General features: G+C 42.9%; 1 protein-coding gene across 1 annotated transcript; it reads right to left on the bottom strand.

Moving 5' to 3' along the window:
* Nucleotides 1-22880: 22880 nt before the first annotated feature.
* Nucleotides 22881-166896, bottom strand: LOC126334545 (lysosomal acid glucosylceramidase-like). Its single transcript, XM_049996910.1, has 10 exons — nt 166723-166896; nt 110930-111148; nt 93468-93609; nt 68605-68767; nt 63994-64154; nt 56070-56307; nt 44339-44483; nt 35407-35489; nt 33935-34224; nt 22881-23074 (listed from the first exon to the last, which is right to left on the bottom strand). The coding sequence occupies exons 1-10, from the start codon at nt 166772-166774 to the stop codon at nt 22957-22959; spliced, it is 1611 nt and encodes a 536-aa protein (XP_049852867.1). The 5' UTR covers nt 166775-166896; the 3' UTR covers nt 22881-22956.
* Nucleotides 166897-222318: the final 55422 nt, after the last annotated feature.

The following is a 222318-nucleotide window of genomic DNA, read 5'->3' as shown; positions in this document are numbered from 1 at the left end:
AGGCTACTCCTAGTTAAGTCTCGAAACCTCGTTTCACGCAAAATCTTTCGTCTTTTAAATTTCTTGTTGCCTCGTATTAGTGACCTAAATCTTTGAATATTTATAAAAGCCGGATAATCATTTAACAGTTAGTATCTGTCAACGTAGATACTCTAAGATGTGGAAAACTGGTCTGAAGTTAATTTTTAGCCGATCGATCAGCTGCATGGTGATAAGCGATCCCTACACAAACGTTTGGAAGGCATACAAGAATGTTATCTGAGTGACACAAGCTTCAACATAGTCGCGAGTAGAACAATGATCCAGAAAGTGTCCAATAAATTTATTTTATTTGCGTCTATGATCCCAAAATTGGTTGGTCCTTAGACTACGATTTCGGTCAACGATGACCATCTTCAGATCTATTGATGTTGCCACTATGGCTGCATTATATTAAGAAATGCTATGAAATGGATCTGAAGATGGTCATCGCTGACCGAAACCAGTAGTCTAAGGGCCAAACGATTTTATGATCATAGACGGAAATAAAAGAAATTGACCCGAGTGTTCCATGTCGTCGGGCGACCAGTCACGTATGGTGTCAGGTAGACGTTATCTGTAACGGGCCAGGTTGTGCCGTGGTCAGACGCTGCACTCGTGTTCAGTAGTGCGACGGCTCGAATCCCCGGTCTGCCATGCACCATTAGGTTATCCGTTACTTTCTTGACTCGCTTAAAGTTAATTCCGGGATGGTTCCTTTGAAGAACAACGATCGCTTTCTCTCCCTATTCTTTCCTAATCCGAGTTTCTCCTCCGTCTCTATGACGTAGTTGTCGGCGGCACGTTCCTTCTTCCTTTGGAGCCTCGTTGGTGCATCATGGTATCTTACAAAGAGAGAATGGGACTGATTCGGAAACAATGAAGTAGAACAATAACAATGCACATAAGACGAAAACAGCAATAACTGTTATAAGCATTTACACGCGCTCAACATAGAGCTGTTACTGATTTGCCCATCATTCTCATAAACGTTCGCGCCATTACCTCAATATTCACACAAGATTTTCATCGCCTGGCGTTGCAATACATTGACGTATTTAACAGCGATCGATGTAGTGTAAATGTGAACATATTACTAAATTAAAGTGATTCGTCACTTTTTCTGTCTGTATGTGAAGGCTAATCTCAGAAACTAGTGTAGGGATTTAGAAACGGTTTTCATTAGCGTATTGACTGATTCCCTTGGACTGTGTGTGTATATACTTTATAACTGTAGTGATGGCTGGTTTGTAGCACTCTGATCATCCAGAACATTATGACCACCGGCCTACAATCGACATAAGCCCATCCAGATGATACCTGCGTCACCTGGCGGGGGACGACAGCTAGTTTGACACATGGCCAACAGATGTACTATTAGTTAGCATGCTGTCTGTCTGTACCATGCAGAAGGCGCATGATGTATCTGAGTTTGACAGAGGGCAGATTATATTAGCCCGGGGATTCGGCACGAACATTTCGGAAACTGCACGACTTGTGGGGAGTGCTGTAGGTTATATCTTCAACACGTGGCAAAACCAACGTGAAATCACATCCAGACGTTGCGGTGTTGGGTGGTCATCCGTCATCAGAGAAGTCGCACGTCGTAGGCTGGGCATGCTCGTAAAACAGGACATGCGGCGAACTGAGGCGGAAATAACATGAAGCTTTAATGTTGGCCAGAGTACCAGTGTGTTTGAACACACTACACCGAACACTCCTAACGACTGGCCTCCGAAACCGAAGACCCATGCGTGTGCCAATGTTATCACCACGACATCGGCAACCACAACTGAAATGGGCACGTGACCATCGGCACTGGACGTTGGCGCAGTGGCAGAGCGTGGCATGGGCTGATGAATCCCGGTACCTTTTTCGTTATGCAGATGGGAGGGCGTGAATGCATGGTCTTCCAGTGGAACAGCTCTTTGACTCTTGTACTGCGGGACGGAGACAAGCTGGAGGCTTCTCAGTTATGCTACGGGGAACACTCACATGGGCGTCCATGGGTCGAGTGGAGCTCATGAAAGACACAATGCCGTCGAAGAAGTATCGTACACTGGTTGCATTCCACGTACACCCCTGCATGCAGAGCTTGTTTTCCGACGTCAGTGGCGTTTTCCAGCAAGATAATGCACCATGTCACAAGGCAATGAGCGCGATAGAGTGATTCGAGGAACACAGTGGCGAATTGCAATTGATTCCCCCCCCCCCCCCCCCCCCCCAACTCGCTAGGTCTGAACCCGACCGAAGACACCTGGGATGTGACTGAACGTGGCGTCAGAGCTCATCGACAACTCCACCGTATTTACGGGGACTAAGTGGCTTGTATCTGCAGATGTGGTGTCAACTCTCTCCAGTGACCTACAAAGGCGTCATTGCCTTCATGCCACGACGCGTCGCCGCCGTTACCCATGCCAAAGGTGGACATACCGGCTATTAGGTAGGTGGTCATAATGCTCTGGCTGATCAGTGTATATGTACTGTTATATGTTCCATATTTAATTGACTGCTTGGAGTGACATCGGTTAGCAGTAATGAGAGACACAGTGGAGGGGGTATATGGCGGGAGAACGAGTGAAGTAAATAACTACAGCAGCACCAGAGAGCAACAAAGCTTTCAAATGTTCAAATGTGTGTGAATTCCTAAGGGACCAAACTTCTGAGGTCATCGGTCCCTAGACTTACACCATACTTAAAGGAGGGGCCGCACAATCCGTGACATGGCGCAATAAACCGCTCGGCCAGTCCGCGTGGCAACCAAGCATTACCGGAATCTATAAATATCTATGTACATACCATAAATTCAAATTCCTTGTAGAGATGAAAACGAGAAAGGAGAAATAAAAGAGAAGAAAGGACTAGCGAGAAGCAGTACACCTCTTCAAGCAAACGTTGGTTCACCTGGCTTCGGTGACAGTATTTCGTGAGAGTCTCTTGATATGGTTACCATGAAGACTGCAACGATCGACGAGGCAACGTGTTACCAGGCCCTCTCTACATCTACATCTACATCTACATCTACATCCATACTCCGCAAGCCACCTGACAGTGTGTGGCGGAGGGTACCCTGAGTACCTCTATCGGTTCTCCTTTCTATTCCAGTCTCGTATTGTACGTGGAAAGAAGGATTGTCGGTATGATTCTGTGTGGGCTCTAATCTCTCTGATTTTATCCTCATGGTCTCTTCGCGAGATATACGTAGGAGGGAGCAATATACTGCTTGACCCCTCGTTGAAGGTATGTTCTCGAAATTTTAACAAAAGCCCGTACCGAGTTACTGAGAGTCTCTCCTGCAGAGTTTTCCACGGGAGTTTATCTATCATCTCTGTAACGCTTTCGCGATTACTAAATGATCCTGTAACGAAGTGCGCTGCTCTCCGTTGGATCTTCTCTATCTCTTCTATCAACCCTATCTGGTACGGATCCCACACTGCTGAGCAGTATTCAAGCAGTGGGTGAACAAGCGTACTGTAACCTACTTCCTTTGTTTTCGTATTGCATTTCCTTAGGATTCTTCCAATGAATCTCAGACTGGCATCTGCTTTACCGACGATCAACTTTATATGATCATTCCATTTAAATCACTCCTAATGCCTACTCCCAGATAATTTATGGAATTAACTGCTTTGAGTTGCTGACCAGCTATTTTGTAGCTAGATGATAAGGGATCTATCTTTCTATGTATTCGCAGCACATTACACTTGTCTACATTGAGATTCAATTGCCATTCCCTGCACCATGCGTCAATTCGCTGCAGATCCTCCTGCATTTCAGTACAATTTTCTATTGTTACAACCTCTCGATACACCACAGCATCATCCGCAAAAATCCTCAGTGAACTTCCGAAGTCATCCACCAGGTCATTTATGTATATTGTGAATAGCAACGGTCCTATGACACTCCCCTGCGGCACATCTAAAATCACTCTTACTTCGGTAGACTTCTCTCCATTGAGAATGACATGCTGCCTTCTGTTATCTAGGAACTCCTCAATCCAATTGGTCTGATAGTCCATATGCTCTTACTTTGTTCATTAAAAGACTGTGGGGAACTGTATCGAACGCCTTGCGGAAGTCGAGAAACACGGCATCTACCTGTGAACCCGTGTCTATGGCCCTCTGAGTCTCGTGGACGAATAGCGCGAGCTGGGTTTCACACGACCGTCTTTTTCGAAACCCATGCTGATTCCTACAGACTAGATTTCTAGTCTCCAGAAAAGTCATTATACTCTAACATAATACGTGTTCCAAAATTCTACAGCTGATATACGTTAGAGATATAGATCTATAGTTCTGCACATCTGTTCGAAATCCCTTCTTGAAAACGGGGATGACCTGTGCCCTTTTCCAATCCTTTAGAACGCTACGCTCTTCTAGAGACCTACGGTACACCGCTGCAAGAAGGGGGGCAAGTTCCTTCGCGTACTCTGTGTAAAATCGAACTGGTATCCCATCAGGTCCAGCGGCCTTTCCTCTTTTGAGCGATTTTAATTGTTTCTCTATCCCTCTGTCGTCTATTTCGATATCTACCATTTTGTCATCTGTGCGACAATCTAGAGAAGGATCTACAGTGCAGTCTTCCACTGTGGAACAGCTTTGGAAGAAGACATTTAGTATTTTGGCCTTTAGTCTGTCATCCTCTGTTTCAGCACCATTTTGGTCACAGAGTGTCTGGACATTTTGTTTTGATCCACCTACCGCTTTGACATAAGACCAAAATTTCTTACGATTTTCAGCCAAGTCAGTACCTAGAACTTTACTTTCGAATTCATTGAACGCCTCTCGCATAGCCCTCCTCACACTATATTTCGCTTCGCGTAATTTTTGTTTGTCTGCAGGGCTTTGGCTATGTTTACGTTTGCTGTGAAGTTCCCTTTGCTTCCGCAGCAGTTTTCTAACTCGGTTGTTGTACCAAGGTGACTCTTTTCCATCTCTTACGATCTTGCTTGGCACTTACTCATCTAACGCATATTGTACGATGGTTTTGAATTTTGTCCACTGATCCTCAACACTATCTGTCCTTGAGACAGAACTTTTGCGTTGAGCCGTCAGGTACTCAGTAATCCGCGTATTGTCACTTTTGATAAACAGAAAAATCTTCCTACCTTTTTTAATATTTCTATTTACGGCTGAAATCATCGATGCAATAACCGCTTTATGATCGCTGATTCCCTGTTCTGCATTAACTGTTTCAAATAGTTCGGGTCTGTTTGTCACCAGAAGGTCTAATATATTATCGCCACGAGTCGGTTCTCTGTTTAACTGCTTAACAATGGCTTGAAGAGCGGAATCAGAAACCCTCTCTGCTGGTGTTTGAATAACAGGGTTCTTTTTCTGCCTTGTAGTCCACGACATTGGTTGGTTAAAGGCTATGGGAAGAAAACCTCGATACCAGATTACCTGGTCCTTCAAGATGTGGCGATGGGCTTTAACCCTATCTGACAGAAAAAGTCTCACGTTGCAGGAACAGACTATAATCGTTGAATGGTGGACGGATCTAAAGATATATGACAACGCTTACGGAAAGTGCATGGAATATACAAGGCTTAGGAGTAAAACAAACTGAAATACTAAATAAAATGGAAAGGATAAATGTGGATGAAGTTCTATTCAGCGAAACGAGGGAGAAACACTAAAGTACTATATCAATTTATAGATTGATGCACCACAATATAGTGGAACCTTGATACTCATTATATTGAAATGGTTCAAGCAAGTGCCACTGATAGAATATATAAGCGGACTACATGATTTATGGACAATCTGCTAGTATAGTAGGAGTATATGCAATAAATGACAATGAGCTTTGCAACGCGAAGAATAATTTCTTAATGAACTTGGGCGTTTAAACAGTAGGAGTGGCTGCAAACACACAGATGTTGTTGGATGCTACACAACGTAGCATCCCCAAAAACATACGTTTCTCATATTAGGTGCAGTGTGCTGCCTCCTACTGCCAGGTACTCCATATCATCGACCTCAGCAGTCATTAGACGTCGTGAGAGAGCAGAATGGGACGCTCCGCCGAACACACGGAATCGAACGTGGTCAGGTGACTGGGTGTCACTTCTGTCATACGTCGATACGCGATGTTTTCACACTCCTCAACATCCCTAGATCCACTGTTTCCGATGTGATAGTGAAGTGGAAACATCAAAGGACACGTACAGCACAAAATTGTACAAGCCGACCTCGTCTGTTGATTGAGGGAGACCAGCGACATTTGAAGAGGGTCCTAATGTGTAATAGGCAGACATCTATCCAGACTATCACGCAGGAATTCCACACTACATCAGGATCCACTGCAAGTACTATGACAGTTACGCGGGAGGTGTGAAAACTCCATGATCGAGCGGCTGCTCATCAGTCACACATTACGCCGGTAAATGCGAAACGACGCCTCGTTTGGTGTAAGGAGCGTAAACATTGGACTATTGAACAGTGGATCAAAGTTGTGTGGAGTGCCAAATCACGGTACACAATGTGGCGATCCGATGGCAGGGTGTGGCTATGTCGAATGACCGGTGAACGTCATCTGCCAGTGTGCGTCGCGCCAACAGAGAAATTTGGAGGCGGTGGTGTTATGGTGTGGTCGTGTTTTTCATGGAAGGGAGTACACCCCCTGTTTTTCGTGGCACTATCACAGCACACGCCTACACCGATGTTTTAAGTACCTTCTTGTTTCCCACTGTGGAAGAGCAGTTCGGAGATGGCGATTGCATCTTTCGACACGATCGAACACCTGTTCATAATGCACGGCCTGTGGGGGAATGGTTACACGACAATAACATCCCTGTAATGGACTGGCGTGCACCTGAATCCTATAGGATACCTTTGGGATATTTTGTAACGTCGACTTCGTGCCTCTCCTCATAGCAGCAACCCGTGAAGAACAGGCTGCCATTCCCCAAGAAATCTTCCAGCACCTGGTTGAACGTATGCCGGCGAGAGTGGAAGCTGTCATCAAGGCTAAGGGTGGACCAACACTATACTGAATTCCAGCGTTACCGATGGAGGGCGCCATGAACTTGTATGTCATTTTAAGCCAGATGTCCGGATACTTTTGATCATATAGTGTATTTAGACTAATTAGTAAATAAGAGTGTTCACAGAGTAAAACAGATATGTAGGAAATATGAATGTGTAGTTGCAGAATTCTTTTTTTCTAATCAAGAAAATACTCTTTTATACTTGGAAGGATCCACGAATGAGATGTTAGATACTCTATGACTTTGAACGGAGAGTGAGAATTGGAAAAGTACTTAGGCAACCTGAATGTGGAAGTAAGTACCGTATGCTAACATGGAAAATCATTTACGTCTTCAAAGTAATGAGATCTGCTCTAATAAAATGCAGAAATGAGACATTACTGCAGGACCCCATATTTAAAGCAGATGTCAGTATACCAAAATAGAACGTGTAAAAAGCTGTTTCCCGATAGGAGGGGTACTCCAGCGCAGTTATATGATAACGTTAAGAGCTATGTCTCCCAAGCAGCCACAAAAGCTTGAACTAAGAAGAAACAAATATGTGGGTTGCTTGACGGCTGATGGTAGGACTGTCAGGATCTGTGGGCATACAGTTAGTTAGAATGGTTGAAACGAAAACCAGGTGTTTTCATTATAAAACTAGCATATTCTCCAGGTTTATTCCTAATAGTTAAGGGATACATCAGTACCAACAGTCTGCGTTGACATGGTGTCGAAAATGATATGAAATGAATCTCTGTTCAGGTTGAGAGCTGGCTGCAAGAGAGGTAGAGCTCAAGGCCCCACAGCACTCTCCATCCGGCACCCGGCCCTCACGTGACCATAATCAACTCTTTGATCGCTGGGCTGCTTCCGCCGACGTTCGTTTGAGAAGCGTTACCTCATCTGCGATGCTTAAAGTAAGCGTCGCCTCTTCAACAATGCCGAGTTGGTACAGGCTCGTGAACAGTCTGTGCGGCGATGGTGGCATCCTGCTAGTATCCGGTGCCAACTAGCATAAACCGCGCCACCGCTCGCAAGAAAATTTAGTCTTTTCCAATGAAAAATAAAAACTCTGCTTGAAATAAATCTATTTTCCATACAGCTTGACGGCTCACCTGAACAGCGCCTCCCCCTTCCGCATGAACAAAGAATCTGGCCCGAATAAGGAGACAATTTGACAACTGTTGAGAGAGTCGCTCCTTTGGACAGGCGGCGTTTACCGGGAAAACTATTCAGTAAGGGAGCGTGCATCAAATTTCAGTTCCTTTTACAAATAAGAGTGGGTCTTTGTACGATATAAAATAGATAGTAATACAATAACAGCCACGAAACTGACGAGGCGTGTAGGTGGTGCGGAGGTTTGCGGCGAGAGGACGACGCCGAGTGCATTGGCGGAGTACGGACACCGACAACGACAGCACTTGGGCTGCCGAGTAGAGATGGCCGGCGCGGTGGCCAGGCCTCGTGTGTTACTGCAGGCAGCCCTGAAATACTCCATCGAAGGGACGCATCAGTTGGGGTCCGGGAGGCGGATTTCAAAAGAGGGACGAACTGACCAGTTTGACAATAGCTCTAGAGGTCACTAGACACGTTAGCACCTAATGTTACTGCATATTTAACAATAAAGATTAATACATTCAATAAAATATGAAGTGTACTGTGCTGGATGATCATCTACTTGATAAGTTACCTTCCAATAGGAACGTGGGTTCACTCAGGACTGTGATAAGATTCAGAAATGATACTGGGCATCAATCAGTCGTCTTTTTTTTTTTTTTGCTCGTTTTATTCGGCAAATCTACATTTCGGCTAGAGCCTATCCAATATCAATTTTAAAATATACATGAATTACATGGTCAGGTGATACTATAAAAAGTTACGTGGCCGAAACTATGTGGCTTATACATTAGATTACATACCACTATTTCGTACTATCAATGCATGTCAAACCCCTGTTGTTCGGGTGTTTGTCTGTTCTTTGAAGACTACTGTATAATGAAGGTAGGTTTTGTGGAGAACACATCGATTGGCTGTATGGCGCCCTCTATATGAACTACGTAAGATATAACACTCAACGGAAAGCAGTCTCTCGTAAAAAAATTCAAACTTGCATGGGATAACATAAAATACAAGTAAAATTATTTAGCTGTTGTCTGACTTATTTCCACATTTAATAGTAAACATAGAAAATATAAAAAATACAAAAAAATTAAGATTCACTCCTTTTGAGAAAATTGTTTTCTTATTCTTTAAAACACTTATCTAACGTCAGATTGGTAAAACTTGTTGCTGGGAAGCAGTGAAGGGTTTGACCCAGGAGGAACGAAGGACTTTTTTTGAGTCAATTGTTTTGTTATTCTTTAAAATACATATTGAAAACATCAGATTGGTAAAACTTGTTTTAAAATAACTTGTTGCTGGGAAGCAGTGAAGAGTTTGAACCAGGAGGAACGAAGTAGCGTCTTTTTTTTTTTCCTTCATTGATTTTTGAATCTCCCCGAAGGGGGCGGGCTCGCAGCAGCTTATTACGCTGCTCTTCAGCCTACAGAATTTTTAAAACATAAGAAGAAGATAATAAATAATAAAAGCAGGCGATAAAACGGTGACTTAAATTGTAAAACCGTGGAAAATTGTGGAAAGGTAAAACATATAACAAAAGGTTGGCGATCCTAATAAAATACATAGGAAGCAAACAGGTAAAATAGTAGACAGACAATGAAAAGAAACACGGCGACAGTCTGGTTTCTGTTCGCAAGAGATATAAAAATCACAACCAGCGACGGTATGATTTCCGTTCACAACACTTCGGAAAAGATGCGCAACATTTAACACTCAATGGAAACATTGCACTAAACCGTCGGCACGAAAATGACACACACCCAAGTGACATATGAGGGGTTGAGGGGGGGGGGGGGGGACCTGGACAGATGAGGAGAAAAAATGGGGTGGAGAGGAAAACCGAAATAGGGCAGGGCAGACACAAGAGGAAATGCGGAATGCGAAAGGAATCGAGAGAGAGAAGGGAGGCAGAGAGAGGGTAGGTGGAGAAAAAACAGGATGGAAGGGGGGAAGAGGGATCCTGGATAAAGGACAGAGGAAGGGAGGGGGAGGTGAGGATCAGAGTTGATAGGAGGGACAAATGGTGGGAGAGAGGGCAACATCCGGGAGGGGGAGTCAACGGAAGCCACCTTGGGAGAGGAGATGAAGGGTATAGAGATGGAGGGTAGGGTTGACACAATGGTGAAAACACGGCAGAGGCCAGGTGTTGGAGAGCAGGGGAGCAACCAGGGGATGAGGGGGATCAAGGTGGCGGGAGGTGTAGAGTATGCGGATACGTTCGAGGAATAGGAGCAGATGGGAGAAAGGAATCAGGCCGTAAAGAATCTGTGTGGGGGATGGGAGGCGTATACAGAAGGCAAGGCGGAGTGCATGGCGCTCGAGGATCTGAAGGGACTTATAGAATTTCGGGAGGGGGGGGGGGGGGGCAGATATCCAGGCTGGACTGGCATAACAGAGGATGGGATGGATTAATGATTTGTAGGTGTGGAGTACGGTAGGGGGGTTCAAGCCCCATGTTCCGCCAGAGAGGAGTTTGAGGAGTCGGAGGCAGTTGTGGGCTTTGGATTGGATAGAGGGGAGCTGAGGGATCCAGGTGAGGTGACGGTCAATGGTGAGGCCAAGGTATGTGAGGGTGGTGAAGAGGCGGACAGGACAGGCGTAGATGGTAAGAGCGAAACCAATGAGCCGGAAAGAGTGAGTGGTACGACCTACGATGATTGCCTGGGTCTTGGAAGGATTGATTTTCAGGAGGCACTGGTTACACCATGTGGCAAAAAGGTCAACTTGATTCTAGAGAAGGCGTTGGGACCGTTGAAGAGTAGGAGCGTGGGCAAGGAAGGCGGTGTCATTGGCATACTGCAGGAGGTTTCCAGAATGAGATTTTCACTCTGCAGCGGAGTGCACACAGTTTTAATCTGCCAGGAAGTTTCATATGAGCGCACACTCCGCTGCAGAGTGAAAATCTCATTCTGGAAACATCCCGCAGGCTCTGGCTAAGCCATGTCTCCGCTATATCCTTTCTTTCAGGAGTGCTAGTCCTGCAAGGTTCGCAGGAGAGCTTCTGTAAAGTTTGGAAGGTAGGAGGCGAGATACTGCCAGAAGTTAAGCTGTGAGTACCGGACGTGAGTCGTGCTTCGGTAGCTCAGATGGCAGTCGGCTCTCAGCCGTGGCAGCGTGCGGACGGCCCCGCGCGCCGGCCCCGTGCTCCGCTGCAGGTTTGTTTACTTCCGCGTCGTAGCTTTAAGGCTTGTGTCCGTCCACCGTGAACAACATGTCGAGCGCTTACCGCCGTGCGACCCTTAAAGTTTCCTTCCCAGCTGAACATGCGCGACCTCGTGCACATGAAGTTGAAACGTTCCTACGTGAAGAAGTTCGTTTAGATCCTAACCACGTTATCGGAATCCATTTTTCGATCACGAGTAGTGTCGTTCATATTAAAATGACAAACACTGAGGTGTGTGAAGATGTTATTCGCCGCTATACCAATGGACTTAAGTTCAAATACTCTGATGGTCACGTCGGAACAGTAACACTTGAACTCGCAGAGTACGGTCAACGCACGATTAGGGTGTTTGAACTACCATTTGAAGTGCCGAAGGACGTAGTTGTCTCTGCGTTACAACCATACGGTGACGTCATCGGTTACGTAAAGGAAAAGAGGCAAACCTTCACGACCTACCATGTCCTTAATGGTGTGCGTCAGGTAAAAATTGCACTGAAAAAACATATACCATCATGCCTGACAATTGGCGGTGTGCGAGCCATTGTCATGTACGACGGCCAACCCCGAACATGTGCGGGTTGTGGACAAGAAGGCCACGTCAGATCCGCCTGCATGCGACGCCGCCTGATCCAGACGCCGGTCGGCGAGGAAGCGTCCCCAGCGGTGATCACTCACATCTCTGTCACATATGCCAAGGTTGCCCAGGAAGGTAGCACCTCTACACAGGGTCTTCCTGCTCTGTTGACGTCGTCTGATCAGGCAGATGCAACCGCTACTGAGATTCCTTCTGAGGTGCCACAGACGCCAGATCCTGACCTGCCGCATCATCGCAGCACTGTGACTGAAAATGCTGCTGAGATGGACGTTGATCCGGGAGTGGTACCTACTTCTGCTTTCCTTCAGACTGGTCCGGAGTCAGACGAAGGCCACCCGCAATCAGGCTCGGAACGACCTGTTCGAAAACAAGGGTCGACACTAAAGAGAAAGAAACGTAGCTGTACACCCCCTGATGAATCCATTCTACGGATGGATGCCAGAGATGCAGAACCGAATATGGGCGACAAACCGCTCTATGATGTCCAAAAGACTGATGCGAACGACCCGCCACAGGCGACCACTGGCAACAATCACCCCTCCTTACTGGCGCCGTCGCCCCCACAAGTCGACGTTGAAGAAAGTCTATATGCTGAGCCGAAAACTACGTCTCCTCTCCACATGGATGATGTAAACAGTCGGTACCCTATCGCAGTATCAGTCTCCTGGGCAGACGACGTGGAGATCGAAGGGACTGGGGTGGACGGTGCTGATGATGGAGCGCCCCCATCGGTTGCACCCGCGCCCGCAAACTCTCCACAATAGCAACCTCTTCAGCGGACCGGCAAGATCGACGACCTCTCGCTCCTGAAGAAGAAGCCCCACCTGTGCCTATGGGACTCCAACACCAGCATTATCGTGTCGCAACGATTAAACTCGCGACCATTCGTGCGCCCCACAAACTAGCGCTGCTCCGCGATATGATTTATGATGCGGACATTGATATTGCGCTTTTTCAGGAAGTGCATGTCGCCGGTTTTTCACCACCACATGGCTTCACGGCGCATCTTTCTCCCGCTTCGGACACCGGTAGTGGTGTTGCCATCATCTTACGAGAAGGTCTTCCTGCCGAAGATGTCCTATACCTCCCCAACGGCAGAGGTATGGCCCTTACTCTCTATGGTGTACGCATCGTCAACATTTATGCGCCGTCGGGCTCCAGCTACCGTCGTGAACGCAATGCATTCTTCGCAAATGAAGTTACGCCCCTTTTTATGGGACCACACGATGACTGGGTCATGGGTGGAGACTTCAACTGCACCCAGCGACCTCAGGATCAATTGCCGCGTCACTCACCATGCGCAGCTCTGGAAACAGTCGTGACGCGGCTACAATTTGTCGACACGTGGAGACATGTTCAAGGTGATCGTTTGGGCTTTACGTACTACACTGCGCACTCCTCTAGCCGACTGGATCGCATCTACATCTCGCGATCCCTAATTCAACACACACGACAGGCTGAAATCTGGCCTGTTGCTTTCTCAGATCATGAGGCTTACTTCTATGACGTTGTTCTCACAAGACAAGTCAGTATGGCACGGACGTGGTTTATGGAAACTGAACACGGCACTTCTTAATTCACCTGTCGACTTCTAATAGAAGACACTTGGATCACATGTAATAGACGCGGTCCCACGTATCCGTCTACCATATCCTGGTGGATCCAGTGTGCAAAACCTGCTCTTCGAAAAACTTTGATCCGATATGGCAAAGATGTTGTCGCCTGTAGAAAGAGTACTATGGACTTTTACTACAGGATCCTACGAGAATGCTCCACGATGCCAGCCTCCCCTGAGCGCCATACAAGGATGAACCATGCTAAGGCCCAAATCTCCAATCTCATGCGAAGGCATTTGGAAGAAGCGATAGTACGATCTCGTACTGCTGATCGCATGCCTCATGAACATCCATCTATGTACCATATCATCCAAGAACGCCAACATCGTCGCCGAAAATTTATTCCCGTCCTAACAGACCAAGAAGGGCGTCGCTACGTAACCCAATCTGCAATAGGGAATGTGCTTCACGCCCACTACCAGCAGCTCTACACTGCAATTCCACATTCCCCAGAGTTGATCGAGGAAGTCTCACAGCTCAACTTCGGTGGTCTCCCAGGAGATGCGGCGATTGACTTGGTGTCAGAGGTGACTGATGATGAAGTCCGCGATGCGATCCGAGCAGGAACCATCAATCGCTCCCCAGGACCCGACGGTCTTCACCTCGAATTTTATCGCACCTTCCGCGATTTGTTAGAGTCCACATTCACCTCCATATGTCGGGAACTGATGTCTCCGGAAGTACCTGTGCCGGACTCTTTCATGGAAGGAATTATTATTCCTGTACATAAACCGCATGGCGGCAACAATATCAGTGATTATCGGCCCCTCACCCTCCTTACCAGTGATATGAAAATCTTCACTCGCCTCTTGGCGGCACGATTTAAAAACGTTGCCCGATGTGTTGTGTCGCCAGACCAAGCATCTTTGGGAGGGGATAATAATATCCGCACGGCTTTACGTCGCTACAGGGATATGATCGCCGTTACCCAGGCACAACGCCTGTCTGGGGCACTTGCGTTTTTGGACTTTAGTCAAGCTTTTGATAGGGTTGACCATTCGTTCCTTACGGCCGTTTTCCACCATATGGGTTTCCCAGTCGCCTTTATCACGGTAGTGATGCGCCTTCTGCGGGGTGCCTCTTCCAGGATTATGTACAATGGCAGAGTCACTCCTCCGATAAAAATAGGTCGATCCGTACGTCAAGGTTGCCCTCTATCAGCGATTTTGTACGCCTCTTCCTTGGAATCCTTGCTATGTGGGCTCAGACAACGTTTGGTAGGGTTGTCCATAGATCGATACCGATTCTGTTGCACGGCCTATGCTGACGATGTAGTCATCTGTTTACATGATGCCGACGAGGTTCGAGCTGTTTTGACGTGGGTAGCGACTTATGGTGAGGCGTCGTAAGTCACAAGTTATGTTCATTGGCACGGGACTCCCTGTGGAGTCTGTTACACCTCTCACCACCGTTGATACCATTCGCTGTTTGGGAATAGACTTTTGATCTGATCTCCGGCGTTCAGCCGCCATCAACTGCCGACGCCTCCTTTTAATGATCAGAGCAGGTCTTATGGACCATCGCCTTCGATCCCTAGATATTCTCCAACGAGCTCGATATATATATCGCATCCCGAGTTTCCCATGTAGCACAAGTTCTACGTTTCCCGCTTACTGTGGCACGTCGCATGTTGGCAGCGATGGCATCTTTCGTCAGCTCTGGGCTGTTGTTCAAAGTTAACTATGCAACCCTTATTCTTCCCCGTGAACGAGGTGGGATAGGTCTGTTTCACGTGCCGGATAGAGCTCGCACCCTATTTGTCAGCTCCCAGATGACGGTATGGACACGATGCCCAACGAGCCTCACTGGTCTCCTCCTGACGGCATACACGCCGGTCTCAGTGTCAGCCCCAGTGATGATCTCGGACGTTCCGGTCCAGTTCCATTATATACGATACTTCTTTCTTGAACTCAGTTATCTACGTCTCACCTTACCAAGACAGCTTTTACTCAAGACAAAGGCAGTATACAATGTCCTCCAATTAGGTCGTCCACCTAACCCGATTGAACAAAAGTTCCCCCAGGTAGACTGGCGTCATGTATGGCGCGTGGTTTTCGCCCGTTACCTTGACACGAATGTTCAATCTGTCTCGTACCTAACTGTCAATGGTAAGCAAATCAATCAATCTCGCCTTCATCGTATCCACCTCGCCCAATCACCTCTCTGTTCCACGTGTGGAGTCCCAGACAATGATGAACATCGGTTTGTTTGCGGACCGGCGGCGGAGGTTTGGCACTTGATTCGTCTTATTGTCGCTTTTCTAACGCGGGACATTCCGGATCGGATTACTCCCCTTTCATTATTATTTCCGGATCGTGAATATTTTCGTCGTACAAAGACCAATGCTGTGAATTGGATTCGCGGACATGCCATTCACTACCTATTTGGAGAAACTGTAGACTCTGTACTCGATTTTTGGACATACCTCAATGACCGTCATAATGTCGTTGTCCGTCACCCAAAATACAGACAATTTTTCTCGAATTTCCTTGGGAGTGCTTTCCACGACCCGCCAAGCAGCTGGAATGTGTTAAGCCAAGAGAGAAGAACGTTTCCTGTTTGAACCAATGAACATTTCTGAACAATTGAACAGAACACATCAATTTCGAGAAGACGTGACTCAACATATTACCAGCGGGGCGCAGAAGGCCTCTGATCAATTACACAACAAAACTAAACAAAATAAATAATAACATAACAACAATAAAAATTAAAATAAAATTCAGAAAAAAGAAGATTTTGTTTTGTTTGTAAGGATAGCCCTAACCTTGATTTCCTATATTTACCCTGGTATACAGGCAGCTTTCTGGGGTAGGTTTAGTCAGGAGCCAACGCCTGAAGTGGACCAGTTTTTTTTGTTATAGAATGAAAAGTGGCGGTGGCACTTGGTTCTTTTTTTAGTTCCATTTTATTAAAGGGTTAACAAAAAAAAGGTAGAGCACTTGCCCGCGAAAGGCAAAGGTCCCGAGTTCGAGTCTCGGTCGGGCACAGAGTTTTAATCTGCCAGGAAGTTTCATATCAGCGCACACTCCGCTGCAGAGTGAAAATCTCATTCTGGGAACAAAACTATTGTCTCAAAAGGAGTGAATCTCGAATTTTTTATAATTTTTTGATATTCTATGTTTACTGTTAAATGTGGAAATAAGTCTGACAACAACTCAATAATATTATTTCTATTTTATGTAATACCCATTCGAATTTGAATTATTTTACTAAAGCCCATATAGAGGGAGCCATACAGCCTATCGATGTGTTCTCCACAAAGTCACCTCCATTATACAGTAGACTTCAAAGAACAGACAGACGCCCGAATAACAGGGATCTGACATGCTTTGATACTATGAAATAGTGGTATGTTATGTAATGTATAAGCCACACAGGTTAAGTCACGAGTAGTAACTTTTTATAGTATCACCTGACCATGTACTTCTTGTATATTTTAGCATTGGTAATGGCTAGGCACTAGCTGAAATCTAGATTTGCCAAATAAAACATGCAAAAAAGGCCGACTGATTGCTGTGCTCTATCATTTGTGCATCTAGTTGATGTTCGCCTAGAAGGTTTAATAGTACAATAATCCCCTCTATGGTTGACTTGGCTATTTACCATATTTACATTGGATTATTTATACAGTTAATCCCAATGTAGCAGTGTATAATTTTATTACTGAATCATTCTTTGCCCATTAACACACAAAGTTCAGATTGCGGTTTAAAAGGGGAAGCCTAATTTCGAGTTTTACTGCCCAAATGCATAATGGGAACAATACTAATGTACTAGCACCTTAGTGCTAAAACTTAACATTAATGGAGGCCAATGCCTTAACAAGGTTACACACTCCTTATCAGCGGTGCACATCTCGCAGTCGTTGCTGCTGGAGAACGACAGGTTTTGGCGGTCTTAGGTGCTTGTAGTATCCTGTTTAATACACCATCCGTACGGCTAATCCTAGGACGCTTGAAGTGACAGGAACAGCCAGAGCATTTGGTAGGATGACACTATTCGTGTATTGTCTCTTACGCCACTCCGCGATGTTCATAGGTTATAAGCTTATCAGTTGGTTGGATGGTTAGGTAGCATATATCAGTTAGGCTGTGCAACAAGTAACTCGGGTAAACACAATGGAAAAGACTTCATACTGTTATTTTACACATATGTTAAGTGAGGAGATAACGTAACAGAGGGTTTGATGAAGATGCTGGTGGAACTGTTATATAAAAGTCCACTACCAGTTAAAATACCTCTACAGGTCTGAGACATGAAAGCATGACTACAACACAGTTGGCCGTTGTGCAGTGTACAGTAAGCCATAGCCCACGAGAGCACCGACAGCGGAGCATGCACAGATAGAATTGTACGAGAGCAAGTTGGGGTGTTTGTTTCCATAAGGGAAAGAGTGATTTCGCGGTACGTGACAACAGCGTGGTAAAGTGGAGCACATGTCGTGATTCACGTGACCAAGACTGAAGTTCATTGTGCTGCTTAACGGAATATGTTTGGCGTCCATTGCTAAGAATGAAGATTTACTTCGTCTGCCAAAGAATATGCTTCAGCGCAATGGTCCAGGCTTCGGGAAAACTGTGAATTCGGTAACACCCAAGCACACAGTTAGCAGCAGTGCCTGGTAAAAATATCTGTGCACTTAATGTACCGGGAAATCGAGACACTTGTACCTTAGCGGCGGGGTAATATTAAGACATAGCTGATTCACCGATGGGATAAATCATTTGCATGCGTTTTAACAATTGAAACGAAAAATTTGTCAGGGGATGCGTGAGAGAACGCCGGGGACTATATTAGAACTAAATTTTTGTTTTAGTCCTAGTTAAATAATGGATACGAGAGTGCTGATGTGTTACTGTGTTGCATGGGTGTTATACAGCAGAATTTGCAACATCTTTGTCGTCTCTGAAGTAGCCGTTAAACTGGGCAGCTGCTCGTGGATGACCACAAAGTCGTGCTTAATCGAGTTCCTTGCCTCTTCCTACTGCTGTACTCTCAGTAACAATACTACGGATCTGCCTACTAGTAAGTAGGAGGTTATCCTCACTATAGGAAATCGTATGTTGACGAACAAGAATGTAATGGTTTTAAAGGACAAAAGACTTAGCATGATGGACGACCTTACTCCAGTGATCAGCATCCAAACGATCAGGAGTGCCCTACATTTTTCAGCACTTGCAACCAACTCTGAACCACTCTCATTTAACACGGAGGCCGGTACACACAAGAAATCCCCACTCGTACTAAACCTACAGAAATGTCTCAGTTTAGACGATGAGTCCGCAGGCGGTACAAGGGGCGTGCAGTTAAGCTGGCCACGCTTTCTCACCCTAGTTTTGCGATATTTGAGCCAGTCCGTCCTTGAACTTTTGACACTACAATCGATATTGTAAATAATTTGTACAGATTAGTTCTGAGTAATGTAAAAAGCATATTCTTTACTATAAAATGTCTTTGATCTACTGTAAAAAAATAGAGTTGTGTGAAATATTTACTCTTTGCGAGTTAAGTTCTTTGTATTATTTGGTGGGCGATAGCATTTTAATTATGTATATTATGTGTTTACTCCTTAATATGTTTAAATGATGAGATTTTTAAAAATGTGTTTGTTTATAGCAATGTATTAGCTGTTCATACCTACGGATTTTGCATTATATAAAGTGAGACCAAGAGTAATTCCCCTCTGCAACGGAAGTGTTTCGGCGCTAGCGAAAAGGTGGTATTGGCGCTCAGCCTGGGCGGCAAACGAGAGAGCACAGTGTTCAGTCGGTAGCCAGTAACCGATGAGCAAACAGTGCAGGTGCCGAGCGAGGATTACAGTACTGTAACTGAGGTGGAACGACCTCGGATGTAATTTGTGGTTGAAAGTGGTGCCCTCGCTTTTGAAAAGGCTCTAAAGGTGATGTTATCGACGCCAAGAAGAAGTAAATAGAGCTTATTAATGCCAACGAAGAGACTACGTAAGTGCCACTTGCTCGCCACCACGATTGCCCAACCACTTCATCACACATACGAAAGGTCAGAACTATATAACTGTATGAACCAGTAATTTTGTGTTTGGGTTTGTGAAATTGTAATTCTAATATTGAAAAATTGTGTTTGTACTATAAGTATGTCCTGTTCACTTATCCAAGGAGGATACTCTCCTTGTAAGTGATGAAATCCGAGTGTCCTTTGTAAAATAACTGGTTAAATTATTTATTTATCCAAGAGTGCCTGAAATTCAATAAAAAATAAATAATATGTTGTTGATTAAATTAACTGTTGCATAGACAAGGAAAGGCACTTAACGAGAGACTTATTAGAAAGTTTTAAGAGCTTCATATTGCTTTAAATGTGTGTGTCAAAGTTTGGTGCTAGTACACTTAAAGTGCTTGGTAAAAGTTATTTGTGCCATATGCAGAAAAAAGAGACTCTTTATGTCTGATCATTTTGAATCTTAACTATAAATTGAACTTAAATATGAAATCAGGCAAGAGTATTACCTGGGAAAAGTGTTTTAATGTTCATTTGCTTTAAAAAAGTGTCAGTAAAATTCACTTGCTTCACAAGTGGTGTCAAAAAGCAGTTGGTTTACGGAGGAGAGGCTGATGAAGTAGCTGTACTAGCCGAATTGCACCACAATCAACGGTTAAGCGCCCAGCAATTACACTGCGATTCCGATATGTCCATAGGCAGTATTGTCACAATACTGCACCGTCATAAGTATCATCCATACCACGTGTCACTGCATCAAGAACTCCATGGCGCCGATTTCCATAACCAGGTAGTGTTTTGTGAATGGGGACGTCAACGAATGCAAATGACCCCTACGTTCTTTGCCGAGATACTGTTTTCCCGTAAGTCTGCATCCACAAACCATGGTAGCGTTAACCAGCATAACATGCATTACTGGAGTGTAGACAATCCCCGCTGGTTACGGCAAATTAACCATCAACGTCCGTGGTCGGTTAACGTATGGTATGGCATCATAGGAAACAAACTCAGTGGCCCATATTTTATACTCGGTAGATTGAATGGATGCAAAAATCGAACGGTTTTGGAACAGTAACTACCAGTACTACTGCAAGATATCGCCCTGGACGTTCGACAACGTATGTGGTTTCAGCACGACGATTGCCCAGCGCATTACGCAACTAAAGTACGGGAGGAATTAGATCATGTTTACGCTGGTCTGTTGATCGGCGGTCCTATTAATTGGCCAGCTAGGCCGCCGGATTTGCCGTCCCGAATTTCTTTCTGTGGAGATATTTAAAAGATAAGGTGTGCCAGCAAGTGCCAACAGGCCGTGAAGACATCATCGAAGGATAACTGGTAGGTTCAGATCACTGGAGTGTCACAGATGGAAGAACTATTTTGACAACATCACAGGCTAAACCTATATCCTCAGGTACACCATCTTGGACAGCCACCTTGGAATCTAACATCATTGAGGGAGAGGGGGTGACTTGAAAACCACTTAATGTAACAATAAGGTGATTAGTGAAAAACAGATCTTTGTTCCAGAACTGTACATGGGGAGGACATGAAAAACCATTTACAAAAGACATTCTTTGTTCCAGAACTTTCGCAATTTCCAGATGCCCATGGCTGAAAAGTGGCCAACACACAACCTCTGCTTTACATGGCAATGGTGCTGCATGACAATACAGTTGATCATCACACAGCCTCCCACTCTTCATCTTCCTCGGTTTCTCCCTGTTTCTATTTCTCTCTCTCTCTCTCTCTCTCTCTCTCTCTCTCTCTCTCTCTCTCTCTCTCTCTTGCTCTCTCTCAGTCTCTGTCTCTCCCCTCCTTCCCTCTACTTCTGTCTCACTCATACCTGCCCAGTACTTCCCTCCTGCTCTATGTTTCACTGTCTCCCTCACTCTTAGCCTCACCTTGTATTTCTCTTTACTCTTCTATCCCTATTCTATTTTTCGCCTCTGACTCTTACTTCAATCTTGCCCCAACCCACTTTCTCTCCACACTGCAACCAGACCTATTACCAAAATACGTTGTGACATGATTGTAGAATACAGCTATTTTTGTGGACTATTTTGTAGTTATTTTATTGACAGTACTGGCGGTGTTTGCTTGGGAGGAAAGAACTGCCTTTCTCTCACTGGAAAGGTGCTCCACCAGTGTGATCTCTGGTTCCTGTTTGTCGACAGAAGGCGGTCAATGAGACTCATTAGGTGGGGCAAGCATCAGTAGGGAGATGAGCAGTTTAACAGAAGTGGGTCTGTTCTTTTGTTGGTTACAGCTGGCGTCTGCCCTCGCTGAGGGTAGAGACCACCCTGCAGTCACTGCCGCACTCAGAGAATAATTGAGCATGTTAAACTATGAGATCCCGTGGTGCCACCAAGCAGCATGAGAAAGTCTGTTACTTTCACTCCAAAATTTTTATGTATCCAACCGAATGAGTTAACCTCACCATTGTTGTTCGCGCCAAGATATTGATCAATTGGTGGGGCACAGCTCCAAGCCATTACCAACCTGTTGGTCATTAACGTGCATTTTGTATGTCAAGAGAGGGAAGCTTCTGCTGTATTTCCCTGTATTTTCGTGACATGAGCGATATTTTTGGTCGTCACATTGGCAACAGCATTGAGGCGTCCACTCCATGTTGAATTTTCTGGAAAGTTGGAGGTTGAGGTCGGAGACCAATATTTCTGGGCTTTTAGTCTCGTGGCCCAGTGTATGATGCTGATTGGCACGCCACAGCTGATTCTGGGGAAATGTAAGTGCCGCAGTTGTGGTAAAACGATACGTATTCTGAGCAGCTCGCAGTTTACTTGTTCTGCTACGCAATTTGTGTCGTCTCTGTAATAGAGGAGGAAATCTAGTGTGTTCTCCATAAAATATTCACTGTAATCTGGTTTTGCCCCACAGTATCAGCATCTTCTGTAATTTCTACAGAAATTTTACAGAGGTTTGCTGTCTGATCATTTTGCATGAGTTTTGTCCATCATTAAGAGCAAATAAAAATCTATTACACTCAGATCTTACTTGTATTTACAGATCATTCAATTGTCCTACAACTTTTCTATGGTTAGGTGACACAAAATAACAAATCTAACTTGTTATACACCTAAGCTGGCGCTGCTGCTACGGCCTCAGGTTCGAATCTTGCCTCGGGCATGTAAGTGTGTGATGTCCTTAGGTTAGTTAGGTTTAAGTAGTTCTAAGTCTAGGGGTCTGATGACCTCAGATGTTAAGTCCCATAGTGCTCAGTGCCATTTGAATACCTAAGTTGTTGTTCTCACTGTGACAATGTCTTCGTTGTGTACAGTGGCCAAACACAACGAACAGTAGGGAAAGAGAGACCCTACCAAGTTTCAAGGTAAACCACAAAGTGTTAGCTATACAAAGTAGGATTGTTGGAAGTTGCAGTGTAACATAGATACACAGATTTTTCAGTAGGTGTGTGTTTATTTGGTCTGTAATACAAGTGTGTCTGAGGAGCGCTGTGGTGCAGAAGCGACGTTCAGACAGTGTTGCCGGCTCGCCGGTAGACGAGCGTGTGCATCGAGTGCGCGGGCAGCGACAGCGACGCCTCTCCCAGCTGGGGGTCCGACACCACCACGGAGCGCCGCCTCTCCTGCCTGACAACACACAGACAACGGGGTCAGCGCACAGCCTACCATGCAGCCAGGGGTAATAATGGGAACTGATCTGTATAATATCTGGTTGCAAGACTCTGCTCTATGAGCCCAGTACTCTGGTGCGCCTGCAGACTCCTGCATTCCACATCGACCATCATGTTGTAGTTAGATAATAAAATATAAACAAGGGTTAATAGTTTCTGACTGTAAACGCCATTGCAATGAGTACGGCAGTGTCTGAAGCAGCGAATTTTCAAAAACGATATTATTGCAGTACTTTATCAGAAGATGTGCATATAATGAAAATAATTGCTCCCCTGATGTAAACTACAGACTTTACAATCTATCTTGTGGTTATGCTTCTGCCAATGTAAGCAAAAAATATTTTGTGTTGTTTGTATCTCTACTGTGTATATCCTGCAGCAAACTTATAACGATTTGTAACATTGTGAGTAGTCATACAGTTTTAATTATCACTTCGAAAAATCAAATTATATAACAAATATTTTCGTTTGGTTTAGGAGTCTGTCTGCAGTTGTGGTACACACTGAAATACCTGAACCACCAGAAGAGCCAAAACGAATTGGTATATCTCCGTAACTGAGTGGTATATGTCCACTAAGTAGTTTTATGCATTAATAGGGAATACCGCTGCAACAATACATGCTATGCCGATGGACGTGTATGGTGAAAGTGCATAATTGTATGAAACAGTGGGTAACTGGCGCAGTCGCTTCCAATGACATCAGACAAGTCTGAACGGAGCGGCAGTCCATCTCTGTGTGAAGAAGTGGGAATCGCAAGAGAAATAAAAGACCTGGTGCTAGGAGATCGGCGCATCATAAATCACGTGATAGTGGAAAAATCACCATTGGATTAGACTTCATCGCCTTAGACGATATTTTGAACGAGATGAACGTCGCCACCCAGTGGGTTCTGCGGGAGCTAACCAAGCAGTGGATTCACCACCGCCGGAAAAGGCGATGACCCAGCTGCCATCGAGCAACGCGATGGCGAGTGTTTTTTGGGAGTGCCATGGTGTGGTACTGGCAGATGTAACTGAAAAAGGACGAACCATGAGAGGAGCAAGCTACCGAAATCTCCTTATGAGATCATAGGAGGCTGTAAGGGCGAAGTATCGTAGCAAGCTTTCCAAAGAGCTACATTCTCCACGATAGCTCCCTGCACGCTACATGATCACTCATGCCGCTTCTCTGAGATACCAAATTATCTCTCACTCCCCGTGTTCCCCCGACATGGCATTCAATGTCTTCATCCTCTTTCTTTCGCTAAAGGAATTATTGTATGGTATGTACGTGCAGAATGGCGACGAGGTGATTTTCAGGGTAGCACGTTTCCTAAACAGCGAAAATACAGGCTTCTAAAAATAAGGTCTCAACTAAGTCATCCATCGTCGGGAAAAATGTCCCAGACTGAAGACAGAATACACAGAGAAGAACTAAGACCATCACCAGCTGGGTAGATCATAAAGGGCAGACTGGCAATACCAAGAAAAACATTTCGGAAAAAGAAGAATTTTAATCAGCTACTATCAACGAAAGTGTTTGGAGGGCTTTTCTGAAGGTATTTATTCAGGGTGTAGCCTTGTATGAAAGTGAAGCGCCTGCGATCAGTTCACGCGAAAAGGAGATAGAAGCTTTTAAAATGTGGTGCTGTAGAAGAATCCTGAAAATCTGATGAGTAGATCGAATTACAAACGAGGAGGCACTGAATCGAAGTGGAGAAAAAATAAATTTGCGACACAACTTGAGTAAAAGAAGAGATCGCTTTAAACCGCAGCTGTGTTATTTAGCAAATTTAGTAAAAAGTTTGATTGTATTGGTAAATGCGAGATTAAATTATTTTTCTAGAATTAAGAATATGAAACAAATCATTTATGTACAGTGTGAGGTGCAGACCCACTTTTTATGCTGAGAGAGGAGAAGACAGTGGCAATGGTAAACAGATGGAAAGTTGTAAATACTGGAAGATAACAGAGAGTGCCTGTGTTGTAGAAAGAACCACGAGACACTGGCTGTGTGTGTGAGAGAGAGGGGGACAGTGGCGGTGGAACATCACAGAACAGTGAAAGGAAAAGAGTGATGGAGACGGTACCAGGGGTGGTGGGAGGAGTAAGGAAAAGAGAAAATGGAAGTGGGTGAGAGCGAGTAATAATGAGAGACAGAGTGTATGACAATAACTAGGAAGAGAGTGACTGTGAGAAGAGACAGCAGCTGTGGGAAGGAGGGTATGAGATATTAACAATAAGAGAGATCAATAGAGACGTAGTGACAGTGAGAGAATGTAGCACTAGGGCAGAGTGAAGCTGAACTCTGGCTGTGATGCAGGAGACAACGACAGAGAGACACAAAGATACACTGACTGTGAGGTGGGCTGATGAATGATTGAGAGGAGTGTAACTGGCTGTGGACGGGTGTGAGCGACTACAGCGTTGGTCTAGTGGGTGGGAGTGAGTTACAGCTATGCTACCTTGTCGGATCTGAGGTGAGTTTCATGTTAAAAAAGCGTGAAAATATTTGCATGGCAACATTTTTGGAAAACATTTTTAAAGGTACTGAGAATAGTAGAATGAGGCAGCTGCTACCCCACTCCCCAGTCGGATTCATTTAAATAAACAGGAAAATATTCGAATATTTTGAGCTTTGACAGGAGCATTTTTTCGCTGGTATAGAGCACATTTCATAAAGAAAACCTGTCTGCGAATTGCAGACGGGACTAGTAGATAATGTTTGAATAAGGAAGTCATGTCCGGAAATATGTCCTCTGGATAAAATTTTTGAAGACAAGATGACTTTCAAATCGCCCGCTTCACAACACACGCACAGAAGGGACAGTGACCTCTGACCTGTGTGCTCTGCAGCAGCCCGTGGCGTTGGCAGTGTTTCGATTAACCGTCGTCGCAATCTCTTCTATGCCCAGAGTGCGACGCGACCATGGAGCGCTGCAGTCGCCCCTCGAACTTGCGAACGTACCAGTCTCTCGCGGCCGTTGCTCCAGTCAGACGAAAATGGTACGTGACGTCATAATTACTAGACTGACTACGGCAACCTTTTGTGCGTTCAGTGGGGCAAGATATTTGAAACTGTTCTGATTTTCAAATTTATTTTACACCCAAACGGTACATTTCTGGACTCGTGTTTCTTTGCAGAACTTTGCCTACTAAGTCTCTACTACAACCTCTAGATACAGTGATAATACAAAAAGTTTGACCACTGTGCTTCGCGACGTTGGATACCACCTTGTGGCGTTGCGGAACGTGACGCAGAAACAAAAGTATGTAAGCGGAGCACACGCCTTCGGGGGATCACGTGCTGCTGTCGTGAGTATCTACGGGAAGAGGCAGAAGGACGCTGAAACTACTACAAGGATGGTTTGAAAAGATCTCGGAATCACCACGAGACGCTAGCGCTAGCGCAACGAGTTCTTCACGTGATATTCATTGGACTGTTTCCGGTAAACACGTGCCACGTCAGTGCTCTTGGAAGAGAGCTGTGGCGGTGACGTGGCTGTGTTGTTGTTGGCGCGCAGTGATTTGTGAAGATCGAAAAAGTCGAGATTCGACGTATGATTAAGTACTTCGTAAAGAAAGGTATGAAAGGACAGGACGTTCCTGCCGATTTTCAGAATGCACTGAGGTACTCTGCTACTTCATATTCACCTGTTGCAAAGTGGGCAAATGAACTTAAATTTGATTGGGAGAGCTTAGATCAGGGGTTCCCAACAAAATTTTCTCGAGGACCCCCTCATCGAGCATGATTGATACATTGTCATATCACAGTATTAGGTACCTAAGAAAGCAAATTAAGAGTCTTTTTATACTTTTTCTATTTTTGGTACTTAGAAAAAACAGTGAACTATTCATTATTGAAAAAAATATTGAGCTTAAAACTTTTTCAATTTAGCCATCATTGTTATTGTTAAATTTTTGATTACTGCTCAAAATCTTTGTCTTCAAATCTGGGTGTTTAGTATAACCAATTCCTTAAAAAAATAGAAATTGAGTATGAACTGAAAATGACAAGAAATAATTAAAACTGAGTGTATTGGTCTTTCAAGTGTACTACACTTGAGATTGCATTGAGTAGACATGGCTGAAAAATAAAAAAAACACTAATTTCATACAAGGTATTATTAATCTAAAAAAATGCAGTTACAGCAGAGTACTCCATCAGTATACAGTTAGTTTTAGTTTTCAGTTCTTAATGACATGAGTTCAATCTGACGTTTGAGTCCATTATTTCTGAAATATTAGGTTCCAAACGTGAAACTTTCACTCTGAAATCCGATTCCCGTGTTTGTTTTTCAGGAAACACATGAAATAAAATGCTTGCTCACACCGATCTTTTTCATTGCCTTATCTCCAAGTTGCTTGTAGTCCTTGCGTGCTGATGCTCAGAAGTCTGTAATTTTATCACCGATGAAAATGTTTATCATCGTACTACAGCTGGACAGATCCACAAGTTGACCTTGCTCATCTTCAGTGAGGCCTTGGGTTTCGTCTATTTCTTCGCAGCTGAAGGGATTTCGCATCCTTCTGTCCTCAGGGTCAGGTTCAGGGAAATATTCTCTAAAAGTGGTGGCTAGGCTGCGTAGATGCTCGGCTACATTAATCTTGATCTGGTCAGGCAAACTCTCCTCTGATGACTCCAAGAATTGTTTTAAAGTAGAAAAGTTAGTTAGTGACTCGTTTTCTATCCTTGACGCCCAGATCTGACACTTTCTGACCATAGCACTAATCCTATCCTCAACTTTGAACATGTCTACATTTTGTCCCTTTAAACTCAAGTTTAACACACTCAAGTGTTCAAACACATCAGCTAAGTACGCAACTGTGCAAAGCCAAGAGAAGTTAGTGAGAAAATCTGCGTAGTCTGTGTCAAGAAGGAAGACACAAACCTCGTCTCTAAGTTCAAAAAATATTGACAAGATCCTAACTCGAGAAAGCCATCGTACTTCCCTACGAATAATAAGTTGCTCATGCTCACCGCCCATCTCTTCACACTCTAATAAGACGCCAGACGCAAAAGTTAGCGCTCGCTAAAGCTCTGCTCATGCAGGAAGCGGCCAAAACAAAAATCTGTTATCATACGAAATATATTTAATATATTTTTTGTTCTAGTAGCACCTTGCGGACCCCTCCGGCATACCTCACGGACCGCTGGGGTCCGCGGACCACCTGTTGGGAACTACTGGCTTACATGATGATCCTCGCAATGGTCGGCCAAGATGTGTCACTACTCTAGAAGTCATTGCAAAAGTGCACGAAATGGTCATGCAGGACCGTCGATTGAAAGGGTTTGAAATTGCTCACGCTTGCCAGATGTCATCTGAAAAGTGACATCACAAGAAATAGAACTGAAAAAATTGTCTGCAAGATGGGTGCTGTGACTCTTGACGCGCACAGCACACACGTGCCGTCGCCATTGCAAAATTACACGAACTAACGAATGAATTGTTCCCACACCCGCGTTATTCACCTGATATGGGTCTGTCAGTCTTCCACCTCTTCGCAAAACTGGAAATTTTTCTTGGTCGACGAAGATTCACTTGAAACTAAGAACTGATAGCTGGAGTTGAGAACTATTTTGCAGGCATGGAGGCAACTCATTTTCGAGATGGGATCAAGGCACTGGAACATCGTTGGACCGAGTGCATTAATCTACAAGGAGATTACATTAAAAAATAATAAGTTTCAGTGTGGTAAGTACTTTTTTTTCTATTCCGTTCCGAGAAGTTTCCAAACCACCCTCGTACTAGGTGCTAAATGATTGGACGTCCACGAATCTTGACAGAACGTGGGGTTTGAAGGCCTGTCTACTCTGTAAATTAGGATAGACGGTGATCTGTGGCATCTCTGCCGAAAGAGCACAAGTCCCGGTGCATGCACAAGTGTTTCGGAGCACACCGCTCATCGTACATTGTTGAACATGGAGCTCTGCACCAGACCACCCCTACGTCTTCGCATGTTGATGCAACGACATCGTCAGTTACAATGGCAGTGGGCAAGGGACCATTGTATTTCGACCGTCGACCGATAAACGAGTTGTCTCTTCGTGTGAATCACACTCAAGCGACTTTCATGCCCTGGGCAGGAGGTAGCTTCCCCAGCTATCGTAGTTCCTGTTTCTTCAAAAGGCCAGAGGTATGACCCTAGTGGGTAGTTTCCCCAGGCCTCTTATGTTCATAGCACTAGTTGCTCCTAAAGTAAGCCCAGGAAACGACTGGAAGTACCCAAAAAAATGGTTCAAATGGCTCTAAGCACTATGGGACTTAACATCTGAGGTCATCAGTCCCCTAGACTTAGAACTACTTCAACCTAACTAACATAAGGGCATCACACATCCATGTCTGAGACAGGATTTGAACCTGCGACCGTAGCAGGCGCGCGGTTCCGGACTGAATGGAAGTACCCAGCACCCAGTTAGATTATAAGAAAATTAAGACGAGGAAATGAACAAACCACATCCTATCACTGTGATCATATGTATGTCATCAAGCTAATTAACTGCCTCCATTTGCATATTAAAGATTCCAGAGGAATGAAAAGAGGATCACTGAAGGGGCTTGCAGCATTCCAGTATTATTCGGTCAGATGTCTCAGATCACTAAGGGCCAACAACATAGATGTCTTTCCCGTCACACAGATCCAACGGAGAGAATTGAATGACTTCTGATGGAATATAACTAGAAATATCACTCAGTAAGAGAGAGCGAGAGAGAGAGAGAGAGAGAGGTTAGATATCGTGATAGTGATGTATGATGTACACTGATAACACAAAGCGTTATGACCACCTACTTAAAATCGTGTGATTCACCTCTGGGACGCAATTCAGCAGTGATTCTGCGTGCCATAGATTCGACAGGTACGTGATCTGTTTCCAGAGATATGTGGCACCAGACGCCTTTGCACAGATCACGATCTTCCCATAATTTACGGGCAGTTGGTTTTTGGGGCGGAGCTGGCGCGCGATAGGTCCCAAGTAGGTTTCATAGAATTCAGAAAAGTCGAATTTGATGGGAAAGACATCAACATGAGTTCACTATCATGCTCCTCAAACCATTTCAGTACGATTCTGGCTTTGTGGCAGGGTCAGTTATCCTGCTGGGAGATGCCACCGCTGTTGGGGAAGAAATCAAGCATAAGGGGTTGCAAATGGTCCTTAATAACGTTCACGTAGTCCTTACCTGTCATGGTGTCTTCGATTACTACCGCAGGTCCCATGGAAGCCCAGGTGAATGTATCTCATAACATAAGATTGCTCTCACTGGCCACTGGCACTGTGGTGCACTGCATGTTTCGAGGAGCCGTTCATCGTGGATGACAGAATATCTGGGCACGACCGTGGACCTGGTTTCACAATAAACGGGTTTCACCCCGCCAGCTGAATCGATTCCCTTGATCCACGGTCCTATCTCAATGTTCTCATGCCCACTGTTATAATAATTGACGGTGTTGTTGGGTCAACACGGGGACATGTAGAAGTCCTCTGCTGCAGAACACCATCTTCAACACTGTGCACTGTACGGTGTGCTCCAAAACACACGTGCCTGCGCTAGCACTGTACTATGTCGTCAGATCTGCCACAGATCGCCGCCTATCCTGCTTTAGAGAGTGGGCAAGCCTCCAACTTCGCGTCGCCTACTCGCGGTTTCAGCATTCTTCAGCCACTTTCCGTAGATGCTCACGACATTACCACGATCGTCCGGCTTCGCCGCTTCCGAGATACTCACTCCCAGGCACCGGCCTACAACAATCTGGCTTTTGTCAGCATCGATTAAGTCGCCGGATTTCCGCATTTGCGCCAAGTACGATTGCTAAAATGATTTCGCGTCCATCTCTGTTCCGCTCATAAGACGTGTGACAAAAAAGTAATGAGACTGATTTTCTTTGCAAGATGCGGCAACCCTGCAGGACTGCGTAGGCACAATATCTCTGACCTCGGTGCATAAGCTGCTTCTAACCCAAGTGGCACACGGATGCAACTGTTCAATCGTGAGTTGTGCTCAAATAAGTTAACACATGTTTGTGTCTCTCGTCACGGAAATGGAACCGCATAATATTGTGCAACGGTATGCCATTTCTTTTTGCATTAAATTGGATGAAAACGCTACGACAACTTACGGTAAGCTTCAGAAGGCTTTTGGAGAGGAGCTGCCAAGAGCTCAAGTTTTTCATTGGCATAAAACGTTTAGTGAACGCAGAACGAATGTTGAAGATGAAGACTGCAGTGGACGACCATCAAGCTCACAGATGGATGTCAACTTGACCAGGGTGCTTGAACTCGTACGATCTGTTCGAAGATTACGCGTGAAAATGATTGCAGAAGAACTGAACATCAATCGATCTAACAATAACTGAAGATCTTGGTATAAGGTTTGTACAAAAATAGTCCCCAAAAATCTCACACCAGAACAGCGAGAAACATGGAAAAATGTGGCAGCCGATCTTGTTAGAGCAAACGGAAATCAATCCGGAGTTGTAGAGCCGTGTTATCACTGGTGATGAAAGTTGGATTTTTCAGTAAGATCCAGAGACAAAACACCAAAGTTCGAAACGGTGCACAGAGGGATCACACGGACCAAAGAAAAGCTCACAAGTCAAAGTCAAAAGTGAAATGCATGCTTGTGTGCTTCCTAGATTCCAAGGGAATTGTTCAAAAAGAGTTGGTGTCTCCTTGAAACACAGTTAACCAATATTACTACAAAGAAATTTCAGAAAGACTTCGTAAAAAGAGTTCTTCGTGTCCGTGACAACATTGCTGATAATTGGATTCTGCATCACGATAGTGCCCCATCCATTACTGCTTTTAGTACAGCTATTTCTTACCTCAAAACAAATTTCAGTACTACCACAGCCACCTTATTCACTAGATATCTCTCCGTGCGACTTGTTTCTATTTCCAAGAGTCAAAACGGCGGTCAAGGGACACCATTTTCAAACAACACAAGATATCTGAAAAGCTGTGACGAGGGTCTTGGAGCATATTACAGAAGATGAGTTCCAGAAATGGCGGAAGCGCTGGAAAAAATGTGTGCAGTCAGAAGGGGACTCCTTCGAAGAAGACAACACTAAACTTGACTAAAACGGTAGGCAACATTTTTTTTCACATCAGTCTCTTTACTTTATTGTCGCACCTCGTATACTTCTCTTACCACGTCACGTGCCCTCAGAGCCACGAGGCAGCACACAGTATTGCGGCGGGCAGTGGTCATAGTGTTTCGGCTTTTCAGTGTATATTTGATGTGGGAACATGAGGCAAGCAGTAAATCAGTTATTGTTCGTAGCCCTTTGAAACTAATTTATAGGGTTCGATGAACTACACTCCTGGAAATGGAAAAAAGGACACATTGAAACCGGTGTGTCACACCCACCATACTTGCTCCGGACACTGCGAGAGGGCTGTACAAGCAATGATCACACGCACGGCACAGCGGACACACCAGGAACCGCGGTGTTGGCCGTCGAATGGCGCTAGCTGCGCAGCATTTGTGCACCGCCGCCGTCAGTGCCAGCCAGTTTGCCGTGGCATACGGAGCTCCATCGCAGTCTTTAACACTGGTAGCATGCCGCGACAGCGTGGACGTGAACCGTTTGGGCAGTTGACGGACTTTGAGCGAGGGCGTATAGTGGGCTTTCGGGAGGCCGGGTGGACGTACCGCCGAATTGCTCAACACGAATGGAGACGTGTCGTCTTCAGTGATGAGAGTCGCTTCTGCCTTGGTGCCAATGATGGTCGTCTGCGTGTTTGGCGCCGTGCAGGTAAGCGCCACAATCAGGACTGCATACGACCGAGGCACACAGGGCCAACACCCGGCATCATGGTGTGGGGAGCGATCTTCTACACTGGCCGTACACCTCTGGTGATCGTCGAGGGGACACTGAATAGTGCACGGTACATCCAAAGCGTCATCGAACCCATCGTTCTACCATTCCTAGACCGGCAAGGGAACTTGCTGTTCCAACAGGACAATGCACGTCCGCATGTATCCCGTGCCACCCAACGTGCTCTAGAAGGTGTAAGTCAATTACCCTGGCCAGCAAGATCTCCGGATCTGTCCCCCATTGAGCATGTTTGGGACTGGATGAAGCGTCGTCTCACGCGGTCTGCACGTCCAGCACGAACGCTGGTCCAACTGAGGCGCCAGGTGGAAATGGCAAGTCAAGCCGTTCCACAGGACTACATCCAGCATCTCTACGATCGTCTCCATGGGAGAATAGCAGCCTGCATTGCTGCGAAAGGTGGATATACACTGTACTAGTGCCGACATTGTGCATGCTCTGTTGCCTGTGTCTATGTGCCTGTGGTTCTGTCAGTGTGATCATGTGATGTATCTGACCCCAGGAATGTGTCAATAAAGTTTCCCCTTCCTGGGACAATGAATTTACGGTGTTCTTATTTCAATTTCCAGGAATGTATATAGTAAGACCACTGGTTAGACATCCTATTTGGTTAATGCAGAAGACGTTCATTGCGACTCTGAACCAGAAGGTCGTCATGGGAGGATAGGCGGTAGGACTTCCCAGAGTGCTGCAACATGCTGAAATAGTAACTACTTTGTAATGCCAGAGTCCACGCAGCAGCGATTATTCTCTTGTGTCATGAGGACGATCATGTAGATTTGGAAGACAGTTCTCCTCAAAGCACATGAAATGAACGAATGCCATGGCAGTTTGTCCAAAAATCCAGCAACAACTATTGTTATGCTCATGCAACAAAGGCTAAAAATAATGGGCAACACGCGGCAAATGTGAGAGTGTAAAGGAGCACAACCAGCCCAGTATGAAACTGTGTGGACTTGCAGAGTGGACCTCAGGTTGCAGAGAGAGCTGCGACGTACTTGTTTTGCAGGACTACGACGACGTCATCCTGAGGCGTGAGGAAGGCGACGCCCTCGACGTCGGTGGAGTTGGCGTCGGCGTCCATCTGGAGGCTGACGCGCCGTGATCCGCGCGGCACGAAGCGCGAGAAGTGGGCGATGGCGTAGTACATGGGTTGCTTGTAGAACTCGTCCGCCGTCGCGTTTGACACGATGGACGCGTCCGCATAGTTGCCGATCCAATTAGGGCCGCCCTCAGTGTTCACCACCATGTTCCAGTCCTCCCACCCAGACGTCCAGTGGTTTATCACCTGCACAGCACACGGAACACAACTCACCAGGGGAGACCAAACACGACTGGACCTTTAAGTCTTCTCCTCACAGTAGGGCAATACAGCTCCCAGGAAAGCGGAGGTGAAGTAGAATGGTAATGTGAATGGGACACACACAGCAATATTCTAGGATGAGTCACGTTAGAACGGATCTCCTTCGCGTATCGCATTTTGATCATATGATTAAGGCCCTCATGGCTCGTTGTCCTAGTTGCCGGTTACTTCCTGGCTGTATGGTAGTAATCCATGAAACTGTTTCGTTTCTGAGATTCCGTCCAGGCCCGCATTGACATATTCAGAGACACTCGAGTTTTCGCTCAGTTTGCAGACTAATTGCAAGTCTCGGTGGAACGAGAAGCACCCCTGAAGATGTCCAACGTAGTTCTGGACGAAATGTCAGGAACAGAACAGATTCATGGACCATGACCATACAATTCAGAGGAGCCCCAGCAACTGATTGTATATTCATAGCATCCTCCCAATTAACTGAAGTTTGCCATCTGCTTCAGAGTCAACGCAGTGTAGCTCTCGCAACCGACTTAAACCACAGGAGTACGGAAGGACCAGATTTCGCGCCTACCATCGGCGACATCGTCCAACCTGTCGCGGTGCATGACTGGCAATGGAGGAAGAGTTGAGGACGATAAGAATATAAAGAAAGTAAGACACTTATTCCACAGGTATCACCTGAAGATGACGCCAAGGTATTCTGCGAAAACATCGTGTTACGAAAACGACTGCACCTAGCTGGACGTCCGACAGCAGTACAAACAATTTACAATTACATTCTCTGTGCTCTGGGCGAGTCCTGCGACGGTCGATTTAGTATTAAGTCCACAGTCAAACACTTCCTCAGTGCTTTCTAGTGGGTATTTCTCTGAGACCGCTAAGTCGTAGAAAAACTTATAAAAAACTTGCTATTCATTTATATATTGCGTGAAATACTGTAGCCTATTATTTTCTGTGTCTTTGAAAAGTTGAAGCCCGATGCACCTATACCACTCTTGAACATGGTGTCAGCATTTTTATTCAGAGCGTCTAACGTCTACATAAAATACTCACCACTAATGTAAACAGGTTTAGCACTTCGCTTGGTATGTGGCTGATACTTTCCTGCACTATGTGTGTAGGAGTACAGTGCGCTCAGAAAGCGTGCGTTACCTGTATGATGTCGCTGGTGTAGTTCTCTGCTCGTTCCCACGATCCCAGCCTCACCGCTGGGTACCCGCCCCCCATGAACGGACCTGCAACACAAGAGCACGTCGTCAGTGGCCGTCAAGTCTGAGGAAAACAGCTGGCACGTCCAGCTGATTTTTATGCCATGTAATGCTTAATGTGTTTCACGTAATGCTTAATGTGTTATTAGACTTACATTAGTCTGATGAAATAACGAAAGAAGTTTCTAGTGTATCATTTCTCTGAACCATGACAAAGAGGCAAGCACGAGACAAAAACGATGCCGCTAGAGCATACAGATGTCAGTCTGTATCGGTTATGACTCGGTTGCCAACTTTGAAACCAATGAGTGAGTGAATTAAAGAAGCATTCTATCTAAACAATTATAAATCATTGTTACTTTGCACTTAACATAACATGTTAAAAATATTTGCTGTGTTGTTAAATGTTTCGAAAACACCACTTTTACAAATTTTGTGGGATAAAAAAGTGACGGTAATAAATTACTTGAGATAATAAACTAGAAGTTTCAGCTACCGCATGAGATGTTAGATTGGTTGAGGAAAATGAAATAATAGTAGTAGTATTTATGGAATACTCCGTCGCTACTTGGAGGGTCATAGACATACTAGAAACTTAAATACACAGCCGGCCTAAGGCGTCTGACGATGGTCTAGAAAGTCGAAAGGCGGTTCACAACAAAATATATAATAAATATAATTATGAAACATTCATACAGTCTATTCTAGTTTCTCAAGTAATAGAAATTATTGCATTTTGATTAATCCTTACCAATGACACGATATTACAGCAGTATCATTTCAAAATTTCCAGCATTGAAACAGAAGTATGACTGTCGACGCGGGATGGTCAACTATATAATACATTTCGTAGGTTTGACAAAAAACTGAGAAAGTATATGAACCACTGACCATGAGATCTACCGTTGTTTCCATATATTTACAAAACATCTAACACTGTGCAAGGACCCACATAAAGTAATCCAGAGATCATATCTGATCATCAAGGCGTGTCAGCACTTTCTTTAAACCCTAGATAAGTAACACAACACATCGAACCCATTCTTTCTTATAGAAAGTAGCTTGTTACAACGTACCTAATCAACTATCTGCAAACGTAATTTTTACCCCTTTTTGCACTGCTTTTGACGTACTCGTAGACCAAACAAGCAGCTAAAAAACAATTCTGCACCTACTGAATAGCTGCGAATGTGTTGGCTCCGATTCAAGGAGAGTACAGGATGAAGGAATAGCCCTCACTATGTGAATACATATTTTGATGTGAAATAATAGCAAAACAATGACAAAAATAAATGCAATTTTTGAGGCGCAAATTTGTAAATCTAGTAAATCAAAATCTCCTGGTGGGTAACGTTAAATTCTGTATTGATCCCCCACCCCTCATTGAATTGCAACATGCTTCGATCCTCGTTAGTGTGCTGTCCACAACGTGTTGGAACGTTGCTCTTTAAGCCTGTGACACTTTCCGATGATGGGTGTCCTGAGCTCATCCAATGAGTGGGGAGGATCTCTGTTTCAGCAGCTGGTTGTTTAGTGTATATCGGCAGATACAGCAGGTAAATCCATTCTACTGAGTGCTGAGGTGTGAAGGAAGAAGATGACGGGCTTGCAAGCGTCTGAACATTAGTCTTGAAAGACGAACTCATGTACAGAGCTAGACGGTAAGTTGGAGGACACTAACGCGATACTGCACATACTTCAGGTTAGCTTCTACATCTACATCTACACGACTGGACATTAAAATTGCTACGCCACGAAAATAACGTGCTACAGACGCGAAATTTAACCGACAGGAAGAAGATGCTGTGATATGCAAATTATTAACATTTAAGAGCATTCACACATGGTTGGCGCCGGTGGCGACACCTACAACAGTGCTGACATGTGGAAAGTTTCCAACCCATTTCTCATACGCAAACGGCAGTTGACCGGCGTTACCTGGTGAAACGCTGTTGTGATGCCTCGTGTAAGGAGGAGAAATGTGCACCATCACGTTTCCGACTTTGATAAAGGTCGGATTGTAGCCTATCGCGATTGCGGTTTATCGTATCGCGACATTGCTGTTCGCGTTGGTCGAGATCCGAAGACTGTTAGCAGAATATTGAATCGGCGGGTTCAGGAGGGTAATACGGAACGCCGTGCCGGATCCCAACAGCCTCGTATCACTAGCAGTCGAGATGACAGGCATCTTATCCGCGTGGCTGTAACGGTTCGTGCAGCCACGTCTCGATCCCTGAGTCAACAGATGGGGACGTATGCATGACAACAACTATCTGCACGAACAGTTCGACGACGTCTGCAGCAGCATGGACTATCAGCTTGGAGACCATGGCTGCGATTACCCTTGACGCTGCGTCACAGACAGGAGCACCTGCGATGGTGTACTCAACGACGAACATGGGTGCACGAACGGCAAAACGTCATTTTTTCGGATGAATCTAGATTCTGTTTACAGCATCATGATGGTCGCATCCGTGTTTGGCGACATCGCGGTGAACGCACATTGGAAGCGTGTATTCGTCATCGCCATACTGGCGTAACATCCGGCGTGATGGTATGGGGTGCCATCGGTTACACGTCTCGGTCACCTCTTGTTCGCATTGACACCACTTTGAACAGTGGACGTTACATTTCAGATGTGTTACGATCCGCGTCTCTACCCTTCATTCGATCCCTGCGAAACCCTACATTTCAGCATGATAATGCACGACCGCATGTTGCAGGTCGCGTACGGGACTTTCTCGGTACAGAAAATGTTCGACTACCCTGGCCAGCACATTCTCCAGATCTCTCACCAATTGAAAACGTCTGGCCAATGGTGGCCGAGCAACTGGCTCGTCACAATACGCTAGTCACTACTCTTAATGAACTGTGGTATCGTGTTGAAGGTGCATGGGCAGCTGTACCTGTACGCGCCATCCAAGCTCTGTCTGACTCAATGCCCAGGCGTATCAAGGCCATTATTACGGCCAGAGGTGGTTGTTCTGGGTACTGACTTCTTAGGATCTATGCACCCAAATTGCGTGAAAATGTAATCACATGTCATTTCTAGTAGAATATATTTGTCCAATAAATACCCGTTTATCATCTGCATTTCTTCTTGGTGTAGCAATTTTAATGGTCTGTAGTGTACATCCATACTCAGCAAGCCACCGGATGGTGTGTGGCGGAGGGTACTTTGAGTATCTCTATCGGTTCTCCCTTCTGTTCCAGTCTCGTGTTTTTCGTGGAAAGAAAGATTGTCGGAATGCCTGTGTGTGGGCTCTAATCTCTCTGATTTTATCCTCATGGTCTCTTCGCGAGATATACGTAGGAGGGAGCAATATACTGCTTGACTCCTCGGTGAAGGTATGTTCTCGAAACTTCAACAAAAGCCCGTACCGAGCTACTGAGCGTCTCTTCTGCAGAGTCTTCCATTGGAGTTTATCTATCATCTCCGTAACGTTTTCGTGATTACTAAATGATCCTGTAACGAAGCCCGGTGTTCTCCGTTGGATCTTCTCTATCTCTTCTATCAACCCTATCTGGTACGGATACCACACCGGTGAGCAGTTTTCAAGCAGTGGGAGAACAAATGTACTGTAACCTACTTCCTTTGTTTTCGGATTGCATTTCCTTAGGATTCTTCCAATTAATCTCAGTCTGGCATCTGCTTTAGCTGCTTCGATAGGTACAAGAGCCGTCCTTCATCCATTTACGATACTGGTACAAAACATGACTGACCCACGTTCCTGGTGGACGCTTGGTACTGTTTGACACTTACATTGGCACCTTGCAGCCAACATGCTCTTCTCCGATGATCATCAGATAAATCCTGTACTTACCAGTGGCGAAAATCCACTGCCAGTGATCCAGGCGTACACTGACAAATACTGTTTAAGCGTATTTGCCAAATGCTGACCGGCATTTTGCAGTAATTCGAAATGAATGGATCTGAGTATAACCTAAATAAAGTGTTATCAAATAAAATAAGTAAGACGCAACCTAGATGGTATTTGCCTTTCTGTACATTGGAAGTGACCACAATAATCTGTGGCCCTCATGTCTTCAATTATGAAATTGACCCAGGAGTTTTTTATTTATTTACATGTCAAGTTCCGTAGGATCAAATTCAGGAGCAGATCTCCAAGGTCATGGAAATGTAATGAGCGTTTGGCGTCGTTGGCTGGGAGGCCCCTTACGGGTCAAGTCCGGACGCCATGTCGCAGGTCTTATTACATTCGATGCCACATTGGGCGACCTGTGCGCCGGATGGGGATGAAATGATGATGAAGACAGCACAACACCCAGTCCCTGAGCAGAGAAAATCCCTGACCCAGCTTGGAACCGAACCCGGGCCCCTGAGAATGGCAGTCCGTCACGCTGAGCATTCAGCTATCGGGGCGGACCTCCGAGGTCATTCTCATGGAACATGAAATTACAACATAAAAGTAATAACAGATAAAAATAAAATTTTTACGAACCAAAAAAGTTTACTTAAACGCAATCAACAATGCATCAGGAATCGGCTTAATTTTTGAAGGAACTCCTCGACAGAATATGTGTGATCCACGTGGAAACTCTTCAGTTTCGATTTGAAAGCCTACGGATTACTGCTAAGATTTTTGAATTTTTGTGGTAGCTTATTGAAAATGGATGCAGCAGTATACTGCACGCCTTTCTGCACAAGAGTTAAGGAAGTTCGATCCAAATACAGGTTGGATTTCTGCGGAGTGTTTACTGAGTGAAAGCTGCTTATTCTTGAGAATAAGTTAATATTATTAACAATAAATGACAGTAAGGAATAAATATATTGAGAGGCCTATGTCAAAATACCTAGACTCGTGAACAGAGGTCAACAAGAGGTTCGTGAACTTACACCACTTATTGCCCAAACAGCCCGTTTCAGAGCCAAAAATATCCTTTTAGAATGGGAAGAGCTACCCCAAAATATAATACCATACGACATAAGCGAATGAAAATAAGCAAAGTAGACTAATTTTGCTGTCGAATGATCACTTGCTTCAGATATAGTACGAATAGTAAAAATGGTAGCATTAAGTCTTTCAACAAGATTCTGAACGTGGGTTTTCCACGAGTTTACTATCTATCTGAACACCTAGAAATTTGAATTGTTCAGTCTCACTAATCATATACCCGTTCTGGGAAATACAAAAGTCAGATTTTATTGAATTGTGTGTTAGGAAGTGTAAGAACTGAGTCTTACTGTGATTTAGTGTTAGTCTATTTTCTACAAGTCATGATCTTAAGTCATAAACTGCACTATTTTCAACCAGGCCAATGTTGCACACAACATCCTTTACTACCAAGCTAGTTTCATCAGCAAACAGAAATATTTTACAGTTAGCCTTAATACTAGAGGGCATATCATTTATATAAATAAGGAACAGTAGTGACCCCAACACTGATCCCATTTGACCGTATCCCACTCAGACCCCACATCACAGCCATTCTCAACACTGTGAATAATGACTTTTGCTGTGTGTTGCTAAAGTAAGAGGTGAACCAATTCAGACCTACTCCCCATATTCCATAATGGTTCAACTTCTGGAGCAATATTTTGTGATCAACACAAACGCCTTAGTTAAAGCAAAAAATATGCCTAGCATTAGAAACCTTTTGTTTAAACCATCTAGTACCTCATAGAGGAAAGAGACTGTAGCATTTTCAGTTATTAAACGACTTTTAAAGCCGAACTGTACATATGACAGCAAATTATGTGATATAAAATGATCAATTATCCTTACATACACAGACTTTTCAATAAATTTAGCAAACACTGATGGCATAGATATAGGTCTAAAACTGTCTACATTATCCCTTTTCATAAAGCAGCTTTATTACTAACTACTTTAATTGTTCAGCAAGCTGACCATTCCTAAAGAAAAAATTACAAATATGGCTAAATACAGGGCTCACATGTGCAGCACAGTACTTTAATGTTCTGCTAGGCACTCCACCACATCCATGACAGTTCTTAGTCTTCAGTTATTTAATTATTAACTCAATCTCCCTCTTGTCTATATCACAGAGGACTATTTCAGACATCAATCTCGGGAAGGCATTTGCCAAGAGAGTTATGTGATTCCCTGTAGCTACTAAAGTTTTATATCATTCATCAGCAATGCTCAGAAAATGATTGTTAAATACTGTACATATATCTGATTTATCAGTAACAGAAATATTTTTACTATGAACTGACATTATATCGTCGACCCTGTGCTGCTGACCAGTCACTTCCCTCACAACTGACCACGTGGTTTTAATTTTATTCTGTGAATTAGCTACTCTATTTGCGTACCACATACTCTTTTGTCTTCCTAATAACATTTTTAAGCATCATACAGTACTGTTTGTAATAGGCTACTGTAGCTTGAGTGTGACTACTTCTAACATAGAATTCCCAATTTGTTCTACATTATACCCTTATCTCAGTAGTCAGTCACCCAGGCAGCCTTTCACTGCTAGTACCCCATTTTGAACGTTCTAATGGAGAGCACATCTCAAAGAGCATGAGAAATGTGTTAAGGAAAGCATTGTATATTATCATCCATGTTATCGTCACTATAAACATCCTGCCACTATTGTTCCTTGACGAGGTTTAAAAACTCGCTATTGCTGTTGGATTAACTTTTACTATAATTATACGAGACATTTGTTGAGTACAAAAGCCATTTTAGTGTTAAAATTTGTGCAATATGGTCTGAAAGGCCATTCACCGTTTTACTAACAGAATGCCCATCTAGTAATGAAGAATGAATAAAAATTTTGTCTGTTGCTGTGTTACTGTTCCCCTGCACCCTAGTTGGAAAAAAACACAGTCTGCATCAGATCATATAAATTTAGGAGATCTACCAACGTCCTTTCTGGCAACACTGTACACAAAATTTATATTTGAGTCACCACAGATAACTAATGTCTGGTACTTCCGATACTTTCGTTACCCATGTTCTTCCCGCACTGCGCTGCTGGGGGAAGGGTTACTGCAGTGTACTATTTTTTGTAGTGGATGCAAAGACCGAACTTATGTTCATAGTGTGGAGATGGTAATGTACTGACTGTTCCCTCACAGCACCCTCCAAAAAAGAATAGAACCAAGTTCTGTCTCATTTTGTCCCGGTTACGTACGGGCTGTAATCTGTGAGTAGAGGTAATCAGGTGGTGTTACTGACGCAGGCATATCTTAAACGTCTTGTGCCTCATAATAGTGGCAGAACGTTATGATGACGTCACTGTGCTTTACGATAAATCAGCGCATAACTTTCCACACTGACTACTCTTTCTGTGGTAAAGTGATAATGCGATCAAAGCTTTAAATGATCCTTTGAGATGTGTTGGCATCCTGAAGAGTGCACACAAGCCCCAATATTTAGTTCACGATTGGAGACATGGCGTGCTCTACTGAACAGCACTCGGAATTCGGATTTCTTTTTACCTCCGTTACACAACTGTCTGTAAGTAGATACTTCTTGTTGTTGTCATTAAGAAAGAGATTTCACATAAACAAATACATAAGGAGATAAGGACAGGTCATAATTTGGTTGTGTATGTTTGTTTGACGTTGTCTTGTTGTTGTGGCCTTCAGTCCTGAGACTGGTTTGATGCAGCTCTCCATGCTACTCTATCCTGTGCAAGCCTCTTCATCTCCCAGTACCTACTGCAGCCTACATCCTTCTGAATCTGCTTAGTGTATTCATCTCTTGGTCTCCCTCTACGATTTTTACCCTCCACGCTGCCCTCCAGTACTAAATTGGTGATCCCTTGATGCCTCAGAACATGTCCTACCAACCGATCCCTTCTTCTTGTCAAGTTGTGTCACAAACTCCTCTTCTCCCCAATTCTATTCAATACCTCCTCATTAGTTATGTGATGTACCCATCGAATCTTCAGCATTCTTCTGTAGCACCACATTTCGAAAGCTTCTATTCTCTTCTTGTCGAAACTATGTATCGTCCATGTTTCACTTCCATACATGGCTACACTCCATACAAATACTTTCAGAAAGGACTTCCCGACACTTAAATCAATATTTGATGTTAACAATTTTCTCTTCTTCAGAAACACTTTCCTTGCCATTGCCAGTCTACATTTTATATCCTCTCTACTTCGACCATCATCAGTTATTTTGCTCCCCAAATAGCAAAACTCCTTTACTACTTTAAGTGTCTCATTTCCTAATCTAATTCCCTGAGCATCACCCGATATAATTCGACTACATTCCATTATCCTACTTTTGCTTTTGTTGATGTTCATCTTATACCCTCCTTTCAAGACACTGTCCATTCCGTTCAACTGCTCTTCCAAGTCCTTTGCTCTCTCTGACAGAATTACAATGCCATCGACGAACCTCAAACTTTTTATTTCTTCTCCATGAATTTTAATACCTACTCCGAATTTTTCTTTCGTTTCCTTTACTGCTTGCTCAATATACAGATTGAATAGCAACCCTATGTCACTCCCTTCCCAACTACTGCTTCCCATTCATTTCCCTCGACTCTTATAACAGCCATCTGGTTTCTGTACAAATTGTAAATAGCCTTTCGCTCCCCGTATTTTACCCCTGCACGTTTAGAATTTGAAAGAGAGTATTCCAGTCAACATTGTCAAAAGCTTTCTCTAAGTCTACAAATGCTAGAAACGTAGGTTTGACGTATGTTTACGAAACGCCAGTGCCTGTGGCTATAAGAAAACGTTTGTTTGGCAGTTAATTCACCTATAAAACGAGCAACTTACGACAGGGACAATAAGCAGACTCCGAAATCTATAATGTCGATTACCAAGCGAAGACTATTAAACTGCTGATCAATACTAAAGTAGGCCTACAATTCGCCCACAAACAGTTCAGCTACTTGGGCTGCCACCGAGGGCTCCCTTACCGTAGCAGGACTCTGTGTAGAAGATGGAGAGGTCGCTATGGTTCCGGTGCAGGTCGTCCAGCATGGTGGGGCTGGTGAAGCTGTCGGCGTACCAGTGAACCGCCACGGCGGCAGTCAGGCGCTGCGCAGCCTCGCCCTCCAGGATCTGCGGGCCACAAACATTGTTTTGAAGCAGCTGTGAGTTGGACGTCAGGGAGATCCCAGTAACGCACCAGCTCATTCTCTCTCTCCCTCTGTCTCTCTCATTCACTTGTGCACTGGAATACCCTGCTAAGCCTCGAGATCGTCTCATATGGTAAGGGCTGTGGAATGGGCAACGGAGATGAGGTTAGGGTCCAGAAGCCTAGGTGGTTTCTCAATGGTGGAATATTCGTCGAGATATGAAACTAATTTAAAACTCAAAACAATATTCTACTATTTTTAACGAAGCAAAAGAGATAACTTGAAGGAAATGTAAAATACACTCCTGGAAATTGAAATAAGAACACCGTGAATTCATTGTCCCAGGAAGGGGAAACTTCTTTGACACATTCCTGGGGTCAGATACATCACATGATCACACTGACAGAACCACAGGCACATAGACACAGGCAACAGAGCGTGCACAATGTCGGCACTAGTACAGTGTATATCCACCTTTCGCAGCAATGCAGGCTGCTATTCTCCCAAGGAGACGATCGTAGAGATGCTGGATGTAGTCCTGTGGAACGGCTTGCCATGCCATTTCCACCGGGCGCCTCAGTTGGACCAGCGTTCGTGCTGGACGTGCAGACCGCGTGAGACGACGCTTCATCCAGTCCCAAACATGCTCAATGGGGGACACATCCGGAGATCTTGCTGGCCAGGGTAGTTGACTTACACCTTCTAGGGCACGTTGGGTGGCACGGGATACATGCGGACGTGCATTGTCCTGTTGGAACAGCAAGTTCTCTTGCCGGTCTAGGAATGGTAGAACGATGGGTTCGATGACGGTTTGGATGTACCGTGCACTATTCAGTGTCCCCTCGACGATCACCAGAGGTGTACGGCCAGTGTAGGAGATCGCTCCCCACACCATGACGCCGGTTGTTGGCCCTGTGTGCCTCGGTCGTATGCAGTCCTGATTGTGGCGCTCACCTGCACGGCGCCAAACACGCATACGACCATCATTGGCACCAAGGCAGAAGCGACTCTCATCGCTGAAGACGACACGTCTCCATTCGTCCCTCCATTCACGCCTGTCGCGACAGCACTGGAGGCGGGCTGCACGATGTTGGGGCGTGAGCGGAAGACGGCCTAACGGTGTGCGGGACCGTAGCCCAGCTTCATGGAGACAGTTGCGAATGGTCCTCGTCGATACCCCTGGAGCAACAGTGTCCCTAATTTGCTGGGAAGCGGCGGTGCGGTCCCCTACGGCACTGCGTAGGATCCTACGGTCTTGGCGTGCATCCGTGCGTCACTGCGGTCCGGTCCCAGGTCGACGGGCACGTGCACCTTCCGCCGACCACTGGCGACAACATCGATGTACTGTGGAGACCTCACGCCCCACGTGTTGAGCAATTCGGCGGTACGTCCACCCGGCCTCCCGCATGCCCACTATACGCCCTCGCTCAAAGTCCGTCAACTGCCCATACGGTTCACGTCCACGCTGTCGCGGCATGCTACCAGTGTTAAAGACTGCGATGCAGCTCCGTATGCCACGGCAAACTGGCTGACACTGACGGCGGCGGTGCACAAATGCTGCGCAGCTAGCGCCATTCGTCGGCCAACACCGCGGTTCCTGGTGTGTCCGCTGTGCCGTGCGTGTGATCATTGCTTGTACAGCCCTCTCGCAGTGTCCGGAGCAAGTATGGTGGGTCTGACACACCGGTATCAATGTGTTCTTTTTTCCATTTCCAGGAGTGTATATGGTGCTGAATTTTGAATAACTGTATGTGCCTACAAAAATATAATAACCGACAAAGGGATTTTAGAGTAATTTAAAGGTATTAAAAGAGATAACTGGACTTGATGCAGCCAAGGGTGAAGCTGTTCATTTACCAGCACACAAGACATCGGCAATGGAGCACCAGAGAAGGAGAAAGCTATTGGAATTTAGAAGAGATAAATGTATTACTCGCGATGTCACGCAGTGGACAGAAGAAAAATTTGAAATATCTTTAACCAAGTTTGTAAATTTACGCAGAAGTGTGCATAATTGAGGCCATATGTGTTTAACATGATGTTGTTCCCAAAAATGAAACGTCAAATAAAAAACATACGAATGATGTACGAGCAATTAAGGCCAGCGTCGAAGTATTCATTTTTTTAGAAATAAAAAAAGGACCACACCACTATTTAACTGTTTTAATTTTTATTTGCGTACAATCCATGTTTCGGCATATTGCTAGACACTTAACACGTTGTCAAGCTCAAAGTTGGCCATAAATGAAGAAAAATATTGGCTCCCCACGAAATGCCGGACGTAAAATCACCGACCCGTAAGAGATCAGTAAAGATCGTGGGAGCACGTCATATTTAGTAAAAACAGGCTTAAGGTGGTAAATAAAAGACGAGCACTTGCCCTGAAAACGTTTTAAGGACATGTGCTACGACTACATCTACATGGATACTCTGCTAATCACATTTATGTGCCTGGCAGAAGGTTTATCGAACCACCTTCACAATAATTCTCCATTATTACAATCTCGTACAGCACGCGGTAAGAACGTACACCTATGTCTTTCCGTGCGAGCTGTGATTTCGCTTACTTTACTGCGATGATCGTTTCTCCCTATGTAGGTCGGCATCAACAAAATATTTTCGCATTCGGAGGAGAAAGTCGACGATTGAAATTTCGTGAGAACATTCCGCAGCAAAGAAAAACTCTCATCTTTTATTTACCAGCGTAAGTCTATTTTTACTAAATATTACGTACTCCCACGATTATTTGTTAATCTTTTACAAGACGGTGATTTTACATCTTACATTTCATGGAGAGCCAATATTTTTCTTAATTTATAGCCAAATTTAAGTTGGTAATATGTAAAGTGTCCTGCGATTTACGTTAAAGACATAAAATCAAACAGTTGAGAATGGCATAAAAGGTCGAAACCTGGGTTGTACTCAAATAAACACCACACAATAAAAAAGTCAAATGGTGGTATGTTCCTTTAAAAAATATTGTATGACTCTTCCTCAGCAACTTCAAAAACTTTTTACAAACCATTAACCTTCCAATGCTCCAGTTTGGTCAACTTACTCCTTATCGAGCTATTAAGCAATTAAGTTTGGCAACTTCATCTGTGAATGACACTGGAGGCTATAGCACCGTCAAACTGTTCGGAGAACTTTTTTGCTTAATCTTACGGTGATAATTTTCTCGAAGCAATTTAGTACTCGGACACAAAACATTCATTAAAGAAAAATGAGTTGTAGGTATATCATGAGATGTATACAGGGTGATTACAATTAACGTTAAACTTTCAAAAGGCTGTAGAAATAATACCACTGGTCAGAATTACGTCAAATTGCAACGGAATATTATCGGAGAAAGGGGAAAACATACGGCAGAAAAAAAAAACAATAGTGTGAATATTGATCAATATATGGCGCTGTTTGTGTCAGATTGCGTAAATGAAAACACCTGTCAAGCACACGACCCATTGAAGTTGGTGTAAACACGTCGGGTACACGGCTTTCCTCCTTTCGCGTCTGCGAGGTTCGCCATGACTCTCAATGCAGGGTCGCGCTCTGCTTGTAAAGCTGTATTAGAAGAATGATGACTGTGCACAAGTCGCTCTGCAGAAGTTCAGGACACTGAAGAGTTTGAAAAAAGGCGTTGGTTGGTCCGATGACTGCCGTGGGTCTGGAGAAAATGATTCGGAAATTCGAAAAGACGGGTTCAAGTGTTGTGCAGCCTGGTAGAGGGATGAAACTAATTTATTCGACGTCAGTGGAAGCAGTGTCCAGAGCAGTGCAGGAGGAGACGAGCGGTGGCGCGCAAACGTGTACTGCACGGAGAACTGCCCGAACACTGGACATATCCGTGAGCACAGCGCGTAAAATCGTACAAAACATCCTTCTTTGCCATCCATTCAAAATTACCCATGTGCACGAGTTGCTTCCTGTTGACCTCCAAGCAAGAGACGCCTCTGCCTTAGAATTTGTTGCTTACATGGAAGTGGACAACGATTGGCGGTGGAAGATTTTGTGGACAGACGAAGCCCACTTCCATCTGACGGGATACGTCAGTACACAGAATTGTCGAATATGGGCAACGGAAAATCCACACGCAAATCAACCAGCACCACTTCATCCTGAAAAGGTCACCGTGTGATGCAAGTGTACGGCATAGGGCCATATTTTTAAGAAGAGACAGGTTACTCTGGTCCTGTTACCTGTACCGTCACTGGTAAGCACTATGAGTGTCTTTTGCACTCCAAAAGCATGGATGTGTGGATGGTACCATTTTTATGCAAAATGGCGCAGCTCCGCACACTGAAAATCCCGTTAAGCAGCTGCTGAAGTGCCATTTCGGAAATGCTAGAATTATCAGCCGCCATTTCCCTAGGGCCTCGCCTTCCCTATCACCTGATCTTAATCCGTGTGACTTTTGACTGTGGGGCTATCTGAAAGATGCTGTGTTCAGAGTTTCTGTTGCAAACTTAGTTGCATAGAAGGCACGCATTGTGCAACACATTCTGAACGTGACCCCGGAAACACTTCGAACATTTGTGTGGAACATGTTGTTTCTCGATTTCAACTTGATGCAGAAAACTGTGGACAGCATATTGAACATGTTTTGCGCCAGCCACACGGAAATTAATAATCCGCATTAATTTTTATTGATGCTTTTGATGTGGTTTTTGGCCTCAGGACAATTAAAAACCGATGAGATTGACGCTTCTTATGCGTTTTTTGGCCTCAGGACAGTTAAAAACCAGTTTTTCCCATTCATTGTGATATTACCTTGCCGTGGAGGATGGGCTTACGTAACTAACAGTATCACACTTGAACACTCAGCCACACTGAGTAGTACAGTTTGTTTAACATCAAACGTACACCTCAGGCATTGTTGTATGTTTCATTTGTCATTTGTAGTGGACCAATATTAAATTATGATGCTTACAGTGCTATCTATTGCTACATTTTCCAACTATTTAATTTTCTTCTGCCATACATTTTCCTCCAGCTCCGATAATATTCCTTTGCAATTTGACGTCATTCTGACCAGTGGTGCTATTTCTACAGCGGACTGAAAATTTAACTTTAATTATAATCACCCTGTACATTCAAATCTGTATGTCAACCTCCTACAGACAACAGTTTAATCAGCCAGCGATACGAAAGGCGATTTATTGCTTTTAATTCCTTGCGACATTTGTTGCTAACAGCTGATCAAAAATGTCAAAATGGCAGTAGTTACGTGATTATGATAGTTAAAAGTGAAAATGACATCCCTTGTTGATGACTGTCACTATGTCACAGAGAGGAGAAAATCATGAAATTACAAAAATTTACCACCAGCTTACAGACGGACAACAAAGGCGATTAAAGAAAATCGCCATGAAGCTACTACGATGTCGTAGCAGGAGGAGAGGTGATACTTCTACATGGTGTGTCCGAGGTGGTGAGATAAAATACCTCTCGCAGACCAAACACACCTTCTGGGATAAACAACCGGTGTCGTAAACGGAGCTTGCCCAAGCTAAGGTTAATTACCTTTGAAAATCAAATATGGAAAGGTCTTTTAGTGACAAAAACACCCACTGTCCCACCGAAGAAGGTAGTTAAAGGCTACGTCGGATTCGGTACATAGCCAACTAGAAGACAGCAATGAATCGGAGCATCCCCCAAATTCATACTAATACACAAAATGAAGACTCAATATAAGGAACATAAACTTACTACTTAAGACCAGGAAACTCAAGAATTTCACTAATGAATTAATAAACCAAACGTTTTAGTATCGGGGCTCCAAGAAATGAGAAACACGATAGAGGACCCGTTCGAATCACAGGGATATAGAATTTATAATGGGAAACCAGGACAGAGGGTTATGAAGCAATGTCCCCACTTCTGAACAGGATTTATAGTGAACATAAACATAATTGATTCAATGACTTATTTTCAATCAATATCACCAATAACTGCCACTGTGTCTTTTAAAAAATGAACAAAACCTACCCAATAATAAATGCCCATGCCCCTACGAATGAAAAAAAAATTCTAACAACATCAATAAAGATGTAGATAAATTGTAGGACCTTCTCGAACAAACTGTGAACAGAGTAAATACAACAAATGTAAAAAATTTATTGGGAGACTTCAACGTCCAGCTGGGAAAAGAAAGGAAATACAAAGATATAATTTGAAAATGGAGTGCACATTACTTTACAAATGTCTGTCTCGTGCATTTAATAAACAATTCTTGACATTATTTGTGACAAGCAATAGTGGATAGATTCGTCAAAACAAATTTCACTTTCTCTCTTCTTCCATTGTGTCTCTGTCGGTCAATTGTGGAGGCGGATAGCGGCTGGTCAAACATTTAACAAGAATGAACATCTTAACACTGGAGATCTTAATAAAAAGAATTACTTAAGTACTATCGGAGTTTCCCTGCTATCAGTACTACAGAAAATACTTCTCTGCAGAGAACACAACCTTATATCCAAATGAATATACTTCAAGAGAAAGCCAGATAAACTTAAAACGTGGAAACACACAGACTGTAAGAAGGTGGGAGTGACAGCTAGACTCTGTCTGTACAGTCAAACATTTTCGTAAGGAAATGTACAATGTTTAAGTATTGAGAGGAGTAGACACAGGCTCAGGCCGCACTACATACTTAAAATTAAAATCAAATTGACTCCATTAAAGAAACAGAATGAAAAGACTAATCAAACAAGACCCATACCAGCTAATTAAAAATTACAAATAATAACAAATAAACACAAACCATTAAAGTAACAGATAACGTAGAAGAACTGCTACCAAGTCTCAACAAACAAGCCGAGAACCCAGCTCCTTTAAACTCAGGAAGAAAACAAGCATCATGGCCTCTAAAATGTAATAAATTCCATGAAGAAAGACACACAAAACAGAAGAAAATGCCATCAACCTCAAAACTGAAGGAAAAAAAGTTACACACTAGTTTAGGAGAACTAAGAGAGGATTTCATAAAGACGCAATAAACTCTATAGAAGAAAATTACCACAAAACCAATTCCAGGAACCAGGAATCTATGGGAACTAATTGCAACAGTATGAGACCCCAAAGCTAATGCTAAAATATGAAGATGGAAGAATGGCACGCAGTAAAAAGGAAAATGTTGAAATCATGGTAAAATCATTTAATAAACTTTTGAATTGTGATGAACCAAATGAACTCTTACAAATCGACGTAAATACCCCAATTAAAACAGAAACTAACAAATTATCCCCCCCTCCCCCCAACTTTCCGAGAAGTAAAAGGGTACTCAAAGGACAAGTAAATTGGAGAGAATAAAAATTTTATTGACAAGTGGGAATATTCAAGTGACACATTTCCACATCATTAAGAAATGTCATATTCATGATCTATGAAACCAGTATTAATATAATGTGTTGAGTAAAGATACCCTTACACAACACTCTAAGAAAACTTTGGATAATAGAACAATTCTCTCAACATTGTACCATGGCCATCACGCCCTCACTGCACAGGAAGGGGCATAAGAACAGTCCAGACGACTACAGAGGACTCTCTCTCCAAGACTGCACAGATAAGATTTTATCCATGATCCTAGATGAAAGGATCAAGGGACAACTATAACAGGAGTTAGAGTAATACCTAGAAGGTTTCAGACTATGGAGAAGCTGTGTAGGGCAGGTCATTAATTTAAAATTGATTATGATATACTACACGAAATGGATCAAACTTCTTGCAATAATGTTTGTGGATGTTAAGAAGCCATATGACTGCCTCTTTACACCTTCAGCACCAAAAATTTTAAGGAACTTGGAACTCCTTCCAAAACTAATTAAATTAATAGGACTTACTCTAACCTATACCAAATCGAAGGTCAAGTTTAGAGGAGTAGTTGTTGAACATTCCTTATAAAAACAGGCTTACGACAACGTGACTGCCTATCCCCATTTTTGTTCAGCTCCGTCGTGGAATACATAATGAGGGAATAGTACAAGGACAACACAAAGAAAATAAGAATTGGAAGTGCTGAAAGCAATACAAGTTTGAACTGCTTGGGATTTGCGGATTATCTTACTCTTCTAACCAACAATGTTCAAGAAACCAGGCAACAGGTTAAACCACTACAAGAAATAGCACAGAAAACTGGCCTTAGAATATCATTTGAAGAAACAGAGATTATGCTAACTAACACAGCATTTGCAATCAAAATTACAACAGGAGAACAAAAAATCAAAGAAAAAGTCATGGCAAAATATAATAAAGAAGATGAACAAAGCAAATTACATTACCAAAAACACATACAACAAAAATGCCTAGCCATAGATTCAAAATTAAAACATTATAAAACAGTTAGACAACCAGAAATAACTTGCACAGCCGAAACCACAACTAACACAGAAGAAATTGAGAAGGTACAAAATATAGAAAGAAGAATAATTAGGACATGCGTAAATATACAGTATCAAGCAATAGGGCACTAGAGAATAGCTTCAAATGAAACGATGTACAAATAAATAGAACCAGTAATGAGGACGATCAGGAGGAAGCGTATCTCATTCTCTGGATGTGTGATGGGAACACCAGGAAACAAAATTAGAAGAGGAATGATAGAAAAATTGTAAAATAGTAAGAGCAAGATCAAATGGATCACAGAAATGAAGGAAGATACGAGACAACTCCTAATTACAGTAGACGACTTAGAAAGCAAAGCAGATAAAAACAGAATACTGCAAGAAACACAAAGCAGGCTACAAGCTCAGATCAGGGCTACAGGAAGAGTGGTCTCAGACGAAGAAAGAAATAAAATATCTGGATGGATTGAGAAGTACTGAGCAGACAGAAGAGCAAAACACCCTTCATATAATAATAAATTATGAGAATTCCTGTATAACTACTGCACTGTTGAATTTCTTATTGAATTATTTTTGAGCCGTATTGTATTATTTAATAACGAGAACCTTTGCAAACCTTTATATAATTTACAAGAGGGGTCCAATGAAGGCCATAAAATAAAAATGTAATAAATAACAGAGAAAAAGAAGAAGTCTAGAATGATTTTCTTGTGCATGTCTCAGTGACGCTTTTTTTTTTCGTTGTGTGAGTATTAGAAATACAGTGGAGGAGACAGCGTGAGCTTCAATAGATTAAGCAATCTAGGTATTGATGTAAGCGGTTAGCCTTACAGTCACTGAAAAGTTCTACTACTTCTGTAAATATTTTGACCAATCTTCATCACGCCCGCCCGGGTGGCCGTATGGTAACACACGGCTATCCGGGCGGAAAGGAGCCCGGCACGAATACGCTCGGCCGATTTGTGTCGAGGTCCGGTGAACCGGCCAGTTTGTGGATGGTTTTTAGGCGGTTTCCCATCTGCCTCGGCGAATGCTGGCTGGTTCCCCTTGTTCCGCCTCAGTTACACTATGTCGGCGATTGCTGCGCAAACAAGTTCTTCAAATAAGCCTACACCACCATTATTCTACCACGCAAACATAGGGGTTACACTCGTCTGGTGTGAGACGTTCTCTGGTGGGCCCATCTGGGGCCGAACCGCACAATAAACCTGGGTTCGGTGTGGGGCGGTGGAGGGGTGAAGTGGACTGCGGTAGTCGTCGTGGGGTTGTGGACCACAGCTGATGCGGCGGGGACGGAGCCTCTCCGTCGTTTCTACGTCCCCGGTTAACATACGATACAATACAATACAATCTCCATCACACCAAGATATTGTGCGAATGTTCCAAGAAATACACAGCTGAGTGCGACTCTCTGCATATGAATAAGGACTAGCAGCTTTGGGGTAGTGCTGGGATGAAGAATGCCTTAAATAAATTCTGAAATTTATCCCATTATGAAATAGTACCAGCAGCATGGCATAATACACACGGAGTTAGGAACTGTAGTAAGGATATCTTGGTGGATTAAAAACTCGAGGCAGCCCTCGGTAAGGGGTAAGTTAGTTTGATAGGTAAGTTTTTTTCCCACAAACAGTATACATTATGAAGCAGGTCCACCCCAGATGTGCATTTCTAATCTATCATATGAAGTTTTAGGTTTAAATTTCAACCGCAAAACTACTACTCCTGTACCGATATACACTACTGGCCATTAAAATTGCTACACCCCGAAGATGACGTGCTACAGCCTCGAAATTTAACCGACAGGAATACGATGCTGTGATATGCAAATGATTAGCTTTTCAGAGCATTCACACAAGGTCGGCACCAGTGGTGACACCTACAACGTGCTGACATGAGGAAGGTTTCCAACAGGTTCGTCATACACAAGCAGCAGTTGACCGGCGTTGCCTGGTGAAACGTTATTGTGATGCCTCGTGTAAAGAGGAGAAAAATACACCATCACATTTCCGACTTTGATAAACGTCGGATTGTAGCCTAGCGCCATTGCGGTTTACCGTATCGCGACATTGCTGTTTGCGTTGGTCGAGATCCAATGACTGTTAGCAGAATATGGAATCGGTAGGTTCAGGAGGGTAATACGGAAAGTCGTGCAGGATTCCAACGGCCTCGTATCACTAGCTGTCAAGATGACAGGCATCTTATCCGCTTGGCTGTAACGGATCGTGCAGCCACGTCTCGATCCCGGAGTCAACAGATGGGGGCGTTTGCAAGACAACAACCATCTGCACGAACAGTTCGACGACGTTTGCAGCAGTATGGACTATCAGCTCGGAGACCATGGCTGCGGTTACCCTTGACGCTGGATCACAGACAGGAGCACCTGCGATGGTGCACTCAACGACTAACCTGGGTGCACGAATGGCAAAACGTCATTTTTTCGGATGAATCCAGGTTCTGTTTACAGCATCATGATGGTCGCATCCGTGTTTGGTGACATCGCGGTGAACAAACATTGGAAGCGTGTATTCGTCATCGCCCTACTGGCGTAGCACGCGGCGGCATGGTATGAGGTGCCATTGGTTAGCCGTCTCGGTCACCTCTTGTTCGCATTGACGGCACTTTGAACAGTGGACTTACTTTTCAGATGTGTTACGACCCGTGGCTCTACCCTTCATTCGATCTCTGCGAAACTCTACATTCCAGCATAATACTGCACGACCGCATGTTGCAGGTCCTGTACGGGCCTTTCTGGATGCAGAAAATGTTCGACTGCTGCCCTGGCCAGCACATTCCCCAGATCTGTCACCAATTGAAAACGTCTGTCCAACGGTGGCCGAGCAACTGACTCGTCGCAATACGCCAGTCACTACTCTTGATGAACTGTGGTAACGTGTTGAAGGTGCATGGGCAGCTGTACCTGTACACGCCATCCGAGCTCTGTTTGACTCAGTGCCCAGGCGTATCAAGGCCGTTATTACGGCCAGAGGTGGTTGTTCTAGGTACTGATTTCTCAGGATCTATGCAACCAAATTGCGTGAAAATGTAATCACATGTCAATTCTAGTATAATATATTTCTTCTTGGTGTAGCAATTTTTATGGCCAGTAGTGTATGTTGCTTTTAGGCCTGTGTGACCTGCGTTATATCCGACACCATTACTGCCACCATCGAAGAATGACAACTAGAAGTACCGTCGCGGGAGACAGAGACAAGCACGAGACTCACCTCTTCGGACCAGTACAAGTAGTCGCGTAAGTCCTCCCCGATGATGATGTTTGTGTCGGCCAGAGAGGGTTCGCTGCGCAGTGTGGGACCCAGGAAGTCTTCGAGGAAGCGGCGCAGCCACTGTGGGCTCCAGCCCATGTTGGTAACGCCGTAGTTGGTGACGGATCCGGACGAGGGCTCGTTCTGCAGCGACACGGCCCACATGTCCACGCCGAGCCGCGCGTACTCCTTCAGGAACCTGCAGGCGACACGTGGTCATTACAATAGTCATCGTCTCCCAGGCCTAATCTGTCAGCCTTTTTATTGACTCTCTGATCAGGTCGCACAATCCTCGTCATAAACCTGGCTTACTCAGAAAGACATCTGCTGTCGTGTCCAGAGCGGTCGTACTCAGTTCGCGAATGCGTTCTCGAGAGGAGCACCGAGTCAGGCGCTCAGCAAAATGGTTCAAATGGCTCTGAGCGCTACGGGACTTAACATCTGAGGTCATCAGTCTCCTAGAACTTAGAACTACTTAAACCTAACTAACCTAAGGACATCACACACATCCATGCTAAAGGTAGGATTCGAACCTGCGACCGTAGCGGTCGCGCGATTCCGGACTGAAGCGCCTAGATCCGCTCGGCTACAGCGGCCAGCCAGGCGCCCAGCCAACCCCACATCGAGAACAAGGCCATGCAGCTGTCTCGAAAGCAGAGAGTGACACCACATACTTTGGAGGAACAGCAGCGCCGTACGGGGAGACAGCAATTAAATATGACTGCTTATTGGTTACACGTAAATCGTACACTAAATCATTCTTTTATTCTGTAATTCACAGTACTGTACAGGCTTACACTATCATCAGCAATTGAGTATTACTATTTAGACTATTGAACAGGTGTCGTTTACCCGTATGTTCGAGAAATTAAGACGAGTTCATATTTTCACACACCCAACTGTTGAAGATGCGCATACGAAGAGGGTATCTGTAATCAAGAGGAATAATTTCGTTCCTAGCATGGTACGGTAAGTAAATTTCTTTTTATGTAGCTATCTATGGTCTCGTGTATGGCACTGGAAGTTGTGGTAAAAGTCAAAGCAGTGAGAGAGATGTATATTTTTTTATCATCATAGGACCGTCATCCACATTGTTTGGGAATGCATGCAGATAGTAGGTACAAAATTTTGTCTGAAGTAACAGTTCTCATAAACAAACTGTAGCTCGTAAAAATTGATGTAGCCTGTAAACACTCCAATTCCCGGCCGCACCTCTCGATATCACTGCCAGTCATCTTGGCCGTGTTGCGGTCAGTGCGTTTTTGATAGAATCCTATGACACTCGCCAGTAGGACTATGGGAATACATGGTGTGGACGGGCAGCAACATTTTGCTTAACAACTGCTGAAAATGAAAAATAGTAAAGAACAGGTAACGATAAAAAAAATTGAAAACTGTTTCGGAAGGATATATTTCAAACAGAGAAACTGAAAAAAAATTGGGTATAATTTTAGTTGCTTAATTTTTTTGTGCTCTACAAGAATTTTGTTCGTATTACAGGGTCAGGATCTTGCTTCAGTGGTTTGAGGAGATATCTGGGACAGTATTGGGCGTCAACCCCGTATCCTCAAACCAACCGTCACCGGCAATTTACGGAAACTGTGTGACTTTTATGTACAAATATGGTGCCAGCTGCCTCCAAAAATCTAGCAGCTATTTTCGAATCCACGCCACTCATAATTGCTGCTGTATTGCGTTTTAAATGTGGAACAACTCGCTATCCAGCTGATGATAGTAACGTTTTGGCTCATCTGTGTGAGTTGAATTGCAGTGCAAATAGTCCACATCAAAACTGTTATGTAAAAATGAGTGGTATTACATATAATATTTTGCATATTTTTACTAAACCACAGATCTTTATTTTTGTCATTTACCTACGGTATATTTATTTACGCAACTAAATCTCATGTACTGCCATAGTGTTGCACTTGGCGGAGATTGGTTGCTCGATTTTCAGAATAGTATTTAAAGGTTGAGGTTGTAAATTTTGCATATTTGTTTACTCCGTCAATTTTACATAAATTTTGTGGTATCGAAATGAAATAAATGCAGATAAAACTTCAGTTCAATCTTCTTGTTCTTCTTCCTCATCTTTCTCCGTTCCTACATAGGGTCGGCACTGTTATACGGGTTTTGACGGCGTCAGTGGCGGCTCGTAGTCTCCCTGACGCCACTGCTCCCACTGTGTCGGAATGTTTACGTTTTGTGTATCTTAGGCGGGAAATGGGTCCCAGCCTGGTGTTCACGTAAACCACATCAGCCGTTGTCGTTAATCCGCGGGGCAGATTCGATGCGGGCAGTCCAGGGGCCCAGAAGCCCGTTAATGCGCTCAGCTATCCACTCGAGTAAAAGCTCTGTATAATGACGCTGTCTGTTTTACGGCTTATGCAAAATATTTGAAAAATAAACGCTTGCGGCTAGTCTTAATAAGAAATAATTTTATTCTCAGGAATTTCCTTTATATTAGACCAATGATCGTGGCGAACTTTACTGCCTATTTATCATTCGGCAAAGCAGTGTTAGTTCACCAACATCGCCTCAATGTGAGGGACCACTGACTACGTATCCTAAGGTACATGACGTCATGCCTGAGCCGAAAGGCCTCATCCCAACGCGGCGATGGCCCACCCCTGCTGGTCAGTGTCCAGCCGCCCCACTTCTGCTGCCTGCTTTGATGATGATTTTCCCTTTCTGTGTCTGGGGTCTGATATTAGTGCTTTTCAGATAATCTTGTGAGTACAAATTTACATAAACTACAGGGTCTAGGTTACACAACCAAACTGCATTTTAAAAATAGCGCAAGCGACGCCTTACAAACTTTATATACAATCACTGCTGAAATATAGTCCAAAACAAGGAAGCAGGAAGATAGACGGCCAGAGGAAAGATCGGTGGACCAAACTACCTTAGAGCGTAACAAACGAAAAACTGTTTATTCCCCGATGATTATGACGCTGATGGTGGTGGAAGTTACTAGAATTTGGTTTTTACTGCATTTAAAATAACTGTTTAGATAAAAGATGAACTTTGCACATGAAAAAAGTTAGTCGTGCAGCTCCGAAAGACTCACGCATTTGAGAGATATGTAAACTGCGTGCTCACTGGTAACTAACAACTGACGACAAACTCAACTCGCCCCACCACAGGGCGTTCCTCTATATATCGTCATGTCACTGCATGCAAAATACTAAGAGTGCATTAATCCAGATGTTGAAAATACCGCTACAGTTGCAAGATTATTTTATTATCACACGACCGGTTTCAGGCCCTTATACGCCCATCATCAGGTGTCTTACTGAAGTAGCAAGAGACGGGAGATAATTTTTACACGCAGCAACACAAATAAAAACAAAGAAATCATAAAAAAATTTAAAAACATTCCAAAACGGCCAGTCGGGCTAGGAGTTGCGAAACCTATGTCAATGCAAAAGTGCCACCAGAAAGTACCACGGGGCGAGAGATATACAAAGAACACCAGAACGCTTACACTTGGTGCTGTGACCTCCGAGCGCCGCGGTGGACGTGTACAAGGATTGGTCTGCTGCCTACGAGTGCAGAGCATGCACAATAAAAGAACTTTACAGCTGTAGTGGTATTTTCAGCATATTATATAATGCTCAGTTTAGGCTGTTCCTCCAAAAGGATTGTTTGTAGGGCATTAATTGTTATTAGGTAGTATTTTTGCTAACTGTAGTACATAATCGGTGCAACTTTTACATTAACAATAACGAAAATCTGTAATAGACATTACGCAATATGTGACCTAGCTTCGTACTCTCCAAAACTCAAAAACACAAAGTATTCTCTATACAAGAAAGTGCTGGGTCGTCTACTTTACCTGTCTCTTGTTCTGTGTTCACTGAAAGCTAAAAGAAAGATAGTAGAGCCTACATTCCACTAAAAACTTCTGCTAGGCAACTTCAGGAGCATTGCATTCATTCGTCTACCGGCAGGGCGCAAATTTTTTACAGCGTGAATCAAACCATGCGATGTCATTGTTCTCTCAGAGATACATGGACAGAAATTAGATCTAAGAGATGCCAAATATTGGTATAGAGTAAAGAGGTGCACTTTTTCATAAGGAACAAGAAACATTACGGTTCAACTTCACATAGACGGAAGATTGTTAGACACGTACCGCAAGCTCTAATTGGACGAGCAAGATGGCATGAACTCGTTCGTAGACTTGTAAGCGTCCAAATCAGTTATAAATTCACGTGGTTAGCGGTTTCCTGAGTTTCCTGGTAGAGTGGTGCACACAAAGCAACTTGGCCTCAACCTGAACAGTTGGCGCTGTAGGGGAGTGGGCGACGCTAGAGATGGGGGCTCAACTGTAAACAACCACCGCACAGTAGGGAATCTGCAGTTCTAAAGCTTAGGCTCAAACACATGTCTTGCATCACCTGTAAGCTGTCCACGACCCTAACTGAGCAGACAGCGCGCCGGCTTGTCATGCAGGGGGCCCGTGTTCGATTCCCGACTGGGTTGGAGATTTTCTCCGCTTAGAGGCTGGGTCTTTGTGTCGTCTTCATCATCCTCATCGAAGAGCAAGAAGTCGAAGTGGCGTCACCCGTATTCGATGAAATACCGGACAATTATTTCTTTTCCATTAGAATTTTGCCGCCTCCTTTCGAGTCGAGTGACAATGCAAGTTTACGTAAACGATATTACCTACGGAAGTTATTGTAGGACTGCAATTCTTTACGGAAACGGTTAACACACAATTCGCCATGAAGAATGCTTAATAATCACAGGTTTTGCATGAATAATAATAATATGTCCTGTACACAGACAGTGAACAATGAGAGCGATAACATTTAGTAAAATATAAAGTGAAAGAAGCTATCCAAGGTATTAAGAAACAGAAAGAGACTGGAGGCGGTGCTGCTTCAACAAAATTACCAAAACGTGTGAGTAAAGTGTCACAAAAAGGAACTTGGGGAATCCTTTACAGGGTCTATGAGGAGGGAATTTATTGTAACAAAATTGGATATTTGTATAAGCATTCCTCTCTCTAGAAATGGAGAAAGACCAGGCATTAAAAATCTCAGAGCTATCATCCTCGGCTCTAAGATGTACAAGCTATTCAGTGTACAAGAAGTTCACTAAATTGTCACTGACAGCACGGAGAAAGGAGAAATCAGTATAAATTACTGCTTCGTCTAGGACCTGTGGATTCTGAGAACGTTTTTCACTTATTTTCAGTAAAATGCCTGCATTCACATAATGCCTGTAGAAAGTGAGTTTATTTTCATATGATCCATCCTTTCGGAATAAAATCTAATTTTAGTCAACTTATGAAATACATTTCTTTGCTCCACTGCTCTGTACTTTCTCATATCTACGCAATCTACCCATCTCATCTTCAGAATTATTCTAGGGCACCATATTTCAAAAGTTTCTAGTCCCTTCTTGTCTGAACTACTAATCGTTCACGTCTTACCTCCATACAATGCTACACTCCAGATAAGCACCTTCAGAAAAGTTTTCCTAACGCTTAAATTTATATTCGATGGCAAACAAATTTCTCTTCTTCATATACACTTTTCTTGCCATTGCACTATTTTGGCCGTCACCAGTTATTTTACAACTCAAATAGCAAAACTCGTCAACAACTTTTAGTATCTCATTTCCTAATCTAATTCCCTCAGCACCGCCTGATTTAATTCGACTACATTCCATTATTTCTGTTTCTATTTTATCGATACTGATATTATATTCTCCTTTCAAGACACTGTCTGTTATGTTGAACTGGTCTTCCAAGTCCTTTGGTACTCTTTCAGAAGCACAGTGTCATCAACAAACATCAAAGTTTCTATTTCTTCTCCTTAAACTTTAATTTATGTTCCAAATTTTTCTTTTTGTTTCTTTTATTGCTTGGTCAATGTACAGATTGAATAACATTGAGGATAGACGACAATCCTGTATAATTACCATCTCGACCACTGCTTCCCTTTCATGCTCTTTGACTCTTATAAATGCCGTCTGATTTCTGTACAAGTTATATGTAACGTTTCACTGCCTGTATTTTACACATATTTGTCGAATTATTGATCGTACTGACAACTGATTAATGTTCATGCTAACTGTAACTTGTAAGGTATGCGAGGCACAGGCGTCAGATGGCAACTGCACCACCGCTACAGCTTGGTTTTCGTTTGTGACGGAGCCCCATCACTAACACTGCCCTATCCTTGGATGCACCTTCTGTGGAGCTCCGGCGAAGTTACTCTGCGTGCACTCCACCCCAGATCTCTGCACACAGCAAGCCATGAACACTACCATGGACGCAGGAATAGCACCATTGAATCTTTGAACATCTGACCTATGGGCACACCTGGGTACACCACTGGCAGGGTACGAGTACTTCTAAAATTCACACATGACGTGGTACATCACACTTTGGAATATGGCACCAAGCAGGCCTCTTTTAGAGGTGTGCTCATGCTGGCGATATTTACATGTGATGAAGTGAGGGCCCCTTCAGATGTTCGCCATCGTCTCTCGCCAGCGAACCAAACCAGACCCTACTGTCCAGTCTTGACCATCCGTTAGCTTGTCTGCAGCTCTCCTCATGTCACTCATACCTTCAGGAAACCAATACATCAAAACAGTTCTCCACAACTGTGTCACGGTTGTCGAGGAACATATAAATGCGAAACCGTCACGAAGGCAACAGTGAGCGTTACATATTACCAGGTTGGCGTCTGTACTTTAATTGTCCATCTGTGTCTACTGGGTACCACATACCATAATACTTGGCCCCCACGTCGGACATCGGTGGTAGTCGATACGAGCCATTTCTCAATGTAGTTGTTTGCAACTGTATAGGTAGACAACCTACGGCAAACTCTGGCTTCAGAGGCAAGCGACCTGTTGGTAAACCTCAATGTCCCAGACATACTACCCCTTCGTCTCGAGATCCTATGTCATCACATCCTCTTTGGCAGTGTGCCCTTCCGCCTTCCAGCGTACTGTTGGCCTCCACGGGCTTCTCACACCTCATCGGCCTGTTAGCAATACGGTGGAAATACGCGCATTACACAGGATTTTAAGTTTTACTTCATTGGTTTTATACAGTTGGTGTCTACCGGATCTTATAATATGTCCTACTTGGTGTTATCCAGCGTGGCTTATTCAGCAGTCATGCTTTGTATATCTTTTGGATGCACTCAATTTCATTATGACAACCCACCATTGTGGTTTGACTTATAACGAGGATAACTTCCCAAAAGATGGGACTCTGTAATTGTCCATCTGCATTACGGAAATATAGCCACAGTAAACCTGAAGCTTGCTCTGTACTGACGTCTAACCGATATTTGTGAATGAAGCACCATCAGACAGCTATGCGGCTTTTGGAAATACCTCAACATTCTTGACTTTTCCACTGTTGTAATTTTTATGGTAATTTGAATGGTTATTGAGTGTTGTTATTGTAATCCACTGGCCATACATTTACCATAACAACAAAGAGTGACCTCACGGTTCTAGGCGCGCAGTCCGGTACCGTTCGACTGCTACGGTCGCAGGTTCGAATCCTGCCTCGGGCATGGATGTATGTGATGTCCTTAGGTTAGTTAGGTTTAAGTAGTTCTAATTTCTAGGGGACTGATAACCACAGCAGTTGAGTCCCATAGTGCTCAGAGCCATTTTGAACAAAGAGTGACACGTGCAGAGGTTGCCAATAAGTCTTCTTAAACGCAAATATTAACCGCACACGTGATGTTCCATACGTCATAAACTGTCTACAGTGTACAGCTAAAAGTCACGAGGTGAAAACAGCAGGATGACTCGACAGTTTAAGCAGAGTACATCTACATTTGAATTGCTACGAAATTACAGCAATGCAACGTGCACTCCAGTGTATCCTGGTAAATCTTACTTGGCGAAGTAGTTTGCCCAGGTCTGGTAGTATTTGGACTGTAGCCAGCTGACGCCGTTCGTCCCGTTGTAGGCTTTCATCCATCTGGGTGCCGACCAGGGCAACGCGTGTACCTTCAACCCGTTGCCCGCTAGCCTCTGAGCCGCTAGTATCAGTGGAATCTGCAATCAGAGATAACTGCTGTAGTACTGTGTCTGACAGTTTGTTTCAGCCAAAATTCAGACTGTAAGTGGCGTACTTGTCATGTTCAACACGCTGGGTAGGCCAACACTGTAACGCAGAACACCTGCTCATTTGTTAGCTGCGCGGTTCATGATACGACAACGGCAACAACAGCATACACTCAATGAGAACAACATAGAAAATAAACTCACATACTTTATGGAGACAGATATTGATAAAATACCTTGCTATACTCTCCAACTTGTTTCTTCAGTTCCTTTTAACACTTCTTGTAAGCCAGTGCTGAGCATTTGTTTGTCGTTATTACCATTACTACTAGTGCTAAGTTGGCCAGAGATATTTACCTGCTTGTATTGTAAGTGGTTTGGTCTCATCCACAAAATGAGAATTAAATTTGAGAATAAACTTCATCTTATGCATTTCAGGAAGCGCTGTGAGCACAGAAACTGGCTGGTAGGCACACTGTTAAGTACTTGTGACAATAAGAACTGTGAACGACAGTAGTGAATTTGTTTCTCGTTATCTGCTATGGAGTTCATTGATTCTCTCACAGTTCTTGGTCGATTTTTAAATAAGAATAAAATAAACTTGTCTGTGATGTCTTAACCACAAAACAAAATAATTTTTACCATATGCAGTTGATGTTCCAGAGACGCATAGAGTGTGCGGGTGACTCAGGATCGAATCATGGCGCCAGTAAAAATTATACTCGTTGCTTCGGCCAACATCATTATCTTAAATTTATTTTAGGTTGAGTGTAGATACATCCAATCCATAATACTGTTTTCCAGTCACAGTTGGTTAGGTTTATCAAATAAATTTTACTGTTCATAAGTCATACAATTAGTCATAGCTCGTGATAAGTTACTACATAATTGTATGCACTAAAATCAGCTCAAACCCCAAATACAGTAATTAGCAAACAAACTCCATGAAAATAAATGAAGTAGCTAGAAAAGAAAGACAGTGTTCACAGCTAAATTTTATCGAAGCCAAACTCCGCATTAACTCAAATACACTCTTGGAAATGGAAAAAAGAACACATTGACACCGGTGTGTCAGACCCACCATACTTGCTCCGGACACTGCGAGAGGGCTGTACAAGCAATGATCACACGCATGGCACAGCGGACACACCAGGAACCGCGGTGTTGGCCGTCGAATGGCGCTAGCTACGCAGCATTTGTGCACCGCCGTCGTCAGTGTCAGCCAGTTTGCCGTGGCATACGGAGCTCCATCGCAGTCTTTAACACTGGTAGCATGCCGCGACAGCGTGGACGTGAACCGTATGTGCAGTTGACGGACGTTGAGCGAGGGCGTATAGTGGGCATGCAGGAGGCCGGGTGGACGTACCGCCGAATTGCTCAACACGTGGGGCGTGAGGTCTCCACAGTACATCGATGTTGTCGCCAGTGGTCACGGAAGGTGCACGTGCCCGTCGACCTGGGACCGGACCGCAGCGACGCACGGATGCACGCCAACACCGTAGGATCCTACGCAGTGCCGTAGGGAACCGCACCGCCACTTCCAAGCAAATTAGGGACACTGTTGCTCCTGGGGTATCGGCGAGGACCATTCGCAACCGTCTCCATGAAGCTGGGCTACGGTCCCGCACACCGTTAGGCCGTCTTCCGCTCACGCCCCAACATCGTGCAGCCCACCTCCAGTGGTGTCGCGACAGGCGTGAATGGAGGGACAAATGGAGACGTGTCGTCTTCAGCGATGAGAGTCGCTTCTGCCTTGGTGCCAATGATGGTCGTCTGTGTGTTTGGCGCCGTGCAGGTGAGCGCCACAATCAGGACTGCATACGACCGAGGCACACAGGGCCAACACCCGGCATCATGGTGTGGGGAGCGATCTCCTACACTGGCCGTACACCTCTGGTGGTCGTCGAGGGGACACTGAGTAGTGCATGGTACATCCAAACCGTCATCGAACCCATCGTTCTACCATTCCTAGACCGGCAAAGGAACTTGCTGTTCCGACAGGACAATGCACGTCCGCATGTATCCCGTGCCACCCAACGTGCTCTAGAAGGTGTAAGTCAACTACCCTGGCCAGCAAGATCTCCGGATCTGTCCCCCATTGAGCATGTTTGGGACTGGATGAAGCGTCGTCTCACGCGGTCTGCACGTCCAGCACGAACGCTGGTCCAACTGAGGCGCCAGGTGGAAATGGCATGGCAAGCCGTTCCACAGGACTACATCCAGCATCTCTACGATCGTCTCCATGGGAGAATAGCAGCCTGCATTGCTGCGAAAGGTGGATATACACTGTACTAGTGCCGACATTGTGCATGCTCTGTTGCCTGTGTCTATGTGCCTGTGGTTCTGTCAGTGTGATCATGTGATGTATCTGACCCCAGGAATGTGTCAATAAAGTTTCCCCTACCTGGGACAATGAATTCACGGTGTTCTTATTTCAATTTCCAGGAGTGTAAATAAAAGTCTAATGGACAGAAAACGCAATGACCCTACGTGAAAATCAGTAACGAGTTAAATCCCCACTGGCTAAATGAGTTAAAAATCAGGCTCTGTGCAACTACTTCAAAGTGCAAATCAACTTCTCATTCTAACATACAAGTTCTACTGAACGACCAGCAGAAATGAAACAGAATCCTGACCACAGTAAAAAATGGCAAGAGGCCACTGAACCCACACGAAATATTTCAGAGTTTAATGAACGACGATGCGAAAATTTCACCTAGAGAAAAGTGTGTGGCTGGATCACCACTTAGACAAGCATAGGTTCTTCAACTCAAATCTGAACAGTATGACAGTATGAACGAGCAAGATGGCTGCCACACTTTTAATCCAAACTACACGCAGACACAAACACACACAATTTATGATCTCTGTACTATCAGTTATTACAATACAAACAAATATAGCATTACTTTCTGATAAGAATTTTCCTGTTCTTTCCACTGCTGCATTCATAACTGACATAGCTGTCTAACTGTATTAATTATGGGCAAAACTATGAAAATTAATAAACAATTAAAAAGAACAATTGTAAATATAAATCTTACAAACTAAATATAATATATGATTTGTAATCGAGTCTGCCAATACATAGTGCCTTGCCAATCGTTTACGTGTCTTGTATTAAATTATCTGGCGAGTTAAATCAAAAGTTCGTATCTTGCAGGCTAATTATTTAAGCTACTGCACAGTTGATGTGTACTGCAGACCGCTACAGCTTCAAAAGTCGATCTCTTTGTTACCATAAAAATTGTAGAATTTATTAATTATTTATTAAATACACATTCTGGGCACTGTAAGTTCCCTCACATATTAATTACAGAGCATTTCTACATTTAAGGAGAATCGTTTTTACTTCCTCTTTAGCATGATACGATCTCTTTGTTGCCACAAAATTTTAAAAGTTATTAATTATTTATTAAATTTCAGTTAGATACATATTCTCAGCTGAAAGTTCCCTCACATATTAATTACAGAGCATCTCCATATGTCAGCAGAATCGTTTTGACTTCCTCTTTAAGACGATATATCGTGGTTCTCTCTACCTACAGTGGTCTGTTCTGCAGATCTGCAGATGCGAATAATATAAATCTAGTCTTTCTGTGCTGACGTCGGAAATGACGTCACGTCCGCCGCATTTTAAAGTTGACGGAAGTTCACGGCCACGCCGCCTTTGCGGACCGCTGACACCCCCCACACCTTCCCATCAGAGGCGCGCTCGCCTCACTTTCACAACACAGTGCGTGCGAACCAAAACCCGCTCCCAATAAAGATCCGACTCTCGTACCCAGATATGATACGTCGTGTCACATACTTAGTGTTGCTGTTGTTGTGGTCTTCAGTCTGACGACTTGTTTGATGCACCTCACCCCGCTTGTCTATACTGTCCAAGCCCCTTCATATCTGCATAACTACTGACACAAACATCCACTTGAACCCGTTTAGTGTATCTGAGGCTACAGTTTGCTTGATATCCTGGATATCTCCTATCAAATGGTCCCTTCATTTAGTTGAAGTGTGCTATAAATTTCTTTCTTCTTCAGTTCGATTCAGTACCTTTTCGTCCGTTATTCGAGCCATCCATCTAATCTTCAGCATTTTTCTGTATTTCTATATTTCAAAATTTTCTTCTCTTTTTTTTTGAAGTGTTCAACGTCCGAGTTTCAGTTCTGCGCAAGGTTACACCGCAGCCTTCAATGTAGCACATGTGTTTCGGGACGGTTTTCTCAACTTATCACCAATACCGTGGACTTACAGATCTGTGCGGGTGTGTTCCCTATGTACCTATGCTATTAGCGCCAGTTTTGTGTAGTGCCACGTTGTGTGGCACCGTATTCTGCTATTATCCTTAATTTATCAGCACGAGTGTGTACAAGCTACGATGATCGTGAAACTGAAGTCTCGATTCTTAACTATAAAGCAGGTACATAATCATACAAATTACCTTGTATTCGATGTCTTCCGGCTGGAGACTAAAGTTTTTCAGGGTCGGGTCAGGAGTCTTGCTGTCGTCGTACGTGTAGTTGCGTGCCGAGAAGTCGGTGCCACCCATGGGCAGGCGGATCAGGGAGTACTGTGAGCTGCCGTCGCTGTTTCCGAAGTAGCTCCTGCAACACAGCGCCGCCTGTCAACACATCTGGCTGAAAGCAGTGCTACCCACCTGGGACCGATCACCCCCTGTTTGGTCTCTTCCCCCCAAATCAACCAATCCTAACTAGCAATATATTGCATCGCGTGACTGACAGGGAAGCGGAGCATAAATGGCAAACAGTGCTAAAACTATTCAGTCACCAGGTCTCTTCAATGAACCCATTGGAGTAACAACCAGTAAATATTAACTCTAAATTCTTTGGTCCAACAGTCTATCTATAACTTTGACGTTCCGTCAAACCCTCCCTACAGCAATGCCTAAGGCATCTTTGATGTCAGTGTTGGAGTGGCATACGGTCAGCACACTCACGTTCTGATACTTGACGTCATCTTTTCAAACAATGGACACCACCTCTCTTTCAAACGGCTATTCGTGTTTCCTAATACAACTGAGTCCATGACACTTCAGTCCTCTCTCTGAGACAAATCCTTGGCAGTTTCTGTGATTGAACTCAAAGTCTCCTCGGAGAGTTGTATTACACTCGCTAAGAAACAGGACTCAGAGCAGGCCTTGTATCACTGCTTCACTGGATGGCTAAAATTGTTAAAAATTATATTTACTGACTCATTTTGGGTGTATTCAGTTTTCAGAACGTCTGTCAAAATGGATTTGTGATGAGAGTACAATTACAAAGTATATGTGATATTAAGAATAAACAAACTTCAGGTTATTTACTACATAAAAAGCCTCAACACATAGCTGGATATTAGTGTTACCAATATGTGCTACGAGGTGCTATGGCTGTAGTGGCGATGAAAACTTGCGTTAATAGTCGATAGATGAATTAATAACAAAAATTTAAAAAGGAAATTGAAAAAGGAACGTTCAAATTTTTTATTAATTGATTTGTCTAAAAGTAAGAGTTATAGCAGATTAGTGAAACATTCGACGTGCCTTTAAATGACGCTCGAAATCATGTACAGCGGCTGAGAAGCTCTTACGTTAGTGATACAAGGAGGCTACTGAGTGACACCTACGATTCTAAGTTAAACAGTAACTCTCTATTGGAACCTCACTTGCTGTAGATGATTTCACGGCTCATTCAAAGCTTGTCAAATGTTTCTCCAATAGCTTTTATTTCTCGCTTTTAGTCCCGTATTATAATGGAGCGGCACAACAGAGCATTGGGCAGCTGGCGCAGCGCTTGTTCGCCACCCAGGTACGGTGGCGCCAGTGTGTGACGTGGCGGCCAGCGGACCCGCTTCATTGTATGGACGGCAAACTCACAAAACCGAACGATAGGAACTGTTTCTCAAACGATTTTCATGAAACTGCTTGGTAAAAAAAAAATGATTCTAGCGCATCTCATATCTTTACTTTTCAGCTTCTATCATTCCGTTAATGGTCACAGTTATTATGATATTTACTCTAAGAATTTCGAGAAGTTTGCAATAGCGGTGACTATCAGTTGTATTTGGTGCATGTCAGGTTATATGTTTCTGCATATGAAATGTAGCTAACATACGGAATTTATCTTTAAACTTAGAAGGAATCGCCATCTATCACCAATCTCGAGAAAACCACATCGTCGCGAACTCACACGCCACTGAAAAAACGAAAAAGAAATATTCATTCCTAGTAACTCATAAACGGTTTGATATATCGAAACAGGATTTTGGCATATGCAAAGAGCAGAATATTTTGCAATATGATTAATATGGTTCAAATGGCTCTGAGCACTATGGGACTCAACTGCTGTGGTCATTAGTCCCCTAGAACTTAGAACTACTTAAACCTAACTAACCTAAGGACATCACACACATCCATGCCCGAGGCAGGATTCGAACCCGCGACCGTAGCAGTCGCACGGTTCCGGACTGCGCGCCTAGAACCGCGAGACCACCGCGGCCGGCATATGATTAATAGCAGTAACTTCCACATCTAACCCATATTCCAACAACTACAGATTTTTTCAATGAAAGAATGTCATCGATAGCTGATGAAACGAGAATTTTTAGAATTTTTACAGGGTCCTATGAACCAGAAGTAGTTTTCGAGGCATGGCTCTTAGATTCACAGTAGGATTCACAACTGCTTTAAGTTGTCCCGTATTCAAGAACGGACTTCGAACAGATGTGCACAACTATAGACCTATATCTCTATCGTAGATCAGTTGCAGAGTTTTGGAACACGTATTATGTTCGAGTATAATGACTTTTCAGGAGACTAGAAATCTACTCTGTAGGAATCAGCATGGGTTTCGAAAAAGACGATCGTGTGAAACCCAGCTCGCGCTATTCGTCCACGATACTCAGAGAACCATAGTCACGGGTGCCCAGGTAGATGCAGTGTTTCTTGACTTCCGCAAGGCGTTTGATAACGTTCTCCACAGCCGTTTAATGAACAAAGTAAGAGTGTATGGACTATCAGACCAATTGTGTGGTTGAATTGAGGAGTTCCTAGATAACAGAACGCAGCATGTCATTCTCAATGGAGAGAAGTCTTTCGAAGTAAGAGTGATTTCAGATGTGCCGCCGGGCAGTGTCGTAGGACCGTTGCTATTCACAATATACATAAGTGACCTTGTGGAGAACATCGGAGGTTCACTGAGACTTTTTGCAGATAATGCTGTGGTGTATCGAGAGGTTGCAACAATGAAAAATTGTACTGAAATGCAGGAGGATCTGCAACGAAACGACGCATGGTGCAGGGAATGGCAATTGAATCTCAATGTAGGCAAGTGTAATATATTGCGAATGCATAGAAAGAAAGATCTTTTATCATTTAGCTACAATATAGCAGGTCAGCAACTGGAAGCAGTTAATTCCATAAATTATCTGTGAGTAGGCTTTAGGAGTGATTTAAAATGGAATGACCATTTAAAAATAATCGTAGGGAAAGAAGATGCCAGACTGAGATTCATTGGAAGAATCGTAAGGAAATGCAATCCGAAAACAAAGGAATCAGGTTACAGTACGCTTGTTCGCCCACTGCTTGAATACTGATCAGCAGTGTGGGATCCGTACCAGATAAGGTTGATAGAAGAGATAGAGAAGATCCAACGGAGAGCAGCGCGCTTCGTTACAGGATCATTTACTAATCGCGAAAGCGTTACGGAGATGATAAATAAACTCCAGAGAAAGACTCAGCAAGAGAGAGACTCAGTAGCTCGGCACGGGCTTTTGTTGAAGTTTCGAGAACATACTTTCACCGAGGAGTCAAGCTGTATATTCCTTCCTCCTAGGTAAATCTCGCGAAGAGACCATGAGGATAAAATCAGAGAGACTAGAGCCCACACAGAGGCATACCGACAATCTTTTTTTCCTCGAACAATACGAGACTGGAACAGAAGGGAGAACCGATAGAGGTACTCAAGGTACCCTTCTCCACATACCGTCAGGTGGCTTGCGGAGTATGGATGTAGATGTAGAAGTATTGTGGACTCAACCATCAGAATATTGTGGGTTGCCTTCCATTCACTCCACATACAAATGCCTCTTTTTACATACATCTCCATCTACATGGATACTCTGAAAATCACATTCAAGTGTCTGGCAGAGGGTTCATCGAACCACCTTCACAATTCTCAATTATTCCAAACCCGTATAGCACGCGGAAAGAACAAACACCTATATCTTTCCGTACGAGCTCTGATTTCCCTTATTTTATCGTGGTGATCGTTCCTCCCTATGTATGTCGGTGTCAACAAAATATATTCGCATTCGGAGGAGAAAGTTGGTGATTGGGATTTCGTGAGAAGATTCCGTCGCAACGAAAAACGCCTTTCTTTTAATGATTTCCAGCCCAAATACTGTATCATTTCTGTGACACTCTCTCTAGTATTTTGCGATAATACAAAACGTGCTGCCTTTCTTTGAACTTTTTCGATGTACTCCGTCAGTCCTATCTGGTAAGGACTCCACACAACGCAGCAGTATTCTAATAGAGGACGGTCAAGCGTAGTCTAGGCAGTCTCCTAAGTAGGTCTGTTACATTTTCTAAGTGTCCTGCCAATAAAACGCAGTCTTCAGTTAGCCTTCCCCATAAAATTTTCTACGTGTTCCTTTCAATTTAAGTTGTTCGTAATTGTAATAGCTAGGTCTTTAGTTGAATTTACGGCTTTTAGATTAGACTGATTTATCGTGTAACCGAAGTTTGACGAGTTCCTTTTAGCATTCATGTAGATGACCTCACACTTTTCGTTATATAGGGTCAACTGCTTCTTTGCGCACCATCCAGATATGTTTTCTAAATCGTTTTGCAGTTTGTTTTCATTTCTGATGACTTTATTAGTCGATAAACGATAGCGTCATCTGCAAACAACCGAAGACGGCTGCTCAGATTGTCTCCAAAATCATTTATATAGATAAGATACAGCAAAGGGCCTACCTTGGTGAACGCCAGAAATCACTTCTGTCTTACCCGATGACTTTTCGTCAATTACTACGAATTGTGACCTCTTTGACAGAAAACCACAAATCCAGTCACATAACTGAGACGATTTTCCATAAGGACGCAATTTCACTATGAGCCACTTGTGTGGTACAGTGTCAAAAGCCTTCCGGAAATCCAGAAATACAGAATCGATCTGAAATCCCTTGTCAATAGCACTCAACACTTCATGTAAATAAAGAGCCAGTGAGTTACTATAAATGATTTATATAACATACAGAACTTTGCAGCGGTACTCAGCGATGTTAACAGAAAAATACCCACGAATTTCTGGTGAATGTTTTATAGTTATAAAAATTTTCATTCAATCATACTACAAGCAGTCGCAGATCCTCAGGAGAAATTTACTATAATCGATGATGTGGAATTTTCTTCTTCCAGTGTATTTCGCTTGTTGCAAGAAGGGAGCCCAATATATTGCCAGACTCTCCAATACCAGAGATTTCCGTTGTTTTACCTTTTGTATTCGCTGGGGATTAGACATATCCATTGCAGAGGTAATTTATCACTATTACAGTCAAGGTCTTTTAGATCCATGGAACTAGTATTTCAACAAACGCTTTTCCGGACCACAGTGATTAATAGAATGTGCTTTTGGAACAATAAGTGCTAAATGGAGCGTATTTTGGAAGCCAATAGAAAATTAACCACAATTAGCTGAAGATATTTTGAAATGTAAATGTTCCCCATAACGGTGTCATTGACCTACAAGGATCCTTTAGTGTTGACGAGCAACATTCAGTGTTAATTTAGCATCCTATTCAAGCCATTTACCAGACAGGACGAAACTTCAACAGAACTTCAAATGAAGCTGTTCAAATGAGACAATTCTGTAAACTTTTTCTCAGGTAATGAAACAGGATTTTGATCTGTTTCTCAAGTGTGCTACTTCACCTTTTTTTTCACCTCTCGTTTTAAGATAATAGAAGGAATGAGAGATTAATTAAATGTAGTCTGTACTTCCAATCTGTAATTTTGTTGTCACCTCATCTCATAACTTAACCAAAACAAATCAGTTGTGATGATAGCTGGTCGCATAAAGGACGCCAAGTAAAAATAGCCGGTATCAAAGCTTCTGCTGGTATTATTTTCTCAGCAGTGCAAAAAAAAGCAACACAAGTGCCAGCAAAAGTGCTCACTCTGCTACCCATAACAACGGTCGACTGCTGCCGGCTTTGCCCGAACGTACCCGGAGTCACTCTTTAGCTTTGGTCACCGCTCCGAGAAACAGCCGTGCCTGATTCGCTCAGCGTCGCTCTGTGCCGCGTCATACCGCTTGCAGCGCCACTATACTGAAGCGCCAAAGAAACCGGTAGACCCTCCGAATATCGTGTAGGGCTCATGCCAGAACGCAGAAGTGCCGCAACACGACGTAGCATGAACTCGACTAATGTCAGAAGCAGTGCTGGAGGGGATTGATATCATGAATCCTACAGGTCTCTCCATACATCCGTAAGAGTACGAGGAGATGGAGATCTCCTCTGAAGAGCATGTTGCAAGGCATCCCAGATATGCTCAATAATGCACTTGTCTGGGACGTTTGATAGCTAGCGGAAGTGTTAAACGCAGAAGAGTGTTCCTGGAGCCACTCTGTAGCAGTACTGGACGTGTAGGGTGTCGCATTGTCCTACTGGAACTGCCCAAGTCCTTCGGAATGCACAATGGACATGAATTGATGGAGACGATCAGACAGCATACTTAAGTCGAATGGCGCTAGCTGCGCAGCATTTGTGCACCGCCGCCGTCAGTGTCAGCCAGTTTGCCGTGGCATACGGAGCTCCATCGCAGTCTTTAACACTGGTAGCATGCCGCGACAGCGTGGACGTGAACCGTTTGGGCAGTTGACGGACTTTGAGCAAGGGCGTATAGTGGGCATGCGGGAGGCCAGGTGGACGTACCGCCGAATTGCTCAACACGTGGGGCGTGAGGTCTCCACAGTACATCGATGTTGTCGCCAGTGGTCGGCGGAAGGTGCACGTGCCCGTCGACCTGGGACCGGACCGCAGCGAAGCACGGATGCACGCCAAGACAGTAGGATCCTACGCAGTGCCGTAGGGGACCGCACCGCCACTTCCCAGCAAATTAGGGACACTGTTGCTCCTGGGGTATCGGCGAGGACCATTCGCAACCGTCTCCATGAAGCTGGGCTACGGTCCCGCACACCGTTAGGCCGTCTTCCGCTCACGCCCCAACATCGTGCAGCCCGCCTCCAGTGGTGTCGCGACAGGCGTGAATGGAGGGACGAATGGAGACGTGTCTTCTTCAGCGATGAGAGTCGCTTCTGCCTTGGTGCCAATGATGGTCGTATGCGTGTTTGGCGCCGTGCAGGTGAGCGCCACAATCAGGACTGCATATGACCGAGGCACACAGGGCCAACACCCGGCATCATGGTGTGTGGAGCGATCTCCTACACTGGCCGTACACCTCTGGCGATCGTTGAGGGGACACTGAATAGTGCACGGTACATCCAAACCGTCATCAAATCCATCGTTCTACCATTCCTAGACCGGCAAGGGAACTTGCTGTTCCAACAGGACAATGCACGTCCGCATGTATCCCGTGCCACCCAACGTGCTCTAGAAGGTGTAAGTCAGCTACCCTGGCCAGCAAGATCTCCGGATCTGTCCCCGATTGAGCATGTTTGGGACTGGATGAAGCGTCGTCTCACGCGGTCTGCACGCCCAGCACGAACGCTGGTCCAACTGAGGCGCCAGGTGGAAATGGCATGGCAAGCCGTTCCACAGGTCTACATCCAGCATCTCTACGATCGTCTCCATGGGAGAATAGCAGCCTGCATTGCTGCGGAAGGTGGATATACACTGTACTAGTGCCGACATTGTGCATGCTCTGTTGCCTGCGTCTATGTGCCTGTGGTTCTGTCCGTGTGATCATGTGATGTATCTGACCCCAGGAATGTGTCAATAAAGTTTCCCCTTCCTGGGACAATGAATTCACGGTGTTCTTATTTCAATTTCCAGGAGTGTAGCAGCAGCTGTTCGTGAAACATTTCAGTTTTCTCTCACATCAGTAATTAATTTATTCTTTGTTACCCTGATTACTTTCAAACAATAAAGTATTCTTTTCCAAACTAGACCTCACATCCCTCAGTTTGATAACTCATTTTTCCATTTCCCTGTCTTCATTTGTCTATTAAAATTCGGCCAAAATTTTTGTTTAACTTACTATATAAGATTTTCGTAATTACTCACATTAATTTAAAGTAATTGAATCTTTCTTTGCAAAACCAGACCTAACTATGGTAAATTTGATACCCCATTTGCCTATTTCCCACATCTTATGGCTCTGTAAATACGGGCAAACATTTCTAAGGACGTTTCACTCAAACGTGTGTCCAAAAACAGTATTCCGAAAATTAAAGAAAATAATAGAAATAAATATTTATAAGGAACGTTAAAAACAACAGTCAAAGGTGTAAAAACAAAAGTTCATCAAAGAAACAAGCGATTCATTTAACGGCTGATGGGAAAGGAAAGGAGGGAGAATAGGGACAGTCACAAACCAATCTTAATCCACACACGCTTGAGTCAGCAACAAACAACACTGGAGAAACATTACAGAAGAAAGAATGGCTTAAGGTTCTTAAGAAGAGCACATGGCAGAGGGGGACAAAATGTATGGAGACATACGCCTTTATTGACCCATAGTGCTACTGCATTGATAACAATTTTTACAACTAAGAGGTATGTTAAAATTGTTGTACATGGATTTAGAAATCTTATTAAATAAATGTCACTTTAAACCTACAGCCAAATTTGACAGGCAATACACGACACACACGCACACACACACACACACACACACACACACACACACACACAAACACACACAAACACAAACAAACAAACAAACAAACTCATGGTAAACACAGAGTGAATAACCTAAAACGTGCAGAAATTGAAAGTGTTATTGATGTGCCGTTTTCATAGAATGGATTGTAGTCAGGGGCTTGTATTGTTAGCCAATCAAGAGATTGTAATAGTATTTTGAAACTGTGTTTACTGTGCAAACATACACTTATTAAATTCAACAATGCCTATTCAAATAAAGCTAAATGTAGGGTAAATTAGAATGGTAGTGGTGTTTGTTGCAGGATTCTAGTGCAAGTCGTTTATGAGGTATCGTATTTTGGTAAGTTTCCACACCGCCACATGTGTGCTACCACACACTAAAAAACAACATAAATGCCTACTCTAGTTATGTGGATTCTGATCAGTAATGAGACAATTGACCATCACACGTGGTGTTCAAAATCACCACTAGCAGTGACAATACATGCTTCCAGCCTGGTATGGAACGACTGATATACATGTGCTAATATTTCAGTGCAGACGTTCGAGCAGGATGTAGTAATATATTGTTGCTATTTACTTTTAGACTGCGCCTTTCATCTTTCCACACAGAGAAAAGTCTACAGTCGTCAAATCGGGGGGAATGGGCCAGCTGAGGTACAGATCCTCTGTGTCCAATCCAACGATGTGGAAACAATTCGTGAAGGCATGCTGTAGCAATTCATGCGCTATAAGCTGGACAGACACCTTGGTGGTACAAAACATTCCTCGTAATCTGCAGAGGAACGTCTTCTAGCATCCATGGCAGATTGCCTACTAAGACCCTGCAATACTTGCTCACATTCAGTGTTCCATCTATGAAAACGGGAGTATGAGATGATGTTACATTATCCGATACCAATGTTTACACTCCATTGACTCTGACGTTCCATCTGACGAAGCCAATGGGGACTGTCAACAGACCAATAGTACATGTCTTGATGGTTTACCTGGCCATGATTGGTAAATGTAGCTTCATCTCTAAACAAGACAAATGATATATATGGAGTATCCTGTCGTAATGCCCATGTACAGAAGTTAACACAATTCTCATAATCATTTCCATGCACCTCTTGATAGAGAGAGATGTGTAAAGATGGAACCTACTTCGGTGGAGAATAAGCAGGGCACGTGCCTGACTCGTGTCACTTTCTCGTGCTGAAACATCCCCTTAGAAAATTTTATGAATTGCTGTGCTGGTAAACCTCTTACGTTATTTGATTTTCAAACAGCTGAGCAACACTAAACGTACTCAGACATTTCTCTCTTTATTTATTCTGATCATCACTAAACTGACACATAATAGTTTTAGCGCAACGCAATCTGACTTTCAATAATCCCCACAAAAGAATGGCCCTGAGTAACAATAATCTATACCTTTCATGAATCACTTACCTCACAAAAATCTTGGTTACTCGAACTACTGCAATACAGCGAGCGCCAATACTGCCAGCTAAATAAAGATTCTAACTACTGAAGGCACTAACTACTGATAGGCATAGTTAGCAAATGAAAGATTTAGGTAGAGAACAAACAATGTATTAACCTTAAAAGTGTTCAAAAGTCATTATATATATGGCTCACCTCTAACTGCGCGACGCTACGCGCTGCTCAGATCCAACTGCCCAACACTACAATAGCAAATATTCCAACAATGCAAATCAGTCACAGACTGCACACAGCACAGTCAGTGATTTTCATACAGAGCGCTACGTGGCGTTACCAACATAAAAACCTAAACAGCCTACTTACAGTGCGACTGCATGGGATCTAAGGTGTAGACCAACTGCAACAGCAGAAAGAACATTCGTTTCCCCTCCTCTGCCGTCACTTGTTTCCTTCTATTACGTTGTCTAGATGTTACACAACCATTCCTTGTGGAGCAGGTTGAAGAAGTGGATAAATAATTGCCAAGATGCTTGACGACTATTGGAATATCTTGCCATATATGCAGTACAAGAAGAAACTGCATTCTTCCTACGTTCCCCATACACCATGAGCATGTCAGCTTTTTCTGCTTTGGTAAGTCTCATCGTCCATTCACGACCTACTGCTTGGACTGTTACACACTAACTGACTATCAAGTCACAATGCTGTGCAATGCACCTTTAAGCTGAGTGGTACCTTGAATTTTCATAACAGTCATCTGTGGGATAGTATGCAGAACCCCCATCTAATGACTGCCTATATGTCTCTGTACGAGCCCTTATCTCTCTTATCTTGTGGTCTTTTCGCGAAATATAAGTTGCGGCACTAAAATTGTACTGCAGCCAGCCTAAAATGCTAGTTCTCTAAATTTCCTCAGTAGCGATTCACGAAAAGAACGCCTTCTTTCCTCCAGAGACACACCCGAGTTCCCGAAACATTTCCGTAACACTCGCTTGATGATCAAACCTACCAGTAACAAATCTAGCAGCCCGCCTCTGAATTGCTTCTACGTCCTCCCTCAATCCGACCTGATAGGGATCCCAAACTCTCGAGCAATACTCAATAATAGGTCGTATTAGTGTTTTATAAGCGGTCTCCTTCACAGATGAACCACATCTTCCCAAAATTCTACCAATGAACCGAAGACGACTATCCGCCTTCCCCACTACTGCCATTACATGCTTGTCCCACTTCATATCGCTCTGCAAAGTTACGCCCCAATATTTAATCGACGTGGCTGTGTCAAGCGCTACACTACTAATGGAGTATTCAAACATTATGGGATTCTTTTTCCTATTCATCTGAATTAATTTACATTCATCTATATTTAGAGTTAGCTACCATTCTTTACACCAATCACAAATCCTGTCCAAGTCATCTTGTATCCTCCTACAGTCACTCCACGACGACACTTTACCGTACACCACAGCATCATCAGCAAACAGCTGCACATTGCTATCCACCCTATCCAAAAGATCATTTATGTAGATAGAAAACAACAGCGGACCTACCACACTTCCCTGGGGCGCTCCAGATGATACCCTCACCATCGAGGACAACGTACTGGGTTCTATTACTTAAGAAGTCTTCGAGCCACTCACGTATTTGGGAACCAATCCCAAATACTCGTACCTTAGTTAGGAGTCTGCAGTGGGGCACCGAGTCAAACGCTTTCCGGAAGTCAAGGAATATGGCATCCGCCTGATACCCTTCAGGCATGGTTCGCAAGATATCATGTGAAAAGAGGGCGAGTTGCGTTTCGCAGGAGCGATGCTTTCTAAAGCCGTGCTGTTTCATGGACAGCAACTTCTCTGTCCCAAGGAACTTCGTTATATTCCAACTGAGAATATGTTCGAGAATCCTGCAACAAAACGATGTTAAGGATATTCATGCTGTCTTAGACACTATTCGGATACAGCCTGGCCGATTTGAACGTGTGAGACAGAAAATGCTATAGTACGTACACTCATGCGTCTAAGAGCATCGAAACCATTTTCAACACATATTGTAACCTTGGCTGCATGGTACAGTGCGTATTAAACTGCAGTCTCAGTATCAGTGAATGATTGAATAAACGATCTCTAGCATGGAAATCATGCATTTTCGGACATAAGTTCATAGCCCTTTTTTGTTCCATATTCTCTCATCGGTCAGTCCTTAGAGCTTGTATACTGTGGGAAAAATCACCCTGTATGCAACAATAAAAGCATTTCAACATTATGAACGACCTCGGATTTGACTGAGCCCACAAAGGCACATGACATTTCAACAGCAACCCAAGAGGCTAAAAAGCGGAGGGTGTCTCAGTTTCATTTGTTATATGGTCAATGCAGCGAGCAAGTGACAAGGTAAGAAAAATATATAAGCCTTATAACCTGAGCAAAGACGAACGGTGAATTTTTCTAGCTACTGTACGAGTCACAATTTGACATAAACCACTGACGTTAACGACGCTGGCAAAGGGCATATTTTTATGGCCCCACACATGGGAACGATCATTTCTGGAACGGCGAAGCTGATCCGTTGTTCGCTTGACACCGCAGTGGACATCTAAGGAAAGTGACTGAAAGTCAGTGAAACCACGAGTAGGCGACTTACTTTGCGGACCTCCATGCATCATCACAGAAAATCGAGGTCAGATGACTGCCCGTAGGTAAAGAAGAATAGGCGCCGTTCTTTGGCAGAGCTGACGACAGAGAACAACACTGTTGCAGGCGTTACGTGTTTCGGAATACACCGTTCAGCGCACATTGTTAAACACGTGGCTCCGCAACAGGCGATGCCTGTGTGTTCCCTTGTTGATTCAAGGACATCGTCAATGACGATTCCCGTGAGCACGTGATCACAGAGATTGGAAATATGTCGCCTGGACAGATGAATTTCGTTACACCAGGTCGTTAGTCCTACTAGGATAAGCAGTGGGGCAGCATGACAGATGTGGACTACGTGTAAATTACTGCGGCCACCTGCGTGCCTTCACGCTTGATGTGTTTCCCAACGGCGATGTCATGATTCAGCAGAATAGCTCTAGCTGCTACACGCCCAGAACAGTCCTACAGTGTTCGAGGTACATGAAATTGAATCCACGTTAGTGTCCTGGCCAACAAATGCGCCTCATAAGAACCCGATGGAATATATCGTAGACACTATCGGACCCCAGTTCAATATCTAAAAGCCACGAGCGCGTAGTTTACAGTAATGGCGTAGACACCAGGTGTCACATACCTCCGAAAAATCTGCCAACGACATGTCGAAGCCATGTCGGGCAGAATCGCTGCTGTATTGCGTTCCAAAAGTGAACAAACACGCCATTAAGTAGGTGGTCATAATGTTTTAGTTCATCAGGGTCATTGTAATTTCATCAAACTATGTCTTAAATGACGCCCTCAAACATTTATGACGACCAGCCGCTACTCACATTTTAAATGCGTTCCATGCTACAGCTGAGGTTCACAACCAGGCAATAACTATCGTCTGTGGTAAAACTTAAATTTCTGAAGGTTGAAACAAAAAATGGTTTGATTATGGTTTCGTCATGACTAGATAAGTTTAAAAAATAAACTGTAGTCTCATTTTTTACGCTCCGATATTTCTCGACTCCATCATCATCATGATCACCAGCTAGATGACATACACTGCTGGACAAAAGTCGCCTCTAGTCTTCTCCATGCGTTATCATCGTCGGCGATATGAATGGATGTGGCTTCGGTATCTTTGTGATGTGATATATGCAGCTTCCATTAGATTGCCGTCTAAATTTTTATCTCCTGTAAAGCAGTAAACCATTTTCTTGGTCCATCTGACACCGATTCACCTGGCTAGACTTCCTGTCCACCTCTCTTTCATTTGCATTACACTCAAAACAATCTCTTCCAATGCAATTTGCTCCCTCATCTATTTGCTTTTTTCTCGTGTCTCTTGGTGAATCAAATCGTGCATCTTGCTACTTTTCACTGAGCAGCCCTCGGTTTTGAATGACAGCTGTATGTAAAGTTCCTGACTCATTGGCAAAAGGCATAACTGGTAATATACACAAAGTTTACTACGCAGACACATCAGAAGTTAGGTTCTGTAAACTTTATTTGGTACATGAAAGCTGCTGCGGGCTATTTTTACTCTTCCATTTATGGCATTCTCTCCTATTTGGTAGCAATTTTAGAATAGTTAAAGGAAATGTCAACTATGTCCTGGACTGCAACTCTGTAATCACACAATAGAATTACTGGAGCTCTGGCGCGCTGTGTGGACTTATACCCCAGACAAATTAGTAAGAAAATCAGAAAATGGGGGAAAAATTTATAATGTTTTGAAACTTCTGGAAAATACTCATGTGGGGTATAGTAAAAAGGAACAGAAAAGTTCCCCTTGGTCGGGAAGGCGCGTCCCCATTTTATCCCCTCCTAAACTCAATTTGTACGATTTTTTAAATTTGTAGGCAAAAGCGCTCAGTTTTCGAACAGAGCTCTTATTAGTAGACTAAATACATTTCTCGCAGAATTGTACACGTAAAAGATCTTTTTATTTCTACGAATGGTATTTGAGGTATAAGAATTGGAATAGCATTCTGTTAATGTAGGCCTAATGGTTCGCAGTCTTTGTTGCTTAGCAAAATATTTAAATGAAAAGCGTAATCACGTGCATGGAAATATTTCGTTGCCTATATATTCTACTTGATGATATTCCATCTGCGATCAGTACTGTTGTACCAGGAGGAAGTGCCCACAATGAAAACGTCAAGTCCCGTTCTCCTTCCCCTTCACTCAGCGCTCCCGCACCACTACTGTCGGTGGCATTTCTTCCTACCCAGAGTCCAATTCAGCTGAGTTAATGTTGTGAACTATCAAAGTAGCGCCAGAGAGCTCTGTTTTTCTGACATTATTCATCACTTTGTGGTGCTATGAAGGGCTTGTTCTTAGTCTCATTTCTTTTCTCTGGACTGAGAAAACAATAATGCTGTACCCTACTATCTATTTTATTAGTCGCGAATCTGTTTCGGAAGGAGAGATATCAATTGTGATGAAGGGCTCGAAAATTCTGAAACGTGTCAGCGAGGAACAGAAGGATGGTACTCATAATCTTCTACAGAACGCTGGACTGATTCAAGTTCATAAGATATGTCGACGTGAATATACACTCCTGGAAATTGAAATAAGAACACCGTGAATTCATTGTCCCAGGAAGGGGAAACTTTATTGAGACATTCCTGGGGTCAGATACATCACATGATCACACTGACAGAACCACAGGCACACAGACACAGGCGACAGAGCATGAACAATGTCGGCACTAGTACAGTGTATATCCACCTTTCGCAGCAATGCAGGCTGCTATTCTCCCATGGAGACGGTCGTAGAGATGCTGGATGTAGTCCTGTGGAACGGCTTGCCATGCCATTTCCACCTGGCGCCTCAGTTGGACCAGCGTTCGTGCTGGGCGTGCAGACCGCGTGAGACGACGCTTCATCGTGTCCCAAACATGCTCAATGGGGGACAGATCCAGAGATCTTGCTGGCCAGGGTAGTTGACTTACACCTTCTAGAGCACGTTGGGTGGCACGGGATACATGCGGACGTGCATTGTCCTGTTGGAACAGCAAGTTCCCTTGCCGGTCTAGGAATGGTAGAACGATGGGTTCGATGACGGTTTGGATGTACCGTGCACTATTCAGTGTCCCCTCGACGATCACCAGAGGTGTACGGCCAGTGTAGGAGATCGCTCCCCACACCATGATGCAGGATGTTGGCCCTGTGTGCCTCGATCGTATGCAGTCCTGATTGTGGCGCTTACCTGCACGGCGGCAAACACGCATACGACCATCATTGGCACCAAGGCAGAAGCGACTCTCATCGCTGAAGACGACACGTCTCCATTCGTCCCTCCGTTCACGCCTGACGCGACACCACTGGAGGCGGGCTGCACGATGTTGGGGCGTGAGCGGAAGACGGCCTAACGGTGTGCGGGACCGTAGCCCAGCTTCATGGAGACGGTTGCGAATGGTCCTCGCCGATACTCCAGGAGCAACAGTGTCCCTAATTTGCTGGGAAGTGGCGGTGCGGTCCCCTACGGCACTGCGTAGGATCCTACGGTCTTGGCGTGCATCCGTACGTCGCTGCGGTCCGGTCCCAGGTCGACGGACACATGCACCTTCCGCCGACCACTGGCGACAACATCGATGTACTGTGGAGACCTCACGCCCCACGTGTTGAGCAGTTCGGCGGTACGTCCACCTGGCCTCCCGCATGCCCACTATACGCCCTCACTCAAAGTCCGTCAACTGCACATACGGTTCACGTCCACGGTGTCGCGGCATGCTACCAGTGTTAAAGACTGCGATGGAGCTCCGTATGCCACGGCAAACTGGCTGACACTGACGGCGGCGGTGCACAAATGCTGCGCAGCTAGCGCCATTCGACGGCCAACACCGCGGTTCCTGGTGTGTCCGCTGTGCCGTGCGTGTGATCATTGCTTGTACAGCCCTCTCGCAGTGTCCGGAGCAAGTATGGTGGGTCTGACACACCGGTGTCAATGTGTTCTTTTCTCCATTTCCAGGAGTGTATTAAGTAACGTAATATAAGAAAACTAATTAATCAGAATGTTGCACAAGCAGATGATAAAAGATTGAGATTCGCTTCCTCTTATCTATTCGGTTTCTAAAAAGATTGTTTCCTATGTGCCGAAAGTGTGACATAGAGGTGGGAAAAAACCACGTGGACTGTTTGAAGTTCGCTCTTTAACTTTGAAACATTCGCTGCTTGAGAAAGCAGATGATTTCGGCAGAAAGGTTGCCGAACGCATTAACGGCATCTTGTGTTTAGGAGCTGCAGAAGCCCTTTATCATCAAGATTGCTATGATAAATTAGTGTCGAACCCCTCTTCTGTTCGAAAGAGAGACCGCCCTCAAGATACCGCTATTCAAGATTTATGCAAATTTATAAATAGTTCAGAGGAATGTTAATTTTCACTGCTCGATTTGTTGCAGAAAGTTAATGAATGTCTCCCAGAAGGAGAGACAATGATTATAAAATCTCTGACAAATAAACGGACTGAACACTTTGGTGATGGAGTCTTGTTTGCCACAACGCCAAAAAATACCCCCGTTGTATGTTTTCGTGGCAGTAGCCACAAACCCTTGAATCGATGGTGCAATGAACGAGCTGTTAACGAAAAAGATGAGAGAAAGAGAATAATAGAAGCAGCAGCAGCTATGATCTGTGAAGCTATAAGATTGACTCCTTGCAGTATTGCCGATTATCCAGATATCAATGTTCTGACAGAGAATGCCGAAGTTATGGTTTCTGACACCTTACACGAATTTGTGAAGGGAGTGGTTTTGTCAAAAAAAAGAAAGCTAGTGAACAATTCTCTTTAAAAAAATGTGCAGCAATATCCCATGCGATTGTGGCAGCTACCAGTCCTTGTTCATTTACTCTCACCCCTGTAACTTGGTCTTTCAGAGTACTTGTTTTGTAAAGTGGGATCAAAACAAATTGTTAGAATTGTCTTGAATGTGGGTTTCTGCCCTTCATATAGCACTCTGGCTGTATTTGAGGCTTCTGCCGTTGAGTTCTGGAAACCAAATATTTCAAATGATTCGTTGTCACAGTTCGTTTCCGATATTGTTGACTTCAAAATTGCAACAATGACGGGCAAAGGTACAATCCATGCTGTGGCTGGAATCAGGTATGTGACTCCAGGGAGAGCGATAGAACATCAAAAAGTCACGAAACTCTTTGTAATGGCGAGCTCTACTGAAACAGCAAATGCCCAAAAAATTAGTCTTCTAACACTCCAGAAGCAGAATAGAGTTGGAATTGAAGAAATTGTTGTGCAAAATGTCTACTCAGAACAACATTCACAAAACCAACAGTGTCTACCAATCACGATTTTACTTGGATGATGGGAAAGATTTTACAGCTTTCTATTCCTGTATGACAACGTTTTATGTAGAAAATCACAATTGGAGAACCTTATACGCAATCAAATTAAGTAGCGCTTCCATTCGTTAACAACCCGCCCACATATTATAACACTATTTCAACTGCTTTTACTAATGACCACCGAGAGTAAGAAGACCAGAAGACCACACAGCAAACATGTATCGTGATGTTTGATCAACAACTCGGCATGAAACCTAAAGATTGTTGCAGTGAGGGCTAATGGAGGGAATGAGCTACTCGCTAATGTAGTCTTTCGATTAGGAGGATTTCACTTGACAATGTCTTTTCTAGGAGTGAGCGGTGGTAAAATTTGCTGTTTTGAAGAGCGCGCCGCAGCGCGTAGTGTGAAGCGGTCGCCCTCCGTTTCTGGCGGTAGCGCCGCCGTGGCAGTCGCAGCTTTGGTGTCTCTCTCTGGTGGGAAAGGGGAAAGGTTGCCTGTCCACGTGCATTTAAGGGGCGCTATGAGCTCGCCATTCGTCAGTCGCTCAGTCTGAGTCTGTGTCAGTCTGGGTGAGTCTGGAGTCAGTCTCTCGTCCGAATTTGTGGCGCAGTGAGAGAACTCAGCGAGTGGTCGCCCGGTCGGGGGCTGAGTTCCTGCATCTGAGTCTGCGCGTTAGGCCGCCTGTCTGCTCGAGTTGCTCAGGCAATGGCCATTGGCGGTTGGATCGATCGCTTGGTCGGTCGCGCACTGGGACACGAGATGACTTGTCCACCTTGAAAGTCGGCGTATGTGAGGTCGCCACGTGAGTCCAGCGATCCGCGGCGTATAGCGAGAGGTAGTGGCTTCGCGGCCGACACGAGAGCAACAGGAGTCAAGCCATGAAATCGGTCTGGCCGGTGGGAGCTGCGACGCCGTGAGACGGGAGATCGGCGCGCCTTCCTGCGTCCGTTGAAGCGGCTGGCAGCGGACGGTTCGGGAGAGCGTTTTGGGGGTGCTGGGCCTGATCTTTGCCAGATGTCGCAGTTTATTAGAAGTTAAGTGATTGGAGATATGTTGTCTCATTTACTTGTTAAATTCTACTTGTTTTCTTGGTGAGGTCACCAGCAGCTTTGTTTTGGGGTCGTCCCACCATTATTCTTCGTTTGCCCACCCACGGGAAGGTGGTTATTTATGAATTTGGTGGTATGTTTTTCCCTTGTGGAGTAGCGGCGGGTTAGAGCAAACTGCGGTTCGGGTTGTTCGGTAATTTCCCTATCAATCTGCCGTACGTTAATAGCTGCCTCTGTCATGTTTGTCGGATTCGGGGTGATAACGAATTTATTGCTTGAAGTGTAACGGCCTAATTCCTGAAATATGTTTTTATCTTACCTATCATATTGAGAGGCGGTATATGTCTACTGTAGAGCATGTTTGGCCAACCTCATATAATTTTATGTAAGATTGCATTTCATGGGGTTTTATTTAAATGGTCATTTTAGTATATAAAGTTGCCATCCTTCCACTTTTCTTAGAAGTTAAAATCAAGTTGCACCTTCTATGGCGAGTTAATCTTTTAATTTTAGTGTTTTGTACCATTTCCATCCCTCCTACGGGGTGCATAGTTCGTGTGCTTGTATGAATTGTTAAAACTTTTACTTTAAGGTAATCTGGTGTGTTGCAGATTTGCACCTGTGTCGTCTTACAGAGGTTGTTGTGACCGGACGTGACTACGGCTGTGTCAAAAGGGAGAGGCAAGGTTCTGAAGAAAATGGTTCAAATGGCTCTGAGCACTATGTGACTTAACATCTGAGGTCATCAGTCCCCTAGAACTTAGAACTACTTAAACCTAACTAACCTAAGGACATCACACACATCCATGCCAAAGGCAGGATTCGAACTTGCGACCGTTGCGGTCGCGCGGTTCCAGACTGTAGCGCCTAGAACCGCTCGGCCACTCCGTCCGGTGGCAATGTTATAAGCCCTAAAGCTCATACACTCAAAAATTTGTTTCTTTCTGCCTCTGAATAAATTGTAACTTGATATTTAGAGTGTGCTTTTTGCTTATAATTTTAAATCTGTTTCTAAAAAAAAGCCTTTAGGAATAAAATTCCCATTTGTTGAAGGCAATTTCATTTTGATTTCATCAGTTACTCCCTGGCAACTACTTCCATGTTCACATAGTGTGATTAAATGTGTTAATGTTCTTGTTGAATCACAAGTAAATAAAGTAAATTCTTAAGAAAAAGTGTTGAAAGTAAATTCACGGTTCAAGGAGAGATAGGATTCTTAATGAGAGACAGTGGACTCTCGCAACTTTTGGAGACTGTATATGCTGCAGCTTGTGCTCCCCATGTACTTTCTGGTCGTGAATACACACGATGGCGATTCAGGCTCACTCTGCAGTCATTTGTGCTATTTCCGCCATAATACTGGAGGAAATGGCAGTCGTAGAGGAAGAGAAGCTACATATTAAAGACTGTATTTCTGATGAGAGTGGAAACGGTGCATCTTTCGGCGATTTAGAAAAAGTTCAAGTGTTGAAGACCTGAAAAATAACTTTGTGAACATAGTGAATGATATTAAGCAAAGAGGGAAAACTTCCCAGTTATGGATACAATACATTCATCTTGTCATTTTGGCATCGCATTTCATCCAAGCAGAGCGTACGGGGAATTGGGAGCTCCATACAGAATGTGTGAGAGCTAAGCTCCCAGTATTCCATGCAACTGGACACTTTCCTTATGCAAGGGACATGGAAAAACTAAAAGAAACCATGAAACCCGCTGAGTTCGATAAATTCACCAAAGACAGATTCTTCACGGTTCGACGCTCTGATAAGTACTGATGTGAACTATGGACCGACATGACGATAGAACAAACGCTTATGAAGAACCTGAAGAGTGTTGGAGGTGTTTCACACGGAAGAGGTTTCACCGATAGTGTGTTGAACCGATGGATTTGCGGTATACCAATAGTCCATCACATATGTGAAGCTATGCAATAGTTCTGCGATTTACATTCGGTTTCGAGTGATCAGCATGTCCAACTGAGGAGTGGGAGAATAGAAACTGACGACAAAATTTGCAGAACATTTCTGCTATGGTTGCAACAACATGCTCCATTTGCGTATAAGGATCTGGATTGGTAGCTTCTCAGGAAGTAAACTGCTACAAAGCTTTTTCTGTCTGTGAAGAAGATCTTCGAACGATAGTTACTGTCTCGCCAAAATTTGTTTCTCTGTATCTTAAGCGATCCAGCATGGCTATGACAATGTGCACGTCAACTGTTAGGCTTGAAAAAAAAATAACTTAAGTAGATACAATGCAGCTATTTCAGAGAATACTGTGCACGTTTCATTGATCTGATGGTTTAAAGGATTCCTTCACATACGAATTATCGGATGTACCAATATCTCTGTTTGACCGCAGTGGATTGATGAGGAAAACAAAAAATAGTCGTCGCTGTACAATCTTTCCCAATCAAGCACCTGAAATGAATGTTGAAAATAAGGAATCGAAGTTCTTTGTTATAGATGGAGGGTATCTTATCCACCACGTCGTGTGGCCCGAGAATGGAACTTTTGGTGACATTTATAAAACCTTATTAGCCTATATTCAGAGACATTACAAAGATGATGTTGCTGTTGTATTTGACAGATATTCTGAAAGCTCCCTGAACATAAAAACTATTGAACGGCAAAGACGAACAATGAAGTGGACCTCACGAAAAATTTTATTTAATGACGATACGTTATGCGTTGAATCGCATTCTGCCTTTCTTAGTAACCTCAGCAATAAGGGAATGTTTATTACACAGCTTGTGCTAAAATGAGACAGTTTTGGTTCTAAAGCCAGGAATTTGTATGCCGATTCAGATGTTTAAATTGTTACAAAAGCAAGAAATGCCTCAAAATTTTACCTGCAAGTGATTAGAGAGGGTCAAGATGGAGATCTCCTCGGGCTACTTATCGCCCTTGCTCCAGATCACACAGACATAATCCTGATGAAGAAGGTAGCATCAGAACAGGGTATTACAGGTCTCACTCGTTCATGAATGCAAGAATTAAATACTGTTTCTTCATGCAGTAAGTGATTGCGACAGCACTTTAGCCCTGTTTTGGAATGGAAAGCTGCAAGCCTTCCAACTATTCAACCGGTATCCACAACTTCACAATATTCACCAGGTATTCAATGATCCTACTTCCTCTCCTGATACCATTGCAAAAGCAGGAGAGAAATTTATACTTTCTCACTACACAAAAATAGTAGAGTGTCCTGATGATAACTTAAAAGCCATTCAATTTAAATGTTTTAATGTGCTTGTGGGTCAGGCAAACAATGCTGCCATACTCTCGTTTGCCACCCACTACTGATGCACTGCCCCTCCACTCTTAGCGAATTTACCTACAAGTCCAGCTATGGATGAGGAACAGCTAGGATCCCAGAAACTGAAGCTGGAGGGAATCAAACTCATCCCTCTCCCCGACTCACATGGAATGTCCATTTGATACTGATTTCATGCGTCTGTACTCAAGGCTGCGAAAGAAAGTGCGGATGTGTGAAGGCTGATCTACATTGCACAAGAATGTGCAAAAACTGTCGTGGACAAAGCTGCACTAATGTGCCTCGCAGTGGTTTGACAGAAGATTTAGATAACTGTTTTATGTAAAAAAAACTATTTACAAGAATTTATTTGTTTGATAGGTATAGTGGTATTTTCGTTGTCTACATGATGTACATGTGATTTTAAATATACTACAACAAAAGTATTTGTTGATAGGTCATACAGTAATTCGTAATGTTCAAGAAAAACGATTTTCATTCTAATAATTTAAGTTGCATAAGTCTCAAGTAAAAGACTATAAAGCAAAATTGTTCTGTATAAATGAACGGCTGTTTTAAAAGAAATTTCACTTTTTTTACCTACGGATTTTAGCACGCATAAACTAATTACCTTGCTTAAAAATGCATTTGACCATCTCACAGTAGATTTCACCAGAATTATTTTCTGTCATATAGATAACTTCATTAAATGAACCGTTTTTCGTGAAGTCTGGAAAGCTCCCCCGATAGGGAAGGGAACTTTTCTGTTTTTTACTTCTTATCCCCGAAGAGTGTTTCCCCAAAGATTGAAAACTTTATAAATTTTCCCTCATTATTCCCAATTTTCCTGGACTATTAGAGGTAAGAGAAGGAACTCAAAGGAAATCATCTACAGTACTGACATATGAAAGGTACCAGCTTAAACTATTATGTGCGCCCGAAAAAAATTATAGTTTCATAGGACAGACTATTTTAGACCTTCACGAAAAAGTGAAGGTGCAGTTTACAAGGGACACCGAACGTATTATCTATTTAAACTTACTTTGGGATTGACAGGTACGAAGGAAGCAGCGGTAGGGGAAGTTGTGGGGGGAGGGGGGGGGGAGCCCTAAGCGGAAGGCACTGAATTCCTTTGATTTTGCTTCATGTCTTTTTTATGCTCTCAGGATTCATTTCATTTGTTGTTTGTGGTATTTGTTGTGTGGTACTAAACAATCTCAGAAAGAAGTTCGTTAAAAATTACGAGTGGAAAAGTTCCAAGTCGCTCTGCTGGCGTGGGTATTGGCATGTGAGGTCAGCCGAGACAGAAATATTACACGTTATAAATATCGCTCTTAACAATATAATAGCTGCAATAATGAGATATGCTTTCTCGTATCGTTCTTAATACGACATGTTTTCTCACCATAATAATCACAAATAAATATTTTTTATTCTGCTAGAAATAAGCAGCCGGATCAGAATTTATAAACCTAGCCATCTGTTTCTTGTAAAGAAACGAAACGGGCGACGACTTAGCACGAGGGACGCAAGAGTGGACCGTTCCGCGTCACTTTTTACTGAAAATGTCTCGTATTAGGAAATTCTGAAAGTGTTCCAGTCTGTAGTAGATGAAAAAGTGATGAGATTTCGTTTGCATAATGTGTACACCTAACTTCAATAACATAAAAGTTTTCAACACGTCGGAAATTCGGTAACGTTGTCAAAAAGTGCATTTTCGTAAACTGTAACGTATTAATAATTTATCGGCGCAAATAAAACTAAAATGAAATCATAGCGTAGTTCTTTCAGATCACGGCGATTCCAGTTCCATATTCGTGCAACGAATATTTGCCATTTTGACTGAGTTGAATAAGTCGTAAGACTATCCTTACGTTCCGCAAGGGATGTGGCAATTATGTTCCGCATCTCCGCTGGCCTTAAAAGATATATCAATGCTAAGATAAGAATATGGATTCTTACGTATTGCGCTGTGAATAAATGGAGGTGAAGCGACAGTGTGCCATGATTTGCGTCGACACACCTATGTTTCTTTTAATTGCTGGTGTAAATATGATTTTCCTGTCATTCTAACTGGCACCTGAGTGTTTGCTGTTGCGTAATACACAATGCGTCACACTTCCGTTAGGACTGTGGCTTTTAAAAATAACAGTTATGGATTATTTTCGCAAAATTGCCGTATTTATTGAAGATAGTCTCCCCTTGAGTCAAAGCACAGCTGAGATCGTTTTAAAAGTGTTTTGAAACTGTCACTGTGGTCCTTTTTTGGAGTTGCATTTACTACTGCAATAGAATGTTCTTGGAAGTCTTTAATTGCGTCGTAACGGGATCGCTTCATTGCCAACTTCAATTTGTGGAACAACCAGAAGTCGGCTCGGGCCAGATCCGGCGAATACGGTGGGTAATCCAGAAGTGTGATCCATTTGCTGGCCAAAATCTCGTGCACAGTCTTCTCCCTGTGGTCTGCTACGTCGTCGTGGAGGAGCAATTAGGAACCTGCCTTTCGGTGTTCGAGTCGCTTTCGACGAATCCTCGGCCTCAAACACTGGAGAACTCAAAAAACATGATGTTGCCTCACTGCCATTTTCCTATGAGTGTCAGTGATGCACTGCTACATTAGCGGCCAGGATGCTAGCTGCAGTAGACTTTCTGCACAGTTGTTTTCTAGACTCCAAGGATCGTACTGCCGCATCTCGCCACGAGATAGCATTGCAGTTTGGAACTTCAGACAAGCACTCCGAACGGAACTGGGACACACTGTGTGTGTTAAAAGCGAGAGAAGTAGTCCTGTTAGGCGAGGTTGGCCCTACCTGAGCAGGTGCTGCTGGGTTGCCGAGCTGAGCGCCCTGATGTTGAAGGCGGTGGAGTCCGTCATGCCGCCGCCAAAGCCCAGCATCTGCTGGAACTGCTGGCTCGTGTCCACCCGCAGGCGCGCCGCTCCAGACCGCAGCTCTGCAACCACACAACAGGACTACAGCAAGACTGGCATGCTGCATGTGATCAGCAGTATAGATTTGTTATCTCTATCCGGGTGATCAGCAGTACGGATTTGTTGTCTCTATCCGGAGACTGGCTCGATACGCCTTTTCGCGCCAGTCCACTCTGTTTAAGCCTCTTCGTCTCTGTGTAGCAAGTGCAAGAAACACCTTTTTGAATCTGTTCACTGTAGTCAAGCTCTGCTCACCCTCTACAATTTTTACAAACTCCGTACCTCCCCCAACTCACTTTTGATTAAAGTATGGCTAAGAACTGAGGTCCAGTGTGGGCTGTACGTACTGTAAAGAAGTGAAACTTGTACACATGCTAATGTGGAACAGATTTACACCGAAAAATAGTTCCAATTTTGGCCATCAGGTGCAATACTGGCCCTGTACAACATCTCGTCGACATCATCCATGCTCACATTGAGATAATTGTGTAAGAAGCGGATGACAATAAAATTAAAATTTTTCTTTTCTCACTTGTTTGACCTTTCGACGTCCCATTCTTAATGGAAACATTTCTATAGATTATTCTTGCAGTCAAAGCTCCAGAATAGCACCTGGTGGCCAAAATTGGAACAATTTTTTCATCAGCGTAAATCGGTTCTACATTAACGCTCTAGAATAACTACCACGTGTGGTTGCCATATGGTAATTATAGCCAACACTGGACCTCTGTGAGTGTTGTTGTTCTCTTCAGTCCTGAGACTGGTTTGATACAGCTCTCCATGCTACTCTGTCCTCTGCAAGCTTCTTTATCTCCCAGTACCTACTGCAGCCTACATCCTTCTGAATCTGCTTAGTGTATTCATCTCTTGGTCTCCCTCTACGATTTTTACCCTCCACGGTGCCCTCCTATGCTAGTCAAGTTGTGCCACAACTTCTCTTCTCCCCAATCCTATTCAGTACCTCATCATTAGCTACGTGATCTATCCACCTTATCTTCACCATTCTTCTGTAGCACCACATTTCGAAAGCTTCTATTCTCTTCTTGTCCAAACTAGTTATCGTCCATGTTTCACTTCCATACATGGCTACACTCTATACAAATACTTTCAGAAACGACTTCCTGATACATAAATCTATATTCGATGTTAACAAATTTCTCTTCTTCAGAAACGTTTTCCTTGCCATTGCCAGTCTACATTTTATATCCTCTCTACTTCGACCATCATCAGGTATTTTAATTCCTAAATAGCAAAACACCTTTACTACTTTAAGTGTCTCATTTCCTAATCTAATTCCCTGAGCATCACCCGATATAATTTGACTAGATTCCATTATCCTCATTTTGCTTTTGTTGATGCTCATCTTATATCCTCCTTTCAAGACACTGTCCATTCCGTTCAACTGCTCTTCCAGGTCCTATGCTCTCTCTGACAGAATTACAATGTCATCGAGGAACCTCAAAGTTTTTATTTCTTCTCCATGGATTTTAATACCTACTCCGAACTTTTCTTTCATTTCCTTTACTGTTTGCTTAATATACAGATTGAATAACATCGGGGAGAGGCTACAACCCTGTCTCACTCCTTTCCCCACCACTGCTTCCCTTTCATGCCCCTCGACTCTTATGACTGCCATCTGGTTTCTGTACAAATTGTAAATAGCCTTTCGCTCCCTGTATTTTACCCCTGCCACCTTCAGAATTTGAAAGAGAGTATTCCAGTCAACATTGTCAAAAGCTTTCTCCAGATCTACAAATCCTAGAAACGTAGGTTTGCCTTTTCTTAATCTTTCTTCTAAGATAAGTCGTAAGGTCAGTACTGCCTCACGGGTTCCAACATTTATACGGAATCCAAACTGATCCTCCCAGAGGTGGTCATCGATCCGTTGCGAGATTCAGTTCTGTGGCGACATCGCAACGGTTTATTTTCTGTCACAATGTTCTTCAATGATCATGACCACTCTATATTGTGAGTTAACATTGATGTGTTTCCGTTTTCCTTGTTGTTGTTATTATTGTTGTTGTTTTCAGTCCTGAGACTGGTTTGATGCAGCTCTCCATGCTACTCTATCCTGTGCAAGGTTCTTCATCTGCCAGTACCTACTGCAACCCACATCCTTCTGAATCTGCTTAGTGTATTCATCTCTTGGTCTCCCTCTATGATTTCTATCCTCCACGCTGCCCTCCAATGCTAAATTTGTGATCTCTTGATGCCTCAAAACATGTCCTACTAACCGATTCCTTCTTCTAGTCAAGTTGTGCCACAAACTTCTCTTCTCCCCAACCCTATTCAATACCTCCTCATTAGTTACGTGATATATCCACCTTATCTTCAGCATTCTTCTATACCACCACATTTCGAAAGCTTCTATTCTCTTCTTGTCCAAACTAGTTATCGTCCATGTTACATGGCTAAACTCTATAAAAATACTTTCAGAAACGACTTCCTGATACATAAATCTATATTCGATGTTAACAACTTTCTCTTCTTCAGAAACGCTTTCCTGGCCATTGCCAGTCTACATTTTATATCCTCTCTACTTCGACCATCATCAGTTATTTTAATTCCTAAATAGCAAAACTCCTTTACTACTTTAAGTGTCTCATTTCCTAATCTAATTCCCTCAGCATCACCCAACTTAATTCGACTACATTCCATTATCCTCGTTTTGCTTTTGTTGATGTTCATCTTATATCCTCCTTTCAAGACACTGTCCATTCCGTTCAACTGCTCTTCCAAGTCCTTTGCCGTCTCTGACAGAATTACAATGTCATCGGCGAACCTCAAAGTTTTTACTTCTTCTCCATGAATTTTAATACCTACTCCAAATGTTTCTTTTGTTTCCTTTACTGCTTGCTCAATATACAGATTGAATAACATAGGGGATAGACTACAACCCTGTCTCACTCCTTTCCCAACCACTGCTTCCCTTTCATGCTCCTCGACTCTAATAACTGCCATCTGGTTTCTGTACAAATTGTAAATAGCCTTTCGCTCCCTGTATTTTACCCCTGCCACTTTCAGAATTTGAAAGAGAGTATTCCAGTCAACATTGTCAAAAGCTTTCTCTAAGTCTACAAATGCTAAAAAAGGAAGGTTTGCCTTTTCTTAATTTTTCTTCCAAGTCGTAAGGTCAGTATTGCCTCACCTGTTCCAACATTTCTACGGAATCCAAACTGATCCTCCCCGAGGTCCGCATCTACCAGTTTATCCATTCGTCTGTAAAGAATTCGCGTTAGTATTTTGCAGCTGTGACTTATTAAACTGATAGTTCGGTAATTTTCACATCTGTCAGCACCTGCTTTCTTTGGGATTGGAATTATTATATTCTTCTTGAAGTCTGAGGGTGTTTCGCCTGTCTCATACGTCTTGTCCACCAGCTGGTAGAGTTTTGTCAGGACTGGCTCTCCCAAGGCCGTCAGTAGTTCTAATGGAATGTTGTCTACTCCCGGGGCCTTGTTTCGACTCAGGTCTTTCAGAGCTCTGTCAAAGTCTTCACGGAGTATCGTATCTCCCATTTCGTCTTCATCTACTTCTTCTTCCATTTCCATAATATTGTCCTCAAGTACATCGCCCTTGTATAAACCCTCTATATACTCCTTCCACCTTTCTGCTTTCCCTTCTTTGCTCAGAACTGGGTTTCCATCTGAGCTCTTGATGTTCATACAAGTTGTTCTCTTATCTCCACAGGTCTCCTTGATTTTCCTGTAGGCAGTATCTATCTTACCCCTAGTGAGATAAGCCTCTACATCCTTACATTTGTCCTCTAGCCATCCCTGCTTAGCCATTTTGCACTTCCTGTCGATCTCATTTTTGAGACGTTTGTATTCCTTTTTGCCTGCTTCATTTACAGCATTTTTATATTTTCTCCTTTCATCAATTAAATTCAATATTTCTTCTGTTACCCAAGGATTTCTACTAGCCCTCGTCTTTTACCTACTTTATCCTCTCCTGCCTTTACTACTTCATCCCTCAGAGCTACCCATTCTTCTTCTACTGTGTTTCTTTCCCCAATTTCTGTCAATTGTTTCCTTATGCTCTCCTTGAAACTCTGTGCAACCTCTGTTTCTTTCAGCTTATCCAGATCCCATGTCCTTAAATTCCCACCTTTTTGCAGTTTCTTCAGTTTTAATCTACAGGTCATAACCAATAGATTGTGGTCAGAGTCCACATCTGCCCCTGGAAATGTGCTATAATTTAAAACCTGATTCCTAAATCTCTGTCTTACCATTATATAATGTATCTGATACCTTATAGTATCTCCAGGATTCTTCCATGTATACTGTGCTTTAATTGTAACTACCATATATATATATATATATATATATATATATATATATATATATATATATATATATATATGTGTGTGTGTGTGTGTGTGTGTGTGTGTGTGTGTTATGTGTGTCCATTACCGAACTTGATTACTCAAGATTTGTCCTGTAAACCCTATATCTTCTATTACTCAAGTTATGCCACACAGCTTCTTCTTTCTGATTCGATTCAGTGTCATTTCATTTGCCATTCAATGCACCGAGTGTAATCTTCTACATTTCACAAGTTTCACATGTTTTTCTGTTCATAAAATATTCTCTTACTGTAGAAGGCCAGCATTTCACATGCTTTTTGCTTTTGCCATTACCAGTTTGTTTACTATTCAAACTTAGTAATCTGATGTCTCTAGTATTATCAGATTAGATTAGATTTACTTTCATTCCAATTGATCTGTAGTGAGGAGGTCCTCCAGGATGTACCTTCCACAGGCTCCAAGTGGCATGATAGCCATTTTTAATGAAAACTATATGAAAGAATCATTTTAAAAAGACCAATGTGCTGAATTAAGAATCATTTTATAAACACCAATGTGCTGAATTTAAAATAAAAAAGTATTTTTTCATTTATAAGGTAATAAACATGTAATAGAACTGCTATAATACTTATTTACAATGAACACATTACTGCACTGAAATTGTGCAGAAGTTATATATATATATATATATATATATATATATATATATATATATATGTGTGTGTGTGTGTGTGTGTGTGTGTATGTGTAATAATATGAGTTGGCCACCAATAAATCCTTTAGGCTTCTCTTAAACGGAATCTCATTGGTTGTTAAGATTTTTATAGCTGCTGGCAAGTTATTGAAGATGTGTGTTCCTGAATAAGATTGGTTGGTTGGTTTGGTGAAGGAGACCAGACAGCGAGGTCATCGGTCTCATCGGATGGGAGCAGGATGGAGAGGAAATCGGCCGTGCCCTTTGAAAGGAACCATCCCGGCATTTGTCTGGAGCGATTTAGGAAAATCACGGAAAACCTAAATCAGGATGGCCGGACGCGGGATTGAACCGTCGTCCTCCCAAATGCGAGTCCAGTGTCTAACCACTGCGCCACCTCGCTCGATGTAGTGAATAATGCACACCTTTTTGTACAAGAGCCAGTGACTTTAAATCCTTGTGAAGGTTTTTCTTATTTATAGTATTGATTCCATGAACTGAGCAGTTGGTTTGCAAAAGTGATATCTTTTTAATGACAAATTTCATTAAGGAATAAGGGTATTGGGAAGCAGTAGTTAGTATCCCCAGTTCCCTAGACAGGCTTCTGCAGGATGTTCTTGAGTTCACACCTCGTGCAACTCTTACTGCACGTTTTTGTGCCCTGTAAACTTTAGCTTGGCTTGATGAATTACCCCAAAAAAATAATCCCATATGACATTATGGAAGAAAGTAAGCATAGTATGCCAGCTTTTTCATTTTTATATCACCTATGTCTGACACAATTCGCATTGCAAATAGAGATTTGTTAAGACGCTTTACCAGTCCTGTTGTGCTCCTCCCAGTTGAATTTATTATCAATCTGTAATCTCAAGAATTTAACACTGTCCACTTCTTCTATCTGTTTCTCATTGTATGTTAGGCATATACTAGTGGGACACCCCTTACAACTTCTGAACTGTATGTAATGTGTTTTTTCAAAGTTAAAGAATTGGCTGGGAGCCAGTGATTAATGTCCAAAAATATTTTATTAGGCGATCTTTCTAAGTCTACACTTGATTTGCTATTTATTTCAATGTTTGTATCATCGGTAAACAAAACGAAATTGGCATCTGGTAGTGTTACTGATGAAAGGTCATTGATATACACAAGAAAAAGTAAGGGCCCTAAAATGGAACCTTTCGGGACCCCACACGCAATTAGTTCCCAGCTGGATGATGCCTGACAGCTTAATACATGTCTCTTTCCTAATAACACCATTTGTTTCGTGCCAGAGATATAAGATTTGAACCATTTTCCAGCATTTCCTGTTACACCATAATATTCTAATTCACTTAAAAGGATATTGTGATTTACACAGTCAAATGCCTTTGACAGATCACAAAATATACCAGTTTCTGCAATTTTTCGTCTAATAAAGTAAGCACATTTTCACTATAAGTGTAGATAGCCTTCTCAATACCAGAACCCTTCAGAAATCCGAACAGTGACTTTGACAGTATGTTATTTGAGATAAGAGGGTTATAAAACTGAACATACATTACTGTTTCTAAAATTTTTCAGTATGCTGGCAAAAGTGCAATTGGACGGAAATGTGGTGCTATTTCTTTATCTCCTTTCTTAAACAGTGGCTTAACTTCAGCATATTTCAACCATTCAGGAAATATTCCACTGATAAACGACAGGTTACACAGCTAGCTTAATATGTTACTTCACTCAGAATCACATTCTTTAATTAACTTCATTGATATTTCATCATACCCATTAGACGTTTTTGATTTTAAAGATTTTATCATGGACATTATTTCTGCTGGGGTAGTGAGAGTCAAATTCATATTATGGAAGTTACTTGAAATGTCTGGTCTGAAGTATTATCCATAGCAGCATCTACAGAACATGACAACCTCATCTTTTCAGTAACAGCTATAAAATGTTTGTTAAAAAGTTCTGCAACACTATACAAATGTGTCACCAATGTTTAATTTACTCTTAATGCTATTTGCCCCTCTTCATGTCTGGTTCTACCGGTCTCCTCCTTCACTATATCCCATATTGTCTTTATTTTGTTGTCTGATATGACTATCTTTTCCTTGTAATATATTTGCTTTGATGTCTGTAGTACAGTCTTTAATATTTTGCAATATTTCTTTTAATGTGCTATAGCGTCAACATCAGAACTGTTTCGGATTGACAGATACAGTTTTCTTTTTGTTTTACAAGACACACTTATGGCTTCTTTGTAGACTTTGCTCAAACGTTGGTTAGTTTTAGGGGAAACAGTGTTCAAATAAGGTAAGCACTTTACTAGCCAAAGTGTAATATTTTTCATTCAGGCCATGAGCAATGTAAACATCAGTCTAGTGAATGTCTCTGAGAAGTGACCTGAAATAATCAATTTTTGGCTTCTTCAAAAATGGTTCAAATGGCTCTGAGCACTATGCGACTTAACTTCTGAGGTCATCAGTCGCCTAGAACTTAGAACTAATTAAACCTAACTAACCTAAGGACATCACACACATCTATGCCCGAGGCAGGATTCGAACCTGCGACCGTAGCGGTCGCTTGGCTCCAGACTGTAGCGCCTAGAGCCGCACGGCCACTCCGGCCGGCTTGGCTTATTCAAAAATGGCTCTGAGCACTATGGGACTTAACTTCTGAGGTCATCAATCCCATAGAACGTAGAACTACTTTAATCTAACTAACCTAAGGACATCACACACATCCATGTCCCAGGCAGGATTCGAACCTGGCGACCGTAGCGGTCGCGAGGTTCCAGACCGCTCGGTCACACAGGCCGGCTTTGGCTTATTGATTACCCTCTTGAGCTCAGATTTAAGATATTTTATATCCTGTTAAGTATTAACATTTAACAGAATAAACTGCATGTCATGGTCATAGAGGTCATTGACTATTTGTTTTGTAATATAATTTTGTTAATTGGACTTTTCTATAAAAATATTGTCAATGGCTGTTTTTGAGCAATTGGCTACCCTAGAGGGGAACTTTACAGTGGCAATTAAGTTGAATGATAGTGTTACTAACTCAAATAAATTCTTATTGCGAGAGTCTTTAAGGAAATCTACACTGAAATCACCAGCAACCACCATTTTTGCTTTGCCGGCCGAAGTGGCCGTGCGGTTCTAGGCACTACAGTCTGGAACCGCGTGACCACTACGGTCGCAGGTTCGAATCCTACCTCGGGCATGGATGTGTGTGATGTCCTTAGGTTAGTTTAAGTAGTTCTAAGTTCTAGGGGACTGATGACTGCTGCAGTTAAGTCCCACAGTGCTCAGAGCCATTTGAACAATTTGAACTATGTTTTTGGTTGTTAAATGGGCCAGTACAGCTACAAGGTGGTTTATGAACAGTTTAAAGTTACCTGCAATTGCTTGATATACACTTAATATTTCGAAGAATTTTTTGTGAAATTCTACTTCTGTTGCACATGCTTCCAAATGCTGTTCTAGGCAAAATTTAGGAATGTCTATGTTCTTAAATTTATGACAGTTCCTGATGAATGTGGCAACTCCTCCTTTCTCCATTTCAATTCTACAAAAGTGAGATGCTATACCGAAACGCTGCAACACTTGAAAGTGCTATACCAGTGGTCACATGATGTTCAGGGGTTCAAATTATGTCTGCTGGGTTTGAGGGCTCTAATTCATCTATGCACATAATTAATTCATTAATTTTATTTCTCAGTCCTCGAATAATTTGATGCAGTAAAGATAGCTGACATTTCACACTGACTGAGTTAAAACTGGTTAGAGTTGAAATATCTGCTGACTGTTGAAAATTCTTAACCAATAGCTGTTTATGCTGATGTAATAAGCTAGAATTATGTTTTTTGGTTTCTTTCTCAAACTGAAGGTTTGTCTCAGTCCTAACCTCTCTTATAATTTGATTTCTTTCTGTCCTTCCAGCCCTTAAAAAGGGTCTTTTCTGAACCCTATAACCTCTGGTATTTTACCACTCATGACAGTGCCTCCCCCCTTTTAACTTTCGTGCTATTTTCCCAGCCAGTTTACCCTTCCCTCTTCTGTTCAGGTAAAGGCCATGCCTAATGTAATCCCACCTGTTGAGAGAATCACCAGGAACCAAACCAATGTTTGACCATGCACCCAACAGAAGCAGCTGTTCCAGCTCCAAATTAACTCTCTTGACAAAAGAGTTCAAATGAGGCCGGTCATGGCGACCAAGAAGAGACACAAACTCAACATTAGTATGCTTCGATGCTCATGCAGTCTTTGCCAGGTCACACTGTATACTGTATCCAGTATCTCTGACAATACTATTACTGTTACTATTACTATAACCACAGTGTCTTCCTTATTGAAATCTCTGCAATGTGATCTTAAATTCTCTCTCACCTGCTCCAGACCATCACTAGGTTTAAAAAAATTGGTGATCTTGTAATCTGATCCTAGTTCATCCTGCAACAGTTGACCAACACCTCTTCCATGGGAACTACCTAACAACAACACTTTCTTTCTCTTTACTGGTTTCCCTACATTCTTACTTTTCGATTTGCTGCTGAAAGTTTGTTGTGCCCTGTCTACACCAGCAACTGCTTGAAGCTCACAAGCTACTAACTGAAGCAACAAGTCAATTCTATTTTCAACATTCACTACGAAGGTGTCAGACAAAGTTCTAGGCCTGTTCCTCCTGTTGCCCCTTGACACTTCCCACCTCTCTTTACCCTTCTCCCTCCCTAACCTGTCAGGATCTCCATGGCCTTCTTTAACTCAGCCTGAATGTCTGAGGTCATTCATCTATTTTTTTTACTCATATTGACATTAATCCTACAACGTCTTTTAAGCTACTATCCATACTGTATAACTGATCCTTTAAGTTCTTTGTTGTCTCTATCATAACGGCAATCTTATTGTGTAATGGAATGGAACACGTATCTATCATGACAAGAAGTTTAGTGTCAGCCACTGTAGTTACACTCAAAAATGATATGAAAGTGGGGCCAAAAGTGGAAACTGTCGGCCAGGCAAATTGGCCGAGAATTTCATGATAGCCATGATAGCCCATTTTTGAATGGACAAGTGGAGTGTGAATCAAGGAAAGTTGATGGATGGGATAGCGCAAGGGCCAGCCGCTGATCGCATGGCAGCAGGGAAGCAACGGTCTGGGTGGCCGTGGATGCCTATGAAATACCAGAGTCCGCCAAAACTAATAGCAGCCCTGCATTTAGATTGTATATGTCCTATCGAATATAAAAACTATTTCTTAAATTCGAGACATATAGGCAAAGGAAGCGAAACTCATAATAGGTCATATGGAAAGATTAACTGCTTTTAAAAGACACATATAATCCAAAATGAAATTCGTAGGAAGGGCCGTTCGGGAGAAGTTATTTCCCGCGAAAGCACTTTGTTATTGGCGCTCACGTCCAGGGGATGCGCATCATTTCTTCCTTGGCAAGTGCAAGTTCGCGAGTAAGTTTGACTACATAACTGCCCAAGAAATGTTGTGTGTCAATTAACTCGCACTAGTTATGGTTTTTCCTACCCAAGAACGATTTAAGACCTATCTGTTTTAGAGTAAATACTGGTAGTGTAAGATATGAACAGTACTACCTCAAAGTTAAACAAAACGTATTGTAGGCAGGAAGGGTGTAACAGTTACAATAAAAAAAATCTTATCTCTGCTGTCGCCCCGATAGCTGAGTGGTCAGCGCGGCGGTCTGTCATGCCAAGGGGCCCGGGTTCGATTCCCGGCTTGGTCGGAGATTTTCTCGGCTCAGAGACTGGGTGTTGTGATGTCCTCATTATCATTTCATCTACATATACATCTACATCCATACTCCACAAGTCACCTGAGGGTGTGTGACGGAGGGTTCTTTGAGTACCTCTATCGGTTCTCCCTTCTATTCCAGTCTCGTATTGTTCGTGGAAAGAAGGAATGTCGGTATTCCTTTGTGTGGGTTCTAATCTCTCTGACTTTATCCTCATGGCCTCTTCGCGAGATATACGTAGGAAGGAGCAATATACTGCTTGACTCCTCGGGGAAGGTATGTTCTTGAAACTTCAATAAAAGCCTGTACCAAGCTACTGAGCATCTCTCCTGCAGAGTCTTCCACTGGAATTTATCTATCATCTCCGTAACGCTTCCGCGATTACTAAATGATCCTGTAACGAAGCGCGCTGCTCTCCGTTGGTTTTCTCTATCTCTTCTATCAACCCTATCTGGTACGGACCCCACACTGGTGAGCAGTATTCAAGCAGTAGGCGAACACGCGGACTGTAACCTACTTCCTTTGTTTTCGGATTGCATTTCCTTAGGAATCTTCCAATGGATCTCAGTCTGGCATCTTCTTTACCGATGATTAATTTTAAATGGTCATTCCATTTTAAATCACTCCTAAAGCCTACTCCCAGATAATTTATGGAATTAACTGCTTCCAGTTGCTGACCTGCTATATTGTAGCTAAATGATAAAAGAGCTTTCTTTCTGTGTATTCGCAATATATTACACTTGTCTACATTGAGATTCAATTGCCATTCCCTGCACCATGCGTCGATTCGTTGCAGATCCTCCTGCATTTCAGTACAATTTTTCATTGTTGCAACCTCTCGATACACCACAGCATCATCTGCAAAAAGTCTCAGTGAACCTCCGATGTTCTCCACAAGGTCACTTATATATATTGTGAATAGCAACGGTCCTACGACACTGCCCTGCGGCACACCTGAAATCACTCTTACTTCGAAAGACTTCTCTCCACTGAGAATGACATGCTGCGTTCTGTTATCTAGGAACTCCTCAATCCAACCACACAATTGGTCTGATAGTCCATATGCTCTTACTTTTTTCAATAAACGACTGTGGGGAACTGTATCAAACGCCTTACGGAAGTCAAGAAACACGGCATCTACCTGGGAACCCGTGTCTATGGTTCTCTGAGTTCGTGGACGAATAGCGCGAGCTGGGTTTCACACGACCGTCTTTTTCGAAACCCATGCTGATTCCTACAGAGTAGATTTCTAGTCTCCTGAAAAGTCATTATACTCGAACATAATACGTGTTCCAAAATTCTAACTGATCGACTTTAAAGAAATAGGTCTATAGTTCTGCATATCTGTTCGACGTCCCTTCTTGAAAACGAGGATGACCTGTGCTCTTTTCCAATCCTTTGGAACGCTACGCTCTTCTAGAGACCTACGGTACACCTTTGCAAGAAGGGGGGCAAGTTCCTTCTCGTACTCTGGGTAAAATCGAACTGGTATACCGTCAGGTCCAGCGGCCATTCCTCTTTGGAGCGATTTTAATTGTTTTTCTATCACTCGGCCATCTATTTCGATATCTACCTTTTTGTCATCTGCGCAACAATCTAGAGAAGGAACTACAGTGCAGTCTTCCTCTGTGATACAGCTTTGGAAAAAGACATTTAGTACTTCGGCATTTAGTCTGTCATCCTCTGGTTCAGTGCCATTTTGTCACAGAGTGTCTAAGACATTTTGTTTTGATCCATCTACCGCTTTGACTTAAGACCAAAATTTCTTAGGATTTTCTGCCAAGTCAGTACACAGAACTTTACTTTCGAATTCATTGAACGCCTCTCGCACAGCCCTCCTCACACTACATTTCGCTTCGTGTAATTTTTGTTTGTCTGCAAGGCTTTGGCTTTGTTTTTCTGTGAAGTTCCCTTTGCTTCCGTAGCATTTTTGTAACTCGGTTGTTGTACCACGGTGGTTCTTTTCCATCCCTTACGATCTTTCTTGGCACATACTCATCTAGTGCATATTGTACGATGGTTTTGAACTTCGTCCACTGATCCTCAGCACTATCTGTACTTGAGACAAAACTTTTGTGTTGAGCCATCAGGTGCTCTGAAATCTGCTTTTTGTCACTTTTGCTAAACAGAAAAATATTCCTACCTCTTTTAATATTTATATTTACGGCTGAAATCATCGATGCAGTACCCGCTTTATGATCGCTGATTCCCTGTTCTGCGTTACCTGTTTCAAATACTTCGGGTCTGTTTGTCACCAGAAGGTTTAATATGTTATCGCCACGAGTCGGTTCTCTGTTTAACTGCTCAAGGCCGTTTCCAGATAATGCATTTAAAAAATTTTCACTGGATTCTTTGTCCCTGCCACCCGTTATAACCGTTTGAGTCTCCCAGTCTATATCTGGCAAATTAAAATCTCCACCCAGAACTATAATATGATCTGGAAATCTACTCGAAATATTTTCCAAATTTTCCTTCAAGTGCTCTGCCACAACAGTTGCTGAGCCAGGGGGTCTATAGAGACATCCAATTACCATGTTTGAGCCTGCTTTAACCGTAACTTTCACCCAAATTATTTCACATTTCGGATCTCCGTCAATTTCCTTCGATACTATCGCACTTCTTATCGCTATGCACACGACTGTCTTTGCGTTATACATACCAATCTGAGGCAGGTAGAGTGTAACAGTTATAATAAAAAACAATCTTATCTCGGCTCCCCCCCCCCCTCCCCCCGATAGCTGAGTGGTCAGCACGGCGGCCTGTCATGCCCAACTTCCCTAGATGCTCATGCGGTGGACCTCTGACGAGGCTTCCTCCGTGACAAGACCTGCCGTAAGGCAAAACACAAAGTTAAGTTATCTCGGCTTATCTTTGTTCGTGCCCGGTTGAGAACATGGTGGCGACCTCGGTGTTTATATTTGTTCGTACTAGTATTGTTCTGCCTGCCGTATGCACCTTGTAGTTGTATGCATTCTGTGATAAGGCACAGAGGTGTAGGTAGGACCGGAAGTCGACTGAGGTTGGCAGTACCAGTCTGCTGCTTTCCGCAGGTTACGAAATGTGCAAGTGCAAGGACAGTACGATAATAGCATTGCAAACCTACAATTTTCAAGACTTATACCATCGCAATTGACAAACCTTAACATTTTTATGAATTATCCGCGAACATCAATTTCTTTTCCCAATTTCCCGTGCTTAGTTTTACTCTACGCTCCTTGCGGAGGACGAATAACATAGGAAATGGATTACGTTGGTTTCTATAGTAGTTATAAACCACCTTCGTTACTTCAAAATTTCAAACATTATCAGAAACCACAATGTTATAAATGTGGGTTTACCTTTTTTCAAATTGCCGTCTAAGACACGTTGCAGAGTCAGTATTGCCTTGAGCGCGTTTGCAATTCACAATTTTCACAGCACTGAACCACTTGGACTGCTTTGTAAACAACATGACGTTGAGGTTTCTAAAATCAAGAGAAAGTGGTGGCTTCCTGGGAAAAAAAGGTACGGTCTCATCAAAAATTATTGTGGGTAATGTGCTCTTAAAATGAGTGTAGTCCTTCATTTATTTAGAATGTCCAATTTGCCTCTACAGTAATTAAAATCGAGATGTAAAATTGACGATTTGGAAATATATGTGGCATCATTTATGATGTATTTAAAAATAAGATGAGACGAGAAATGAGAGTAGAATTTCATACAACTAGTTCTTCCAGCGCCTCTTCATAGTACATAATGCTGGGTACCTACGTACATAAACAACATTTGGTAAAACACAAAATGCAGAAATGAAATTTCTATGAACAAAAGGCAACCCATGAACAGACCGTATAGAAAACGAAACAGTGCGACAGGAACTAGATAATATTTAGAAAACCGATCACTCCAGAACAACAGCTTGCTTTGACATAACAGTTTCCAATGCTGCACTTTACAGTCTCTAAATGAATTTTACTATAATGGTACAACATACTTTTCAAGCGGGGCTTTTTTTAATTCTAAATGTCTGAAAGTTGCTTCTCAGTATTTCCTTTATTAGGACCACGTACTTTAACAACTCTGTAAGTGTTAGTTATTGAAACAGCCACTAAAGCAGTACTGCAAAACTCTACTCCGTCTTTAAACTGCCATTAATATTATCATAGCCAATGGCAGACACAGAGCCAACACCAAACATAGGGGTATAACTTTACATGCCTACTAACACCACAGATGATGAAGAGAGTGAAAGCTTGTATACTGAGATAAAAGAAGTTATTCATGTAATAGACAAAAATTAAAATGAGATGTGGGCCTGGAATTCGGTAGTGGGACAATGTAGAGAAGGAAAAACATTACGAGAATGTGGGCTCGGTGAAACGAATTAATGGGGAAGCCACCTGATAGCATTTTGCAAAGAACCTAGTTTAATCATCGCTGACCTTTTCTTTTCAAATCAGTGAAAAAGATTGCGTACGTGGAAGCTTACTACGCTTAGTTTTAATCTGTGTGATCTCGTAAAGCTATTTTTGACGGCTTGGAGACGAAGTTGTCAGAAAAGCTCTCAAAAAATAACTTTACAAGGTCACGCAATTAAAAATAATCATATAAATAACAAGATCGTATCATAACAAAAAGAAATCGACATTTACTCTCTGAAACGCCATGTAGTCACGTCACACCAGCTAGGACGTACACTTTATAACGACAAATAGCCGAAACGAGCTTGTCGTGAAAATTGTACTAATACTCGGAAATAAATAAATAGTGCAGCAAATAACTTGTACTTAAAGTGAAATATGCCGTTCGTTGGAAATAAAAGAGATGTGACCTGGGAAAAGTTAAGAGCCTAGAAGTGATCGGCAACAATTGACTAAAATCGGGGATGAAGATGGATGAGTAGTTTTGAGATTATAATATTGAAGGCAGCAGAGAATGAAAGTGGGAAAAGGTAGTGTAGAAATCCTTCAATAATGCATGAGGTATTGAATTTAATTGATAAATGGAGAAATTATAAATGACCAGCAAATGAAGTAGGCAAAAGGGAATACAGACGTTTAAAAACTGAGATTATCAGTAAGTACAAAATGACAATGTAATAATTGCGAAGGAGAAACACAAGGATGTAAAAGCATGCTTGGCACAGAGAGATGTCGCAGACAGGAAAATAAAATTAGAAATACTTTTGGAGTAAAGAGAAGCAGTTGTATGAATATCGAGGCCGCGCGGGATTAGCCGAGCGGTCTAGGGCGCTGCAGTCATGGACTGTGTGGCTAGTTCCGGCGGAGGTTCGAGTCTTCCGTCGGGCATGGGTGTGTGTGTGTGTGTGTGTGTGTTTGTCCTTAGGATAATGTTGGTTAAGTAGCGTGTAAGCTTAGAGACTGATGACCTTAGCAGTTAAGTCCAATAATATCTCACACACATTTGAACTTTTTTTTGAATATCAAGATCGGAGGTGGTAAGCCAGAAATAAATGAAGAAGGGTAAGCTGGAATTTGGAAGGAAACTGTAGAAGGTTTTATATAAAGAAAAGGTCTCAATGCACACTGAAATAGTTGAAAATTGTAATTACAGAGCGATTATATCTTGCGCAATAACAACAAACAGGTTTCTTTTAAAGCTGAGTAGCCAACATAAAATATTGTAAATATTAATGTGTCCCATGCTCCTGCATTATTCTCTGATGAGGTACTAAAAGCTGCTAAGAAATATACATTGTTCAACAGAAGAAAACCTATAGTCACGTTCCCATCCCGTTGAATAAAATATTGTCGAGTATTAATCATACATATCTCTTTGAGTGGTATCATTTGCATAAAAATCTTATTTCGGAATCTCTAACTGTTTAAGAAATAAGTCGATTTTTATGACTAAATGATTCCCGATAAACAAGAGAGGGTAATGGGCTCACCACGCGTGACCCATCCTACAAATATGCAGTCCAAAATCCTTAGAATGGAGGGCGGTATTGTTTTGCTCTCAACTTCAAATATTATTTAAATATATTGGCAACATTTCTTATGCAGCAATGTATGGAGTAAAATATACCAGATGAAAAGTCTATGCAATGCGTTTTTAGCTCTGCTAACTCTTAAAATTTCGTGCAGTGATTTACTTCATTTCGTGCACCACCGTAACTATGATGAATAATGAAAAGAAATTCAAACGTCTATCGAGTGAAGAATCAGGCTGTATGGCGGGAAAGAATCACATTTTTCTCTTCAAAATGAATACTAAATAATTCACATGACCAGCACATGTGCTACAGCTCTTCGCCGAGAATTCGCATAACCGCTGTGGACACACCTGTTGTGCTCAGACTATCTATGATTGGTGGCCAGAACCTACGGCGCGCCGTGTGGAAACAGTTCCACATGATGAAACCGTGTTTTGGTGCAAGGCCCAAAAAGGGTTATGTCTACCGAAATCCTGCCACTGGCTCTAACTCTCCTGCACGGCTGCTCCCAGTGAGAACCGGCCGCATGCTGTTCTCTCCACTACTGCAGCATCTGTGCCGGTGCCGGTCAAGTTATTTTGTGCCCGCACTATTAGTATCGATACCTAATGTACTGCAAACCTCCCTACACATGAGACACATTTGCAAAGCACCTCAGTACTCACCGGTTGCATCCGTGAAGTTGTGTAAGCGGAGTGCCAGTCGCTGGCCACAGCGTGAGGAGGTGTAGTGTGCAATGCCACCGACGGTGAGCGCTGGTCTCGGTGGCGAAGCGTCGCAGTAGGTGGCGTTGCATACACACACGAAGCTCGAGTAGTTGTACCAGCGCGCTGCACACGGCTGGCCACCTTCCACCCTAACGCCAGAACCGGCAGTGAGCGACACTGCAATAGACAACACACAATCACACACACACTGGCCAAGCTGCTCTCCACTAATGGGGTAAATTGTTTTAGCACCTTTCTTTGCCTTTGACCACTCATAAGCAAAGTGGTAGCTACCTGTTGTGTACATTCGGTATATCCTCTTTGGTGTTATACTGTGGTAGATATTGCAAACTGCAGAGTATCAAAGTCGTGGGAAGGAAAATGCCCACGGAAGCAAGTTCGCGAAGCAGAGATGCTAATGATTACTTAAGAACTAAAATACGTTGATTTACTACAATTTGGTGCCTTTCGTGCTACTGTTTCAAATGTAAGAATAAATTCGCATGCGATCTGGGGGGCAGTCTGAAATGTTGTATTGTGGAGATGCGATGTGAATCGTATTGACTTATACGCTGATTGACAATATACATATACACTCCTGGAAATGGAAAAAAGAACACATTGACACCGGTGTGTCAGACCCACCATACTTGCTCCGGACACTGCGTGACGGCTGTACAAGCAATGATCACACGCACGGCACAGCTGACACACCAGGAACCGCGGTGTTGGCCGTCGAATGGTGCTAGCTGCGCAGCATTTGTGCACCGCCGACGTCAGTGTCAGCCAGTTTGCCGTGGCATACGGAGCTCCATCGGAGTCTTTAACACTGGTAGCATGCCGCGACAGCGAGGACGTGGGCCGTATGTGCAGTTGACGGACTTTGAGCGAGGGCGTATAGTGGGCATGCGGGAGGCCGGGTGGACGTACCGCCGAATTGCTCAACACGTGGGGCATGAGGTCTCCACAGTACATCGATGTTGTCGCCAGTGGTCGGCGGAAGGTGCACGTGCCCGTCGACCTGGGACCGGACCGCAGCGACGCACGGATACACGCCAAGACCGTGGGATCCTACGCAGTGCCGTAGGGGACCGCACCGCCACTTCCCAGCAAACTAGGGACACTGTTGCTCCTGGGGTATCGGCGAGGACCATTCGCAACCGTCTCCATGAAGCTGGGCTACGGTCCCGCCGACCGTTAGGCCGTCTTCCGCTCACGCCCCAACATCGTGCAGCCCGCCTCCAGTGGTGTCGCGACAGGCGTGAATGGAGGGACGAATGGAGACGTGTCGTCTTCAGCGATGAGAGTCGCTTCTGCCTTGGTGCCAATGATGGTCGTATGCGTGTTTGGCGCCGTGCAGGTGAGCGCCACAATCAGGACTGCATACGACCGAGGCACACAGGGCCAACATCCTGCATCATGGTGTGGGGAGCGATCTCCTACACTGGCCGTACACCTCTGGTGATCGTCGAGGGGACACTGAATAGTGCACGGTACATCCAAACCGTCATCGATCCCATAGTTCTACCATTCATAGACCGGCAAGGGAACTTGCTGTTCCAACAGGACAATGCACGTCCGTATGTATCCCGTGCCACCCAACGTGCTCTAGAAGGTGTAAGTCAACTACCCTGGCCAGCAAGATCTCCGGATCTGTCCCCCATTGAGCATGTTTGGGACTGGATGAAGCGTCGTCTCACGCGGTCTGCACCTCCAGCGCGAACGCTGGTCCAACTGAGGCGCCAGGTGGAAATGGCATGGCAAGCCGTTCCACAGGACTACATCCAGCATCTCTACGATCGTCTCCATGGGAGAATAGCAGCCTGCATTGCTGCGAAAGGTGGATATACACTGTACTAGTGCCGACATTGTGCATGCTCTGTTGCCTGTGTCTATGTGCCTGTGGTTCTGTCAGTGTGATCATGTGATGTATCTGACCCCAGGAATGTGTCAATAAAGTTTCCCCTTCCTGGGACAATGAATTCACGGTGTTCTAATTTCAATTTCCAGGAGTGTATGTGCATTAACTGAATCAAACACTTGTGAATAAACTGTGGGTTGACTGAAGCAGAAAAGGGGAGTACTTCAGCTACTCATGCTTAAAACCATGAATGTTTACTTACTTTACACCAGTGACATGATCGGATAAACTGACGAATCTTCAGTGTGATGTGTGTCGTTGAACCATGAACTCCAAATTCTAAAGTTTCATGAAGACTATGCTCAAATTCTCCATATGCTTTTACCTTCATCACATTCTAACGCTTGTCATTTGAGTGTTTTACGTAATACTGTAGTCGGCTGTGCTGCGTGGCATTTTCTGATAGTTGTTTCCCTGTAACCATCCCGAGGGTTTTTGCGACAGCAAGTTATCATACCCTTGGCTGGTTAAACAAGAAAATTATTCGCCGATATGCGAACAGATGATTCCGATAACATCAGTGGCAACAGTTATGACGGAGAATGATTGAATTGTGAAAATCCAACATTCTACAAAACCAGTGTCACTTGCAAAATTTTGTAAAAGTAAATCCTCGTCCTCCACTCATAAGATCTGAAGAAATAACTGCTTAAGAACTTTACAAGGGTGAATCTCACATATATGTATTTATGTAAATCAACGAAATTGAAAATGTACATTATTGATGCGAAATTGTAGCCGTTATGTGAGTCAGCCCGAAGATACGCTATGTGAGTAGCATCGGAATTCAAAATTTCCGATATGAAAAATAGAACTGTGTAAAAAAAATTCCAAACAATTTTAAGTGTTCAATATTTATAGAGGGTACAAAGCCAGCAACATTCATAATCGATCAAGGATGAAGGCTCCGTTTCTGACTGAAAGGTGGAGAACCCAGTCACCCAGGATACAATATTTACCATAAGAGAGCAATTGACAGGAATGGGGGAAAGAAATACAGTAGAAGAAGAATGGGTAGCTTTGAGGGATGAAGTAGTGAAGGCAGCAGAGGATCAAGTAGGTAAAAAGACGAGGGCTAGTAGAAATCCTTGGGTGACAGAAGAAATATTGAATTTAATTGATGAAAGGAGAAAATATAAAAATGCATTAAATGAAGCAGGCAAAAAGCAATACAAACGTCTCAAAAATGAGATCGACACGAAGTGCAAAATGGGTAAGCAGGGATGGCTAGAGGACAAATGTAAGGATGTAGAGGCTTATCTCACTAGAGGTAAGATAGATACTGCCTACAGGAAAATCAAGGAGACCTTTGGAGATAAGAGAACCACTTGTATGAACATCAAGAGCTCAGATGGAAACCCAGTTCTAAGCAAAGAAGGGAATGCAGAAAGGTGGAAGGAGTATATAGAGGGTCTATACAAGGGCGATGTACTTGAGGACAATATTATGTAAATGGAAGAGGATGTAGATGAAGATGAAATGGGAGATATGATACTGCGTGACGAGTTTGACAGAGCACTGAAAGACCTGAGTCGAAACAAGGCCCCCGGAGTAGACAACATTCCACTGGAACTACTGACGGCCTTGCAAGAGCCAGTCATGACAAAACTCTACCATCTGGTGAGCAAGATCTATAATACAGGCGAAATACCCTCAGACTTCAAGAATAATATAATAATTCCAATCCCAAAGGAAACAGGTGTTGACAGATGTGAAAATTACCGAACAATCAGTTTAATAAGCCACAGCAGCAAAATACTAACACGAATTCTTTACAGACGAATGGAAAAACTAATAGAAGCCGACCTCGGGGAAGACCAGTTTGGATTTCGTAGACATACTGGAACACGTGAGCCAATACTGACGCTACGACTTATCTTAGAAGAAAGATTAAGGAAAGGCAAACCTACATTTCTAGCATTTGTAGACTTAGAGAAAATTTTGACAATGTTGACTGGAATACTCTCTTTCAAATTCTAAAGGTGGCAGGGTAAAATACAGGGAGCCAAAGGCTATTTACAATTTGTACAGAAACCAAATGGCAGTTACAAGAGATGAGGGACATGAAAGGGAAGCAGTGGTTGGGAAGGGAGTGAGACAGGGTTGTAGCCTCTCCCCGATGTTATTCAATCTGTATATTGAGCAAGCAGTAAAGGAAACAAAAGAAAAATTTGGAGTAAGTATTAAAATCCATGGAGAAGAAATAAAAACTTTGAGGTTCGCCGATGACATTGTAATTCTGTCAGAGACAGCAAAGGACCTGGAAGAGCAGTTGAATGGAATGGACAGTGTCTTGAAAGGAGGATATAAGATGAACATCACCAAAAGCAAAACGAGGATAATGGAATGTAGTCGAATTAAGTCGGGTGATGTTGAGGGAATTAGATTAAGAAATGAGACACTTAAAGTAGTAAAGGAGTTTTGCTATCTGGGGAGCAAAATAACTGATGATGGTCGAAGTAGAGAGAACATAAAATGTAGACTGGCAATGGCAAGGAAAGTGTTTCTGAAGATGAAAAATTTGTTAACATCGAATATAGATTCATGTATCAGGAAGTCTTTTCTGAAAGTATTTGTGTGGAGTGTAGCCATGTATGGAAGTGAAACATGGACGATAGATAGTTTAGACAAGAAGAGAATAGAAGCTTTCGAAATGTGGTGCTACAGAAGAATGCTGAAGATTAGATGGGTAGATCACATAACTAATGAGGAAGTATTGAATAGGATTGGGGAGAAGAGACGTTTGTGGCACAACTTGACCAGAAGAAGGGATCGGTTGGTGGGACATGTTCTGAGGCATCGAGGGATCACTAAATTTAGTATTGGAGGGCAGCGTGGAGGGTAAAAATCGTAGAGGGAGACCAAGAGATGAATACACTTAGCAGATTCAGACGGATGTAGGTTGCAGGAGGTACTGGCAGATGAAGAATCTTGCACAGGATAGAGTAGCATGGAGAGCTGCATCAAACCAGTCTCAGGTCTGAAGACCACAACATCAACAACATTCCACGATGTTTTGGGCTTGTAACCGGATGACGGCAACTTGCCACGATAATTTGGCTGATATCCATTAACCCATTTTCAAGTGAGTGTTTTGCACTACTGACTTTGTACTGACGCGATGGCACATGCAGATAGGTTTTCACGCAGGCGCACGGGCGAGTTATGTTGGACTTACGCCGTATGCCGAAGTTTGTGGGACTGCAGAGTCAAAATTCAGTTATAAAAATAAGAAAACTTTTACCTTTGTGAAGGTATAGGGAAATCAAACGGGTCCCAAGCCATATCAGGTAGAAAACCACCATCACGATTAATAATATTTTCGTCCTAACAGATTCCACAGATAATCGAATCCCAGAGGGATCTCGTCGTGGCTAAGAATAATGCATAGACTGTCCTGTGAAGATACAATTTTCGGTTATGGCTGGTTTACTGGGGTGCAGATGGCGAGTGTGGCGATCTTGTTCCATGTATCTTTCACGTCTGTGCACATTGTCTGACCAATGTAGGCTTTGTCACATTGACATGATATTCTGTAGACTACAGGCCTTCCCAAACGCAGATCGTCTTTTGCCAAGCGAAAGCAGCACAGGTGTTTGTAGGTGGCCGCAAGGTTACTTTAACGTGAAGTTTCTTACGGATCCTGCCTAGTTCAGATGAAACGTTGCTCACACATGGCAGGAACGACGTGGACTTCAAGTGCTCATTCTCTTCTTTGTTTTGTAAATAGTCAGGTTTACTCATGGCTGAAGCTGTCCTAATGTGACACAGAGAGGAGGTATTCTAGCACCTCTTCAAGGCTGTCTCTCACACACAACCTGCATCCGATGCACCAGCAGCCCTTTCCGCGACTCCTTTTTCTGCACGATGTCTGTGTAAAAGAGCATACTCCCTCTGGTCGCGAATCTGATACTTATCACACATAATTGTTCTGACACGACTTAGTCAGCCAACTTGTGCAACTGCTAAAATGAAACTTCGTAGGTGCGGCTGAATCATACTATGGCACATACATTTTTCTTTACTTAATATACTACGGAAACATTCATAAGAAAATGAACGCATTTTCATTATTTTAGGTGAAGAATCAATATTTAATACCAATACCTGTTGTTACATGTTGTACATATCATTACGACTGCATGGTATGGAAACTGTTTGCCGGATTGACGGTTGGGTTCCGGGATGGTAATCTCTCAAGTACCGCTCAGAACGAGCAACTGTTGAATCAGTTTTCAGTTAATACAGTATGACACCTTACAACTTTAAAGTTAGTATTTCTCTGCCAACCGTCAACTGCACAGGCAAAATTCAATAATTCAAAAGGTGAATATTATTTTTGAATGAAAGTGATAGCAAATTTAGTCATCCATAAGAAAAGTAATAATAATAATAATAATAAAGATCATCTAACACCGAATCCTCTTTCTTCATTTTTATTGATTTTATAAGTTCCAGAATATTGTCGCTCTAAAAGCAGGAAATTTCATCAACAATTTTGCGCAATCTGGAGTACATTTATATGAAAGAACTACAGAAAGCGAAACAGTCATGTTTATGAACACAAAAGCTGTCTCAGAAAGCAAAAAATTATTTTTCAGGAATTACCTCTATCGCAGTGCTATCTGATTTGTCCTACGTATGTCCCCTCAGAGTGTGACAAACCATTTTTAAATACTACAAATTATGTTCACCCACGCTTTGTGTAAGACAAAATAGAGTTCAGATAGAGGGGTAGGCAAACCGTTGGCATTCAAAACAGGTTCCAGTCGTCTCTGAATGTACAGTCCTGTACGGTTTCCAAGGGAATCTTATACCACTCCTCTTGCAAAATAGTAGGAAGCCCAGGTAACTATGATGAAAGTGGGTAGAGATCACGGTCCCCTCCTTTCAAAATAGACCAAAAAGTGTCACTGATTTTGGGATATGGTGACTGTTGTGGCCAGAGGAGATGCGACAATTCATCCTTGTGCTGACCAAACAAGTCGGGTCGATGCGAGCTGTGTGAAAAACAAGCGACGTACGATGGAATGGACCTTATTAGCCTGCACGGCCACGTAATACTTGGCAGTAATGCGGCTTTGCAGAGTAACCTGGTGCCCATAGTATACCAGTATATGGCTGCCAAAATCATCAACGAACTCCTGTCCTGTTTCATTCTACGGACGTAAATTCGGCCAGAAGTTGGAAACGATGTGAAACAAGACTCACCCGACCATATGACAGTTTTCCATTGCTCCACGGTCCAGGTTTTAAGAATTTCCCTCGCACGGGGATTTGCATCGCCAATGAGTAATTCTGGAATACCAGCTCGCCCTGAAACTCCCTGCTCCTGAGCTCCCTTTGTTTTGTTTTAGTGCTGACAGCGTTTTCAACTGTGACGTTCAATTCTGCAGTTTATGAAGCTTTCTTGAGTTATAAAAAATCAACATTTGTTACCTGTTCTTACTTTCTTCAAACCTATACTGGAATGATAGGTCTTCAATTTACGAAGACGATAAATTTTCTAGAGGTTGAGTGATGGGGGCTGAGAGGGGTAACCGCCCTCTGCTGCCCCTCGCTCTGTTCGCCCCTGCTCAGCCCGCAAAGAACGTAGCTTACGCTTCGATAAATATTTGAATATTACTCTTCAGTCTGGGGCCATTACCAGGTAGGACTGATAGAGAAATAGAGAACTAGCGAAGAAGAGTAGTTCGTGCGTTCGGCTTTATTTAGGGAGCGCGAAAGAATAATGAAAAATCCAGCTCCAGACGGCAGACACTCCAAGAGAGGTGCTGTGCATTCGGTATGTTCGACTGTTAAATTCCGTGCGCGTACGTTCCTAAATGCGCCTAGTAACATATCGCTTTCTCACAACATATCTCGTAAAAACTACATGAAGGTAAATTTACGGAGATTCGAGCTCATTTGAAGGCTCAGCAACAGTTACCCGTCCTAAAAACCATGAAGCAAAGTGATAGCAATACATCTACATACATTCGCCACTTGCCACCACACGGTATATGGCCGAGGGTACCTTGTACCACTACTAATCATTCCCTTGCCTGTTCCACTAGCAAATGTAGCGAGGGGAAACCGACTGCATGTATGCTACCAAACAGGCCCAAACGAGCTCATTTGAAGGCTTAGCAACATGTTGTAAGGTTTCTTGTGTCTGCTGTTCTGCAGCCTTAACAGATTGTATGAAATACCTTCTATTGTAATAATAACAGCGGCCAACGATGGAAAATATTTTGCTGAAAATACCTTAATCTCATGTTTTTTAGGGTGGGAAATCCAAATATCATGCTTAAAAACTGTATCGCCCATCATTTCTTCACATTTTACAGTAAAATTTATTAAATTAGCGATTTTTAAAGAATTTAACAGATTTTATATAGCTAAAATAATTTAAAAGGGAGGTATAATGATTGTAGACGACGTTGGTAGCACTGCTGAAAAATATTTGCTGGCGAAAAAAGGTGTTTTGTTTACTGTCAGCCTAAATTCACTTTCCCGTTTCCTGTACATGTGCTCAGTACAATGTCAAATTGTGGTTGTAAAAACTCTACTGACAGTTTTTGTTGTATTTGTGGTGAATTTGTGGTTAGAAAACACTTAAGAAACATTACAGATTTTGTGAAAAAGGTTTATCTATGATATTTTGGATCTAAACTTGGTGATCAAGATGAACCTTGGGCGCCGCATAAGGTCTGTTATGTGTGTGTTGAACATCTCACAAAATGGTAGAAAAAGGAGAAAAAAGCCTTTAGATTTGCTGTTCCCAATCATATGGAGGAAGCCAAGAAATCATCCCCATGATTGCTACTTTTCAGTGTACATATTACTGGGCATAATTCGAAAAACAGGAGGCAATAAGCTACCCTAATCTTCCGTCCGCCATCCGACCAGTAGGCCATGGTGTAGATTTGCAGCTTGCTGAATCACCAGATGATTTATTCCAACAGAAGTATTTCCTGATTTACATAAACCGGATGATGATGAATGCCATTGTAATACAGAAAGTCTAGAGCCCAAATTGTTTACTCAGGCCGAGCTCAACCATTTGGTTAGAGATCTGGACTTAATGAAAGAAAAAGCTAAATTGCTTGGCTCTAGATTTAAAAAAAAGAAGTTATTGTCAGTTGCAACCAGCATATACATGTCTAGAAAGAGAGACAGCAGCAATTTTCCAAGTTTTTCAACAGTAAGGTGATTTAGTGTACTGCTCACATTCCCAGTCTGATGAATGAGTTTGGTATTGAATACAAACAGGAAGACTGAAGGCTGTTTACTGATTCATCCAAAACTAATTTAAAGGCTGTTTTATTACATATTACTAGCATGCATGCATCTATACCTGTTGGAAATTCTGTACATATGAAAGAAATCTATGAACACCTAGGAATAGTGCTAAATAGACTATTCTGCTCACGGTTGGATGATATGTGGCAATATAAAAGTAACATGTATGCTCTTTGGTCAGCAAGGTGGACTTTACCAAACTTCCATGTTTCTTATGTGAATGGGGCAGTAGGGCTAGGGATGAACACTGGTGCAGAAGGAACTGGCCTGTGAGGGAGTCTCTAAAGCCTGCTGAGAAGAATATCCTGCGCCAAAACCTTGTAGGTCCAAAAAGCGTACTCCTACCACATCTACCTATAAAGTTAGTCGTAATGAAACAGTTTGCAAAGGATTTGCCTACAAATGAACCATGTTTTAAGTATCTCTGCCAAAAGTTTCCACATCTTTCAGAAGCTAAACTAAAAGAGGCGTCTTTGTCGGACCTGACATTAGAAAACTGATGTTTGGTTTTAACTTTGAATCCACAACGACCTTAAATGAGAAAGAACCATGGGTATCATTCAAGCAAGTCGTTACAAAGTTCTTAGGACATGAAAAACACCCAGAATATGTTTCTATTATAGCTACAGTGTTAAAGAAGTTTAAAACTATAGGATATTTAATTAGCCTGAAAGTTCACTTTTGAACAGTCACCTTGACTACTTGCCGGACAATTTGAGAGCCGTTAGTTAGGAGCAAGGAGAGCGTTTTCACCAAGACATTGAAGTGATGGAAAAACCTTACCAAGGCCGCTGGAACACCAACATGACGGGGGACTACTGTTGCTCATTTCACGGAGAAGTTCAGCAAGCTACTCATCATAGAAAAAGCTACACAATAAGCTTCAAAGAAAAAATAGAAAGGAAGTACAAACCAATTCCAGCTGACAAGTGAAACTTCTATTAACACATAATATTGTTTTAAGTAGCTTACTGTATGCTTATGTTGTAACAAAGCGTTTCATTAATTTCTCCGTTTACCCTATAGCACAGGATTTTTATACTATATAATAAAAAGCAGATTGCTCAAAAACTGTGGGTGACACACAAATACTGAGGCTAGATTTGGATTCAGCTCATAAAAATCCATAAAGATCAGCTATCAAAGAAACAAAAGTTTTTCAAACAAAATTTTACTTGGCCTATGTAATCCACCAACCATGCTTTTCATGTATTTTATTTGCCGCTACCAGTTTCAAACATTGGCTGTTTCACAAACTGTAATAAGCTAATAAAATTTGGCAAGAGCAGCTACTGGAAATATATGAACCAACCGATCTATTAGGAATAATGCCACCGCACAATTATTTCAATTTCCAAGGAAACATACACAAGCATAATGATAGCATAGATATGGGCATCTGCTTTGGAGGAATGCTGACGAATGTGTTTTTAGATCACCTAGAAATCAGAGAACAGACCCAATGGGCTCCCAAATCATTTGTTACCGACGTTATATTGACGATATCCCCATTCTCTTTAATGGAAATAATAACCAAATTAATTACTTTCACTAACAGGTGAATAAAATTCACGACAGCGTCAAATTTATCAGCGGATATGATACATACAAGGCCATAAACTTCTTGGGTATAAACATAGCTAATAATGAAGACGCCCACAAATATGATAAATTTTGTAAACCGACCACAAGTGGCTGTATAATCCATAGATCATTACGTTACCCACCAGCATTCAAAATACCGTATTTTCTCGCTGTGATAGCTGGTTTCATTAGGGTGTTTCTTACTAAAGAAAAGGTGAAGATAGAATTTGATATAATTACAACTGTAGCTGCAAATAACGGCTACAACACTGATACAGTAGATAAGGATAAAATATACGTAAAGAAAATTAGGGTTAAATTTTCAAAATATAATGACAAAAACACATTAGCGAAAACACAAAGAAAGAAAGAAAGGAGTAAAAAATATTCCTTACATATCAAATATTTCCCAAAAAATAAGTAACACATTTCGTAACACTAATATTAAGAAGTATAAATACAAAATCATATAGGTATAAAGCAGGAGTAGGTTTAATAAAGAAAAAAATATAGGAATGCGAGTAAACTACTGTGAACAGTATACAACATTTTATCGTCGTCAAGATAGATACGAAGCCTATACCCGTCCCAGTAGTACATGTTTATATGTCAACTAGCGCAGCAGCTGATGAAGAAATTGAAAAAAGTATGATGCGATAAAATAAATTATTCAGTTAGTTGAGAGGGACGGGAATTCAATAGAAGGAAAATGAAGTGAAGGATAAATTGTAAGAGAATACGGATTGGAGGAAGGCATGGACGAGGAAGCCGCGTGGTAGAGTTTTGCACAGAGCATGTTTTAATCATCACTAACATGTGGTTTAAGAATCATAAAAGTAGGTTTATACGTGGAAGAGACCTGGAGACACCGGAAGATTTCAGATTGATTATATAATGGTAAGACAGGGGAGAATCAATACGCAAAGAAGTGGGATATGGAAGTTCTAAGGAATGACGAGATACGTTTGAAGTTCTCTAACGCTATAGCTACAGCAATAAGGAATAGCGCAGTAGGCAGCACAGTTGAAGAGGAATGGACATCTCTAAAAAGGGTCATCACAGAAGTTGGGAAGGAAAACATAGGTACAAAGAAGGTAGCTGCGAAGAAATACTTCAGTTGATTGATGAAAGGAGGAAGTACAAACATGTTCCGGGAAAATCAGGAATACAGAAATACAAGTCCCTGAGGAATGAAATAAATAGGAAGTGCAGGGAAGCTAAGACGAAATGGCTGCAGGAAAAATGTGAAGACATCGAAAAAGATGATTGTCGGAAGGACAGACTCAGCATACAGGAAAGTCAAAACTACTTTTGGTGACATTAAAAGCAACGGTGGTAACATTAAGAGTGCAACGGGAATTCCACTGTTAATTGCAGAGGAGAGAGCAGATAGGTGGAAAGAATACATTGAAAGCCTCTATGAGGGTGAAGATTTGTCTGATGTGATAGAAGAAGAAACAGGAGTCGATTTAGAAGAGATAGGGGATCCAGTATTAGAATCGGAATTTAAAAGAGCTTTGGTGAACTTACGGTCAAATAAGGCAGAAGGGATAGATAACATTCCCTCAGAATTTCTAAAATCATTAGGGGAAGTGGCAACAAAACGACTATTCACGTTGTTGAGTAGAATATATGAGTCTGGCGACATACCATCTGACTTTCGGAAAAGCATCATCCACACAATTCCGAAGACGACAAGAGCTGACAAGTGCGAGAATTATCGCACAATCAGTTTAACAGCTCATGCATCGAAGCTGCTTACAAGAATAATATACAGAAGAATGGAAAAGAAAATTGAGAATGCGCTAGGTGACGATCAGTTTGTCTTTAGGAAAAGTAAAGGCACGAGAGAGGCAATTCTGACGTTACGGCTAATAATGGAAGCAATGTTAAAGAAAAATCAAGACACGTTCATAGGATTTGTCGACCTGGAAAAAGCGTTCGACGATATAAAATGGTGCAAGCTGTTCGAGATTCTGAAAAACGTAGGGGTAAGCTATAGGGAGAGACGGGTCATATGCAATATGTACAACGACCAAGAGGGAATAATAAGAGTGGACGATCAAGAACGTAGCGCTCGTATTAAGAAGGGTGTAAGACAAGGCTGTAGCCTTTCGCCCCCACTCTTCAATCTGTACATCGAGGAAGCAATGATGGAAATAAAAGAAAGGTTCAGGAGTGGAATTAACATACAAAGTGAAAGGATATCAATGATACGATTCGCTGGTGACATTGCTATCCTGAGTGTTTAGCTATTCACAATATACATAGTGTTTAGCTATTCACAATATACATAAATGACCTGGTGGATGACATCGGAAGTTCACTGAGGCTTTTTGCAGATGATGCTGTGGTGTATCGAGAGGTTGCAGCAATGGAAAATTGTACTGAAATGCAGGAGGATCTGCAGAGAATTGATGCATGGTGCACGGAATGGCAATTGAATCTCAATGAAGACAAGTGTAATGTGACGCGAATACATAGAAAGAAAGATCTTTTATCATTTAGCTACAAAATAGCAGGTCAGCAACTGGAAGCAGTTAATTCCATAAATTATCTGGGAGTAGGCATTAGGAGTGATTTAAATGGAATGATCATATAAAGTTGATCGTCGGTAAAGCAGATGCCAGACTGAGATTCATTGGAAGAATCCTAAGGAAATGCAATCCGACAACAAAGGAAGTAGGTTACAGTACGCTTGTTCGCCCACTGCTTGAATACTGCTCAGCAGTGTGGGATCTGCACCAGATAGGGTTGATAGAAGAGATAGAGAAGATCCAACGGAGAGCAGCGCGCTTCGTTACAGGATCATTTAGTAATCGTGAAAGCGTTACGGAGATGATAGATAAACTCCAGTGGAAGACTCTGCAGGAGAGACGCTCAGTAGCTCGGCACGGGCTTTTGTTGAAGTTTCGAAAACATAACTTCACCGAAGAGTCAAGCAGGATATTGCTCCCTCCTACGTATATCTCGCGAAGAGACCAATGAGGATAAAATCAGAGAGATTAGAGCCCACACAGAAGCATACCGACAATCCTTCTTTCCACTTACAATACGAGACTGGAATAGAAGGGAGAACCGATAGAGGTACTCAGGGTACCCTCCGCCACACACCGTCAGGTGGCTTGTGGAGTATGGATGTAGATGTAGATGTAGAAAGTGAAGAAGAATTAAATGACCTGCTGAACGGAATGAACAGTCTAATGAGTACACAGTATGGTTTGAGAGTAAATCGGAGAAAGACGAAGGTAATGACAAGTAGTAGAAATGAGAACAGCGAGAAACTTAACATCAGGATTGATAGTCACGAAGTCAATGAAGTTAAGGAATTCTGCTACCTAGGCAGTAAAATAACCAATGACGGACGGAGCAAGGAAGACATCAAAAGCAGACTCGCTATGGCAAAAAAGGCATTTCTGGCCAAGAGAAGTCTACTAATATCAAATACCGGCCTTAATTTGAGGAAGAAATTTCTGAGGATGTACGTCTGGGGTACAGCATTGTATGGTAGTGAAACATCGACTGTGGGAAAACCGGTACAGAAGAGAATCGAAGCATTTGAGATGTGGTGCTATAGACGAATGTTGAAAATTAGGTGGACTGATAAGGTAAGGAATGAGGAGGTTCTACGCAGAATCGGAGAGGAAAGGAATATGTGGAAAACACTGATAAGGAGAAGGGACAGGATGATAGGACATCTGATAAGACATAAGGGAATGACTTCCGTGGTGCTAGAGGGAACTGTAGAGGGCAAAAACTGTAGAGGAAGACAGAGATTGGAATACGTCAAGCAAATAATTGAGGACGTAGGTTGCAAGTGCTACTCTGAGATGAAGAGGTTAGCACAGGAAAGGAATTCGTGGCGGGCCGCATCAAACCAGTCAGTATACTGATGACAAAAAAAAAAAAAAAAAAAAAAAAAAAAAAAAAAAAAAAATAGACAGAGAGTTGGGAACCAGATTTTCAGTTGTAAGACATTTCCAGGGGCAGTTGTGGACTCTGACCACAATTAATCGGTAATGAATTGTAGATTAAAACTGGAGAAAATCCAAAAAGGTAGGAAACTAAGAAGATGGGACCTGGATAAGTTCAAAGCACCAGAGGTTGCTGAGGGTTTCAGAGGTGACGTTAGGCGCTAAGTGACTAGAGTATGGGAAAGGAACACAGTAGAAGACGAATGGGTAGCTTTGAGAGATGAAATACCAAAGGCAGTAGAGAATCAAATAGGTAAAAGGACAAGGCCTAGTAGGAATCCTTGAATAACATAACACATATTGAATTTTACGGATGAAAGGATATAATATAAAAATGCAGCAACTGAAGCGGATGAAAGGAATACAAACATCTAAAAAATGAGATTGACAGAAAGTGCAAAATGGCTTAACAGGAATGGCTAGAGGACAAAAGTAAGGATTTAGAACCGTATTTCGCTTGGGGAAAGATAAATACCGTCTTCGGGAAAAGAGAAGCTGTTGTATGAATATCAAGATGTCAGGTATAAAACCAATCTAAGCAAAGAAGGGAAAGCTGAAAGATGGAAGGAGTATATAGGGGATCTATTCAAGGGAGATGAAACTGAAGGCAGTATTATAGAAAAGGAAGACGAACAAGATGAAAATTAGATGATAGATACGATACTTCGAATAGAATTTCACAGAGCACTGGAAGACGTAAGTCCCATCAACAAACCGGCAGCAGACGTCATTCCAGCAGAACAACTGATAGCCATGGACTGCCAGTCATGACAAAATTCTCTCATTTGGTGGGCAAGATGTATGAGACGGGCGGAATACCCTTAGAATGAAAGAAGATTGTAATAATTCAAATTCCTAAGAAAGCAGGTGCTTACAGGCGTATTACCGAACTACAAGTTTAATCAGTCATGACAGCAAAATGCTAGCCTAGCATGAATACTTCACAGAAGAATGGAAAAACTGGTAGAAGCCGATCTAAGGGAAGATAAGTTTGTATTCCGGATAAACGTAGGAACATGTGAGGCTATAGTAACCCTACGACCTATCTTAGAAGATTAAGGAAAGGGAAACCTACATCTGTAGAGTTTGTAGACTTAGAGAAAACTTTTGACAAATTTGACTGGAACAATGTCTTTGAAGGTTTGAAGGTATCAGTGGTAAAATATGGGGAGCGAAGGGTTATTTACAATTTGTATAGAAACGAAACGGTAGTTATAAGAGTCTAGGGGCATTAATGATAAGCAATGGTTGAGAAGGGAGTGAAGCAGGGTTGAAGCCTATCCCCAATATTGTTCAATGTGTACACTGAGCAAGCAGTAAATGAAACGGAATAAAAGTGTGGAGTAGACATTACAGTTCAGGGAGAAGAAATAAAAACCTTGAGGTTTGCCGATGATATTGTAATTTTATCAGAGACGGCTAAGGACTTAGAGGAATAGTTGTACGGAATGGACAGTGTCCTGAAAGGAGGATATAAGATGAACATCAACAAAAACAAAACAAGGATAATGGAATGTAGTGGAATTAAATCAGGCGACACCTAGGGAATTAGAGTAACAAGCGAGAATCTAAAAGTAATAGTTGAGTTTTGCTATTTGCGCAGCAAAGTAACTGGTGATGGTGCAAGTAGAGAGGATATAAAAAGTAGAATGTAGCTTTCCTGAGGAAAAGAAATTTGCTAGCATCGAATATTGATTTAAGTGTTAGTAAGTCTTTCATGAAAGTATTTGGGTGGAGCGTAGCCATATGTAGAAGTGACAAATGAGGAGGTGCTAAATGGATATGGGGAGAAAAGCAATTTGTTGCACAACCTGAGTAGAAGAAGGCACCGAGGGATGCCCAATTTAGTATTCGAGGCAAATGAGGGTGGTAAAAATCGCACAAGGAGACGAAGAGATGAACACAGTAAGAAGATTCAGGAGAATGTAAGTTACAGTAATTATTCAGAGATATGAAGCTTGCGCAGGACATAAATGCAAGGAGAGCTGCATCAAACCAGTCTTCAGACTGAAGATCACGACAACAAAAATGTGAAAATTAACTGCTGCTCGTAGAATATGCTAGGTTGGAAATAATAAACAGAACAGACAACACTAAAAAATATGACCAATCAGGAACACATAAAATTAAATGCAGTGATGGTGACACGTTCCATATCGGATAAACATGGCGAATATTTACTACGAGGTACAAAGAATACATAAACAAAGTGGTAAGAACCTCTCTAAATTTAGTCTGCATCTTCCAGAAGATTGACACACTACATTAGACACAAGTACTATTATTTCCATTCTTCACAAAGCTGAAAAAAGAAGCTACATGAACAAGTATCTACACACTTTTGGTAAAATTTCGAATAACATTTCAAGACATACAGAACTCGAAAATAAAAGTATATTGAGAACTTCGACAGTACATTCCGGCTAGAGGAGGCTGTTGTCATTGTTGAACTGTTGAGAGGAGCATGTAAGATATGAGACAATCAGTTTAAACTGCAAGCAGTGACATTAAGGCTTGCTTCACATTACTGTGTCTCTACTGGCATCAGAAAGTCACTATGGGTGAATGTGGTGCCTGACTCACCAGTTAATATGTCATGTACAGTGGAAGAGCTGGTGAATAGTAAATATAGTGAATAGTGTGTTGTATGGTGAAACGTGTTAATCTACACACACAAGAAAGAGACGGAGGCAAGGTAGTACCAATCAGCATATGTAAAAAAAAAAATGGAAATGAGCGTCGACAATGGGATGAAATGATGATAAGGACAGCACAACACCCAGTCGCTGAGGGGAGAATATCTCCCTCCCCAGCCGGGAATCGAACCTGTGCCCCCGTGTATGGCATTCCAATGCGCTGATTATTCAGTTATTGGGGCGGACACCAATTATGGTGCTGAGGAGGTTAAGTTATTGAAAGCAACATTGTTGGCCACGTTGGAGATTCCAGATGAGGAAGATTGCTACACAGGAGGTGTAGGCTACAGAAGAGCAAAGAATGCTGCTAGGACGGCATTTAGTGCAAAATTGAAGCATTTGGAAGGAACAGAGAGTATGCAGATGGAGGACCTCTTACTGGAATTTCAAGATCTCACAAGAGCCGTTGCTTATTGCAGGAGCAACATAGCACGAGATACCAACAGTGGACGAAGCACCAATGTATCAGAGAGTATACAGAATATTACGATGGCTGCAGTTAGTTTTGGAGAAATATATAAACTAACAATTACTGGATGATGGGATAATGCAAGAAGGTACTGGTGGGCACGAACTGTAGTTGTGCCCAACAAGTCTATGGATGGCTCAAAGAAGTGGTGCTTTTGTTGCCATTACTGCTATTTGAATAGTAAGATTATGCCAGATGCCTTTCCAATTCTGAACATCACAGAAACAATAGATAATCTAGGGCAATTATCTAGGTTTCCAAATCTTTAAAATCATCTTCTTCAAAAGGATTAATGGTTACACTGGTTACAGAATGCTGAGGAGGTTCCTTAAAATTGTAGCCATAAGGCCATATTTCTCCACAATGGACTTGAACAGTGCTGCAGAGGACAGACCGAAAACGCCGTTTTCAGCACCTTAGGAACACTAGCGATATAGAGGGATGCCTTTAGGGTCAAGAAATGCACTGCCATCATTCCTATGGTTACTGGATAGAGTGCCAAAGGGATTACAACCGTGTCAGTGTCTGGTGTATCTCAATGGCATGATCTTCTTTTCAAGAAATATAAACGAGGATACGCAATGATTGAGGGAAGTGTTCAAGAGGTTACAAGCAGCTCATTTGACAATAAGTATGGAAAAATCTCACTTTGTGCTAGAAGAATTCAATTATTAAAGCCTTATCATTAGTAAAGACGATATGAGGAGTACTCCTAGATTAATGCAAGAAGTGCAAGGTTTGCCAGTACCAGGAACATGTAAGTTACAGTCATTTCTGAGTATCGCAAATTATTATAGGAAATGAGAAAATTCAGAGCTATAGCACGAACACTTACACAGTTATTGAGAAAAGGTATTAAGGTTTTATGGCCGAAGGAATCTCAAGGAGTATTTGTCGAACTGGAAAAGGTGTTAATGTCGAGCTAAGTGTTCGTTTCTCCAAACTTTCAGGAGTTCATGTTATCATTCTCTTGGCTTTTACATCAGTAGGTTTATTTCCAGGAACATCTTGTTGCTTTTGTATTGAGACAGTTAAATACAGCGTAAAGGAGTTATTCTGTAAGCAGAAAGAGAGATGCTTAGCTCTAGCTGTACAGAGTAACATACGTATCTGTTTAGAGAGACTAAGGTAGGATGCCAGGTGGTTGTGCCAGAGGTACTGAAGGAGGGAGTGCTACCTGAAGTGTATGGTCATGTATTGTTTGGCCATGGAGGTTGCAGGGCAGCGAATCGAAAAGTGGCGGAAACATTCTGTGGAAGGGAGGGCAGAATGATGTTGATCAATATGTTTGAAACTGTATAGACTGTGTGCAGCATGCGGATTTCAGTCAAAACCAGGAACAGTTGCACATGTTTCCAGAGGCAGTTGAACTAACTGCCAGAGGCAATAGAACTGTTTAATTTCATTGGGGTGGACCATTCAACCGAACACAAGCAGGTAACCGTTTTGTGCTGATGATAATAAGCCATTTTTCCCGTTTCACGGAGATGGTGCCAATTGCGAACCCATAGACGTTCACAGTCACACAAGTGAATAGGTGCATATTGAAGTTTAGAGTGCCGGGGAGTACATCTAGGGACCAAACTTTATGTCACACATGATGCAAGAGGTGTGTTAGTTATTAAGAGTCAAAAATTAAGAATGAGTTCACTTCATCCTCAGGCTAACAGAAGGATGGAATGGATACATCAGACAATTTGAAAGATGCTTGGTTATTGCGTGAATCCGCATAATTCAGATAGGAACACACATTTATCCTTCATATTGAGTGTGTATGGTTCCAAAGTATATGCTAGCTCAGTGTTGTCACTATTCAAGCCGCTGTATGGGAAAAAAGATGCGTCGCCATTTGACAGGATTGAACAGAAAGGAGGCAGAAGAATTTGCAAGAAAAGCGAGGTAAGTGTGGAGAAAGGGCCAGCTAGCGAATATTATGGCGTTGGAGAAGCAAGAAAATGCAGTGCAGCGAGTGGGAACGTTACCACAGTACAAAGCAGGACAATTGGTGTCGCTGTCGAGTCCATATACTTTGAAGGGTACCAGGGCCTATACCAAGTGACTGAGACTATTTAACAGATAAATGTAAGCCTGCAGTTCCCAACAAGGTCAACAATCGTGCGTGCTGGCGGTCTACGGCCATTCAAGAGGGCGCCAGAAGCGATCCTGCCGGAGGTGGGAATGAAAGTGAGGAAACAGGCAGAGAAGAGGCCAAGGAAATAATCGATGTTTTAAAATCTTAAACATGGCTCGATGCAGCAACTGTAGGATAGAATCTTCGTGATGACAACGTGAAATACCGCTAGTCAATTGCAGAAATGAAAGCTATATTCAAACCCCTTACCAAGGTTTCAAAGTCTTTAAATGCGTCTTCTTAAGAAGGATTAATGGTTACAATGGTTACAGAATGCTGTGGAGGTTCTTTAAAATTGTAGCCATAAGGCACTATTAAGGGGTGAATTTCCTATTTTAATGGTGCACTTTTAACGAATCAGTGTAACCATTGATCGTTCTGGAAAATACTTCGACACCTTGGTCACCGGGTTTAAATAAACCTTTCTCTCTGCAACTGATTGCGTCTGTTTCATTTTACCCTCACGAATAATTGATATGTACTGTGTTTTTGTGATTTTAAGTATTTTTCCTGTTGTGTTTAATATAGGTTGTTTACATTGTTTTAGAAAAGTTATAGGAGTTATATTTTTCAGGCAACAAGATCTAGTGTTATCTCAGCCACAGATGGCTACTGAGCTTAGTTTTTAATGTTTGGTAATTATGGAATGAGTTAAGGAGGCGTGAAGACGTGTTTTCAAGGATACAACCGTTAGCAGATAATAACTCGATGCTTAGAGAGGTCTCCAAGGAACACATATGCTACTCTGGGAATAGACGCAATTAAAAGAGCAAATGCAGGGGATGGTCAGAGTAATGCTAGCAGAGGGTGCACTGCACACACCCAGAAGCTTAAAAACGTTATGGATATATGCAAGAGATAGAATTATGAAGACCATGCTCAGGACAGCAGACGCAAGTGACGTGAGCAAATTGACCGAAAAACAGAAACTGTGAATACGTTAGCGGAGGAAAATACAGCAACAATGGACTGGCATTCCACGCTGAGCGTGAATATAGACAGGGGTGTATTGACCAACACATGCATGCTTTGGTGGCTTACCAATGGAGCTATGGGTTAGGTCCATGGGCTCAGCTGGCACTCTGAAGCGAGATTTGGACGCCATATAAGAATGGATGGAAGTACTGGATGCGAGTGTTACGCTGTCAAGGCTATTGCAATCTCTAGGGGACGCGAAAGTAGAACTGACGAACGTGCAGGAAGCCTCCATTAGGCTTCACGAGCAATTAAGCCCGGTTTTGCTGTCACCTGAGTAGTATTTGAAGTGACAGAGAAAAGTACAAGGGGAATTACTGCCATCACTATAGTTAGTAGCACTGCCGTATAGCCAGAACTTGCCGTTCTACTGCCATAGTGCAAAATTGGACGTGACGAAGAACAACGGACAGTTGCACTCATCACTATGGATACCGATACTGAAAATGCTTTCATTATTCAGATATTACATGGTTCACACCTGTCCAATGAAGTTAGCGACAGTTGGAAAGTTTGTGGAAGTGGGAGCAGAAGGGATAGTCAGTGATGGATGCGTGGTAATGACAGAGGTTACGTTTCAGCAATGCCAGCCAGAGTGGGGTAGTCACCATATGCCCAACGCTCGAGGTCGTTCAGAGGTAGAGCAGAGTGCCATCCGTGTCAGAAACAGATGGCTGTAACAAAACCATATTTTTGGAGAGCGGGTTTAGATTGGATATTCTCAGTGAACAATAGTGTATAGTGGTAGCTAGTTGCTATAAGACAGGGAAAATCATGAGAGGAAGATGTTTACAGTTGTAAAGTAGAAGGCTGTTGAGCAACCGGACTAAGTGTGGTGTTACGGGACCTACGTCTCATTTACGAGCCACTATGACGGAATCACTCTGTTGAGTATAACACAGACAGAGAACCTCTGAATATGTTGTCCAAACAGAACCTTCCTTAACGACACCTGGGAACCCAATCCAGACCATTCATTGAGTCAGATGATAGCCGCGCAGGAGGGGTGAATTACAGTAGATAAATTGTTGTGGCATGTGAAACGGTATCGGGAAGGCAGAAGTCAAATAACCATGACCTTGAGCATCACATTTCCTAGCGCCATAGTGACTGATTTTACTTGACTTAGCTTTCACGTATCCTAAGGGACGATTCACTCAGAGACATGATCCAAGGACGATTCTAGTTCCAATGGCCTGGATTTTCCTAGCGAAGAATGCAGAATAAATTTTTGGGTTCCGGATTAATAACTGTACTTGTGTAGTAAGCAGGAATAGCTGGCCCAGTGGCAATTGTATTTCCCTAAGGAATAAGGGGGAAGTAAGGGGAGAAAGGTGGTCAAAATAAAACCTGAGGGGCCGGGTCTTCTCTGTGAAGGAGGGCAGCGTACGATGCTAAACAATTTTTAATTAAAATAACGAGAAGCGGCGAGAAAGCTGCCACGAAGTACTGCATTAGCAGCCGCAGGGTGGTACCTACAAGGGTGGCGACATCAGGGGCAGAAAAACATTCACATAAGGGGACTTTGTGACGAGGTTAGCTACGCACAGTGGTAATGACCATAGCAGGTGAGTCTATGTCACCACACCAGGGCAAGTCTCTTGTTATACGTGATGTGACTAGAGGCCAGGTTTAAGCGAAACAACTGCGCTCTGAAGCGTTGTAAAAAAGTCTGACTTTGAGGCACAAGTCTTCTTTTACTCTCTTGTCGCCAGAGCCCAGCAGGACCGTCAAGGCGCCAAGACAGTGAGACAACGGGCATCGCCAGCAACAACCACGTGTTGGAGACTGGGCTGCGCGTGCCGCCGGCTGCATTAAGTTCCTCGTGGAGTTTGGTGCCAAAGTACCACCAACCTGTCGTCCGTGCCTGCTGCCACTCGCACTGAGTTCCTAGTGGGACTTAACTGCCTCCTGCCACACGGCTGTATCTCAAATCCACGTGCCGCTGCGGCGACACATGCGGAGTCGACGCACTGCCAGGACTCCATCTACATCTACATGGATCATCACATTTAAGTGCCTGGCAGAGGGTTCATCGAACCACCACCACAATTCTCTATTATTCCAAACCCGTATAGCGCGCGGAAAGAACAAACACCCATTTCCCTTATTTTATCGTGGTGATCGTTTCTTCCTATGTATGTCAGTCTCAACAAAATATTTTCGTATTTTGAGGAGAAAGTTGGTGATTGGAATTTCTTGAGAAGATTCCGTCGCAACGAAAAAGGCCTTTTTTTAATGATGTTCAACCCAAATCCTGTAACATTTCTGTGACACTCTCTCCCATATTTCGCGATAATACAAAACGTGTTGCCCTCTTCTGAACTTTTTCAATATAACCCGTCAGTCCTATCTGGTAAGGATCCCATACCGCGCAGCAGTATTCTAAAAGAGGACGGACAAACGTTGTGTAGGCAGTCTCCTTAGTAGATCTGTTACATATTCTAAGTGTCCTGCCAATAAAACGCAGTCTTTGGTTAGCCTTCCCCACAACATTTTCTATGTGTTCCTTCCAATGTAAGTTGTCCGTAATTTTAATACCTAGGTATTCAGTTGAACTTACGGCTGTTAGGTTAGACTGATTTATCGTGTAATCGAAATTTAAGGAATTCCTTTTAGCACTCATGTGGATGACCTGTAACTTTCGTTATTTACGGTCAACTGCCAATTTTCGCACCATTCAGATGTCTTTTCTAAATCGTTTTGAAATTTGTTTTGATCTTCTGATGACTTTATTAGTCGGTAAACGACAGGGTCATCTACAAACATCCTAAGACGGCTGCTCAGATTGTCTCCCAAATTGTTTTTATTGATAAGCAACAGCAAAGGGCCTATAACACTATCTTGGGGAACGCCAGAAATCACTTCTGTTTTACTCGATGACATTCCGTCAATTACTACGAACTGTGACCCCTCTGACAGGTATTCATGAATCCAGGCAGATAACTGAGACGATATTCCATAAGCAGGCAATTTCACTACGAGCCCTACAAGCCGCTTGTGTGGTACAGCGTCAAAAGCCTTCGGGAAATCCAGAAATACGGAATCCCTTGTCAATAGCACTCAACACTTCATTTGAATAAAGAGCTAGTTGTGTTTCACAGGAATGATATTTTCTAAACCCATGTTGATTGTGTGTCAATAGAGAGTTTTCTTCGAGGTAATTGATAATGTTTTTTAATCACAATATATGTTCCAAGTTCCTGCTGCATATCGACGTTAACGATATGGACCTGTAATTTAGTGGATTACTCCTACTACCTTTCTTGAATATAGGTGTGACCTGTGCAACTTTCCGGTCTTTGGATACGGATCATTCGTCGAGCGAACGGTTGTATATGATTGTTAAGTGTGGAGCTAATGCATCAGCATACTCCGAAAGCAACGTAATTGGTATACAGTCTGGACCAGAAGACTTGCTGTTATTAAGTGATTTAAGTTTCTTCACTACTCCGAGGATATTTACTTCTACGTTACTCATTTTGGCAGCTGTTCTCGATTCGAATTCTCGAATATTTACTTCGTCTTCTTTTGTGAAGGCATTTCGGAAGGCTGTGTTTAGTAACTCTGCTCAGGCAGCACTGTCTTCGATAGTATCTCCATTGCTGTCGCGCGGAGAAGGCACTGATGCTAGGATACTGAGGGAAGCTGGACGCTGCTGGCGTCACGACTGTGGCCTCCAGAGGCCTCTGGTCTACCACAAGCCTTCCGTCAGCATTGGAGAGAGCCTACGCAGCATCCAAGGTGCATGCGACTGCCCATACGTCAGCACCTGCCAGAGACAGTGGAGTGAGGCACGTTTGCTTCGTTGAGCTGCGACACTTCATGTATTGGGATTGAATAAAAGCATTCTTTACTGTCAACAGTATTTCCGCTGGGCCAACCGGCATGTCACCATCACTCGCTCACCCCTTCAAGTGCAACTAAACGTTTCAATAGTAAAACAAAAGTAGATAAAAAATAACGTAAGTAAAAATTATAATGCAACAGAAAATTATACGTTTATATGTATATATAAGAGGCAGCCAAATGAAAGTGGACCTGCCCACATGTTGGCAAGTTTGTTTCGAGTATGCTGCAGAAATTTCGCTGGGACGCTCTTACACATCCTCCATAAGTCCCGATCTCCCCCAATGTGACTTTCATATTTCTAGAGCCCTAAAGAAAGACATTGGTGACCGCCGATTTGCCGTGATCAAAGAGGTAGACACCTGGGTACAATCATGGTTCCTTTGGTAAACGCAAACAATTATGCTTGTAGATACTGACCGTGTTGTCTCACAGTGCATAAACATATTAACAGTCATGCCGATTAATTTTGAAATAATGAATCGTTTACTTATTTGTTTCTATTGACTGACCCTTACGTACATAGATAGACAGGGTGAAGAAAAAATGTCGCACTAGGAGGACGGCACGCAATTCCTCATCCAGATTCAAGATTATCTATCAAAATCAGATCGAGTGAATTTTGAAAAAAAAACATGTATTTTGAACTGGCAACACTGTAAGGTGTCAGGCAAATCCAACACCTTCCATGAAAACCCTGACATGATGAGCAAATCCAGTAGTATGCCACGTAGCTCCGAATAAATCGTGACATTAAATTAACCAAAGTAATACGAGTAACGAGTGAGCAAATGGAATACTACAGACTAACACAAGAATGCCTAAATACATGTCGTACCTTCCCACCGTGAGACCGACGCAGTTCCGAGGGGAGAAACGAGAACAGAAGCCGAGAGCAGAACCGTGTTAAGCTAGAAGGCCCTACGATAAGGGACGGACTGGACACCCACGCCGCCAGCCTACCTGTACGACTACCACCCGCACGTTTTAGCGTGAGACTTTTTCGCGTCTCAGGTACGTCAAGGACCACCCCCAGCCCATGTTAAAAGATAGAGCCCTCCAGAAGAACAGTATAGATCTTACGATAACGCTAAAATGACCACACCAGTTGCAGGTTTTAGCGTGAGACTTTTTCGCGTCTCTGTTTCGTTGCAAACTTTCAAAACATTGCCCCACCACGAAAAGTATAACGTTTCTCATTGGATAGACAGAATTTTTGTAGGTGGAGCTTACGGTTAACATTGAGACCCTGATTGGTCAGATGAAAACACAGCCAGATAGTTTTTTTTAAACCAACTTCGGTAAATTGTAGTAAGGAAAGAGTTACTTCCGAGATGGCGAGGTGAGCGGAGCTGCCGCCCTGACGCTGCCTAAACACCGACAAGGTAATGAACGCACGCGATGCCGCATTTTTGAGCGCATAAGGATTCACTCAGAACTGCAGAAATCTCATCTGTTACACCCCCTTTTTGCGTAATACTAGTGTCGATCGTTAATTAAAACTCATGGTGTTCACATTTGCCACTTGAAGAACAGATCTGAAACGCGATGATTTTTCTTTTATATAGTTATTGAGAAGCTACATCAGCCACTGTAATTTACGACAAGTTAGATACGTAATTAAAGATAATTGAGGGTCACTGTAGACCATTTTGATAGTTTTCTCTTTTGTGAAACTTAAATTAAACCTAGATTATAGATGTGATATGGCATAGGTCATCCTTCAATCCATTGTAGAACTTGGAAACCCATTCAGGGAATATTCCTTCACACTTCTGTTGAACGCAGTTGGTTTTTACCATCCTGTATTAAAACATTTCCTTTTATCAATAGTAGCGATTTATAAACGATGTTTTGTGAGTAGAATAAAATTTCCAATAGTAAACTTAACTTCTTTTTCGACGTTATTTTACCAGCTAACTAAAAATAGGAAAGCCTTGAACCCTTTCCACTAAATTTAGTTAGCATTAAGATTCTTTTACAGGGAGTGCAGTGGAGCTGACGCTGAGATCATTTAGTATTTGGTTATATCATCGCTAGTCTCACTGAATTCTTCTGAATTCTACATGTCATGTGTGGTATGACGTCTCCTTACCAGCAACAGGTCCAAGGTTGAAACTAGTCAATTCCCTAAAAAACTCGCTCAGAGCGTCGTTGCGCGAAAGTGATAGGGAGACACGATATAGAACAAACAGACACCACCATGAATGTTTAGAAAACTGTCACATGGTGCAGCGCTGTGGAAAGTGGAGGAACATGTATCACCCCACACTCCTGTACCAGCCCAAAAAAAAAAAAGATTGCTGAGATGTCAAACAAACATACACCGTGGAGCTATGGTTCGAATTCTGGTCAGGTTCCTTTCTTATTTTTTTAGAGATCTTTTCTATTTTTTGTCATTTATAAGCACGATTTGACATTTATAAGCATGTCACATGTCAACAGCCTGTCACAGACAGTTGGATCCATTAAACTGTATGCGTGTTTCTATCAACTGCACAGTGCACAACCATAACTGGTCCTGTCAAGTTCATGTAGGGCGGCTTCCTAATGGAGTGTAAGAACGATGAGTGCATCGATAAGCTTTCGGTGCTGCGTGCACCGATACCCAAGCAGCTGCTGCTGCTCGTGAGTATGCTGCAGGTGCCCTCATAGGCGCCATCCCGATAAAAAGTTTTCCGTCACTTGGAGCAACACCTTCGGGAAACCAGTAAGATTCGTCCACAAGTAATAGACAGATGTCGTTCAAGGCTGGACGTATTCCACAAACAAAGGACCCCATTCTCGAAATCGGTCAAATGGTTAAAATGGCTCTGAGCACTATGGGAATTAACTTCTGTGGTCATCAGTCCCCTAGAGCTTAGAACTACTTAAACCTAACTAACCTAAGGACATCACACACATCCATGCCCGAGGCCGAATCGGTCACCTGTCACCCATGATATTGCAGCACAATTCCAGGTATTTCGAAGACTGGTTGTTGAAGTGTTGCACGGTGAAGAACTGCAACCATATCACTACACATTAACTCAACACCAGCTGCAGGAAGACTACATTTGTACAGTTTTGTGAATTGATTTGGCGCCAAGTGGAAGATAACGAACATTTTATAGATGACCTGACATGGACTGGTGACTGTAGCTTTATTCGAGAAGGTATTTTCTCCATCATAATAGTCATTATTGGTGGAACACAATCAAAATGTCATACGTGAACGTGGCTTTCAAGTACACTTTTGCATACACCTGTGGGCTGGAATCGTGGAAGGAATTCTTTTGGGTCCTTACCTATTGTCGGAGAAGTTGACTGCGCCCCTGTATCGTACGTGTCTTTGGAGTACTTTGCCTGATGCAGTGCAAAACATTCAGCGACAGCTATGGTTTCAGCATGAGGGTACACCGCCAAACTTTGGAATGAATGTACATAACTATCTAAATGAATCGTTTCCAGGGAAATGGATTGGTCGTGGAGGTCCAATGTTCTGGTCTCCACTTTCAACAGATCATTTTTGTTTGTGGGGACCAAATTAATAGCACTCCACCCACAGTTGTACACAACATAATAGCTAGCGTACATGCTGCTTGGGCAATGGTATATGCAATTTTGTTGCGTGGGATCCAGCAAAGCATGATCTAGCGGTTGGCGAAGTACTTGCAAGTGAAAGGTAGTCTCCTTGAACATATTCTCTAAAGTGAACGTTGCTCGTACACTGTGAAAATAAGCCTAGACTCCGAACGTACAGAATTTAAGTATTGAGTGTAGCATAATTTGCCATATACTCTGGCCTACCACTTGTGTCTTTTGTACCTCAGTGGATACAGACGATGTTGCTGTAAGCACTATAATTTTCTATTGGCTTTATTTGTGCCATGGACGAAACAAAGTGGTCATTTACGTCCATACGAAGTTCATGTTATGTCTTAATGTTTAAATAAAGGTAATAGTAACACAAAGAAGTGCACAAGATGCCGCATTGTGGAGGTGTAAGTTGGATACAATTTAATACTTTAACTGAAAAAAAAGTGTTTGGCACGAACAGCGGCGAGTCTGCATATCCGTCTGACACGGCATCGCCTCGTCTCACTCAACTAATGGGACAGCTCTGGCAGTGTACAGAGTTCTTAGTCAAACTAAGGCAGAGCCTCGTTTCTTAAATCACATTTCTATTAAACCTGATGGTAGGACTAAGTTTTTCTAGACACTCTTTTGTCTGGAATTGGTAAACCTGACCGCCAGGTGCGCAGTTTTTCGATAACAGTGTGAATGTATCCCGTTACCGCTTGAGAATGGGCCGTCGCCTGAAAGCTGTAGAACAGCATTTAGTTCATACTGAAGGTGAGTCACAGAGTATAAATATACAAATACAAAGTGCGAGTGTTGTGAGTCATTCTTGGTTGGGATATTCACTATCGCTGCGACTGTAGTTCTGGCTAAAATGTTCTGTCAGTCCCTTCTTCACTGGTGTGCTGTCGGTTTCTCGTTTTGTTGGATCTAAAATAATAATATACGACACAATGGTTTTCAATATTGCCTTCCTTGACTCGATAGTTCTAGATTCCAGACTTGCTAAGCTTCTGTGGTTGCACTGACAATTCAATGGTCCAATGGCTCTGAGCGCTATGGGACTTAACATCTGAGGTGATCAGTCCCCTAGAACTTAGAACTACTTAAACCTAACTAACATAAGGACATCACACACATCCATGCCCGAGCCAGGATTCGAATCTGCGACCGTAGCGGTCGCGCTGTTCCAGACTGAAGCGCCTAGAACCGCTCGGCCACTCCGGCCGGCTCACTGACAATTGCAAAGAAGTATGAAACACTAATCACAATTAGTTTAGTAGAAGCCAGTTACCTAAACCTTTTGCTGTGTGGATTTAGAAACGTGCACCAATAAATTCTATAAGTACATTGGGAAAAATATAAGATATTACACCCGTTTTGACTTGATGTGCCAAAGTCATTGTGAAGAATAGCATACTGTTTATACAGGGTGAAAAGTATTTAAACCGACAAACTCTGGTAGTTTCTAGGGAACATCAAAACAAATATTCATACAACTGCTTCTCTTTCCCCAAAGGTCTTTTTAATTTTAGAAGCATATATCGTTAGGAAAACATAAACACCGTTTATGTGAAAATTAAAAAGTCCTTTGGGGAAAGAGAAGCAGTTGTATGAATGTCAAGAGCTCAGAAGCGAAACCAGCCCCAAGCAAAGAAGGGAAAGCTGAAAAGTCGAAAGGAGTATATAGGGGGTTTACACAATGGAGGTGTACTAGAGAGCAGTATTATAGAAACGGAAGAGGACGTAGACGAAGAGAAAAAATATACGGTACTGCGAGACGATTTTCACAAAGCAGTGATGTCCAAAGTCGAAACAAGGCCCTGGGAGTAGACGACAAACCGTGAAATCTACTGACAGCTTTGGGAGAAACATCCATGACAAAACTCTACCATCTGGCGTGCAAGATGTTTGAGACAGAAGTAATAGCCTTAGACTTGAAGAATTTAATAATTCCAATTCCAAAGAAGGCAGGTGCTGACTGGTGTAAATATTCTCGAACACTAAGTTTAACAAATCATGGTTCCAAAATACACTCCTGGAAATGGAAAAAAGAACACATTGACACCGGTGTGTCAGACCCACCATACTTGCTCCGGACACTGCGAGAGGGCTGTACAAGCAATGATCACACGCACGGCACAGCGGACACACCAGGTACCGCGGTGTTGGCCGTCGAATGGCGCTAGCTGCGCAGCATTTGTGCACCGCCGGCGTCAGTGTCAGCCAGTTTGCCGTGGCATACGGAGCTCCAACGCAGTCTTTAACACTGGTAGCATGCCGCGACAGCGTGGACGTGAACCGTATGTGCAGTTGACGGACTTTGAGCGAGGGCGTATAGTGGGCATGCGGGAGGCCGGGTGGACATACCACCGAATTGCTCAACACGTGGGGCGTGAGGTCTCCACAGTACATCGATGTTGTCGCCAGTGGTCGGCGGAAGGTGCACTTGCCCGTCGACCTGGGACCGGACCGCAGCGACGCACGGATGCACGCCAAGACCGTAGGATCCTACGCAGTGCCGTAGGGGACCGCACCGCCACTTCCCAGCAAATTAGGGACACTGTTGCTCCTGGGGTATCGGCGAGGACCATTCGCAACCGTTTCCATGAAGCTGGGCTACGGTCCCGCACACCGTTAGGCCGTCTTCCGCTCACGCCCCAACATCGTGCAGGCCGCCTCCAGTGGTGTCGCGACAGGCGTGAATGGAGGGACGAATGGAGACGTGTCGTCTTCAGCGATGAGAGTCGCTTCAGCCTTGGTGCCAATGATGGTCGTATGCGTGTTTGGCGCCGTGCAGGTGAGCGCCACAATCAGGACTGCATATGACCGACGCACACAGGGCCAACACCCGGCATCATGGTGTGGGGAGCGATCTCCTACACTGGCCGTACACCTCTGGTGATCGTCGAGGGGACACTGAATAGTTCACGGTACATCCAAACCGTCATCGAACCCATCGCTCTACCATTCATAGACCGGCAAGAGAACTTGCTGTTCCAACAGGACAATGCACGTCCGCATGTATCCCGTGCCACCCAACGTGCTCTAGAAGGTGTAAGTCAACTACCCTGGCCAGCAAGATCTCCGGATCTGTCCCCCATTGAGCATGTTTGGGACTGGATGAAGCGTCGTCTCACGCGGTCTGCACGTCCAGCACGAACGCTGGTCCAACTGAGACGACAGGTGGAAATGGCATGGCAAGCCGTTCCACAGGACTACATCCAGCATCTCTACGATCGTCTCCATGGGAGAATAGCAGCGTGCATTGCTGCGAAAGGTGGATATACAGTACACTGTACTAGTGCCGACATTGTGCATGCTCTGTTGCCTGTGTCTATGTGCCTGTGGTTCTGTCAGTGTGATCATGTGATGTTTCTGACCCCAGGAATGTGTCAATAAAGTTTCCTCTTCCTGGGACAATGAATTAACGGTGTTCTTATTTCAATTTCCAGGAGTGTACTAACAAGAATTCTTTACAGAAGAATGGAAAAAAAAACGTCGAAGCCAACCTCGGGGAAAATCAGTTTGAATTACAGAGAATATTCTCTTTGAAATTTTGAAAGTAGCAGGCGTAAAAACACAACTTGTACAGAAACCAGATAGCAGTTACAAAAGTCGAAGGGTATGAAAGGGAAGTAGTGGTTGATAAGGGAATGACACAGGGTTGAAACCTATCCCCGAATTTGTAGAATGAGCAAGCAGTGGAGGAAACCAAAGAAAAATATGGAGCAGGAATTAAAGTCCAGGAGGAAGAAATAAAAACTTTGATATTTTCCAATGACATTGCTATTATTATTATAATTCTGTGACAGCAAAGATCTTGGAAGAGCAGTTGAACGGAATGGACAGTGTACTGAATTGATATAACATGAAAACCAACATAAGCCAAACAAGGATAATGGAATGCAGCGGAATTAAGGCAGGTGACGCTTATGGAATTAGCTTAGTAAACGAGACTCTGAAAGTAGTAGTTGAGTTACGCTATTTGGGCAGCAAAGTAAATGATGATGGTCGAAGTAGAGAGGATATAAAATGTAGACTGGCTATGGTAAGAAAAGATTTTCTGAAGTAGAGAAATTTGCTAACATGAACGTTGATTTAAGTATTAGGCAGTCTTTTGTGACAGTATTTGAGTGAAGTGGAGTCATTTTTGGAAATGTAACATAGACGATAAAAAGTTCAGACAAGTAGAGAATAGAAGCTTTTGAAATATGGTGCTACGGAAGAATGCTAATGATTAGTTGGGTATATCACATAACTTACACTCCTGGAAATTGAAATAAGAACACCGTGAATTCATTGTCCCAGGAAGGGGAAACTTTATTGACACATTCCTGGGGTCAGAAACATCACATGATCACACTGACAGAACCACAGGCACATAGACACAGGCAACAGAGCATGCACAACGTCGGCACTAGTACAGTGTACTGTATATCCACCTTTCGCAGCAATGCACGCTGCTATTCTCCCATGGAGACGATCGTAGAGATGCTGGATGTAGTCCTGTGGAACGGCTTGCCATGCCATTTCCACCTGCGCCTCAGTTGGACCAGCGTACATGCTGGACGTGCAGACCTCGTGAGACGACGCTTCATCCAGTCCCAAACATGCTCAATGGGGGACACATCCGGAGATCTTGCTGGCCAGGGTAGTTGACTTACACCTTCTAGAGCACGTTGGGTGGCACGGGATACATGCGGACGTGCATTGTCCTGTTGGAACAGCAAGTTCCCTTTCCGGTTTAGGAATGGTAGAACGATGGGTTCGATAACGGTTTGGATGTACCATGCACTATTCAGTGTCACCTCGACGATCACCAGAGGTGTACGGCCAGTGTAGGAGATCGCTCCCCACACCATGATGCCGGGTGTTGGCCCTGTGTGCCTCGGTCGTATGCAGTCCTGATTGTGGCGCTCACCTGCACGGCGCCAAACACGCATACGACCATCATTGGCACCAAGGCAGAAGCGCCTCTCATCGCTGAAAACGACACGTCTCCATTCGTCCCTCCATTCACGCCTGTCGCGACACCACTGGAGGCGGGCTGCACGATGTTGGGGCGTGAGCGGAAGACGGCCTAACGGTGTGCGGGACCGTAGCCCAGCCTCATGGAGACGGTTGCGATTGGTCCTCGCCGATACCCCAGGAACAACAGTGTCCCTTATTTGCTGGGAAGTGGCGGTGCGGTCCCCTACGGCACTGCGTAGGATCCTACGGTCTTGGCGTGCATCCGTGCGTCGCTGCGGTCCGGTCCCAGGTCGACGGGCACGTGCACCTTCCGCCGACCACTGGCGACAACATCGATGTACTGTGGAGACCTCACGCCCCACGTGTTGAGCAATTCGGCGGTACGTCCACCCGGCCTCCCGCATGCCCACTATACGCCCTCGCTCAAAGTCCGTCAACTGCACATACGGTCCACGTCCACGCTGTCGCGGCATGCTACCAGTGTTAAAGACTGCGATGGAGCTCCGTATGCCACGGCAAACTGGCTGACACTGACGGCGGCGGTGCACAAATGCTGCGCAGCTAGCGCCATTCGATGGCCAACACCGCGGTTCCTGGTGTGTCCGCTGTGCCGTGCGTGTGATCATTGCTTGTACAGCCCTCTCGCAGTGTCCGGAGCAAGTATGGTTGGTCTGACACACCGGTGTCAATGTGTTCTTTTTTCCATTTCCAGGAGTGTATGATGAGGTACTGAAAAGAACTGGTGAGAAAAGAAATTAGTGGTACAACTTGACTAGAATACGGGATGGATTAATAGGACACGTTCTGAAACATCAAGGCATCACCAATTTAGTACTGAAGGGGAGTGTGGAACGTAAATGTCGTAGAGGGAGAGCTAGGCATGAATACAATAAGCACATTCAGAAGGATGTACGTTGCAGTAATTATTTGGAAACGAAGACGCTTACCCAGGATAGCATAGCATGGAGGACTGCATCAAACCGGTCTTCAGTCCGAAAACCAGAACAACTTACAACATGTTATGATGAAGTTGCTTCTACTGTTACGATAAAGTTGCTCTTACTACTGTCTTAGTTAACAATTATGGGCACTTCAGTATAGGGTATTACTCTCATGACTATATGAGATACCAATGAAAATGCCATTTATAAGCAGACACAGTAATTTGCAATTACTGAGTTCGCTAGACAAAACATCAGTCACCAAATTGAAATAGTTATCGGATCGCTTGGAGTGTTGTAGGTGCAGAATTTCTACCAGGCGATAAGGTGAGCTTCCACTGCTGCTGTATACAACGCACTGAAGTGAGCCAGGTGGTTTTATGGTATCAGTGCAATAACACGCATCGACGTGGAGAGGCGCTGCTGTTGTTGGACATGCCCGTGTGTGTGTGTGTGTGTGTGTGTGTGTGTGTGTGTGTGTGTGTGTGGCAATGCGGACCGTCTAGCATATATCTACGAGGAACGGTGCACTACTCTCAGCTATGTAACGCCCGATATGTGTGTGTGTCAATGCAGGCCATCCAGCATATATCTACGAGGAACGATGCACTACTAGCAGCTATGTAACGCTCGATGTGTGTGTGTGGCAATGAGGGCCATCCAGCATATATCTACGAGGAACGGTACACTACTCTCAGCTATGTAATGCCCGATGTGTGTGTGTATGGCAATGCAGACCGCCCGACATATATCTACGAGGAACAGTGCACTACTCGCAGCTACACTCCTGGAAATTGAAATAAGAACACCGTGAATTCATTGTCCCAGGAAGGGGAAACTTTATTGACACATTCCTGGGGTCAGATACTTCACATGATCACCCTGACAGAACCACAGGCACATAGACACAGGCAACAGAGCATGCACAATGTCGGCACTAGTACAGTGTATATCCACCTTTCGCAGCAATGCAGGCTGCTATTCTCCCATGGAGACGATCGTAGAGATGCTGGATGTAGTCGTGTGGAACGGATTGCCATGCCATTTCCACCTGGCGCCTCAGTTGGACCAGCGTTTGTGCTGGACGTGCAGACCGCGTGAGACGACGCTTCATCCAGTCCCAAACATGCTCAATGGGGGACAGATCTGGAGATCTTGCTGGCCAGGGTAGTTGACTTACACCTTCTAGAGCACGTTGGGTGGCACGGGATACATGCGGACGTGCATTGTCCTGTTGGAACAGCCGGTCTAGGAATGGTAGAACGATGGGTTCGATGACGGTTTGGATGTACCGTGAACTATTCAGTGTCCCCTCGACGATCACCAGAGGTGTACGGCCAGTGTAGGAGATCGCTCCCCACACCATGATGCCGGGTGTTGGCCCTGTGTGCCTCGGTCGTATGCAGTCCTGATTGTGGCGCTCACCTGCACGGCGCCAAACACGCATACGACCATCATTGGCACCAAGGCAGAAGCGACTCTCATCGCTGATGACGAAACGTCTCCATTCGTCCCTCCATTCACGCCTGTCGCGACACCACTGGAGGCGGGCTGACGATGTTGGGGCGTGAGCGGAAGACGGCCTAACGGTGTGCGGGACCGTAGCCCAGCTTCATGGAGACGGTTGCGAATGGTCCTCGCCGATACCCCAGGAGCAACAGTGTCTCTAATTTGCTGGGAAGTGGCGGTGCGGTCCCCTACGGCACTGCGTAGGATCCTACGGTCTTGGCGTGCATCCGTGCGTCGCTGCGGTCCGGTCCCAGGTCGACGGGCACGTGCACCTTCCGCCGACCACTGGCGACAACATCGATGTACTGTGGAGACCTCACGCCCCACGTGTTGAGCAATTCGGCGGTACGTCCACCCGGTCTCCCGCATGCCCACTATACGCCCTCGCTCAAAGTTCGTCAACTACACATACGGTTCACGTCCACGCTGTCGCGGCATGCTACCAGTGTTAAAGACTGCGATGGAGCTCCGTATGCCACGGCAAACTGGCTGACACTGACGGCGGCGGTGCACAAATGCTGCGCAGCTAGCGCCATTCGACGGCCAACACCGTGGTTCCTGGTGTGTCCGCTGTGCCGTGCGTGTGATCATTGCTTGTACAGCCCTCTCGCAGTGTCCGGAGCAAGTATGGTGGCTCTGACACACCGGCGTCAATGTGTTCTTTTTTCCATTTCCAGGAGTGTATTTAACACGGCGTGACTGCAGCGCTCGTAACAGATCCCATCCTAAAGATCAGAGAGTTCGTGCATTGTCAGTCTGTGGACAGGAATCACTGCTGTTACTAAATTCAGTTGCGCCTCAGCCACCTTCCGAGTGAACACTGCAAAGGCAACTGCATGCACTGGGCATTTGGTGTCGGTGCCCTGCAGAAGGTCATTGCTCACAGAGGCAGATGCCCGAGTACTGGGTGTTTGTGTTGTACTCATCATTTCGTACTCATCATCATCATTCGTGACAGTGGCTCGATTGGACTGTGTAACAAAAATTGGACTATGTACAAGTAAGGACTTTGTACGGGTGCTGATGAACGCGCAGTTGAGCCCCCCACAAACAGAACATCATCATCAAACACAGGCAAATAAAGCTGCACCCATCATCAAACAGAGGCAAATAAAGCTGCACCTCTCGGATCAGACAACACAGAGACGGGACGCGTGCACTGTTCTCAGAAAACTGTCGATATTGACTCTTTTCAATTGAAGCAGCCCAATGAGATGTTTAAACTGCAAGAAGTATTCAGGCTGGAAATGGGTTAGTAATGTTTTAGGGGTGATTTTTCATACCATTACTTGGACTCAATCACTCATGATACCGTGAACATAGGACAAGATGTTATGTCAACATTCTTGGTGACGATGTGATTTCCTTCCGACCATATCATAACGGTGAGTATTCTGTGGACACTTCTATCTTTCAAGATGACAGCAGCCGGGTTCACAGGTCCCCATGCTTATGTTATGGGCGCTGGTTAAGTGTTTAGGAGATCAAACAGCAAAGGTCATCAGTCTCCTATCCACCCCCAGAACAGAAGTAGTGAATGCAGTCTGTCTGCGTGTAGAGTAAATTCCGTGGGCAAATGTGAGAAACTGTTCCAAATGTTTGCGTAGCATAGAACTGAAGCTAATCATGGTAAACAGCCCAGCATTCAACTAGTGAGATGTAGGAAACCGCTTAAAATCCACATCCAGGCTGATTGGCACACTGACCGCTCGTCGTTAACCTGGTGGGCGGATTCCATTCCTAGTTGGCGTAACTCCCCGTGCCGGAAGCTGTCGAGTTAACACGCGAGGCTGCCCCGGCGGGTATGCAACTGGTCCAGGCTAAAGGCAGTATTCCACGGTATTAGCGTGATGTCTCCTGAGGGTGACCAATATTTTGAGTGGTCATCGTATAATCTTGCGTGAGACTCCTGTCAACACAACAGACATCGACGTCAAGGAAATGGAATACAGCTCAAATGAGTACTTAAAAACCGTTAGGATCAACAATCTATGTGCTTCCAATAAACATTTGTAATGCTGCGAGCCGGCAATCGTTAAGAACCAGGAGCCAAATGGCCTAGTTGCTGATGATAAATGGGTGGCAGGTGGCCAAATGGATCTGTCACCACAAAAAATCTGGACAATCAAGAAAAGTATCAGTTGACATAAGTGCAATTGAAATAAATATATTGTTCTCAGCTTGTGTGAAAAAACTGCTACGGCAGCAGTAGCCAGCTATAAGCAGAGGCCCAACATGAGCGTGCGTCCAAGTACACTGAAAGTTTGCCGTTAGAGCTACACTATGTCATCAAAAGTATCCGGACACCGCCCAAAACATACGTTTTTCATATTAGGAGCGTTGTGCTGCCATCTACTGCCAGGTACTCCATATCAACGACCTCAGTAGTGATTAGACATCGTGAGAGAGCAGATGGGGGCTCTGCGGAACTGACGGACTTCGAACGTGGTCAGGTGATTGTGTGAGATTTCCACATTCCTAAACATCCCTAGGTCCACTGTTTCCGATGTGATACTGAAGTGGAAACCTGAAGGGACACGTAAAGCATAAAAGCTTACAGGCCAACCTCGTCTGTTGACTGACGGAGACCGCCGACAGTAGAAGAGAGTCGTAATGTGTAATAGGCAGACATCTATCCAGACCATCACACATGAATTCCAAACTGCATCAGGATCCACTGCAAGTACTATGACAGTTAGGCGAGAGGTGAGAAAACTTGGATTTCATGGTCGAGCGGCTGCTCATAAGCGACACATCACGCCGGTAAATGCCAAACGGTGCCTCGCCTGGTGTAAAGAACGTAAACTTTGCACGAATAAACAGTGGAAAAACGTTGTACGGAGTGAAGAATCACGTTACACAATGTAGCGCGATTCGATGGCAGGGTGTGGATATGGCGAATGCCCGGTGAACGTCATCTGCCAGACCGTATAGTGCCAACAGTAAAATTCGTAGGCGGTGGTGTTGTCGTGTTTTTCATGGAGAGGGCTTGCACCACTTGTTTTGCTTGGCGCTATCACAGCACAGGTCTACATTGATGTTTTAAGCATTTTCTTGTTTTCCACTGTTGAAGAACATTTCGGCGATGGCGATTGCATCTTTCAACACGATCGAGCACCTGTTCATAATGCACACCCTGTGGCGGAATGGTTGCACGACAATGAGATCCCTTCAATGGACTGGCCTGCACAGTGTCCTGACCAGAATCCTGTTTTGGAACGCCGTCTTCGCGCCAGGCCTCGCCGACCGACATCGATACCTCTCCTGAGTGCAGCACCACTCTGTGAAGAATGAGCTGCAGTTCCTCAAGAAACCTTTCAGCACCTGATTGAACGTAAGCCTGGGAGAGTGGCAGCTGTCATCAAGGCTAAGGGTCAGCCAACACCATATTGAATTTCAGTATTACCAATGGAGAGCGCACGAACTAATGTCATTTTCAGCCAGGTTTCTCGGTACTTCTGATCACATGGTGTATCAACCAGCTAGCGATTAGAAGCAATCTTCAATCAGAAAACTGGTGCCGAGCTGCCCGCCGCTTGTAACACTATCCTCACGGTCTTCATTGGTCGGCGACCTGGAAGTTCTTCATTCGTGGCGATATTCAAAGCGCGGCTTTCCCGCAGGAATCTTCAAGTGGTCGGCTTCAGCAGTGTGAATAGACCACGATACTACAATATCTGTGCAAAGAAATTGTTCGGTTTACGTGTCAGCCTATTTGATGTTAAGCATTAGGTATGTAATGAAATCATTCCTAAAGCATCAGTTGATATTGGAAGTATGGTGCGAACATAATACTGAGTAGGTCCATACTATCACTACCTGGCACCGTGAAGTAGTTTTCAATACTTATATTTGATCAAAATTGTTCTAATTTTTTCTGATTGCTGGAACCTTCAATTGACTTACAGTTATTGGTGAGACTGCAAAAAATGAACTCAGGGAATGATGACTAACCATTTTCTGAGAAATCTTTTGTCTTGCCCAAAGACTATTTCCAGTTTTGGAGGTAATCCCTGTGAACAGTTATGGTCCTGTCAATACGGCGCAAGAAAAGGTTCTTAAACAGCTATGTAGTCACAGTACTATTTAACAATCTCTTTGCCTCTCTAGGATTTGGCTGAACGAAAAAAGGAGAAAAAACAGTTTCTAAAAGAATGACCCGTCCTCCCCACTTGCATTGGGAATGAAACATGCTGTACCCTCCAATAGCGAATAACGTTTCATTCATTAGCCCGTTAGCAACTAATGAGTAAAGTATTGTTCATCTCCTCTTATGTAAAATCATCAGATAAACAAAACAACAGCCACAAAAACGATACACTAAATTCTGGAGGAAGTATGGCTCCAATGGCAATAGGTAGGTAACATCATTACCATTTATCTCCACAGCAAATATTTCACGTTTAATTAACGTTTCATTCTTTTGTCTACCGCAAAAGAGTCGTAATTGCTCTTACCGGTTGGTGGATACTGCAGTGCTTTAAAGACAAGCCAGCATCTACAATAGTTCATTAAGAGCTAAGCAGACTGTTCCCTTACGCAGCTACCCATCTACACAGGTAAAAGATTACTGAGTTCAGGCTACGTTACAGAAGGCCGACGGATTGATTAACAGGCTTCTGTACTACACAAGTTTCACTTTGCATGCGTCCTGTTAGTCCATGTTCTAGCAGCAGTGCTAACGCTATCTCTGTGTAGTTTAACAGCTCTGTGACGGCCCACTGATCAGCTTTTCACTCGAAGACAACCTGGTTTGAGCTACTGGGGTAATCAAAGCATCAACACGAACACAGCTACTCTATCACCAACACCACGTAACAAACCGCCAAGACTAGGCAGTTTGTTCCATGTTGCATAATCGCACTGGAAAGAATCACTGTTACATAATTACATTGTTCTCCGTAACAAGTTCTTCAAACCTCTCATTTAAATTTCCGTTGTTGTAGTTTTTATCTGTCTAGATAAAACTTCGTATCGTGGACTCATGCCACACAAGAGTGAGACAGGTTACCTAATGTGTCCAGTGTAAAATAATGGCTTCTCGGGCTGTGACGTAAGCAGTGATTGTTATATTGCCGTGTGCCAGGAGCGGCGCTATCAGCTTCGAACATTATTTTGAACAAAAAATGTTCAACTAATACGATGTCGTTAGTTGTACATTGTCGGCAAGTGTACTGTTTCTTTAGCAGCGGCAGATAGCATCAAGGACGGAGGTTACATCATAGTTTTAATTACAACTACCAAGGCCGTCCGCAGAAAATTTTCGAAGAAGGAGCAAAATTCTGGAATTGACATGTCTTACGTAATTGATTCGGTGAATTAGAAAACGTGTTGCGTCGCAGGAACTAAATTTCACAAGAAGAACACTAAACTTATTCTTCATACATCCATAGTTGAAATGGAGGACAGTGGGACGTCAGCTGGTATAAATTTATATTAAAAATGAAGAAATTCCTCCAGCTGTATTTAAGGCGTCCATTTTATTTAGTCACCTAGTTTCGACGTTGTAACGTCATCTTCAGGCCCATACACTTGCTGACGTCAGCGTCCGTATCTCACCCCTGACTTCTAGTATCAGCCGCACACAGTTGACGTCAACAAGTGTGCGGGCCTGAAGATTACGTTGTTTCAACGTTAAAACTACTTGCGAAAATAAAATCGATACCTTACATACAGCTGGAAAAATTTCTTCATTTTTAATATAAATTAAACTTATTGATCCACAACCCACTGGTGTTCCTCAAATTAGCATTTTTGAGGTACATCAATTTAACATTTTAACGATAAACATTTTATATTGCATATGCAAAGTACATATTTTATGGAATTAACATTAATAAAGAAACGCATTTTTCATTCAGCGATCTTAAATTTCGTCCACATATGATTAAATCCAGCGCATCCAACGACTTATGAAATAAAGGCTAATAACGTTTACAGAAAAATTAAATGGGGCTAGAAATGGTGTGAAACGAAAATAAAATACAACTTAGTATGTTGATTGATTTATATTATCACTTTGATGCTTTCTAAATTTTTTTGTTTACTGGCCTAACTAAAATTAAACAAAATGTGTTTTTGTAACATCTTTGTCTTGGCTGTGTGAAGTGTAATCTAGGGCCAATAACCGGCTGGATAAACGTGAGAAATCTTCCAGAACCACCCTAAAACTTACCTATAAAATAGAACAACAGCCTAGGACTGAACCAACATAGTCCTCATCTCCATCACGTTGCCACACCACTGTGTAGTTATACCAATTGTACCACTGAATTCGTAACACTGTGACTGCAAGTAGCGCTTTGGTACACGATGTTCAAAAGTTTGTAACTCCTGGAGAAGACTTCATCTCGACCCTGGTATTTCACTCTTTTCTTCCGGTCTTCTAGAGCATAAAATGGGATTTTCTGTTTCTGCTGATCCATTTGAACTCAGAGATTAAGTACAGACTGCTGAGTTCTTCAGACTCTGCTGCAATGTCTCTGCCGGGTAAAAGTAAATTTGCAATTTGCAGTTCATGACAAGACTTCTTTGTCCACAAACAAACTGTGAACTAGTACTGAGATTGCTCTGCAGCAAAGGAAGGGGACGTGTTTGAGGAAACTGGAGACGGATTATAGTCATTTATCCTGCTGCCATGCTCGTACTATACAGGAATCTGCGCTTCAGGGCACTGGGTTGGACCCTTTTTGCATCTCGAGAACAGCTGTGCGAGGAACATACAGAGAAAAGACTGGTGACTATTTGAGCATTCTTCTATGCAGGTTCACACACATCTTGACGGTGCAGTAGTGCCGAAACTGGCACCGCGCCGAGGAGCCTGCATAATTTCTCATAAGCGCCGCGTGCTTATTTTTGTGAATTGACCCAAGTAACGGCAGCTAGACCTACCAAAGCTCCCATACTGCCATTAACATTAGAAAAATTAAGTGAACGGCATCAGCCGATAAAACCACAGTGAAACACAAACACAAAAACTTTTGTTTTCTGGCTGTTAAAATAATTTTTTAATTGCCGAAACGAGCGTCAGAACCGAGCGAAGCCATATACCGCTTTCCTGGCAGCCAAAGAAACTGGCCATGTGACCGTCGTAAATCAAATCGACAGTTTCTGTGTGAAGAGACCGTCGACGAATTTTAGACTCTGCTTTACGAATACAGAATTACACATAATTACCCAAACAGGTGTTGGACAAAAATATGGAGACCCACGAAAAATACACGTCTGAACATAAATGCAAGATACTAACCAAGCTTGCAGGTTGCGCTGTTGTATTCGACCATTGCAATGTCCTCAATACGTTGCAAATGCTAGTCGTAACCAGAGCAGTGTCCTTTGCAGCTCTGAGTGCGTTATTTTGGAGCTAAGTGTCAACATGGACGAAAGTGGTCACTGAGCGATCGTGACAGAACAGGACTCTGACGAAAAATAAGAGCGCGACAGTTGCAACTCAATTCAGAACTCAGTATCGCACTCACGAACCCTGTCGGCACCAAAACAACAGAAGCGGGCAATTACAGGGCTACCTGAAATTCCAACAAGACTCATCAATGGTGCAAATACTCGAAATAGCAAAACGAGGTGCTGAAGCCATAAATTTGGACTATGGAGCAACGGAAGTATGTCATTTGGTCGGACGAATCTCGTTTCACGGTGTTTCCAACTTCTGCCCGAGTTTACGTCCCAAGAGTGAAAACTGGCAGAGGTTCTGTAATGATTTGGGCAGCAGTAGCGTGGTGTTCCATGGGCCAAGTAGATACTCTGCAAGGCTGCATTACTGGCACGGATTATATAACTATTTAGGTCTGTGAGGTCCATCCCATGACTTAAAAGTTCCACAAAGGTGATGCTGTTTTCCAAGATGAGAGGATGCCTCTTCACATAGCTCACATCTTCCAAGTCTGGTTTTATGAGGACGAGAATGAATTGTCGGGTTTCGCCTAGCCACCACAGTCACCAGACCTCAATAACTTCGAACCTTTGTGGTCTACTTTGGAGACAAGTATGCGTCATCGCTCTCCACCTCCATCATCGTTACTTGAACTTACTACTACTTTTCAGAAAGAAAGATACAAGACTCCCTCTAAAACCAGTAGGACCTTTATTAACCCATTCCGAGACGACTGGAAGCTAGACGGCAATCTGGACACCAGCTGTTGCAATCCTACCTTGTTAAGCCCTTTTTATGTGATCTGTCTTCAAGGTCTGCGTGATGTTATCTTTCAACAAGATAACGCAAGACTGTATGTTGCCTGTGCTGTCCTGATTTACCTCGATACAGATGCTGTTTGATTGTTGCGCTGGTCAGCACGATCTACATTCATATCTCTCACCCATTGCCCACGGAAACATTCAGTAATGGGTAGCCAAGAGGCTGCCACTCCACCACATGCGAGCCATTGCTGTTCATGAACTCGTCCTAGAGTCGAAGCAGCATAGGGCGACGTGCCGGTGTGGTCATCTCTAAAGAAACAACTATCTTGTTAGGTACACGTGACCACTGTATCAGTTAACAGCCATGCTCACCACTTGTCGATCAGTAATCATACTGCATATAAATCTCTATACTCCGCTGCTAGACTTGTAACTGCTTAAAACACATTATGCAATTTACGAAGGTCACTCGAAAAGAAATGCATACTGTTTTTTTTTTAATCCATCTTTTATTCTAAATGTTTGACAGCTTTACAGTGTGTAGATACATCCTTTAGGAAAAATATTTTCATTTCTCCACATAATTTCCATCTCCCTCAACTGCCTTATGCTATTTTGGAACCAGCGCCTGTATACCTGCACGGTAAAATTCTGGACCAACCTGTTGGAGCCACTGTGTGGCAGCGTGCACAAGGGAGTCATCATCTTCAAACCTTGTTTCACGAAGAGAGTCTTTCAGTTTCCTAAAGAGAAGATAGTCACATGGAGCCATCTCAGGACTGTAAGGCGGGTTATTCAGTGTTGTTCATCCAACTTTTGAGATCGCTTCCATGGTTTTTTGACTGACATGTGGCTGTGCACTGTCGTGCAACAGCAAAACATCCTGTTTTTGCCGATGTGGTCGAACACGCCTCAGTTGATCTTGAAGTTTCTTGTCTCGTCACATATGCATCAGAATTTATGGTGGTTCCACTTGGCATGATCTCCACAAGCAAGAGTCCTTCGGAACCGTAAAACACCATAGCCATAACTTTTCCAGCAGAAGGTGTGGTTTTTAATTATTTTTCTTGTGCGAATTTGCATGATGCCACTCCATTGATGGCCTCTTCGTCTCTGGTGAAAAATGATGGAACCATGTTTCATCACCTGTCACAATTCTTCCAAGAAATTCATCTCCACCATTATCGTAGTGTTCCAAAAGTTCGCTGGATACCGTTTTTCTTGTTTCTTTGTGAGCCACTGTCAACATCCTGGGAACGCACCTGGCACAAACCTTTTTTAACGCCAACATTTTCAGTATTCTGCAAACATTTCCTTCCCTATACCAACATAGCGTGACAACTCGTTCACTATGATGCGTCTGTCAGCAGTCACCAATTCGTTAACTCTCTGCACATTGTGTGGATTGTGTGCAGCACGAGACCTTCCGCTGCGAGGACAGTCCTCAATATTGCCGTGCCCGCTTTCATCAGGTAACCTGCTTGTCCACCGACTAACTGTACTGCGATCGACAGTAGCATCTCCATACACATTTTTCAACCTCTTGGGGATGTTTCCCACTGTCTCGTTATCACAGCACAGGGATTCTATGACAGCACGTTGCTTCTGACGAACGTCAGTGTGTAGCAGCCTTCTTGAAGACATGCTGTGACGGCGCTACTCGCGGGAACAGGTTAAACTAAGTTTGAAATCAAGCGGAAGGGATGTATCTATACACTGTTAAACTTTCACACAGTCAGGATGAATACCGTATTTTTACAAAAATAGTGTGCATTTCTTTTGGAGTGACCCTTTTATCTCTATCCCAGTCTTATAACAGATTTCTTTTTCATAAGAAATGCACGTGATTTGACGATAGTATAGAAACAACGCCGCCCGCAATGTTCCAATAGATGATGCCATGGACTTTTCCCAGTTTAGTAATGATCAATTGTCACTACATCTTCTATACTAACGCGTTTTCTTCCGCTGCATTGGGAAAAGACACGAAGTATTCGTCAATAACTCAGTTTCCTCAGTCACATTCTAATTCTTTATCGTTACCACACGATATGGTAGTACACTGATGGAAAGAAAAATCGCAACACTAACGAGGAGTTGTGCGACATAAACGAAAGCTGGTAGGCGTGTTTACACACCTAAAAGTGATATCTATTCAAATTTCGCGCCAGTCGCATAACAGTGGCGTTAGTAGTGCCACTATCAGGATGAAAATCAGGTTTGCTTTAAATATACACTGTAACGGTAGTGTGCGTTAGTTACATTTCAGATTGGACGTTGTGAGTATATGTGAGTAATGTCTTTATGGCAATAAGATGCCGTTATCAAGACCTCACTGAATTTGAGCGGGATCGTGTAACAGGGTTACGAGAAGCCGGATGTTGCTTCTGCAGTACTGCAGAAATTCTTGGCAGGAACGTAGCCACTGTACATGACGGCTGGCAGCGGTGGGCCACGAGACTACACAGTCGCAAGAAGACTGGGCTCCGGACTGATACGTGGCACTACCGAGAGGGAAGACCACCGTGTTCGGCGTGGGGCTCTCTCTCATCGTACTGCATCTGCAGCAGCAGCAGCAGTTGGCACCGTAGTGACACAACGAACTGTCACAAATCGGTTACTTCAAGGACAGCTCCACCCCAGATGGCCTGTAACGTGCATTCCACTGATCCCGAACCACCTCCGTTTGCGGCTTCAGTGGTGTCAAGCATGAGGTCATTGGAGAGCAGAGTAGAGGTCTGTCGTGTTTTCTGATGAAAGCTGATTCTGTTTCGGTTCAAGTGATGGATGTGTGCTCGTTTCGAAGAGGCCAGCTGAGGCTCTGCAACCAATCTGTCTGCTTGCTAGACGCACTGGGCTTATACCTGGCGCTATGGTCTGAGGTACGACTTCGTATGACATCAGGAGCACTCTCGTGGGTGTCCCAAGCAAACTGACTGCAAATTTGTACAATCTGGTGATTGAACCTTTAGTTCTACCATTCATGAACAGCATTCCAGGGTGTGTTTTCCAACATGTTCTACTGAGTGTCCAAATGTTCCCTGGTCTGCTCCATCACCAGATCTGTCTCCAACTGAGCACATATGGGACATCTTCGAACTAAAACTCCAGTGCCATCCACAAACAGCATTAACCGTCCCTGTACTGACCGACCAAGAGCGATAAGCAGGGAACTGGATCCCATAAACTGACGTCCGGCACAAGTACAACACAATTCATGCAAAACTGCGTCTTGTATTCAACTTTCTGGAGGTTACACCGGTTATTAATGTACCAGCACTTCACATTTGCAATGGCTTATCTCGCGCTTAATTAACCTCTGATCTTGCAATAGTAATCACTTAAATATGTTACCTGGACAACAGTATTCCCGAAATTTCATTACTCTTTGTTACTCATTGTTTGGTGTTGCGATTTTTTTCCGTCGGTGTATATTCCTGAAAGCAAGTTACCCTATATTTACAGGTAAGTACGTCGACCGTCACAACCAGGTCAGCGACTTGACTCTGTATAGCTATAATGAGATTTACATTCAGATACATTAGTGATTCATTTTTTGTCTGTAACATGATGCCCCTGAATTTAATCGAAAATAAGATACTTAAACAGTTGTACCAGCGTTTCTGATGATTGGCTGAAAAGTCGCTTATTCTATATGGGTGTTACACCAACAGCCTGCTCTATCAAAGGTGACAAGAAACAAAAGAAAGAAAAGGAGACGGTATAATTGCATAACATATCTCTGTTACGCTTCTTAGCAGTGGCACAACTCTTAGTATGAAGTCTACAGAGTTTTGCTGTAATGACATGCCACTAGCTATACTGCTTATTCACACACTACTGGCCATTAAAACTGCTACACCAAGAAGAAATTCAGATGACAAACGGGTATTCATTGGACAAATATATTATGCTAGAACTGACGTGTGATTACATATTCACGCAATTTGGGTGCATAGATCCTCAGAAATCAGTACCCAGAACAACCACCTCTGCCCGTAATAACGGCCTTGATACGCCTGGGAATGGAGTCAAACAGAGCTTGGATGGCGTGTACAGGTACAGCTGACCATGCAGCTTCAACACGATACCAAAGTTAATCAAGAGTAGTGACTGGCGTATTGTGACGAGCCAGTTGCTCGGCCACCATTGACCAGACGTTTTCAATAGGTGAGAGATCTGGTGAATGTGCTGGCCAGGGCAGCAGTCGAACGCTTTCTGTATCCAGAAATGTCCATACAGGACCTGCAACATGCGGTCGTGCATTTTCCGGCTGAAATGTAGGGTTTCGCAGGGATCGAATGAAGGTTAGAGCCACGGGTCGTAACATATCTGAAATGTAATTTCCACTGTTCAATGTGCCGTCACTGCGAACAAGAGGTGACAAAGACCAATGGCAGCCCATACCATCACGCCGGGTGATACGCCAGTATGGCGATGACGAATACACACTTCCAATGTGCGTTCACCGCGATGTCGCCAAACACGGATGCGACCGACATGATGCTGTAAACAGAACCTGGATTCATCCGAAAAAATGACGTTTTGCCATTCGTGCACCCAGGTTCGTCGTTGAGTAAACCATCGCCGGCGCTCCTGTCTGTGACGCAGCGTCAAGGGTAACCGCAACCATGGTCTTCGAGCTGATAGTCCATGCTGCTGCAAACTTCGTCGAACTGATCGTGCAGATGGTTGTTGTCTTCCAAACGTCCCCCGCTGTTGACTCAGGGTTCGAGACGTGGCTGCACGATTCGTTACAGCCACGCGGATAAGATGCCTGTCTTGTCGACTGCTAGTGATACTAGGCCGTTGGGATCCAGCACGGCGTTCCGTATTACCCTCCTGAACCCACCTATTCCATATTCTGCTAACAGTCATTGGATCTCGACCAACGAGAGCAGCAATGTTACGATAAGATAAACCACAATGGCGATAGCCTACAATCCGACCTTTATCAAAGTCAGAAACGTGATGGTAAGCATTTCTCCTCCTTACACGAGGCATCACAACAACGTTTAACCAGGCAACGCCGGTCAACTGCTGTTTGTGTATGAGAAATCGCTTGGAAACTTCCCTCATCTCAGCACGTTGTAGGTGTCGCCACCGGCTCCAACCTTGTGTGAATGCTCTGAAAAGCTAATCATTTGCATATGACAGCATCTTCTTCCTGTCGGTTAAATTTCGCGTCTAGAGCACGTCATCTTCGTGGTGTAGCAATTTTAATGGCCAGTAGTGTATATTACTTGTAATGCAAAATGGATTTTTTACGCTTACCTATCTATGCCGATTGTAATGTATTACGGACAAACTTTTGTACATTATGAATACTTTAACAGTGGCATGTTCAGAATCTTAAATACGTCATGATATGTTGCTGGGGAGGACCGAGTGAGGTAGCGCAGTGGTTAGCAAACTTATCTCGCTTTTGGGAGGACTATGGTTCGAATTCGCATCAGGCCATCCAGACTCAGGTTTTCCCTGATTTCGTTAAATCGCTCCAGGCGAATACCTGAATGGTTTCTTTAAAATAGGGTACTGTCGATTTACTTCCCCATCCTTTAGCAATCGTACCTTGCACCCCATCTCTAATGACCTCTTTGTCGAACGTGATGTTAAACACTAAACTTCCTTCTTCCTTGCCGCTGGTGTAACTTATCTTAGGAACTGACTTAGTATTATATGCATACGCTTATTTTCCGATATGAGAAAAAGTGCAACATTAAAAATGGAGATATAAGTTTGGAATATCAGTCTGCAAATGAAGCTCGAGGAAAAATTGTAGCTGTGGTCATCAACTGAGTGGTCATAGCTCATACGGCTTTGTGTGTCTCGTGCAGGCCATACTACAAAGCTTCTCCGTTTATACCAAGACGTAATGGCATTTTTCCGTAGTGTAACTACCCTTGAAAGTATGACACACTCATTTTGAGTTTGAAGCCAGACCACTGCAGACGGTAGATGAATTTAGGATAGGGTAGGCTCTTGGAAGACAAAACTGCCTTTTAGTTACTAGGCTCGTTCTTAATGCGATGCCCACGCCCGGGTTCCAGGGTTCGATTCCCGGCGGGGTCAGGGATTTTCTCTGCCTCGTGATGGCTGGGTGTTGTGTGATGTCCTTAGGTTAGTTAGGTTTAAGTAGTTCTAAGTTCTAGGGGACTGATGACCATAGATGTTAAGTCCCATAGTGCTCAGAGCCATTTGAACCATTTTGAACTTAATGCGATGCCGACACGTAACCAACGGCTACTGGAGAGTGAAATCAGCACCTTTCCGGGAATGAATCTTTCACTCTGCCGCATGTGTGTGTGTGTGTGTGTGTGTGTGTGTGTGTATGTGTGTGTGTGTGTGTGTGTGTGTGTGTGTGTGTGCTGACTTGAAATATTTTGGCAGCATACAACCATTTACCATATCAGTACTAGAACCGGGGACATTTGCCTTTCACGGTCAGAGCTCCTACCGATTGAGCTATCTCGGAACGCGTACGACTTGCCCTAATGGCTTCACTTCTGTCACTATCTCCTTTTTTCCAGAAATGCTAGTCCAGAAGAGTGTTCAAGAAAATTTCTGTGAAGTTTGGAATGTAGGAAATGAGGTACTGGCGAAAGTAAAGCGGGTCATGAGGTGCGCCTGGATGGCTCAGTCTGTAAGAGCGTTGCCCACGAAACGCAAAAGTCCTAGGTTCGACTCCCGTTGCAGCACACACTAGTGATCTACCAGCAAGTTTCAACACTTTTTATTCTTCTTTCTGCTCGGTTCCTTGTCTTTTCATTAGAGAATGATTTCAATATTGCACGAAAAGATAGACTACGTAGCTCATACTTGTATTTATGAGTCTGCATTTATTGCTTAGTTCGTTCCTTAGTTGTGAAGGCACACAGAATTCACACGGTGGGCGAAAAATGACGTAACGCAGCCTTAATTCTGACGTTTCAGTTATTTTAATAAGTACCATTTCTTTGGAGCGCAGGGCCACGAACGTGTAGTTAACCAGAGCAGATAAAACCTGTGTTCCTGTCGGCGATTAGTAAGCTACCGCTAAGACACGGCTTTGCTTTATGATACAACCGATCTCTTCGATATATTTCCTGCACGTCTGTAACATATCTATCATACGGACAAAATATTTTATTACTTTACTGTTCACCTAAATTGTCGATTGATGAAGGTGAGCTACTTGCACTTTTCTGCACAGCACTGCAGAAATTAAAATACATTTATCTTATGTGCACTTGAAGTAACCGGCGACCTACCGAAACGTGTGTAGCAGTGTCCAGTAATCATTTAATGATACGCTGCCATAGTGGACTGTCTTGCATGCTGTAAATACCTCTTTATTCAGTCCAAACAGACGTCACATAGGAAATGCCTAGTCCGGAATTTGCTCCCGATTTTCTCCGCCCATGCTGCTTACAAAGGTCAAGGATAGTGACGTAATTCTGTTTTTCCAAATACGAAGGCGTGCTGAAGGGTAATGTCTCCGAATTTTTTATGTGTAAACTACTGGAACTTCATAAATATATCGTACTTTATTTACATTTTACATCTTTATTCTTCACGCTTATGTATTTATTTCTCAGCATAGTCACCCTGGTCACGAACATATTCCTCCCAGCGAGAGAGAGCAAATAAAGGAATGCGCCGAGGAAAAGACCACAAAGATAATTTGATCCAAGAAGTAATAGCCTTCTCATTAGAATTACTCGTATATCCTTACAGACTACACTACTCGAGAAGAATCTTCAAAATACGAAGCACACTGAATCTCAGTAAGACGAGTTACAGGGTTAAAAATTACGTCGCATCATCGTGCTATGGATTAAGAATACATTTTCTTTTCATGTATCCGTCTAGAACACTGCGACATGATTCTCACTTCACTCACATTTAATTTGGCTTCTATTTGGGACACGAATACAGCTCATCTTCCCTAACACTCAGCATCGTTAAACAGACACTTCCCGTAACTTCTCCCATATAATGGTCTGCAGCTCCTGGTCCACAGGTAGTGTAGCTGCCCCTAGATCGCTGTGTCCCGGGTTCGGTTCTCGGCTGGGTCGGAGATCTTCTTCGCTCGGGACTGTGTCTCTGCGTTGTCCTTATCATTTCCTCTCGTCCTCGTCACAAAGACGTGCAAATCGCCTTTATCAGCCCACTCAGAATTACCGCGGTTTTTGTCACTCATGAGCCTCTGCCGCCATGAGATTTGGTACAGCAACTAGATTCTGAGGAGACAAAAGTCATGGGATTCCTCCTAATATCATGTCGATGTCGGACCTCCTTTTGTCCGGCGTAGTTCAGTTCAACCGATATGGTCGCGAGCCTAGGAGAAGCGCTATAGGCGATGTCCCGCTGTTAGCAAAGGCACTCGCGTCGTTTGTGTGCTGTCACAGGCCAGTAACACCAGTTTTCGCCACACTGTCCTAACGGATACGTTCGTCGTACATCCCACATTCATTTCTGTGGTTGTTTCAAGCAGTCTTGCTTTTCTTTTAGCGCTAATAACTCTACACAAACGGAGCTGCTCTTGGTCGTTAAGTGAAGGCCGTCAGCCACTGCGTTGTCCGTGGTGAGTGGTAATGGTTGAAATTTGCTATTCGCGACACACTCTTGACACTATGGACCTCGGAATATTGAATTCCCTAACAATTTCCAAAATGAAATGTCCCATGCGTGTGTCTCCAGCTACCATTGCGCGTCCAGAGTCTGTCAAATCCCGTTGTGCTGTCATAATCATATCGGAAGCCTTTTAACGTTAGTCACGAATTCAGATGACAGCTCCACCAATGCAGTGCCCTATTATACCTTATGTATGCGATATACCGTCGTCTGTATCTGTGCATGCAGCTATCCCATGACTTTTGCCACCTCAGTGTAAATATACACTCCTGGAAATTGAAATAAGAACACCGTGAATTCATTGTCCCAGGAAGGGGAAACTTTATTGACACATTCCTGGGGTCACATACATCACATGATCACACTGACAGAACCACACGCACATAGACACAGGCAACAGAGCATGCACAATGTCGGCACTAGTACAGTGTATCTCCACCTTTCGCAGCAATGCAGGCTGCTATTCTCCCATGGAGACGATCGTAGAGATGCAGGATGTAATCCTGTGGAACGGCTTGCCATGCCATTTCCACCTGGCGCCTCAGTTGGACCAGCGTTCGTGCTGGACGTGCAGACCGCGTGAGACGACGCTTCATCCAGTCCCAAACATGCTCAATGGGGGACAGATCTGGAGATCTTGCTGGCCAGGGTAGTTGACTTACACCTTCTAGAGCACGTTGGGTGGAACGGGATACATGCGGACGTGCATTGTCCTGTTGGAACAGCAAGTTCCCTTGCCGGTCTAGGAATGGTAGAACGAAGGGTTCGATGACGGTTTGGATGTACCGTGCACTATTCAGTGTCCCCTCGACGACCACCAGAGGTGTACGGCCAGTGTAGGAGATCGCTCCCCACACCATGATGCCGGATGTTGGCCCTGTGTGCCTCGGTCGTATGCAGGCCTGATTGTGGCGCTCACCTGCACGGCGCCAAACACGCATACGACCATCATTGGCACCAAGGCAGCAGCGACTCTCATCGCTGAAGACGACACGTCTCCATTCGTCCCTCCATTCACGCCTGTCGCGACACCACTGGAGGCGGGCTGCACGATGTTGGGGCGTGAGCGGAAGACGGCCTAACGGTGTGCGGGACCGTAGCCCAGCTTCATGGAGACGGTTGCGAATGGTCCTCGCCGATACCCCAGTAGCAACAGTGTCCCTAATTTGCTGGGAAGTGGCGGTGCGGCCCCCTACGGCACTGCGTAGGATCCTACGGTCTTGGCGTGCATCCGTGCGTCGCTGCGGTCCGGTCCCAGGTCGACGGGCACGTGCACCTTCCGCCCACCACTGGCGACAACATCGATGTACTGTGGAGACCTCACGCCCCACGTGTTGAGCAATTCGGCGGTACGTCCACCCGGCCTCCCGCATGTCCACTATACGCCCTCCCTCAAAGTCCGTCAACTGCACATACGGTTCACGTCGACGCTGTCGCGGCATGCTACCAGTGTTAAAGACTGCGATGGAGCTCCGTATGCCACGGCAAACTGGCTGATACTGACGGTGGCGGTGCACAAATGCTGCGCAGCTAGCGCCATTCGACGGCCAACACCGCGGTTCCTGGTGTGTCCGCTGTGCCGTGCGTGTGATCATTGCTTGTACAGCCCTCTCGCAGTGTCCGGAGCAAGTATGGTGGCTCTGACACACCGGTGTCAATGTGTTCTTTTTTCCATTTCCAGGAGTGTACATTAGCGACAGTCACATTGGGTTGGTCTTCCAGTGGTCTCTGTAAACTGCTTTAGTCGATTGCTGGTAGTGCTCCACTATAAAAGCCACGGTAGGCTTCGAATAGTTCAAATGGCTCTGAGCATTATGGGACTCAACTGCTGTGGTCATTAGTCCCCTAGAACTTAGAACTACTTAAACCTAACTAACCTAAGGACATCACACACATCCATGCCCGAGGCAGTATTCGAACCTGCGATCGTAACAGTCGCACGGTTTCGGACTGCGCCCCTAGAACCGCGAGACCACCGCGGCCGGGTAGGCGTCGTTCGCCATGCTTGTCCAGTTGTGGCTGTGATCATCTCAGATACCTCAGCTTCTACGAAACCGTAAGTTTGAATCTCTCCTTCACCTTCGTTCATCTCTTCGTCCTACTAATATGGGGTAAAGACTTTCCTTCTACACAGTAAGTCTGTTGAATCTGACATATGCTTTAAACTACAATATTTTGTGGGCTACACGCGACCATAATACAGTTGACTCATATCTCTGATACGCAATTTGTTCACAAGTGTGATATCTGTTTAACATGTTTAACATTGGCTACGAAAATTGACAAGCCTTGCCATTATGCTACTGCATACACATGTATTAAATTTATACTAGCTAACGGTTTTATCTGTGTGTTAACGAAATCAAAATTAAATCTGTAAGAGGAAATCTAGGATATTGAAAAAGGCATGGACCAAATAATGCAAGAAAAACAACAAATTTGAAAGCTATGAGTTTAAAGGTATGGTATGAAAACTTTAGAACTGTCTTATAGTTGAAGAGGACCGAATACAAAGAGAAGGACCGAGAATTAAGCTTTCAGAGTGAGTTTTCACTCTGTAGTGGAGTGTGTGTAGATCTGAAACTTCCCAGAATTTTAAAACTGTGTCCTGAATCTGGGCTCAAACCTGAGATCTTTGCCTTTCGCAAGAAAGTTTTCTACCGACTGAGCGTCCATGCATGTCTCACGACCACCGCTCGCAGCTTTGGAAAGTAAGAGAACAGTACTGGAGGAAGTGAAGCTGTGAGTTCGGGTCGTGAGTCGAGCCCGAATATCTCATGCAGCTGAGTACTTGTACGCGAAAGGCAAAGATCGCAGTTTAGAGTCCCGGTCTGGCATACAGCTTTAATCTTCCAGAAAGAACGAAATTATGCTATTTGAAGAGAAGAAATTGGCAATTCGTTACTTCAGAGATAGTTTTAAACCAATTATGTGGATTTTAAAAAAATGGTAAATGTTTTGACCCACGAAGATAGCAATAATCTACAAATATTGGTTTGGCGTCGTCTTTGAGTACCGCCAATAAGACGCTTTGTGTCGCTACCCAGCATACAGAGTTGATCCATGAGGAGGGTTAGTTTCAGCGCACTGTCTCGTACAGTAGCGCGACTTACCGACATTCAGAGCCACCAACAAGGCTGTAGCCGTCAAAGGAGCGGTCGCCATGCTGTTGCGTTCTCGCGACCACAGAGCAGTCCGCCACACACGCTGTCCGGCGACGCAGTGCTGGACGAGAGCAGATGCGCCTAGACATGGGAACCCGAGCTACAAGGTTAACGGCTCGCTGACGTATTACGTACATGACAAACGCGGAGAAATCACCTCAACAACTAGTAGTTAAGCACTGACAATTATGAAAGGAAATTATTGTTGCGATAAACATGAAGGCTGTTTCTAGTTAATTCTCTGACGCTTGTTTCCCGCGATATCACGACTTTTAAATTTCTTCCTGCCTCGTATTTGCGACCAAATTCTTTGAATATTTCTAAACGCCCAGTAATTATTTGAGAGTCGATGTTTGTCGAAGAACATATACGAAGAGATGATTTATTTGTCTGGTGATATTTTTTAGCCTATCAGTCAGCTGTAAGGAGGTAAATAATCCTTACAAAAACTTTTTGGACGTTCGATACTTGAATGTACCGTTATAAATAACCAATGCTGTGAGGCGCCCAGTTACGTGTTGTATCAGATACAAGCTACGTTTCACGTGCGAAGTTGTGCAGCTGTCAGACACTGTACTCGTGTTGGGGAGTGTGACGCCTCAAGTCCCCAGCATGTCATGTAGGCGATCCGTTAATTTCTTAAGTCGACTAGAACAAATATCGGGATAGTTCCTTTGTAACCCACGGCCATTTTCCTTCCGTACTCTTCCCCAATTGGAGTTTGCGTTCCGTCTCTAATGACATCGTTGTCGCTGGGACATTATACCCAAACCTCCCTGCCATCCTCCTTTGGATCGCGTTTCGTAAAATCGTGGTGCAGGGGAATTCACAAAGATATGGAAACACCATGATCACAGCACATTACCATGCTTAATACGGCCAAGGAAAACCACTAGCATTCGAAAAATTTTCCAGTCGTCTCGAAGTGGATAAAAACAATACCTGTGTGGTTTTCAAGGGAATCTTACGCCATTCTACCTGCAACGAAGTGGTAAAGTCGGGTAACGATGATAGTGGGTACCGACGACGTATCCTTCTATCCGAAGTAGACCACGAAGGCTCAATGACAATGAGGTCTGGTGGCTGATGGTCGGGGAGAATGCGCCAATTTATCGTCATCCTCGGAAAACCAGTCCTGCCAATTGCATGAACAGGAGCCCGTGGAACCCAATATCACAACTGATGGAAGAAACATTGTGCCATGAGATGGACCTGATCGACCAAAATACTCACGTACTCCTTGGCAATTATACGGCATTGCGTACGACATTACATGCTGTACATCGGATAGCACGTCACAGCAGCCCAAATCATCACCGAATCCCTGCCATGTTTCACTCTTGCGATGTACACTCGGCCAGGAATTGAGAACAGCGTGAAACAACACTCATACGAATCCGACCAAATAACTTTCTCCCATTGTTGCATAGGCGAAGTTTCACGTCTGCGGCACCACGTTTTCCTATTATAGGCATTTGCATTAATGATAAGTGGTTTTGGATTTCCATCTCACCCTGCAGTTTCGTACTTCTGGAGTACCCGTCGTGTTATTTTGGTGCTGTCAGGCTTCGCGAATGCAACATTCAGTTGGTTGGTTGGTTTGATGTTTAAAGGGACCAAACTACATGGTCACCGGTCCGTTGCGAGATTCAGTTCTGTGGCGACATCGCAACTGTTTATTTTCTGTCACAATATTCTTCAGTGATCATGACCACTCTATATTGTGAGTTAACATTGATGTGTTTCCGTTTTCCTTGTTGTTGTTATTGTTGTTATGTTTTCAGTCCTGAGACTGGTTTGATGCAGCTCTCCATGCTACTCTATCCTGTGCAAGGTTCTTCATCTGCCAGTACCTACTGCAACCTACATCCTTCTGAATCTGCTTAGTGTATTCATCTCTTGGTCTCCCTCTATGATTTTTACCCTCCACGCTGCCATCCAATGCTAAATTTGTGATCTCTTGATGCCTCAAAACACGTCCTACTAACCGATCCCTTCTTCTAGTCAAGTTGTGCCACAAACTTCTCTTCTCTCCAACCCTATTCAATACCTCCTCATTAGTTACATGATATATCCACCTTATCTTCAGCATTCTTCTATACCACCACATTTCGAAAGCTTCTATGCTCTTCTTGTCCAAACTAGTTATCGTCCATGTTTCACTTCCATACATAGCTACACTCTATACAAATACTTTCAGAAACGACTTCCTGATACATAAATCTATATTCGATGTTAACAAATTTCTCTTCTTCAGAAACGCTTTCCTGGCCATTTGCAGTCTACATTTTATGTCCTCTCTACTTCGACCATCATCAGTTATTTTACTTCCTAAATAGCAAAACTCCTTTACTACTTTAAGTATCTCATTTCCTAATCTAATACCCTCAGCAACACCCGACTTAATTCGACTACATTCCATTATCCTCGTTTTGCTTTTGTTGATGTTCATCTTATATCCTCCTTTCAAGACACTGTCCATTCCGTTCAACTGCTCTTCCAAGACATTTGCCGTCTCTGACAGAATTACAATGTCATCGGCGGACCTCAAAGTTTTTACTTCTTCTCCATGAATTTTAATACCTACTCCAAATGTTTCTTTTGTTTCCTTTACTGCTTGCTCAATATACAGATTGAATAACATCGGGGAGAGGCTACAACCCTGTCTCCCTCCTTTCCCAACCACTGCTTCCCTTTCATGCCCCTCGACTCTAATAACTGCCATCTCGTTTCTGTACAAATTGTAAATAGCCTTTCGCTCCCTGTATTTTACCCCTGCCACTTTCAGAATTTGAAAGAGAGTATTCCAGTCAACATTGTCAAAAGCTTTCTCTATGTCTACAAATGCTAGAAACGTAGGTTTGCCTTTTCTTAATTTTTCTTCCAAGATAAGTCGTAAGGTCATTATTGCCTCACGTGTTCCAACATTTCTACGGAATCCAAACTGATCCTCCCCGAGGTCCGCATCTACCAGTTTTTCCATTCGTCTGTAAAGAATTCGCGTTAGTATTTTGCAGCTGTGACTTATTAAACTGATAGTTATGTAATTTTCACATGTGTCAGCACCTGCTTTCTTTGGGATTGGAATTATTATATTCTTCTTGAAGTGTGAGGGTATTTCGCCTGTCTCATACATCTTGCTTACCAGCTGGTAGAGTTTTGACATGACTGGCTCTCCCAAGGCCGTCAGTAGTTCTAATGGAATGTTGTCTACTCCGGGCGCCTTGTTTCGACTCAGGTCTTTCAGTGCTCTGTCAAACTCTTCACGCAGTATCGTATCTCCCATTTCGTCTTCATCTACATCCTCTTCCATTTCCATAATATTATCCTCAAGTACATGGCCCTTGTATAAACCTTCTATATACTCCTTCCACCTTTCTGCTTTCCCTTCTTTGCTTAGAACTGGTTTTCCATCTGAGCTCTTGATGTTCATACAAGTGGTTCTCTTTACTCCAAAGGTCTCTTTAATTTTCCTGTAGGCACTATCTATCTTACCCCTAGTGAGATAAGCCTCTGCATCCTTACATTTGTCGTGTAGCCATCCCTGCTTAGCCATTTTGCACTTCCTGTCGATCTCATTTTTGAGACATTTGTATTCCTTTTTGCCTGCTTCATTTACTGCATTTTTATATTTTCTCCTTTCATCAATTAAATTCAATATATTTTTCTGTTACCCAAGGATTTCTACTAGCCCTCGTCTTTTTACCTACTTTATCCTCTCCTGCCTTTACTACTTCATCCCTCAGAGCTACCGATTCTTCTTCTACTGTGTTTCTTTCCCCCATTCCTGTCAGTTGTTCCCTTATGCTCTCCTTGAAACTCTGTACAACCTCTGTTTCTTTCAGTTTATCCAGATCTCATGTCCTTAAATTCCCATCTTTTTGCAGTTTCTTCAGTTTTAACCTACAGTTCATAACCAATAGATTGTGGTCAGAGTCCACATCTGCCCCTGGAAATGTCGTACAATTTAAAACCTGGTTCCTACATCTCTGTCTTACCATTATATAATCTATCTGAAATCTGTCAGTATCTCCAGGCTTCTTCCATGTATACTATCTTCTTTTATGATTCTTGAACCAAGTGTTAGCTATAATAAAGTTATGCTCTGTGCAAAATTCTACCAGGCGGCTTCTTCTTTCATTTCTTCCCCCCAATCCATATTCACCTACTATGTTTCCTTCTCTCCCTTTTCCTACCGACGAATTCCAGTCACCCATTACTATTAAATTTTCGTCTCCCTTCACTACCTGAATAATTTCTTTTATCTCATCATACATTTCATCAATTTCTTCATCATCTGACATTTCATCAATTTCTTCATCATCTGCAGAGCTAGTTGGCATATAAACTTGTACTACTGTAGTAGGCGTGGGCTTTGTGTCTATCTTGGCCACAATAATGCGTTCACTATGCTGTCTGTAGTAGCTTACCCGCATTCCTATTTATTTATTCATTATTAAACCTACTCCTGCATTACCCCTATTTGATTTTGTATTTATAACCCGGTATTCACCTGACCAAAAGTCTTGTTCCTCCTGCCACCGAACTTCACTAATTCCCACTATATCTAACATTAACCTATCGATTTCCCTTTTTAAATTTTCTAACCTACCTGCCCGATTAAGGGATCTGACATTCCACGCTCCGATCCGTAGCCAGTTTTCTTTCTCCTGATAACGACGTCCTCCTGAGTAGTCCCCGCCCGGAGATCCGAATGGGGGACTATTTTACCTCCGGAATATTTTACCCAAGAGGACGCCATCATCATTTAATCATACAGTAAAGCTGCATGTCCTCGGGAAAAATTACGGCTGTAGTTTCCCCTTGCTTTCAGCCGTTCGCAGTACCAGCACAGCAAGGCCGTTTTGGTTAATGTTGCAAGGCCAGATCAGTCAATCATCCAGACTGTTGCCCCTGCAACTACTGAAAAGGCTGCTGCCCCTCTTCAGGAACCACATGTTTATCTGGCCTCTCAACAGATACCCCTCCGTTGTGGTTGCACCTACGGTACGGCCATCTGTATCGCTGAGGCACGCAAGCCTCCCCACCAACGGCAAGGTCCATGGTTCATGGGGGGGGGGGTTTCCTTGTATGAGCTATAAATCTTCGATAGGTCGCCTCTTGAAACACCAAACACTTAAGCTACCTTGGCAACGGAAATACTCTTCATACGAGCACCACAGCTATACAGAACACTATTCTGACCGCGACTGACACTTGCAAGTTAGGTGCCGTTCGTGGTCAAATATGAGCACCTGCAAGCCTCGCTAGCATCTACATTTGTGTTCAAGCATGTATTTTTCGTGGTATTTCCATATTTTTGGCTAAACCTGTACATTACTAAGACAGATTTGAAAGGATCGGTATAAGCACCAAGTTAAATAATAGCAATACACAAAAGAGCAAATAACAAAAATATGTTACAAGCATTGACACACGGACAACACTGAGCACTAACTGTTTTGTTTATCATTCTTAAATATCCACGATAAGATTTGTAATTGTTTCGCTTTACGGTAGATTAATTCGCTTAGTAGCGATTGTTGCATTGTATATCTATCAATAATTATACACTACTGGTCATTAAAATTGCTACACCACGAAGATGACGTGCTACAGAAGTGAAATTTAACCGACAGGAAGAAGATGCTGTGATATGCAAATGATTACCTTTTCAGAGCATTCACACAAGGATGGCGCCGGTAGCGACACCTACAACGTATCGACACAGGGAAAGTTTCCTCCCGAATTCTCATACACAAAGAGCGACTGACCGGCGTTGCCTCGAGAAACGTTGCTGTGATGCCTCGTGTAAGGAGGAGAAAAGCGTACCATCACGTTTCCGACTTTGATAAAGGTCGGATTGTAGCCTATTGCGAATGCGGTTTATCGTATCGCAACATTGCTGCTCGCGTTGGTCGAGATCCAATGACTGTTAGCAGAATATGGAATCTGTGGGTTCGGGAGGGTAATATGGAACGTCGTGCTGAATCCCAACGGCCTCGCATCACTAGCAGTCGAGATGACAGACATCTTATCCGCATGGCTCTAACGGATCGTGCAGCCAGCTCTCGATCCCTGAGTCAACAAATGGGGACGTTTGCAAGACAACAACCATCTGCACGAACAGTTCGACGACGGTTGCAGCAACATGGACTATCAGCTCGGAGACCATGGTTGCGGTTACCCTTGACGGTGCATCACAGACAGGAGTGCCTGCGATGGTGTACTCAACGACGAACCTCGGTGCACGAATAGCAAAACGTCATTTTTTCGAATGAATCCAGGTTCTGTTTACAGCATCATGATGGTCGCATCCGTGTTTGGCGACATCGCGGTGAACGCACATTGGAAGCGTGTATTCTTCATCGCCACACTGGCGTATCATCCAGCGTGATGGTATGGAGTGCCATTAGTTACACGTCTCGGTCACCTCTTGTTCGCATTGACGGCACTTTGAACGGTGGACGTTACATTTCAGATGTGTTACGACCCGTGTCTCTACCCTTCATTCGATCTCTGCGAAACTCTACATTTCAGCATGATAATGCACGACCGCATGTTGCAGGTCCTGTACGGGCGTTTCTGGATACAGAAAATGTTCGACTGCTGCCCTGGTCAGCACATTCTCCAGATCTCTCACCAATTGAAAACGTCTGGTCAATGGTGGCCGAGCAACTGGCTCGTCACAATACGCCAGTCACTACTCTTGATGAACTGTGGTAACGTGTTGAAGCTGCATGGGCAGCTGTATCTGTATACGCCATCCAAGCTCTATTTGACTCAATTCCCAGGCGTATCAAGGCCGTTATTACGGGCAGAGGTGGTTGTTCTGGGTATTGATTTCTCTTGATCTATGCAACCAAATTGCGTGAAAACGTAATCAAATGTCAGTTCTAGTATATTTGTCCAATGAATACCCGTTCGTCATCTGAATTTCTTTTTGGTGTAGCAATTTTATTGGCCAGTAGTGTACATATTACTAAATTAGAGTCCCTCGTCGCGTTTTTCTGTTTGTATGTGAAGGCTAATGTCAGGAACTTCCGTACGAATATTGCTACGGTTTTCACAGATAGAACGATTCACGAAGACCATTTTTGTATACAGTTTATAACTACAGTATCGATGAGTGTGTAATATAAACATTATTGTCAGTTTCAAATTTAAATTTTTCTTTCGATTGTCATCTCGTGGCAATGATGGGAGATGCGAACTGGTCAGCTATAGACGAGGCGGTATCTGGATGAAGAAGCAGGAAACAGCCTCCGCAACTCCAGAGAGCAGCGAAGCCCGAGCAGTATCTTTGCATAGCTGTACACACACCATAAATTGAAATTTCCCCCCCCCCCCCCCCCCTCCGCCGAACTTTTCTGTCTGCGTGTGAAGGTTAATCTCAGAAATTATTGCAGGGATTTTGACACGGTTTTCGCTAGTATAATTTTTATTTATTTATTGCTTATTCCGCCTCATCAGACAGGGCCTTAATGCCGCCTTTTACATATGGCCAGTAAGAACGTGTACCCAAAAATATGGCAAAAATATACATTAATAATAATAATAATAGACGTCATTACAATGATATTGATTAGCTCAACAGATTTGAAGCAGTGTTCAGTATTATCGGAAAATGGAAGAGATAACGGAAGATGAGAAGACTGAAATGAAAGTGAAAGTGGATGTTAAAGAGAAGCACAAACAGAATTCCAATAGTGTAGCCTATGGACAAGTGGGAGGGAAAAGTGTTGGGTGCGGGACAATTGATAAGAGTAAATACACTCCTGGAAAGGGAAAAAACGAACACATTGACGCCGGTGTGTCAGAGCCACCATACTTGCTCCGGACACTGCGAGAGGGCTGTACAAGCAATGATCACACGCACGGCACAGCGGACACACCAGGAACCGCGGTGTTGGCCGTCGAATGGCGCTAGCTGCGCAGCGTTTGTGCACCGCCGCCGTCAGTGTCAGCCAGTTTGCCGTGGCATACGGAGCTCCATCGCAGTCTTTAACACTGGTAGCATGCCGCGACAGCGTGGACGTGAACCGTATGTGCAGTTGACGGACTTTGAGCGAGGGCGTATAGTGGGCATGCGGGAGGCCGGGTGGACGTACCGCCGAATTGCTCAACACGTGGGGCGTGAGGTCTCCACAGTACATCGATGTTGTCGCCAGTGGTCGGCGGAAGGTGCACGTGCCCGTCGACCTGGGACCGGACCGCAGCGACGCACGGATGCACGCCAAGACCGTAGGATCCTACGCAGTGCCGTAGGGGATCGCACCGCCACTTCCCAGCAAATTAGGGACACTGTTGCTCCTGGGGTATCGGCGAGGACCATTCGCAACCGTCTCCATGAAGCTGGGCTACGGTCCCGCACACCGTTAGGCCGTCTTCCGCTCACGCCCCAACATCGTGCAGCCCGCCTCCAGTGGTGTCGCGACAGGCGTGAATGGAGGGACGAATGGAGACGTGTCGTCTTCAGCGATGAGAGTCGCTTCTGCCTTGGTGCCAATGATGATCGTATGCGTGTTTGGCGCCGTGCAGGTGAGCGCCACAATCAGGACTGCATACGACCGAGGCACACAGGGCCAACACCCGGCATCATGGTGTGGGGAGCGATCTCCTACACTGGCCGTACACCTCTGGTGATCGTCGAGGGGACACTGAATAGTGCACGGTACATCCAAACCGTCATCGAACCCATCGTTCTACCATTCCTAGACCAGAAAGGGAACTTGCTGTTCCAACAGGACAATGCACGTCCGCATGTATCCCGTTCCACCCAACGTGCTCTAGAAGGTGTAAGTCAACTACCCTGGCCAGAAAGATCTCCGGATCTGTCCCCCATTGAGCATGTTTGGGACTGGATGAAGCGTCGTCTCACGCGGTCTGCACGTCCAGCACGAACGCTGGTCCAACTGAGGCGCCAGGTGGAAATGGCATGGCAAGCCGTTCCACAGGACTACATCCAGCATCTCTACGATCGTCTCCATGGGAGAATAGCAGCCTGCATTGCTGCGAAAATTGGATATACACTGTACTAGTGCCGACATTGTGCATGCTCTGTTGCCTGTGTCTATGTGCCTGTTTTTCTGTCAGTGTGATCATGTGATGTATCTGACCCCAGGAATGTGTCAATAAAGTTTCCCCTTCCTGGGACAATGAATTCACGGTGTTCTTATTTCAATTTCCAGCAGTGTATATGGAATAATTAGTTGTTGTGATATAAGGTGGGCCATTAGCACCGTTTGAAGTTTGAAAGGAATTTAATTTCACTGATATTTCAGGAAGATTCTTCCAAAGTGGAGATTGAGACATGAGGAAGGTTTGTGTATATACATACATCACCACGACGTATCGTACTGGTGTGAGGTTACTGTGACTGTTCCTGTACTGATCGGAAGGTCGCTCCCTATGTTCTTTGTAAACCTACACACAATTGCCATGAGCGCTACCTATAGATGATAGCCGCACTCGAATGGATTGCAGCATTGGAGTTAAGAGCAATAGGGACGCAATAGGGACGTCAGTGGGACAGTAGAGTGAACATCCATCATGCGACCAATGATCGGATCCGCATCATCATGCTACGCGCGGAAAGCTTGTGAGGTGGAGAAGCGACGTCTGCACCAGAGTCAAAGTGATGTGGTGCGGACATGGAATTGCTTCCTGACAGATAGTGTTAAAGACTTATACCGCACAGCCCGTCTGCGTTTGGTAGGTTCACAGGATGATCGATATCCACGACTCTTGAGTCAAACAACCGTGGGCCGTGTGCTCCAGAAGTGAATTCAGCGTTCAAAGAAGCTTCAGAACGCTGTCCAATGCGTCAGACTGTCTGCGTCGTGTACTGGTGTAGGAGAGAGGGAAGAAGGGGTATGCGGGTCAGTCTGTAGCTCCAGAGCGATTAGAAGCAAATCCAGAAAGACAAACTTTTAGCGATGGCAGGCAGATTCCTTGGATTAGCGCCAAACACTGTAGGATACTCGCAGCACGAGCCTCTACGGGCTTAGGTGTCTGAATATCACTATTTATTTTCATTCAAACTAAGTACTACACTGAAGGCTAGTTCAGTGGCATAGTCCCTGGGGGGGGGGGGGAGTTAACAGAAGTAGCAACCACTAGCAACATCGTCACGTACGAACTTTTGAGAACAGTACTCCAAGCGGGTAAATCAGATTTGCCTGAGCTCACCCGAGGCTGACGACGAGCGACACGGAGTTGGCGTCCCAACGGTCTGCCTGCGAACTTCTTTGTACACGAAAAGCTTGGGTTTTTAAAGGATTGGGGCAGCTCACTGCGTCTCCTTATCTATTGACAGCCCGCAAATCCAACTGCGCTTTACAGGCATCGGCCTGCCTGACTTGGGGTTCTGCACCTCCTGGTGCCTCCGGCCAACCACGTTCACATGCTTTCCCTCCTCCTACTCTGTAGGTGACGATGTCTGCATTAACGAAATCCATGTTCGGTTGCAATATCGTTCAGCTGAAACCTAAACGTCACTGCCCTTACCATCATGGCTAGCAGCAAGTGTTCGTCACTTGGCCCGAGGTCTCTCGCGAGGCCGGACTGCTGTTGCAGCATTTTTACCCATTTACATCTCACTTCTTTTTTCAGTTATCAGTCTCCTCACTGGTTTGATGCGACCCGCCATGGATACCACTCGTGTGCCAACCTTTGCATCCTTGAGTAGCTCTTGCAACCGACGTCCTCTTTTGTTGGTTGGATGTATTTTAGTCTCTGTCTTCCTCTAAGGTTTTTACACTCTTCAGCTCCCTCTAGTACCTTGGAAAGCGCTGTAGAGGGTAGAAACCGTAGAAGAAGACAGAGATTGGTATATCCCAACAAATAAAAAAGGACTTTGGTTGTTAGAATGATAAGTAAAAAAAGTGAGAAGGGAAATCACTCTAACCTTTGTGAATCCACTGACGTTGCTGTTCTCAGGAGCGTGAATCAAGCTTGGTTCCTACGCTAAACGTGCCTGTTTGTGACCATTTTCGACTGTGACACCTTACAACAGCATCAAGGCGATGGATGGAGTCACCAGTTATTCCCCTGACGTGATACTTCTACCGTGGGACAGCTTCCCACAGCACCTGCAATTCGCCGGCGCCTCCCACTACTGTTTGCCTCTTGTAACCTAAATGCTAACACTTTGCCTGCTCTTTGCATTTTCTCTAGTTTTCTATCTTGGAGTGCCTTCACTGGTTTCCAACAGATTTAATTTTAAAAATGTACAAGTCAATACGTCGAAAATATATTATTGTATGTTAAAAAATGACGAAATTCCTTCAGCTGTATTAAGGTGTTGGTTTTACTGGCGACTAGTTTCGATGTTGTTACAACATCATCTTCAGGCCCATACTAGTTGACAGCAACCGTATGTGTCTAACACTAGTAGTCAGTGGTGAGAAAGGCGTGTTCCATGCGGAAGGCATAGTTACTACCTGCCTTCCACATGGAACACGCCTTTCTCACCACTGACTACTAGTGTTAGACACATATGGTTCAAATGGCTCGGAGCACTATGGGACTTCTCAGGTCATCAGTCCCCTAGAACTTAAAACTAGTTAAACCTAACTAACCTAACGACATCACACACATCCATGCCCGAGGCAGGATTCGAACCTGCGACCGCAGCGGTCGCACGAATCCAGACTGTAGCGCCTAGAACCGCTCGGCCACTCCAGCCGGCTAGATACATACGGTTGCATTCAACAAGTATGGGCCTGAAGATGATGATGTAACAACATCGAAACTAGTCGCCAATAAAACCAATACATTAATACAGCTGGAGGAATTTCCTCATTTTTTAACATATATGCCTGCCTGTTCGTCGAATATGGAGTGTCTAGGAAACCCGCTTTCTCGTATAGCTAGACAACAATTGAAGCGAATCGTGTTAAGGAATTTTTATTACGGTAAGATACATGACAAATACTCAACTTTGAGAGATTGCGATGATGCGTCGCAAGCAATGGGCGACAGGCAAATTAAGAAAATGTCTTCAGTATACACAACTCCTAATACAAGTGAAACAATACACTTACTAAGGCGCTGCTGTAGAGCTCGTAGAACGGCTTGTCTTCAACTGGCCTGCGGCCAGGTGGCTCGGCGATTATGTTCTGTCCGCCTAGAGGCCGCTGCTGTCTCAGTGTCTTCCCTGAATGGGTCGGTCAGTGTTCTACGTCTTCTTCACAGACCTCTCTGCTCTACCGGTTCTGACCGTCGTGCCGACGCTTGACTTTTACGCCGGAACATATATGACGTTAGGAGACGATTGCATTATGTGAATCTCCATTCCCACCGATCATGGGCAGCAGCCGGCCGAGGTGGCCGAGCGGTTCTACGCGCTACAGTCTGGAACCGCGCGACCGCTACGGTCGCAGGTTCGAATTCTACCTCGGCCATGGAGGTGTGTTATGTCCTTAGGTTCGTTAGGTTTAAGTAGTTCTAGGGGACTGATGACCTCAGAAGTTAAGTCCCATAGTGCTCAGAGCCATCATGGGCAGCACCACGCCGTACATCACGGTACCACGAACTCCGTTAAAGATGGGCATGAAACCATCGAAAATGGACACCCAGGATTGGCGTCATGTGTTGTGTACGGACGAAACTCGGATCTCTTTGTAACCTGATAATCGCAGACAATGTGTCTGGACACATCCCGGTGATACTGAACGCCTCCACTACTGTATCTCACACACATAGTGGTGGAGCGATGTTCCAGGACGGCATTACATGGCGCCACTTTACACTTCACGTGTTGTTGAGGCCCATCTCACTGTTCTATGGTAAGAAACTAGATTATGAAACCACTAGTGGGACAATATTCTGGCGATTTGCGGTGATTAAAGGGAATAGTGTGATGTTGTTGTGCAAGACTCACACTCCCTCTTGATTATTGTACTTACCCGAAGTTGCTTTGCCGATCTTCTTCTTAGGATAGCCGACTGCGATGGTCTGCCTCACTTCTTCTCCGAAGACAGATGTTTTTTGAAGGAATTCTCTCTACTTTTAAAATAACTCCTTACACTCGAGATACTTTGAACTCAATCCCACTGTATTTTCACAACAGATAACAGTTTTCACATACGGGAATCATTTTTCGTAAGTTCAACAATTTCCGGTCCGTCAGGTACTATTACATATTCTTTACTATAAACACAGTACTATAAATCTTTCAAAGTTCTAGTTAGTCCATCATCCGAACCTCACGAAAGTAAGTGAATAATTAAGATAAATGTCTTTTCTTTTTCTTTCAACAACATTGAACTGTTCTCAATTATGAGTGACGTCGCACCGTCACGGAGTACGGCGCGCTTGCTCCTTAAACTGGGCGTGTAACTTCTGAGGCGAGCGCTGCGGAGACCTGCCCGCGCCCATCAACCGCCCGATACACGCCAGTTCTGCACACACATATTCGTGGCGCAGACTTATATTTCTTGTTTCGTTAAGCTTATGTCTCGCATATGAGGCGATATGTCGAGGCAGTTCTCATTCAGTCATTCACTGGACACTTTCATATCCTTATCCATCCATCATCTTCTACTGGCTCGATAAATCTGGTCGCTACCAGTATAAATACATAAATCGTCAGCATACTGCAGCACTTGTTAAACATTGAATAGATGTAAATAGATTCAGTACCAGCTCTGTGGTAACCCTTTCCTTATTCCCCTCAGACCCACTGCTTCATTGTTTCCTGTTACTAATCAGGGTTCCATCGGACAACAATAGATGTAGCTTTTGAGTGAATGAGTGCTGGATGTCATATTTCTTCAACTTACTCTACTGGCCACAAAAATTGCTACACCTCGAAGATGACGTGCTACAGACGCGAAATTTAACCGACAGGAAGAAGATGCTGTGATATGCAAATCATTAGCTTTTCAGAGCATTCACACAAGGTTGGCGCCGGTGGCAACACCTACAACGTGCTGACATGAGGAAAGTTACCAACCGATTACTCATACACAAACAGCAGTTGATCGGCGTTGCCTGGTGAAACGTTGTTGTGATGCCTCGTGTAAGGAGGGGAAATGCGTACCATAACGTTTTCGACTTTGATAAAGGTCGGATTGTAGCCTATCGCCATTGCGGTTTATCGTATCGCGACATTGCTGCTTGCGTTGGTCGAGATCCAATGACTATTAGCAGAAAATGTGGAATCGGTGGGTTCAGGAGGGTAACACGGAACGCCGTGCTGGATCCCAACGGCCTCCTATCACTAGCAGTCGAGATGACAGGCATCTTATCCGCATGGCTGTAACGGATCGTGCAGCCACGTGTCGATCCCTGAGTCAACAGATGGGGACGTTTGCAAGCAACAACCATCTGCCATCTGCATCATGATGGTCGCATCCGTGTTTGACGACATCGCGGTGAACGCACATTGGAAGTGTGTATTCGCCATCGCCATACTCGCGTATCACCCGGCGTGGTGGTATGGGATCCCATTGGTTACACGTCTCGGATACCTCTTGTTCTCATTGACGGCACTTTCAACAGTGGACTTTAAATTTCAGACGTGTTACGACCCGTGTCTCTACCCTTCATTCGATCCCTGCGAAACCCTAGATTTCAGCACGATAATGCTCGACCGCATTTTGCAGGTCCTGTACCGGCCATTCTGGATACAGAAAATGTTCAACTGCTGCCCTGGCCAGCACATTCACCAAATCTCTCACCAATTGAAAACGTCTGGTCAATGGTGGCCGAGCTACTGGCTCGACACAATACGTCAGTCACTACTCTTGATGAACTGTCTTATACTGTTGAAGCTTCGCGGGCAGCTGTACCTGTACACTCCATCCAAACTCTGTCTGACTTATGCCCAGGCGTATCAAGGCCGTTATTACGGCCAGAGGTGGTTGTTCTGGGTACTGATTTCTCAGGATCTATGTACCCAAATTGCGTGAGACTGTAATCACATGTCAGTTCTAGTGTAATATATTTATCCAATGAATACCCGTTATTGTCTGCATTTTTTCTTGGTGTAGCAATTTTTATGGCCAGTAGTGTACTTATCAGCTAGGGCGTAAGAACAATATCCTAAGCATCTGTAATATCCGTATGCACTGCTAGCAAATATTGATTGTCACCGAACGTAATTTGCACATCAGTTACTAATGATACCAGCGATTCAGCTAACCGGTCTGTTCAAGGGTCAGAGTTTGTCTATTCTCAATCTCCCATCTAATTTGTATTTAATTATCTGTTCCAACATCTTATAAACACACGACAGAAGAGTGACGGGTCTTATGAGGAAGGACACTCAGGCGCCTTCCCTGTTTTGTATACCGCTACGACCCGAGCAATCTTCATTCCTGGGGCATAGATTAAGTTGGTCCATATTTTATTTGAAACGTTCACTAAATGATGAATAAATGTGCAGGGTAGTACTCTCGCTGTCGGACATTGCTCGAGTCAGTTCCGACGGGGACAAATTTCAATTTATTACTAGTTCCGTTGTTTTTTTCCAGTTCTGTAGGGTCGGGGGTCATGTTGCGTTAAATGGTTTCTGAATGATTTTAGATGCTTCCTTTACTTTTCCCATTGATGAATTAATTGTCTCAGCCTCTTGATCTTATTTCAAATGATAGTCATAGAGAATTCAGTAGACAGGCTGTTAGATAAATTTCGCTAGTTTTACCTGTTTTTATTTTTGTACAACCACTTTGCCCGTGTCTGAATGCGATTAAAGGCATTTTACTGTATAACACTGTTAATGACTCTCATCATCAGTACCGATGGATGCCGCTAGTGATTTCACTATTACGTTTTTCCTAATACTGTTCTGTGCTGGTAATTCTAATTGCGTAATTGGGTTGACTTGTCGTAACACAAGTAATATTATTTCCCGGATGTTTCTAACAAATTTATCTTTAATTTGTCCCCTTTCAGGCATCTGATGCGTTTGTGGCTGATATGGATTTCTGCTGATTGGAGTCACAATGTGTTGGTTTGGTACCCAGGATTTCTTATGCATGCCTTATTGTACAGATCAAGAAACATTTCCTGTGTTACGTCCCTCTGCCTCTGAACGCGGGCAGCAGCTGTTTCCCCCTGTAATACGGGGCATCTGACTACCTGCTTTCGAAGTTGCCGGCGTGTTCTGGCTGAGTCAAAGGGAATTCCGGGCGAACGTGCTTATTTCAAGTGATAATGTCAGAGTTGCGCTATGTTCCTGATTAATTTCAGCAGGTTGATTATGTGGTAACAGCAAAAACGACTCATAGCTCTAGATTCTCTGGTTGCGCTGGTGCCACATTTGCGTAAACTTGGCTCCCAAACCTCTCTATAGCCTGCCTGTATGTTAAGCCTTCGAATGCCATAATCTGTTTAAAATGCGTTTGTCTAGCACACTCGGGGCAGCAACGACCGTTCGAGGAGTGACCAACAGAACAACGCTCACAAAATGTGGGGCTCCATTTGTGACAGTCCACAACGATGTGTCCAGAACGTCGTGTGGACCTGCGCAGTACGCACATCTTTACCGGCTGCGAGATTGTTTGCAGCCATGATCATACCGCAAACACTTAGAGCATTGCATAGCCCGGCTGATATGCGGCACTACTGCGTGAGTGTCCACACAAACAGGTAACCTCTTAGATCTAAAAGTAAGTACACACAATATCAGTGGCATGTCTATGATAGCCTCATTGTCTTTTATATTATAGTACCTTTTGACTGCTACAGTCTTAACTGTGCATAGTATGACACTTAATATTTCTTGTTCTGACAGGTCCATCAAGATATTTCGAACAGTTACTTATCTTGTACTCATAAGTAGAGGAATGTAAGCCTCCACATTACTCATTGAAAAATTTAGACTTTTTACTACGTTTTCGCAGCTAAGGCAGAGCAGACTTCAATTTTGATTTTATTATGCCCCGTAGAAGCTACATCGGCGGCACTGCTGCTAATTCCGGCTTCCAACCCATGTAAAAGGTTGACGACTGACATCGGATACAATCTTCCAGCGTTCCTGTCCTTGCTTTCTAAGAAGACGCTACATAGCCCCATATCATACGGTTCATACAAAGTCAAAAGGTGCGTGTTAAGCTGTTCTCATCGGAATGTTACTGGCGGAAGAGCTGCTTCATTCTACAGTCTGTTTCTTGCGCTCCATACTAACTGCTTGCTTGGTCTGGCCTTCCACCATCTTCAAAGTTTGCTTTGTATTTCTGTCTACCTCAGATGCCGTAGTGTGTCATTTCTGTGGATTCATTTGGAGCGGCATGTCCTCTTCATTTACCACTAAAACAACTGTAGATGTAGCCGCTGCAGTTCGCAGGCCCACAGATTCTTGAGGTGGCTGACTAATGTCGTTTGCAATTGATAAAACCTCATGCGCAATAGAGTTTTCTCCAGATGCAGTCAGTGCGAGATGTAACGTCGTGGGCACGAAAGTACGGTGCACGCCTTCTCCATACTCGCCACTAGCTACGTCGGCTCATTTCGGAACTGTTGTCACACGCAAACTAATTTTCGCTGGCTAAAGCTTCCTTGTGACACAATCGTTAACTACAAGGTCTACACTTGACAATTGCTTGAGGAATAGATAACTATTTAAAATGTCTCAAATTGGCGAAACAGCTAAAAACGATTTGAGGCGCTGTTTTTGTTATCGTTGCCAAGAGAACTTAATGACGTAGCAAGAGCATATTTGTTACTAAATAATACGCTGTAGTAATTTGTTTAAATATTTGGTTGTAGTATTTCTTTAACGTTTAAAATCTCAGCCAGAGTGTGTTTGTTGTTAAGTAATGTGCTGTGGTAATTTGTTAATATCGTATTTCGAATTGAGATGTCGGCATTTGGAAAAAAACTGATAAAAATCTCAACTCAAACTAGCAATTAATAATGACATTACTAACACGTCTGCTTACTTGGCTTGGGGGGTGGGGGTGGCGGTTGATGTCAGCTGCCACCTCAAATGATGAAATTTGCGTGATTGGAACAATTATAAAATTAATTTACTAGTTATAACAAATTATACTCTCACTACAATGGAAATATTTTAAATGGTAAGGGACAGCGCATGACTCGTAAATAACTCAGATCATTCAAATATTTTTGACCATAAATTGAACTGCGGTTGGCTGAGCGCATCTACATCGACATCTACATGACTACTCTGCAACTTACATTTAAGTGCTTGGCAGAGGGTTCATCGAACCACAATCATACTATCTCTACCATTCCACTCCCTAACAGCGCGCGGGAAAAACGAACACTTAAACCTTTCTGTTCGAGCTCTAATTTCTCTTATTTTATTTTGATGATCATCCATACCTATGTAGGTTGGGCTCAAAAAAATATTTTCACATTCGGAAGATAAAGTTGGTGACTGAAATTTCGTAAATAGGTCTCGCCGTGACGATAAAAGTCTTTGCTTTAATGACTTCCATCCCAACTCGCGTATCATATCTTCTACTCTCTCTCCCCTATTACGTGATAACAGAAAGCGAGCTGCCCTTTTTTGCACCTTTTCGATGTCCTCCGTCAACCCCACCTGGTAAGGATCCCACACCGCGCAGCAATATTTTAACAGAGGACGAACGAGTGTAGTGTAAGCTGTCTCTTTAGTGGACTTGTTGCATCTTCTAAGTGTCCTGCCAATGAATCGCAACCTTTGGCTCGCCTCCCCCACAATATTATCTATGTGGTCTTTCCAACTGAAGTTGTTCGTAATTTTAACACCCGGTAGTTAGTTGAATTGACAGCCTTGAGAATTGTACTATTTATCGAGTAATCGAATTACAACGGATTTCTTTTGGAACTCATGTGGATCACCTCACACTTTTCGTTATTTAGCGTCAACTGCCACCTGACACACCATACAGCAATCTTTTCTAAATCGCTTTGCAACTGATACTGGTCTTCGGATGACCTTCCTAGACGGTAAATTACAGCATCATGTGCGAACATCCTAAGAGAACTGCTCAGATTGTCACCCAGGTCATTTATAAAGATCAGGAACAGCAGAGGTCCCAGGACGCTTCACTGGGGAACACCTTATATCACTTCAATTTTACTCGTTGATTTGCCGTCTATTACTACGAACTGCGATCTTCCTGACAGGAAATCACGAATCCAGTCGCACAACTGAGACGATACCCCATAGCCCCGCAGCTTGATTAGAAGTTGCTTGTGAGGAACGGTGTCAAAAGCTTTCCGGAAATCTAGAAATACGGAATCAACTTGAGATCCACTGTCGATAGCGGCCATTACTTCGTGCGAATAAAGAGCTAGCTGCGTTGCACAAGAGCGATGTTTTCTGAAACCATGCTGATTACGTATCAATAGATCGTTTCCTTCGAGGTGATTCATAATGTTTGAATACAGTATATGTTCCAAAACTCTACTGCAAACCGACGTCAATGATATAGGTCTGTAGTTAGATGGATTACTTCTACTACCCTTCTTAAACACTGGTGCGACCTGCGCAATTTTCCAATTTGTAGGTACAGATCTATTGATGAGCGAGCTGTTGTATATGAGTGCTAAGTAGGGAGCTATTGTATCAGCGTAATCTGAAAGGAACCTAATCGGTATACAATCTGGACCTGAAGACTTGCCCGTATCAAGCGATTTGAGTTGCTTTGAAATCCCTAAGGTATCTACTTCTAAGAAACTCATGCTAGCATCTGTTCGTGTTTCAAATTCTCCGTTCAATAACTCCGCTTTAGCGGTACAGTCGTCGGTAACAGTACCATCGGCACTGCGCAGCGAAGGTATTGACTGCGTCTTGCCGCTTGTGTACTTTACATACGACCAGAATTTCTTCAGATTTTCTACCAAATTTCGAGACAATGTTTCGTTGTGGAACCTATTAAAGGCATCTCGCATTGAAGTCCGTGCCAAATTTCGCGCGTCTGTAAATTTTAGCCAATCTTCGAGATTTCGCGTTCTTCTGAATTTCGTATGCTTTTTCTGTTGCCTCTGCAACAGCGTTCGGACCTGTTTTGTGTACCACAGGGGATGTCTTACCAATTTATGAGATATGAATCTCTCAATTGCTGTTGCTACTATATCTTTGAATTTGAGCCACATCTCGTCTACATTTGCATAGTCTGTTCGGAAGGAATGGAGATTTTCTCATAGGAAGGTTTCTTGTGACACTTTATCTGCTTTTTTAAATAAAATTATTTTGCGTTTGTTTCAGGTGGATTTAGAAGAAACGGTATTGAGCTACAACGACCTTGTGATCACTAATCCCTGCATCAGTCATGATGCTCTCTATCCACGGCGACACATCAAGATACTGACGTAATGTGATGTCGATGTGATGCGACTTTGACGGGACATTACAGTGACATGATGTGACGCTCATGCGAACTTGACGTTCAAGTGACGTCGTAAAGAGTGGTACGATACTTCTGTAATTGTGATAATGATAAAATTAATTTGCTGTTATTATTATTTAGAACAATTTCTCACTTCCTTGTACCAAACAAATGGAAGGTGCACAGAACAAGTCTGACGTCACCCACACAATCGCTCTAGTTGTAAAGGATGAGGAGGAAAGGGGGTGCTTGAATATTATTAATCCATTGTTGAGGGGAAAGAGTTTAACATTCCTCTTACATAATAGGCTTTTGCGAAAATCTGTTTGACGGCGTTCGCGTGTGCCTAACAGAAAGTAAAATTTGGCAAAGGTGTCGTGTCCGAAGGAAACTGTAACACCAATTTGTGACGGAGAGGTTTGCAGCAAGTTATCTCTGAGGACAACTTATTCTGCCTATTCTACTTTCAGGTAAATTTAGTTCAGTTATCAAAAATTGTGCTATCATTCACATGTTGTCCAACGAAAAAGCGATACTGCGGGACTCGAGATAAAAACAATAAAATTTACTAACACTTTTGGAATAAATGAAAAACGGTAGCCAGCCCAACTGTGCACTGTCTGTTCACTAAGTAGTTACTATTGCGAACAGCAAAGAGTAAGGAATAATTTGAATATGTGCCGCAACAGAAGGCTAAACGAACGTTTGCGGTAAGAAAACACATCATGAAATAATAACGAGAAAGAATTTCGGTTATTACTGCACTCGTTATTAAACAATATGAAATGAAATTCGAATAAATAAATTTCACACACACGAACTGGAGGCTGACTACTATTAAGGTAAATAGGTACATAACCTCACAGCAGCATTTACCCACTTTTGAAAACTTGGGAATTGGCAATGGAGCACGAGATAAAACTACAGCTGACTTTAGAATTACTTAAATAAAAGAACGGATATCAACACAACTGCAAAGCAAAAATACGAACAAGGCCCAACACACAAAACAGCATCAAAAGTTTATGTAAAATTAGCAAGTACGAATAATTGTTTTCTTTTAAACAAAATCTTTCGTTTGAAGTGCCACGAATTAGTTTACTTTCAGATTACTGAATTTACTTTTGATCTACAAGAATAACTTTGCCTCTAAACAATATTTATCTCAACAGTCAAGTTACAGTGGCGCATTGCCGGTCGGAGTGCCCGAGCGGTTCTAGGCGCTACAGTGTGGAACCGCGCGACCGCTACGGTCGTAGGTTCGAATCCTGCCTCGGGCATGGATGTGTGTGATGTGCTTAGGTTAGTTAGGTTTAAGTAGTTCTACGTTCTAGGGGACTGATGACCACAGCAGTTAAGTCCCATAGTGCTCAGAGCCATTTGAACCATTTGAAGATCCACATCTCAATCTCACAGATCCTACTCTTCGAATTTCACAGACGTTGTCTTGCAGACATTGATGTACGAGCACTCCTTGAAGAAAATATTTCGGAGATATGACTTATTCGCGTCCAGAGGATTGTTTTCAGAATCAATCTTTTAATCTTTAGTGGAATGTGAGCTCTGTTGAAACGTCCTTGCTCTAAACCTCGCGTTACAAGAAAAATACGTTTTCTACTGAAGTGCCCACTTTGTTTGAGTAGGGCATGCTCGACCTTGAAGGGGGATGCGGAGAAGAGGGAGGGCGTGGTTGTAAAAATTATCCACTCGTTTGCAGAGGTCAAGATATTCGTATCTGAGATGAGGTGTGCTGTGTGCTGCCATAGTTGTTCAAAGCTGCATGTCTTCTTCCCAAGAGACGTGTTTTCAACATGGTGGAACACCATTACAGTCAGATATTAATTTCTATGAGCACCTGAAGAAAAGATACCCTCATCTTTGGATTTGTAAGAGAAGTTCTGTCTCATGTCTGTCTGGTCTCCTACCTACTGATTTTTTGCATATTGTGTTACATGAAGTGCCTGGTTTGTGAAGTCCAGGGAGAAACTGATCGAGAACTGGTTGGTAGGTCCGAGCTGCCTGTCTCAATGTACAGGGATATTTGTGAGAGTGCGATGTTGGAATCCATCAGTCGAGACATGTAGGCCTACTTTGAACAGTTGTTATGAAGTTATTTTAAATTGCAAATTTTTTATTTCAATAAAAAGCTAATGGTACAGAGAGTTTCATCTTACATCCTGAAACACATTCAAGTGTTAATAAATAAAATATTAGTGCAACTATATGATGTTTCTGTAAATGCTCAGAAAATTTTAGTTTTATTATTATTTTACTATTTCTGCATTGTAGCTGTAGTGATTTTATTTTTAATTTTCTATTTCTGCATCTGATTTTGATATGTGCCCTTTCATCCTTTTTCATCCATTTATTAATTGTTACAGGCCTCTAATACTTAACTGGCTTTTAATTTCTGTAGATTAGTTTAGCAATGCAACTGTTTCAGTTCTTTACATCATTCAGTAATTCTAGTGTCTTTCTCAGTTCCACCAGTTAAAGGTGGATTTTCCTCCTACAGCAGTTCTCAAAATTTTTTCTATGGAACCCTTTTGAAATAGTACGTATTTTAAGGGGCGCTAAAACAAGCAAACCTGGTTGTATGTTCTTTCTTTAGCTTATTCAGACCTGAATTGTTCTGGATGAAAAAACATTTTTCTTTATGTGGTAATGTTCTTAGGTGATTTTTTAGTGATTTTAGATAGAATATTGATATAAAAATATCTACCCATTTTTCAAAAGATACTACAGTTGGCTTCATTTCATCGACTAAACTAATTACGAAATATTCTCTATTGCAACAAATAATAAAGTGTTCGTTCAATAATTAACATGCAAAGTAACAATAACAATACTCCATTATACAGTAGAATATAGCGAACCAATCACATCTGTGTATTCTGTATAATATAATAAAAAATATATAATAAAAATGATAAATGTGTTTTTAGATATATGGAATTAGTGAGATTATTTTACGGCGCTCATACAAGCACAATAAGCTGGGCTCTGCCTGTAAATGAATTCTTGTTAGTTCATGTTGGTTCTGCATGCACAAAATATTCTTTTTCCCACTGTATATTCTTGGTTACCAATTAATAATGCGATGTTCGTTCGCCGTATCCACCTACAAAATCTTGACCGTGTCCATGTTGCATTAATCGGATGTTCGTGAATACTCCGAAGTACACAGCTGGCCTTCAGTTCTCCTTATTACAGTACTACTTGGAATAATGACTCATACAGTCTTTCAGCTAGTAAAATAATACTGTATCCTTTTCTTCGATGCACACAGAAAATACATACTCTTAACTTATTCACATAACCCTAAATGGCTATCTCCGGTTACGCTCTAAGATAACGTGAGTCTACCTTCGATCATTAGCAGAGAGCGAGTCTTTCCTCTTACCGAGGAGCAGAAAAAACAACTTATGTTTTTTGACATTTGAAAATCAAAAGTACATTACGGTAGGCGCAGGCTCTACGCTGGACTACAGCTTCATCTATTCTCTTTGCCTTTAAAGAAAACGAAAACATGAAAGTAAGAAATGCAAAGGGTACATCACATTTGGTAGTCACGAGCCGCTGTGCACCGCTATGCTAACTTGCTGATATTTTCGTAGTTATACCCAACGGTTACTAGCACTTGTGAATAATGGAAAGGTTGAACATTCAAAAATGTGTACCTAAGGTTTACATTGGGAAAAAATACGTCTGTTTCAGTCAAGACGCAGTTAAAGTTAATCTACACAATTTTAGCCAGAGAGTTTGAAAGGGTTAATTATAATTATTTAATGAAAATCGTACAAAAATGATTATGTTACATACTTAAAACAACTAACGTTTAACAACCATATTTACGTTTTAAGAAAGAGCAAAAACAGCCAAACAGTGGCACAACTTTTATTGCATTGACCTGGTTTCGATACCACCTAATGGTATCCTCATCAGCATAACTTACAGTTACCTATAATTTGTTAATCAGTATAGGGTGAAACGCAGCAGGGAAATCTCATGCCTTTTTCGTTAATTTTGATATCAGTTTGGTAATTTAGAGAATGGGTATGATGGGGACTGCAGTAACAAAACATTTATTAAAGTTCAGGGACCGCAGTGAGTGGTAGTGCAGTCCCCTAGGTAATTTCCTTTCTTTAACATGGTGAAGGACTCACTTCTTTTTAATCCTTTTGCTTGTGGAGCTAGACACCATCTGCTGGAGGTCAGATGGGTGAACAGAAAATATTACAGAGAACGACACTATACGGGCGACCAAAGCGACAAGCAGTGACTTCATGTAACTGGAACTGCGGTAGCTTCCCTGGGGCCTCCTAAGTGTTGTCTTCCTTACAACTATGAGCGGGCCACCACCCGGTGGAGAGGTACCACGAGCTGCCGGAAATGGTTCTTTTCCCATGTTGTGCAGACCAGCTTTGTAGCCAGCGATCGGCCACTTTCCAAAACACAAGCTGCGAAAAATAATTGGCTAGCTTCACGAGTAGTATTTCCCAATCCCAGAGGTCCTATGATGCGTGTCTAAATCCATGGGCGTGAAGAAGCGGAATTGGCTTGTTAGAGTACGACGTCACGAGCACAAGTTTGATGTTGACGTTTTTTGAAGAGTTTTGCGATGTGATTGGCTTCTGAAGGTGACATACTGTCTTGGCGGAGTTCTTTATGTTGGTGAGAAACCTCGCTATTGTGCTGCAGTGTTTTGTACATCTATTACTGGCAGCAGACACTATTCTGTGGGAAAGAAGAGCGCAGAGCATAAAGGAAAACCAAAATTTTCACATTCATGAGCGCACCGTGGAAATTAATGGGCTTATTTAGTTTGGTGGTGGCTCGTAGAGTTTCACAGACGGATTTCAGTCGCTGGCAGTCCGTTGAGATTTGCCGGTGGACTTTCATTGAAAAGAGAGGCGCATTTTAGCAGATGACCATGGTGTGGTGTTTCAGATACGGTGACACGACCTCGTCTTCTCCGCCATGCCACCTCCACACCGGCAGCGTGCATTAAAGGTGGCCCTGGCGAACCAATTGTGGAATTCCATACAATTGCCCGACTCCGGTTTGCATGTGTTGAATGTGTGATCCATTTACTCAGTCACCAGACTTCGGGTCCCGGTGTTTTTAAATTGTGTCTGTGACTGGAAATTGAGTGAACTGGGCACATTATGTTGAGTAGCAGAGTAACATTGTTATCCCTCAAAATCTGCAATTAGGAAGTTCATACAGATACAATATTATCAACTATTCCAATATGTCTTTCCCATGAGTATGATAATCACTGTCTTAATGAATTAAATTAGAATGTTTTAATGGACGTTTCTTTTACTCCGATACTCTTCTGTCACATTAATTATTCTGCACATCACCCACTTTTGGACCATATCTTGGGCCCCACATCACGTTCTCTGTTTAAAATTGTTTATGTCAATTCATAGGGTGGATCTAAGAGAAGTGGCTAACACAACTAGTTTTCTACGTTGGGGAGGTAAAATCTTGTAGTGGCGATCTTACATAAGTTGGTGAAACCTGTGCCAGGACTAGAACCTGGAGTCTACAGGTATACAGTCAAAAACAATAGCAGTCGCTTTCATATAAATTAGGGAACCTGCTCAGTTAGGATTTTTAGATTCAGTTATTATTCATTCATGTGCTACTTGGTGACTAAGTAAGAGAAAGTATCATAAGGCAGTAGTTTTAATACATACTTACACATATCACCAATCTTTGAACATTCTATGCTATAGGTTCTAATTACGTGGATTTTGTTCAACACCTGATGATGCATCAGCGTTCAACACCAGCGTTGAAATTTTGGATTCAAAAATGAGATTATCTACTGTATACTACAATGATCATAAACAACTATACCAGTGTCAGAATTTCAATTTTGTACTATGTGTTAGTGTAGTCAAATCTGGATGTTAACATAGAGCAAGGTGCGGCGTGAATCATTGCTCCTAATCAAACCTATCATTATTTACTGCCTCAAATTACCAGTAAATGAAATAAATGTATCATTAACTTCTTGAATTGGAGGTACAGCAGTGTGATTATAGTATAACTCACCTAGCGGTCTTGTTATGAGACAAAAGCATTATGTGTAAGTTGTGATATGAATGTTGGGTTTCCCTCCTCCTCCACAAATGAACTTCCAAGTACAGGAAACTGTTGCTTGAAATTGTTAAAGCATCTTGGCTTTGAAACAGATTCCTAATCATCTCATTATCATTAAATATCACCAAAGCGAAAAGTTTGTCGGAGAAATATTCCTGGCTAATAACTCACTCTTGATGTGGAATTTGAGGTATTGTATAAAATGATGGCATTGCATGGTTTCAATCCTCCCAATTTTAGGAACTTGTAATTCTTCCATGTTATCACCTTGTGCTTTCACTGCAAAATGGTGCATTAATGGCTGCGTGCATCATTTTTATATGTTAAACCCATACTGCTTCAGTTTTAGATGTACCACAAATTTCTCATCTCGATAATCAATTAAATTTCTGTCCTGGTCCACAATATTCAAATCGAGATGATCTAATGTCTGAACAGTCACTGAGAGGTATATTGCGCTGACACGTGCCTCAGCGATCCTATATGCTTGACGCACTGTAAGGAGATGCACATAATTTGCGTTAATCATTGTGCCACTGAGGTACGATTATTACAGTCGATGTATATCATGCTAAGTGGTTGTGTAGCCACTGGATAATTGGAATCGTAAATTTTATGAGAATTCTTGGCCAAAATTTGGCTGCTTGAGAAACCCAGTAGTGGTTCTATTGAACCCTCTGCCCTAAAGTCTATTTTGACGCTTTTACTTTTGCTTTAAACTACTAACATTTGCACGTAACTCTAACCCATTTACGAATTGTTTTATAAATGGATTTGAATCGCCAGTATCGTATGAACCAGGTGGTATTGCAACAACCTTACCACTTCCTCGGTGCATTTTATTGTTCACATTTACAATATCTTGAATGATATATTTCTAAATTCAGTCAGTGCATTCCATTGCCTCTTGCTAAGATCTATTGGTGCAAAGTAATTCTCACATAATGTTGATGATCATTCTTTTAAATTTATAGTGTATGACATCTCAACTGCCCAGTGATATGCTTGTTCTTATGCAGCCGCATGGAGCAACATGAGGCAGAATTACCCACACAAGTAGGTATCGAAGTTCTGGTAGTATCGAAATTATAGAAACTCAGTTGATGGTATAATATTGGTGTGGCCATAATTACCTGAACGAGTCGAAGTTCTAGTCCACATTATTATGGTTATTTGAACATATGAAACCCAGTGCGTTCCTGATCCTCCTGCAACATCTAAATGTATAATCCCACACTCTTCAGATTTCCACCTTGTCTCTAGCATTTTATTCTGCATGAACATTCTTTGACGAATTTAAGTAGATTTGTATTTTTAAGCGTTCTGTCAGGTAGTACAGCTAGGAGTTTCTTTATGAACAGTTCGTCTCCTTTTCTGTGTGGTTTAATATGCATAACTTTTCCAATAGTGACAGATTCCATAATTATGTTATATTTTTTCGAGTTGTGAAGCTTTTTTAGTGGGCTTTTCGGTTTATTCAACGTTTGGTCTCCGGTTGATGCTGCTTCAGCCAAAGAACCAATCATTGAAAGACCCACCATCACAGAAATTAGAAATGGGCACATTTCACCAGATGTCTTCGGTTTGAGTAAAATGCGAGGTGCTTTAACCATTCTTCTTCCTCTTCTTCTTCTCCTTCTTCTTCTTCTTCCTCTAGCTGCTTCTGTTTCAAGACTCTTTTAGGCACTAACACTGCTGACTGGATACAGTTTTTTAAACATCGTAAAAGTCTTTTCTTCTGATTCTTTAATGTATCACAACCTAAATTTATAAATTGTCAGAAATTTATTCCAGTATCCAATTTAAGTTTGGCACACGTTGCTTTATCATCTGCGAACGTGGCAATATGTTGCCCTTTGCCGACGTCCCCTCTTCTATGTATTTGCTGGGCTTTGTCAGCTACAATTCGATCTGGAGCATGCTGTTTCACCAAACCTTAATTTTCTGTGCACATTATATTGTCCTCCTTGCAGGTCCAAGATTAATCCCCTTATCGCCATGTGCTAGTAATTTGTAAGTTTTGTTCCAGACCTACAGTACTTACATGAAATAATGTGCAATTCAGTTGATAGCTCACCAAGAATGCCGCCATCACCTTCGATGCACTTCCTAACACCAATCGTATGCTACTTTACTGTTTGTGGTTTCTACATCCTGTTATATATGAAATCACGATAGTTCACCCAACTGTTGTGCAATGATGAGAAATCAAGCCATTTTACTATAGCCTTATTCCCTCAACACCTTATGAAACGCTCTATGGGAAACACATCTGGTTCAAAACTTCTCTGTGAGCGTTCTGTGAAAAGACTCCGAGCAATTTCTTCACCTTTGCCTCGATTAAGTTCTTGAGTTTCTTCGTTGCACTTCGGAAACTGTAATTATCTCTACTATCAGTTTGCTACGTAAGAGTTTTCAAATGGAGCCTTCTTTCTTGAAACAAAAAGCATATTACCTGCATTTTTGTTTTGCTTATTTGGATGCAAGATTTTAATACGATTTACAAGGGCACTGCCACGAACATCAACCAGTTTCATTTTTTCATATGATGTTTGGTATAGTTAAACTGCCCCCTTTCTTTTGGAAAAATATCTGGCCTTTGAATGAACCATAAAAATTAAAACATATTCACATATGGGTTTTCCAGAACACTCCCTGTCATACGGGACAATGTCGAGTAGTGGTGTGTTCAATACCTATCTAATACCGTCTCGAAATACTTACTGTAAAATTAATCTCCATGGTTGGTTTTAAGGTTTATGGGACATCGTTTCGTGACCATCTACAGCAATTGTTAAAGCATTCTGTGTAGTTCGCTTTCCAGTCTTTTATTTTACAGATAGTGCGTAACAGAGCTTGGAATACATATTGATAACCATTAAAATATACATGAAACCTTTATTCTCTCATAATTATTGCCTCATATCTATGAGATCTGCCTGCCATAAATCATTTAAAATTTGTACTATAACACCTCTAAGCAGAAACGTTCTGTGCACCAATTTATGGAGTTGTAAAACTACAATCCTCGAAATTATTCAATAACGCATTTTTCTTGAAGCTCTGAAATGATTGATACGATTCCATCAATTTAAGCCATATTCCCGGGTCTATGAGCAGCCGTAACTGTTATTTGATTGTGGTCATCATAATATATGGTATATACTTTATATGTTGACTGTTCATTCTTTTATGCAGAAAGTCAATATCCTTGCCAGCGTCATGTACACCAGCTAATGCTAGTCTAATAATATTTCCTGTTGTTTGGAATTTTTATTCGTCAGTCTGGAGTGTTGTGTCACCTATATTTCACCACATGTTTGTATCTCTTTACCCAAATACTTGTCGGGATTCAATGTTAAGAATGTTAGCTCCATTAATCTGGCTGCTCTTTCAGTTTCTCTATCCCCAATCTTTATTGCATACTGCAGTAAATATATGGGATGCCTACCTGGTATATAATGTTTCTTCCTGATGACCACATACCTTACATCTATTTCGCGAACACTGCAATGATTAATGTAACCAGTAACAGTATATCCTTGCTTTTCTTCTTCTTCTTCTTCTTTTCTTCCTCTTCTGCCTACCTCCACTGTGTCGTTTAAGACTTTCAGTTTTGAGCTGCAGCGTTTCTGTGACAAAATGATCTTGCACCATCTCTCTTAAATCGAGCTACCACAAATTTCAACGAACAGCCTTGGGCACCTCAATGACTTTACATCTTGTCAGTATGCCATTGTGTACTAAACTGACTTTGAGACAGGATGCAGTTTATACTGTTTCTCAGGCTTATACATATTAATGCAAGGGGTTTTCTCTCCATATACCTAAAACTCTTTCAATCTCATAACCTATGCATTTACTATATTGATTAAGCTCAAGAGGGTACTAGTGCTTCCTTTCCCAAGCGTTTGTTTTCTTTTAAATTTTCAGAAGGAGGCTTTCTATACCCTCTAATTTTTCTCATTTCATGTACCTTAACAGTTACTGTTTTCATAGTGTTTCCCAATGTCTGCATTTCCATACTGTGATGTATAAGAATTTCATTGATACGTATTTTCAATTTCTGTGGTGCAGTTTTAAGACTTACGATTATTGCTTCAATTTTTGCACCAATGAATAAATGGGTATTTGATCTGAGCATGCATGTGAACTTGTGCATCTTATACTACCAATCGACACAGTTATATGTTGTTACACTATCTTTTAAACAGAAAGTAAGTTTTGTCTATATCGCCGATTATTTAATTTTATTGTTTTATCAATAGCCAGAAACCCGTATTGTGTGTGATTCCAGCAATCTCCGCATATGGTTATAAATTCATGTCATTTCCTACATGTGCTTGATAAATGCGTTTTAAATTCATATCGTCCTTTCTGAAGGCAATAACACACTTTGAATTATCCCTTACCAACTGTTCCAGAATCCTGGAATATGTATGACTCAAATGAAAAACGTCAACAGCTATATAAAACCATAACAGAAATATTTCCGTATGTGATCCTCGTTTTCTACTGCTGCATCATCAAATATGAACACAATACTTGGCTTTACTCTTTCCAGTGGCAGATATCACCATTTTCATTGAATATTTCATGTAACAGCTGGAATTTCAACTGAAATAATGTATTTGATAATATATACACATTTTAGAAGCAAATCCTATCAGGAAGTGTTACCAGTGGCACAATAATATTAGTTATACCACAGTCAGCTGGACCAACTATTATAGTTTGTATATAATCTGTAAGGAGTGATACATTCCTTTTGTTGTTGTTGTTTTTGTTGTTCTTCTTCTTCTCCTTCTTCTTCCAGTTCTCAATATCACTGCAGGACCAATTGTAACCATAAAGTTCTTCTGACAGGGGTAATTGCCCACTAATCATGGTGATGACTAAGTGTTTGGATTAGCATATAGGGGATTTGATGGAGAAATAAAACTACACATGTAGCTCTTAAACTTATTTCTTTATAACATCATACTTACAGCAGTATATGTCAACATACTTATTCATACCCATTTCCATGTGTGAAATATACAAGGTGGTCCATTGATAGTGACCGGACCAAATATCTCACGAAATAAGCATCAGACGAAAAAACTACAAAGAAAGACACTTGTCTAGCTTGAAGGGGGAAACCAGATGGCGCTATGGTCGGGCCGCTAGATGGCGCTGCCATAGGTCAAACGGATATCAACTGAGGTTTTTTTTTAAAATAGGAACCACCATTTTTATTACATATTCGTGTAGTACGTAAAGAAATATGAATGTTCTAGTTGGACCACTTTTTTCGTTTTGTGATAGATGGTGTCGTATCACGTAACATTCCGCCAGTGTGGACGGTATTTGCTTCGTGATGCAGTACCCGTGTTAAAATGAGCCTTTTACCAATTGCGAAAAAGGTCGATATCGTGTTGATGTTTGGCTATTGAGATCAAAATTCCCAACCGGCGTGTGCTACGTATGCTGCTCGTATCTTGGACGACATCATCCAAGAGTCCGGACCGTTCGCCGTATAGTTAGGTTATTTAAGGAAACAGGAAGTGTTCAGCCACATGTGAAACGTCCGCCACGGCCTGCAACAAATGATGATGCCCAAGTAGGTGTTTAGCTCCTGCCACGGCTACTCCGCACATCAGTAGCAGACAAATTGCGCGAGAATCGGGAATCTCAAAAACGTAGATGTTGAGAATGCTACATCAACATCGATTGCACCCGTACCATATGTCTATGCAACAGGAATTACATGGCGACGACATTGAACGTCGTGTACAGTTCTGCCACTGGGCACAAGAGAAATTACGGGACGATGACAGATTTTTGGCACGAGTTCTATTTTCGACGAAGCGTCATTCACCAACAGTGGTAACGTAAACCAGCATAATATCCAGTATTGGGTAACGACAATTGGAAAATCAGCGACCTTGGCGGGTTAATGTATGGTGCGGCATTATGGGAGGAAGGATAATTGGCCCCCATTTTATCGATGGCAATCTAAATGGTGCAATGTATGCTCATTTCCTAAGTAATGTTCTACCGATGTTACTAAAAGATGTTTCACTACATGACAGAATGGCGATGTACTTCCAACATGATGGATGTCCGGTGCATAGCTCGCGTGCGGTTGAAGCGGTATTGAATAGCATATTTCATGACAGGTGGATTGGTCGTCGCAGCGCTCGGATTTATTTCTGTGGGGAAAGTTGTAGGATATTTGCTATCGTGATCCACCGACAATGCCTGACAACATGCGTCAACGCATTGTCAATGCATGTGTGAACATTACAGAAGGCGAACTACTCGCTGTTGAGAGGAATGTCGTTACACTTATTGCCAAATGCATTGAGGTTGATGGACATCATTTTGAGCATTTATTGCATTAATGTGGTATTTACAGGTAATCACGCTGTAATAGCATGCGTTCTCAGAAATGATAAGTTCACAAAGATACATGTATCACATTGAAACAACCAAAATAAAATGTTCAAACGTACCTACAATCCGTATTTTAATTTAAGAAACCTAACTGTTACCAACTGTTCGTCTAAAATTGTGAGCCATATGTATGTGACTATTACAGCGCCATCTATCACAAAGGGAGAAAAGTGGTCCAACTAAAGCATTCATATTTCTTTACGTACTACTCGAATGTGTAATAAAAAATGGGGGTTCCTATTTTAAAAAACGCAGTTTATATCCGTTTGACCTATGGCAGCGCCTTCTAGCGGGCCAATCATAGCGCCACCTGGTATCCCCCTTTAAGCTAGACAGGTTTCGTTCTTTGTAGTTTTTTCGTTTGACGCTTATTTCGTGAGATATTTGGCCCGTTTACGATCAATGGACCACCCTGTATAGATGAGCAATGATTTCCTGTGACAGATGAAGAGACTGGAACATTATCTCCAACATATTCATCCATATTTTCTTGTATGATCTGTTTACATATGTTTGCCAGCTTAGCCACTTGTGTAGAGTATGCTCGATTCGTGACTGTCATACACTAAATTTTTAAATGTATGCTCTTGTAGATCGACACACTCTATGTCCATAAAAAGGTTAAATGTTTGTGGGAAGCCTCTTTAGCGTTCATATTATCACATTCTTTCTCTGAGGGAGGCTCAGCATTTCCATGGAACATGGCAGCAATTTTCATTCCCTTTTCACATAGGAGAACCCATGCATACATGGAGACTATGACTTTTGCGTCACTATATCGAGGATTCTCGCAAGCCACCACTGGGTATAACTCACTATCTGAGAGCATTCCCACACTGGCGTATTCACTGTCGCTACTGCTTAAACTATATGTCAAACCGAACATCATAATTTGCATGTGAGGTGCCTGCCATGACTTTGCCTCACCCGCCAGAAAAAATATGGGTTATACATATATTTCTAGGATTACATTCATATTTGACTCATCAAGGTGGGGAATAGTACTATACACTTTGACATGTTCACCCTTTAAGAGTTCTTAAGTGACTGAGTGAATGATTTATCAACTGCAGTAAATTTATAACACTGCCGCCATTCTTCACATCATGAAGAAAAATTGACACCATGTTTGGATTTGCAAGTATAAAAGGAAAAATACACTGGATCTGCGGTCAGTTGAGAACCATCATTTGCTCAGGTACTCTTGAAAGATTAAGACACTTACTGCTCTATATGATAAATGCAGATTGATAGTTGTAGTTGTTAATTTAAGTGGTGGCAATGATTGTATACTGTATGCTCTGAACAAATGGTTCAAATGGCTCTGAGCACTATGGGACTCAACTGCTGTGGTCATTAGTCCCCTAGAACTTAGAACTACTTAAACCTAACTAACCTAAGGACATCACAAACATCCATGCCCGAGGCAGGATTCGAACCTGCGACCGCAGCAGTCGCACGGTTCCGGACTGCGCGCCTAGAACCGCGAGACCACCGCGGCCGGCTGCTCTGAACACCAAAACATATGTCTGTTCTCTGAATACATCCATTAACACATTAGTAAAGGAGAATTATGACTGAATAATACTGGTGTATTCAGGAAATCTACTAAGCCCAGACATCCTAAATATTTCAGAATAAATTATTTCCAAAGTCATCACATTGCTGCAGTTGGATGTCTATGGACTCAACAATGAGGAAAAAGGAAGTGTTAACTCTTATTACCTGTTTGAGTGGCTTACATGTAAATACATGTGTGAGCTGCTTTTAGACATTTATAAGAAACTTACTGAAAGACATCATAGTTCGAATGCAGTTTGAGCCGTGGTGCGCCTTTTCTGGCACACCAGCTCTTTGGCACGACTACCGATTACCCGGCTGTACTACGATCTTTGCCCCTGTTGTTATCTGGCGGCGGGTATTGGCGGTCGAGAAGTTGGTTGTGGGACTCGCTACGATGCGCTAGGACGTGCTTGAGGGGACTAAGGGGAGGAAAAAAACAAGCAACACTCGGGCTCGGCCGCGGACCGGACGGTCTACCTTGCTGGACGGTCACGAGCTGGTGATGCACCTGCCTGATGTCAGTCAACTCCGGGTGGTGCTCGTCGCATTGCTTTAGTGTCTGCTCAGACCTGCTCCTCGAGACCATCTCGATCAAAGCTCTCCATCGAAGCTGTAAGTGGTTTTGGTGCCTTCGTTTCGTGGAACTGTTTGCGTTGTAGCGACTGTCAGGTGTTGGTTGGTTGCCCTAATGTATGGGTTGTTGAAGTAAGAGCAGCCGCCAAGGTGTGTGACCTTATGGAGACCAGCAGTCACTATTTCCTTTGAGCAAATCTGTGTCCCCAAAAGATGTAGTAACTGTAAGGTATTGAACATATTAGCTCATACTCTAGTTCTGATTTTCTGCATATTTATCTTACACAATTGGCACTTACTTGGCAGACCTATGCAACGAAATTAAAGTGCACAAACCTAGTTTTGTTGTGAAGTTGTGCATTTGGATAACGTGATACTATCTTGAAATTATTTCCATTTCATCTTGGTACACATTGTCGGCCTTAATCATATGTGTAAATGTTGTTGGGTAAACTATAAGAGTGTAAAAATCTCATATTATTTTACAGCATTCCATTTGTGTACAAGTCTTAGTTTAAATGTCTTACGGCATTAATATTGCTCCAAAATTTAATTAGTTTCCATTGAAAGCACCTATCGGTTTTTTAAATTATTTTGTTTATTGATCTGGTTCAAATGGCTCTGAGCACTATGGGACTTAACATCTGAGGTCATCAGTCCCCTAGAATTTAGAACTACTTAAACCTAACTAACCTAAGGACATCACACACATCCATTCCCGAGGCAGGATTAGAACCTGCGACCGTAGCAGTCGCGCGGTTCCGGACTGAAGCGCCTAGAACCGCTCGGCCACCTCGTCCTGCTTTATTCATTTCTTAACTCGTATTAATATATGTTTGCTTGGTGTTTGCCGTGTTTTCTGCGGTCTGTACGTGTTCCAGTTTTCTGCGAACTGAGGTGTGTGGGAGCGGCGCCACGTCCCGCTTCGGTGCACAGGAGCTGTGACGTGTCGTCCAATGGGAAGTGACTCCCGGTCGGGCCCCGGAGTTTAGGTGTTTTTTGCACGGCTGGTCCGCTCCTTCCGGCATTTTAAGTTAAATCATCTTTTGCCCAGTGCAGCCTGGCGTCACTGCCCATTTGATAAACATTTAACATCCCTCACGTGTTTAAAAAAATTATATTTGCTACCCAATGAATTATATTAAGTGTAACGTATTGTGCTGGTTGTGTATTGCTCAAAAAAATTTATCTGAGCCACCTTTAAATTACTTCAGATCTATTGTTCATTAAGTAATTCTAATTTACTGCTTGCTTGAGAAGGAAGTTATTGGTCATTTTGGATATTGTTTTTAAGACGCCCACGTGTTGATTGTATGTTACCTGTTTTATAAATAAGGTCTTGAATAAATTGTTTATTTATTAATCTACTGGTTGTTGTGTTTAAGGAGTGACATTATAGGGGCCTTGACCTTCCGTTCTAATCCCGACTTCCTAAGTCTTACGTGTTTTTTAAAGAACGGATACCATTCTTATGTGATATTTCACACAGATTTCGCTGGCTATCTCATTTCTTTCAGAGTGATGTGCTCATTTCTAAGTTTCTACATCTACATCTACATCTAAATGGATACTCTGCAAATCATATTTAAGTGCCTGGCAGAGGGTTAATCGAACCACCTTCAAAATTCTCTATTATTCCAATCTCGTACAGCGCGTGGAAAGAATGAACACCTATACCTTTCCGTAAGAGCTCTGATTTCCTTTATTTTATCGTGGTGATCGTTCCGCCTATGTAGGTCGGTGTTAACAAAATATATTCGCATTCAGAGGAGAAAGTTGATGACTGCAATTTCGTGAGAAGATTCCGCCGCAACGAAAAACGCCTTTTTTAAAATGATTTCCAGCCCAAATCCTGTATCATTTCTCTGACACTCTCTCCCATGTTTCGCGATAATACAAAACGTACTTACTGCCTTTCTTTGAACTCTATTGATGTACTCCGTCAGTCCTACCTGGTAAGGATGCCACACCGTGCAGCAGTATTCTAAAAGAGAACGGACAAGCGTTGTGTAGGCAATCTCTTTAGTAGGTCTGTTACATATTCTAAGTGTCCTGCCAATAAAACACAGTCTTTGGTTAGCCTTGCCCACAATATTTTCTATGTGTTCCTTCCAATGTAAGTTGCCCGTAATTTTAATACCTAGGTATTCAGTTGAATTTACGGCTGTTAGATTAGACTGATTTATCGTGTAACCGAAGTTTAACGAGTTCCTTTTAGTACTGATGTGGATGACCTCACACTTTTCGTTATTTAGGGTCAACTGCCATTTTTCTCACCATTCAGATATTTTTTCTAAATCGTTTTGCAGTTTGTTTTGATCTTCTGATGACTTTATTAGTAGATAAACGAGAGCGTCGTCTGCAAACAACCGAAGTATGGTCCTATCTATAAACATTACGAGCTTAATGCATGATGTCAAATTGGTGGACTTCCTCCTATTATACTGCATTGTGATGATTGTTGAAAGGAACAAATAAAATTATTCCTCACTCTATTACAAATTCTATTTCTTTAAAACAATAATCTATTTTGTGACTGCAGCTTCGCAAGTTGATAGGATATAAGTGATGGGACACTTTCTCTATAAACCTCTGATTAAGAAACAGACACCTTATTCACTGGCTCAGAATGACTACAGGTTGGTGTGGGGGAAGTGAGATTAGTCGGTGCTTTCTCCTCTCCTATGTGCTTAACTGTCGATAAGTTCAGGCAGGTTGGATGTGTAGGTGGGACTGTTATCTCTCATGTGTTGGCTCTTGGATCCTGGAGCAGCTATGGGGCATGATTGCTGTGGCTGGTGGTCACACATTGGCTACACATCTTCATAAATATTTTAATAACGAGATGGGCAGGAGGAAATAAATTAGTAATCAGTTATACTAATTAAAAATTGCAGTCATTCTGTTTCACAATAATTTGCAAATAATTGTTTACTCTATATCTTAAATTCACCTTGTATCACATTTAAACCAACAGGAGCAACAAGATACTTAGGTATTTTGTCTGCAAAAGTTTGCTTCTATGGATTTTATACTTATAGGGGAAATAACAGTGTACTTTGGTACTGTATGTACACAGGAATATATGTACTGTTCTATCTTACTCACACGCACGCTGAGCTCATATAGATAGCTTACAAAGCATTAGAATATGGATATGACGCATGGCCACCACTGACTGAACCTGTTTGTCGTGATCGATAATGCACTATACAAGTCTCAGAAGCTACAACACTCGCATGTTGTGTGTAAACACATGGCTCACAAGATTTTAATTCCAGCATTACTTTTCTGTAGTGAGCACATTCCTGCCAAATATACGAATGTTGACAGTAGTATGAGATGGGTCACACTCGGTTGTCTTCTTACTCTCGATGGACTCGATTATGTTCTGTAAATAGGGCCACTCAAACCGTGTACACTGCACTTTAGCACCACAAAAAACATTCTGAATTTCAATTATTACATCAAAGTCTCTATCCAGTGCTAAACCTACATTCATACATTTCAAAGCACTGGCAGTTACATGACAAGTATTCACAAGGGACAATATTCTGGAAGCACCTAACTGTAAGTCATTTGTTTGAGGAGACTCTGAAAGTTACTCCAATAGCCAATAAGTGTACTACTGTAAGTGCTCTGGAGTGTTTACGCCAACTGCATTTCATGGTCTCATAATTCAGATATGTGTTGCAGTAGTAACTGCCAAGAGTCCTGGTCCAAAATATCAGCTGGTGGTGATTTCGATTTCAGTACATCAGTGGTCTGGGGAGGTGGAGAGAGTGGGGGTAGGGGTACTACACTGTTAGAAAAAAAAATTCATAAGTATTTGCAAGGAAAGCTTATACAAAAAGAATAATTATGGGCAGTCAGATAATAATACTTACATTCAAATGTGACAGTTTTCTTATTCTTTTCACTCTGCCTGGTGCAGTAATTGGTCTCTGGTGATTATTAACGACAACTCTTCCACTATGGTATGCAGAGCATGAATAACAAGCAATTAGCCTAGAGAGTGAAGAGGGAGGGGAGGTGTGAAAAGGGGAGGAGAACTTGATTTTACCGTTATGTTTATGTGCTCCAATTGACCTTGATTAAGAGGGAGAGGATGATCTCGAATTTGATGTTCATACCAGCCCAGTGGATGAGTGATCTTCATTTCCCCACTAGTTTAATGTCATATAAAGAACCTAGAGGTGTGGGCAGAAGGTTTATTACCTTGACACATGATAACATATCACATTACATTGTGACCTTGAATTTACTACATCCAGTTCCCCAGAGGGGTGGGCAGGGTATCAGGTTACATCGTGATCTTGAATTTGGTACTCATGCCAGCCCTGTCCCTCTACTATCCAATTTGTGCGAAGTGAATACATCTGGAATGCTATTGGACATTAACTCTAAACCTGTAATTTATGGAACATAAGTATAAACATGTGAATGAGATACCTCTGGGAGAAACCACTGTAAAATTGATTCATCTACGTGCTTCATCTGGCAATAATCGTAAGCCTGAGTGCAGGATGCAGTTTAAGTCATAACAGCAGACCTTTCTGTCCTGTCCTTAAGTTAACATCCCAACTGGAATTGTATGGGTCCTCATCGTATCCTAGCATTTTCAATATTGGTCTATGAACTCTTTCCATTCTTCCATTAGCTTGAGGATCGAAGGGGCTCTTTCTCCGTTTTGCACACACAACAGCTTATACAATGCCTTCAACAAATCCGACAACGTCTCAGTATCCCGTTGTTTACTAGTGCTTGTCCGACAGTTGCTGCCTTTTGATGGCGGATCGTGGCCATTTCTAGATATCTTGAGAAATGGTCTATAATCGTGAGTACGTATTTGTTTCCTGGAGGTGTTTTCTATTGAAAGAACCTATGACGTCAACCCTGATCAAATGGAACAGTGTTAATGCTTCAGGTAACCTCTGTAATGACACTCTTGTCCGACACAAATCCGTTTTCTGTGCCCACTGTATGCAATTCTGCACATATTTGTCGACATCTGCCTTCCTATTCCTGCACCAGTACCTCTCCACTACTCTCCTGTTGGTAGACCTACATCACCAAGACCCGCTGACGTGTGATCATGCGTCTCCTCTAATACTCCGTATGTTAGCTTTGCTGGCACCGCTACTCACAGACCCAATTTAGTTTCTCTGCTCAGCAAGCCATCCTAAACACACAAACTGCGATTTTTCACGAACCTGCTTAATTCGTCAGCTATCTGCTGTGCTCTTGACACTCCCTAAGCTCTTTATAAACAGTGACTGGTAACAGTAAACTTGTTCCATTTAATGTCAATAACAGTCACGGTAAAGCCTATCCTAAAATGTTTGCATTTAAAGTTAATTTGCCTACTCAGGCAACCAAGGCTATTTTTGAGCAAACAGTGACCTGTAACAGTAAACTTGTTGTTCCATTTAATGTCAATAACAGTCACGGTAAAGCCTAATCTAAAATGTTCGCATTTAAAGTCATTATCTTCTACTTATAGTACTGCTACATTCCTATTCAATTCATCCACGTTTCCGTTTCTCTATCCAGGTTTATGTATTATCTCAAAATAAAATTCACTTAATCATATTGCCTATCGACTCAGCCTACTAGATGGATCTTTCAACCCCAGCAACAGTTTCAGCAATTACTGACCCATTACCAATAGAAAATTTTTTCCACAGAGATAACATTTGAAGTGGGTGATTCCGTAGATAAGGCTCAACATTTCCATTTCTGTCATGGATTGATTCTTCTCTGATGAGTTCATTTACCTTGATACATAAGCCAATGGAAGTTTTACGCCCTGGACTTCCTGAAAGAAAACGCATTGAAGTGCATAGTTGAATGCATCGCATGACAGAGCGAATTCCTTGTTGAAATTTGGAAACACTGAGATCAGACTCAACGCCAAAGTTTCTTTGAGTTTCTTGAAAGCATGCTGCCATACATCTGATCAAACCTATTTTAAATTTTTATTCAGTAATTATCAATGGTCTGGCAGTATCCACAAATTCTTTTTCAAATCTTCTGTAAAAATTCCTGACCCCACAAAATGATTGCAGTTCATTCACTGATTCAGGTACACAAAATGCATGTAGTTTTCATTTACCTTTGGTTTATCCTATCACCAGCCTTACTGATTATGTGACCAGGGTGTGCCACATCTTCTAACACAATATTACACTTCTCTGTACTCAACCATAAATTCGTGGCCCTCAATCTCAGGAATACCTTTCATAGGTATTGTTTGTGCTCCTGCATATCACTCGCAAACACGATTATATCATCAAAATACTGGCGCAGTGACGTGGTTTCAACTAGGAATGGCGGTTATCGCTGAAACAACCAGTTTCGGTAATATCGGTTTTTTTCCCACGTCATCTTAACCTGACTTTAAAACCGCTCAAAATAACTGATTTCTGAAATAAACGATTTTCGTTTTTTTTATTCCTATTATTCCCTGTAATAAACGTCGACATCGATCAAAGATTGAAATATTTTGACTCAGTTTCAAGATAAATAGAATCAACATCTTAAATTAAATAGGCGACCAAAAGGAAAAATATTCTGTGCATCGTTCGCTGCGTTTCGCGGAAAGTGGTAAGCGGTTGAATACTACAAGAAACAAATAGAATTCTCCAATTGATTAATGCTTTTTGTAACTCTGCTCAAAAATTGTATTGTAATCGGAAGTCATACCAATATTTGTGCATTACGCAAATTCAGTGTTAAAGGGTGAAAACTGAAGTTGAAAAAGTCTATTTTCCGTGTTAATTTGTACGTTTTCGAGGCCTACAAGTAGATAAAGACTTATTATGGATACACAGGCAGTATATCAGCTACTTTCCATTTTTATTATAAGCCATGAATGAATTTTTTAGTTATAAACTTCCTCCTTATATGATGTCACAAGCTTGTTGTGTCTCCTCCCGTGTTTAATCTTTTAAAGATAATGAAGCATTCTACTTCACTAATGCCGCACTTCGTAAACTTCTTCCAGACTAGAGATTGTGGCATTCTGCAAAACAAAAAACAAAAAAGTCAGACGACGACAGTAACAGACTACCGTACAGACCAGATGGGACAAGTCTTGCCGCACTGCATGTAAAGATGTACCCATCAATAGGCTACGCCATGTAGTAACAGGTCATTAATGTTTCAGCGTCGCTGTACCAATTCTTGTGCCACGTGTTTGTTACTCGTTTCCGTCTGCGTTGTTATTAAAATAGCACTGATAGCTTTTCCCATTTTCTATTGCAACGCAATATTTCTCAGCAATGGTAATTTTACGAATAAAAGTCAATAGTTTTTTTTTTAAATGGTTCATTTAAGAACCAAAAATTTTAGCACTGCTGCTATGGCTAATTGATAATTCTGCTTTTTAATCCGGTGAAACTCCTATATTAACCGAGGGCAAAAAAATTCAGAAAAATATCTCTTATTCAGAGCTAATACCAGTATCGGTTTTAACTGGTTGGTTTTTTCCGCATCCCTAGTTTCAACCCTCTGAGGGCTCCATTCAGCAACCCTTGAAACATCGCAGGTGGGTTTTAGAAGACGAATGGAATCCTTCTATATTGATAATGTCCCCACACTTAAGAAAATACTGTTTGTTGGCGGTTCAATTGCTGGTAGCCACTCTTTAAGTCCATTTAAGTCCATCATCGGCAAATACTTGCACTGGCCTAAGTAGTCTAGGGTTTTTGTAACGTTAGAGAAAGAGTAGGCATCCGTTATAGTCTTTGCATTTAGATTTTCGTGATCCACCCACTGATTTTTTGGGCACGACGACAATTTCGGCACCCCATGAGGTATTGCTTTCCTCCATAATCCTATCTTTCAGCGGTTGATACATGAATTCCTTCAGAATCAACTGCATGTACTTCGGCATACTGTATGGTTTGCGGTAAGCCGACGATTCATTTCCCGTCGGTATTCGGTACTGTGTAATATGCACTGCTGGCAGTGACCCTTTTGGAAAAAATAAATCACTAAATTCAGACAGTAACTTATCCATCTGTTGCTTATCACTTCCCTTTAGGTGCTTCACTTTCCCTCGTAAGGTAGTTTCAATGACATTCAGCGATTCGCGTCCCGTCCTCACAACTGTACTTCTGCCAGTATCTCGTCTCCTACCTTCCAAACCTTACAGAAGCTCCCCTGCGAACCTATCAGAACTAGCCCTCCTGAAAGAAAGGATATTTCGGAGACAAGGCTTAGCCACACCCTGGGGGATGTTTCCAGAATGAGATTTTCACTCTGCAGCGGAGCGTGCGCTGATATGAAACTTCCTGGCAGATTAAAACTGTGTGCCGGACCGAGACTCGAACTCGAGACCTTTGCCTTTCACGGGCAAGTGCTCTCCCATGTCTCCGCAATATCCTTTCTTTCAGGAATGCTAGTTCTACTAGGTACGCAGGAGAGCTTCTGTAAAGTTTGGAAGGTAGGAGACGACATACTGGCAGAAGTAAAGCTGTGAGGACGGGTCGTGAGTCGTGGTTGGGTCAGATGGTAGAGAACTTGCCCACGAAAGGCAACGGTCATGAGTTCGATTCTCGGTCCGGCACACAGTTTTAATCTGCCTGGAAGTTTCATATCAGCGCACGCTCCGCTGCAGAGTGAAAATCTCATTCAGCGATTGTCCGTGACTGTCATATCTCATATCCCTTTGTTGCTCCTGCAGGATATCTATGTTAGCGTACAACAATCTTTTTGTTGACCTTAAATCCCCCGTGCTGAAATTGTCAACAAACACAGGTACCTGTTTCTACTATTTACCTTTTGTACATGTACAATACTTCCTTTGACTAAGCAACCTGCCTAATCCAATACTTCATTTACGTCTAATGGTTCCATCACCTGCAACACCCCTACTGGCAAATTAGACGTAACATTAACCCAAAGCGATATCCCAGTACACAACTATATAAAGTAACTTATAGTGAGATTGTTCACGGATTAAACAGCTTGTTATATTCGATAGACTCCCCTCACAACATCGCTACAGTGGCAGTTGTTTTCCCCAACTGAAATATTTTCCCGTCAACCTCCACCATGTGTTGCTGAAGATCGATTTAGGCAGACCACTGACGCAAGAAATTCAAACCCAGGATTGTGTCATAGCCATCACTCATATGTGGCACAATCTCTACGCTTAGTCTAAAATGAATCGTATCCAGGCAAAAATCTATGCCTAGTAACCCGAACAGTGTGACATCGCTATTCCCTATTCCATGCAATCTGTACCATGTTCGATTTCACTGGTTACGTTCCACCAGATATCCACTGGTACCTGAAATATGTACCCTTGTGTCTAACAATATCCTGCATTTTTCTTCCCCACTATTCCTTTGACTGCGCAATCTATCTACGCATATGAGGTCGTAGCATCTAATTGTACCGATAACGCCCGTATGTGTACCTCAGGCTACCTTTGGTGTTTAACGCTTTCTTCACTCTGGTTCCCTACCTTTGAAACTGCCATTACCATTATGCTGACCTTCCACTGTCCCGTGGCTGATGGAATTGCTTCCACACATCCCCATCTATAACACATTATATTGGCCGAAAATACTGTCTAACTTGCAATCCAGTTGAAACATCAATTTCCACGCATTCTACTGCCAGTCTAACACCGGCGCACAAATCAGTTGGTATCCGTGGTTGTACTCTGCTTGACAACCTTCTTTAAAATGCGCCTCCCGTAAAATTATTTCGTTCACTGTAGCATTCTGCTCCAACTTTTGTGTACAACCACTGAGCTTCCTTTTTCTATCCGAAAATGTCTCTAGTCATTCTGCACACCTCTTTGTTACTGTGCTCAGTAGTTCCCTAAAATTCCTGACAATGTTCTATTTCATATACATTTGAACTAACCCCTTTTTAAATTTTAACGTATTTTAATACACACAATTGTGATTGCATTCAAGTTGTTTATTTTTATTTTTAGATGACCAGTTTAGATCTTCTAAGAGATCACTGTCAGATATTGCATTCTGTGAAGAGGAATTAAACTCAATGCTTCAGTTACAATCGAAACTGGCACTGTAGTATATGATGAAGTAAAAAATCGCAGCTGATATACCCTTGAAGACCGTAGGAACTGTTGGCGTGGAGCAAGTCCATCTGTGCAGACATGGAGAACACTGCTAGAGATAGCTCGGCTCCCAGTAGTTGAATAGCAGCAGACCCAACCACTGTCTCTGGCATAACGTCATTGGTAGATAATGGCAGTGACACTTGATTACATTGTGCGAAGAACATGTATTTAAAGTGGCTAAAGTCTTGATCGGGGCTAACGGCTGTCACGGAAATGCTTATCCACTGCTCATATGTTGGCAACGTGTTGGTTTCGCGTAGCTTATGGGATGATTCTTCCACATGAGAGCCGAGAAGAGAGGCAATGTACTTCTAGCGCCTAAATTGAAATCATTGTCATGTTTGCTGTTTTTCGGTGTATTAGCTAGTTTCGAGAGAAATATTTTGTGATTATGGCAGAGAGTGCTATCAACTGGACTGATTTGAGTGATTTAGCCTTACACAGCGTCATCCACTGGTGCACGCCTCATGGTTTAATCGCAGGGACATGGAATGTATCATCTGTGGTGATGAAATGACTACACAATCGATCTGCGAGAGCACACCGAGTAAGTGGATTCATTAAAGAGTGGCACGTTCGACATATTAATAAACACAGATACACCTGCGTTCTCCCATGATTTAATTAAAAAAAAACATTGACCCACTTGCCACAGTGTGAACGTGCAGATCGACTGCGTAGCAACACAGAGCAGAGGAAAATTTCACCGATTTTTCGAATACATCATGGCTTACAACTCTGTTCTTGATTTTCAAATACTAGCACAGCTTAAATAGCTGCGACTCAAGTAAGAAGCAATTAAATCTATAATCTTCGTTCACAGCAATATGTCACCCTTACTTCTGAATGTATTACTTCGAAACAAGTCGTCTGCCTGCTGCTCCCCCTTTGGTTGCATAGCACAAACAGCTGACACACCTCCTTTTGGTCATATCACATCCCACTGCTAGCTCTGACCACATTCCTGCACGAAACACGTTAAGTACGCCAGTGGCCCTAATCTAGACGTTTACCATTAAAGGTATGATTATTAAGAGTTTGGTCCTTAAGAAAAGAACGAAGGATATATCGATGCTTTATAGAAGAACATACGTTATAAAAAGCGACGAAACAGAAAAACTACCAGGGCTCATTTAAACGTGGGCTGCCCTCTGTGGGACCTCCTGGTAAACGTAGAAAAGGGGGTCTTGGGTAACCAAGGAGACGATGTACCTTCCGTCATCAGTCAAAGTTATTATGAAGGCCCATTGGCAAGAAGGACGCCAACTAGTAACCACGGGAACGATGTGCAATCGGCAAGCACCGTCATCTGAACCATTTGCAGTTAGTGTCAAGCACTTACGTAAGGCGTATTTTACGTAAATAACTAATTGTTATGCCGTTACGTTTGCCCAGATATAATTGTTCTTTGTTTAAATGACCGAGTCACCGCTTACAAGGAAAATACAGTCCTTTGCAAAGATCGATTAAAGTAACAACATTGATCAAGTGGTACAGTATGAGTTATCCTATATTGCCATTTCGTAGAAATTTACAGATATACATATAAATTGCAGTTCGTTGTAGCGTTACATGTGCACAGTCTTAAACACTGACAACGTCAGTGTTTACAAATATAATAATACAGTCTTACAGTATGGATAAAAAAATTCATGTAACTTTTGTACAAATGTAAAATACATCCATACATCAATAATCCGAATGACTTTAGATCGTAGGTGCGTCTTAGCCGGAAAGAACGATGAAATTAATTAGTGATGAAGTGGTATCAGGAAAGTGGTTCTGTGTAACTGTTTGGTATATGTTTAGGTTACTACTTGTAAAAGAATTCATGCTAGAATACAGTATTACATTTACGTTACATAAAATGAATGACAGTTATTACAGGCGAAAATGCTGTAATGTGGGGATTATAAAACGCAATAACATTTGCTAAATGTTCGCTGTATGCAATTTACATAATGTCATGAGAGTAAAATATTTAAAATTTTAAGATAATCAGTAGCAACTAAGAGTTGGAAAACTGCTGGCTGTTATGTACACTGAATTCTGAAAATATACCTATAGATGGCATGGGGTAATATCTGCAATCCATGAACGTTTCTACGAAAATAGAAAAAATCATGTAATTGCCCGATCAGAACTGCAAATGACTTCAGACCATAGATAACTCTTAGTCACCACGACAAGTTAATAACAGTGATGACACGGCACAGTAAAAAGCTAATTGTAGCCATTAGGTACTACATTTACATTACATCTAAAGTAAAATCGAACATTTAAAACTGAAATACAGAAATGGTGATCTTGTGATACGAGGTATGTCAACAAAGCAAGTTCCTTTTGGTTATATAACACAAACGTCTACAGATACAGAAAAAATATTTATTGTAAAAAAAATGTACAACTGTTAAACTACCTATCTACACAGCTTCCGAAATTTTGTAGGCACGTGTCATAGCGTGGCACAAGTTTTTGTATGTCTTCTTCATAGAAGGTAGCCGCCCGTGTATTCAACCACGTGGTAACATGTTCTTTCAGCTAGTCATAATCGTTGAAGTGTTGACCACCAAGGACAGATTTTAGGTGTACGTCGCTAGGAACGAGGTTCAATCTGTATGGAGGATGATCAACCGCATCCCAGTGAAATTCCCGTAAGAGTTGTTTGGTCACATTCGCCGTGTGAGGTCGGGCATTATCGTGAAAAAAAACAACACATTTTGACAGTAATCCTTGGCGCTTATTCTGTATTGCGGGGCGCAATTTCTTAATGGTCTCGCAGTCACCATGTGCATTGATTGTTTGGCCCCGTGGTAAGAAATCAATCAGCAAAATGCCTTTTCTGTGCCGAAAAACGGTGCACATTACTTTTCGGGGTGTCAAGATTTGCTTAGGCTTAACCTTCGCTGGGGATGAAGTGTGCCTCCAATCCATTGATCGCCGTTTTGTTTCAGAGGTGTCGTACGATACATAAGTTTCATCCCCCGTGACTATCCGAGAAAGAAAACCATCGCCTTCTTCATTGGAGCGTATCAAAAACTGAAGTACACAGCCAATCCATTGTTTTTCGTGTTATTCAGTAAGAATTTTTGGTACACAACGTGGGCAAAGCTTTCGAAATTTCAGTTTTTCAGTAACAATTTCATGAATTAGTGATCGTGAGATTTGCGGAACTTCCGTAGCAAGGGCACTAATTGTAAACATACGGTTGTGCTTAATCTTCTCTTCAGTTGTGTGAACCAGTTCGTCAGTAACCACAGACGGGCGTCCACTCCGTTCTTCATCGTGCACTTGATCACGTCCTTCATTGAACAGTCTGACTCATTTTCTAACCATTGAGTCACTCTTAGCATTTTGATCGTAAACCTCGCTGATTGGCCGATGGATTTCCTCTGGTTTAAATTTCTTTGCATTTAGAAAAAGAATCACAGATCTGATTACACACGCGGCGGCATTTTCAATTATGGCTGACGTTATAAAGAAGCACTACAAAGCATACGTCGGCAGCAGCGGTCTGAAAATGGCGTACATGTCTTCTCCTTGAGTCAGAGTAACTGCCGCGCATGCTCGGAACTGCGATCGTAGCGCTGCCGCGGACAGAAATAGAAACGGAACTTACTTTGTGGACGACCCTCATATATAGTATTATCTGCGAAATACGTTATAGACGAAAAGCACATATTATCATGAATATAAAAATGTTTTATGATTATAAGTTGTAAAATAGCTAGTAGCACTAGAAAGAACATAAAACTGCAGGACAATGCTTACCCCAGTTTGATTACAACGAGATAAGTGAAAACATACACTGATCTGTGTGAGAGTAGAATCTAATTGACAAATTGTGAACGTGAGGAGCTGGGAACTTTTTTTTTCATCAGTCTTCTGACTGGTTTGATGCGACCTGCCGCGAATTCCTTTCCTGTGCCAACCTCTTCATCTCTAGCAACCGACGTCCTCAATTACTTGCTGGATGTATTCGAATATCCGTCTTCCTTTATACTTTTGGCCCTCTACAGCTCCCTGTAGTACTATAGAAGTCATTCCCTCATGTCATAACGGATGTCCTATCATCCTATCCCTTCTCATTATAAATGATTTCCACATATTCCTTTCCGCTCCGATTCTGCACAGAACCTCCTCATTCCGTACCTTATCAGTCCACCTAATTTTCAACATTCGTCTGTGGCACGATATCTCAAATGTTTCAATTCTCTTCACTCCAAACGTACATTCTCAGTATTTTCTTCCTCAAATTCAGGCCTATGTCTGATGCTAATAGTCTTCTCTTGGCAAGGTATGCTCTTTTTCTCATTGCTACTATGCTTTCGATGTCCCCCTTACTCCATCCATCATTGGTTATTTTACTGCCTAGGTAGCAGAATTCCTTAACTTCACTTATCTCATGACCATCAATTGTGGTTCTAAGTTTCTCGTTGTTCTCATTTCTGCTACTTCTCATTACTATCATATTTCTTCAATTTATACCTATCCATATTCTGTACTCATTAGATTGTTCGTTCCGTTCAGCAGATCATGTAATTCATCTTCACTTTCACTCAGGATAGCAATGTCATCAGCGAGTCGTATCATTGATATCCTTTCATCTTGAATTTTAATTCCACTCCCAAACCTTTCTTTTATTTCCATCATTGCTTCTTCGTTGTACAGATCGATAAGTAGGTGCGAAAGACTACATACTGCCTTACACTGTTTTTAATACGAACACTTCGTTCTTGGTCGTCCGCTCTTACTCCCTTTTGGCTCTCGTACATATTGTATATTACCTGTCTCTCCCTATAGCTTACCCCCATTTTTCTGAGAATTTTAAACATTTTGCACCATTTTACATTGTCGAACGCTTTTTCCAGGTCGACAAATCCTATGAATGTGTCTTGATTTTTCTTTAGTCTTGCTTTTATTATCAACTGCAACGTCAGAATTGTCTCTATCGTGCCTTTACCTTTTTTAATGTAGCTGGTCGTCATCTAACGCACCCTCAATTTTCTATTCCATTATTACGAATATTATTCTTGTCAGCAACTTGGATGCATGAGCTGATAAGCGGATTGTGCGATAATTCTCGAATTTTTCAGCTCCCGCAGTCTTCGGAAATGCTTGAATGATATTTTTCCGAAAGTCAGACGGTATGTCTCCAGACTCATTCATTCCACATATCAACGTGAATAGTGGTTTTTTGCCAGAGTTATTATACAATTTCTGATGGAATGTTATCCATCCCTTCTGCCTTATTTGATGTTCAGTTGTCCGAAGCTCTTTCAAATTCTGATTCTAATACTGGATCCCCTACATCTTCTAAATCGACTCCGGTTTCTTCTTCTATCACATGAGACAAATCTTCCCCTCATAGAAGCTTTCATTCCACCTATCCGCTCTCTCGTCTGCATTTAACAGTGGCATTCTCGTCGTACGCTTAATGTTACCACCCTTGCTTTTTATGGCACCGAAGGTTGTTTTAAGTTTCCTGTATGCTGAGTCTGTCCTTCCGACAATCAATTATTTTTCGATCTCTTCACATTTTTCATGCAACTATTTTGTCGTAGTTTCCCTGCACTTCCTATTTATTTTGTTCCTCAGCGACTTGTATTTCTGTATTCCTGAGTTCCTCGGAACATTTTTGTACTTCCCCCTTTCATCGATCATCTGAAGTTTTTCTTCTGCTACCCATGGTTTCTTCGTAGTTGCCTTCTTTGTACCTACGTTTTTCTTCCCAATTTCTATGATGGCCCTTTTAAGTGATGTCCATTCCTCTTCAACTGTACTGCCTATTGAGCAATTCCTTCTTTCTATATCTATGGCCTTAGAGAACTTAAAGTGTATCTTTCCTAAGTGCTAAGTGCTTTCTTTGAGTACTGATTCTTCCTGATTAATGTCTTAAACTTCATCCTACTTTTCATCACGACTACAGTGTGATCTGAATCTACAGGGTGTGCATAAAGTCCGGGAACACTTTCAATCATTTATTGCACAAGAACTAAACATTGTACAGATGTCATACATATTGCATTTTGAAGAGAAACTATAAAAGTTTTTTTTTTTTTTTTTTTTTTTTTTTTTTTTTTTTAAGCGAACATTCGATATGCGAACCATGAGTGACCCGGCAGACGTCGACACGGTATTCAGATTCCATACCCGACGCAGCATGTCATCGAATCCACTGTGGCAGTCGCTTCGCGTATTCTCCGTGCTCAGGAGCCCAAGAACTTCACGATGTAAATGGGGTGGAGCCCCATCTTGCTGCAAGATGAACGGAGAGTCTGATTGCATTTGAGGCATCAGCCATTGCTGCAAGATGTCCACGTAGGTATATCCAGTCACAGTACTCTCGGCGAAGAAGAATGGCCCGTACAGGTTTCGACGTGACGAGGCACAAAAAACATTTACCTTTCAGGAATCAGGCTCAAATTCAATGCATTCGTGTGGGTGCTTTGTACTTGGTTCTAAACATCCGTTGAACAGCTGTAGCACACTTGCTTTTGTCGAACTCCAACACACACAAAGCTCGCCCCGTACCTGAACTGGCCATGTTTGCGACTAGCGCCGACTACCGGCTAATTGCCAAACTATGCTGTGGCGGTATACACGAAAAAATTATATCTGTACAATGTTTCGTTCTTTTGCAATAAATAATTGAAAGTGTTCCCGGACTTTATGTACACCCTGTATATCTGCTCCTGGGAACGCCTTACAATCCCGTATTTGATTTCGAACTCTCTGTCTGACCATGATGTAATCTAACTGAAATCTTCCCATATTACCAGGCCTTTTCCAAGTATACCTCCTCCGCATGTGAATCTTGAACAGAGTATTCGCTATTACTAGCTGAAATTTATTACAGAACACAATTAGTCTTTCCCCTGTCTCATTACATGTCCAAGCCCATATTCTCCTGTGACCTTTCCTTCTATTCCTCCTACTACTGCATTCCAGTCGCCCATGACTATTAGATTTTCATCTCCTTTTACATAACGTGTTACCTTTTCAATATTATCATATACTTTCTCTATTTCTTTATCTTCAGCTTACGACGTCGCCATGTATACCTGAACTATCGTTGTCGGTGTTGGTTTGCTGGCGATTTTGATAAGATCAACCCTATCACTGAATTGTTCAGAGTAACACGCTCTCTGCCCTACCTTTCCGTTCAGAAAGAATCATACTCCCGCTATAACATTTTCTGCTGCTGTCGATATTGACCTATAATCATCTAATCAGAAATCCTTGTCTTCTTTCCATTTCACTTCGCTCTCCCCTGCTATATCTAGGTTGAGCCTTTGCATTTCCCTTTTCAGATTTTCTAGTTTCCCTGCCGCGTTCAAGCTTCTGACATTCCACGCCCCGACTCGTAGAACGTTATTCCTTCGTTGATTATTCAGTCTTTCTCTGATGGTAACCTCCCCCGTGGCAATCCCCTCCCAGAGATCCGAATGGGGGACTGTTCCGGAATCTCTTGCAGTGGAGATATTATCATAACACTTTTTCAATTACAGGCCACATGCCCTCTGGATACACGTTACGTGTCGTTAATGTAGTAGCTTCCATTGCCTTCTGCATCCTCATGCCGTTGGTGACTACTTAGGCGCGAAGTCCTCGACCGCCAATACTGATTTTTAATCAAAATTTAGGCAGTGGTGGGATTCGAACCCGAGACCGAGGAAGTTTTGATTACTAGTCAAAGACGCTATCCATAGATCCCTGCATCGAAAAGATCGAAGAAACACTTTCCAATTGCTTGTTAAGTTGGGCTGACGGTCCTTTTTTGTGATGACTGTAAATCTCACATTCCTATAAGGTATTAAGTAACATTCCTTTAGGGACTGTATGAAGAAGTTGAGGTTGTTATCAATAGTCCGGTCAAAGTGTTTATTGTGAATGATGTGTGGATCATAAGAAGCTTTAACACTAGTTGTTCTGGACGTATGTTCATGAAATCTCATCCTAAAATTCCTGACTGTCTGGAGTATTTATTGGCTGTTGCAAGTGCTACATTTTATTTTATAAAGTCCAGAGTTTAAAAATTTGCTCCCAGCGAAGTAGATTATTTATTGAGAAAGCTGTGATCACATCCGAGTTTGTGAACATATCACTAACTTTATCAAAGATATTGCCTAGGTAAGTAATTTTAGTAAATCTCTAGTCATCTTTAATTGTGGCTTCGATTGAATTTTGGTAAGAATTTTTAGTTTATTAAATAAAGTGTATTGTGTTCCATGCTGTAATTATTAGCTAGAACAAACTGTTTAGGGGTATTCATTTCTTTCTAAATCGCCTGTTTCTAATGGCAGATTTATAATCTTGAAACTCATAGAATAAAGAAATGTCTTTTTGTACATGAATCGATGACAAGATTTCGCATTAATAATGGCATATGTGGTAATCGGTTTTCTGTAGATAACGAAGTGATGTTTACCATTAATTAGTAATAATGATATCTAAAGATTTAATGATTATATGGACCTCATGTCCAATGGTAAAATGAAAATTTGGGTGAATGGTGTTTAGCATAATTTTCAAAGCTTCAATTTCTTCTAGAGATTCATTATAAGGAAAGAGTGAGTCCTCTATGTTTCTTGTATAATAGATGGATTCATTGTTTGTATCAGGATTGGTTTTAAAAAATTGTGTTTCTATGTAATTAACAAATATATCTGCAAATGTGCCTGCCATGATGAGGCCACCTTTCTGAAAGCAAATTTGCCCATTAAATGAAAATGAAAAATAATTGAAGGCTATGGTATTCTTGAATACCTCAATGAACTCAAAAATTTCTTCTGAGTTCATGTCTTTATGTTTGAGAGATTCTCTTTAATAACCGCAATAGTTTCTGTGATTGTAACATTGAACCTTGCTCCACCTGGAATATTTACTTCGTAAATTTGTTCAGCTAATTGAAACATATTCTTGCTGCTGAAATTTTCTTCAAAGAAATAGAAAATTTTCATGACACTATTTAGTTTGCTATTTAACTTATAATGGTGGGCAATTTATGTTTTTAACTATAGGATGGATAAGCAAGTTTGTTTTATGAATCTTTATCTGAGACCTTAATTTTGGTAACTGTTGGTTCATAACTTTGAGAGAAAATTTTTCCTCTGGCACTAATGAGAAATTGTTCTCTTCAATTAATTTTTTAATTTTTGCTGTAATCTTGGGGATAGGTCTTTCGTCGCCTCTATGATATTATTTTCACTGAAGAACCATATGGTCTTAGAAATGTAACCATGATGATGTACTGTTGTTAAGGTGTGTCTTTTATCTGCTTTTATAATTATGGCATTATTAGCAGCTAAGTTACATTAATTCCGACAATTGTTTTCAGTTCTTGCTTTATTTTTATGTTTCTTTGGTTTTACTGACTAAAAATAAGGTCTTTGGTTTAAGTGCTGTTTGATAAGTTTCAGATTTCGTACATTTAGCTAATTTGCTGGTGATCCTGACATCAGATATTAATATATTAGTGTTATTAAGAGGGAAGGAAAATTGTATTTTAGACCTTTATTCAGTATAGTATTCTCAGACTGTGTAAATTGAATGTTAGTCAAATATGAGACTAAAGTAAAACTCATTCACATCACTAATATATTCTAAATTTAATTTGTGCTCTTGTGTTACTAAAGATTCTATTTTCTCCTGATGTTTTTCAGTGACAGTTCTTTGTAAGTATTTAATCTATCCGTCCGTCAGTGACAACAAATTTGAGAACATCAGTGTGGAAAATTGATTACCTAGCGACAAATGCAAATTATACATTTTGTGTTTTTTTTTTCTTGTCAGCATTCCTGATTTCGGCTTTAATTCAAAATATCGCCCTCCTCTGTTTTACAAAGTTAGTGACATCACAGTTAGAACCAAAATTCATATTGACATATTTATGGATGACAAATCTCAGTAAACAACATCTATTGAAAGTGAATTTTGTATTCAACTTCTAAATTCTTCAAATGTTCTAGCTTCCTTGACGGCCTCAGTAAAACTTGCATAACCTTTTGCTTTTCCACTTAACTTTTCTACCCTCAAATGTTCTGTCAGATCACCATTCCATATCTGCCATATTCCTAAGATCCTCCACAAACACTTACACTTACTCAGTGAACTTACCACAAAAAGGAACAACTGAATTTGCATCTGACAAATTTATATTCCTCTGTGGTGACTGCACTGCTAATAGACCATGTAATTTCCTATTAACTGCTTACCATCAACTGTGCCACTCTTTTAGACACTACGCAAACTGACTCTGTGCCTTTGATTTAGCCAAACCTTGCTTCTCTCGGCAGTCATTTTGAAACATCATCAGTTACAAGACACGTAAAATAAAATACTTTAACTTAATTTTTACATCTAATCATGACCCATTTTGATTTGTGACACTAGCCTCTAAAACTTACATTTTGAACATACCCCTACCACTGACATTAACTGTTTACATGCAATTGA

The sequence above is a fragment of the Schistocerca gregaria genome, chromosome 2, assembly GCF_023897955.1.
Source record: "Schistocerca gregaria isolate iqSchGreg1 chromosome 2, iqSchGreg1.2, whole genome shotgun sequence".
Classification (NCBI taxonomy): domain Eukaryota; kingdom Metazoa; phylum Arthropoda; class Insecta; order Orthoptera; family Acrididae; genus Schistocerca; species Schistocerca gregaria.
This window is presented reverse-complemented; position numbering and strand designations above follow the sequence as displayed.

Excerpts from the sequence above, each read along its gene's own strand:
- LOC126334545 (XM_049996910.1), bottom strand. The coding sequence starts at position 166,774 with ATGGCGACCGCTCCTTTGACGGCTACAGCCTTGTTGGTGGCTCTGAAT. Across the intron at positions 64,155-68,604 it reads CGGAAGACATCGAATACAAG|ATTCCACTGATACTAGCGGC; the intron begins GTAATTTGTATG and ends CTCTGATTGCAG. Across the intron at positions 44,484-56,069 it reads ACTTGTACTGGTCCGAAGAG|ATCCTGGAGGGCGAGGCTGC; the intron begins GTGAGTCTCGTG and ends TGTGGCCCGCAG.